Consider the following 288,358-nt stretch of genomic DNA (forward strand, 5'->3'; position numbering starts at 1 on the left):
GACTGGCTCTCCCAAGGCCGTCAGTAGTTCTAATGGAATGTTGTCTACTCCGGGGGCCTTGTTTCGACTCAGCTCTTTCAGTGCTCTGTCAAACTCTTCACGCAGTATCGTATCTCCCATTTCGTCTTCATCTACATCCTCTTCCATTTCCATAATATTGTCCTCAAGTACATCACCCTTGTATAAACCTTCTATATACTCCTTCCACCTTTCTGCCTTCCCTTCTTTGCTTAGAACTGGGTTGCCATCTGAGCTCTTGATATTCATACACGTGGTTCTCTTCTCTCCAAAGGTCTCTTTAATTTTCCTGTAGGCAGTATCTATCTTACCCCTAGTGAGATAAGCTTCTACATCCTTACATTTGTCCTCTAGCCATCCCTGTTTAGCCATTTTGCACTTCCTGTCGATCTCATTTTTGAGACGTTTGTATTCCTTTTTGCCTGTTTCATTTACTGCATTTTTATATTTTCTCCTTTTATCAATTAAATTCAATATTTCTTCTGTTACCCAAGGATTTCTAGCAGCCCTCGTCTTTTTACCTACTTTATCCTCTGCTGCCTTCACTACTTCATCCCTCAAAGCTACCCATTCTTCTTCTACTGTATTTCTTTCCCCTATTCCTGTCAATTGTTCCCTTATGCTCTCCCTGAAACTCTGTACAACCTCTGGTTCTTTCAGTTTATCCAGGTCCCATCTCCTTAATTTCCCACATTTTTGCAGTTTCTTCAGTTTTAATCTACAGGTCATAACCAATAGATTGTGGTCAGAGTCCACATCTGCCCCTGGAAATGTCTTACAACTTAAAACCTGGTTCCTAAATCTCTGTCTTACCATTACATAATCTATCTGATACCTTTTAGTATCTCCAGGGTTCTTCCACGTATACAACCTTCTTTCATGATTCTTAAACCAAGTGTTACCTATGATTAAGTTGTGCTCTGTGCAAAATTCTACTAGGCGGCTTCCTCTTTCATTTCTTAGCCCCAATCCATATTCACCTACTATGTTTCCTTCTCTCCCTTTTCCTACACTCGAATTCCAGTCACCCATTACTATTAAATTTTCGTCTCCCTTCACTATCTGAATAATTTCTTTTATTTCATCGTACATTTCTTCAATTTCTTCGTCATCTGCAGAGCTAGTTGGCATATAAACTTGTACTACTGTAGTAGCTGTGGGCTTCGTATCTATCTTGGCCACAGGGTTTATAACCCTGTAGTCACCTGACCATAAGTCTTGTTCCTCCTGCCACCGAACTTCACTAATTCCCACTATATCTAACTTTAACCTATCCATTTCCCTTTTTAAATTTTCTAACCTACCTGCCCGATTAAGGGATCTGACATTCCATGCTCCGATCCGTAGAACGCCAGTTTTTTTTCTCCTGATAACGACATCCTCCTGAGTAGTCCCCGCCCGGAGATCCGAATGGGGGACTATTTTACCTCCGGAATATTTTACCCAAGAGGATGCCATCATCATTTAATCATACAGTAAAGCTGCATGTCCTCGGGAAAAATTACGGCTGTAGTTTCCCCTTGCTTTCAGCCGTTCGCAGTACCAGCACAGCAAGGCCGTTTTGGTTAATGTTGCAAGGCCAGATCAGTCAATCATCCAGACTGTTGCCCCTGCAACTACTGAAAAGGCTGCTGCCCCTCTTCAGGAACGACACGTTTGTCTGGCCTCTAAACAGATATCCCTCCGTTGTGGTTGCACCTACGGTACGGCCTTCTGTATCGCTGAGGCACGCAAGCCTCCCCACCAACGGCAAGGTCCATGGTTCATGGGGAAGCTGACTGCTTTAGTCTTTAATAAAACTTGGATCTGACTGCGTATTTAACTGAACTGAACTTTATCTGACTGCATGAAAATATTGTTGGAAAATTAATACTCAAAATACACATCAGACTGCACTAAAGTTTAGTGGTAAAAATAAATGAAAGTCACCAACCTGCATCTGACTGCGTCTGTGGACTTATCTCGTACACTCCTTCCCGTTTAGCCGATAATAAAACATATATTCAACTCAGCCGTAGTGCAATGGCATAAAAGTGCCATTCTAGATAACTTTACTCATTTTGGCCCTGTTTGTTACTTAATAAAAATTCTGTCCTGATCCGAATAATTTGCCAACTGTGCAATGGCATATAGATTATTTTACTCTGATAAATGAAATTATTAGCTTTACTCATGGGAACTTTACTTTAATGTACCTTTTGGTTCAATGGAAGCACAAGATGCGGAGAACGACATAAGGTGTGAGATGAAACTCTAATTTTATCTAAAAAATATTTATTGTTCAGACTTTTAAGGCAAATGTGAAAACCTAAAAAAAACTTCTATAGCATGGATTTACGAGAAAGATTCGCAAAACGCCTATTGCATCAACCATGGGATTTCTATCTAGCTTTTAGACATTATTTAACCAAATAAAACCTATTTTATTAATTATTCTTTCTAGTTTCCCCAGGCATGTGCCGAGTTTCGCTCAATATATAGCTTATTACTTTGATGCTGTCACGACCCGGCTGCCTCCTGCAGGCATCTAGCTCCGACTCGAAACACGTCTGCTGTCCCTGCACATCTCCTCACAACCGCTCAAACTTTTACCTCGTGCAACTAGCTCTGTTAGCTGTGAAAGATCTTTTTCCTAGAAGATGTTCTACTCTACCAACCTTGCGGTTGGGAACTATCGACATTTTTCACTGGCTCTATCCTGATCGAATATCAGCACATACCTTTCAGAACATGCCAGGAACCAAGCAAAAGTAAGTCATTTTGACCAGCAATTGGCCAAAAGCAGTGTTCATTCCATAGTTATAATTCTCTTGCTCCCACTTTCCCACTCTTACTTGCTATGACGTAAATATTCCCTAGTACCCCTGCAAGATAACCCACACGAGAAATTATCCTTCAACTTCACACAGCACAATAAATAACTTTCCAGCCAATTTACCATTCAGATTAACAGTCGGCATAATTGTGTACGAATGCGTCGAGTCACTGATTGATGATAGTTGATCTTGATAGAAATCTCTTGGCATCTCTAATTTCCAGGTTCCTTTCAAATGCATTTCGTCTTAAAATCATGATTGTTCGGGGTTAGGAAACAAATTACTGAACAATGGGATAAGTTTGTTACACCTACAAATTTTCAGGCCGATTCCACTGTCTACTGTGCATCGTCAAGTTAACGCTTTGTTTGAAATTTCGCTACCTTACGTCTTTCAGTTAGGTAGAACTGTTTGAAGTTATGCAACCATCCACTGCTTCCTTTGAAATCACTGTACTCTATGTCACGCACAATTTGATTTGCAGAACATATGTGATCACTAACATGTACATCCTGTAAATTGTATAGAGCTTCATTTAAACGCACAAACATCAGTTTCTGTAAAAAGTGCACCTTGTCCTCTCTTCAATATCCATAGCTTTTCTTATGCACTATACGCGCGCATCGCTGGGAACTTATTCGAAATCTGTTTATAATTGTTTTTTTTTACTATGCTGCGAATGGTCTTCCATGTACGTAACTGCCTTTAGTACTCCTTGGACAAAGATTTTTCATTACTTTCACTGCAGACGGGATTTATGGATCCCTGCTCGACAAGGCTCGACACCTGTGTCACTACCACTTTCACTTGTTTTGCAAGTAGCACCATCATTGTACTCCTCAAGTACATTGTCCACACCGTCGAGAGTATACGACACCACACATTCCACTGGCTCACCTTGCAGAAACGATTATATTTCATCTGCCACTTCTTTCTCACTTTAAGCAATTCCTTCGGTTTTTTCTGGAGGAATCTCAACGTCGGCAATTGTTGTTGTAGATATAATGCATTGTTTGCTTTGTTTATCGTTGCCATTGCTCTGCTTTGTATCGACACCACTATCACTGTAAGCGAGGTTGTGAATTACTCATCGTCTAAACAGTTCAACTGCCACTCCGCAGCCTAAAGCTGTGCTCACCATTGTGTACTTCCTGTCCGCTGTAATATTGTGGTTGCATGGTATGTAATATGTGGGGCGTCGAAAGCCGTAAACATCATTAGCCTTTTGTGACCTAGCACTTAAAGGGTTCCTTGTAAGTGGAAGTCGGTTAATTCGGCTGATAAGATCGGTTGAGTTCTCAACATGACGTTTACAGTGACCCACATGCGGAGCGCGGAGATTAGCCAAGTACTTCGTCAGCTTGTACCCTAGTGAACCAATGGTGGGTGCAATGAGGCAGAAGGGCAATTCTTGCTCGTGGATCTTAGATAGAGCGTGAGCAGTGAGCGGTCTGTGTGACTAAGGGAGAAGACTGTGCAACACTCTATCTTCCAACGAAGAGCCCTCGAGAAGCTCATAAGTGTTTTTTTTTATTATTGTCGATGTTGGGTTGCGTGGGAGCTTCCGCTAAATACCTTTGTTCAGTAGTGCGTAGATCTTCGTATCGGAATCCGAGTTTTCTGTAATTACGGTTGTGTTGCCTTTTTTCTACATCGAGAATAACAGAACTGACAACTGAGAATTTTAGTCAAAAAATGTGTTTCTTTTGTATAAATACAAAGGAAAACAGATAGAGAACAAAATATTGTGGAGTAATAGAAAAGTAAGGTGAATTTCATATATAATAAAGGGCCCCGTTCATAGTAGAACACCTGGATCATTTTGGAGATTATTGGAAAAATATAACTCATAGACAAGGACGGAGATTTGCACGTGAGACGATGCATACTGTCGACCAAGAAATGAAAACAGATGTATCGCATAGATATTTAATTCCAGTACCCTACTGTATGCAAATGCTTCAGAAATTACCCAAGTACCGTACGTGTAAGTGAGTCGGAACTCGGAACGTACCTTCATTCCTGTAGCACTGGATAGATAATATATGTATGCACATATTGCCGATAATTACGCTTGATGATACATATAGCTAAGGCTACAAAATACATAGTTTGTCATGTTGATATTGATGTGCCTTGAAACAGAAGACAGTCTCTCACACAGGACCCTTTTACATGGTACTCTAAAAAGTTCACAATTTGTCAATTAAAATACGACCAGTACCACACTTTAGGTCAAAAGACTTGATGAGACGTATCTCAGTATGAATGTGATAAAAATATATTCGAGGGAGACCTGAGCAGCAAAAATGCAGATCTCCGTCATTCCATCCATCGTTGGAAAAATTGTGTTCCACTAACGTGTGAAGAGTAGAAATGGCTTAAAACCATCACTAAGACTCATAGTCGCATCTTTATACTTTCTAAGTGATTATGAAGACCTTATGACTATCCATCGTGCTGTTTGGCTCCACGTGTTACTCAACGATTCATGTTACCATCATCTCTGCTGTTTTCCAAACTACAAACCACTCCCTTGCATACCGCTTCATTTGTAGTAACAATGTGTTGGATGTGCACCGTTTTTGTACTCTCAGGGTGACAAAAGTCATAGGATAAGATATTCACATATACAGATGGCGATAGTAAAGCGTACACAAGTTTTAAAATGGCATTGCATTGGTGGAGCTAAACTCAGGTGATTCGTGATAAAAAACATAAATACCGCGTATGGCCTTTTGAGAAAATAGAAACAAATGCATGAATATCAGGAGTTCAGGTGTAAAGCTGTATTACCGAACTATATGTTTAATAGCCCACGGTTTCAAAATACTGACACAAATTTTTAAAATAAGAATGGAAAAACTGGTAGAATCTGACCTTAGGGGAAGATCAGTTTGGCTTCTAGAGAGATGCAGAAACATGCGGGGCAATACTGAGCCTACGAATTCTTTTAGAAGAAATGCTGAAGAATAGCAAACCTAAATTTACAGGATTTGTAGATTTACAGGCTGCTTCTGATAATGTTGACTGGAATACACTCTTTGAAATTCTGAAAATATAAGGAAGCGAATGGCTATGTATTGCTTGCACTGTAACCAGACTTCAGTTACAGGAGTCAAACGACATGAAAGGCAAGCAGTAGTTGTCGAGGGAATGGAATGAGACAGCTTTGGCCCATCCGCAATATTATTCATTCTCTATAGTGATCAAGCAGCAAAAGAAGCCAAAGAAAATTTTGAGAAAGAATTAAAGTTCAGGGAGAAGAAATAAAAACTTTTAGGTCTTCCGACGACACTGCACATCTTTCAAAGACAGCAAAGGACTTGGAAGAATACTGGAACGGAATAGAATCGAAAAGTCATTACGTAAACATCACAACAAAAGTAAATCAAGGGCAATGAAATGTAGTCTGATTAAATCAGGCAATGTTAGGGAAATTAGATTAGGGAATAAGACACTAAAAGTTGTAGACAAGCTTTGCTGTTTGGGCAGCAAAATACTGATGATGTCAGAAGTAGAGAGGACGTAAAATGCAGACTGGATAACAAGTGTTGCAACGTGGATGCAAGCCAGGCCCTGATGCCGAAATATCAACGCTTGCCGACGTTCGCAAGCCATGCCAGGTGCTCTCCAGTCACAACTCAGGCGCTCAGATAATACCAGCGTTTGGAGAAACATCGACAGCACTTGGTGGGAAGTGTACGTGACGTCAATCGCATAAAATCGTATAAAAGCTGGTCGACAATCCAATTTATGGTGTCGGTACTACCAGGCTTCGAACCAACTTCCGCTGTGTGTATTTCCTGAAGGCATTTGGAATGTAGCCTTTTACGGAAGTGAAACGTCTTCCGACGACACTGCACATCTTTCAAAGACAGCAAAGGACTTGGAAGAATACTGGAACGGAATAGAATCGAAAAGTCATTACGTAAACATCACAACAAAAGTAAATCAAGGGCAATGAAATGTAGTCTGATTAAATCAGGCAATGTTAGGGAAATTAGATTAGGGAATAAGACACTAAAAGTTGTAGACAAGCTTTGCTGTTTGGGCAGCAAAATACTGATGATGCCAGAAGTAGAGAGGACGTAAAATGCAGACTGGATAACAAGTGTTGCAACGTGGATGCAAGCCAGGCCCTGATGCCGAAATATCAACGCTTGCCGACGTTCGCAAGCCATGCCAGGTGCTCTCCAGTCACAACTCAGGCGCTCAGATAATACCAGCGTTTGGAGAAACATCGACAGCACTTGGTGGGAAGTGTACGTGACGTCAATCGCATAAAATCGTATAAAAGCTGGTCGACAATCCAATTTATGGTGTCGGTACTACCGGGCTTCGAACCAACTTCCGCTGTGTGTATTTCCTGAAGGCATTTGGAATGTAGCCTTTTACGGAAGTGAAACGTAGACAGTAAGCAGTTCGGACGAGAAGAGAACACAAGCTTTTGAAATGTGGTGCTGTAGAACAATGTCGACGGCTGAATGGGAACATCGAGTAAATAATAAGGAGGTACTGTATCGTGTTGGTGAGAACGAGAATGTGTGTCGATACCAGCATTGAAAATATTTAAATTTCGAATTTTGATCTTGAATTGTATCTAAATATGGAACCCTGAAAGGTAATGAAGGGGAATTTAATGGTCCTATATTCAGAGGAATTCGTTTCATAACCAAAGCTACTGCACCGATAACGTTAGAAATTAGTAAGCAGAACTTCACAGTCATAAAATTTGTGAAAATCCAGTGAATACACTACTTTTGAAAAAGTTAACGAAGTTGTAATATCGCTCAATAGCATCTAAAGAAGCAAGAAAGACCACTCATGACCTTGAGAATGCTGCAATAGGGAGGGTTCCAGACTGTAGTTTCCTGTAGTTGCGCAGCTATCAGATTAAATGTTCACACTGCGTTTATACATCTACATCCAAATTTGCATCATACTCCACAAGTCACCTAATGATGTGTGGCGGAGGGTACTTTTGTACCATTAGCTGAGCCCTCCAGCCCTGTTCCACTAGCGAATAGTGCTTGAGAAGAATGATTGTCGGTACGCCTCTGTTCTGGCTCTAATTTCTCGGATTTTCTCCTCTTGGTCATAACGCGAGACGTACTTCGTAATGTACAACGCCTCTCGTGTAACGTCTGGCAATGGAATATGATGAGCATACCCTTACGCTCTCGCGCCGGCTGAACAATCCCGTGACGAAACACGCCGCTCTTCATTGGATTTTCTCTGTCTCATCTGTCAGTCCTACCTGACAGGGATCCCAAAGAGATGAACACCATTCAAGAATCGGTCGAACAAGCGCCTTTTAAGCCACTTCTCTCGTGGTTGAGCTACATTTCCTTAAGATTCTTCCTATGAATCTGATCTGGTATCTCTTTTCCGCACTATTTGTTTTTTGTGGTAATTCCACTTGAGATTGCGCTCGATAGCTACTCGTAGAGATTTTACGGTAGATCCAGCGGTTTGTCAACATTATCTGTACAGTTGTGGATTTATTTTTCGACGTACGCGCAATATGTTACATTTATTTAAGTTCAGGATGAACTGCCAGAGCCTGCACGATTCATCATTCTTCTGGAGGTGATTCTGCACATCGTTAGTATTTTCTGGCGTAGTTACTTTCTCGTACAAAACAAATCATCTGCGAACAGCCTTAAAGAGCATCCGACGTTTTCTACTAGATCATTCATATTTTCAACGTAGGATTATACAGCCAACCGGTTGCAAGTTACTGTTTGGTACACTGACCTAGGTTTCGACCACTACTGAGGGTGTCTTCATCAGAATGAAATTTTAATAAACCGTAAAATTACATTGCGAAAAACCAATGGTTCGATTTTAGAGCAGCTATGCTAGGACCGTTGCTTTTTCGCAATGTAATTTTACGTCTTACCGAAAGTTCAGTCTGACGAAGACACCCCTTAGTAGGTGTCTAAACCTAGGTCAGTGTACCAAAAAGTAATTCGCAACCCGTTGACTGCATAATCCTATGTTGAAACTGGTGTACGATTGCTCAGTAACAACCATGTTTAAAACTGTAAGATCATTTACAAACATTGTAAACAGTAACGGTCCTATCACATTTTCTTGGGTATATTCCGGAAATTACCTTTACGTCTGTCGATTTTGTTCGGCTAAGAGCAAAGTGTTGAGTTTCGTCTGCAAGGAAGTCTTGAACGCAGTCGCAAATCTGCTCCGATACTCGATAAGCTCGTTTGCTTTTTTCCTTTTTCTCACAAAATGCCAGTGCGAGATGGTGTCAGATGCTGAAGACAAGGAAAACGATATCAACCTGACTCGCCGTTGTCTACGGTGCTGTGGATCTCATCGAAGAACAGAGCGAGCTGAGTTTCGCAGGGGCTATGTTTGCGGAACGCATGTTGACTTTTACAGAGTAGATTTTCATTCTTCAAGAACGTCTTACACATCTTACACAATTCTACAACAGACTGACGACAACGTTATAGGTCTATAATTGTGTGTATCTGTTCTACGGCCCTTCTTAAAAGCGGTAATGACCTACGCTTTCTTCCAGTCGCTCGGTACCCTTCGTTGCTCAATCGATCTACGATAAATTGCTACTAGACGGGGACCAAGTTCCATCATACATTTTGTAGACTCATAGGCACAGATCACCCAGTTTACCACATACAACTGAATACTTGAAACTATTTAATCAATCACGTTACACACAAAGATCCTCAAAAAATCGTAAAAGATACAAACAATAGCAACCATAATAAAAAATATGGATTGTTAGCAAACGGTAGTAATAGAGAAGTAATAAAAAACGTATGCACACCTCATGGATTAGGCTGTTCCCACTGGCCAAATACTGCCTACAAAACAGTACGAGGAGCGATCTGTGATCGTGGCACATGTGATCAGCATGTCGGCAGTCCCTCCAGCCGTTATTACCAGCAGATGAATCCTGATGATGCCGCTGCTTCTTCATCTACATAGCTCCTCATCTGGCCTCACAAGGGCAGAGTGGACCCCGTACTATACCTCCCCACCCCAGAAAAAAATCTGAGGAGGTAACGGGAACCTAACGCAAATCCTTCCCGATCGAAGACAGCAACGCTAACCACTTTTTTTAATCTCATTTTGTTCCTTATTGTTCGTTGCATTTCTGCGAGGCGGACGTCCCATGACGCCCGTTAAAGTTCATTGTTGATTCATTCACCTAGTTTTTATTATTATTATTATTATTATTACAAAGGGCAGCTAACCCTCTGCCCAAACAGGCTGAGCTACCGTTGCGGCGTCCACCGGCCATTGAGGCGACATACAGATAGGTAATAATATAGCAAATATCGTCAAGACAAATTTCCATTCTACTCAATACAGAGCTGCAGTATTCAAAGAAAAACAAACGATGGATAAAGTTTCTCACAAAAAGAAATGAAATTACATTTCAATTGAACCCGAGTCCTTACTGACAGAACCGAGCGAGGTGGCGCAGTGGTTAGCACACTAGACTCGCATTCGGGAGGACGACAGTTCAATCCCTCGTCCGGCCATCCTGATTTAGGTCTTCCGTGATTTCCCGAAATCGCTCCAGGCATATGCCGCTATGGTTCCTTTGGATGAGACCGTGACGTCGCTGTTTGGTCTCTTTCCCAAAACAACCCAACCAAACCCTTTACTGACGGAAAGAATGAGATTTATTTAAAATTTCTTAACTTTAAGTGGAAAGCAATGTAGGATGATTTTGACAGCTCGGAGTTGGTGTCAACGAAACTGTAGAAGATCCGTCAATGATAATCCGCACCAATACTTCATATTGTCTGAAGCATGGTCGACCTGAAGCATGGTAGACTCGGCGTAATATTACTCCTCCATCAACTTCATTTGGGTACAGGCTAGTCTAAGCCGCCGGTACTACTTGGATCGAGCCGCGTGAGATTAGCCGAGCGGTCTGAGGCGCTGCAGTCATGGACTGTGCGGCTGGTCCCGGCGGAGGTTCGAGTCCTCCTTCGGGCATGGCTGTGTGTGTTTGTCCTTAGGACAATTTAGGTTAAATAGTGCGTAAGCTTGGGGACGGATGACCTTAGCAGTTAAGTCCCATAGGATTTCACGCACATTTGAACATTTTGAACTTGGATTTAAGCTCCAATGTGTATGACTTTAACATTTCTGACACTCATAATGCAGCTATTTACGTCAAGTACACAAAAACTAAAGAATTCATCTCTGCTGGAAGATAGTGAAATTACAGTTCCTTCGGTTTAGCCACGCTCTTCATATTCTCGAATTTGCAGTCTGGCGAATAACTTTCAACTGCAGAGAACTGCATAATTGTTTTTACAGTGACAGCTAATATTTTAACAGGGGTGGAACCCCATTAAGTTGCAAAAGAAAAATCTTAGAGTATATTAATTTTGGAGCTCACTGAAAAACAAATTATTTGGTCCAGCAGTAGACAATCACTAGCCATTCGAATGTCTATAGTCTTCTCAGTTTTCAGCACTCCACGAGACTCACATTTCTCGAAAAATTCTAGCACTTTCTTTTCACAATGTCCACGCCAATATTACGTCGATACTGTATTCGAAACGAGAGAGTGTTCTAACATTTCGTGTACGTTTCCATCCGACTCCGACTCCGACATGTTGTTCGCTGGATACACGTACGAACTCGCTAGGGTACTCTGACCGACTTTTACTGTTGGTACTGGTCTTGCTCTCACTGTTCGTATAGTAGTAGTCTTTTACCCACTAAATTTATCTGAGCTGTTAAAAATATTATCATAAGATTAAAATTATTTCTCACTTAAAAAATTAAAATAAAAATAATAGTAAACATTTCATATTATTTCGTAATAAAACTGATACGTAGTTACATTTTATGCTGTAGGATAAGAAATATGAACTGGGCAAGACATATATCAAATGGAAAGAAAAGAAAAAATACCATACAGAATTAGCAAATGTCATGATTATCTATTGAACTTGAAACGTCCCCTTAGAAAAATTATACATTACTGTGCTTAAACTGACACACAATATTTTTTAGCGCAACGATATCTGACTTTCAAAAATCCCTACAAAAAAATGGCCCTGACTAACATTAACCTATACGTTTCACAAATCGCTTACCTCACAAAAATCTTGGTTACTCGAACTACTGCAATACAGTGAGCGCCACTACTGCCAACTAAATAAAAGATTCAAACTACTGAAGGCACTAACTACTGATAGGCATAGTTAGCAAATGAAAGATTTTGATAGAGAACAAACAATGTATTTACCTTAATAGTCATAATATATATAGCAGTTCATGACACCAATTCTTACAAATTTCAAAACTCCGCCATCTCTCTCCCCACGTCCACCACTGCTGGCGGCTCACCTCCAACTGCGCAACCCTACGCGCTGTTAACATGCAGCTGCCCAACACTACAATGACAGACAACAATGCAAACCAGCCACAGACTGTACAGAGCACAGCCAGTGATTTTCATACAGAGCGCTACGTGGCGTTACCAATATAAGAACCTAAACAGCCTACTTACATAGCCCCCATGCTCCCAACAAAAATTTTACAAATTGTTTTGGGCACTGGCCAATACAGATTTGAAAAATTTTTTCCTAATTACAGTAAGAAAGATATCAAATGCACACACTTATTAATACAATGTTGGTCAAAAGCTAAAATTTTCTCACAGTCCATAAAGACAGTGCTGATCGTTCATCACAGTAAAATAGCAGTGTTTTTGCTTAATGTCTGAGCAGTAAAAGAAAATGCACACGGAAGTAGTGGATTTCAATGCAGTCTTGAAGAAGTAGTGTTGTCCTTCCAACAGAAAGACAGTGGTGACTCTTGACATGCTGACAGGTAATGGGCCACAACAGAGCAAACCCACAGCAGAGTCAGTCGAAGTTTTGAAGAATATTGGTAGGTAGGTCACCACATAGTAGACCCACTGTAGTCCTGGTAGACAGTATGGTAGTGGTGGGTCATCACAGGTGCAGACCCACTGCAGTCCTTGTAGAAATAATGGTATTGGTGGGTCATCAAAGGTGCTGACCCACTGTAATCCTTGTAAAGACGGCCACCAGTCGTGTTGCGACTGTGCAGGTGCACAATCACCATCGAAGGGTTTTGCAGAGAATATAGCAAGTCCATAAACCACCACTTGTCCACTCACAAAAACTTTGTTTGAAATGTCCTAAGAACCAGCAATGCTGTTATCCAGTCCCTTGCTGAATTGTCAACACACGTGCAAACACTAACAGTCCCTACTTCTCACATATTGTCCATATACTAGACCAACAGAAACGTGTGCAGTGAAATGTAACTTACAAGTAACTTAATTTGACGAACTGATGTCAATTACAATTTTATAACATAAGAATACAATAACAAAGGTACAAAATACATCATTAAAAACATAATAATACAGATAACATTTGTAGTAATAGGTGCTTTACAAATGAATAGAAATAAACATATACATCAGTGTTATAGGAATTATGACATAAGTAAATAAATAAAAGATCAGAATAACTTTTGAAACATCAACTTCACACGTGAGCATTAAAACAAAACAGAGCAAATAATGGCTGAACATCTTTACGAAGTAAACAACATATTATCAGAAAAATTCTACAACGTAACTCTCATCAGATAAACACATAAAGACAGGAAGAACACAAATACACAAGGGTACACAAAGACATAGTGGGATAGCACAAGAGGAAAGGGCAGGGTTTGTTTTCAGTGTAACATTTGGTACTGCAGTCCAACCTAAAACTTCATTTCATAGATCTTTCGTCTTATTTCAACATTTGTTTCCACCAAAAAAATCCTATCAAGCATACTTTCTGTATTTATATGTTCACATATTTCTTACCTCATCATTTATTTTCCAGTATCTTACCTCATCATTTATTTCCAAGAAAATCCTACCTATACCTGCTTTCTGTACATTTTTCGTATAACCTCTCAGTGCATTTCTTCCAATTCATCGCAACTCATTCTTTTATATAGGCTACCCCCTCTTAAGTTAACTTAAATCTATTGAGCTCAGATGCTTAAACTAAGGGATGAGGCAATGCAGCAGCACAAAACAATTAATACAAACAGCAATGAAAAAATGGAAATTGTCAAAGCAAGCAGCAATATTACAACTAACATAAGGCAATGCACAGCAAACAAACAAAAATAAATCCGTTGTAAAACTGGCTTAACAGAGTAATACAAAGTCAAATTCAGTAGCACTATGCCTGGCAAACAGCAGCAGCAAATTCAATAACTTATATCTAAACATGACATAGCTCAAACAGAAAAAATATTACAGTAAAAACAACAATGCAGATAAGGGAAATGTCTATTCACATCTTAATGTCTATATAATTAAAGTGGTGCACCACAACTCATTCTACGAAATAAATTACCAAGTACTTGAAAAGAAAATTATGTATGCAGTTCCTGTGAAGTGAAATGTCTTTTTGTGCTCCCTCATTTTTTTGGAAGTATATCACATTATTATTATATACTGGATCTGTAGACAGAAAATATTTATATTAGTACATCTAAAAAATTTTATTTTAACCAATGCTACAGTGCAGCTGGAAACTAGATATTAAACAAAATAGGCAAAGCAAGGCATGAAACGTCATTCGCCACCCATAAGGCATTTCATAATGCAGTAAACAATCTTCCAACTAGCAAGACAATAGACATGAAACGTTTCTCATCATTTCATTTCAGTAAATATCATAAATTAAGAACTCTACAGTGTAATCATGTTTTCAAGTTTGAGGGTGTCGTATTTACGATGCTTTCTACAAAGGAATGTCAATAGCGAGGATAATGGCCTCTTCTTTTTTCTTTCCACCTGTGCCTCTGACAGGCACACACTAATGGCTTTTTTCAAGGCGTCTGTCGCGTAGCTGGGTGCCCACGACGCATTATGTGCAGGTGGTCACTTAACTTTCTTACCGAAATATTTACGACAGCAGTTTCCGCTACAGTGACAGTCTCATATAAAAAATTTCACAGGTCATGAATTTGCGTTACAATTCTGTAGAAACAAAATCCTTTAAATATAATAGTGTCCAAAAAAATTTCGCCAGCATAGTGATACATTAACACATATTCACACATTTCATAACTCTTAAAGTACGATTCTCGGTTTTCAACATCCTTTTTCACAAACCAGAGTCCCTAAGCACTACTCATTATTCCTTACCTTATTACACATATACATATTCGTCGACACTTCTTCAATATTTCATCATAACAGATACGTAGCATAGCCAAATAACTCATATAGCGTCAGCTTAAACATACCTCAGCAGCATAATTCACATCGTCGTCGTAATAATAACATCATAACACCTCAGTCAAATCTCAAAAACGTCATAGCTTTCTGCAATAACTTCAAAACCTAAAAAAAATTCTCTGTCGAAAGTGTCATCTACCTCAAACGTACTTTAAAAATCATGATCCCATACCAAATATGTCATTCAAAGCTCTCATGGTATCACAATGGTTCCGAAAAAAATGAACAGTTCACAAAGTACAGACAAAATACAATTTCGTAAGTGTGAAGTTATCCAACTGTGTAACTATGTAAACATCTGTCACTGATGTAGTAAAATAAATGTTTGTTAAATGATCAGATAGCTGTGTAATTAATGTGTTAGAGAAATATGGTACTGATGTGTAAAGTTGTATAAGCAAATACCATATTAACTAGGGTTCCTTGTGCTTGCCAAACACATGGTACAGAAAGTAGGCGTGTACCCCCTTGAGGATTAATGTAATTATACCCTCAGGTGTTACAGAGTACAGCAATGGAATGAAATGTATCAGGGGAAACCTTTGTATCATTGTACTTCGAATATCTTTAAAAATAAATGTTTTAAGTACAAAATTAATCACTCAAATACGTGTACTGTAGCCCTAAACTGTGCGTCTTGTTGTAAGATAATCTCTGTGGAAGTGTTGTAGTTATCGTCCTCCGAAAGTTAAGTTCTGCAGAAGTCATTGTACTTACCTCATGACAAACAAAAGTGAAATGCTTTGCGTATAGATATCTTAGTTATTACGCTTATTACCGTGATGAAGAAAGTACTGTGCTGTACCGTTTTGTTGTGCTACAGAAAAGGCTATCTCATTGCAACTATACCACAAGTTACTACTGAAACATTATTTACTTTCCAGAAGAATTCAGAAAAACTGAGCAGATATAAAACAGAAACTCCGCAAAAGCAACATTGTAAATTGTCACTCATTAGTAGTGTCGTGATAAAATCGTGTAGCTGTCAAATAAACAAAATACTAAGTCATCTTTAATGTCACAAAAACTACTTGAAATAAGGAATGTCTTTTCAAGTAAACAAAATGTTGCATTAAAATCTCATTAGCGGTATATGTTCTAAGTATGTAAGCCTTATAGTCGTTAGTAATCGTGCAGCTATCAAGCAAGAATGTACACACACAGTAACACTGTGTCCTGTGCTCACTATCACAATGCAGTGGTAATTACTGTACATTCCGTAGGTTCTAGGCTGGATAGTTAACTTCAACACATTGTTGCATGATAACAGTTTCAAAGTGTGACAACGCATACTAGTAACGTGAAGTGAAAAGTTTTATGGCAAAGACAAAGTTAAAGAGCAGATTATCTTTCAATAAAAGGTTTTACATGTGAAATGTGGTGTAAACCTTTACTCTTCCTAGTACGCAGAGTTTCAACTACAACGCAATTACCATACGCGGCTGCCTTCGGTGCGAGTCATTGTCTGTCTCTTTGTTGGCGCGCGCCGTTATTGGGATTAGGAGACCTGTTTGAAGCTCGCCAGTTCTGATAGAATTTAAGTCTGTCGTTTTGTCGGTAGTTTACATAGTTTCTTGTTTGTCGGTCATGTGGTGGAGAATTTCTCCCTGAATCGTAACTGCGCGCTGGACCGTTGCGTCTGAAGTTATTCTGTCTCCCTTGATAATAATTGTTTTTCTTCCCAAATTGTCTGTTTCTATGGTTATCTCTGTCATATTCATTACTACGGAAATGCAATCTTTCTTTGTAACTATTATTACTCTGCCAGAGGTTGTCATGTGGGTGGTGTCTGTTTTGGTCACGATTTGCGTTGTAAGAATAGACTTGTCGTATCCAGTTATTGTTTCTGTCGTCACGGAATTGTGACGGATGTGACTTGTAGTGATTGTTTTCCTGTTTTCGTATCCGGCTACGGTCTGTGTCAATTTCTAATTCTTGTAACAGTCCCTGAAAAGCTTCAATGTCGTCTTTGCATCGTCCTGCTAAAATAATCTGTCGTAAATGTGCAGCTAATTTGATTAAGCAAATGCGGATGAGTTCTGAGGGGCTGTATGGGTTTGAAAGATACTGATTCTTATGTAACATGTCTTCGAATTATTTGACAAGACTGGAAAATTCAGATTGTTCAAAATGTTTCATCATTATGAAGCTATGTTTTACACGGTCTTGTGTAGCTTGAGACCAATATGCTGAGAGGAAGGCATGATAAAATTCTCCTTCACTGTGACAATCGTGAATGACCGATCGCATTCTTACAGCTGGTTCATTCTCCAAGTAGCCACACATAAATTCTAATCTTGGCTCTAATGACCAGTTGGGAGGAAAACAATGAGAGAATTGATGGAGCCACGCTTGTGGATGAATGTCGTTGCCAGAATTCTTAAATGTTTTGAATTTACGTGCAGTAATGAACAGCTTATAGTCAAAATCATCGTGTCGGCGAGTAGCATATCGCTCATTGTTACGTCGTGTCGGCGGTTCCATCTCAAAATTCGGCGCACCTTGCCAATTTCTTTCATGATTTCCGATATGCCCTGTGTTATTATTTTGTGGCTTTTCCGTATTTCTAAGTTCCTCTTCCCGGGTTGGAGCGCGAGTGTCCTCTGAAATACGTAATTCTTGTATTACCTGTGTCAGCTGATCTTGTACTTCCCAGATTTCTCTTTTGTATTGCGTAGTAATTTGATTCTGATTTTGTTTGAATTTCTTAATTTGTTCATACTCTTCTGTGTCAGTGATGGCTACAGGTCTTGTGTCATTCAGATCATCATCTACCTTTGTAGATAAGTTTGTGAACTGATCCGAAAGTTCGGCTACTTTCTCCGATAGTGAACACATTTCCTAAGTGTGTTTTTCTGAACCAAGTTTCAGAGTGTCCATTTGTGTTGAAATCGAATCTACTGTGTCCTTTAAGTTTTCCTGAGTTCTTGCAAGTTGCGTAACCGAATCGGTGGATGCAACTGAGTCCATTTTAGCTTGCAAGGTGTCGTGAATTTCACGAACACTTGTTTGCAGTTCTTTTATGGCTGCTTCGTGATTCTGTAATGCATTTTCATGCCGCGAAAAAATAGGGTGAAAATGCTCACAAATTTGTGTTTTTATGTCATTACAGATTTTTTGACATTTCGATTCAATGTTATGTAAGTCAGTAGTTAAATCTTCACGTGTTTGTTCAAGTGTCATGTCTAACTTCCGAAGATTTTGTTCCATTGTGTCTTAACTGTTGCTGTGTCTGTCTCTGGTGTTGTTCCATTGTGTCTAACTTTTGAAGATTTTGTTCCATTGTGTCTAACTTTTGAAGCTTTTGTCCCATTTGTTGCATTAATTGTAATAACAATGCACTGGTGTCTGAAACATGTTCCTCTGTGCTATTCGGCAATGAATTTGAACCGCCAATATTCGAAGATTGAAAAGCGTAAAATGTGTCTTGACTTATTTGAGAAAACGGTGAGGACGCAAAACCTGAATCTACAGTATTTGCAAGATTGTATCCTGTCATTTCGGAATCCTGAGGCTAGCTGTTGCCGACCGATCGATCGATAATGCTTCCCTGTTCACTAATTGTTTCACTGCCTACACCATTGTTTGCAGTCCGCTCCATTTCCCTATGCACTATTACCAAATTACTACTTTGAACATTAGTTAATTCATTACTCGGTGGCGCTAATACACTGCTTTCGTCTTCACTGTCATTTCTCAGTTTACTTTGGAGCCTAGTATTACTTTTTTCACACGCCATTATTGTGACAATATTTCACATGATAACACAGAAAAACACAATTTGAAGAGCAAAAATAAGAGATCACATTAACATAGCAAATAATATCTAGTTAATTGCAAGCGCTGCTGTGAAATACTTGGTGCAAATCTACATGCATGCCACAACTGTTTCACTGTACAACAATGAAAGACTACAACTACAAAGGAAATTCTCTCTATAATTACGTGCTAGCAATAAACAAAATCTACACTAATTACACAAACTACATGAAAAAATCAGAAGATTCCAGTGAGGTATCCTGGCAGGGTCGCCATATGAAACGTCCCCTTTAGAAAAATTATACATAACTGTGCTTAAACTGACATACAATATTTTTTAGCGCAACACAATATGACTTTCAAAAATCCCTACAAAAAATGGCCCTGACTAACATTAACCTACACATTTCACAAATCGCTTACCTCACAAAAATCTTGGTTTCTCGAACTACTGCAATACTGCGAGCACCACTACTGTCAACTAAATAAAAGATTCAAACTACGGAAGGCACTAACTACTGATAGGCATAGTTAGCAAATGAAAGATTTTCATAGAGAACAAACAACGTATTTACCTTAATAGTCATAATATATATAGCAGTTCATGACATCCAGTCTTACAAATTTCAAAACTCCGCCATCTCTCTCTCCCCACGTCCACCACTGCTGGCGGCACACCTCCAACTGCTCAACACTACGCGCTGTTAACATCTAGCTGCCCAACACTACAATGGCAGACAACAATCAAACCAGCCACAGACTGCACAGAGCACAGCCAGTGATTTTCATACAGAGCGCTACATGGCGTTACCAATATAAGAACCTAAACAGCCTACTTACAAACTATTAGTGAAATGGAAAAAATCATTTTTTTGTGCCAACAGCTGTTCAATTTTATTTATGCTCTACCGATTCTGGTACTTGCTACATTCTTCACAGAAGGCAAAAATGCACATCAATTGGTCAAAATTGCATCTCGGGCAAATACGGCAACGTCAGTATTTAGCTCCTATGAAGATGGTACCCAGTACCAAAAGAAATAGAAGATAAATAAAACTGTACAGTTGTTGGCAAAGAACATGATTTTTCTCTAATATTTATTGGCCGTAGATAAATATATGAAGAAAGCAGTAGTGAAATACTTAGTAATTTTTCCCTGATATGTACAAAAATTGGTAGGTATACTCACTTGGTGCATTAAGGATGCCGGTTTTTTTGAAAAGCTCTTTACCATGAGCCTTACTACTACTTCTCGTTCTTATTCTTACTGCCCTTTTCTGTGGTTTAAAAACCGTGTCCATGGTTTGGCCTTTGATCCCCAGAAAAGAATCACATAGCTGAGAATTGAGTGTACGTGGGCATGCTGTGTCATCAAGAGAAATTGGTTGTTACAGACTGATGCTAAAACCCTAAGGGCATAATATACTGATGACGACTTTGCCAGTGTCTTCGCACGTTCAGTCCATGTTAGCTGATAATCAATTTTCCTCCCTAAAAACATTGTGTTTATTACACAGTCTATAAATTTATCATCTCTGCTTAATGGGATAGAATTCTTTCCCTCCCTTATGCTGAAGTGCCTAATATTTGTTTTCTTCATGTTCAGTATTAATTTGTTGCATGCTGCCACATCTTGGACATCCTTCAGGGTTTGATTTGATTTCTCTAATAGTTATGCTGTTTTATGGGTGATCGACATGCTGCTGTCATCGGCAGCGAGTTTTATAATGTTTGGGATGTCATTGCTACATATTAAGAATAGCATTAGACAAAATACACTGAGGAATTTGACCTGTATTTACATGTGTCTTATCTGGCAACTTTTTTTTACTAAAACCTTATCATGAGCAGATGTGTGAACTGTATGTTTCGCACCCTGTTTTCCTGGTGCGGCTGGATCCGCTCATTCGGTATTCCTCTTGTACTTGGCCGTTCTAGGAATTGTCATGAAAGTTTTATTTGAATGTGATCATTTTACCTCGACAATTCGTTATTTAATGAAAGAAAGAAGATGAAGTTTAATTTTGGATTACGAAGAAGTTAAAACCAGAGCGCAGACTCATATTGTACAATGGTGTGGTAGGAAATCACGTCTATTTGAGTGAAACCGTCTCACCATCCTCAGTAAATATTTTAGGGAGACTACAGAACCTGATGGGAATTGCAAGTCCATTGGCCCATCGCACTAACTCCGAACGTTGCAGAGTAAAAGTCACCCTCCGCAGAGCGTCAGATTTAGCGTAGATACTGAATTTACGCAACACGATTTATACTACACTCATGTGTAAAAAAACACTGAGTGCTTTGCAGCATGAAAGTTAGTGTCCAGCTTCATAACAGCTATTTGCAAAATATGGCATTGTCCACTTACTGGGACACACAGAACAAACGTTGATAATAGGAGGCTTTAAAAGGAATGTTGTGAATTAGAACGAAAGCGAATCTACAATGATAAACATCGTAAGAAAACGCACATGTCCGTGGTTTCCCTGCTAGTTGGTGAAGAGTGCCTTTTCAAAACTCAGAACTGCCAAATGGTGCACTATATAAGGAACCAGTATTAAGGAGGAATTTATAAAAGACTTCCAAGAAAAGTAAAAGCTATGTTTCCCTGTTTCTGCAAGACATTCAGCAGAAGAAGCAATATTACCAAGAAAAATATCAACTACTTAGTTACGCAAGTAACTAAAAAATAAGGGCCATCACCGATTTTTTAAAAAAATACAGAAAGAAATGTTGGCACTTTTAACTTTAAATTTAGCAAAAAGGGTCCGTGATAGCAGAACGTGAGATTTATAATCGACTTTGGAACAGATTTTCACGCAGTATTTCTGTACGAACCATGCCATTGCAACGGGAACTGCAAGTCACTGGAATGCTTGCAGGTTTTTCTCTTATAATCAAGATGGAAATGATGATACCCAGACATAATTTCATACTATGTAGCAACTGATTAAACAATGTTTTTGTACTACACCTCTCATAACATTTCGGCTATAATATTAACCAACGAAACGTAAGAGCTCCAAAGAATGGTCACCAATAATAGCAAAGGATGGCCGTCGATATTTATATGCCAGTATCTGACTGCTCTACAGTCAAGATCTTTCTTAATGTAGAAGAGTTAAGAATGCAGGAAGATGGTAGCAGGTGGGGGAGTAGGGGGCAGGAGGGGGGGAGGGAGGTTGCGTCGAATCTTGAGATTGGGCACATTCCTTTGTACAGAGGGAAAGCATAGACGGCAGCAACGAGTTTAACTGGTGCTGACCTTTTTAATGATGCGAGAAACACGTCAAAACATGCATAAAATTGCAATCAACTGCTTCAGCCGGAAGATTAAGAACGTGTTTTATCACTCTGAGGACTTGTTAGCCAAGAATTGTAAAGGTAAAGGCGCTGTGGTGCTCACATCAGTCAACTATAAAATTATGCTCACGCCTCGGTCATCGGAATGACGAAAGTGCAACCGAAAGTAAATTTTGTAGAAAAGATGCCGGTCTTATAGAAAAATTGTTGAAGGAAGTTACTCATGTAAACGACAAGGGAAACATTATGATGGTCTTCAAGGATTACCTCAGAAATGGCAATCCTCGATGGACGTTCATAACCTGCCGTTATTAGCAGAAATCCATCTCCTGACAGAGAAAAAATAACGCTGAACGTGTTAATAGAATATAAGGCTTTCAACATTTTGCATCATCCAACGAAAGTACTGTTTCTGATTTGCAAAGCAGAACAGTCCGTAACTGACTGCGGAATATTGTGATGAAAATGGGACGAGTGTTTCAACGTGGGGTTCATAGAATGGTGTTGATAATGTGTCTTTGCGAAACAATAGAGAACTATTCCCTAATCAGATAAATATATTATTGTCACTATGTCCCGCCTTCATTTGCTGGAGCACGTCTCGAAAGAAAATATAAAAAATTAGTTTAAAGTCGCGTTGATGATGAAGAACACAATGCTGACTCGGTCGCCGATCGACCTGTACTCATGTTTGCTTTAAGATATCGGGAGCCAATGGAAAACACGAAACAGACAGTCGCATATGGATCGGTAAGCCACTCTTACCTAGCGCGAGCCCACTGCATTTGCCACCGCATCGCAGCATTTGGTAGACACTTCTACACGTTCACCTCGGAATGTACATACTCGGTTGCGAAAATTTACCTGGACCTCTCTGGGATCAGTAAATGTTACAGAGGACGTGGAAATCGCGGTCTACGTCAGCATAGCTGTCCGAACTTATTTCTTCGCGCCTGATTTCTTGTTTTTTTTTTGTTTTTTTTTTTTTTTTTTTAGAAATAGCATATTCCAGCAGGAGAGCTGCGAGTGTCAAAAAACTAGACTCATTCTGATGTGACGTGAGAAACATGGAAACATGACAGCGAATTGAGTCTGATGGTCTGTAATTTCACCCAAAATTAGGCCAATTTCATTCGATTTCCTGTAGCTCACTTTGAAAGTTAATTTATGTGATGAGTGTGTAAAATCTGCTGAAGAGACACGCTAGATATACGAATATTATATACTTACTTTTGCATTATAAAGACTTGGAAAGTCTTACCGAAGTCTGATTAAACAGCAGTTCACGTTTCATACAAATGTATTTATTTTTACAGTTGATTTCAGGTCCTAGATGATTATTGAGTGGCTAATTACTTACTATAACAGGACTCGTGTTGTGGGTCGATGAGTGCTCAGATCTCATAACAAGACTGCTATTGTGATGAGTAACTGGCCGCTCGATTATGGCCAGTCGCGTCAATAAATACGTTTTATCCAACTGGAGCCACTTTTAATCAGACTGATAAAGCAGTTCCAGTTACCGTAAGTCTGAGTAGAGGAGCACGTAGAACAAAATAATAATTTGCCGGACCAGGTAACAAGGGTATCCTTTAGTTGCGACAGACTACAAATTAGTGTGCTCTCAACACAACACGACTCTTTGTTTCGATACGTAACTGAGCACTCGTCAGTGGTCCAGTGGGCCGAAGCAGGTCGTAAAAATAAATACATGTTTTTAGCGGTTGGAACTGCTATTTAACAGTAGTTATCCCATGTCCAAGATGAGAAGCATATTCGAGAAATAACAAAGAAACCAAGGTCTTCAGTTTTCATTTGGTCAAGTAAGACAGAAAGATTTCCCTGCTTTGGTGGAGACTAAATGCAGGAGATGTTATGGAACTGCCTATGATGAGGAGACGATTTAGAGCCTGGTAGAAAATGGCATTTTCTGGGAAGGGACAGTTGCAGAAGTTTATGACCTCAGTGGTTGGCAATACACTTATGTGGGCAAAGCAAAACGAGTTTTGACTTTAATGAGAAACGCAAGTCAACATAAAGAAACTGGCGAACATTAGGAAACTGTAAAGATGAATATTTTTTGGGTGGAAGCCATCAAATTCAGCAAAGTTTTAACAAACTCTAGGATTTGAAAAACTACCTACACACGCCAACCAACCAGAATGAAATACACGGCAGAGAGTTCACTTCTGTTACGAATTTCAATATTTTATTTATGGACTACAGTTCTGAGGACATCTGACGGAGAATTCTGTTTAACAGTGTTTAATAAGGCGAGTGGTTGTTTTCATTGCTGTCGTCACTACTGCCTGCATGGGATACGAAAGTTGTCGTCTTTGATGTTGCACCATTATGCGTCGAGACGATATAAATTAGTGCTCACGGACAAAGGAACACTGAGATGTTGAAGTAGTATCGACAACTCAATCAAACGTTAGTTATTTTATGTACACTTTCATTTTTCATGAATTATGAAATAACCTGCGGAATTTCTATTAACATTGACGATAAAAGTAAAACATAACATTTCCTTAGTCACATCCAGAACAGTCATAGCCAATGTGAGAGTAAACTTGGTTGTTATATAGATGTTTCTATTCTCTGCAATTGTATTTAATGGTGGTTGTCGTACTCAAGTACTCATGTTAAAAATAGTCTGAAGAAAACAAGGCACTTTTGATGTCTCCATTTAAAAAAGGGTGTAAGATTAGGCTTTAACACACCCTGCACGATGTGTATTTGTAGATTTATGGCGGTCAGTGGCAGTGCTATTGGCGTTCTGCCGTAAAGGAGGCCGTTAAATACAACGTTAAGGCCCTGACGGGGGAAGTTGGCAAGGATATCGGCCGACTCCGTTTCGAAGAAACTTTCGGCATCTGCCTTAAATGATTAGTGACGCCACGGAAACCCTAAATCTTCATGGCCATCGAAGATTTTAAGCTAAACGAGTGGCAAATGTCTGACTCACTGCACCATATCGTTTCGTAAATTTCACAAAATCGTCGTTGTGGTGTGACTCAATACCGTACAACAGATCATAACGTGACGAATTTCCTAAAGTATCAACCTGACTCCACTATTGTTCATAATATTTATGGATCATATGTTGAAAACAATAGACTGGCTGTGTGAGATTAAGATATGTGAACACAAAATAAGCAGTCTTGCATATGCGGATGACTTAGTTGTGATGGCAGATTCGATTGAAAGTTTTCAAAGTAATATTTCAGAGCTAGATCAGAAATGTAAGGACTATGGTATGAAGATTAGCATCTCCAAAACGAAAGTAATGTCAGTGGAAAGAAATATAAACGGATTGAGTGCCAAATAGGAGGAACAAATTTAGAACAGGTGGACGGTTTCAAGTACTTAGGATGCATATTCTCACAGGATGGCAACATAGTGAAAGAACTGGAAGCAAGGTGTAGCAAAGCCAATGCAGTGAGCGCTCAGCTACGAGCTACTCTCTTTTGCAAGAAGGAAGTCAGTACCAAGACTACGTCATCTGTGCACCGTTCAATCTTTCGACCAACTTTGTTGTATGGGAGCGAAAGCTGGGTGGATTCAGGTTACCTTATCAACAAGGTTGAGGTTACGGATATGAAAGTAGCTAGGATGATTACAGGTACTAGCAGATGGGAACAATGGCAGGAGGGTGTCCACAATGAAGAAATAAAAGAAAAATTGGGAATGAACTCTATAGATGTAGCAGTCAGGGCGAACAGGCTTAGATGGTGAGTCATGTTACACGCATGGGAGAAGCAAGTTTACCCAAGAAACTCATGGGTTCAGCAGTAGAGAGTAGGAAGAGTCGGGGCAGACCAAGGAGAAGCTACCTGGATTCGGTTAAGAATTATTTTGAAGTAATAGGTTTAACATCAGAAGAGGCACCAATGTTAGCACTGAATAGGGGAACATGGAGGAATTTTATAAGGGGGCTATGCTGCAGACTGTACGCTGAAAGGCATAATCAGTCTTAAATGATGATGATGATGATCAGTTTGGAGCGTTCCAAATTATTGAAATACGTCATGAATTTGAGCAGAAATCAAAGAAGTAAACTGACATAAAAAAATAAAAAGTAAAAACGCCAAATCGTGCGAACTAAAGCTCGTAGGCGTGTTTTACACCTGAAAGATTATGTCATTTAAAAATTCACGCTAGCGCGCTAGAATCGCCACTGTGAGGATTGAAACCACGTTTGCTTACATACACGTTATAATGGTCGAGAGCGTTAGTTACCTTTCAAATAGGACTTGTCCAGTTGATGTCAGTCAAGAACGCCTTTAACGTGTCAAACACGCCAATGAATTTAAAAGAGGTCGCAGAATAGGGCTACGAGAAGTTGCAGTACCGCAGAAGGACTTGGCAGAAACGTAGCCACTGTACATGACTACTGACACTAATGGTCACGATAATGTACGCTCGCTAGAAGACCGTGCTGCGAATGGCAACGGGTAATACTGAGAGGGGAGACCATCGTATTCGGCGTATGGCTCTGGCGCATCGTACTGTATCTGCTGCAGTAACTTCAGCAACAGTTGGCACCACAGTGGCACAACGAACTGTTACAGATCGGTTACCTCAAGGACATCTCCGAGCCAGACTGCCCGTAGCATGCATTGCACTGATTCTAAACCGGCACCATCTGCGACCTCAGTGACGTCAAGTGAGAGTCCGTTGGGGGACAGGGTTGTTGTGTTTTCTCATGAAAGCTCGTTCTTATTCTGTGCTAGCAAAGACCGTGAATTGTTTAGGAGAAGGCCAGTTGAGGACCTGCAACCAACCTGTGTGACTGCTAGACGCACTGGACCTACATTTGAAGCTATCTGGCGCTATCGTAGGACAATAGGAGCACTCTCGTAGTGCCACGCAACAATATCGGGAATTCGTACGTCAGTCTGCTAATGCGACTGTTGTGCTGCCATTCATGAACAACATTGCTCAGTGGTTTTCCAACAGGATAACACTCACTCACATACTGCTTTTGCAACCCAACATGCTCAACACAGTATCGACATGTTGCCAGGGTATGCTCGATCACCAGATCAGTCTCGGAGCACATGTGGGACACCATCGGACGACAACTGCAGCGTCATCCACAAACAGCATTGTGTGTTGACCGCCAAAGTGGAGCAGATATGGAACTACATCGCACAAACTGACATCCGGCAGCTGTACAACACAATGGACGTACGTTTGCAGGCTTGCATCCAACATTCTGGCGGTCACATCAGTTATTGATCTACGAGGATTTCACATTTACATTGGCTTATCTCACGCTTACATTAACCTGCGATGTTACTATGTTAGTCATTCACATATGTTACCTAGACAAACGTATTCCCGATATTTCATTACTCTACGTTAATTATTTTTTGGTATTGCGCCTTTTTTCCGTCAGTGTAATTTTAAAGCGAAGGCGTGTGAGTACTGAGAAGAGCGACACAGATATTTTGAACTTTTAGAAAATCTGATTAACAAATATTCTAAGAATTTAATTAGAGAACAGCATTGCCTAACACTACAGCAAAAAACTACACCAAACGACCTTGATGCAACACTTTCAAATAAACGTATTTGAGTTAAAACTGCTGCACCAGAAACTATAGAGCCTATAGCAACAGTATTTAAATCTGCCAGCACTACAACGAATTGTAACAACTACATACACTGGCAGAAACTAGAAACAAACAGAGAAAAACTAGTGTATATCGAAATTTGATGACGATCTTGATAGTATAATAGAAAGCTGACATTCTCTTGCTCTTTCAGGACTTAACATTGTGTCAGTTGCATGCGACAAGTTAAAGCTGCGTGCAGAATTGCACTCCAGTCATCTCTACATTTCACAGGCAATACTCTGTCGTCAGAGTAGGTGGCCATATTCTATCTAGCCTTGGCCGTATACACTTGTATGTAATCAGTACGATGATATGTTTTATTATTGATATTAGTGTAATTTGATAACTCAAGGAGTAAATATAATTAGTCACGCCTTGTAAGCCAAACATTTCGATGCGGTCGTACCCATTGTTTTATTTTTGTAGCACTGACCATAATTTCATTGTTCCTTTGAGTACCAACGGCCAGCTGAATTAACTAATCGCATCATTAAATAGGATGGAAATGTGAGCCACAATACATGAAATGCATATTTATTTGCTTAAGCAGCAGAAAATACAAAAGGACAATTATCTGATGATTAACCGCATAATTTGTGAGTAAACTGCAAAGAAGCAGTGGACACAAATTAACCCGTGCTGAAACAGATACGTAAATTATTGCATTGACAAAATCATTTCATGTAGCTTCAATGCATTAATAACATTGACCGTATTTCATTTTTTCCTATAGCAGTAGATAATATCATGCAACACTCGATTCATCCACAAATCATAAACAGCGAAGGAATAACCGTAATGGTAAAGGAAACTTGAGACTACTGTATGGAATTAAGGTACAGCATTTTGTCCCATCCTACCATTCTTTCTGTAATAGCATTACAGCCTGCGAGTGTACGTTTTTCGCTCTAGTGCGTTGTGCTAAAAAATTTAAAGATGACACGTTTTTCAGCGTGAAGCGTAGAGCAGAGAGAGGTTACTTCCACTGAATACACAATCTTTCCTTCATAAGAGTTCTGTTGTTAAACCATAACTTACGTTGATGAGAAAAACAGAATAAGTGATTAATATCAATTTGAATAACAGCAGACAGTTAATGATCGCTTTAATAGGCAACAACGAATACGCAATGGGAACATGCTATATTACGTTTACGCGAAGGTAAGAGAAAAATAGTAAAACATAAATCAGCACCATGTGAAAAATGAGTCCAATGGAAAACGTCCAAGCATTAAGAAAGATAATACGATTTGGCAGAGCAACAAATAGCAACCTGACAGTTTGAGTGTATCAGTTATAATAATATGATTGTGAATACAGTTGTGCAGGCTTTCAGCACTTCATCTTCGTTGAGTTGGTACACTAAGGTTACTACTCCACTTAAAAAAAGTTATGTACCTGAATAATCTTACTACTAACAGGAACTTCTCTGAATGAAAACTTCCACCCTTTGATTTTCTTTTTGAAGTCAGCGTCCTTGTGCTTATATCACCGGTGTTGTAACTCCATACAAAATAGTTTTTGTACGTATTTTGTCACTCCGAAAATGTATGTTGAATTTTAATTTTTCTATAACTTTCCTTCGTTCATTAATAAGAAGCTGTATTTTGTAAAGCTATTAACAATGTATATACATCAGTTAATCTAATATTACTACTAACTGTTGTTCTTGTTCTACTACTTATTCATTTCCTCCTGTTATTCTAAAATGATTATAATTACTTCACTTTGCTCTGTGGATAATTTAATTTTTTTGTTTGTTTTGTTTTTTCTTCATAAGAGTTCTGTAAGAAAGTTGATGGGAAACACACTTGCTGATGACGCTTTTATATTGTGGTTCTATAAACAACATCCATGTATTTGTTTTGTTGTGTGAATTTCACTTCCGTCACATCTTCCGAATTTATCAGGACTCAGCAGATGTAAGTAGAGAAATCTGCTAATTTGTTTCCAATATCAGGGCGCAATTCATAATCGCTATACGCATACGGTTTGTGGTACATATCAACAAAATAAAAACGCTATAGCTCGTAACCACGGAAGACAGTAGTGCTCTGCTCGCCCATTTCATGTTCCTGGTGATTATGCCCTGAACACTTTCACGTCTGGTATATTCCGGGAAATTTCGTTGCAGGCACTTTCAGCATTTGAGAAAAGTTGTAATGTCCACACCTACAACACTAAAAGAAAAAAACTGACCTTTCCGACCCATTGTTGAAGCTGTCAGTGGCTCAGAAAAGACGTCACTATGCACAATGGCAATTTTTGATCACTTACCCACTAATGTAAACGTCTGTCAGACAAAGGAAGTTTTAAATCTAACCTAAAATCAATCCTTCTGAATAATTCCTTCTACTCCATAGATTAACAGTTACTTAAAAACATGCAAAAAGTGTTTTTAAATATAGATGCAAGGGTTGAACTGACAACTAATTTGAAAACTAATCATGTATACATATTCTGTAAACTGGCTCGTTCCACATCATTACGATGGAAGTAAATCGTTCAAATGATCTATGGAACATGTAAGTAACTAACCGATGAGTTACCCACGACAACTAAACTGCCAATTGTATGGTTGAAGTTAATTATAGAACTCATTGTCTAATATTTCATTCAAATTGGTTACCGGTTTCGATTTTGTAGTCATTGTGAGATCCAAAAATTCAGCAGCGGCCCTTAGGCGCGGAGCTAGTGCTGATCAATTTTAATGAAATATTGTGTAATGAAGATAATGATTTCTACAATGTAATCGGATACGAAATCCATCGATCTCTTCTGTCTCTAAGCTGGCCGTAGGTTGTGTTCTAAAAATGAACAGCATCGAGACAGAATTGATGACACTTTCTGCAGAACCTGACCATCATTTTGCAGGACAATGTTCAAGCACGCACAGTGCAAGCTGTTACTGATTTGTTTGACTGATGGGGCTGCTAAGTGCTATACCACCTACTGCACTCCCCTGACGTAAGCCCTCGTCAGTTCAACTCGATTTCTAAACTGTAGGAAACACTTCACTACATTCGCTTCAGAACTGCTACAAATTCGCCGGGCAACAGACCGCGCCGCTCGAACTGTCAACACAAATGTCACTGCTAAGAGTATCCTACGACTTCCACATCGCTCGCAATGGGCTATACACAATGCCGTTGATTACTTTGAAGGTCAGTAAATCTTTGAAATACGTATGTATTTTGTACGAGCTGTAAATAAATAGTTGTTGCTATTAAGGTTACAACCCCCGTATTTGTATGGAGTGTAGCGGTGTATGAAAGTGAAACACGGACAATAAACAGTTTAGATAAGAAAAGATTAAAAGCTTTTGAGATGTGGTTCTACAGAAGAATGCTTAAGATTACACGGGTAGACCACTAATGAAGAGGTACTGGAAAGAACTGGGAAGAAGAGAAATTTGCGGTACAACCTGACTAGAAGAATGGATCGGTTTATAGGGCACATTCTGAGGCATCAAAGGATGACCAGTTTAGTACTGGAGGGAACCGTGGAGGGTAAAAATCGTAGAGGGAGACCAAGAGATGAATACAGTAAGCAGATTCAGAAGGATGTAGGTAGCTTTAGTTACTCTGAGATGAGGAAGCTTGCACAGGATAGAGTGGCAATAGAGTGGCACAGAGAGCTTCATCAAACCAGCCTCTGGACTGAAGACCACAACAACAGAGATTCCGAAATCAGATACTGGATTCTAAGGCGTGCCAAGGAGCAGATATAGATTCAAATTACAATGTAGAAGTAATGAAGAGCAGGCTGAAGTTTAACAGACTACTGAGGAAGAATAAATGCGCAATGAAGTGGGATACGGAATTACTTAGGAATGAAGAGGGACGCTTCAGATTCTGTGAGGCTATAGGTAGACGAGAAGGAACATTTCAGTAGGCAGTTCAATTGAACAAAAATGGGCATCTCTAAAAAGGGCAATCACAGAAGCAGGAAAGAAAACCGTAGAACCAAAGAAACCATCTGTAACATACTTCTGCTGATCGATGAAAGAAGGGTGTAAAAAAAATGTTCAGGGAAATTCTGGAATACAAAAATACAAGTCACTTAGAAACGAAATAAATAGGAAGTGCAAGGAAGCTGAAGCTAAATGGCTGCATGAAAAACGTGATGAAAACGAAAACGAAATGATTGTCAGAAGGACTAACTCAGCATATAGGAAAGGCACAACAACCTTTTCTGAAACTGAAAGCACCGTCTTGTCTGTTGGTATGACAAAGGAAGAAACGGGATTCGCTATAGAAGAAATGGGGGATCCTGTGCTAAATCAGAATTCAAAAGAGCTTTTGGAAGATTTAAGATCGAAAAAAGCAGAAAGGATACACAATATTCCATGAGAATTTCTAAAATCATTGGGGGAAGTGGCAACAAAACGGCTACTCACATGGGCGCGTGGAATGTATGAGTCCGGCGATATACCATCTGACTTTGGGACAAATATCATCCACACAATTCCGAAGATTTCAAGAGCCGACAAAAATGAGAAGAACCGCACTGTCAGCTTAGCTCATGCATCCAACTTGTTGACAGGAATAATCTACAGAAGAATCAAAAACATTGAGAATGTGTTAGGAGACGATCAGTTTGGCTTTAGGAAAGGGAAGCACCCATGAGAGGCAATTCTGAAATTGCGGTTGATAATGGACCAAACAGAAAAATAAAGACACGTTCATAGGATTTGTCGACCTTGGAAAACGTTCGACAGTGTAAAATCGTTAAAAATGTTCGAAATTCTGAGAAAAATAGGGTAAGCTATAGCGAAATACGGGTAATATACAATATATACAAGGCTCAAGAGGGAACAATAAGAGTAGAAGAACAAGAACAAAGTGCTCGTACAAAAAGGGTGTAATACAAGGATGTAGTCTTTCTCTCCTACTGCTCAATTATACGTCGAAGAAGTAATAACGGAAATAAAAGAAAGGTTCAAGGGTGGAATTAAAATTCAAGGTGAAAGGAAATCAACGATTAGAATAGCTTATCACATTACCAGCCTCAGTGAAAGTGAAGAAGAATTACAGGATCTGCTGAATGAAATGAACCGTCTAATGAGTACAAAATAAGCATTGAGAGTAAATCGAAGGAAGAAGAAGGTAGTGAGAAGTATCAGAAATGAGAATAACCAGCAACTAAACATCAGGATTGGTGATCACGAAGTAGATGAAGTTACGGAGTTCTGCTACCTAGGCACAAAAATAACCCATGACAGACGGAGCAAGGAAGACACAAAAAGACTAGCACTGGCAAAAAGAGAATTCTTTGACAAGAGAAGTCTGTTAGTATCAAACATAGACCTTAATTTGAGGAAGAAATTTCTGAGAATGTACGTCTGGAGGACAGCATAGCACGAAAGTGAAATAAGGACTGTGGAAAAACCGGAAAAGATGAGACTCGAAGCATTTGAGATTTTGAAAATTAGGTGGACTGATAAGGTAAGGAAAGAGGAGGTTCTCTGCAGAATCTGCGAGGAAAACACTGACAAGAAGAAGGTAGAGGAGGATAGGATCAGTAAAGCCATCAGGGAATAATTTCCATGGTACTGAGGGAGCTGTAGAGGTAAAAATTGTAGAGGAAGACAGAGACTGGAATACGTCCAGCAAATAATTGAGTACACAGGTTGCAAGTGCTACTCTAAGATGAATACATTAGCACAGAAGAGGAATTCGTGAGGGGTCGCATCAAATGAGTCAGAATACTGACCACACGAAAAAAATGAGTGCTATCGACAGGGGATCTCACATTGATTTCATATTTCTAGATATCTAGAAGGGTTTTGACACCTTCTAAACTATGGAACCATTTTAACAACCGTAAACTGTCAGTTTTATTTCTTCAGTGAAGCACGCATATAAATTGCATTATTGGCAGGTTTCAACCTTAGGTTATTATCAAATGTATGATACTGGTGACACATTTAAAAATGATTGCTCGTGTTATTTGGGGACAAACATGTTCCCACACATACTAATGTCGAACTTTACAGATATTGCACACACCAATGCGCTTACGAGAACAACTTCCTCAGCACGTCATGTAGGCTTCCTCAAAATGCGGGCCTATAGAGGATCGTCTCAGTTGTGCGGCTGGATTTGTGATTTCCTGTCAGAAACGTCACAGTACGTAGTAATCGACGGATAGCCATGATGATACGTATCTGGCTTTCCCTAAGGGTGTGTTATAGGCCCTCTGCTTTTTCTAAATCGTATTAACGATTGAGGGGAAAACCTGAGAAGTCATGTTAATTTTTTTCAGATTATGTTGTCATTTAAAGTCTCTTAAAGTCATCAGGAGATCAAAACAACTTGAAATTTAGATAAGATATCTATATGATGCAAAAAGTGGCCATTGACTTTAAACAGTGAATGGTGTTAAGTCATCCACATGAGTACTAAAAGTAATTCATTACATTCCGGTACACGATAAATCATACAAATCTACAGGCTGTCAGTTCAGCTAAATGCCGAGGAATTACAATTATGAATAACATAAAATGAATTTATCAGATAGATAATGTGGGGAATCAAATCAAAGGCTGTGTTTTGTTGGTAGTAAATTTGGTAGGTGTATCAGGCCTACCACAGAAACTGCATACGCTACGCTTTTACTTCTAGAGTATTTATGTCTAGTATCTGATCCCTACCAGATAGTATTGTGGAGGACATCGAAAAAGTCCAAAGAAGACAGCTCGTTTTGTATTATCGCTAAATAGAGGAAAGAGTTTGAGTGGCAATCATTTTTCGCTGCGGCAAGATACCTTCACGAAATTTCACTCGCCAACTTTCTCCTCTAAATACGAAAATATTTTACTGTCGGCACCCTGCTTGTAAGAGAGATTAGAGCTCGTAAGCCTTCGTCCCACGTGCTGTTAGAGAGTGGAATGGTAGAGAAATAGTCTGAAAAAGGTTTGATGAACCCCCTGCCAGGCATTTAAGTGTGAATTTTAGAGTATTGATGTAGATGTATATCAAGTAGAAATAAAAACTAGCAAATACAGGAAAATGCAATTGATGTATTCTTCAATAACATTGCACTCGCTGTGTAACGTACTTCCCTCTCTAAGTTTAAATATTCAGTTGTCAACAGTTTTCTTTAAAACTATCAGACCTGATTCATGATAAGATTTTTACGTCAGTCGGCAAATCGCACAAGCCAAAGACTGACGAATTATAACACTTATATTATTTCTTCATTGGCGGCAAATATCGTGCGACACGACGTGGCGGCTGATCTATTTTGTCACCTACTGTCACCGCGCACGCACAAGCTGACACGGCCTTGTACTTCTTTCCCATGCGCTTCAGACTACTGCGTGACGGCATACTATTATGTCCAGAACATTTTTAAACAAATTAATACATGGTCTAGGCCTACTCCGTATTTTTTATTTAATCTCGTCGTTCAGCAGTTTTTCTCTCTACATTTTCTTAGCTTCTTTACTTATTAGAGGGAGTAAATCAGGTACGAGAAAGGACGACACAGGCGGGCCGTTACACGTTTCAGATTAACATATTGTCACTGTCGCCTAAGAAAGGACTGTAATCTTCGTAGTCGCATTTCGCTTCTTCTCCTTTCTCGTTTAACTTCTGTCAGTGCCATTTTCACTTTCAAACCCGTAGACATGAAAATGCGCGAAATAAATTTTCGGCTAGTGATATCTGGCATACTAGCATCGGCTGCAGTCGGTGTTTTGTTTCGTAGTTAGAAGGAGCTACTGGATACCTTTGTTTACAAATAAGTTTCAATAAGAAGCCTGGCGCAGATCCAGCAGCGGAATCGGTGACATAAATAGCAGACAAATATCAGTCGGAATAAACTCGTAACGACGTCAGTCGGGGCTCTATTAGCAGCCTTATAATCAACAGTCAGGATGGAATCTTCCACAGACGCCGGCGAAAAATGCCGCAGTCGGAGATAGTCGGTAGTTATCTTTCGCTCTTCCCAATATTTGCAAAATATAAGTGCAGTGTCAATTTCAACTAGGCCGAACGATATGAATTTTCTCATTCTCCAGAATCTGCACAGTCTTTCAAAGGATGCCAAGCACCTAGCACACTCCTATTTATATCAGCTAGTAATAATCTCACTACAGATGGTATCTCATAAAAGCATTGCTAAAAACATTCCGAGTGCTACATACTGTCTCCCTATAGTGAAATTTCATTAAAATATGCAGGCTAAGTGATGCCATTACAAATTATTATTATATGACAAAATGTTGATGCTGTACAGAAGCAAACAGCGCTCCACATGTTTTGATTCATATCACGTAAGTCGAAACACTGTGGCATTGACAAATTGTTTTGTAGTCCAACAAAAATGTATTATAATGAAAAACAACGCTCGCGTGCATCTGTGTGTGTGTGTGTGTGTGTGTGTGTGCATGTGTGTGTGTGTGCGGAGGAGGGGGAGAGAGAGAGAGAGTATGTGTATGTCAAAATGCGGACAACTTTAATTTCATTCATCGTAGAAAAATTGTAAAAACAAATGTTCCGAGAGGACATTTCACGGCAAATCACTTATAAGTAAACATAACGTATGTACTGACTGAAGTGTGCAAGCTATTTGACTGTGACAGATATCAGTGCGAAACCAGTATCGGTATTTTTAAAAAAAGTCAATAAAGACCTGTTCGCTAGTTCCTGCTGTACAACGTCAATAATTTGTTGTCACTTAACAGCCATGGCCTCCAATCATGTCTTTAGTGTACAGAATTGCAAAGATTATTTAATCATCTTTAGCTATATCAAAACAATGCTATTACCTCACGTTTTTGTGATGCGACGCGGCATATCAGCCGAACAATCTTCTGAAAACCTTTTGAGCATCTGCACAGTTAATTAATCCCCTGGAGGTGTTGTTTTTCTACAGTCGAAAGGAACTTAATTCTACGCATCAAAACGTATGTAAACTTATTTACTCTACAAGTAAATGGTGCCAGTACTTTGCAGAGCCTCTTAGATGCTACGTATCCTTGCATTATAACAAATATTGTCTTGCAGCATATAACAAGTGAAATACTACAACAAAACAACATTAAATAGACAGCAAATAGAGTTTAACAAGTAATTCTGTTGTCTCTCCGCGTACTGTTTGGTTACATAAGTACGTATTAGCATCATTGAGATCCGTAGTGATACTCGGAAAGAGAAAACCTTGATGTGACCATGGTTCAACCTGACCTCATCTCCGAAAACAATATGTCAGCGTATCTGACATTCTTTGTGGCTCCAAAGATAACTGAACTCCTGTCCTCAATTCAAAGTGCACACAGTACAGTGCTACAGTTCGGAGTCTAGAAACACGTTTTATAGTGTAAGTATTCTAAATCAATAATAAAATATATACTCTACGTATATTTCCAGCAGTATTGTATTTTGAAATTGTTTTATATCATGGGACAACTATAACGACATTTATGTTTGTCTTTTAAGAGTTACATCACTACTAAGTCATGAAAATGTAATTAACTTTAAATTCGTGGTGACCTTTCCCCGATACACTGAAATAGGCCATTGTAAAACCATTGCATAAAAAGGGGGATACGTCGGATGTCAACAACTATCGCCCAATCTCTCTTCTGACAGCTCTATCAAAAATTTTTGAGAAAGTAATGTATTCAAGAGTAGCCTCCCATATTTGTAAAAATAAAGTACTAACAAAATGTTAGTTTTGTTTTCAGAAAGGCTTTTCAACAGAAAATGCTATATACCCTTTCATTGATCAAATATTAAATGCTCTGAATAACCGGACATCACCCATTGGTATTTTTTGTGATCTCTCAAAGGCCTTTGATTGTGTAAATCATGGAATTCTTTTAGATAAGCTAAATCATTATGGTTTGAGGGGAGCAGTCCACAAATGGTTTAATTCATACTTAACTGGAATAATGCAGAAAGTTGAAATAAGTGGTTCATTTAATGTTAAAACAACAGCTGATTTCTCAAACTGGGGGGCTATCAAGTACGGGGTCCCACAGGTTTCGGTCTTAGGTCCTTTACTGTTCTTGATATACATTAATGACTTACCATTCCATGTTGATGGAGATGCAAAATTAGTTCATTTGCTGATGATACAAGTATAGTAATAACATCCAAAAACCAAGAACTAAGTGATGTAATTGTAAATGATGTTTTTCACAAAATTATTAAGTGGTTCTCAGCAAACGGACTCTCTTTAAATTTTGATAAAACACAGTATATACAGTTCCGTACAGTAAATGGCACAACTCCAGTAATAAATATAGACTTCAAACAGAAGTCTGTAGCTAAGGTAGAATTTTCAAAATTTTTAGGTGTGTCCATTGTTGAGAGGTTAAACTGGAAGCAACACATTGATGGTCTGCTGAAACGTCTGAGTTCAGCTATGTACGCTTTTAGGGTTATTGCAAATTTTGGTGATAAGAATCTCAGTAAATTGGCTTACTATGCCTACTTTCATTCACTGCTTTCGTATGGCATCATATTCTGGGGTAATTCATCGTTGAGCAGAAAAGTATTCATTGCTCAGAAACGTGTAATCAGAATAATTGCTGGAGCCCACCCACGGTCATCCTGCAGACATCTATTTAAGGATCTAGGGATCCTCACAGTAACCTCACAGTATACATATTCACTTATGAAATTTGTTGTTAATAATCCAACCCAGTTCAAAAGTAATAGCAATGTGCATAGCTATAACACCAGGAGAAAGGATGATCTTCACTATGCAGGGTTAAATCTGACTTTGGCACAGAAAGGGGTAAATTATGCTGCCACAAAAGTCTTTGGTGACCTACCAAACAGCATCAAAAGCCTGACAGATAGTCAACCAACATTTAAAAATAAATTAAAAGAATTTCTAGATGACTACTCATTGGCTGAATTTTTAGATATAAATTAAGGGAGGGAAAAAAACTAACTTAAACACTAGTGTCATGCAATATTTCGAGTAATGTTATATCGTGTACAGACATCTTTCATTAACCTGACACGTTCCACATCATTACAAAGTGTCGTATTCATGATTCATGGAACAAGTATTAAGCTAATCTAATGTAATCTAATCTCCCCTTCGATGAGATTTCGGGATTGCAGCCGGATCACGTTGACTTCTTGCCACGATATTTCGGCTGGCAATCGTCCAGCCATCTTCAGGTGAGTGTGCGTCACTGGAGACTGCAAGTTCCGGGAGTCAGCTTTATAGCAAAAAATTGGCGCGAAAACGCATGCGCAATTGGCCACCGTCACAGGAGCGTCCTCTGTCGAAGTCCGCGCCCTCTGGAGCTACTGTTCTATCTTTGGAGCGCCAATTTTTTGCTATAAAGCTGACTCCCGGAACTTGCAGTCTCCAGTGACGCACACTCACCTGAAGATGGCTGGACGATTGCCAGCCGAAATATCGTGGCAAGAAGTCAACGTGATCCGGCTGCAATCCCGAAATCTCATCGAATACTCAGTACGCCGGGAAAACTTCAAGAATCTAATCTCCCCTTACCAGCTTTCATGGAGGTATACTCCCTCTTTGAAACGAAATGAAATGCCTTTTGTTTTCTGTCATATTCGTTTCTCTTATTTTATCTGTGAAACATCTTCAATGGCGACTTCGTCTTGTTAATCCATGTTCGTAGCCCTGGAGATGTATTTGCTCAGTCTGCGTCTAGCGCATGGCAGATTTCCGACTTTTTTTGCCATATCAGCTTATTTACAAGAAATGATTCATAACTGCTCTGTTAGAAAAATAAAGATTACTAGGCAATCAAGCCGTTTTAACGTTTACAGTCCCATAAAATATGACAACAGTTCTTTCTGAGCAGCCTAGAGCAATTGCACTCCTCAAAAGTTCCCTGAATGACCTGTAGTTCGATGGCTTTTTGTTCCTTTGCATCATTCTATTACATTTCTGCAACATTCCATTTTTTCTCAGTCTTCAGAGACTTAGTCCTCAGAAACAACTCTAGAAGTTTTGTAAGGTGTATCAATTATTTGTTTTCCTAAAAAGAACACAACACTTGTCGAACTTTTCCAAAGGTATCAAAAACTATGACAAAAAACAGAATTTTTATTTGATACGGCATTTTACATTTTATATATTACAATTAAGTTAGTTGTGATGTTACGTAACCTTAGTAACATAAATGGACTGACACATGCGGCTATAAATGACAGAAGATTCGCATCAACTGGTATTATAGGCAGCTACAGAAAATGAAGATGATAATCTAGCAGAAAAACACGAATACTCCACACAATAAATATCACAGACACTAATATACAGCAAAAAACATGGTCACTATTCGGTAACGAGTAGCAAGAGAAAAAAATATACGACGAAAACGGACTGGTTTTCTTTTCTTAAAAACAAATCAGCATTTGTTTTAAGAAATATTTATCTCCAGTAATTTAGTTTCATATTCCCTTACTTTGTTTTTTCCTACGTTATTGAAAATCATTCCTTCACTTTAAGGAATCAATGGTACACGATGATGGATCTTTCGTGTGCAGTCAATTGTCACGACTTCTGAATATGTGGTGAACTTCACATTAAGTGATTTCAAATTCTGGCCTACAATGGTCCCATTTATTTTTGCTGCTACATAAGAATTTGTGGTATTTGAGAAGTATTTCAGCTTTCAAACCCCGTAATAGAATTTGTAGCGGTACAACCTTCCAGTTATTATTTTTATGAGAATGAAAGTAAGAATTTCTCAGTTTTTAAAAACCAAAAATGCTGCCTTTGCTCTAAAACGAAGAATCAAAAGGTATACTAATTATTACTCGCTTATTGCGCTATCATCACATATAATTAGTTTTACGATACTGACTTTTGATTATGATTCACTACTTTAATTACTGTTGTTTTCGGCCATTAAAACGAAGTCTTTGTGCATATTATTTCACTGTGGCACAGGAAAGCAGAGACTTAAATACTGATATAATACAGTTTTTCTTAAAATTGACTGTTATATATATAGTTTGTTTTAGTTGAAAACATTGGATCAAGTCAATCATTATAGTATTTAATCACGTTAGATTCAATTGTATAATGTTGCAAAAGGCATGTGGCATATACAGGCACTGCACAGTACCTATCACAAAGGAATGAAATAATTAATTAAAACTAACTTCTTTGTCTCACTCTTGATGATGTATAAAATATTCTATCTAATAATTTATACACTTACTCTATTGAGTCTTATGTAACCTATATTACCATGAGGCTTTCTATTCTTAAAAGCGTCGACAGTGGCTTGAAATTTCTTTATACTTGTAAATAGCTTGGTGTTATAAAAGTCATAAAAAAACTAACACCCAATTTCCCCTCTGTCATCATTCTTAAAGTTTTTAGAATCATTTATCAAAAACAGATTAGTAAATTGCATGAATAAATAGAATCATCTACGTGAATCACACTTCCAAAGTAGAAGAACTACAGAATAAACCATAGTAGAATTCACAAAAGTAGTTGTGAAAAGGTGAGTGCGACACAGGCGAATTTTGAAATCTTTCTGAGGTTTTTGATACTGTTCACTATAAGAATCAGCTAACTATATGATAATCATTACACGTTAGGAATAAGAGGCATAGGTAATGGCCGGTTCCGATCACATTTAGCAGAGTGAAACGAGCTATAGATAACACTTGCCTCAATATGGAAACACCACAATTATAGTACATTAATATAGGAGTTTCTAAGGGTGGCACATTAGGACTAATACTTTGAAAGGAGTACGTCTTTCACCAACATAAGTTGTTAATAGTACGATTTTGGTGCTTTCAGTAACATATCTTGAACATATGCTGATTCTAAGGAAGAAAATAGAATGGAACGTTTTGTTTCATTTTTCTTTTGAGTTCAGCAGCTTCTTCCTTTTCCATCACCAAGTCCTGGTTTCTTTGTCTGCATGATATGAAAGCACGGGTGTGCATTTTCGAACGGTCTGTTTAGAACACAGAAGTTTCTTCCTCCCAGAAGCAAAAAAATCAACCTTCCAACTCACACTCCTTCCCTCTCAGTTCGAGGTGCCGAGATCTCCAGTAGAATAATGCGTACTAAATCATGAGCTTTCCCTCTCTTTTGGTGTGACCAGTAAAATATCATGCACTGAATTGTGAATTTTTCCGGTTTTTCTAGGTATCCGGTGCCATCCCCTCCCCTTGTAAGAAAATCGAGGCGCCTTCCTGAACGGACGAGGAGGGGCTGGTTTTTTGGAGGCACTCTTCCCGCAGACCACGACGTGTGAGTGTGGTTGTTCCCCTGGAATACCATATTGGTATACGTCAGGTTGCATTGTGTAAGTAGTGGTATTATTAGGTTTGAAACTATCAGCAATTTCAGTTAGTGATCAATTACGCTTTTTCTGTAACATTCCAGTATGGATACCAGTAAACTGACGTGTAACTCAATATCTTGTGTTCATGGTGTGTTTTTCCACAGTATCTATCCATGTCCTCGCATCACGCTGTCAGTTGATAAGTTTCTCATTCCGTGTCTTGCCTTAATTATCCAGTGCTCTTAGTGTAGCTCTGTGTTCACTGAGCGAAATTATTAATAATAACAAATTTTAGTAGTGGAGTGAACGTAGTGGCTTCCCTGAATGATGGCCCCATATGTAATCTTGACGTCCTTATTCGTCCTCGAAGTAAAAAATGTTTTAGAATCACGTCCACCATTTGTGTGGTGCTGGACACTACATAGCGACAACCAATAACCCCCTTTACCAAATAACTCGATTCTAAGAGCATAACGAATGTCCATGTCAATATACCAAACTCTTGTAATGAATTTTACTGGATTTAAAGAACTACAGTAAGTTGGTCTTGTATCCTTTATCCATTCATAGACTCTAACCAATGGCATGACACTAGTTACCTTGAATAGGATAAACACCCACAGGCATTGTAATACTTTCCTTGAACAAGAGTTATTGGAATAATTAATTTCTTCATGGGCATTCTAAACTTGGAGCTTTCTTCCCCCTGGTGTGAATGACATCTAATCCCATGCTCTTTCGAGAGGAGAGGTGTTCTTGCTGATTCAATTAATTAATTTAATCGATGTCTGACTTTGTCACAGTGACCTAAGATTTATCCCTGAATTTTATATCGTTTATTTTACTTGCAACCTAAGTTTTATGTAATGAATAGCTCATTTCTATGGGAATTAGAACTGAATCACCTCACTTCAGAACCATACGGGGTATGCACTAAATTCATACATGAATCCCAACAAAACCATTCATCAACAAATGTTAGTACGAGATCACATACATTTCCGTTGCATACTTTTGTCTGTAATTCTAATACAATTCATTACAACCCTTGCACATATGGTAAGCGATTTTTCCACTTCAATGAGTTTAGACGGAAGTCAGATACTGTACTACGCTCGGCAGGTCTGCCTCAGTAATCGATCTCAAATCTATTTAATATGGTGAAAGAGGAGACTCCGTAAAACGCAGCAGTCGAACGATATAGTAAAGACTAACACTGAAAGATTCTGAACCTACTTTTAACTGGGCCATAGCAGATAGGAAGGACTTATAATTCTGGAAATGAGTGTACCTCTTTTAAGTGGCGGCGTGTAACGTGATTCATTATTGCATTAATCTTTCATTTCTCGTATTCAGACTGTAATACATGCATAAAATTTAAATGTATAAACATTTTATCTTCTTTCTACAGGAGTAGTTGTGTTTTGTCTATTGATTGTACTGTGTTGTTGCATGCCATTGTACCGTTTGTTGACTGATATGTGTGATTCTTTTGTCTTTTGGAGGAATTTGGTAAACTTGTACGTCGATTTTGTGCGAGTGCAGACTGCAGGTAGAATTTTGTTACGGAACAGAGAGTACGATAATTCTTCCGTGGATTGGTGCATAACAATCTGCTCACGAGCTAAAGCATGGTCAGTATTAATTGTGCACACGGAGAATTAGCGGAGTGGGACACTTGTTTGCCCACTCACATTTGGCACCGGACGATGTGTAGTAGCTTTGAAGACAAATACGCTACTATGGGAGGTAGCGACAAAGACCAAAGACCTCTCATCATTCATAAGAACGTCTTGTGAAACCAGAACGGATCCGCAAGGCTTTGGACTTCAGTGTTCTCCAAGCATTAACAACGTAGAAATCAAAAGAGCAAATGCAGTTATTTAAATAGCAAAAAGCGTAAATAGATAAACAGAATGTAAGCATTACGAACATTGAAAGGAAAAAAAGCAAAAAGTAACCAAAGTGAGCACTGGAAAGAAGGTAAATGAGAAAAAGGTTAGTTTTTTTTTTTTGCAAAAACAGGCATAATGTCTTATGGGATAACAGCAATCAGTGATTTTATAATTTTACTTAAAAACCGTCTTGATTGCAAATTTTTTTTTTATTCATATGGCCGGTTTCGGTTCATTCAGAACCATCTACAGATCTGTAAAAATAATGATACTAATTTACTATTTCACGGAAGCAAATCTTTTTCATCCTATCTAATCAACATCAAATGTACCAGAGCGTACCTGATATTTCAGTTACAGGAGTAACCCGTCCAAATCCAGCAATTTTCACATGCTACGTCACATAAAATTGGTTGGCAGAGTGCACCTCATTTATATTAATTATTCAGATTTCAACCTTGACATCTACATATTTTAATTAAGTATTTTAATTGAAAAAAGATCTACTGAATACAGTATGTGCAAATGGAATGTAACAAATGTACCAGACGCCACCTGTCGGTAATAGTGTTATAATTAATATAAATGAGGTGCACTCTGCCAACCAATTTTATGTGACGTAGCATGTGAAAATTGCAGGATTTGGACAGGTTAATCCTGTAACTGAAATATCAGGTACGCTCTGGTACATTTGATGCTGATTAGATAGGATGAAAAAGATTTGCTTCCGTGAAATAGTAAATTAGTATCATTATTTTTACAGATCTGAAGATGGTTCTGAATGAACCGAAACCGGCCATTTGAATTTTAAAAAAATTGCAATCAAGACGTTTTTTTACGTAACATTATAAAAAGGTTAGTATAGACTTCCAGAAAGCCAAACTGGATGATTTTATAACTACAGCCAGTGGTATCACAGAAGATATAAGACGAGAAGTAAATGACATCAGAAGAGGTGTGGAGTCAATCGATCTATGGCGGGAGGAAGTATGTAGGTAAGATACTGACAGAGGTAACAGCAAATCAATTCAAAGTAATGGAGCGACTTGAGAGCTGATGGAACTGGAACATATTCTTCTTACTGCACTGGGGTTTCTCGGTTGATCCAGATAAAATGTAAAAACATCATCTCAGCAGTAAACAAAGAGGAAGTGGAAGCTGTGCAGGAGCATGATCATGACCTAAAAAAGTGAGTCCTGAAAGTGAATAAAGTCACGAATAGCGTAGAAGTCCTCAGAGCGAACCCGTCCAGTTGACTGAAACCAATGAAGTGTGATTTCTGTTCTGACTTAAACAGAATGAAATTGAAATAAATCCCAGGAACTGAGAAGCATTACATACACTCCATCGGGTGGTAGTGCATTATCATGCAATGCCAGAGAAAATGATAGATGCAAGCTATGGGAATAACGGCGAGGTTAACAGGAGACCATGTGATTCAGAGTTAAGAGAATTACAGGAAAGACGATGCTGAACCTGTGATGCACCAGTGTACAATAAGACATGTGATATCGGTTTAGTGATCGAGTTTGTGAAGTAGGGAAACAGGAAACATGTCAGTACATTACAGAAGTAGTCTATGGTCTCTTCCCAGATTCCACAATTGATCTGCATCCTCACTGATCAGTTTGACGAACATTACCGTTATCTTGGAGCCCATCATTCAAAATCAATTTTGTCTCTGACCACATAATAACTTTAACAGAGACAACGGCTATGCACTTAGCAACACTTGGAAGAGTGCACTGGATAAAGAAAAATCGCAGAGAAAAACTGCCCGCACTTTACCTCCTGATTCAAGGGATGGCGCTGCAAGCAACGCGGGATAGAAACTACATCTATGGAAGTAGAGGTCACCACTTCACTACGCCCCATGTTGCTGTTGCTATGACGTATTCCAGCCAATCAGAAGCCGTCCTTTGCATATAAAAGTGGGAGCCTCGCTAGTTCACGACAGTCAGCTTTAGCCCTGACAACGACATGGAGGTAGTGGTCGAAAGTTTGGAGTTTTATCCTGAATTGACGTGTCATGTACACCGAGAGATTTTTGTTCAAGAAATACGTCTCGAAAGACATCGTAGCCATATTAGTTTCCTCTACGGGGAGGATATAGCGTGCAGCGTTCGTCATCTGGAGAAGATGCGCCTGAAACAGTCTCAGTTTCTGAGCAATCTGGCTTTTTTACAACGCTATCGTGACAATGAGGTAGTACCAAAGTTTGCAGTCGTCAAACACCACATCAGAACCGCTGCAGTAAAAAGAATTTTACGGAAGACCAGCCATGCGATTGTGAAAGAAAGGATACGTCACACCAGGTATGAACTAGACATGAACGTTCGCCTGTTATTTAGTTACCATTTATTTCTGGCCGGCGTCCTCTCACCGTTGTACTGGGAATGGGTGGATATAACTTTGGCGGCACACCAACGAGCCAATTTAAGCAGGACTACGGCGAAACAGGCCGATAAATTTGAGTGGCTTAACCGTGATCAAGGAACTACTGGGTCCAACGGCATTCAGAGCACTGTTATCAACTTCTCTGACAAGGAACTTGATGAAGCTACCATCTCGGCTCTCAGTAAATAATTGAACTTTGCCCCAGCTCCAAGTAAGTTACCGGTGGTTGAGATTATTAGTGGAGTGGAACAAGCAGTTCGTCATCTTCCTCAAGAAGCAACGGATGACGTAAGGCTTGCTACTAGCCGGATTTTGACGACATCCAAGCCGCCGAAGTCAAACATCAGCAGAGAGGAGAGACAAGAACTGAAATTGTTGCAGAAGGATGAAGATCTAGTTGTTTTACCTGCTGACAAGGGGAACGCCACGGTAATCCTCAATGCTACAGATTACCACAAGAAAGTTGGATTGTTACTAGAGGACAGCACATACCAAAGTCTCAGACGGGATCCCACATCAGCGCTCAGCAGGAAGACAAGGGAGCTACTAAAAAAACTCTGGCCTCTCCGACGAACTGGTGAAGAACTTACGGCCGAGAGCACCTAGGCCATCAAGACTGTACGGTTTGCCACAGGTTCACAAGGAGAACGTCCCATTGAGACCGATTGTTAGCGCTATTGGCTCTCCTACGTACAAGCTTGCAAAACACCTAACAAATTTATTGGCGCCTGTAGTTGTTCAGTGCCCACATCATATTACGAATTCAAAAATGGTTGTTGATATCATAAAACAAATGAAGATAGGCCCAAATGATGTCATGGTCAGCCTCGACGTGGTTTCTCTGTTCACCAAAGTACCTGTGGATGACACATTACAACTGTTGGCTGCTCATTTTTCTTCAGAAATTTTGAAGTTGTTCCGGCGTACCTTGACGACCACTTACTTTTTATACAGTGGACATTATTATGAAATGACGGATGGAACAGCCATGGGTTCGCCACTGTCAATAGCAATAGCGAATTTTTTCATGGAGGATTTTGAAGAACGAGCGTTGAGCAGTGCTCACCTCCGCCCATCATACTTCTACAGATAGGTCGAAGCTACTTAAAAAATCTGGCCACACGGCAGTGACACGCTGCAGCAGTTCGTCGAACATTTAAATAGTGTACATCCAAACATAAAATTTACATTGGAGGTAGAGAAGGAAGAGAAGTTACCTTTTTCAGATGTGTTGGTGGCGCGAAAGCCGGATGGACGGCTGGGCCATTCTGTGTACAGGAAGCCAACCCATACAGACATATCTGCATAGCTACAGCTTCCATCATCCGTCTCAGAAGAGAGCTGTGCTGAATACTTTAGTACATAGAGCCAGGACTATTTCCGACAAGGACCACCTCGGTCCCGAGATTAACAATTTGACGACTGTTTTCAAGAGGAATGGTTATTCTGCCGGTGAAATTAAATCAGTATTGTACAAGAAAGTAAGACACGATGCCGGCCATATACAAGAAGACCAACACATAGCGCGGCTTCCTTTTTGCGGGGCTACAACAAGCAAGGTAGGCAGAGTCCTAAAGAGGCAAGGAATAAAACCAGTTTCCGACCACCTAAGAAAATTAAGGAAATGTTGAGACCAGTCAAAGATAGTCTCGGCTTAACAGCGCCGGGAATTTATACCATTCTTTGCGAATGCGGCAAGAATTACGTGGGCGAGTCTGTAAGAATGGAAAAATCAGCGGTGGCTGAGCATAGCCTGCTTAACAAGCACAAGATTTTATTTGAAGAAACCAGAGTAATAGCCCACGCATTGAATTACTGGGTCTCTGTGATCCGGGAAGCAGTCGAAATTAGACTTAGCGATAATAACTTTAACAGAGACAACGGCTATGCACTTAGCAACACTTGGAAGAGTGCACTGGATAAAGAAAAATCGCAGAGAAAAACTGCCCGCACTTTACCTCCTGATTCAAGGGATGGCGCTGCAAGCAACGCGGGATAGAAACTACATCTATGGAAGTAGAGGTCACCACTTCACTACGCCCCATGTTGCTGTTGCTATGACGTATTCCAGCCAATCAGAAGCCGTCCTTTGCATATAAAAGTGGGAGCCTCGCTAGTTCACGACAGTCAGTTTTAGCACTGACGGTGACCATGGAGGTAGTGGTTGAAAGCTTGGAGTTTTATCCTGAATTTGTCTTTTGAGATTCGCAAGCGATAATCCTCATCGAGTATCTGGAAAAGGGTAAAACTATTACAAGTGCATATTCTAACTCGTTTCACGCCCCCCCCCCCCCCTCTTCACCAGACTTGGCTCCCCCAGACTACTATTTGGTTCCCAATTTGAAGAAATGGCTGGCGGGACAATGATGTTATTCAAACGAGGAGGTGACTGCAGCAACTAACAGCTATTTTGCATACTTGGACAATTCGTGTTATTCGGAAGGCATCAACAAATTAGAACAGCGTTGGACTAAGTGATAAGTCTACAAGGAGACTATGTCGAAAAATAAAAAAGATTTACCCCAAACACGCAAGTAGATTTTATTTTTGCACGGAGTTTTCAAACGCCCCTCGTACATATCCGGCGCCAGTCCAGGCGTTTCTTTGCTGTTTAGGATGTGTCGTTGTAATTGCCAGTGGTAGAGGAGTGTATCCCGGTCACGGATGCGGAGGAAGGAGCGGTAGAGTCTGCGGGATTCATGAGGAGGAAGGGCGGCCTCGAGAGGAAGAGCAGGGCTGTGAGAGTGGTTGTTTGGTAGGAGACGAAGATTTGGTCTTTTCCGCCACATATAGCAGGCTGTGAGTATTCCGCGCATGCGACAAAATTCTAGTTGACAGACGGACCGCACTTTCTGACGGCGGGGCTGCCGTTGGGGCACTTTGTCATCTTCGATTAGAACAATCGTGGAGATGGTGGGGTTCCACGCACTGTCCAACTGGTAGCCGGTATCACGGTTCATCAGATTTTTCGCCAAGCGTATTTCCACTGGTTCTTTAATAACAGAGTTCCCAAATGATGTTAGTATGGTCGAAATCATAGTTCTATTGTACTCCATTGACTGTACATTACAAGTACAGCGTTCGACAATAACGAGTTCAAAGTTAATGTTAAGAGCAGCATTCTTTCTCTGTGCGTGTGGCTGTCCCATGTATGCCTTGCCATATTGACAAGGTATTTTGTTAATTCCGGCCTTCCGCAATAGCAAGTCATTCTTCATTGATCCCAGAAGGTCTGCAATCTTAGATAGTGGACGGAAAATCACTTTCATCAGATGTTGATTCTTGCTATTTTAAACGAAAAGCTGCCGATAACAGTAAAAAACTGAAGATTTTGCCGCGTGTACTACTCTTTATCCGCTTCCTGATACTTGATACTAACTGACAGTGAACTTTTAATGTGCTGGGTGGAATATTCATTTTCTCTGAAAACTGTCTTTTCGTGGGAGAGATCTTTAGGCAAACTATCTAGATCTGAGACAGTGTATGTTCTGTGTACGAGTATTTTAACCACACTCATAGTTTGTGATGGAGAATGACAAATTGACGCTTGCAAATACAAATCAGTATTAGTGAGCTGATGATAACTTAAATTACCCAGAGAGCATCACTCTTTCGCCTAAACAAGACATCCAAGAAAGGCAGACAACCATATTTCTGTAGTTCCATAGTGAACAGAATGTTGTCATGAATGGAATGGAGGTGGTGAAGAAAATCCATCAGCCGGCAGCGGTGGTGTAGCTGTTCTAGGCGCGCAGTTCGGAACCGCGCGACTGCTACGGTCGCAGGTTCGAATCCTGCCTCGGGCATGGATGTGTTTCATGTCCTTAGGATAGTTAGGTTTAAGTAGTTCTAAGTTCTAGGGGACTGATGACCAGAGTAGTTAAGTCCCGTAGTGCTCAGAGCCATTTGAACTATTTGAAAATCCATCAATTTATCCTTTCTACGAGACCACACTACGAAAGTATAGTCCAGATACCTCAAAAATGCAATTGGCTTAGGGACTGCTGATACCAGAGCTCTCATAGAAATGCTCCATAAAAAGACTGGCCACCGAGGGAGACAGAATGCTGCCCATGGCAAGTCTGTCTGTTCAGAACATTTTTGGTTGAACACAAAACAGGTTGTGGTTAGAATATGCAGAAACAAAGCAGTGACGTCCAGTTGAAACTTTAAGCCAATTACTGCCAAAAAAATCTGCAAGACGGCCCTATGTAAAAAGTAACACCACGTCAAAGCTAACCCAGCGATCAGAACTGCTCAGACGGAGAGCCATTATGTCCAGTAGTGAGAAACACTGGCACGCCTACATATGATTTAGCCAAACATCTCGCTTCGTTGCTCAGGTAATTGGTGGGAAAATTCCCACGTCACATTCGTAACTCGGCTGACTTTATTAGTTAACTGGTGGAATTGATAATAAAAACGAGAGGGGGAAGCCACAGACCAAGGAAAAACAGACAAATCTGCCAAAATGTTGCATATGTCTTAAATGTTTATTGACACTACAATAGTGAAGCCATAGTCAAAGCAAATAAAATGTTTCTTTTTTTAAAAAAAATAAACGGGGAGTCATTTTATTTGACACTACAACAGTGAAGCCATAGTCACAGTACGTAAAATGTTTCTTTAAAGGTAGGGGTTACATTTAATACTAATATATAGTCACAGCACACAAGACTTCTCTTTAGAAAAAGGGCTTACATTCACCGATTCGACGAACTACCTCGTTATTTTCAAATATAAAACATTAGGCTGTAAATATGTATATTTCATCATTATCATGGTGCAAACTCCCATGATATAAACATATATCATAACGTCACCGTAAGCGAATCAAGCACAGCAAGCTTCCATATGGAATGCAGCACATAATTTTACTATGTTGCGAAAAAAGAATCTGAAAACGCACTGTACTCTCATGTAGGACTGGTACACTGCTAACTTGCTAACATAACATTGCTCCATTTGCCTGGTAACCCATTCTGTCAGTAGAGGGCATGAACGTAGTATAGAAACACAAGAAACAAAACAGGACCTACATAATATACAATAACAGGCGTTAGATGGCGCCACTGTCAAGTTTTAACGAAACTAGTTTCTAGTTGAAATATAAACGCAAACCGTACACTAGCATGCAAACCAAAATATTGCCATACATTGTTTACAGCTTTAAAATTATATAGCACAGCAATTCGATAAAGTATGATAACAAAGAAACGAAGTTTCATCTCGATACAGCATTATAACAACCAAAATATTGTTGTATACACATTACAAAATGCCAATCCCATGCTTGCCATTAAGATGTGGTTTATTACAGTCTTCAACATAGACAACTACAAAAACAAATTGAACTCCTATTTACTAGATATAGCAAAACAGTTATGTACTTTGACTATGGCTTCGCTATTGTAATGTCAAATAAACATTTAAGTTATATTACGGTCATACTCCTTACAACAATTATTTCTGAATATAGAATGTTGCATATATTATCGCAGAAAAAACACATCAAATGAAAGGTAGCCTCATACAAGTGAATGACGCTTTTTTGTGCTGCCTTTCCATCTCAGAGCAGTACTTGCAATCTACGTCCTCAAGTAGCTGCTAGATGTATTCAAATCTCTGTCTCCTCCAACAGCTTTTACCCCCTTACCCCCTACAGCTCTCTCTAGTATCATGGAAGTTATTCTTTGATATCTTAACAGATGTCCTATGATATTATCCCTTCTTCTTATCAGTTCTTTCCATATATTGCATTCGTCGTCGATTCTGCTCGGAACTTTCTCATTCTTACCTTCTTCTGTAATACCACATCAGTTGCTTCGATGCCTTTTTCTGGTTTTCCTACAGTCCATGTTTCACTACCATACAATGCTGTGCTACAAACGTACCACGTTAGACATTTCTTCCGGAAATTAAGGCCAATGTCTGATACTAGCACACTTCTCTTGGCCAGATGCTGTATGTACTTTTTGCCAGTGTTTCATGTCTTCCTTGCTCTGTTCATCATGCGTTTTTTTGTTGCCTTAGTATCACAATTTCTTAACTTCATCTACCTCGTGGTCAACGATCCTGGTGTCAAGCTTCTCTGTATCCTCATTTTTGGTACTTCTCATTACTTTCGTCTCTCTTTGGTTTACTTTAAACACATATTCTGTACTCATTAGACTGTTCGTTCCATTTAACACATCCTGTAATTCTTTTTATTTTCACAGAGGATAGCAATGCCATCGGCGAATCTTATCATTGATATCCTTTCGCTTTGAATTTTAATCTCCCTCTTGAACCTGTCATTTTCGTAATTGCTTCATCGCTGTGTACTGTTATACACCCATTTTAACCCGAGAACCTCGTTCTGGCACTTTCAGTCGTATTATTCTCTATCAGTTCTTGTTCATATTATATAATTTCCGTCTTTCCCTACAGCTTACCCCTATTTTTCTCAGAGTTTCGAACATGTTGGACCATTTCACATTGTCGAATACTTTTTCCAACTCGACTAATCGTATGAACGTCTCTAGAATTCTCTTCAGTCTTGCTTCCGTTATCAACCGCAACGACAAAACTCTCTCTCTGCTGCCTACATGTTTCCTAAATCCAAACTCATCGTCATCTACCAGATCCTCAGTTTTCTTTTCGGTTCTTCTGTATGTTATTCTTGTCAGCAACTTGAAAACATGAGTAATTCTCGCACTTGTCGGCTCCTACAATCTTCAGAGGTGTGTAGATAATGTTTTTCCGAAAGTCTGATGGCATATCGCCAGTCTCATACAACATATACACCAACATCAATAGCCGTTTTCTTGTCACTTCCCCCAATGATTTCAGAAATTCTTATCGAACGTCATCTCTCCCTTCTGCTTCGTTTGATTATAAGTCTTTCACAGCTCTTTTAAATTGTGATACTAGATTCCCTCCCTATCGACTCCTGTTTCCTCTTCTGTTACGTTATCGGAATAGTCCAACTCTCATAGAGGCCTTCAGTGTACACTCTCCATATATCCGCATTCTACTCTGCGTTTAACAGTTGAATTTCCAGTTAGCTTTTCATATTACCTCACATGTTTTTGGTTTCACGAAAGGTTGTTTTCACTTTTCTGTATTATGCTGAATCAGTCCTTCCGACAATCCTTTCATTTTCGACTTCTTCACATGTTTCATGCAGCCATTTCTTCTTAGCTTCCCTGCGCTTCCTATTAATTTTATTCCTAAGTGATGTTTATTACAGTATTCCTGAATTTCTCTGAAAATTTTTGTTCTTCTTTCTTTCCTCGATAAGCTGAAGGGTTTCTTTTGTTACCTACCGTTTCCTCGCAATTACATTTCTTGTACCTATGTTTTTCTCCAACTTCTGCATTTGCTATTTATGGAGATTTTCATTTCTCAACTGAACTGCCTACTCGGCCAATTTATTATAGCACTATAGCCTCAGAGAAGTCAAGTGTATTACTTTATTCCTTAGTATTTTCATATCGCACTTCTTTGCGCATTGATTCTTTCTGATTAGTCTCTTAAACAGCAGCCGACTCTTCGTCATTATTAAATTGCGGTCAATGACTGCTACCAATGCCAGAAGCATGCACATCAGGGCATAATGGCAACTCACTAGTTCACGATGATCATCAAACTGCTCCAACGAATAACTGACTTCAGCTGGGTCGCCGATGACGTCTCTCGTCAGTTTTGCGTACGAATGGCACTGCATGCCTTCACCGGTAAGAATAGGAGCCCCGTGACCAACCTAACAGGTGTTCCTCACGCAAATTTGTTCCAGTGCGAGCAGTGTCTGTGGCCCACAGGTCGGAACACGTGGAATAGCGGCTCTGCTACGAAAACGACGGGCGGTGTGTGCAGTCGACTGGACTAAAATTCAAACTAACGGCTACCTTGGCCTTCCAGGAGTAAACCATATTGTACAAATCCTATACTAATTAAATCAGGCGTCATAAAATTATAATCTCTTTGAGACCAGGGAGTCCCGTGTTTAGCAAGGCTACGGAGGTTCCTAGTTCCCGGGGGAAATTCGTTTGATATGATTTAATCGACATTTAATTCAACTGACTTTTAAGCTACTGGTATGATAATTGTGATCTATTTCAATTGACTCGTAATTTGAAGACAAATCTGAATATGTAATCAAAAGTATTAATCAAATTTTATCTGGGAACTTTCGCTTTGTCAGAGGGTTCGATCAGCCGCTGCGGTGTTTCGCATGCTATGTAGCTAGGCAGCAAAATGTATCAGTTCTGCATTACACTTGTAACCTTGTTGTCAGGTCTAAATGTGAAACGGCAGGGGAATGTACGCTCTGAAGCTTCTTGCAAACTGAAAAAATTTAAAAGAATAAAATCAGCTCCTCAACCATTAACTTAATGTCTGCGACATTAACAACTCATAGCAAGAAAGTAAAGTTGGCACTAAACTACTCAAAATACGGTGACAGCTGACTCCAGTATGAGCAGAAATGCTGTATTACGGTGATCAGGAAGCACCAGAATACTTTGCCTCACCTAAGTCAGCCCGCACCCTTCAAAAATGGTTCAAATGGCTCTGAGCACTATGGGACTTAACTGCTGTGGTCATCAGTCCCCTAGAACTTAGAACTACTTAAACCTAACTAACCTAAGGACATCACACACATCCATGCCCGAGGCAGGATTCGAACCTGCGACCGTAGCAGTCGCGCGGTTCCGGACTGAGCGCCTTAACCGCTAGACCACCGCGGCCGGCCCCGCACCCTTCCACCCCCCCCCCCCCCCCCCTCCCCTACCGTCACTTCTGCTTGACTAACTGGCATACTTTTCATCATTTCTGCTACCAACTAGATTCGATTCTCGTTGTTTAATTCACTGCAGTCACGTGCATTAATACTTAGTCTTTTCAGGATGTGTTAGGTTCATTGTCATAGAAATTGTTTACTCAATACCTTGGCCATCATTAAAAGAAATGGTTTACAACGCAAAGTTTAATGAAAGTCAGAGAAACTACATAAAGAATAATTGAAAAAGTTAGCAAAGGTCTCGATTAATTATCATTGTTAGCCTAATACGTGCTTGTAATTAATACTGGACAGTGCTATGGGCAGCAGTGGAGTATTCCTTTATTTTCATAGTTTAAGTTAATTTTTATTAAATCGTTGGTGAACAAATAATGTTTAACATATTCCAGTCGGTTAGTCAGAAACTTAACGCAAAAAGTAAGGCAGTCCACTTCTCATTATTTGGCTTCTCACTCCAGTGCACGGAAAAATTAAAATATCTTACCGACAGTTAGCCTCCACACTCGATACGAATGGAAAGTCACTATATTTAACCTCAAAGCATGTGTTTTAGTAACAGTATAACTGGGAAGAAAAAATTATTAAGAGTTAACAGCTCTTCACTATCGAGGTAATGAGAGACGGAGCTCTTGATGTTCAGGAGGAGTATGGAGGAGGAAATGAACTGTGGCCATATGAAAGAAAATGTTCCACCATTTGCATGGACTACAAATCATATAATGGCTGTACCTGAGAAAGGTCAGAAAAAAGGAAGGCAGAAGTTTCTGCACAGCTACGACTAATCATCTTAATGGGACTGTTATTGCACCCCGGTGTACCTGAGGTACAGAACAATAGCTACGCAGAGCTGGCGAAGCGCCCAAAATCCAGGGACCATTGGGGGCTATAAACTTTTGTTACCATTAGCGCTATGTCCATGTACGAGCGTACAGATTCTGGGAGAAAATATTGGCGAAATGATCCACTTTATAACACTTCCAGTCGTAAACGAGATGTGGAATATGGAGAAGGGTATGGCCTAACGTGACAAACTTTCCAATAAACAATTTATTTGGTAAGCTTAGTCTTAGATTTGCTGTAGCTAGACGAGAAGTCAAAGATGCATTCTTGCTTTTGGCTTCAGGTAACAACGTTTCTGACTAACCCTATAGAGTTCATGAGCTTTTAGCTTCTAACTGACGACCTGAAAATCTAACCGGAAAGCCTCCACCTTCTCCTGGGCAGAACACTAACAATTAGTCCATCCAAGCACGACTCACAGGATGCTTCAAAGTTTCATATCGTTACGTGATCACAAACGTGATCCATTTATTTCAAACTCTGCAGATATTCCTCAGTGGTGCGAAAAGAGTCCTGGGTTACCCACCTCAGTGTTGTAATTGAGAAGGGATTCTCTTACGCTACATAGAGAACATGCACCGTTAATTAAAGAGTACCATCTCGTGACAGAATAAACCTTTGAGCTGCTCATTGAGTTGTACTCGCGTCCGCCCCCGGTAGCTGAATGGTCAGCGTGACAGATTGTCAGTCCTCTGGGCCCGAGTTCGATTCCCGGCTAGGTCGTGGAATTTTCTCCGCCCACGAACTGGGTGTTGTGGTGTCTTCATCATCATCCTGTCATACTCATCGATTGCAGGTCGCCGAAGTGTCGTCATATTGAAAGACACGCACCCGGTGACGGCCTGCCCGACGGGGGGCGCTAACCATACTATTAAACAAATTGCCAAACTCAGATAGCGGAAAATCAAAAAACAGTACCGTCCGTTACAAATGTTAACTTGTCCCATTTAGTTAACTGTAAATTAATTTTATTTAGAACCTACATAGTTGGTAGTCCAAATAAAGAAAAAGGAAGGCCAGGGAAAATAAATGAGTGAAGAAACAACGATAGCAATGTAACGGGATTCATGACTGGTGGACAATTCACTTCTGTCCATTAGTAATGAAGCACCAACTCCCCTCAGTAAGAACATTGAAAAGCGCAAACCGAGATGGTATCTGTCTCTACATTTGGAACAGAGTGTTAGTAAGATTGCAGTGCCTTCAGATACTCGGTTTTATGGTAACTACGTCTGAAGAGGCATTTACTTAACTGATGTTTTCTGTTCAATGAGACGTCATTGTAAGTTTATTATTTTCCGTAAAAAATGCACACTTGCCACAGAGTTGGCACTGGGGCAGAGACCCCTAATAATGCAACTTTAGACAGAACAACACCAGGCACAGCTACCTGAGTGCAACGCAATCTACGGCATACCGCAGCTCAGGCACAAGACAAGGATTGTGCCACTTCGGGACTGATCAGAGGTGATCAGTCCTGGTTAATTTCTCAGTAGATTCTTTTTTTCGCCATACTCTGGCGAGAAATAAATGATTAGAACTGAGATGTGTCACCAGCCAAACGAAGGATTAGGTCTTGCGGCACATACCTTCAGTGTTCCTGACCACAGCTCACATACATCGCACCAACACGAGATTCCTTACGATGCATTGTGACACGACGTGCTCAGAGTAGGATCATTGCACCAGCATTTAACACAACCCAGAATCAGAACATCGACCACATACGTACTTCCCACGCTCTATAGGTCTGGTACACTAGAAAATAAATAAATAAAGAAATAAATAAAATAGAAGGTTTCTTATAATTACCCAATTTCCCCTTAGTATCCAGAATCTTTTCCTGTCTCTCTTCAAATCTGAGGTGACTTTACGTCTTAATCATAAGAATTTAATTAGTGAGCCACACGCCCTAACTATTCCACTGTCCCTGCCTGCAGACACACTTCATCCTCTCTCCCCCCACATCCCTGACCAAACGTTCGCAGTATTTTTTTACGCTGAAATATTTATGAACTAGATAGCGCTGCAGTAAATAAAATACAGGGTTGGTGCTACATACCTCGCCTACTCTGATCCGCTAGGTGACGCGAAAACTTGTCTGATTCCGCCACACGCAACACTTCAAGTTTTATTTGTAGTAATGCGGGATACCTTGTTTGCGTTTGGTACAGGTGAAGCTTGGAGGAGAAAGAATTATTCATTCGAACGACTCTTCAGAATAAATGTATTTTCTTTTTTCTGGTATAGGTCTGAATCGGAGAATCAGAAACTAGGTGCGAAAAGTATTTCCAGCCAAAACAAGATAACGACGGCATGTGACATAGAAACCTTTCAAAGGTATACAAAGCACGTGGTAAAGCCATAACGGCTGTCCAGTCTAGTCCCTTTCAAACAGAAGGCAATCAAGTAACATTAACTTCGTAATCTCATTCACAGAATCGAGTTGCTTATAAAAGTTCGAGTTCACTGACTTGGTTACCAATGAATTACAAAGTCCTTAAACTAAATCGGTCACTTTATGTAAAAAGATCAATTATCTGTGGCCAACGGACACCGCCGCTGGCTTACCTGCATGGAGCACGATCGATTGGTGGAGGCAAAGTATAAAATTAATTTCGTATTTTCAGTCACATATTCGAGTAGCTTGCAAAATTCCTAGTTCATTGATAGTAACTGTCGACATAGTTGCCAATTAATTAAAAATTCGATAAACTAAGTTAACCGTTTTACGTAATAAGATTAATTTTCTATGGCCAACTGACACTAAGGATGGCTTACCTACGAGGAGGAGTATTGATTGGCAGGGGCAAAGAAATTTTCACATTCACCATGAAATTAATTCAGAAGGTATGCAAGATAGCGAAAATACGTAAAGTTATGTTAGAATTAAAATTGGGGATATGCTGACGGGAGGGTCTCTTATTTTTCTCACGTTCTGAAAGTTGGCTCCAAGACAGGTCCCCATAACATGGCCGCCAGAGACGGTGACGCTGAACGGTCCAGAAACCTGGAAAAGTGACCACAGACAAAAGAAAACGTTCGTTTAACAGGCTCGCTAGAGTAATGTTGATACTACTGAATCCCGGTCTTTCTATTTCTTCCGAAGGTTGAATATCTGGTCCAACGCGGCGTTCATTTATCAGCCGCGTGCGTCGTTCGAATGGAATATTTCTGTTGAGAGAAAGCAGCCAATTTTTTTTTAAAATGGAACCTGTTTCGGAAGGTACGTACTTAATTACGAATATTTACTTCATTGTTTAACCATTAATTAACAACTGGTTATTGTTAATTAAATTCTTGCCAGAATGTGAGCAAAGAAATTGTAAAACGTATGCGAAAAAAAGGTAGTTTCAGATTCCGCGACATTTTCTATTTCATTCCATCCTTGAGTATGTGCTATTGTCCTTGTGAAGTAGCCTTAAAATCCAGACACTAGTTGCAACTCCGGCTTTGAACCATTTTGTAAGTGACAGTTGCAAAATGCCGTTATTTACACTAAGAATTTGGAATACGAATAAAAAAACATACGCACACATAATCATCCAATTGTTATTTCTATAACATCGCAAATAAGCTATTACAAAAGAAAAGTGTAATTACTAAAATTTTACCAACCAGTCAGCTTCCGGACGATGCGCAGGAATCAATGATGAACGACGTTGCACGAATACTTGAATAGCATTCTGGAGAGCGGACGAAGGAGGGAGGGCGGAGGGGGGCGGGGCAGAGACAGTTCAAACCCCGCTCCAGCTATCCGGATTCAGAATTTTCCCTCGGTTTCCTTTAGTCGTTTAAGAAGCCAAATGTGAAAAAAAAACCTTCTCAATTCTCATCCCGTCTGAAAGTGTGATTCGTCCCAATTGACTCAAAGGCCTCGTCGTCGACGGGACGTTCAACCCTAGCCTAAGACTTTTGGTCGATGAGTAGGTGAAACGTAATATTTCTCGCTTTTTATTCAGATTCTACCTACGTCTGGCTCATCCCCTGTCTTCTAAGTTAGCACGCAGATGTAACATCGTGAACGTGTGACACCGTCGTCACCAAATTGGCAACCGGAGCGAGGTGCTGGATCCGGCTAACGGAACCGTCATTGGGAGGGCACGCGCAGCGAATGGAATCTCAGGTAGACAGTAAGGAGACCCCTGGGGAACCGGATCGCTTTCCTGCCTGTTTTCGACTTCCACTTCTGGTCGTGAAACATGAAGCGGGCTACCCTGAAACGAGAAAAGCTTGTCGCTCCTGCTAAAATTAGTGTAATCAAATACGTTAAGCAGCAGCAACGCCGCAACTGGGTTAATTGACCGCTTTGTGGAAGTGAAACGGCTGTAAAGGCCAGACTGCTAGCTCCAACGCGACACCCACTTCCTCCCGTTTAAATACACGCAACTTGGTCTGTAGACTTACGAGAACGACAAATGAAGCCGAACTGAAGACAGTGATAATTAAATTGTAAAAATGTGCTACATTGCGTAAAAAATGAAATGGTTTTCCTCCTCCGTACCATTCACTTTCATTCTCTAATGTCACGCTTCTGTGCGCGGAAACGTTTAATTAAACAAAGATAAAAATCTTTTCTTTTTCTTGTGATTTCAACTTATTTTGTTGGCAGCACCTATTAGGTGTCGGAAGGTAAATTGCATGAGCTTAAGAATAAATCTGAAAAGGAAACGTTTGGGAAGATACCAAACTTGTTTCATGATACAGACTGAATCATACTTCGGCAACTGAGACAGGTGAATACGCGGTAATGCAAAAGCGTTCCCGATGACATTGTAAGTAGGCTGTTTAGGTTTTTATATTAGTAACGCCACGTAGCGCTCTGTATGAAAATCACTGGCTGTGCTGCGTGCAGTCTGTGGCTGGTTTGCATTGTTGGAATTTGCTATTGTAGTGTTGGGCAGTTGGCCGTTAACAGCGCGTAGCGTTGCGCAGTTGGAGGTGAGCCGCCAGCAGTGGTGGATGTGGGGAGAGAGATGGTGGAGTTTTGAGAGCGGATGATCGGGACATGTGTCCATCAGAGAGAGTAAATTTGTAATACTGGATATCATGAACTGATGTATATATTATGACTTTTGAACATATTGTTTGTTCTCTGTCAAAATCATTCATTTGCTAACTATGCCTATCAGTAGTTAGTGACTTCTGTAGTTTGAATCTTTTATTTAGCTGGCAGTAGTGGCGCTCGCTGCATTGCAGTAGTTCGAGTAACGAAGATTTTTGTGAGGGTAGTGATTGAAATGTATAGGTTATTGTTAGTCAGGGTCATTCTTTTGTAGGGATTTTTGAACGTCAGATTGCGTTGCGCTAAAAATATTGTGTGTCAGTTTAGTGATGATCAGAATAGGTAAATAGAGTAATGTCTGAGTACGTTCAGTTTTGCTTAGCTGTTTGAAAAGCAAATAACGTAAGAGGTTTTCCTGCACAGTAATTCATAAATTTTTCTAAGGGGATGTTTCAACATGAATCCTAAAACGAGCTCTTAATGTGATTGCGAATGTGTGGCTAAGTTCCACAGATGACTTCAGTACGAAATGTTGTCTTAATCGGTACAAATTTATTTGAAATGTAAACTTTTCTATTAAATAAGATGATTTTTATTTAGAAGTGTCCTCAAGACTTGCTAAAAGATGTATCCATGTATATAACAGAAAGAATATGGTTTCTGCTTGGGTGTCTCAAGCACATTTCAGTCATATTTTTCGAGATTCCCCAGTTGATGTCTACCATAACGGGTGGGCAGAAAGTGGAGGAACGGTTCCCTTTACCCGTTCTTCCGGCACCTATATTTTGCATTTTATATTTGGGCCGAATTGAAAAAATAATATTCTTAGTACGCATTCCTGAAGCTGAGACAATTCATCAATTTGTCCTGGAAGCCAGCGAAATTATTTGGAACCGTTGATGTTCATTCCTTTCGTTATACCCAAGTTACGCACCCGATTAGCAATTTCCTAACATTTTCAGAGTTCGAATATGAACTACTTCTTTGGAAAGGTATTTTCTTTATTCCAGCAGTCTGTTCTACGCTATAGATTTTAGCATACTCGACACTCATCTTTTTCTTTACACAACAGTCTTTCATCTGGGTTGATGGTGACCACAAACTTTTCCTATATTGCTCTAATCGTTTTGTACTGGCGTAAGCTGTCGCCAGCATACCGGTTGGCAAAAATGAAGCGCGAAGATCGATTACCAGGCGCAGGATCAAGCGTATCCATCACAAGAGACATACCGACAAGCAACATGGCGCCAACACCTTCTCGGCAGCATGTATTTAGGCTGCCGTTGTTGACCGGAGGGCCTCGCTGACTCACTGACTCACTCATTCAGTTTGGCGTCTGTCTGTCCACACGGAGAGCGAGTCATAGGCTACGACAGTACTTAGCGACCCGATTAGTGCCTATAGCGGGACTAACATAAGACTAACGTTCGTAATAGCAATATTACCGATATTGTCTGCAAGAAGACCATTATTGATGAGCTTGTCCTACAACACATGGACGCTATTCAAGTTAAGTAGCAGCTACCTGTTCATATAAACAAACAACCGTATTAATCCACTTGTGCATTTCTGTTGCAGAAAGAAGATACCAACCATCTGTAACATTCTCTTCTTGGCTTCCTTGCGGTACGAGAGTTCACACGTTTCATCTCCACCTAACCTCTACATACAACGTTCTCTATAGGTTTTTTTGCGTATTTTGGCCTTCGTCTTCCCTTATTATTTTTCATCTACACGGTTTCTTCTGCGCCGTAGTGATCTAGCGGCTAGAGTAAGAGACTCCGGCCGTGGGAGGTCCCGGGTTCAATCCCGGGTAGAAGTGGGGATTTTTCCCTCGTTCTGGTTCCTCTAGAACGGTCCCGGGCCCCCTCAAGCTACAGTCAGAGTAATGAGGATCTTTCCCGGTGGTAAAAGGGGGACGGGGCGCTGGGCTCACCTCACCCATAATAATGTGGCTGTGAACATAGTTTCTGACCCTTCCAGCGCCAGGTTAACTATTCCTGGCTGCCACAGAAGATTTCCTACAAAAGTGCTTCTTCTTCTAGTAAAGGTCTTCCATGGTTTTTTTTCTGCCTTCATTTCATACATTATTTATCCCGTTAACTTCTAACACACTTCCATAGCACCACGTATAAATTACTTCCAGACTTTTCTTCTACTTATTTCCGATGGTCCATATTTCACTACTGTACACTGATGTGCTTCAGATGTACGCTATCTGGAACTTTTTCTCGTGTTCGCATTAATATCTGGTAACAGTAGCATTTTTTATTTGAAGGAATTTTCTTCGTCTGTGCCAATCTACCTCTGATGTCTTCCCTGCTCCGACCACATTACATAATATTGTTGCTTCCTAGATAGAAGAAGTTTCTATTGTTGAGCCGTACCCGATTTTGATGCTAAGCAAGTTATTATTTTTTCACCACAATCGTCATTCTTGACGTAAACCGCATTCTGTGCTAAGTTAACCATTCACTTCTTTGAAAGGATGTAATTCAGTTTCGGCCATAAGGATTACACTGCCTTCGGCCTGAGCAGTGGTGACTGTTGTTGTTGCTCTTTTCCCTTTCTAAACGTTCTTTCAGTTCATTCATTGTTTCTTTGACGTATATGTTCAACAACAGGCAGAAAAGAAGTGAAATCAAAAACAGGAAAAGTCTGCAACACTTACAAAAACAAATGACGCTATAGGCATCGGAAATGGCAGTTGAAATGTTATATTACGAAATAACTGACGTCAGGGAAAAGTCGTGGCTTTCAACTGGTTTTCCACTTGACGAAATGCTGCATGGTTTTTAAATAATGAATTAGACCGTTTACTGTAAATGCCTTCCCATTATTTATTATAGAAATCTTCCATGAACTGTTTCCAATCTATAACCAAAAGACGCCTTATTAAAAAGGCTATTGTGGGTGCGTAAATGAAATTAAAAAAATTAATGTACACCTTGCCAAAGACGTTTTTTACACAGCTGTTTTTAACATCTTATTCCACCTTTGAATGTCGAAGGCGTTCTCTAGGTCGACAAATACTACAAACATGTTCGGAATTTTCCTCGGTCTACCATCCGTTACCAAACACAAAGTCAGAACTACTGCTACGATTGTTTACGTTTCCTGAAGTCACGGTAATATTAGTCCTTTGGTGATAAGGAAATTAAATAAAGTATACTTTGCTCCAGGAGCTCAAGCTCCAGATAATGCATGTTAACGCAGACGCGAAACTGCACGCAAACAAAAAAACACGGACAACCCGAAATATCCTTTTTTTTACTGGAAAACCATTTACTGTATTTTAAAAAATACGTTACATGTCACATTTGAAAGCCCGCTCCATTACTTACGCTTTACAAGCCGGAAACTGACAACTAGTTTACCAAAAATACTCTAAAACACAGTCTATTTCGTATCACTTGCTTTCAGGTCACTTGCGGGAAACAATCGTTCAACTTTTTCTGTTTCTGTTTACCACCCACGCTTTTCCTGGTTGCGTTTCTGATTTTTTGGAGAAGTAAAACTTCGGCCTAATCAGATCAACGCTTTTCATTGCCTAGGCGTGCGTGATGACGGGTTCCTTGATCTCCTGTTCTTCGCTGTCTACCTCTATCGAATACACGTGATTCATACATACCCGAGTCATTCAGCTGCTCAAATCCCGGCTCGTTTCGTCACTCAGGGATATTTTCGTCATGTATGTCTTCCCAACCACCAATTTGTATTCTAAACGAAAATCTTCGTTTCGCCTTTATCCAGCAGCAAACTGTACCCACCATTCTTACTTTATAACTGTTTTTTTTTTTTCAGTCTAGATTCCTCTTCCTAAACTGGTCTTTATTGAGTCCATCCATTTTTCTTTAGGTCCTCCTGTTATCTTCTTACCATCACACTTGGCCACGTTAATTCGTTTCGGTATCCTTCCATTGTCTTCACACTTGCAAACCATTTAAACCTGTTCTTCTCAGTTCTCTAATTCAGCTTTTCTACTCCAATTTCGTTCCTAACTTGTTCACTTCTCACTCTGTTCCTCTTCGTTTAGGAGTTTCATTTCACCCATGAACCATGGACCTTGCCGTTGGTGGGGAGGCTTGCGTGCCTCAGCGATACAGATCGCCGTACCGTAGGTGCAACCACAACGGAGGGGTATCTGTTGAGAGGCCAGACAAACGTGTGGTTCCTGAAGAGGGGCAGCAGCCTTTTCAGTAGTTGCAGGGGCAACAGTCTGGATGATTGACTGATCTGGCCTTGCAACATTAACCAAAACGGCCTTGCTGTGCTGGTACTGCGAACGGCTGAAAGCAAGGGGAAACTACAGCCGTAATTTTTCCCGAGGACATGCAGCTTTACTGTATGATTAAATGATGATGGCATCCTCTTGGGTAAAATATTCCGGAGGTAAAATAGTCCCCCATTCGGATCTCCGGGCGGGGACTACTCAGGAGGATGTCGTTATCAGGAGAAAGAAAACTGGCGTTCTACGGATCGGAGCGTGGAATGTCAGATCCCTTAATCGGGCAGGTAGGTTAGAAAATTTAAAAAGGGAAATGGATAGGTTAAAGTTAGATATAGTGGGAATTAGTGAGATTCGGTGGCAGGAGGAACAAGACTTCTGGTCAGGTGACTACAGGGTTATAAACACAAAATCAAATAGGGGTAATGCAGGAGTAGGTTTAATAATGAATAGGAAAATAGGAATGCGGGTAAGCTACTACAAACAGCATAGTGAACGCATTATTGTGGCCAAGATAGATACGAAGCCCACACCTATTACAGTAGTACAAGTTTATATGCCAACTAGCTCTGCAGATGATGAAGAAATTGAAGATATGTACGATGAAATAAAAGAAATTATTCAGATAGTGAAGGGAGACGAAAATTTAATAGTAATGGGTGACTGGAATTCGAGTGTAGGAAAAGGGAGAGAAGGAAACATAGTAGGTGAATATGGATTGGGGCTAAGAAATGAAAGAGGAAGCCGCCTAGTAGAATTTTGCACAGAGCACAACTTGATCATAGCTAACACTTGGTTTAAGAATCATGAAAGAAGGTTGTATACGTGGAAGAACCCTGGAGATACTAAAAGGTATCAGATAGATTATATAATGGTAAGACAGAGATTTAGGAACCAGGTTTTAAGTTGTAAGACATTTCCAGGGGCAGATGTGGACTCTGACCACAATCTATTGGTTATGACCTGTAGATTAAAACTGAAGAAACTGCAAAAATGTGAGAAATTAAGGAGATGGGACCTGGATAAACTGAAAGAACCAGAGGTTGTACAGAGTTTCAGAGAGAGCATAAGGGAACAATTGACAGGAATAGGGGAAAGAAATACAGTAGAAGAAGAATGGGTAGCTCTGAGGGATGTAGTAGTGAAGGCAGCAGAGGATAAAGTAGGTACAAAGACGAGGGCTGCTAGAAATCCTTGGGTAACAGAAGAAATATTGGATTTAATTGATGAAAGGAGAAAATATAAAAATGCAGTAAATGAAGCAGGCAAAAAGGAATACAGACGTCTCAAAAATGAGATCGACAGGAAGTGCAAAATGGCTAAACAGGGATGGCTAGAGGACAAATGTAAAGATGTAGAAGCTTATCTCACTAGGGGTAAGATAGATACTGCCTACAGGAAAATTAGAGAGACCTTTGGAGAGAAGAGAACCACGTGTATGAATATCAAGAGCTCAGATGGCAGCCCAGTTCTAAGCAAAGAAGGGAAGGCAGAAAGGTGGAAGGAGTATATAGAAGGCTTATACAAGGGCGATGTACTTGAGGACAATATTATGGAAATAGAAGAGGATGTAGATGAAGACGAAATGGGAGATACGATACTGCGTGAAGAGTTTGACAGAACACTGAAAGACCTGAGTCGAAACAAGGCCCCCGGAGTAGACAACATTCCATTAGAACTACTGACGGCCTTGGGAGAGCCAGTCATGACAAAACTCTACCAGCTGGTGAGAAAGATGTATGAGACAGGCGAAATACCCTCAGACTTCAAGAAGAATATAATAATTCCAATCCCAAAGAAAGCAGGTGCTGACAGATGTGAAAATTACCGAACTATCAGTTTAATAAGCCACGGCTGCAAAATACTAACGCGAATTCTTTACAGACGAATGGAAAAACTGGTAGATGCAGACCTAAGGGAGGATCAGTTTGGATTCCGTCGAAATGTTGGAACACGTGAGGCAATACTGACCTTACGACTTATCTTAGAAGAAAGATTAAGAAAAGGCAAACCTACGTTTCTAGCATTTGTAGACTTAGAGAAAGCTTTTGACAATGTTGACTGGAATACTCTTTTTCAAATTCTAAAGGTGGCAGGGGTAAAATACAGGGAGCGAAAGGCTATAATTTGTACAGAAACCAGATGGCAGTAATAAGAGTCGAGGGGCATGAAAGGGAAGCAGTGGTTGGGAAAGGAGTGAGACAGGGTTGTAGCCTCTCCCCGATGTTATTCAATCTGTATATTGAGCAAGCAGTAAAGGAAACAAAAGAAAAATTTGGAGTAGGTATTAAAATTCATGGAGACGAAGTAAAAACTTTGAGGTTTGCCGATGACATTGTAATTCTGTCAGAGACGGCAAAGGACTTGGAAGAGCTGTTGAACGGAATGGACAGTGTCTTGAAAGGAGGATATAAGATGAACATTAACAAAAGCAAAACGAGGATAATGGAATGTAGTCAAATTAAATCGGGTGATGCTGAGGGAATTAGATTAGGAAATGAGACACTTAAAGTAGTAAAGGAGTTTTGCTATTTAGGAAGTAAAATAACTGATGATGGTCGAAGTAGAGAGGATATAAAATGTAGACTGGCAATGGGAAGGAAAGCGTTTCTGAAGAACAGAAATTTGTTAACATCGAGTATAGATTTAAGTGTCAGGAAGTCGTTTCTGAAAGTATTTGTTTGGAGTGTAGCCATGTATGGAAGTGAAACATGGACGATAACTGGTTTGGACAAGAAGAGAATAGAAGCTTTCGAAATGTGGTGCTACAGAAGAATACTGAAGATAAGGTGGATAGATCACGTAACTAATGAGGAGGTATTGAATAGGATTGGGGAGAAGAGAAGTTTGTGGCACAACTTGACTAGAAGAAGGGATCGGTTGGTAGGACATGTTTTGAGGCATCAAGGGATCACAAATTTAGCATTGGAGGGCAGCGTGGAGGGTAAAAATCGTAGAGGGAGACCGAGAGATGAGTACACTAAGCAGATTCAGAAGGATGTAGGTTGCAGTAGGTACTGGGAGATGAAGCAGCTTGCACAGGATAGAGTAGCATGGAGAGCTGCATCAAACCAGTCTCAGGACTGAAGACAACAACAACAACAACAGTTTGGATTCTATTCTCTGCTAGCCACTGTTCAGGTCTGCGTCTTGTACAGCCCTTCCTTACACTTCATTGGCATCTCTCTTCCCCAGGCTAAGCCCATCATTCACTAGAGATAAACATTGCTCAGTTGTACCATTTTGCTAACTTCTGCCTCGATTCCTGCATACTCCATAATCACATTTCGTAGACATTTAACATTATCCGCAATTTCAATATCCTGCCCTTTAATATTATTTTTCCCTTGCTTCGTCTGTTTCATCTGGTTACCACCCCCTTCTTTTCTCCACACTGTATTACATATTACATTTCTAGATTTTTTGTTTATTTAAAAATTATATTTGTTGTACACCCTTACTCTTGGTTCCCCATATCACAATATCTTCGTCAAATAGTGTTAACTCATTTCCCTGCCTCTATGAGCTTCTTTTTTCATCACCACTATAAATGACAATGTTGAACCACATTTCCTTGTCTCAGCCCCGTACCATTTCTAAACAAATCAGTTATTCCGACTTGGATCAGGACGCAGCTAAGCTTTTGTCATACATTGCTTGAAGAATTTCATGTACTTCTTTCTTTTCCGACTCTCCTCCTCTTCAAAGTTTCTTTGCCTTTTCTCTGAGGACACTAACGTAAACATACACTAAGTCAAGGAGTGTCATCTCCAGATCTTCACCATACTTCCAGTAACTGTCCATCAACTGCCTCATAGTGAAAATTCGGTCCACTGTTATTTTTCCATGTCCAAAGCCAAGCTGCTCCTTTTATAACAGATTTTCTACTTTTTCCTCATTTCTTTTGCAGTATCCTCCCCACTATTTTTGCTACTTGTAATATGAGTGTGATCTCTCGATAGTTGTCACGTGCTTCTCTGTCTCCCTCTTCAACCACTCTGGAATTATTATTCCCCTTCCCCATTCTTCAGGTACTCATTTCCCTTTTCAATGCTGTATTTCTCACTTGGTTGTTTGCCTGAACGGAAATATTTGTTCTAGTTATGATTACACGACGCCTCTTCTTTTTTTTTCAGACATCTTCAAACGTAACACACAAACCAAACAGCCTGCACCTACGTAATCAGAAACTAGTTCATTGATTCTAACAGTCCTCGGGTCGCCAACACTGAGCGTGTCGTTTTGCAGAATACGCAACGGGCTGCGACTCCGCAAATTATGTCAGTGTGCTGGGTGGCAACTGGGGGCAGCCAACAGACGGCCTGTGTCGCGTCGTGTCGCGTCGCGGTAAACAAGCTGCTACGTCCGTGGGGGGCAGCAGTGATAGCCCCGGGCAGCGGCCCAAGCAGCGCCGCCCGTATCAGTGGCACGGCGCCGCGGACTGGTCTGTTGTACACAATGGATGCAGCCGCTTCTGGGGAATACTCCGCTCGCGGGAAGTGCAACGGAGATGAAAACTTGTGCTCTGATATCTTGGAACTGACTTCAGATGTTGCACCACAGAAGACTTTTATCCTTTCATGGGAAGCACAGCAAAGGAAATTTGTAACGAAGAGAACACGGCAAGCGCCATAACCCGATTTCCCAGAAACTTCGCTCGGCGGAAGAGGCGTCAAAATAAGCAGACACATGTCTCGGCTTATCCATAGATGCTCGACCGTGTCTGAAAAACCGACGATCAAAGTTTTCAAGGTATTTTGGAGGTAATTTATATGCTCGAATTTTCTCATTTTGAGAAAACAGGAGGAGCGATCTGTTACTCCCTAGAAACAATCAAAAGCCAAGATCACATAAATATTTCTTTGTTTAAAACACTCTGTTTCGACAGATTTTGCTGTCATCTTCAGGTCTTGAAAAATCGTTATGTTATGAAACGTGTTCATTTTAAGTACGATCTCACGCCAAGTTGTCATATCGATGAAAACAGCACATTAGAAAAGGTTTATCATAAGTAAAATATTTACAAACGTGTGCAAATGGCATGTCCACATATACTGTATACCGCTCGCAGATGACTGTTGCATCACAAAAACACAGTACGCTGTAGCACATCTGTTTACGTAAGCTAAACGTATTATAAACTTTGAAAATACGCCGTTTACGGTACCTTACACGCCCTTAAGATGGATTTTCAATGTTTAGGAACTTTATGCGCGGTTTAATGTTGGTTCAATAATGGCTCTGAGCACTATGGGACTTAACATCTGAGGTCAGCAGTCCCCTAGAACTTAGAACTACTGAAACCTAACTAACCTAAGGACATCACACACATCCACGCCCGAGACAGGATTCGAACCTGCGACCGTAGCGGTCGCGCGGTTCTAGACTGTAGCGCCTAGAACCGCTCGACCAGCTTAAGGTTGATTTTGCAATATGTAGAATATGTTCATCTTATGTAAACAGATGTGCTACTGCGTACTCTGTTTTTGTGACGAAACAATCATCTCCGAGCGGTATATACAGGGTGGTCCATTGATCGTGACCGGGCCAACTATCTCACGAAATAAGGGTCAAATGAAAAAACTACAAAAAACGAAACTAGTCTAGCTTGAAGGGGGAAACCAGATGGTGCTATGGTTGGCCCGCTAGATGGCGCTGCTACAGGTCAAACGGATATCAACTGCGTTTTTTTTTTAAATAGGAAACCCCATTTTTATTACATATTCCTTTAGTACGTAAGGAAATATGAATGTTTTAGCTGGACCACTTTTTTCGCTTTGTGATAACTGGCGCTGTAATAGTCACAAACATATGTCTCACAATTTTAGACGAACAGTTGGTAACTGGTAGGTTTTTTTAAATTAAAATACAGAACGTAGGTACGTTTGAACATTTTATTTCGATTGTTCCAACGTGATACATGTACCTTAGTGAACGTATCATTTCTGAGAACGCATGCTGTTACAACGTGATTACCTGTAAGTACCACATTAATGCTATAATTGCTCAAAATGATGTCCGTCAACCTCAATGCATTTGCCAATACGTGTAACGACATTCCTCTCAACAGCGAGTAGTTCGCATTCCGTAATGATCGCACCTGCATTGACAATGCGCTGACGCATGTTGTCAGGCGTTTTCGGTGGATCGCGATAGCAAATATTCTTCAACTTTCCACACAGAAAGAAATCCGGGGACGTCAGATCCGGTGAACGTGCGGGCCATGGTATGGTGCCTCGACGACCTGTCATGAAATATGCTATTCAATACCACTTCAAACGCACGCGAGCTATGTGCCGATATCCATCATGTTGGAGGTGCATCGCTATTTTGTCATGCAATGAAACATCTTTTAGTAACATCGGTAGCACATTACGTAGAAAATGAGCATACATTGCACCATTTAGATTTCCATCGATGAGATGGGGCCAATTATCCTCCCATAATGCCGCACCATACATTAACCCGCCAAGGTCACTGATGTTCCACTTGTCGCAGCCATCGTGGATTTTCCGTTGTCCAGTAGGGATATGCCGGTTTACGTTACCGCTGTTGGTGAATGACGCGTCGTCGCTTAATAGAACGCGTGCAAAAGATATGTCATCGTCCAGTAATTTCTCTTGTGCCCATTGGCAGAACTTTACACGCCATGCAATTCCTGGTGCATGGAAATATGGTACGGGTGCATTCTATGTTGTAGTATTCTCAACACTGACGAGTATTCTCCACACTGACGTTTTTGAGGTTCCCGATTCTCGCTCAGTTTGTCTGCTACTGATGCGCGGATTAGTCGCGACAGCAGCTAAAACACCTACTTGGGCATCGTAATTTGTTGCAGGTCGTGGTTGACGTTTCACATGTGGCTTAACACTTCCGGTTTCCTTAAATAACGTAACTATCTGGCGAACGGTCCGGACACTTGGATGATGTCGTTCAGGATACCGAGCAGCATACTTAGCACACGCCCGTTGGCCATTTTGATCGCAATAGCCATACACAATACGATAGCGACTTTTTCCGCAATTGGTAAAGGGTCCATTTTAACACGGGTAATGTATCACGAAGCAAATACTGTCCGCACTGGTGGAATGTTACGTGATACCACGTACTTATAGGTTTGTGACTATTACAGCGCCAAACTATCACAAAAAGTAGTCCAATTAAAACATTCATATTTCTTTACGTACTACACGAATATGTAATAAAAATGGGTGTCCCTATTAAAAAAACAGTTGATATCCGTTTGACCTAAGGCAGCGCCATCTAGTGGGCCAACCATAGCGCCATCTGGTTTCGCCCTTTAAGCTAGACGAGTTTCGCTATTTGTAGTTTTTTCGTTTGATGATTATTTCGTGAGATATTTGGCCCGGTCACTATCAATAGACCACCCTGTATACCGGCATGGCCATTTGCAGAAAGTGCTTTACGTTTTTAAATATTTCAAGTATTACAAACATTTCATAATGTGCTGTTTTTTTCCACATGACAATTTGGCGTGAGGTCCAACTTAAAATGAACACGTTTCTAAACTTAAAGATTTTTCAAGACTTGAGGATGACAGCAAAATCTGTCGAAACCGGATGTTTTAAATAAAGAAATATTTATGCGACCTAGGATTTTGGGTGTTTTTAGCAAGTAATTGATATGCGTTTAACCGCGCGATATCTTCTAACGAAATGGTGGCTGAGTGGTTAGCGCCGTGGATTCTTTTCTTTCTTTTATTAATTTTGCACCCCGTGTTCTAAACCCGATTATTATTTTTATTTTTGTTTTTCATTTATCTACCCACGTACGTAGAAGATAAGCAAGTGAACGTTTTCCAGTGAATACTAATACGACGTTTTAGCTGTGCGGTCTAACGCACTGCTTTCCGGTCGGGAAGGTGGGCCGGTCCCCGGCACGAATCCTCCCGGAGGACTAGTGACGAGTTCCGGTGTGCCGGCCAATCTGTGGATGGTTTTTAAGACGGTTCTCCATCCGCCTCGGCGAATGCGGGCTGGTTCCCCTTATTCCGCCACAGTTACAGTATGACGGGGATTGCTGCGCAAACAATGTCTCCACGTACACTCAGACCACTATTACTCTACCACGCAAACATTTGGGTTTACACTCGCCCGGTGTGAGACGTTCGCGGGGGGTTCCACTGGGTTCCGAACCGCACAATAACCTTGTGGTTCGGTGTGGGGCGGCAGTGGGGTGAGTGGACTGCTGTAGCCTGTTGTGGGGTTGTGAACCACTGAGAGCTACGGCGGGGACGAAGCCTCTCCGTCGTCTTCAGGTCCCCAATTCAATCCAATCCAATACAATACAATATAACGTTGCCCTTGTTCTTCTACTACTTGTACGTCAGCTGAGCGAGTAAAAAGAAACAAAAAAATGAAAAAAATAGTTTGAAATTGTTTTCGGTGAAATTCCTGTTGTGTTTCTTGATTCATAATCAACTGCAATCGTCAGATTTCAACAAAGTGAACCGTTATGCGTGAAATTATTACCAACGAAAGAAATCTTCAGCATTGTTTACGACGTTTCTTTCGCGAGTAAGATTCATAAAAGGAAATGTCATCGTACCGAACTTACCTTCGCGCGATGCTCCTGGTGTTCAAAACTTCCATGTTTAGAATGTTTCTGCGATCGTTATACGGGTAGTTCAGGAGAATGCATCAAACCTTCCTGAAGGACAAACGTGTAAATAAAATATAAGAATTGATACGAGAATGAAATATCAGCATATGAGAATTTAAAAATATTGTAACCGCTTAACATACCATACAAACACATATATTGTATAATAAATGTGCGACATTTATTGTGAAATATATTTGTAATTTTACAATTAAGATTACACCCTTGTATGACCTAATTTGATAAGAAACAATCTTGCAGTAACATAGGGTAGATAAATGAGAACAATAAAAATAAAATGAATAAAACCAACGATCGGGTTTCGAATACGGAGTGCAAAATAAAGAAACCGCGACGCTAACCTCTCAGGAATCGTTTCATGTAAAGATATCACGCAGTAAAAGCCGTATAAAGTTTCTCGAAAAATAAAGCAGTCATTTTTTGAAATATGGTCGAGTATTTACGGATAAGCCGAGGCCCGAGTTCGCTTATTTTGACTCCTCTTCCAGTGAGCGAATTTCCTGGGAAATCGGATGACGCCACTTCACGTGTTCTTCTCGTGAGTATACCACTTCTTCCTCCTTCTCGAAGAAATTTCTCCACAGCTGATTCGCAGCATCATCGTCAAACTGGGGAGTGACGACAGACGCGTTCGACTCGTTTTCCGGGAGGACAGCGTCATTCGGATTCTTGTCCGGCCGCCTAGTTTTAGTTTTCCGTGGTTTCTATAAATCGTAAATGCCAGGAACGTTTCTTTGAAAACGACATGGCGAGATGCAGATTCTCTTCCGGCCATCCACATTCAGGTCCCCGTGGTTTCTCAAAATTGCAAACGTCGGGATTCCTTTGAAAATGACACCGCCGATTTTCTTTCCCATTCTTCTCCAGTCCGCACTTATGCTCTGCTCTAACTACGTCATCAATAGGACGTTAGCCCTAATTTCCTTCATTCCTTCTGGTTGCTACTACTACGGACAGCTCATTTTATTCTACAGATTTTTGAGATTACAGAACACAGGAGACAGAGCCTCCCATCCTTGCACTTCATACGTGATGGCAGGCACTGGAAAGGATTACTTCCCCTTTATAACTGCGAGAGCAACCAGATGAATTAACGTTTCTGATGCACCGATTGCCGCGCGGGATTAGCCGAGTGGTCTTGGGCGCTGCAGTCTTGGACTGTGCGGCTGGTCCCAGCGGAAGTTCGAGTCCTCCCTTGGGCATGGGTGTGTGTGTGTTTGTCCTTAGGATAATTTAGGGACTGATGACCTTAGCAGTTAAGTCCCATAAGATTTCACACACATTTTCGATGCACCGACGGCACAAATGGCTCAAATGGATCTGAGCACTATGGGACTTAACATCTATGGTCATCAGTCCCCTAGAACATAGAACTACTTAAACCGAACTAACCTAAGGACATCACACAACACCCAGTCATCACGAGGCAGAGAAAATCCCTGACCCCGCCGGGAATCGAACCCGGGAACCCGGGCGCGGGAAGCGAGAACGCTACCGCACGACCACGAGCACCGACGGCACAAATGTGGAGCTTTACACACTATGTCCGAAACATTTGGACCTAAAATTACACATACGTACAGGACAGAAAAAAGAGTATTTTGAAAATATGACGTACTGTCCACAATGTTACAGCCATTCCTTTAGCGAATATGGACGTGTATGATTAACCCCTTCTAAAAAAATGACATAAAATAATCCTACCTACTGTTGCCGTCAAAACTGTTGACAGTGCATTTGAAATCGCTTGCAACATGTATCTTTAGGTACGACTTACTTCTTTTTAACTATTATCTAGATAGTTACTTGACAGATTTTACACATTACGCAGTGATTCTTTGTCTCCTCTTTTTCTATTGGCAGTCTGTCAACGGTTATGACACTGTGATATTCTTATGCTACAAATGCTAGAACGGTAAAAAATTATTGTAACATACAAAACCAATGGACATAAATTAGTGTTTCGGGCGGTACGAGGTACTCAATGAGCAATGCATGTTTATGTTTCGTAATAAATGACACTCTGCCGCATCAGTTTTGGTGGTGGTGTCTCTAAAAACACTACAGACGGTAAGAGTTTATCTTGTTTACTGCTAAACCGCACGAATCGACACGCAGAAAGTATAATCGAGTACCATCAAAATGGCTTTCATAGAAACACATCCACTAGCGACCTTACACTGTTTCCCAGGAGGAATGGTCAATGTACAGGAATATGACAGGAACGATCATTCGGAGCAAAAAAGTCTAGTAAACGCGGGCTCTAAAATACGTACCTGAAGAGCTATGACCATTTCTCCATCTTCCTTGCTGTGAAACCAATCTCTTCTATTACACGCTCTTTGGTTTGCATATTTCGAGAGGTAGTGGTGTGGACCAAATGAAGAAAAAAATCACATAAATGAGGGCTCCAAAATGCATCCCTTAACAGCTATGACCACTCGCTCATGTTTGCTACTGTGAAACACATCTCTTCTACCAAAAAAGTGCTCATAGTTCTTAAAGTATGTACTTGGAACCCATATTTACTTCACAATTGTTTCTAGTTTTGGTCAATACTACCTCCTCCCAATATACGGAAAGCAAATAGTTGGTAGTAGAAAAGACATATTTAACACCATTGAAGATGAAGAAATAGCTCTCAAGGAATGGATTTTAGAGTTTGAATGATCGTTCCTGTCACATCGCTGAATATTAACAATTCTTTCTGGGACGCACTGTATGTTTGTAATCAGAACCATAAACGAAACCGGTATGCAAGTGTAAATAAAACATACGCTACTTGTTCATCGATTTTATGAAAGCCTGTATATGACTCCATTCGTAGACAAAACCTGTGGAATGAAATACCAGACTTCGAATATTCAGATTCGTAAAATGTGCATGGATGACAACATAAGAAGGATTTTGCTAAATAGAATAAAATCTGCCAAATTTAAAAATAAAACTGGACTAAGACAAGGAGAAACTGTGATCCCCTCTTCTCTATAATGTAGCCTTGAAGAGGTCTGTGAGGAAACTCAAACTAGTACCTGCTGAGATCTTTCAAAGAATTAACCGTAAGCAGACAATATAGTGTTTGTAGCGAAATGCGAAATGGAGATTACGCCGTTATTTGTGGAGCTCCAGACTTGGTCTAAAAGAAAATAACCAGAAAACAAAATAAACGATATTTCAAAAATGTCGAGATGAACTACTGATCAGTTCAAATTTCTGGGCGAAATGGCAGAGGAACAAAACCGAAAGTAGAAGTGAAAATTAGACTGAAAAGTAGTACTAGACCCTACTGCTCCATTTTTTTTTCATCAGTCTACTGACTGGTTTGATGCGGCCCGCCACGAATTCCTTTCCTGTGCTAACCTCTTCATCTCAGAATAGCACTTCCAACCTACGTCCTCAATTATTTGCTTGACGTATTCCAATCTCTGTCTTCCTCTACAGTTTTTGCCCTCTACAGCTGCCTCTAGTACCATGGAAGTCATTCCCTCATGTCTTAGCAGATGTCCTATCATCCTGTCCCTTCTCCTCATCAGTGTTTTCCACATATTCCTTTCCTCTCCGATTCTGCGTAGAACCTCCTCATTCCTTACCTCATCAGTCCACCTAATTTTCAACATTCGTCTATAGCACCACATCTCAAATGCTTCGATTCTCATCTGTTCCGGTTTTCCCACAGTCCATGTTTCACTACCATACAATGCTGTACTCCAGACGTACTGCTCCATACAGGGTCTAAGCTACTGACAAGGAAATTTACATGAAGCTATATAACACAATCGTCAGACCTTTCCTAACGCATGGATCAGAACCACGGAATTCAATTAGAATACGAGGACACCAGTTACAGGTATTTGAAAACAAAGTTTATAGGAATATCTTTGGTCAATACGACGATAATCAATCGCAAATACTGAAGAGAAGAGACAACATAGAACTCCACATGCTGTCACAACAACCAACAACAATGAGCGTGCCGGGGCGTAGTTGGCCGTGCGGTTCTAGGCGCTACAGTCTGGAACCGCGAGACCGCTCCGGTCGCAGGTTCGAATCCTGCCTCGGGCATGGGTGTGTGTGATGTCCTTAGGTTAGTTAGGTTTAAGTAGTTCTAAGGTCTAGGGGACTGATGACCTCAGAAGTTGAGTCCCATAGTGCTCAGAGCCATTTGAACCATTTGAACAAGGAGCGTAATGAATTCCAGAAGACTTCAATGAGCAGGCGATCTGATAATGGTCCAAATGGCTCTGAGCACTATGGGACTCAACTGCTGTGGTCATTAGTCCCCCTAGAACTGAGAACTTCTTAAACCTAACTAACCTAAGGACATCACACACATCCATGCCCGAGGCAGGATTCGAACCTGCGACCGTAGCAGTCGCACGGTTCCGGACTGCGTGCCTAGAACCGCGAGACCACCGCGGCCGGCGCGATCTGAAAAGATTGAAAGAGGATCAAGTACTTTCAAGAATATTCACAGAGAACTCATTTGTTGAAAGACCAGGGTGGAGACCCAGGAGTACACGGGTAAATGAAATTAAAACAATATCCAACATTATGAGCGTAAACAATTCGCAGGAAGTACCACAAGACAGAAGCATTTGGTGGTGACATGTTGTAAGGTACTAAGCACCAGAACATAGTGCTCTGGGAGCGGAAGGGGAGGTGCAGAGAAAAAATTCTCAAAAAGCATAACGCTAATTCGAAAAAATCCCCGCCGAGAGGAGGTAAAGGTTCTCAGCAAGGAATTCTTCACATTGTACAATTTGAAGGGACGAATTTGGATTGTGCAGGTGAAGAACACCCATCAGCTTGCCCATGGAATGCATGCTTCGGAGAATACGGAATGAAGAATTTTAGGTTAAGTAGTGTGTAAGCTTAGGGACTGATGACCTTAGGAGTTAAGTCCCATAGGATTTCACACACATTTGAACATTTGATTTTTCGTTTCTTTGCATTATCAGTTCATCATATACCCTCGCAATTTGTAATTAAAACAGATAAATTGAGCCATTTAATTGTCTAAAGGTTTTTATTGATAATCAGGACCTCCACAAGCATTTACATTGCAGCCAGTTTTTCTACCCTTACTCACTCAAGCGCCAAAGAAATTGGTTTAGTCATTTGTATTCAAATACAGAGATATGTAAGCAGACAGAATATGGTTCTACGGTTGCCAACGCCTATATAAGATAACAAGTGTCTGACGCAGTTTAGATAGGTTGCTGCTGCTACAATGGCAGGTGCTCAAGATTTATGTGAAGTTGAACGAAGTGTTATAATCGGCACACAGGCAGTGTGTCACAGCATCTGCGACGAAGCGATGAAGTGGTGATTTTCCCATACAACCATTTCACGAGTGTACCATGAACATCAGGAATCCGGTAAAACAACAATCTTCCGGCCGGAAAAATATCCTGCATGAACGGGACCAACGATGACTGAAGAGAATCGTTCAACGTGACAGAAGTACAACCCTTCCGTGAATTGCTGCGGGTTTCAATGTTGGGCCATCAACAAGTGCCAGCGTACGAACCATTCAACGAAACATCATCGATATGGGCTTTTGAAAACGGAGGCCCACTCGTGTACCCTTGATGACAACACGACACAAAACTTTACGCCTCGCCTGGGCCCGTCAACACCGAGAATGGCCTACTGATGACTGGAAACATGCTGCCCGGTAGCATGAGCCTCGTTTCAAATTGTATCAAGCGTTGGGACGTGTACGGGTAAGGAGACAATCTAATGAATCCATGGGCCCTGCAAGTCAGCAGGGGACTGTTCAGTTTGGTAGAGGCTGTGTAATAGTATGGGGCGTGTGCAGTTGGAGTGATATGGGACTGTGGATACGTCTAGATATGACACTGACAGGTGATACATACGTAAATATCCTGTTTGATCAGCTGCATTCGTTCATGTCCATTGTGCATTCCAACGGGCTTTGGAAATTCCAGCAGGACACTGCGACACCCCACACATCCAGAATTGCTACAGATTGACTCCAGGAACACTCTTCTGAGTTTAAACACTTTCACTGGCCACCAAACACCCCAGACATGAACATTATGGAGCATTTCTGGGATCCCTTGCAAGTTGCTGTTCAGAAGAGATCTCCACCCTCTCGTACTCTTACGGATTTATCCTGCAAGATTCACGGTGTCTATTCCCTCCAGCACTACTTCAGACATTATTCGAGTCTATGTCACGTCATGTTGCGGGATTTCTGCGTGCTCGCTGCGGCACTACAAGATATTAGACAGCTGTACCAGTTTCTTTGGCTCTTCCGGAAGTGGTTACCATATTCTGTTCTAATAATCTGAGTGTGTGGCACTTTTTTGTAGTAATAGTGATAAGCTGTTATGCGAACAATTTTTGGCCCTGACGGGAGTGCAGGGTTAGGTGTCAGCACGGTGTGTGGCGCTGCTGGGAGAGAGACGGAGGGGGAAGGAGGGAGTTTTGGTCCGTGTATGGGTGTATGTTTCGTCATAAAAGTTGTCAGGTCGTACTATTGGATCTTCCCGTCTCTCATGAAAACACTGTGACTGTATACTTAGATGTGCTCTTTAACAACAGAAACCCCGAGATCTACACGTATTCAACTAATACTGCCTCGTTCATTACCTAATGCATGCCGATATGGTGGTAACACTGCAAGTAAAGGCGTTTTGCAAAAAATGGCTCTAAGCACTATGGGACTTAACATCTGAGGTCATCAGTCCTCTATACTTAGACCTATGTAAACCTAACTAACATAAGGACATCACACACATACACGCTCGAACCCGCGACCGTAGCATCCGCGTGGTTCCGGACTGAAGAGGCATTTTGCGTTCACAGATACGAGGTGTGGTGTGATTTTCTTTGAGAGTACGACATTGCTCGTCCTTCAGCTCACTGCATTCGGCGGTGGTACTAGCAGTCTCAGTAGAATGGTTATTTATGTGAAGAGAAACCCACAGGTCATCCCCTGAGTTCTTTCAATATGCAGTGCGCGTTAGCAGAATTTCACACGTAGTTCACGGAAGCCTGCTTGTCTTATCAACCGAGATTTAGCCATTGCTCAAGTGTTTGTCTAGTGTCTTTGACTACAACGTTTGTGTTTCAAACAGTACCGTATTGAGTTTGTATAAGCCTTTCAGGACTGCCAATAACAACGTCTAGATTTTTGTGTATTCATTCCAAGAGTAAAGATGGAAAACACCAATTTCCTTTCATGTTTAGTGTTAAGTGATGAAGACCACGTTCCATATAAGAGTCAGGTGATCCGTCTTAACGTAATGTTGTGGGAAAATCAGCAGTCACACACTTTATTTGAATACGAGAGACATTCTCCAAAGCTGAAGGTTATTTCTGTGCCACTTACAGAGGAAAGACTTTTTTCTGCTCTTTTTGCGGAAAATACAGTTACAGGAATTATATACCTGGATGTGTTTGAGATTTGGCATTTTCCGTAATATCTATAACAATTATTTGTTTACTTTACAATTAAAATTGAATAATTATACACTCCTGGAAATTGAAATAAGAACACCGTGAATTCATTGTCCCAGGAAGGGGAAACTTTATTGACACACTCCTGGGGTCAGATACATCACATGATCACACTGACAGAACCACAGGCACATAGACACAGGCAACAGAGCATGCACAATGTCGGCACTAGTACAGTGTATATCCACCTTTCGCAGCAATGCAGGCTGCTATTCTCCCATGGAGACGATCGTAGAGATGCTGGATGTAGTCCTGTGGAACGGCTTGCCATGCCATTTCCACCTGGCGCCTCAGTTGGACCAGCGTTCGTGCTGGACGTGCAGACCGCGTGAGACGACGCTTCATCCAGTCCCAAACATGCTCAATGGGTGACAGATCCGGAGATCTTGCTGGCCAGGGTAGTTGACTTACACCTTCTAGAGCACGTTGGGTGGCACGGGATACATGCGGACGTGCATTGTCCTGTTGGAACAGCAAGTTCCCTTGCCGGTCTAGGAATGGTAGAACGATGGGTTCGATGACGGTTTGGATGTACCGTGCACTATTCAGTGTCCCCTCGACGATCACCAGAGGTGTACGGCCAGTGTAGGAGGTCGCTCCCCACACCATGATGCCGGGTGTTGGCCCTGTGTGCCTCGGTCGTATGCAGTCCTGATTGTGGCGCTCACCTGCACGGCGCCAAACACGCATACGACCATCATTGGCACCAAGGCAGAAGCGACTCTCATCGCTGAAGACGGCACGTCTCCATTCGTCCCTACATTCACGCCTGTCGCGACACCACTGGAGGCGGGCTGCACGATGTTGGGGCGTGAGCGGAAGACAGCCTAACGGTGTGCGGGACCGTAGCCCAGCTTCATGGAGACGATTGCGAATGGTCCTCGGCGATACCCCAGGAGCAACAGTGTCCCTAATTTGCTGGGAAGTGGCGGTGCGGTCCCCTACGGCACTGCGTAGAATCCTACTGTCTTGGCGTGCATCCGTTCGTCACTGCGGTCCGGTCTCAGGTCGACGGGCACGTGCACCTTCCGCCGACCACTGGCGACAACATCGATGTACTGTGGAGACCTCACGCCCCACGTGTTGAGCAATTCGGCGGTACGTTCACCCGGCCTCCCGCACGCCCACTATACGCCCTCGCTCAAAGTCCGTCAACTGCACATACGGTTCACGTCCACGCTGTCGCGGCATGCTACCAGTGTTAAAGACTGCGATGGAGCTCCGTATGCCACGGCAAACTGGCTGACACTGACGGCGGCGGTGCACAAATGCTGCGCAGCTAGCGCCATTCGACTGCCAACACCGCGGTTCCTCGTGTGTCCGCTGTGCCGTGCGTGTGATCATTGCTTGTACAGCCCTCTCGCAGTGTCCGGAGCAAGTATGGTGGGTCTGACATACCGGTGTCAATGTGTTCTTTTTTCCATTTCCAGGAGTGTATTTGATCAGATTGAGCAATTTTATTGATCTTGTGTGATGAAGACGGACCTGTAAAACAAAATTCCAAAATATTGATCACGGACTCATTTTCAGACTTTACATCTTCAACTGATATTTGAGCAAAGCTAGATCACAACATAGGCTTCAAATCTTGTAAACAAGTTTCCGTTCTAAAACACTCTAAGACAAAGCAAAAGAAGGGCCGCACCACGGAGGAATAATCCGATGAGATTGAAATTGGTAAGTGTGCTGAACGTGTTCACACAGACAAATGATTATAGTTTCATAAAAATTGGATGATTTATCCAAGAGAAAGAGCTTCACAAATTGAGCAAGTCAGTTACGCCCTTTTGCAAGCATTTATTCGACTTGACACTGATTGATAGATTAGTTGGATGTCCTTGCGAAAGATATCGTGCCACATTCCCTCCGATTCGTGCGTTAGATCGTCAAAATCCCGACTTGGTTGGAGGGCTCTGCCAATAATGAACCAGACCTCAATTGAAGAGAGGTCCGACGACATTTCTGGCCAAGGTAGAGTTTGGTAAGCACGAGGACAAGCAGTAGAAATTCTCGCCATGAGCGGGCGGGCATTATCTTGCTGAAATGTAGGATCTGGATGGCTTGCCAAGAACGGCAACAAGATGAAGCTTAGAAATCGTCGACGCCCGGCTGTGCTGTTAAGGATGTCGCGGACGTCAACCAAAGGGGTCTTGCTATTTCATGAAATGGCGTACCAGATCATCACACCTGGCTGGCAGGCCGTGTGGTGGGTCATGTCGAATTGGTGTCCCACCGTTATCGGGAGGTCGCTAGACACGTCTTTTCTGGTCATCGCTGTTCATTTCGAAGCGGGACTCATCAATGAAGACAATTCCACTCTAGTCACTGGGATTCCCGGCCGAAGATTGTAAGTAGGCTGTTTAGGTTTTTTTTATTGGTAACGCCGCCGCCACGTAGCGCTCTGTATGAAAATCACTGGCTGTGCCGTGTGCAGTCTGTGGCTGGTTTGTATTGTTGTCTGCCATTGTAGTGTTGGGAAGCGGCAGCTGGATGCTAACAGCGCGTAGCGTTGCGCAGATTTTTTTTTTTTTTTTATTTTATTTTTTTTTTTTTTTTACAGAGCGCTACGTGGCGGCGGCGTTACCAATAAAAAAAATCTAAACAGCCTACTTACAAGATGTGCCGAGTGCACAGCGCACTGAAAATTTTTGAAAGGTAAATGAGTGCTTTTATCCTAAATGTATTTGTAAAAGTATGAAAAAGTTGTATGTGTGAGGCGTAGCACTTCACATCGCGCCTACGTTAAGAAAAAAACGGTGTCGGGCAGACAGCTTCAGACAAGAGTCATGCATGTCACATGACAGTTGCGCTCTGACCAGAAGCCAGCTGCAAGTAGTTAAGATTGGGGCCGCAGGTGTCAACTTCTTACGGACCCTGAAGTTGTCAAGTAGGTAAAACATATTTTGGAAAAACTACTGTAGTTATTGTGATTATTACGACTGTCTTTAATTATTGCTGATTTGTTTATTGAAGTGAATGACGGTGTGAGCGGAATGTAGGAGAGTAAATTAATATTGTTATGTCTAGTAACTGACTATACGTTAGCATGAGGAATGTAATTGTACAGAGAAAGTCAATTATGGCTCAAATGGTTCAAATGGGTCTGAGCACTATGGGACTTAACATCTATGGTCATCAGTCCCCTACAACTAGAACTACTTAAACCTAACTAACCTAAGGACTACACACAACACCCAGCCATCACGAGGCAGAGAAAATCCCTGACCCCGCCGGGAATCGAACCCGGGAACCCGGGCGCGGGAAGCGAGAACGCTACCGCACGACCACGAGATGCGGGCAGTCAATTATACCGGGTGATCAAAAAGTCAGTATAAATTTGAAGACTGAATAAATCACGGAATAGTGTAGATAGAGAGGTACAAGTTGACGCACATGCTTGGAATAAAATGGGGTTTTATTAGAACCAATATATATATAAGTTCAAAAAATGTCCCACAGATGGTGCTTCATCTAATCAGAATAGCAATAATTAGCATAACAAAGTAAGACAAAGCAAAGATGACGTTCTTTACAGGAAATGCTCAATATGTCCACCGTCATTCCTCAACAATAGCTGTAGTCGAGGAATAATGTTGTGAACAGCACTGTAAAGCATGTCCGGAGTTATGGTGAGGCAATGGCGTCAGATGTCTTTCAGCATCCCTAGAGATGTCGGTCGATCACGATACACTTGCGACTTCAGGTAACCCCAAAGCCAATAATCACACGGACTGAGGTCTGTGGCCCTGGTAGGCCAAGCATGACGAAGTGGCGGCTGAGCACACGATCTTCACCAAACGGCGCGCGCAAGAGATCTTTCACGGGTCTAGCAATATGTGGTGGAGCGCCATCCTGCATAAACATCGTACGTTCTAGCAGGTGTTTAACAGCCAGGCTGGGGATGATGCGACCCTGAAACACATCGGCGTTCCTCTCACCCGTCCACGGTAGCAGTTTTGCTGTCCAGCGCCATCTGTCGGACATTTTGTGACTGTTTTTTTTTCTCTAATAAAACCCCATGTCATTCCAAGCATGTGTGTTAGTTTTTACCTTTCTATCTACAATATTCCGTGGTTTATTAAGTTTTCAAATTTATACTGACTTTTTGGTCATCCGGTACTCTCAGGGTAATTTTATAATGTACAACTAGCAGGTTTATGGGAATGGGGAAACAAGAAACATTTTATGATAGTTACGTTATTTAAAGGGGAGTTATTTTGATATTTGTGGAGTTCCTAAATTTGTTCATTTAGTAAATTGTTCATGAAAACTATTAAGCTGTGGCTGGTCAAATATAAAAGACATGGGACCGCGCGGATTAACACAAATATCGGCTTGGTTATGATGTGTACCGGCCAGAGGACAGTAAGAACAGTAAGTTCACGCGTATTTTATTGGATAAGGAATTGCTTTGTAAAGTCTAAAGAGCCTGTTCGGCGCTCAATCATCATCACATTCACATGCGGATATAAATATATCTGAACAGAAGTGATAATTTTACAGAATAATGATTAAAACTTGACCGTGGAGTGCCACAAAGTGGATGTGAAACGTGTGAGAAAAACGAACACGTGAAATTCCGATTTTAATGTGTAACAGCGTATTTGCATGTTGAATAGGGGTAAATTGCAACATCTGCATTTTTTGTGATGTATCCCATCAGGTGCTGTCATCGTGTAAAGGTACTTTCATCTGCGTAGTATCTTCACTGTGATGGTCAGACTCGGCTCAAGAAGTCTTTTTTCTTTGTGTTCTCTTTCTTTGATCGAAATCGCCATTGGTGAGTAACTGTTTATAGACTAGTTTCAAAAACGTTGTATATATAATAACACGTTCGGTGACAAACATTAGATTTCACAAGCGATGAAAAGTTACTTTTTGTAGTTTAACAATGTAATAACTGTTTATAGTTTAAAGTCAGAGTCGAGGTGTTTACTTGTGATTTATATAGCGATGCGAAGCGCGGCATGTCGCAACACGGGGTTGCAACTTACCCCGCTCTTGGTTAGGTCGAATTTTTATGACTGTTGGATAATGTAATGCTTTTCTTTTACTTGCTGTTGTATTTTATGTTGTTTCAATCTAAATATTTAATTCCAGGCAAACAAAATGCGTCATTACAAACGCTAAACAAAAGGTTTGACACCTTCAGACGTGCAGAGAGCAGCCTCTTTGGTTCTGGAAAATGGAGGAAAGGGAGATTATTCTATTAGAAAAACTGCGAAAGCATTAAATATTTGCTACTGTACCCTCTCTTGATCCATCAAAAAGAAAAAGGAAACAGATAGAGACCTTACTTGTGGGTAGTCTAAACACATGAAAGTATTTTCAGACAGTCAAGAAAAAATATTCAGGTATTATATCCAGCGAAATTCTGTCGGGTTGACCAAAGAGGGAGGACGAAAACTAGGGTTAATTTGTGCAAATTACTGTAACTTGAAAACGCCATCATCTTGGGCACAAAAGTAAATACACTCCTGGAAGTTGAAATAAGAACACCGTGAATTCATTGTCCCAGGAAGGGGAAACTTTATTGACACATTCCTGGGGTCAGATACATCACATGACCACACTGACAGACCCACAGGCACATAGACACAGGCAACAGAGCATGCACAATGTCGGCACTAGTACAGTGTATATCCACCTTTCGCAGCAATGCAGGCTGCTATTCTCCCATGGAGACGATCGTAAAGATGCTGGATGTAGTCCTGTGGAACGGCTTGCCATGCCATTTCCACCTGGCGCCTCAGTTGGACCAGCGTTCGTGCTGGACGTGCAGACCGCGTGAGACGACGCTTCATCCAGTCCCAAACATGCTCAATGGGGGACAGATCAGGAGATCTTGCTGGCCAGGGTAGTTGACTTACACCTTCTAGAGCACGTTGGGTGGCACGGGATACATGCGGACGTGCATTGTCCTGTTGGAACAGCAAGTTCCCTTGCCGGTCTAGGAATGGTAGAACGATGGGTTCGATGACGGTTTGGATGTACCGTGCACTATTCAGTGTCCCCTCGACGATCACCAGAGGTGTACGGCCAGTGTAGGAGGTCGCTCCCCACACCATGATGCCGGGTGTTGGCCCTGTGTGCCTCGGTCGTATGCAGTCCTGATTGTGGCGCTCACCTGCACGGCGCCAAACACGCATACGACCATCATTGGCACCAAGGCAGAAGCGACTCTCATCGCTGAAGACGACACGTCTCCATTCGTCCCTCCATTCACGCCTGTCGCGACACCACAGGAGGCGGGCTGCACGATGTTGGGGCGTGAGCGGAAGACGGCCTAACGGTGTGCGGGACCGTAGCCCAGCTTCATGGAGACGGTTGCGAATGGTCCTCGCCGATACCCCAGGAGCAACAGTGTCCCTAATTTGCCGGGAAGTGGCGGTGCTGTCCCCTACGGCACTGCGTAGGATCCGTCTTGGCGTGCATCCGTGCGTCGCTGCGGTCCGGTCCCAGGTCGACGGGCATGTGTACCTTCCGCCGACCACTGGCGACAACATCGATGTACCGTGGAGACCTCACGCACCACGTGTTGAGCAATTCGGCGGTACGTCCACCCGGCCTCCCGCATGCCCACTATACGCCCTCGCTCAAAGTCCGTCAACTGCACATACGGTTCACGTCCACTTTGCCGCGGCATGCTACCAGTGTTAAAGACTGCGATGGAGCTCCGTATGCCACGGCAAACTGGCTGACACTGACGGCGGCGGTGCACAAATGCTGCGCAGCTAGCGCCATTCGACGGCCAACACCGCGGTTCCTGGTGTGTCCGCTGTGCCGTGCATGTGATCATTTCTTGTACAGCCCTCTCGCAGTGTCCGGAGCAAGTATGGTGGGTCTGACACACCGGTGTCAATGTGTTCTTTTTTCCATTTCCAGGAGCGTAGCTGGGGCCGATTGGCTTTCAGATTTTTCGGAAAGAAATAATGGTCTTTTCATCAAACGACGTGAAAGCGTAAGTCTGGGAAGAATGACAGTATTTAATAGAAAAAATGATGGGGAGTTTTTCCAAAAGTTAGATGCTTATTCTCGGCACCCTCTTCCCCCCTTACAGAATTTGGAACATGGATGAAACGGATGTAACTACAATGGATCGGTGCTGTCACAGGTTCTGGATGAATGGTGGAGCAATCTTTTGTAACACTACTCGACCATTTTATTAGGAAAACCAGGCCAACGAAAGAAGCTCCTGTCCTACTACTGCTGGACAACCATTCGTCCCATCTCAGTATAGAAGCTTTTAATAAATGAAAGAACAGTGATGTAGTGCTTCTATCATTTCCTCCCCACTGTTCTCACGAATTTCAGCCCCTTGATGGGGTGCTACTTTCAAGAAGATGTACTTCAGGGGAATCGATACCTGGTCGAAAGCAAATCCAAGAAAGACACTAACAATTTATGATATGCCTTCCATTAAAAACAAAGGACTTCTCATCACTTTCACACCAGCATACATCACTTCAGGGTCTTCAGCAACAGGCATATTCCTATTTGACCCAGACAAATTGAAAGAATGTGATTTTTCTGCATCTTTTGTGACGAATAGGTCAGTTCCAGAACAAAAACAATCAAATCCTCTGACTAACTCCGAGAATGTGGCGAATGTTGTTAATTTTCTTCCAAGTACTTCAGCAGAGAAACACTTTTCCCCTGAACACATTCGCCCTTTCCCTAAAGTTGAACCAAGGAAAGAGAGCAACCATGGAAGAAAATAGAGGAAGTATGCTATCTTAACAAACACACCCGAAAAACAGGCTCTAGAAAAAGAAAAGGAGTAAAGAAATCACAAGCTGGCACCGAAGAATGGAAAGAGAAAAAAAGGAGAGAAGGAAACAACAAGTAGCGGCAAAAGTAAATTGCAGTTCCATCCACCATCCGAAGAAGAAAAAGAAAATTATTGTTTGACTGTGAATATGTTTATAGAAAGGGAGAGGGATGGACACAGTGTACTAAATGCAGATTGTGCTCTCATTGGTCACATGCGAATAATGATCCATTCTAAAGTGTGCAGATAGTGGACACAATTATCTGTCAAGTCAGATATTTCAAACTGAGTAGGCTCTCTTCAGTAAACATTTGGTACGTTGCGACGTGCCCTGTTGGTCGGGTAAATTGGAACACGTGTCAACCTTTTCTCTATTCTTTATTGTAGCTATTCTAATGGTCTAACTGGACATTTTATTTGTGATTTCTATGTTTAAAAAATATGTATTTTTATACTACCATTTTTAATTTAAACAGTTTACAATAAGAAATAATAAAAATTAACAAGTGTTTTTTTTTCTTGCAACGTGTCCCTATCTCCCCTACATATAAAAGACATACCGCTATAAAACCGCATGGTTCTCTCGAAAATAAAAACCTTGGAGCCCTACACGTAAGTTAAAATTCACCCCAAGTTTCTCTCTTCATTCATATGGGAGATATAGTGTTGTGAGATCAACTGAATAATTTCACTCCAAGTTTCTCACTTTGTTCATATAAAAGATATAGTCTTGTGTGATCGACTGAATAATTTCACCCTTAGTTTCTCTCTTCGTTCATGTAGGAGATATAGTCTTGTGAGATCGACTGAATAATTACCTTGTGACGGGTCAGTTTAGTAACATTCACACTTAACTAGGTACTCGTACTGGACATAAGAAGAAAAACTGATTTACACTAAGATAAAACGACCTTCAGTATTGTACGTTGTCCCGTGAAATTGAATTTCGCGGCACGCTCCCCCTTCCGCCGGCTCAGCCGATCGCACCTGTGCGGACTAGAGACTCCATTTCGACCATGCAGTGCGTCCATCAGCGCGAGGGCAGGAAAGTAGTAGAGCCACTCAGAGCTTTCCTGGCGTAATTCGAATCAGAGGGAGGCAGTCTGCCTACGGAGAGGAGCAGACATCATCGTGTGGGTCCCAGTGATAGGGCCACTACGGAAGTGGCTGATAATCCTGTGGCGTGTCACATTGGGCGAGGCTTTGCCGTGATGCCGAGATTGTATCACCGGGCGGGTCTACGAGGTGACAGAGTCTGAAGAGGAGTCTACAGCATTGTGCAAATAAGCGACACTTACTTGGGGCCAGCGCCGGTGGTGGCAGTGGGAGCGGATGACAAGTTGCGGAGCGGTACCTGGGCCTTGTATGGCGCGTTATCACTCTTGTGGCGGAGCCTGCGACAATTCACTGACGGCCAGCACAACAAGAGAGGAAGAGGAGAAGGAGATGATTAATGGTCAACTTCCCTTCGACAACGAGGTCATTAGAGGGAGAGCACAAACTCGGACCAGGGAAGATGGAAATGGAAATCAGCTATGTCCTTTCAAAGGAATCATCCGCGCATTTGCCTTAAGCGTTTTAAGGAAATCACGGAAAACCTAAATCTGGATGGCCGGAAGCGGGTCTGAATCGTCGTCCTACCGAATGCGAGTCCAGTGTGCTAACCACTGCGCTACCTAGCTGGGCAGCTATCAAAAGGAAGTGCAATTAAATGCACCCTGGGGCAGAGCTGCAACAATCACTGTGGGGCGTAGCCATTTGTCCACGGACGTGTTGGAGAGCGGACCGGTTCTTCTAAAAGAGGGCAGGTCACTCCAAAGACAAGGAATGGTCGAGAGCTTAGTTATTGTAAAATTGGCGGAGCAGAAAGTCTTGTGCATTTGTTGCCCACATTCTGTTAGTGTGAAGCCGATTGTTGACAGAATACATTAGAATAGTGGAGTGTGTGCCGAGAGAGGCGAAATAAGCTGGTGCCTGTTGTGGCGGTTGAAGTCATTCAGAATTGTGTAAATGAAATACGGTATTCGCACAGTGGCACTAAAAAATAAAATGGAGAAAGGTTGGTTGGCTGTTTGGGGGAAGAGACCAAACAGCGAGGTTATCGGTCTCATAGGAGTAGGGAAGAAACAAGATTAAAATTTGTAAGACAATTAAGTCATGGGTTCTACATAAATGCCAAGAAAGTAGCATACAAGCAAAAGAGCTGACGTTTGTAACAAAAAAATGGCTCTGAGCACTATGGGACTTCACTTCTGAGGTCATCAGTCCCCTGGAACTTAGAACTACTTAAACCTAACTTACCTAAAGACATCACACACACCCATTCCCGAGCAGGATTCGAACCTGCGAACGTAGCGGTCGCGCGGTTCCAGACTGCAGCGCCTAGAACCGCTAGGCGTTTGTAAGAGCAGCAAAGGGATGCACGAGAGCTGCCAGATTTCGAAGTTCGTAAATCAGGCAAGAATTGAATATATTTAATCTCCTCAATAAAATACAAGAAACTAGCACAAACTGGAACGAACAACTCAAAAGATTGAGTGGAGAAAGCCAATTAAGAGAAGAAATCAAAGAAGGCAGAGGAACCAATGGGTACCGTAACACGCAAAACGAAAAAAACCTAACGTTCTAAGTGAAGAAGGAGAAAAGACGACGAAGCAGCGCTATGGTTCATTAGAGTGTTATATTTATCTGAATTGTGACCACAGTACTTAAGGAGAAAATGTGATTTCGCCATTGTCATAAATTATGAAACGTCCCCTTAGAAAAATTTATACAAGACTGGTCTATGTGAAACGTCCTCTTTGAACAATTATACACGACTGTGCATCAACTGACACATATTATTTTTATAGCGCAACGCAATCTGACTTCCAAAAGTCCCTACGAAAGAATGGCCCTGACCAGCATTAAGCTATACGTTTCACAAATCACTTACCTCACAAAAATCTTCGTTACTCAAGCTACTGCAATTCAGCGAGCGCCACTACTGCCAGCTAAATAAAAGATTCAAACTACTGAAGGCACTAACTACTGATAGGCATAGTTAGCAAATGAAAGATTTTAATAGAGAACAAACAATGTATTTACCTCAGTAGTCATAATATATATATTGCAGTTCATGACACCAATTCTTACAAATTTCAAAACTCCGCCATCTCTCTCCCCACGTCCACCACTGCTGGCGGCTCACCTCCAACTGCCGACGCTACGCGCTGTTAGCATCCAGCTGCCGCTGCCCAACACTACAATGGCGAGTATTACAACAATGCCAACCAGCCACAGACTGCACACGGCACAGCCAGTGATTTTCATACAGAGCGCTACGTGGCGTTACCAATAAGAAAACGTAAACAGCCTACTTACAATTATTCTGTATTGTATTCCATTTCTTTACCTGTGTGGTACTTTGTTGGTGTAATTGTGCTGTCCGTTACTACTGATGTGGTACATAGTGGAAGTCGATAGCAGTATAGGGTTGATCTTTCAGTTGCAGTTGCTTGTCTCATTTGTTGATTCTGATTCTGTATGCCAGTTTGTAAAGTTATCGCTGGCTGATGCTGGTTCCCTTTTGTTGGTGTCCATGTGTAAAGTCATCTTGGCTCTGTTACTTCATTGTCTAAGAAACAACTAGATTTGTTTGAATAAGTTTGATTTATTTTTATATTACTGTGGCCATTTTACTGTATCTGTGTCTTGGCGGAATTGAATATTGTTTATATCTGGCATTATCAGTGCGAAGATATTTTTCTGATTAAGCGTAAGAATTATAACTGCATGCGCTTCCATGTTACTTTTATATTTCTTAATAAAAAGTTATTTACAATAGCCCCAAGCTCTCACAATTCCCATCTCAAACCCATCTCCCCTCAAATACAACGGGTAAGGATGTACACTATTCTGTTGGTTTTCTTTCCAGCACACTCCCAGAAAAACTGAGCAATGTAGATGAATAAAATCGGTTTTCAAAACTAAATCTAAAGCTTTCGTTGTGGAGCACTTCTTTTATTCTAGTGAAGTTTACAGCTTCTAACGTACGAGTATTTCTTGTTGCTTACTTATATATTGAATTTCTATTTTTATGTCTCTTTATCATCTTTCTGTGAATTATACATTGACTCGTTCCAAGACAGAAAGATTCGGTTTATATAGGCACGTACAACATCAGAAAAAATATTTAGATGATAAATAATAACGTTATTCAATAAGTTTGTTGACCTCACCAGTTGTATTTGTCATTATAATTTGTTGACAGAGAAGGCTTATAAACGATTTTGTTCTATATACAGCTCAAATAATGAAACTGTAAACTTATTGCTGTAAATTGGATTCCATATGGCATCTTCCTATGTACATTAAATACAGAGAAATTTTCTTTAGTTATAGTCTGAAATTCTCAGTGTAACCTCTGTAACTAAGAGAAAACATGACATAAGTTAATAAAACGCGTCCACGTCGGTACAGTTTTCATTTATATCTCTAACGAATCCGGCTACGGAAATGTTTTCTGACAAACGAAAATACTTCAAATATTAAACTGTCTAGGTCATTTCTGTTAAACCTAGTAGATTCTCTCTCTCTCTCTCTCTCTCTCTCTCTCTCTCTCTCTCTCTCTCTCTCTCTCCCTATCTCTCTCTTCCCACCAAGTTTGTTTATACGACTGTGTACATCATACACGTTAACGTAATCATATGTCACTGACGTCGGTTCCATTGAGAATTTGGATGTTCCATGCATATTAAGAGTTCCATAATTAGTCCCCGCTACGGTAATAGTTTGATATAATGTTTTCCATTAGTGCTCATGAGGTGTTACTAAAAACTGCAACTTTTACGCTATCGTTACAGTGCACTATGCACGAGTTAGTGGGTTGTGAGTATAACTAGGGCCCTTGCTTCAGTTCCTTCTGTTCTGTATGTTACTAGCACCATAGTGTCAATTCTATTCATGATGACACTTTTACATATCAGTTTCGTTCATTTCTTTCTGGTCACGTCAGGTTAATGATACACAGTAGTACATCTCCCCCCTCTTTGGAAATCCGAGTAAATACTCCCTTCAGAGTGTCCTTCCACTAACGGAATACATGGTAATTGGCTTCTTTATAAGCTCCAGTGTACATGTAATTAAATCCGGGTATTTTTAATTTTGTTTCCTACAAAGTAGCTTTTTCTTCTCAAAATCTTCGTCAGTAATTCTCTTTTTTCAACTGCAGCTGGACTGGATGTTTACTTGTCCTGAGGCTAAAGTACAGCAGCGAGCATAATGCTGTGCTGATCAAGAAACAATTCCGGTAACGACCAGTTCAGTCAGCAACGCTAGTCCGAATCTTCGCCGACGCCTTGCGTGGCAACAAGGCAGAGATACTCAGTAGGCGGCTGACCTCGTCTGCGTCAGCCTATAGGCATGCAAGCTTCGAAGCCTATGGCTTTTCCGGTTATAAAGACCAATGAAAGTAAACACAAACACCCCCTGCCGTAGCCTGCGTCAAATGAGATCCAACAGCGATATCAGGAGGAGCTTTTATAAAACTACGGTTGGACCTAATCAATGCCGTAGACTGACAGTATAATACAAATATGATCTGCCTGTAGTTGGTTTTTACAGTAGAATAATAACTCCAGAAACATATGCATTTTCGTTAATAACAATACCAGCTTCTCAGAATCATGCAACTCATTCAACAAGCAACGCTTATTACACCTTTTTCCTCCCTACATTTATTCTGTTTATAATGGTGCACACTATACAGTCGTTGCAATTCATGTACTTTTATTAATTCAGTGATCTAGCTGCTTATCTACGGTCGGTTCGATCAGTTGAAACAAGGTTCAGTTAATTTTTGGTATTTCTTCGCATAGTCACTTTTCAGTGTAAGCTACTTTAAAGAAATTTCATTGAGTCTTAAGGGCGCCTAACAAAGTCAGTTAGCGATAATTGTGTTGTTAACTGCGTCATCCTTGGACACTAACCACGGGGATGTTATTTTAGGTGCCAATATTAACTCAATATATGAATGTAACTGCATTTAGCTCCCCCTCCCATCTTTAATTATCAGTTTCGTGCAACGTGAATTACATACTCCTGCGTACTGCTTCTGTTTAAAATTGTCTACACGTAACTGTAGTGATAAAACATAACAAATATCCAAGTAACTCGCAAAACCATATACACTTTGTTATTTTTATCCTTCTTCTTTCTCTGTTTCTTCTTTATCTCCCGTTTAGCCCATTTATTACCTGTTATGATCCCAACACTTTACAAATAACTTTATATGGATTAACAGTCATTTCTAATCATGTATGTTATGATTATTAATAAAAACTTTAGCTAGAAATATCATCACTTCAACTCCACGTCCGACAACTTGAGCACATTTAGAGTACCATATATTTATGTTCTACTGATAAATTCGCTGTGTTAAACGATGAGAAAAGGATCTAATAATCTCTTATAATTTAGTACACACCATTTCATGCAGTGTTTCGTCATACTCCATTTTTTAAATGATTTTTACGAAGAATGCGAAATTTAAATGACAACCGACTCTACACGCGATTTCACCAACAACGCAGTCAGTGTCTCCTCAGTTTCGTTTTGAATTCCCGCTGTTTTTAAATCCATGTTAGGCGAATGAGTCGACTGGTTTCAAGAACGACTCGTGTGCTGTGTGATCGAAAACATAGCTCTACAAATTGATTCTCCATTTGAAGAACGTTGCCTGTATATGATAAATTTAGTTGGAAGGACAGCTGACGTTTTGTGAATTTCTCGAGATAACGCATGTTATCAACTAAGCAGCCACCTGAAAACATTAATTTGCAGTTGATCTTTTCACCAAAGGCTTGAATCCGAATGCAGATGTGAATCAACGGGATTATTCAGCACAATAATGAAACTTGCCTGGAGTTGATGGTTGGAGAGGCAATATTGCAGTTACAGGTAACCTGCGAAAAGCAGTTGTAGGTGTTAGCCACTGATACATCGCGTATACGGATGGTTTTAACCCTCTCGGCATCAGCTAAGGCCTGAAGATGGTGCACTGAAGCACCGAAACTGGTAGTCACACAATAAATTACATCATAAGGACGGAAGTAGTTGTTTCTTAAATAAGTGAACGGTCAAAGTCCCCGGATCTCCAGTTACAAGGATGAACATACAAAAGAAAAATTATTATTTTATTTTTTTGTAGAGATGTTTATAACAGTCTTTAAGGTTTGCTATTAATTTTCTTACTCAATATTTGCCGACATTTTCTTGCACATCTGCAGTGTTGGCTGCCTATATTAGTACTTTACTTACTGTGTCTACTTCACTATGGGGGTTACAGAATAATTTCTTGGTGGAATGTCCCTGTGGTATGCCAAATAAAAAGTAAAGATTCATTCAAGCTGTTGGGTGACTTGAACGCCACCAACATTTGCTAGGCGCAATCGTCTTGCAGGTGGTATTGCTTTGTCTCCTCCGAACTGGGAACAGACTTACCCAACCTTCTCTCCGGTGTGTTTTACAGTGAAACGACATAGAAACAATACCGAAGCGACGAGCTATCTGTGATCCTTTTTTGTCCAGTGCTTCGAGCTCAGTAGCTTGATATCTTTTCTTCCTAACCGCTTCCAAATTCAGTATTCAATGTTGACACAACATTAAAGTTCTCAGGGAACATGTGAGGTCTAGAATACAGTTCTTAGGGTATATTTTCAAATGTTTTACAAATGGAGTTTCATTCACAAAACATAATTTCTCCAGAACATTTGGTATTAAGAGAAGCGATAAATACTTCAAGAGGTGATTTTTTCACTATTTTTAATTTGAAAAACCCACATAAAGACACATCAAACTTTAAATGGTTGCCGACAGACAGCTATAAAAGTGAAATACAAACTTTTTAAGTTGACGTACATCTGCGACGCGCTACCTTACAACTGAACAGGTCGGCAGGATTATGATTCATGTCTGACTTCCGTTCATATCTAACTATTTGCTTAGTACAAATATTTAACCCAGTTTTGTTCTGCTCATCGCATGACGAATACATCTAAATGCTCCTTTTTTAAGGGTTTTGAAATGGATACCTTTTGTTGCCGTGTTTACACAAAATACGTGAGAGGGATGTTGCTCCTGGTACAAACTTTTCTTGTTGAATGTGAAACTGAACGAAATGTAGACAAAGCAGAATCCATTCATCTTCAGCTACAGACTTACTTCTGAAATTTCCCTACTTACATTTTATGTCCACCGCGACACATGCACATCACCTCAGTTTTACTCTAATTGGTACTTAGAACGCACTTGCTGATTTGTATGGCAGGCATTACTAGCGTTAGTTTGAAATTTAAGGTAGACTTCAGCAACAGTGCATATGCATATGTGAGCACATTTGGTGGAAAGTAGAAGGTAAGAGCTGACAAGTGGGAGAATTATCGCACAATCAGCTTCACAGCTCATGCATCGAAGCTGCTTACAAGAATAATATACAGAAGAATGGAAAAGAAAATTGAGAAAGCGCTAGGTGACGATCAGTTTGGCTTTAGGAAAAGTAAAGGCACGAGAGAGGCAATTCTGACGTTACGGCTAATAATGGAAGCAAGGCTAAAGAAAAATCAAGACACGTTCATAGGATTTGTCGACCTGGAAAAAGCGTTCGACAATTAAAATGGTGCAAGCTTTTCGAGATTCTGAAAAAAGTAGGGGTACGCTATAGGGAGAGACGGGTCATACGCAATATGTACAACAACCAAGAGGGAATAATAAGAGTGGACGATCAAGAACGAAGTGCTCGTATTAAGAAGGGTGTAAGACAAGGCTGTAGCCATTCGCCCCTACTCTTCAATCTGTACATCGAGGAAGCAATGATGGAAATAAAAGAAAGGTTCAGGAGTGGAATTAAAATACAAGGTGAAAGGATATCAATGGTACGATTCGCTGATGACATTGCTATCCTGAGTGAAAGTGAAGAAGAATTAAATGATCTGCTGAATGGAATGAACAGTCTAATGAGTACACAGTATGGTTTGAGAGTAAATCGGAGAAAGACGAAGGTAATGAGAAGTAGTAGAAATGTGAATAGCGAGAAACTTAACATCAGGATTGATGGTCACGAAGTCAATGAAGTTAAGGAATTCTGCTACCTAGGCAGTAAAATAACCATTGACGGACGGAGCAAGGAGGACATCAAAAGCAGACTCGCTATGGCAAAAAAGGCATTTCTGGCCAAGAGAAATCTACTAATATCAAATACCGGCCTTAATTTGAGGAAGAAATTTCTGAGGACGTACGTCTGGAGTACAGTATTGTATGGTAGTGAAACATGGACTGCGGAAAAACCGGAGCAGAAGAGAATCGAAGCATTTGAGATGTGGTGCTATAGACGAATGTTGAAAATTAGGTGGACTGATAAGGTAAGGAATGAGGAGATTCTACGCAGAATCGGAGAGGAAAGGAATATGTGGAAAACACTGATAAGCAGAAGGTACAGGATGATAGGACATCTGCTAAGACATGAAGGAATGACTTCCATGGTACTAGAGGGAGCTGTAGAGGGCAAAAACTGTAGAGGAAGACAGAGATTGGAATACGTCAAGCAAATAATTGAGGACGTAGGTTGCAAGTGCTACTCTGAGATGAAGAGGTTAGCACAGACAGGAAAGGAATTCTTGGCGGGCCGCATCAAACCAGTCAGTAGACTGAAGACCCAAAAAAAAAAAAGAACAAGGTAAATACGGCTCTAAATATACAAAGTTTCGGTAGCTGATTACTTGCAATTAGATGTTACGATACGTGAGTTCATTTCATAGACGATGGCAATGAAATTTGAGATCTTATTCAAGTTAGACTTTTAGGATTTGGTCGCAAATATCTACTTGATATGTGATTAGCATTGGAATAACAAATGAATTTTCTGCGTAGGTCAGTAATAGAGAAATTAGTTGTGATTTATTAATATACAAAGGGCAGTGAAATGTAATTGTTTCAGAAGCAATCGCCGTAATTGTTAATACGTTTACCGCCGCCCCCCCCCCTCCCCCCTTGATACGAAACGGTCACTTCCTTCATGGCAAAAGGTTCGCGATTGCCTGCAAAACCATGATTGTACCCATGCGCTCTTCATCAGAAGCAAATCGAGTGCCATGAATGTCTTATTTCAAGGCTCCAAATATATGGAAATCGCATGGAGAAAGACCGGGACTGTATGAAGAATGTGTAACGGTTTTCCAGCGAAACTCCTGGGCCTTAGTCGAAACAAAATTGCCAATATGTGGCCCCACCCAAAGGTTGTTTCGAGTGCTGCAGAAATTTCGCTGGGAATCCCTTACAGCCTGCTTATGTTAATACTCGCTAAGCTCGAGAAGTAGCCAGTCGATTGACCAGAAATTTTGACACGGCATTGCATTTTGATACGCGCTGATTTTATATATGTAAAATATAAAGGGGAAACATTGTTACAAAAAATCCCGGAAAGCTCTTGATCGATTTACTTCTAAGCTATATATATATATATATATATATATATATATATATATATATATATATATATATATATATATATATATATATATATAAAGGAAAGTTGTCAGCGTAAAATATCGAAACATTCTCGACAGGTTTACTTAAAATTTTCACTGATATTCTAATGAAAATTAAGATGAACAATAGGTTATATACATTTTAATACACTCCTGGAAATGGAAAAAAGAACACATTGACACCGGTGTTTCAGACCCACCATACTTCCTCCGGACACTGCGAGAGAGCTGTACCAGCAATGATCACACGCACGGCACAGCGGACACACCAGGAACCGCGGTGTTGGCCGTCGAATGGCGGTAGCTGCGCAGCATTTGTGCACCGCCGCCGTCAGTGTCAGCCAGTTTGCCGTGGCATACGGAGCTCCATCGCAGTCTTTAACACTGGCAGCATGCCGCGACAGCGTGGACGTGAACCGTATGTGCAGTTGACGGACTTTGAGCGAGGGCGTATAGTGGGCATGCGGGAGGCCGGGTGGACGTACCGTCGAATTGTTCAACACGTAGGGCGTGAGGTCTCCACAGTACATCGATGTTGTTGCCAGTGATCGGCGGAAGGTGCCCGTGCCTGTCGACCTGGGACCGGACCGCAGCGACGCACAGATGCACGCCAAGACCCTAGGATCATACGCAGTGCCGTAGGGGACCGCACCGCCACTTCCCAGCAAATTAGGGACACTGTTGCTCCTGGGGTATCGGCGAGGACCATTCGCAATCGTCTCCATGAAGCTGGGCTACGGTCCCGCACACCGTTAGGCCGTCTTCCGCTCACGCCCCAACATCGTGCAGCCCGCCTCCAGTGGTGTCGCGACAGGCGTGAATGGAGGGACGAATGGAGACGTGTCGTCTTCAGCGATGAGAGTCGCTTCTGCCTTGGTGCCAATGATGGTCGTATGCGTGTTTGGCGCCGTGCAGGTGAACGCCACAATCAGGACTGCATACGACCGAGGCACACAGAGCCAATGTCCGGCATCATGGTGTGGGGAGCGATCTCCTACACTGGCCGTACACCTCTGGTGATCGTCGAGGGGACACTGAATAGTGCACGGTACATCCAAACCGTCATCGGACCCATCGTTGTACCATTCCTAGACCGGCAAGGGAACTTGCTGTTCCAACAGGACAATGCACGTCCGCATGTATCCCGTGCCACACAACGTGCTCTAGAAGGTGTAAGTCAACTACCCTGGCCAGCAAGATCTCCGGATCTGTCCCCCATTGAGCTTGTTTGGGACAGGATGAAGCGTCGTCTCACGCGGTCTGCACGTCCAGCACGAACGCTGGTCCAACTGAGGCGCCAGGTGGAAATGGCATGGCAAGCCGTTCCACAGGACTACATCCAGCATTTGTACGATCGTCTCCATGGGAGAATAGCAGCCTGCATTGCTGCGAAAGGTGGATATACACTGTACTAGTGCCGACATTGTGCATGCACTGTTGCCTGTGTCTATGTGCCTGTGGTTCTGTCAGTGTGATCATGTGATGTATCTGACCCCAGGAACGTGTCAATAAAGTTTTCCCTTCCTGGGACAATGAATTCACGATGTTCTTATTTCAATTTCCAGGAGTGTATATTTATTATCTAAATATAAAGTATCATGCAAAGGGAAAAGGTGATACCAAAAATCTCAAAAAGTTATTTTACAATTTACTTCAAATTTTCACACGTTACTCTTTCTAGGTGGGAAACAAATCCGGTAGATTGTCTGTACTGAAGTTTCCAACAATTGACAACATTAAGAATTGAGACAGTCCCTCACTACCCTAATGTCTCTAAAATTTTCCTTTAAACGCGACCTGTTTTGTACTCAAAGTTTACGCAAACAGTGTGACTCTGCTTTAGAACATAAATTTCCAAATTAATGCTTGATACTGTTTTTTTTTTCAAGTTATTTTTTTAATCGATTGTTTTATTCGCAAAGGATAGAAGACATTAAAAATTATGTAAACCTATATAAGACCATAGTTACAGATCATTGGGCTACTACCCAACTTGCAGCCCGCAACGACAGCATATGTTCCCAGAAGGCAACACAGAATCAATATCAAAGAAAAAATGTTAACCATAGACACTTAACGAAACACAATAAAAAAAGAAAATTTTCTTGTGGTGGCAAAAATTTTGTCTTATGTGTGTGCCAAACAACTGGAGCTGTTAAAATAAGCTGTTCAGTGTATTAAGAATCTTTTTTACATCTTTATTATTGACTTTACAGTTCTTATTATATTCAGTCTAATAACCTGTATCCTCTTGGAAAGACAGAGAAATACCGTTAGCCGCAATCACCATTCACAAGTTGGGTACATAATCCTTGTAGTATCCAGATGATTCGATACAGACAACTACCTAATGACCATGGTGGCAAAGCCGGTTTGCGAGTAGCCGCTTCATTCTACTTTAGATTACCTGTCAGACCCATGACAACAAAGAACTCCCTTAACTAGAACTAGAAGAAGAAGAAGTAAAGATTTCTGATTGGTAGAGTGTCGTCATCAATGTTAGGCATGAGTTTTTATCGGAATAGAGCTTTGTGATAATAGATTACACTCACATTAATTGCTTCCATAAAACACGAGAAAACTGTAAAAAGAAAAAAGCAGGCTGCACTGAGATATGAGTGGGAGAGGCCGCCGTCAACTCAACGGACTTGGGACTGGTTGCCATGGACTTTCACACGCAGCGCCGCTTCCGTTTGTGTCGGAGAAGTAAACATTTACTCTGGCGTCAGCTTCGACCTGGTATCCCACCCACAGTATCTGCTTGCTATCATCTTTCTCACAGCGCTACCACAATGCAGCAGGTAAAACATTTTCCGTCACAGCAATTAAAGTAGCACAAACATTTCAAGAACATTATTTCTACACAAAGAGCTGAAACACATACCACGATGCTGGTAATCTGAATGATCAGTGATTGAAACACATTTTTTCGGAATTATTTTCGTCTTATCACGACTGTTCCCTCTGAGACAATTATCTGTCTGCATTAATTATTTTATCCTGCAGTGAATTTCTAAGTGTATCAGTATTACTGGGTTCAGTAACATTCGGTTCTGATGATCACCACAAAAATTGGCTCACTTTGCCATGTATTACAAGTGTTAGCAGCAAAGACTGAAACATCTACAAACATCCCAGGAATTACTTCCCACAATTTCTGGTGTTAACCTAACGAACTGTCTGTGTACTATTTCATGATAAATACTTCATAAATCAAATGATACATTTTCTTTCTGAAACATTCTTGAAAAGACAGCTTTCTAACACGCTATGTGCGCCTTCATTACTAAGTAGCTAATACATTCATATTCTTCAGACTGTTTTCAGTGCGTAAGTAAAAATTTTTACAACAGTTAGAGAGTTTATCAAAGGCTCTTAAATTCAAACGAGAAATTGGAAAGCTTCAGGTCTCAGTATTAATTATCTCTGCGTCTTTCTTTTTCGCATAAGTACTGTTTTGTCTTCTTTGAATCTAAAGATAGAAATGCTGTCTCAACTCAAGTTGAAGAGAAGAGTGAGGTTTAAGTCTGCGACTGCAGCGAAGGCATGAGAATTATCTGAAATTATTGGGATATAATTTCCAGTTTTAAGAACGAATATCTCGTACTGTCTGAATCAAAGGTACAACTATAAATCGTGCAGATATTCGTCTACCACGAGCAGAAGTGCGAAAAACGCTTCGTTGTCAATGAAACAAATTAATTCACAATTAAAAACGTTGCATCTATCTTTTTAACATTCTTATCTTCACAACATTAGCAGCAAAAATCTGAGTAACATTCTTTCCAAAATTATATAAATCTACTGCTACCTGCAGTATCGAATGAACTGACGTTGCCGGTTGGAGAAAATTTTACTCAATGGAGCACGATATTTAGCTATCACACAATTATTTTATATCCATTATATCCTACTCGATAAATTCCCTCGGAAGTAATAAGATTTACCAATGAATGTCTCAACAACATCTTACTAATGCGCCAATATTCTATATTTTACGTGTCGGTCAGAAACTGGAGGCCTAGATAATTTCATCAGTCATGACACTGTGACAGAAGAAAGCTGTGATCTTTGTGATATGCAGCAAACAAAAAAACGTAGCATTATTTGGTACCTGGGAAAATGAATTTTTTCTAATGAATGTCGGATATTTGAAGTAACACTCTCCTAAACAATAATTCTGTAAGAATATTCAAAAGGAGAGCGGGAGAAGTGTTTAACGAAATGAGAAGTAATGCACAGAGTAATAATATTCACTATTCTGTTATCGACAAGTCTGACATCTGAAATACGAGTGCGTAAATAATGGGATAGAAATACAACTAGCCCTCAGGAATAGTGATAGAATTTTATGTCAGTTTGGTTATCGGTACTTTCTTGCATTTTGAAATGTGTGGAATGTTATTGTTGTGGATTAGACTTACCACTCACTATCTAACCGTTTGTTCTTTTTCCAACGTCTATCTAACATATTTACAACGTATCGTAGTCGGTGGAATCCATCGCATTAGGTGTTTTGTTTACTTTTGAGTAAGCGTGTAGCTCACATATGCTTCTGTTTAGTAATTGGAGTGATGCATTGTTACTCATAATAACTACTTAACACAGAAAGCAGTAAATTTCATTTGTTAAACGTTACGTGGGAAATGTAAATGAAAGCGTCTTAGAGCTAAATGCATCATCTTTCTAGTGATTTTCAGACATTTTCACAGTGCGGAAGGGATTTTTTTTTACAGAATTGGAAATAGTTTATAATAGAAAATGTTTTATTACAACAACAAAAATGAACAAACACAGCTCATAAATAAAAGTATGGTAGATGATGCAAAAACGAGATGCAATTCATCGATTTGCAGTAACAAACCGTGAATGAAACTCGCTATGAAATAGAACAGGAAATACCACATTTTGATCATCACGTGAGAAATGTGAATGAAAGCAACTGCGAGTTAGCTGCTCTGTAAATACTAAGAGGTAAAACGATGAAGCGAAGTCTCTGTTTGCTTCTGGACTTGAAAGACTGGTGGAGAGTGAGGTGTTCACGAGGCAGTCCTGAGGTGTCCATAGTCCGCTACGGAGCAGTCCGATGTCTTGGCCCCGTACCTGCTACGTGCTGCAGTCGGATGCGTGCTGCAGCCCGGGTTGCGTCCAGCCCCTGCAACACACAGCAGGTGGTTGTAAGAAAACAAGTGCAGCACAACATTGCCAAAACGCTCTCCTCTGGGTCTCTGTAGCCAACAAACTACATGGTTTTGCGAGACCAGATGCAAGTTAGGGAGAGTTAGAACTAACAACGTCTTTATGTTGACCGGAACAAATATCATATGTCCTATACGAAATTATTGCAACCCAGCAGTGTCAGTGGGAAAATGTCATCTTTTTACTGTAATGCTTTCCTCGAACCTCTTTCCAACAATGTTTTAATTACACTTCTTTCAATTTTTTAGTTCCTCTCTACATGTGTGGTTGGACAAAGAGGTCAAATTCTATTTCAATTGACCCATCGGAAAGAATCAGTAAATCTAAGATCTGAAAGCTAATACAGTATATCTCTCTAATCTTAGTTCTCCAATATTGACATTCATTTTACTGAATGTGCTTGCCTTCATTTTGATATAGCTTGCAGTATGCTCCTGCTTTCGGATTTGATGAGTCTTGCCATATCAACACGATCCCACGCATAGCCAGAGGTCACTACATTGTAAGCAAACGAATTCGATAGCAGAATATTTGCTTTGTTTGTTGCTTTCCTGCCTAATCCAGTTCCCAACACCGCAGAACGTAGACAAATGTACCACAACACGGAACATACAGAATGCTGTAACCAAAAACGAACAATACTGGGGACGTTTTTCATTTATTTTAGGTTTCCGAAATTGTGTCGTTTCATAACTATACATGATCACTAGAGAAAGCAATCAGCTGATTCGAGACAGCACTCAGTTTCAATATCCGTCCCATCAGAAATTTGTGAAATGCAACGAAACCATCGACGTGACATAAAACTATGAGAACTTTTAGTTCCTTGTAGAAGGAAATCTCGCGCAACACGAAGATTCTCGCATTTGTTATTTCGCTGTCTATACTGATATATTTCTGTTTCCATCCAGTTTGTCACGAGACAACCAGAATTTATTTGTGCAGCGTAAAATCTTTACTATACTTGGCCCATTTATCGCAGGGAAATATGAACAGACTTTGCCCATGTTACCTCTGAGGTTGCAAAATGAAGGAATATTTAACCAATGGAACTTATCTATGTGAAGTTTAACACTTTTCACATACATAAAGGTAACTATAAACATTAAATTCCTTAGAAGCTATTCGATTATCGTCCTTCTGGTCCAGTGACCAGAATATGGAAAGGTCATGACAGAACTTAGGAAGATAGCATCTTATAATTGTGAGGGAAACACCGTACCCAGTTACAAATTCAAGGAATGAATTGTTCATTTAGCTGTAGCTAGTCTCGATTAAAATCCACCCTCAGTGGATGGGTTACATTCCTTTTGCAGATTACATATTACTTTTTGTTAAGAGAAAGAGCACCTTTTCCTTAAAACAATACGGCGCACAATAGCCTTCTACGCACAATATTCATTCGCCAAAGAGAACTCAATCTGTGTGGTTACAATGTTTTGCTCATCATCATACATCGCAAGACTCACGGAGTCCTCCAGACTCCACGAATAATATTAACTCTTTGATTGTTTAACTGAATTTTTCTGTTTCATAATGAGTCATTGTTGAAGCCCTTGGCTATGTACAGTCATGATACACCGAATGGCTCTGAGCACTATGGGACTTAACATCTATGGTCATCAGTCCCCCAGAACTTACAACTACTTAAACCTGACTAACCGAACGACATCACATAACACCCAGTCATCAAGAGGCAGAGAAAATCCCTGACCCCGCCAGGAAACGAACCCGAGAACCCGGGCGCGGGAAGCGAGAACGCTACCGCACGACCACGAGCTGCGGACAATGATACTCGCTATATTACTCACTCTTTTACTAACAATTAAAAAATGTCGCGTTTTGTTACAGGATCACTGAATCATCAGATGGCTAAACAATTTGTTTACGTTATTTTAAAAAATACTCGTCTTTTACTGCAAAGTAAAATATGATGTGATGCTTCCGAAACGCGACATGGCAGTGTCACTTCGTAATAAGACAGAGATTATGAAAATATTGTGTGTCTCTTTCGAAAATAGACTTTCAATTCCTACAAAACTAAAACTGGTCTCCTTCCGAACAGGTCTCGGAAGAACGAGCGGTACCGACCCATAGGCGTGTCATCCTCAGCCGATAGGCGTTATTGGATGTATGGAAGGGCATTTGGTTAGCACACCGTTCTCTTGGCCGTCTGACCGCTGTCAGTTTTCGTGACCGTAGCAACTACTTCCGCTCCTCAATTGGCTTCAAAATGTACAAATGTGTGTGAAATCTTACGGGACTTAACTGCCAAGATCATCAGTCCCTAAACATACACACTACTTAACCTAAATTATCCTAAGGACAAACACACATACCAATGCCCGAGTGAGGACTCGAACCTCCACCGGGACCAGCCGCACAGTCCATGACTGTAGCGCCTAAGACCGCACGGCTAATCCCACGCGGCCCCTCAATTGGCCTCACAAGGTAAAAGTAAAAGCCAACAGCGCTCGACAGACTCAGACGGTCCCCCATCCAAGTGCTAAACAAGCCGTACAGCACTTAACTTCAGCGACATGACGGGAAACTATGTTCGCAATGCGGCAAGGCTGTTGGCACCTCCACAGCTGTACTTCGTTTAATTTTAGCTTTTTATTTTTTCTTTCTTTGCGACGAATTTCGAAGTTGCAATCCTATTTTCGTGCAGTCATTAGAACCAACAGCCAAGCAGACAGGCTAGAATGCGGCGTCACCAGAAGTTACTGCCGAATTCCAGCTTGAAGGCTTGGCTGATCGCAGACATGACTGCACGAGAATGGAAGTGCGACTCCGAAACTAGGGTGCGAAAAAAAGCTATAGGATGTCTATTTAGGAAACAAATGCCCTATCAGTTACGGAGATACTAAAAGTACTCACCTCAGAGAAAGTGGACGGCGTTCGGACTCAGGACGTCTCCGGCGAGGCGTCGCGGCGGCGTGGCCGTTGCGGCGTCGGCGTCTTCGCGGCTAACGGTGAGAACGCGGCCGTACTTGACGAGCTTCGCGCCCTTCTGGCTGTCGCTGGTTCGCCAGTAGATGCGCTGCACGGCTCCGCGGCCCGCGATGTACCTGGATGCCGACCCAATCAGCATGGTGCTGTGTGTGTGGTGCTCACTGTATGCCTCGGTGACACTGGACCGTTCGTACGGCGGCCGCCCAAAGTGGCATGGAAGTTCGACGGAGAGCTGAGCTGAGCTGTTCGTGGCGACGACTCGCTGGGCCGCTGAATATATAGCGCCCCCTCCAACAGCCGGCGGAGACCCTCCGCTCGCTGGCGCGCAGACCGGTTGCCGCCAGATAGGACCCAAAGTGCGTCATCCCCGGAGGAATCTTTGTACCCGACGCGGTTAGCCGTAGGCCGCGGGACCTCGGCGCCGAGGGGCAGCGATAAAGTAAAACGCATTTCGGTTGGCAAGGAGCTCTTGATAGGGGGGTCACGGCTATGACGTCGGTGAAAAAAAGTGAGGAAAACATTTCTTACAATTCGGTGGAGGTTCACCTTGACACTCAGGCTCCTCGTATTGGAAGCGGACGAGCAGGATACTATCACGTGCACTCCGTCGGACCACCAACGCAAGCTGAGTGAATGACACAGTGGAAAATTTTTAAACTCGTGGTGGCATTTTCCCAGCGTTACTCTCTTAGCGAGCGGAGATTATATGTAACGCCTCATATTATGAGGCACTTTCCAAGCTTTATCTTCTGCGGTACAAACGATCATCACTGCAAAATGGTGAGTAACTTTCCCAGCTCTTTATGGGGTCACAGGTCTTAAGAAAAATTTATGAGCACTAAAGTAACCAATCATTGTCTTATTTTTGTAAATTTTCCTCACAATTGGAATCTGTAGGGCTAAGGATCACATTGTCAGATATCTTACATACATCAAGTGGCACCAAGGTCATTTCCTTGTCAAGCCACTCCCCTCCCGTAACCCAGGTTTATTGACGTACATCTCAGGCACTGAAATGAAATGTCAATAAGCATGTATGTACATCTCGATCATTACGATAAACACACGTTGATCGTACCTGCGCTGACGCAGTCAATGCCGCTGCCAGTTTTTCCTACATTCAAGTCATTTCATCAACTCCATTATTTGTCTGTGGCCTGTATGTGAACCACATATTTCCTTTTTTTCCACAGTTGAAAGATATTTAGCATTTCTTCCTTGATTTTTCACTCCCTTCAGACTTCGAAATGTAGTGAGTGATTCTGATGTTTCTTTCTCCTTACGTTATATCGCTGAAATCTCACCACTGTCATATGTGCAGAGTATTTGTATAGTCCATTCCTTTATTTTAGGTGTGTTGTTTGAGCTGCTGCTACACTTACAAACTTTCGTCTGCAGTATTACTATCATGTGATTCACACATTGTTTGATGTTACTTAGTGAACTTTCTTTATTATTGTCCAATTTCGCATGGCTGGGTGCTGCATCTTTCTTTCATTTTTGTTTTCGATTTAGTACTGCTGTATAAAATGACACATTTCCTTAGTTCTATGAAGTCCATACGTTTATGTAATTGTGTACAAAGTGCTCTCAAAAATAAATCGACTGCTCTTATTACTAGCAACAATATTTACAACCAGACTTCCTGTCACCTTTAGTCTCCTGTCTGAAAGTATAATCACAGACTGATTTCCAGAACAGTACAGTTTAAACTTCTGCCATAACCAGTGGGTCTCCGCCGGCTGTTGGAGGGGGCGCTATATATTCAGCGGCCCAGCGAGTCGTCGCCACGAACAGCTCAGCTCAGCTCTCCGTCGAACTTCCATGCCACTTTGGGCGGCCGCCGTACGACCAGTTCCTTTTAAATCAGTCGTAACAAACACGATACTTAGATTCCTTGGTTAGGTTCCACTGTCTTATGAAATGGCTTGAAAGACATTGCTTCCAGCAATAACGTATGGTTTTATTTAATCTATCAAATGCGGCAGTATTGCCGTTTTCAAGTGGATAAGTCCATGAATACGTGTTATTTCCCATTCAAGCAACAACCAGAATTCAAAAATTTTGGTAACATTTTCGGAGGCAAGGATCTTGTAATCTACATAAAATTAGTGAATAAACAGTCTAGATCGCGATAGTACTTTTAAAATGACTGGTTTCGGCCTATAGTTATGTTATCTTCAGCTGATGGTGCTGAAAATCGCTCAGGTATAGACCGAAAGAGATCATTTTAATAAACTACCATCGCGGTCTAGTTTTTTTTTCATTGATTTTATAAAAGCCTTAATATTTAAATGCACAATGTATCACACAATATTGTGAGCACGCCAAATTACAAAATAACAATTACCACACAGTCGGAAAACAAATAAGCTTGAGTCCTGCAAAACTGGGCAGTCATGTTCTCAATCGTAATGGCGAATAAACAGTTTTTTTGTTCTTCTTTCACTCTTGTGTAGAATACAGTCAAAGTACTGTTTGTATTAAAATGGACATATAGCCTAAATATGCTGATAGTGGTTTAAAGAAATGTAAAATCACCGTCTCGGCGGAAATGATGTCGTCTTCAAAAATCATGACACTATTTATTGTACTGTGACCACATGTTGAAATTATGTGCATATTGTATCAGTGGGCCTAGACCTATTTTATTATGGTAGTCTATTTCAGTAGATTGCTTCTGTTAAATGTGTAATGGAACAAATCTGTCGACATCATGGTCCAGCTTTTGCGCCCTTTTTTGTGATATAGACAGTTTAAACTAGAGAACTGCTACAAGTTAATTAAAGCTAAAGACACAATAATTCCAAACAGGAAGAATAAGTGATACATTTCATACTAAAATAACATTTTTACGAGCAACTGATTGCGGTCGCAAATATCTGGAGCTGTAAACAGCTGAACAGCCTCATTGCTATGTCCTCAATAGGTGTCGTTGGCAGTGCTGAGGCGTGACGCTGTGGAGTTGCTTTGCGATCACGTGACTCTGACCGCATCGGCCTTTGCACAGGACACGGAGAAGATATCCACCCAAACAGTCGTGACTGGAGCAAGGCACGTGCAACATCGAGCAGTGACACGTGACACGGATTCAGATAAAAAATAGTTCGTCTTTCGCACAACTGATGCTCAAAAAAAGAACACAAGTAACAATTTAGACCACCAGTTTCGTCTGACGTTGCTATCTAGGTCACGTAATGACGAAGAAAAATTCCACTAGTCAATAAAATTTAACATTTTATCTGTGGTGTTGATGAAGACAACTAATCTCTTTTCCAGGGATAGGGAACACAAAAATGTCCATGAAGATTCATTTCAATCGCTGATTCCTTTCTCATACTGCAACTCTTCCCTCAAGTATTACCACCCTTCTCAAATCATAAAACACAACCAAAAAATCATTATGCACTTTTTAAAGAATTATAAACTGTCCACATAAGTGAGTATCTATTTCTGCGTAGTGCTTCTGTACTATCCTGTCAGTCAAACGATGGAGCCATATCAACCAATCATTTAAACTTTATTTTATGAAATCCATTGAATAAGAAGTATTTGTTAGTAACTACATTTCAAAACAGATTAGTGTTTGATTACTTTTCTTTAACTGTTTTTATCATCAATAATCTAAAAGAACTTTATTTGTTGCCATTTAACATTAGGTACTATTATGAGCTGTCATCAACAACTACGTGATCTGTTGTACATTACCGCTTCTTAACACCGCATGATCCACTTACGGCCGGCCGAAGTGGCCGAGCGGTTCTAGGCGCTTCAGTCTGGAACTACGCCACCGCTACGGACGCAGGTTCGAATCCTGCCTCGGACATGGATGTGTATGATGTCCTTAGGTTAGTTAGGTTTAAGTAGTTCTAAGTTCTAGCGGACTGATGACCTCAGAAGTTAAGTCCCATAGTGTTCAGAGCCATTTGAACCATTTTTTAATCACTTACGTAATCAGATGTTGACTCTGTCTACATTGTATACACACACACCCCAGAGAAATAGCTGTTCGTAGTAACTTCTTTCAAATGACTGTCTTGCAGACGTGAAGAATCAGAATGTGGTGCAACTCTGTCACTAGTAGAGTAACGTTATCAGTTACTTTCAGGTCACAAAACCAACGACTGAACTAATCTGAGTTAACATAGATTTCTTTACTCTGTTCAATCGTTGATACACTATGAAAAACCTACCTGTATGAAAAGTAATCAAGATCGCATTATATTAGGATTTTGCGACGCTCCTTCTTTGTGAGAGAAGTAATTACTGATTAGTATTAAGTGGAGTCTCTGCTGTTTTGATGTGTTTCCTTCATTCATATCGAACCGACCTGGTGGAAATAAGTTATCATTATGGAGAAAGAAGGTCGTTAGCCTTAATCGCCGTCATTTGCGAATATGCCTTTACTGTTTTCGGCTCCATTAACCCCATAAATCAGTCAATACTTGAATGAAAAGCTTGTCTGAAATCGCTGTGCCTGATCCTGTTGGGAAAAGAAGGAACATGAGAGTGTAACATCCCGTTGACTACTAGGTAATTTGAAACAGAGCACAAATTCTGAAATCCGGCTTGTTCTTTCCATAGGAAACAATCCGGAAATCATCTTGATAGATTTAGGAAAATGTAAGTTGGGTTAACCTGATAGTTATTCGCATCACACTCCTTCCACATAAGAACTGAGCTCATTGGTCACTGCGCCACCTTGCTCTTTGGAGAGAACCCGGACTGTGGAATGACAGTCGAAAAGCAACAGCACCATGGATCGTGCTCAACACTGACCATATCTCGCTTAAATGGCGAACGGAGAGGGTAGGGGAAAGCGCAATTCTACTTCCCGTATGTTAACATAATGCCTCCAAACTTCTACCTTTCCATTCATTACGTCTTGAAATTGTTAGTGACTTTTCGAATCACTGATGCAGACGTTTGCTTACACAGCACAGTAATAAGTAATTTTAACAAACTCGAACTAACTTTTAATGGTTACTGGGAAAATAGGCACTGAATTTCGTGCCGATCGCATAAAGGAGAGTTGTATTAGTTGTTCTGTGTGGTACAAAGAAGCACTCACACAGTTACCTCGGTAATGTATAGCAAACGTTGCGTCAGCCTGGTATCATAGACCACCACATTTTCTTCATAATATACGTAATTCAAACTGGCTTATCACTTATTTTTTATTTCACCGAGAGTTGTGATGTGTTATACCGAACCGCTTTGTTGTGTGTGCTGTGTGTATTACACAGTGCGATACAGATAAGGTTTCCCAAACTGTGTTCCGCGGGAAGTGAATAAGCGCTCTGCAAAAAACTGTTAGTAACACAGCGATTTTTTTCTACGTATTGACCATATTATAATTTTTTAATTCTATTATGATTTCTGTGTTATTAATTATGATTTAAAATTGAATTAAAAAAAAGTTTTTCTCATATTTTACAAATTGTATTAGCCTTCAAAATAAAACAAGATTCTAGATTCTCAAAGTGTCCCATCAGAGGGAATGTTTATGAATCCTGATCTATATGGAATATTCGGGTACGGATGACTGTGAACGAATTTTGGAATTTAGTTTCCGATCTTTCGTTCTTTTTTTATCGTGTGCGTTTGTACACATATATATGGGAAATGGTAATCTCTTCGAGTAACCCACTTAACGCAATGAAGTCAGCGGTACGTTCACAGCGTGAAGGTTTTTCGGCCTTCTCATTTAGACAACTTCAGGCTTTTAATGAACAACAGCATTTATTAAACAGCGCCAATAGTTAATCAATAAACCTTGGTTTGTTTATTGCAGCCATTCTGAACTTAGATAAGCTGTAATATGTCTCAGATCAGGTCAATGTAGTTTGGTTTTTTCCTAGGGAATCGTAATATTGTGATGTGCCTCGTATTCCCATTTTAAAAAAACTTCAAGCAGCATATCTAAGACGTGGGAGAATAACTGCTTGGTAACTTACACGAATATTATCGTACTCCTTTCATTACGGCATTGACCAATAATCTGTTTCAGGGAGTCTCCTTCTGTAGAAAGAACTCGTGATCTTCTCAAAACAAACAGAATTTTTTTCTGTACCAGTACTCAATATTCGTCGATAACTCGTTTATAGAAAACAGAGGAAATTTGAATATAAGAAAAATGTTTGTAGATTAATTGCTACATGGAAAACCGACATCCGGCGCATATCAACGAAATCCCTGAGTTAAGACTCAAAACGTACACGGAGGTTACGTCAACGTTATTACTTGTAGCATCGAAGATACCTGATAACGTTTTCTCGAGCTTCCGGCCGTGTTAACTAGGTTTCTTTTTACACAAAGTATACGCTGGCATCCAGGCAAACGGCTGCTTGCATATGTGCCGCGCCACAGACGCTGGCCAGTGACGCACGATTACCGAAAAGTCGGGTGTATAGAAAAAGTTTTCAGCGTCAAAAGAAAAAAAATCATAATTTTAAAAAGATAAATAAAATCAAAATTATATGGGGTTATGAGTCTTGTTACTACCTTTAAACTTACAGTTAGTTTTGAGGCCTACCTCATTATTTTATAACATATAAAAATAAAAGCTTGATGTTTCTATTCACCCCGCAGATGTGGGTGAATAAAAACAGCAGTATTAACTTTTTCTTGTTTCTGTTTATTGGGCCTTCGGGTGAATTAGGACAAATCAAAATTTGTTTTGGCTTTGAAAGAATAAGAAAAAATTTGTCTGGTTCAGAAAGTTTTCTTCAGTACAAAACTAAAAATATTCCATGAGTTGTGATTTTTTAATTCTGTTTTCCAAATAACTACTTGTGGCATAAACTGATGAATTTTATTTGTTTGTTAATACATTAACTCGCAGACAGCATCTTTAAAAATCTACCAATCGTAAGTACCTACCCAGAAGTAATAGAGAGCTTTCGAACAACACCTTCTTTACTAAGAAACGTCTACTGACCTATTAAAGTAAACGTGTTTAATCAGTCTCTTTTTTTTTCGAAAAACAAACACCAACTTAATATTTACCTTCTGAATAAAATATTTTACATGAATACGGCCTAAATGACTGCTTTGTTTTCCACATGCTTTAATCAGAGCCTAATCTCCTGTGTTGAGAACAATGCCAATACTTCCGTCAAATTCTAGGTCTTCTTTGAAGAAACACTTACGATTGATGACTGTTTCTATTCAGTCCACAAACTTTGGAAACATAACTCTGCGCTTTCAATTAGCCGAAAAACAAGTCAGACTAAAGTATACTTTTAGAATTAACTTTTGTTAATAAAGCGGAATTGCAAATTACTTAAAACAAGACAATTTATATCGGGAATTACAGATAAACATCGAAGTAAGCTATAATTCTCTAAGCCTCAAATACATCTGTAGCTTACAACATGTCCTGTACAACGTTACAATTTACAAATTACAAACGTTATCATCGTCTACCCTATCTGGTAGCACACTACAAACAGCGGAAATAATTCTTTCGTAAATTTTTGCAAAAAAATATCTCTGAATTGAATAACAAGGCTGCAGGTTCATCTTTCTACCGTGATTAATCTGAATACATATCGTATCAAGCAACTGCCATTACGGATAAGACAATACACGGCACACTGTGAATTGTTTAAAAGTCCTTTCAATTAGGTAATACTCAAACTCTTTTACTTTTCATAATGAACCTTTCGAAACGGGAAGAAACGTAATGAGAAGATAGCACGGCCACATAACATTTAACACAACTATCATTTATTGCTTTAAATGTAACTCACATCTATTTTTCTTTTATAAATGATAACTGTGAGCTCCCAAGAACAGAAGGAAAGTGGGTGTTGAAAATGTCCGTAATTTCATTTATAATATTTTTCAGTGACCAGCGAGTCATGTAAAATGTGACAGAGATTCATATTTCCTGCCTTAAGCTCCTACGCACTTTTACATTCTCTCTGGCCAAAACCAGAGGCAACTCGAATTACTAACATTTCTTAATATAGAAAATTGAGCACCACATCCGATGTTCGTCACAAACCAAATGAAAAGTCAACCGACAGTGTTGTCAACTTTGAAATTCGTAATTCAGAGTTAGACTGGTCTGTGCCAACATAGACAAACAAATATCTGAATGATATCCGCACGACAGGATGCAACAGCACCTTTTTGGAAGTTTTCTTTCTACTCACGCCAGTGTTTCTCTTCACTCCATTGGAGGACATTCATTCTTGGCTTCTATGAGGCCTGTGGTAGTAAGCAAAGGCATCAGGCAGCTGTAGACTACGAGAAAATTATTGCAGACCACCTACCACCGGGTTGCACCCTGCGTCCAGAATCCACAGAACCATCAATGACTTGTCGAACCTATGTCACGCAGAAACGCTGCTGTATTGTTTTCCGAAGGTGGAAAACACGTTACTGAGGAGGTGGCCGTAATGTTTTGTTTCTTCATTGTATATATCTCGAGTAAAATATCTTTGTGATTCCTAGTTTGTAGATGCGGCTTGGGGGCCTTACAGAGCATCACTGTCTTTTAGTTTTACATGCCTTCTAGTTTAATCTCTCTTATTTGAAAAATAAATACAATTTCAGTCAGAAGATGAGTGCTGTGTGAAAGACATCTCTGATGTGATTACAGTATCCGAAAAATTACTTAATGTTGAATCACTGGACGAAGACTTTACTCTGATCGTAAATATTAACTACTACAAAAGGTGAATTTACTAATCAATGGGAGGAGGAATCTTCATTATGTTTTATCGATGTGGCTGGATGTCAAAGTACAGACGTCAAGCTGTTAGCACCGGTAAGGTAATCATCTTGACTAATTACTTCGTGGGCAACAAATATGGACGGTTACACATTTTTTAATTAGATTACATGTTTCGATCACTCTGGATCATCTTCAGATCTAAGTAGTTGCTTCAGCAACCCGTCTTGTCTACTCCGAAACACATATCAGAGTACTGTACTCTGGTAAGTGCCCTGCCGGAGTGGCCAAGCGGTTCTAGGCGCTACAGTCTGGAACCGCGCGACCGCTACGGTCGCAGGTTCGAATCCTGCCTCGGGCATGGATGTGTGTGATGTCCTTAGGTTAGTTAGGTTTAAGTGGTTCTAAGTTCTAGCGGACTGATGACCACAGATGTTAAGTCCCATAGTGCTCAGAGCCATTTGAACCTTTTTTTTTTTGCTACTTCTGAGACAGTACTTTGCTTCGCTGCGCAAACAACTTTGAGCTTAAACTCCCAGTTTCTCCTGCTGCTTTTAATTTAACAACTACAAATTTCACAACCTTCCGATGTGAGGGCAGGTTACTTGCAAAAGAAATTAAAAAGTAACATACTGAAAATAGTATTGTTAGAGGATTGCGATGAAAAACAGAAGACCGAAGAACTAAAAATCAGGGCACTATTTTCTTACTGAGGAACGAAGGAGAATATTCATGTGTAGATTTTACTGTAAACAAAAAATTTGAAACAATATTTCAGATATTGCTGGAATCTCAAACACAATGCAAATATTTTTAATAAATAAAAGATATACCATGGAAATCATTCAAACCGTTAACTTCCTGACGAGGAGGTAGGAGACCTGAACAATGAGTTAGGGAAATTGATTAATGGTAGTAAATCTCACTGCAAGATTATAAGACAGGGTTTTATTGCGAAAGTAGAACAGAACTAAAGAAGGATTCATCAGCGCCCGTCGTCGGATCTGACGCTAGAAATGACAGATCTCATACCTTAGACGTTTTGCGCGTAATATTTTCCGGTAGAAAACAATTACATAATAAAATTATCAGATACTGAATGGAATTAAATATGGCATACACCACATTTATCAAACAACGTCACTGCGAAATATGTGAATAATAACTTACGGGAAGGCAGCCTGATGACGTCGTCGACAACCACCGATAATTTTACAGGGGCATACTCTCTCATTTTCAAGATTCAAATGGTTCAAATGGCTCGAAGCACTATGGGACTTAACATCTGAGGTCATCAGTGCCCTAGACTTAGAAACTACTTGAACCTAACTAACCTAAGAACATCACACACATCCACGCCCGAGGCAGGATTCGAACCTGCGACCGTAGCAGCAGCGCGGTTCCGGACTGAAGCGTCTAGAACCGCTCGGTCACAGGGGCCAGCTCATTTTTAAGTGAAAATTGCAGCGAGTAAGCAAGGAAGCCGAAAACTTCTGTTTCCAAATAATTTCCGGAAAGATAGTAGACACGCGCGCGCGCTGCAAACACGATGTCAGAAACCACCGCCAGTGAAAATTAGTAACCAACGGGTGAGGTAGCATTAACTCTGTGCCTTTGTTTTTTGATAAGGGAGAGAGGAGAATTCCATCAGGATTTGAGCAAAAGCACCGATCACTAAACCTCGACGGGGAGGAAATGTATCGTTGCTTGCAGTGTGCATAGTCGTTTTTGTTGAGGTGTCGTGTCCAAGATACTGTTCCAACGTTTCCGAAACGTGCACCATGTTAGTCCTCCTGCCACAAATCGCATCAAGCCACGCTCTGGCTTAGCTCTTGTTCGTGGAAGGATCCATTACACTCAACAGTTAGATTTTGTTTCCAAAGAATTGTTTCGGTTCTATTTCCGCTTCAAAAATTTCTATTTTTTCTTGGGACTGGCAGGACGGCTCTACATGGTCATAGTCTGACTGGGATTTTCAATCCGTTATTTCCTGGAATTTGGCCATGTTTGAAAGTTTCTGTAGCTGGGATTCTAATACTAGTTCTTGACGTTCTGTGGTAAATCTCGCGGAGAAAGCTTTTGACGACGCAGCTTTGTCTGTGCTAGGGAAAGGTTTAAATTTTGCACCGGCTCCCAAGTGTTTGCCAGTGATTGATTTTATTAGTTCTGTTGAACTGGCTATTTTTAAAGTACCTCCTGATGTTGCAGAGGAGGCTAGGAGTGTGGCATGTCGTGTGTTGACTGGAGCACGTCCACCCAAGACTAGTATCACAGTGGCTGGGAGGGTTGTTTTACGTTCACTTAGAGTTGATCCGGATATTGTTATTTTACTGGCGAACAAGGGCAACGCTAGAGTAGTTTTGGATTGGGTGAATTACGTTCAAAAGAAACAGTGTTTAGTATCTAATTCAGTGTATCGCAGGGTCGGTGCTGGCTCAATTAAAAAAAAAAAAAAGTTGAGAGAAAGATTAACAGCCTCCGGAAGAAAAGTTTCTTGTCTTGGGAGACTATCAAGAGTCTCAATTCTTACTGTGCTGCTCCCTCTGGGTTATATGGCCTCCCTAAAATCCACAAGGGGGGTGTTCTTCTTCGCCGGCCAGAGTGGCCTTGCGGTTCTAGGCGCTACAGTCTGGAACCGAGCGACCGCTACGATCGCAGGTTCGAATCCTGCCTCGGGCATGGATGTGTGTGATGTCCTTAGGTCAGTTAGGTTAAAGTAGTTCTAACTTCTAAGCGACTGATGACGTCAGAAGTTAAGTCGCATAGTTCTCAGAGCCATTTGTTCTTCTTCGCCCGGTTGTGAGTAAACATTTATGCTTCAACACATTGTGTAACAAAACACCTCGCTACTCTTTTGAGCCCTGTAGTCGGTTGGTATGAGCATCACATTAAGAACCAGGCGGATTCCTTACATTAATGCGTTTGAATGACTCTAATATTTTTGTGAGTTTTGACTTGATCCCTCTCTTCACTCTTGTTCCTCTGTCAGATTCGTTACGGTTGACAGAGTTTAGACTTGATGCTTAATTAATGAACCTATTTCGACATTAGTTGCTTCTATTTACTTTTTATTCAGTACCCGTAACTGTGAGAAAACAGATGAAGTTACGATGAGAAGCCAGTTGTCACCTGTTATTAACAATTTCTTTAGGGGAGACTTCGACGAATGTGCCGTGGAATCCGCGGCTTCGAAACCAAGTATTTTTCAGGTAACTGACGGGCACTTCTGTTGTTTGGCCTCATTGTAGTGAGAATTTCGAAGACATTTTAGAGCACCTGAATTCAATCCACTCGAATTTTCGTTTCACTGTGAGTGTGGAAAAGGATGGCTGCCTTCCCTTCCTTGATGTGTTAGTAAGGAGAAAGATTGCTGGTACGTTGGGACATGTTGTATATAGGAACGCCACTCACACTGACTTGGACCTACAGGCTGACATTTGTCACCAACTGACTCAGTGTAAATGGATACTTCGTACTCTGGTTCATTATGCCCATGACATCTCAGACCACTGAATTAAACCAACTTGAGGTCACCTTTCGTCAGAATGATTATAGTGAATGACAGGTCAGACGTGCGTTGCGCTATCGACCAACCATGCACCGGGCAAGTGATCATAATACCGAGGTGGCGTCAAAGTCTACGGCGTACTAGCTTTGTGCATGGGGAATTTCCAGTGGGATTGGTCATATTCTTTGGAAATATGATGTGAAATGTGCTTTTTGACCACCATCCAACTAGAGTACGTCTTGGTTTCGTAAATGATGATCCTGGTTTGCGCAAAGAACGTATTTATCGTATTCCTTGCAGTTGTCGCATGTCATATACTGTCAGACTGCCAGTAATATGGAGGACGGTGTACTGAACATAAGCATCATTCATTCTTACAACAGCCGAACAAATATGCTATTGCAGAACATTGTCTTGGCACCTGTATTCCTATGGAATATAACAACACGGAGATTCTGGCATGCACTTTCAGCTACGGGGACAGTATTATTAAGGATGCAGTGGAAGTTAAATTAGTAAGTAATCTTATAAATAGAGATGGAAGTTTTTACTTAGATTCTGGTGAAATTTTGTACTCTCTCCCACGTCAAAAACAGAGGGCGGAATTAATGCTACCTCACCCAATGGTTACAGTTTTCACTATCAATAGCGTCTGAAGTCGGTCACATTTCATTGTTGCTGGCGCTCGTGTTTACAACGTGTGGAGATGTGTTTGTGTGTGTGTGTGTGTGTGTGGATGGGTGTTGGTATGTCTTTTATCTTTCCAGATATGCTCTGAGATAGAGGTTATGGGTCCCCATAGAAGGAAATGTGTTCGGTAAAGTGAAATTTGTTCTTTTACAGCTTTATAAAATTTTCTTGTTAAAGTTATTTATCCTTTATTACGTTCAACATTTGTAGATCAGATGATGACAGCAAGCTTCTTTCGAAAACTGCCATCATGAAATACATAAAATTTAGCGATCTTCGCTTCAGCAGATATTTCTTTCCATTAAACCGCCTGACCGGTCCCATCACATAAATATGTGTAATGGACATTAACTGCTTCAGCATTTCAAGTTGTCGTAGGGCAGTAAGATGCAGAGCTTAAGTTACTCAAACGAGATACACAAGCTAATCAAGTATGAAATCAAACATGTAGAATATAATAATTTATTTTATGATATGTATTATACCAAATTATACTAGTCAGCAACTTCATAATCTTTGAAAGTGAAGATAATACCAGCTCAGATGAAAGAGGCAGTCATTTAACAAAGATATTTATGCGTATAGTGTTATATGTTGAAGGTATAGAAAAAGACAGACGAAGATAAGGAATCTCAAATACAACTGAGCAGCTATTAAAGAGAAGGATAATGGCAGGAAAAAATACAAGTCACGGGAAGACTAAACAGACACATAACTTTGATAGGCATAACATTTCTTCCTTAAGATGGCATATGGCGCAGAATCTAACAACAGGGAGAACATTGGATAAGCACTAGAACAATTCTTTCATCGTTTGTGGAGCTCAAGAGAAGAATCAGCAACAAAAGTAGTTACAAAATGAAATAATGTCTTTTTGGAAGAAATGCCAGATGAGGTTTATGTAGGCATTCGCGGTATTCAGAAAAAAAAGTCTGTAGATGATGTCTTTCTTGAAGAAAAATTGGTACAAAAGTAACATGTACCGCAATAAGAAATAATATGTTTTAATGGCAAACATTCTTACCTGAAACACCTTCATTTACATCTAAAGCAAATAAATGGCATCAACGAACGACAAAAGTAGTCGTAAACTCAATTATTTTAAGACAAAACATTACAAAATTAAGACACCAAAGAAAAATTATTAAAAATTAGTAATTATTTTCTATAATTAGTCGGGTTCTTGTATTAGAGTAGTTGAGAACATCGACAGAATGAACTGCAAAAAAAAAACTAAATTACTATTGGTAAACGAAATTTATGTTTCTAAAGCAGAGAAGTTTCTATCAATGAGTACTGCTAATAATGGCAGTGAAACATGACCTTTTATTGCAAAATCCACTCAAAACACAGGTATCCTCGGCGAGTAATAAAGAGATATGTTATGGCAGAACTAGGAGATACAGGAAAACAAACAAATTAGGCACGGAGCAAACTGTGGAGGAAAACTTACTTATGACTGTATAGGAAATGTAATATAGGTCGCTAGTACTTATAGTCAGATGAGTGGACGGTAGATCGACTGAGATTGCTGGAATCCAAGAAACAAGACCGAGGCGACTGCGTAACGGAAGTTTAAGTGATAACATTAAAAACATGAAGGAACAATGTGGATGTGTGTAGCTGATGGCTGTAATACATCATCATCTGGACGAAGCCTTCTCCAAACAGTGGATTCCAGATGGTTGGTGGTGACAAATTGTGATAAGAGTGAAATGTCCCCTTAGAAAAATTAATGAATTACTGTGCTTAAACTGACACACAATATTTTTAGCGCAACGCAATCTGACTTTCAAAAATCCCTACAAAAGAATGGCCCTGACTAACATTAACCTATACGTTTCACAAAGCACTTACCTCACAAAAATCTTGGTTACTCGAACTACTGCAATACAGCGAGCGCCACTACTGCCAGCTAAATAAGAGATACAAACTACGGAAGGCACTAACTACTAATAGGGATAGTTAGGAAATGAAAGATTTTAATAGAGAACAAACAATGTATTTACCTTAATATCATCAAAAGTCATAATATATATAGCAGTTCATGACATCCAGTCTTACAAATTTCAAAACTCCGCCATTTCTCTCCCCACATCCACCACTGCTGGCGGCTCACCTCCAACTGCGCAACGCTACGCGCTGTTAACATCCAGCTGCCCAACACTACAATGACAGACAACAATGCAAACTAGCCATAGAGTGCACACAGCACAGCTAGTGATTTTCATACAGAGCGCTACGTGGCGTAACTAATAAGAAAACCTAAACAGCCTACTTACATAGCCCCCATGCTCCCCACAAAAAATTTTACAAATTGCTTTGGGCAGTGGCCAATACCGATTTGAAAAAATTTTCATAATTACAATAACAAAGAAATCAAATGCACACACTTATCGATACACTGTTGGTCAAAAGGTAAAATTTTCTCACAGTCCATAAAGACAGTCCTGATGATTCATCACAGTAAAATTGCAGTGTTTTTCTCAAAGTCTGAGCAGTAAAAGAAAATGCACTCGGAAGTAGTGGATTTCCATGCAGTCTTGAAGAAGTAGTATTGTCCTTCCAACGGAAAGACTGTGCTGACTCTTGACATGCAGACAGGTAATGGGCCACAATAGAGCAAACTCACAGCAGAGTCAGTCGAAGTTTTGAAGAATATTGGTAGGTAGGTCATCACAGAGCAGACCACTGTAGTCTTGTTAGAGATTACGGTATTGGTGGGCCACCAGAGATGCAGACACACTGTAGTCCTTGTGCATATACTATGACCAACAGAAATATGTGCAGTGAAATGAATGCTTACAAGGTACTTAATTTGATGAACTGGTGTCCATTACAATTTTATAACATGAGAATACAATTACAGAGATACGGAACATCATGAAAACATAATAATACAGATAACATTTGTAGTAATACAGACTTTACATAAGAATAGAAATAGACATATACATCAGTGTTACAGCAATTATGGCATAAGTAAATATATAAAATAATGAGAATAGTTTTCGAAAGATTAATTTCACACATGAGCATTAAAACAGAACAGAATAAATAATGTCTAAATATCTTTACAAAGTAAATAACATATTATTAATGTAAATAATATTTGAGGAAAACAGTATTTCTCATCATAGTGAATGTAGGTTAGTATTAGAAAAATTCTACAATATAAATCTTATTAGCTGAACACATAAAGGAAGGAAAAACACAAATACAGAAGGGTACGCAAACATATAGCGGAATAATACAAAAGGAAAGGACAGGGTTTGTTTTACTGCAGTATTTTGCAAACAAAACTTTCTTTACTACTTGGAGATCTCCCTTCATTCTTCATTATTTCCAAAAAGTCCTATCTATGCCTGCTTTCTGTACTTTTTCGTATAACTTCTCAATGCATTTCTTTGCAACTCATTCTCTTATATGGTCTACCCCCTCATAAGCTAACTTAAAGCTACTGAGCTCAGATGCATAAACTAAGGGACGAGGCAATGCAGCAGCACAAAACAATTAAAACAAACAGCAATGACAAAAAATGAAAATTGGCAAAGCAAGCAGCAGTATCTAAATTATCAAAGCAAATGCAATATTACAACTAATATAAGGCAATGTGCAGCAAACAAGAAAAATAAATCAGTAGTAAATCTGGCTTAACAGAGTAACACAAATTGAAATTCAGTAGCACTATGCCTGCTAAACAGCGGCAGCAAACGCTATAACTTATACCTAAACATGACAAAGCTCAAGCAGAACAATATTGCAATAAAAATGGCCATGCTTAATACCTATGTCATATCTTAACACTAGAGTGATGCATCACAATAACTTACTCTACCAAAAAAATTACCAAGTAGTTAAAAAGAAAATTATGTATGCAGTTACTGTTATTAATCCCTTCTTATTGTTCTTTCGTTTCCAAGTGCTCCTTTCTCGAAGAACATGGATCATAAAATTATTATTTAATAGATCTGTTGACAGAAAGTGTTCACATTAGATGCGTTTAATTTTATTTTTTAAAACCAATGCTGCAACACAGCTGGAAACCAGATATCAAATGAAATAAGCAACTATGAAAACCAAAGCATAAAAATATCATTCAATAGTCATGTGACATTTCATAAGTTAATAGAAATTCTTTCAACTCTCGTAGAAAGACGCTTGTCATAATCAGGTGTGCAGATGTAAGTATCTTTCCAAGTAATGAGTGTGTCGTATTTGCGATGCTTTCTACAAAGGAATGTCAATAGCGAGGATAATGGCCTCTTTTTTTCTCCACCTAATAGTTTTCTTTTGTCAGATGACTATCTCTCAGCTGGGCGCCCAAAACGCATTACGTCAAGGTCACTTACCTCTCTTACCGAAATATTTACGACAGCAGTTTCCGCTACAGTGGCAGTCTCATATAAAAAAATTCACAGGTTGTGAATTGGCGTTGCAAGTGTGTAGAAACAAAATCATATAAATATAACAGTGTCCAAAAAATTTTCGTCGGCATTGTGATACATTGACGCATACCACACATTTCATAACTCTTAAAGTACGATTCTTGGTTTCCAACATCCTTTTTCACAAACCAGAGTCACTAACCACTACTCATTATTCCTTACCTTATTACACATATACATATTCGTCGACACTTCTTCAATATTTCATCATAACAGATACGTAGCATTATCAAATTCCTCATATAGCATCAGCTTATTGATCATAAACATACCTCAACAGCATAATACACATCGTCGTCGTAATAATAACATCATAACACCTCAGTCAAATCTCAAAATCGTCGTATCTTCCTCCAATAATTTCACAACCTAAAAAAAATTCTCTGCTCATGTCAAAAGTGTCATCTACATCAAATGTACTTTAAAAATCATGATCCCATACCAAATATATCATTCAAAGCTCTCATAGTATCACAATGGTTCCGAAAAAATATGAACAGTTCACAAAGTACAGACAAAATACAATTTCGTAAGTGTGAAGTTATCCAACGGTGTAATTACGCAAACATCTGTCACTGATGTAGTAAAATAAATGTTTGTCTCTCTCAGTTAAATGACCAGATAGCTGTGTAATTAATGTGTTAGAGAAACATGGTACCGATGTGTAAAGTTGCATAAGCAAATACCATATTAGCTAGGGCTCCTTGTGCTTGCTACACACATGGAACACAAAGTAAGCGTGTACCCCCTGAGGATTAATGTAATTATACCCTCAGGTGTTACAGACTACAGCAATGGAATGAAATGTATCAGGGAAAACCTTTGTATCATTGTAATTCAAAAATATTTAAAAATAAATGTTTTAAGTACAAAATTAATCACTCAAATAAGTGTACTGTAGCGCTAAACTGTGCGTCTTGTTGTAAGATAATCTCTCTGGAAGTGTCGTAGTTATCGTCCTCCAAAAGCTAAGTTCTGCAGAAGTCAATGTACTTACCTCATGATAAACAAAATTGAAATACTTTGCGTATAGATATCTTAGTTATTACGCTTATTGCCGTGATGAAGAAAGTACTGTGCTGTACCATATTGTTGTGCTATGAAAAAGGCTGTCTCATTGTAACTATACCACAAAAGCTACCACTAAAACATGTTTTACTTTCCAGAATAATTCAGAAAAACTGTGCAGATATAAAACAGATACTGTGCAGATATAAAACAGATATAGTGCAAAAGCAATAATATAAATTATATCACTCATTAGTGGCGTCGTGATATAATCGTGTAGCTGTCAAATAAACTAACCACTGTGTCGTCTGCTATCTCTCAGAAAGTACTTTAAATCCTGAATGTATTTTCAAGTAAACCAAAATGTTGCATTGACATCTCATTAGCAGTACAGGTGTATGTTCTAAGTATGTGAGCCTTATAGTCGTTACATAATCGTGCAACTAACAACCAAGAATGTACAAATAACAACACTGTGTCGTCTGTTCACTATAACAATGCACTCGTAAATACTGTCTAAATATGTTCCCTAGGTTCTAGGCTCGATAGTTAACTTCAAAACATTGTTACATGTAAACAGTTTCTCAGTGTGACAAATTGTTCTAGTAGCGTGAAGTGAAAAATTTTATGGCAAAGACAAAGTTAAAAAGCAGATTATCTTTCAATAAACGGTTTTACATGTGAAATGTGGTGTAAACCTTTACTCTTCCGAGTACGCAGAGTTTCAACTTCAACGCAATTATCATGTGGAATAAGTCGGATTCTGTAAGGTCCATTGTAAATCAGAAAGAATTTGTGACTCTAGTGTTTCTTCTTATGTGACAATGAATGAGCATTAATGAGAACTTTCTGACCAATATATAGTTTCTTTGCATTTGATTTACGGTGTAGTTTCCTCCTTTTGTCTGCTGCAGAATTTATATTTTTAATAGCCAAATCAATTATGTCTTTGTGTCGAAGTTTACGTGTATTCAGAAAAGGTACAAGCTCTCTGATTCTGTTCGGTGGTTCTTCATTCTTCAGTACAAGAATAGGCGGTAAAGCACTGGAGTCACGAGGCATTTCATTCAGTACGTTTTGAAATAGGTATAAATATCTGTCCCAATGCTGATGCTTCCTGTGACAATGAGGTCTTCAAAGCTTACTGATTTCTTTAATAATCCGTGCAGACGGGTTACAATGTGGTAAGTAGTAGGAAATAAAAACAGGTTTGATTTTATGGTTCCGAAGCATGCGTGACCAAACACCAGATCTGAATTGCCATCCGTTATCTGAAATGACTTTACTAACGTGTCCAACTTCACGTAAGAAATTTTTAATAAAGGCGTTGGATACAGACCGTCCAGTGGTTTTACGTAACGTAGTAAAGAAACAAATTTTGAAGTAAGTTCAACAGCGACTAGAACGTACGAAAATCCATTCGATGTTCTGACAAGGGGTCCCAAGAGATCAACAGCAGCAAATTCTTTTAATTTAGAAGGAATGACAGGAACCAACGGAGCACGATGTGAGATGGTAGATGGTTTCGCCTTTTGACGAAGTTTACAAATAGACAAGACTCTTCGAATTCTCTTTTCCTAATTGTTAAAATAACAAGTCGTTCGAAGAATATGATAACATTTTCGTGGACCAAAATGTGCGTAGCTGAAATGAATGTACCAAATGAGCTTATTAACAAAATCATCTGGAATGCAAATTACCCATAGCTTGTCATCAACAGTGCAGCGTTTGAAGAGTATGTTGTTTCTAACCAGATAATAAAGCCGAATCTGAGTGTGCGGCTTTTCATGCCATTTACTTTTGATGTCTTTCCAAATCGGCTCTTTATCTTGTTCATGAGCAATGTCCTTTAAAGATGTGGTGGTGAAGTTTTCAAAGGCGACTTTCTGAATGTAAAGAACACTGAAATTTTTCTCGAGGTTGCCTTCTGTGTTACTTTTCTCAAGCCCTGTGGACTTGTCTTTTTGTGGATGGAACTGGAATGGCTCTGATTGCTTCTAACTTTTCAGGATCCGGCTGAATACCTTCAGAAGAAATAATATGTCCCAAAAACCTCACCTTTGACCTACCGAATTCAGACTTTTCCAAGTTAACTGTAATTCCAGATTCTGCAAAAATACGTAACAAACTGTTGAGGATGCGATTATGTTGTTCCCATGAGGCTTCTGCTATTAGAATATCATCCACATATAAGGTGATGTGACGTTTTAAGAAATCAGGTAATATGGAATTTAGCCCGTGAATGAACACTGCCGAAGAAATGTTCAAACCAAAAGGAAGTTTCGGACATTTATAACAAACGCCGAAACAAAGAAAAGCTGTGTATTTTTTACATTCTGGATGAAGTTCGATCTCATAAAAGCTGGATCTGAGATCAATAGAAGACAACACTTTTGTTGTTGTTGTTGTTGTCTTCAGTCCTGAGACTGGTTTGATGCAGCTCTCCATGCTACTCTATCCTGTGCAAGCTGCTTCATCTCCCAGTACCTACTGCAACCTACATCCTTCTGAATCTGCTTAGTGTACTCATCTCTCGGTCTCCCTCTACGATTTTTACCCTCCACGCTGCCCTCCAATGCTAAATTTGTGATCCCTTGATGCCTCAGAACATGTCCTACCAACCGATCCCTTCTTCTAGTCAAGTTGTGCCACAAACTTCTCTTCTCCCCAATCCTATTCAATACCTCCTCATTAGTTACGTGATCTATCCACCTTATCTATCCACCTTATCTATCCACCTTATCTCCACTTTTATACCATCAAAATTTTGAAGCAGTTCTTCCATCGTTTGTGGCATGTCTGTTTCAGGCATGATGATAGTATTGATTTGTCTCGAATCTAAGAGAAGCCCGATCGATCCATTTTTCTTCTCAACAACATGTAATGGATTGTTGTATGAGCTTACTGCAGGCTCAATAATGCCCTCGTTAAGCATAGATTGTATTTCTGTTCTAACACGGTCCCTATAATACGCCGGAATTACGTATGGTCTAACACAAAATTTAGTTTGCTCACGAACACGAAATTGGTATTGAAATCCCTTGATTGTTCTTGTTTTATGAGAAAACTGTGGAATGTGCTTGTAAAATCTCAAAAAGGTCTTGCCTATCAGTGTCATTACAATCCTCAATTGTTTGAATTTTATTCTGAATTAACTCATTAGTATCAAATATGTCGTCGATATCATCCCGGTCAGTACTTGCAGAGTGACTGTTAGTGTCTAGTTCCGTAGAAAATTCCGAACTGTTGTCTAACAGAAGGTAAAGCCGATTAATTTCCTCGTCAGGGTTTGAGAGACAACTTCAAATTTCAAAGCTATTGACTTACCTTCTTTCTCTAAACTTATTTCTCCATCGTGAAAGTTTAAGATTGCTTTGTATTCATTCAAAAAGTCTACTCCCAATATAATCTCCGTCGACAGTAATGGAACAATAAGAAAGTTCATAGAGAAGCTGTGGCTTTGACAAAAGGATTCTAAGTTAGTTTGTTGGCGTACATCTACACTTTTTCCAACGATTACACCTTGTAATTTAATCTTACGTAACGGAAGTGTGGGGCAATCGTTCGATTTGTTGCATTTTCTAAAGGCTGTTCCACTAATTACTGAAATGGGACTGCCAGAGTCAAGAACTGCAGTAAATTTTATGTCATTTACTGTAATGTGAATCACAGGATACGCAATGTTGTTATGTTTTACGTCGTGTTCCTGGAGTAAGATGTCCATAGTGTCTTCCATTTTCACGTAATTACTAGCTACGGCAGCTGCGTCGTCAGTTTCATACGTACGTTTTGTGGCTGCCAGCGGTATGAGTCATTGCCTATTGTCTCTTTGCTGGCGCGCGTCGTTATTGGGATTTGGAGACCTAACTTGTACAAATTCATCTTGTCGAGAAGGCCCTGCTGTGTTTGAATCCCGCCAGTTCTGATGCAATTCAGGTCTGTCGTTACGATCATATCATCTGTCGTCATGTCGGTAGATTCCATAGTTTCTTCCTTGTCGGTCACGTGGTGGAGAATTTCTCCCCTAATCGTAACTGCACGCTGGACCGTTGCGTCTAAAGTTATTCTGTCTCCCCTGATAATATTTATTTTGGTTCCCATATTGTCTGTTTCTCTGATTGTCTCTGTGATAGTCATTACCGCGGAGAGGTGATCTTTCCTTGTAATTATTACTACTCTGCCAACGGTTGTCATACGGGTGGTGTCTGTTTTGGTCACGATTTGTGTTGTGAGAATAGCCTTGTCGTGTCCAGTTATTATTTCTTTCAACCCGGAATTGCGACGGATGTGACCTGTAATTGGTGTGTTCCTGTTTTCGCGTTCCGCGATTGTCAGTGTCAATTTCTAATTCTTGTAAGAGTCCCTGAAAAGCTTCAATGTCGTCTTTGCATCGTCCTGCTAAAATAATCTGTCGTAAATGTTCAGGTAATTTGATTAAGCAAATGCGGATGAGTTCTGAGGAGCTGTATGGGTTTGACAGGTACTGATTTCTTGTGCAACATGTATTCAAAATATATCACAAGACTGGAAAATTCAGATTGTTCAAAATGTTTCATCATTACGATCCCATGTTTTACTCGGTCTTGTGTGGCTTGAGACCAGTATGCTGAGAGGAAGGCATGGTAAAATTCTCCTTCACTGTGGCAATCGTGAATGACCGATCGCATTCTTACAGCTGGTTCATTCTCTAAGTAGCCACACATAAATTCTAATCTGTGTTCTAATGACCAGTTGGGAGGAAAACAATGAGGGAATTGATGAAGCCACGCTTGTGGATGAATGTCGTTGCCAGAATTGTTAAATGTTTTGAATTTACGTGTATTAATGAACAGCTTATAGTCAAAAACATCATGTCGGCGAGTCGCATATCGGTCATTGTTACGTCGTTTCGGCGGTTCCAGCTCAAAATTCGGTGTACCTTGCCAATTTCGTTCATAATTTCCGAAGTGCCCTGTGTTATTATTTTGTGGCTGTTCCTTATTTCTATGTCCCTCTTCCCGTATTGGAGCGCGAGTGTCCTCTGAAATACGTAATTCTTGTATTTCCTGTGTCAGTTGAACTTGTACTTCCCGAATTTCTCTTTGGTGTTGCGTATGAATTTGATTCTGATTTTGTTTGAATTTCCTAATTTTTTCGCACTCTTCTGTGTCATTAAAGACTACCGGTTTTGTGTCATTCAGATTATCATCTACCTTCGTAGATAAATTATTTAGCTGATCCGAAAGTTCAACTACTTTCTCTGATAATGAACTATTTCCTCCATGTGTCTTTCTGAACCAATTTTCAGAGTATCTACTGTGTCCTTTAAGTTTTCTTGAGTTTTTGCAAGTTGCGTAATCGAATCGGTAGATGCAACTGAGTCAATTTTAGCTTGCAAGGTCTCATGATTTTCATGAACAATAGTTTGCAGTTCTTTTATGGCTGCTTCTTGATTCTGTAATGCATTTTCATGCCGCGAAAAAATAGGTTGATAATGCTCACACATCTGTGTTTTTACGTCATTATAGACTTTTTGACATTTCGATTCAATGTTATGTAACTCAGTAGTTGAATCTTCACGTGTTTGTTCAAGTATGATGTCTAACTTTTGAAGCTTTTCCCGTGTTTGTCCCTGATTTTGATCCATTGTGTCTAACCTTTGAAGCTTTTGCTGTGTTTGTCTCTGATTTTGTTCCGTTTGTTGCATTAATTAATGTATTAGTGTATGGAATATGTTTCTCTTTCCTTTTGGGCAGTGCATTTTCACCGGCAACATTCACATTTTGACAAACAGAAAATGTGTCTTGACTCATTTGAGAAAACGGTGAAGACCCAAAACCTAAGTCTACAGTATTTGCAATATTGTGTTCTGTCATTTCGGATTCCTTAGGCGAGCAGTTACCGACCGATCGATCGATAATGGTTCCCTGTTCACTACTTGTTTCATTGTCTACACCATTATTTGCCGCCCGTTCCATTTCCCTATGTATAATTACCAAATTACTACTTTGAATGTTTGTTAATAAACTACACAGTGGTGCTGATAAGCTACGCTCGTCGTCACTATTATTTCTCAGTTTAGTTTGGAGCCTAGTGTTACGCCACGCCATTATTGTCACAATATTTCACACGATAACACAGAAAAGCACAATTTGAAGAGCAAAACTAAGAGAACACATTAACATAGCACTGAAAATAATATCTAGTTAATTGCAAGCGCAGCAGTGAAATACTTGGTGCAAATCTACATGCATGCCACAACTGTTTTACTGTACAACAATGAATGACTGCAACTACAAAGGAGATTATCTCTACAATTACGCGCTGGCAATAAACAATAGCTACACTAATTACACAAACTACAGGAAAAAAAACCAGAAGATTCCAGTGAGGTATCCTCGGCTAACGGTCGACATATGAAACGTCCCCTTAGAAAAATTAATGCATTACTGTGCTTAAACTGACACACAATATTTTTAGCGCAACGCAATCTGACTTTCAAAAATCCCTACAAAATAATGGCCCTGACTAACATTAACCTAAACGTTTCACAAATCACTTACCTCACAAAAATCTTGGTTACTCGAACTACTGCAATACAGCGAGCGCCACTACTGCCAGCTAAATAAAAGATTCAAACTACGGAAGGCACTAACTACTGATAGGGATAGTTAGCAAATGAAAGATTTTAATAGAGAACAAACAATGTATTTACCTTAATATCATCAAAAGTCATAATATATATAGCAGTTCATGACATCCAGTCTTACAAATTTCAAAACTCCGCCATTTCTCTCCCCACATCCACCACTGCTGGCGGCTCACTTCCAACTGCGCAACGCTACGCGCCGTTAACATGCAGTTGCTCAACACTACAATGGCAGACAACAATGCAAACTAGCCACAGACTGCACACAGCACAGCCAGTGATTTTGATACAGAGCGCTACGTGGCGTTACCAATAAGAAAACATAAACAGCCTACTTACAAGAGGTAGCAAGATTGTACTATTGGTGCTCCAAATTCGACTTCGATATTCCCACTATTCTTTTTTTTAACAGGATACAATTTTTATGAGTTTAGAAAAATCTTATCTAAGTAATTAGTAGCCAAAGATTGTGAGACTTTAAGATTCTTAACTATTTCCAAGTAAATAAGGGATGTGTATCGTTTGACACGTTAACGCCTAAATTTCAAGTTTATCAACGTAAAACAGAGGTAAAAAAGGGTAAAAGCGTTTGACATCTGGTTTTTACTGGTGTCAGATCCAGTACTTAACTAAACTGAACCTCTATCAATATTTTGTGTTTATGAAACATTCCCAAGTGAACAGTTGTTTTATTCCACACTAAATTGTACGTTTACTAATAAATTACTGGATTAACTATTCACAGGCTAGATGAAGAATTTGGCTTACCACTTCCAACTGCATCGAACAAGCTCGTGCAGTGGTTATAACTCTGAGCCGCGCGTGGGAAGAAGTGTAATCAAATCTACGTGTTCTTCAGTTTCCCGTGTATCCAGTCAACAAGAGTATAATCTATATTCTTCTGTAAACCTGTCAAAATAAATTACTGATTCTACTCTAACGTCAAATTCTGCCTTTCCTTCTTTTCGTTTTGTAATTCACACTTCAACGATACTGTACCAGCAGATCTCATTAGTTTGAAAAACACATTCTTTCCCGTACACCCATCAGATTCTGGTGCGAAACGGCTGCAGCAGCGCGACACCGCTCTCACTTCTGAAAACTTGTTACAATAATCCTCTAACAACAGTATTTGTTGTGTATGTAGATAGCCAGTTGCACGGAAATTGCGTAGTGCAATATTTACGTTCCAATCAGGGTTGAAAGCATTATTCTCGTTGAGGGAAGATTGTAATGGCATTATCTAGTGCAGATAACAGAGCATTGCGGTAAGTCTAAAACAGGTTACATTCAAATTCTTTTTATAACACAAACAAAACATTCATACACACAAAACAGCGTAAATATCTTTTACATCAGGAATCGTGGAACCATAATAACAATTCCTTGCCATCATTAAGTGACAATTTCAAGGACTTGACGTGTACAAATTTATTCGCATGAGATAGTAATGAGTTTCCTTTTTAATTTAAAATTCCAATAGAAGCTTGACTCTTCATAAGCCACCCACTTCTAACGATCAAGTTAATTTGATTTCTGCTTAATTTATTCTCTTTCCCATGCAGCTGTGCTATTACTTTATTAGCTCACATACTAATCGAGCTTGCAATCTCAGAAACTCAAAAACAAACTAACATCCCTTATCTGTATGGGTCACAAGATACCGCCAGCCACCACTCAATGAACCGATCGGCAAGTGAACATGCCTGGTGTTTCCCACGGTCTTATGATCCATGCAGAAGGTTGGGAAAGGGGGGGGGGGGGGGGGGGGGGGGAAGAGTTCCGGGCAGGGGCGTCTGCATTTGCAGTGTGGTCGTAAGCTGGATTATTTAGAGCCTCTAAAACAGTGATTCCCAACCTTTTGAAACCATTAGCCCTGAGTGCAGTCAGACATTAGCTTGTACCGTCCCCCTCCGTCTTCACCATCACCAACGTTTGCCCTTAATTAAAGCATAGAACGAAAAGAATTTTTGTGTGTCTTTATTTTTAAAATGACAAAAGAAAAATTACATTTAGATTTTATAGCTGTTTCATCAAATCGCTAATTAATGAGTGAATGAAACGACTGGTGCTCCTTATTTATAAAGCCCTTTTTTAGCAGAATGATGAAGGAAATGATGATTAAGGTCTAACGTTCCTCCGATAATGAGGTCATTAGAGGCGGAGCACAAACTCGGAGCTATGAAGGATGGGGAAAAGAAATAGGTCATTAAGTTCCAAGGGAGACGCATCGGCATTTGCCTGGAACGATGTAGGGAACTGATGGAAAATCTAAATCAGGATGGTCGGTTGCAGATTCGAACCGTCGTCCGGCCGATGCTAGTCTAGCTTGGTAGCCGCTGCACGACCCCGCTCGGTTAGAATAATAGAGTAATTCTCAGTGCATCACCAGTACCACCTACAACTCGTTCTCAGGAAAGAAAGCTAGCTGTTCATACTGGGGGTGGACACGTGTTACAAAACATGCTTCCTCTGCATCACTCCCTAGTGATACTTGCTTCACCCACACACTGCAGCTCCATTTAAAATCAACCAACTTAAAATGTCTGCACTGTACTTACTGTTTCTAAATCACTTCATTTCTATAGTTCTTCTTTCTGAACTGGCAGAAATTGGAAGACTTCAAGTTGCTAACACTTTTTGTCTGACCTTCGCCGCTAATGGCGATAACAATAACAATAATAGTGATAATAATAATAATTGTTGTGTTAACTGAGTCTTCCGTCGGTTCTTCGTAGAACAACATTGTAATAAATAAAAAGCACTAGTTTGCTTTTGTTCCACAATATTACTTGTACTATGTTAACCGTTTTCAGCTTACAAGGCCATCTTCAGGCATTTATTGACCATGCCACTAACAGTAATAATAGTGAGTAGGCTTTACAGCAATGTGGTTGCTTTGTTACAACTTTGTTGTGCTGCCAGTTAAGTCGTTTATCTGTCGCAAAATGAATTATGAATCAATTTCTGGTCTGTTGCGGGAACTACATACAGCTTTGAGAAGGCATTTTCATGAGATATTTAACCATACGCGACGTAGACGTCTCAGTTTTACTATCATAGTACAAAGTAAAAAGTATTTGCGTAGTGGGTGGACTAAGTGAATACGTTGGCCGTACATTAGTTTCACAAGCTGTAACCTGCAAAATATTCTGTCACGCATTCAAGCTCGTATTTGAAGAAAATGTAATTATTCGCAGTTTATACTGATGAGGCAAAACATTACCACCCCGAGGCTGAAAGTTTCATGGTCGTGTTGTGGATACATGACGCAGTAAGGAAATTCTGTAAGCGGAAGAGAGACGAATGGGCAGTCATTACAGAAAAGATACAGACCGTAAACCCGGAGATCCACTAATACAAGCAGATTATTGTGGCGCCGCGGCTGGAAACGTGAATCCCTGAAATGCCTAACCTGGTCGGCTGTTTACTATTGTCGTGAGCACCTATGGACAGTGGGTGAAGGATGACAGAATAATGAGTAGGCTCATGACAAAAAGTAGAGGTCGAAGGATCCCTCAATTGTAGTCCAGGGATGGGCAGCGATCTGTGGCAGATCTCACGGCAGAGTACAATGGTGGTGCAGGCCCAAGTACTTCGGAGCCCACCGTTCGAAAATCATGGTTGAATATGGAGCTCCATATCACACGACCCCTTCGTGTTCCTGTGGTGACCCAACGACAACGACATCGACAGTTATGATTGCAGTGGGGGCAGCATTACTGAGTTTTCACCGGGCACCACTAAAAACGTGTCGCCAGCCGAATGAATTGCATATCTTGTTACATCAGGTCGATTATTAGGTCCTTACACGCAGTCATCCAAGTCAATGGCTGCACCATAGATGGAGGCTGGCGAGGGCAGAATTATGCTATGGCTTACACTGAGCTGGATTTCTATGGGGCCTATGCTCGAAGACGTCATAACAGCAGTGAACTACGGTAACATTATTGTGGACCATCTGCATCGTTTCACGCTTGAAGTCTCCGCCTACGGCGATAACATCTTCCAGCAGTACAGCAATGTCATAATCGTGCTACTGTGGTTTGACGGGCATTGTAGAAAACTACTTTGATCTTAGGAGCAGCAAATGTGCCTGATCTGTACACACTGTAACATATATCGGGCGCGAACTGTCAGCCCACAAACCACCGTACCGTAATTTTCGGGAATTCAGTCACGTGTGACTAGACTTCTGGTGTCACGTCCTTCTGGAAAGCTATCGAGAACTTTTAGAATCCATGCCTAGTAGAATCACTGATGTACTGTTTTTGAAAAGGTGACCAACACACTACTAGACAGATGGTCGTAACGTTTTGGCTCATCAGTGTACGCAAACCAGTATTACAGTCTTACGAAATAGTGATCATCGTAACTATCTCTTGAAAATAATTTGCTTTTGTAACTGAAAAATAAGCAAACCCATTTGTTTTTACCTCTCCGAAAATTTTGTCTTGCATGTCAGGGGAACGTTACCTCATTACTGCGAACCACTGTTCTAAAAGACGATCCGGATGGAATTTAGTATCCTCAAAACTACACTACTGGCTATTAAAATTGCTACACCAAGAAGAAATGCAGATGATAAACGGGTATTCATTGGACAAATATATTATACTAGAACTGACATGTGATTACATTTTCACGCAATTTGGGTGCATAGATCAAGAGAAGACAGTAGACAGAACAACCACCTGTGGCCGTAATAACGCCCTTGATACGCCTGGACATTGAGTCAAACAGAGCTAGGATGGCGTGTACAGCTACAGCTGCCCATGCAGCTTCAACACGATACCACAGTTCATCAAGAGTAGTGACTGCCGTATTGCGACGAGCCAGTTGCTCGGCCACCATTGACCAGACGTTTTCAATTGGTGACATATCTGGAGAATGTGCTGACCACGGCTGCAGTCGAACATTTTCTATATCCAGAAAGGCCCGTACAGGACCTGCAACATGCGGTCGTGCAGTATCCTGCTCAAATATAGGGTTTCGCAGGGATCGAATGAAGGGTAGAACCACGGGTCGTAACACATCTGAAATGTAACGTCCACTGTTCAAAGTGCCGTCAATGCGAATAAGAGGTGACCGAGACGTGTAACCAATGGTACCCCACACCATCACGCCGCGTGATACGCCAGAATGGCGACGACGAATACGTGCTTCCAATGCGTTTTCACCGCGATGTCGCCAAACATGGATGCGACCATCATGATGGTGTACACAGAACCTGTATTTATCCGAAAAAAATCACGTTTTGCCATTCGTGCACCCAGGTTCGTCGTTGAATACACCATCGCAGGTGCTTCTGTCTGTGATGCAGCGTCAAGTGTAACCGCAGCCATGATCTCCGAGCTGATAGTCCATGCTGCTGCAAACGTCGTCGAACTGTTCGTGTAGATGGGTGTTGTCTTGCAAACGTCCCCATCTGTTAACTCAAGGACCGAGACGTGGCTGCACGATCCTTTACAGCCATGCGGATAAGATGCCTGTCATCTCGATTGCTAGTGATAGGAGGCCGTTGGGATCCAGCACTGCGTTCCGTATTACCCTCCTGAACCAACGCATTCCATATTCTGCTAACAGTCTTTGGATGTCGACCAACGCGAGCAGCAATGTCGCGATACCATAAACCGCAATCGCGATAGGCTACAATACGACCTTTATAAAAGTCGAAAACGTGATGGTACGCATTTCTCCTCCATACACGAGGCATGACAACTACGTTTCACCAGGCAACGCCGGTCAACTGCTGTTTGTGTACGATAAATCGGTTGGAAACTTTCCTTATGTCAGCACGTTGTAGGTGTCGCCACCGGCGCCAACTTTGTGTGAATGCTCTGAAAAGCTAATCATTTGCATAGCACAGCATCATCTTCCTGTCGGTTAAATTTCGCGTCTGTAGCACGTCATCTTCGTGGTGTCGAAATTTTAATGGCCAGTAGTGTATTTATATACCTGTATTCGTTATTCTCACAAGCCCTACGCGATATATACGACGCTGGCAGCGGACATTCGCAGTTGTCATTCAAAACAGCTTCCAAAATGGATAAATACAAGTACTCTATGGTTTTCAAGGGAACAGTGTGCCATTCTTCCTGCAAAACAGTGGCAAGTTCAGATAGCAATGATGGAGGCTGTTAGAGATCACAGGCTCTTTTCCGCAACGTAGACGACAAACGCTCGATAATATTGATTACTAGTGAGTGTGGTGGCCCGAGGAGATGTACGATTCATCCTCGTGCTCACAAAACTACGTCTGGACGTTGCGAGCTGTGTGAACAGAAGCCCTGTCCTCGTGGAACACAGAATCACAATTGGGGAACAAACAAAGCCAAAATTCTCATGTAATTGTTGGCAGTGACGCGTCCTTGCTGATTAACCTTGGGGCCCATGAAATAACATGATATGATTGCCTCAACCATTACAGAACACTTGCCGTCTTTCACTTTTGAGACGTAAGCGAATCAGAATTTGGAAACAGCGTGCAACAAGATTCATCCAGTCGAATGACATTCTCCTACAGCTTCTCTTTCTTATGCCCACTATCTTCCATTTATCTACATTTAAAGAGAACTGCCATCAATTATACTGACTGGAAATCTTTAATAAATCGTTTATACAGGGTGAGTCGTATAAGACGTAACACCCCCTTTATTCCAGGGGGCGATTGCACGTATCGGCAAGCAGTTTTCGGCGAATCATAGCGGGCACATACGTTGCTACATGCTCAATAATCACATCGTTTGTATTGAACGATATAATGAAGCAAGTACATGTTTTTTAAATGGGACACTATAGTTTTTTACCATCACTCGAACGCTCTGGAGAAGATGCGTATAGTGATGTAACGCATGTTGCTATTGTGATTCAAACTTTGCTTAAAAGACGCTGCGAAATATTGTACGATTGAAGGTCGAGGCGATCGGAAGAGGCTGCAGACTGAAAACACGCCTCGCGCGACGCGCAGTCCGAGTTGCCGTGCTCCTTGCAGCATGCACGGCCTTCGCTACGTAGGTAAATCCTCATTTCCCAAGTCTTTTAAGCAAAGTTTGAATCACAATAGCAACATGCGGTACATCACTACATGCGTCTTTTCAAGAGCGTTCGAATGATGGTAAAAATGTGGCTGTGCGCGCTTCTAGGGGCTACAGTCTGGAGCCGAGCGACCGTTCCGGTCGCAGGTTCGAATCCTGCCTCGGCCTTGGATGTGTGTGATGTCCTTAGGTTAGTTAGGTTTAATTAGTTCTGAGTTCTAGGCGACTGATGACCTCAGAAGTTAAGTCGCATAGTGCTCAGAGCCATTTTTTGATCCTCAGTATATCGGTCAATATAAACGTTGTGATTATTGTACGCGTACCAAAGTATGTATCCCATAGTCGGCTTTGATTCGCCGAACACCGCTTGTCGATACGTCCAATCGCACCCGGAATAAAGGGGGTGTTCCGTCTTCCGCGACTCACCCTGTATATTTCTATCATAGTAGGAGTCTTATCACGGTTCCTTTAAGCACACTCAATCTTCCTTTCGTTTCTGCTGAACGGTCGCCATCCAAAACGATATACGGGGTCCTATTATTTAGAAATTCTCTTTATCCGGACGTGACAAATAATTGAACTTCAACTCCCTTAAAATTTTCATCTCAAATACACTATTAAAATTGCTACATCACGAAGATGGCGTGCTACAGACGTGAAATTTAACCGACAGGAAGAATATGCTATGATATGCAAATGATTAGCTTTTCACAGCATTCACGCAAGGTTGGAGCCGGTGGCGATACCTACAACGTGCAGACATGAGGAAAGTTTCTCATACACAAACAGCAGTTGACCGACGTTGCCTGGTGAAACGTTGTTGTCATGCCACGTGTAAGGAGGAGAAATGCGTAGCATCAAGTTTCCGACCTTGATAAAGGTCGGATTATAGCCTATCGCGACTGCGGTTTATCATGTCGCGACATTGCTGCTCGCGTTGGTCGACATCCAAAGACTGTTAGCAGAATATGGAATGCGTGGGTTCAGGAGGGTAATACGGAACGCCGTGCTGGATCCCAACGGCCTCGTATCACTAGCAATCGAGATGACAGGCATCTTATCCGCATGGCTGTAAAGGATCGTGCAGCCACGATCCTTGAGTTAACAGATGGGGACGTTTGCAAGACAACACCCATCTACACGAACAGTTCGACGACGTTTGCAGCAGCATGGACTATCAGCTCGGAGATCATGGCTGCGGTTACCCTTGACGCTGCACCACAGACAGGAGCGCCTGCGATGGTATACTCAATGACGAACCTGGGTGCACGAATGACAAAACGTGATTTTTTCGGATGAACCCAGACTCTGTTTACAGCATCATGATGGTCGCATCCGTGTTTGGCGACATCGCAGTGAACGCATATTGGAAGCGTGTATTCGTCATCGCTACCCGGCGGGATGGTATGGGGTGCCATTAGTAACATGTCTCGGTCACCTATTGTTCGCATTGACGGCACTTTGAACAGTGAACATTACATTTCAGATGTGTTACGACCCGTGGCTCTACCCTTCATTCGATCCCTGCGAAATCGTACATTTCAGCAGGATAATGCATAATGTATGGGCCTTTCTGGATACAGAAAATGTTCGACTGCTGCCCTGGCCAGCACATTCTCCAGATATGTCACCAATTGAAAACGTATGGTCAATGGTGGCCCGTCAAAATACGTCAGTCACTACTCTCGATGAACTGTGGTATCATGTTGAAGCTGCATGGGCAGCTGTACCTGTACAAGAAAACCAAGCTCTGTTGGACTCAATGTCTAGGCGTATCAAGGCCGTTATTACGGCCAAAGGTGGTTGTTCTGGGTACTGATTTCGTAGGATCTAAGCACCCAAACTGCGTGAAAATATAATCACATGTCAGTTCTAGTATAATATATTTTTCCAATGAATACCCGTTTATCATCTGCATTTCTTCTTGGTGTAGCAATTTTAATGACCAGGACAAATTTAATTCACGTTGTTAAATAGAACAGATTGAGTGATCCGTATGTCTGCTAGCATAGGTGATAAAACTAGTTGCAACGATTGAACTGAAAATTGATTATGATGATCCAGATTTCGATAACGTTCAAAATAAAATGTAAGCTGAAACTGTGCTGCTGTTTACATGTGCTACATTAGCGCGAAGCAGAATGACATGTGCAGTGAATAAATCGCTAAACCTGTGACGTCAATTTTCAGTTTGCTAAAGCGATTTAACATCGTTCAAGAAAAGCAAATATCATTGTATCTTTGCAATTAATACCAAGTTAACGTATACGTCAGTGGCTATTGCAGTAATATTCTTCTGGTGTATGGCCGCGTCATGATGCAATTAAAAGTATCATCCCTTTCTCTAATGTTAATGCAGCCACAGCAACGACAACGTACATAAAAACTTTAATGAACAAATTCAGGTTTTTACACCATCACAGTTACAGATGTTTTCTTCGTACCACCTCCGTAAACTGATGTAAAACGTATTCTTTCCATTTCGGTACTGTTTCGCTTTCCTCACTCGCAAGTGAACAGATTCCGACACCATAAAGTATCTACAAACTACCGATCGGTATTGCATCACACTTTCGACTGTTATCCAACATATCAATGTAAATGACTTGAAGTATTTTTTAAGTTTTAGAAACCAGCGCGGTATAGCTGACGACGGTGCAATATTGCGCGGCACCGAATAGCGTAACACAAACGCTGAATTTCTCAATGTACACAAACCATATGTAATTTTATACGGACTACAGAATTTTCCACACCTACGAACCAGGTCAATGTGCTGATATCTGTTTGGTATCAACGTAGCATACGATCACTATTATTTCTCACAGATTGGAGTTTGATTTAGGCTGTTGTTACCCATCTCGAGCAGTGGGTTATTCCGCAACGACGCCGTGAAACTTGCTGTTCCAGCGCCACATACGTTTATCACGTTCAGTAGATATGTAAGTAAACAGCTATCAGCTTCTCTCGTGTGTGCGACAAGCGTATTTCTTCAGACTGACACAGCGGAAACAAACACTGATCCGAGTGCATCTGGAAGTCCAGGGGTCTGGAACTTTACAGGACGCTACCGTAATGTTGATATTTCCCGTGGTAGATAATGACGCCCGGGGCTTCCTCTTAGTGCTTGAGCTTTTCAGTTCACTCGTAGTGGGGTGGAGTGTTACAATGAAAGAGACTCGGAAATAATATTCATAGTTGACATACCCTCTTTTATACTTTCGTATAATCTCTGTTTTTGGAGCTCTATATGTAAAGCTATTGCTTTCATCTTGTCTCATTGTCTGTCGTAAAATGGTAATCACATCTACAGCTACATCTATATTTACATGGATACTCTGCAAATCACATTTAAGAGCCTGGCAGCGGGTTCACCGAACAACCTTCACTATAATTCTCTATTATTCCGATATTGTACAGCGCGCGGAAAAAACGAACACCTGTATCTTTCCGCGAGAGCTCTGATTTCCCTTACGTTATGATGATCGTTTCCCCCTATGTAGGACGGCATCAACAAAATATTTTCGCACTAGTGACTGAAATTTCGTGAGAAGATTCTACCGCAACGAAAAACGCCTTTGTTTTATTGATGTCCATCCCAAATCCTGTTTCATTTTAGTGACACTCTCTCAACAATACATAACGTGCTGTTCTTCTCTGGACTTTCTCGATATACTCCGTCAATCCTATTTGGTAAGGGTTCCACACCGCGCAGCAGTATTGTAAAAGAGGGCGGGCAAGCGTAGTGTAGGTAGTCTCTTTAGTAGATCTGTTACATTTTCTAAGTGTCCTTCCAATAATTCACAGTCTTTGGTTAGCTTTCCCCACAACATTTTAATGTGTTCCTTACAATTTAAGGTTTTCGTAATTGTAATTCCTAGGTCTTTAGTTGAGTTTACGGCCTTTAGATCTGACTGATTTATCGTGTAACCGAAGTTTAACGAATTCCTTTTACCACTCTTGTGAATGACCTCACACGTATCGTTATTTAGCGTCAATTGTCAATTTTCGTACGATACAGGTATCTTTTCTAAATCGTTTTGCTATTTGTTTTGATCGTCTGATGACTTTACCGAACGATAAACAACAGAATCATCTGCAAACAACCTAAGACGGCTGCTCAGATTGTCTCCCAAATTGTTTATCAAAGGGCCTATAACGCTACCTAAGGGAAGGCCAGATATCACTTCTGTTTCACTCGATGACTTTCCGTCAGTAACTACGAGCTATGACCTCTCTGACAGCAAATCACGAATCCAGTCACATAACTGAGAAGATATTCCATAAGCACGCAATTTCACTACAAGTGACTTGTGTCGCAAAGTGTCAAAAGCCTTCTGCAAATCCAGAAATACGGAATCAATTTGAAATCACTTGTCAATAGCACTCAACACTTCATGTGAGTGAAGAGCAACCTGTGTTTCAAAAGGATGATGTTTTTTAAATCCGCGTTGACTGTGGTAATTCATAACGTTCGAACACAATATATGTTCCAAAATCCTGCTGCATATCGACGTTAATGATACTGACCTGTAATTTAGTGAATTATTCCTACTACCTTTCTTGAGTATTGGTGTGACCTGAGCTACTTTTCAGTCTTTGGGTACGGATCATTCGTCGAGTGAACGGTTGTATATGATTGTCAAGTACAGAGCTATTCTATCAGCATACTCTAAAAGGAATCTAACTGGTATACAGTCTGGGCCGGAAGACTTGCTTTTGTTAAGTGATTTAAGTTGCTTCACTACTCCGAGCATATCTACTTCTACGTTACTCATGTTGGAAGCTGTTCTTGATTCGAATTCTGGAATATTGACTTCGTCTTCTTAGGTGAAGGAATTTCGGAAGGCTGTGTTTAGTAACTCGATAGTATTTCCATTGCTATAGGGCAGAGAAGGCATTGATTGTGTCTTGCCGCTAGCATACTTCACGTACGACCAGAATCCCTTTGGATTTTCTGCCAAGTTTCGAGACTTGCAGCACTGTTGGGACCCGTTTTGTAAACCAAGGAGGATCAGCTCCGGCGTTTGTTAATTTATTTGTTATAAATCTCTCAATTGCTGTCGATACTATCTCTTTGAACTCTTTGAATTCAGGCCACACCTGATCTACACTTACATTGTTAATTTGAAGATTGTCTCTCAGGAAGGCATCAAGTGAATTTTTATCTGCTTTTTTTTAATAGATATATTTTTCAGAATGAGATTTTCACTCTGCAGCGGAGTGTGCAGATATATTTTTCGTTTATTTTTGGAGCATTTGGCAGTTACAGTATTCAATTTCGCTACAACAACCCTTAGTTCACTAATCCCTGTATCCGTTTTGATGCTTGTTAGTTGCTAAGAGGTCAAGCATGTTATCACAACCCTTTACTATTCGCGTGGCCTCATGAACTAACTGCTCGAAATAATTTTCAGAAAATGCATCAGCACAATTTCGGATGACTTTTGTGCGTACCTCCGTATTTAAATAAGTATTTTTGCCGACATAACTTGTGTAAATTAAAGTCACCACCAATAATTGTATCAGTCGGGTACATGATTGAAATTAAACTCAAGTTTTCTTTGAACCTTCCAGCAATTGTATTATCTGAATTGGGAGGCGGTAAAAGGGCCCAGTTGTTATTTTATCCCGGTTGCCAAGAATGACCTCTGCCCATACTAACTGACAGGAACTACCTACTTCAATTTCGCGACAGTGTAAACTACTTCTAACAGCAGCAAACACGCCACCGCCAACTGTATTTAGCTTATCCTTTCAGAACACTGTTATATTTTTCGCAAAGAATTTCGACTGAACTTTTCTCCGGCGTTAGCCAGCTCTCAGTGGCTATAGCGATTGGAGCATCAGTGTTTTTTATTAGCGCTTTGAGCTCTGGTACTTTTCAATTTGGCAGTACCTCTCTTCTACACTTCCCAGGTACCACAGAAGCAGTTCTATGTATCTTGCTGCTAAAATAGCAGGCTTGGCGGAAAGGTTAAGTCAGAGAATGGTTTAAGGAAGAAATCAAGATTAGGTTCAAAAGTGGTTCAAATGGCTCTGAGCACTATGGGACTTAACATCTATGGTCATCAGTCCCCTAGAACTTAGAACTACTTGAACCTAACTAACCTAAGGGCAGCACACAACACCCAGCTATCACGAGGCAGAGAAAGTCCCTAACTCCGCCGGGAATCGAACCCGGGAACCCGGGCGTGGGAAGCGAGAACGATACCGCACGACCACGAGATGCGGGCAATCGAGATTAGGGATAGACGCCTCGTCAACGATGATGTCATAAGAAACAGAGGATAAACTCTGATTGGGCAAGGACGAAGATGATAATTAGCTGCGCCACCTCGGCAGGCGATTTTGTCGTTGCCTATTGTTCCTTTCAATAGCGAATTTCTCACTCTTTAGGAATGTGTACATAATAGGTTAACATTGTCATCTTTATATTACCGCTCGTGGTCCACTTACTTATGTGAAACGTCCTACATTTGCCATGAAATGTTATTTGCTTAATGTATTGCTCGTATAATATTTAACTACTTTCTAATATGCGCTCTGTGCTTCAGCCCTAACGTTAGAATGAATGTCACGTGATAATTATGTTTAAAAAAAAAAAACAATCATGCTAGGTGAGATCCCTCTCGTGTCTTCACATGCTTGACAGACAAAGACAGCAGAAATGAAGAATCTCCTTTACACGAAGCTTAGCACTCGCTTAGCTGAACTAACAAGGGTCATAAATAGAAACTTACTGCCCCATTCCATACTCTGGAGCTAAAACAAGCAGGTAACTACTGAAACTAATTTATCATTAGTGATTGATTTTTAACTCTGGAACGAAACGTGCGAACGCTAACCACTCGTCACCTCATTTGCATATTATGTGTCATTTCACTCATTAATTGGTCACTGCGTACAATCCAAACATCACCACACTGAAAACATCAATTTAGAGTACGCCTAGTTATATTTGTTAATAAGTATCACCTAACTGTGACACTGAAAACATAAATTTAGATTACACCTGGTTATATTTGTTAATAAGGCTCACAAATCCGTGGGGGAAGTTGTACGAAAATGGCTTCATGAATGGAAGTGTTATTGAATTTCAAATATCATCGCCAAATCCTACTGCAAGGTTATTCTTAAAAATAAAAACACAGAAAACTAACACGAAAGACTGAAGCTAATTATGTGGGACTTTAACTGAAATCGTTGGGAAAACTGAAAGAAGAAACGATTTCCTCGTCTGGTCTTTCGTATTTTCTAATTAACAAGACAAATAACATTAATAACTTCACATTTAAGTTTTTTAATAATGAACAAATTAAATGAGAGTATAAGGAACTCTCAATTATAACTAGCACCTCATGCTACCTGCAGTTTTACAGAAGCGACACTTGTATTTTCACACCCTAGTCAGCACAGGACAAAATCACGAATCGAATGCTTATGCTCTGTACTTTCATATGAGCAGAACACAAACCCAAACTCTATTTGAAGGGGTAACAACATGCTTGTTGCCAATGTGGTGACGTGAATGTGCCTTAAGGGAACGCAGCTAAACTTTCTCTGACGCGGCACACAAATTAGCAATTAGATATTATCACCTCGGTATGGAATCTGAACTATCTTCTACTATTGGTGAACATAGGACACACAGTGTGTATTAGGAGGGGAATTCACTGTAGTAGATAGACAGCCACATTGTACGAATTTTCTCAGGGTGCAAGAGAAACCAAAAGGCGGTGTTCTTGTTGACATCCATGCTGAAAACGGATTGTCACATCTCAAGTAGCCACTTGAGGGCTTAAGGCACCCCCAGCGCTGCTACGGCTTAGGATACGTATAGGTGGCAGGAAGCCGCCATTTCAGGAATCGGCAAGTGGACTATCCTGAGAGGACCCTGCATCCCAGCAAAGACTTCTGCTCATGTCTTCAGGAAATATTTCTTCCGCGACCGGACAACAGGCAAGGATTGTACCGGAATTCGTTTCTTATGTGAGAATCTTCAACTACCTCCTATGAGTTTGTAATGTCCACTTTCATATAAGCAACAAATGTAGTTGAACTGACACAGAATTGTGAAACGGTATGTACCAGTCATGTTAGACGATTTTTTGGTATTAACGTGTTAATATATTCAACAGATCATTATCGCAAACTACTAGTTTAAGATCCACTTGCCTCGTAACTTTCTTTGAAGGGGAAGTGATTATTAGAAACTCTTATTCGTTTTTACAGTCCTTGACGTCTAACAGCCTTTTCAGATTTGTTTACGTTTTCTTTAAAAAGTTCTGAAAAATTAGTGTACCGACCTTCTTTCTACAGTACCTTAGTTTGTTTAACTTTTAGAAATTTTTTAAATCATTGATACACTCCTTGATGCCTGTCAGTATTTATAAATCTGTCTGTGTTTTCTATAGTGAAAACTGAAAAACTAATGTGGCGACTTTCTTTATTCATAAGCCCTTAAACAATTACTCAAAAGCAAGGCACTGACCTTAAAATGGACGCTTCGACTGTAGTTTAAATCATCATAGAAAAATAAAAACACTTCGCGATGTGGCACACTATTCGAGAGTAAATATTGAACCACCGACCAAACACCGCAGTGTTCCGATAAGTCCTTTATTTTCGAATACTGAGTAGAGGAATATGTGCGTTTAATTAATTTGGTTTCTCGATAATAACGCACTGTCCACCAACTACAGCGTTTCTAAAGAAACGAACCTAAGTAAAATCAAAGAAAAAATTTGAGCATGTCTCCTTATGCCTGACGGAACTTCTAACTAAAGCAAATTAGAAAACATATCCTCAGATTTAGGATTTAGCTGCACACAACTATATGCAGTACAGGCGTTCATTGAACAGACGTAGTTTAACGCATCGCATTCGCAGTTTCAACATCTCTTTATAAAATAAAGAATCTGGAAACTTGAAGAATATAAAATCTCCCACGCCGTTTTTTGTAGCAGAATTTTTGCATGAACTACGAAAAGTGTTTAAATTTGACAGTAATGTGAGAAAAATTAATTACACTGCTCCTTACGAGGTAAGTAGCCTCGGTTCTCTGCCCCTGCATAATTTGGTTAGCAAAAACTCTGCACCGAATGAAGCAATTTCGGGACAAGTTTATTCAGCAGTGTAACGTTCAGTTTCATTACTCTGTGCTTTTCACAGCTTTGTTTCTTTGTCATCTTTCTTGTTTAATACCGATGTAAGTTTCACTATTCAGTGTATTGCCGTATAGGTTCTGTTTCCATAAGAATGCTAACACGAACTGATCCGTCGCTGGTTTCAAAAGCGATTTCGTGTTTATTGCTCAATTGTTTCCATAATGCCACACCCACGGCCGTTCCCCGACGCAATGCAACGTCAGCACGGGAGAATTTCCAAACACAGTTGAGTAACAGCAACGGGTGACCAATATGACGCGGTGCGTGACGTGTCTATCGAATTCATTACACACTGCTGTTATCCGCGTACATGGGCTCTCTCAACAGTAATAAATCAAAGCTGTCGTACGCCTCGGTAATATCAGGAAAGTCGCCCGCGTACCTCAAATATTTTTCCTTGCAGACATTTTTGTTAACAACTCAGCTTTCTCGATAATAATACTAAATTCCAAGAAACTGGTACTGTGGATGGGCTGGGCAGTGATGATTTTTATCTGACGGTTTGTTAAGTGTGAAAGATTAGTCTGTTGCCTACAGAGTGATTTCCGGAGCATTGGAGTGTTGCAGGGCAGCTTCTGTTTACAGTATTTATAAATATTCTAGTGGGTAGCGTCTGACGATCCGTGTAACTAGCGGTAGACGATACTGCTGTCCTTAGAAAGGTTACAGCACCACAAGAATGAAGCGAGCTGCAGGAAGACTTACAGAACATCAACGATTTGTGCAGACTAGAAGTTAACCCTAAGTTCAAATGGTTCAAATGGCTCTGAGCACTATGGGACTCACCTGCTGTGGTCATCAGTCCCCTAGAACTTAGAACTACTTAAACCTAACTAACCTAAGGACATCACACAAATCCATGCCCGAGGCAGGATTCGAACCTGCGACCGTAGCAGTCGCACGGTTCTGGACTGCGCGCCTAGAACCGCGAGACCACCGCGGCCGGCTAACCCTAAGTGTAAATGAATGTAATGTATTGCTCACAAACACGCAGAAATATCTATAACTGTTCGATTACGCTACTGAAACACTAACAACCGTAAAACACCCAGGACTAACCGTCTGGAACGTTCTAAAGTGTAATGCGTACAAGAATCTAGTTGTAGGAGTCATTAAAGCAAAGACGTTTTTCGTCGCGGCGAGATCTATTTACGAAATTTCAGTCACCAACTTTCTCTTCCGAATACAAAAATATTTTGTTGAGCCCAACATACATAGGTAGGAATGATCATCAAAATAGAATAAGAGAAATCAGAGCTCGAACAGAAAGGTTTAGGTGTTCGTTTTTCCCGCGCGCTGTTCGGGAGTGGAATGGTAGAGAGACAGTATGATTGTGGTTCGATGAACCCTCTGCCAAGCACTTAAATGTGAATTGCGGAGTAATCATGTAAATGTAGATGTAGATGTAGGAAAAGGAGGTCCCTGGTTGAAATTCATTTGAAGAATCTGAGGAAAATTTAATTCACCTCTGAAAGTAATGCCGTACAAAACACTCGACAGACTGATACCTGATAACTGCTCGTCAGTTCCGGTTAGATTAATAGAAGAGAGAGAGAGAGAGAGAGAGAGAGAGAGAGAGAGAGAGAGAGAGAGAGAGAGAGAGAGAGAACCATCGAGGAGCGGCGTGTTCCGTAGTGGGTTCGTCTAGTAAAATGGTCAAAAAATTCCGGTATCTCACGCAACAAGGCGTGAACCGTGGACCTTGCCGTTGGTGGGGAGGCTTGCGTGCCTCAGCGATACAGGTAGCAGTACCGTAGGTGCAACCACAACGGAGGGGTATCTGTTGAGAGGCCAGACAAACGCGTGGTTCCTGAAGAGTGGCAGCAGCCTTTTCAGTAAGTAGTTGCAGGGGCAACAGTCTGGATGATTGACTGATCTGGCCTTGTAACAATAACCAAAACGGCCTTGCTGTGCTGGTACTGCGAACGGCTGAAAGCAAGGGGAAACTACGGCCGTAATTTTTCCCGAGGGCATGCAGCTTTACTGTATGATTAGATGATGATGGCGTCCTCTTGGATAAAATATTCCGGAGGTAAAATAGTCCCCCATTCGGATCTCCGGGCGGGGACTACTCAAGAGGATGTGCCAAATGCGGGTAAGCTACTACAAACAGCATAGTGAACGCATTATTGTGGCCAAGATAGATACGAAGCCCACACCTACTACAGTAGTACAAGTTTATATGCCAACTAGCTCTGCAGATGACGAAGAAATTGAAGAAATGTATGATGAAATAAAAGAAATTATTCAGATAGTAAAGGGTGATGAAAATTTAATAGTCATGGGTGACTGGAATTCGGCAGTAGGAAAAGGGAGAGAAGGAAACGTAGTAGGTGAATATGGATTGGGGCAAAGAAATGTAAGAGGAACCCGCCTTGTAAAATTTTGCACAGAGCACAACTTAATTATAGCTAATACTTGGTTTAAGAATCATGAAAGAAGATTGTATACATGGAAGAACCCTGGAGATACTAAAAGGTATCAGATAGATTATATAATGGTAAGACAGAGATTTAGGAACCAAGTTTTAAATTGTAAGACATTTCCAGGGGCAGATGTGGACTCTGACCATAATCTATTGGTTATGACCTGTAGATTAAAACTGAAGAACCTGCAAAAAGGAGGGAACTTAAGGAGATATGACCTGGATAAACTGAAAGAACCAGAGGTTGTACAGAGTTTCAGGGAGAGCGTAAGGGAACAATTGACAGGAATGGGGGAAACAAATATAGTAGAAGAAGAATGGGTAGCTTCGAGGGATGAAGTAGTGAAGGCAGCAGATAATCAAGTAGGTAAAAAGACGAGGGCTAGTAGAAATCCTTGGTTAACAGAAGAAATATTGAATTTAATTGATGAAAGGAGAAAATATAAAAATGCAGTAAATGAAGCAGGCAAAAAGGAATACAAACGTCTCAAAAATGACATCGACAGGAAGTGCAAAATGGCTAAACAGGGATGGCTAGAGGACAAATGTAAGGATGTAGAGGCTTATCTCACTAGGGGTAAGATAGATACTGCCTAAAGGAAAATTAAAGAGACCTTTGGAGAAAAGAGAACCACTTGTATGAACATCAAGAGCTCAGATGGAAACGCATTTCTAAGCAAAGAAGGGAAAGCAGAAAGGTGGAAGGAGTATATAGAGGGTCTATACAAGGGCGATGTACTTGAGGACAATATTATGGAAATGGAAGAGGATGTGGATGAAGATGAAATGGGAGATACGATACTGCGTGAAGAGTTTGACAGAGCACTGAAAGACCTGAGCCGAAACAAGGCCCCCGGAGTAGACAACATTCCATTGGAACTACTGACGGCCTTGGGAGAGCCAGTCCTGACAAAACTTTACCATCTGGTGAACAAGATGTATGAAACAGGCGAAACACCCGCAGACTTCAAGAAGAATATAATAATTCCAATCCCAAAGAAAGCAGGTGTTGACAGATGTGAAAATAACCGAACAATCAGTTTAATAAGCCACAGCTGCAAAATACTAACACGAATTCTTTACAGACGAATGCAAAAACTAGTAGAAGCCGACCTCGGGGAAGATCAGTTTGGATTCCGTAGAAATGTTGGGACACGTGAGGCAATACTGACCTTACGACTTATCTTAGAAGAAAGATTAAGGAAAGGCAAACCTACGTTTCTATCATTCGTAGACTTAGAGAAAGATTTTGACAATGTTGACTGGAATACTCTCTTCCAAATTCTAAAGATGGCAGGGGTAAAATACAGGGAGCGAAATGCTATTTACAATTTGTACAGAAACCAGATGGCATTTATAAGAGTCGAGGGACATGAAAGGGAAGCAGTTGTTGGGAAGGGAGTAAGACAGGGTTGTAGCCTCTCCCCGATGTTATTCAATCTCTATATAGAGCAAGCAGTAAAGGAAACAAAATAAAAATTCGGAGTAGGTATTAAAATCCATGGAGAAGAAATAAAAACTTTGAGGTTCGCCGATGACATCGTAATTCTGTCAGAGACAGCAAAGGACTTGGAAGAGCAGTTGAATGGAATGGATAGTGTCTTGAAAGGAGGATATAAGATGAACATCAACAAAAGCAAAACGAGGATAATGGAATGTAGTCGAATTAAGTCGGGTGATGCTGAGGGAATTAGATTAGGAAATGAGACACTTAAAGTAGTAAAGGAGTTTAGCTATTTGGGGAGCAAAATAACTGATGATGGTCGAAGTAGAGAGGATATAAAATGTAGACTGGCAATGGCAAGGAAAGCGTTTCTGAAGAAGAGAAATTTGTTAACATCGAGTATATATGTAAGTGTCAGGAAGTCATTTCTGAAAGTAATTGTATGGAGTGTAGCCATGTATGGAAGTGAAACATGGACGATAAATAGTTTGGACAAGAAGAGAATAGAAGCTTTCGAGATGTGGTGCTACAGAAGAATGCTGAAGATTAGTTGGGTAGATCACATAACTAATGAGGAAGTATTGAATAGGATTGGGGAGAAGAGAAGTTTGTGGCACAACTTGACCATAAGAAGGGATCGGTTGGTAGGACATGTTCTGAGGCATCAAGGGATCACCAATTTAGTATTGGATGGCAGTGTGGAGGGTAAAAATCGTAGAGGGAGACCGAGAGATAAATACACTAAGCAGATTCAGAAGGATGTAGGTTGCACTAGGTACTGGGAGATGAAGAAGCTTGCACAGGATAGAATAGCATGGAGAGCTGCATCAAACCAGTCTCAGGACTGAAGACCACAACAACAACAACAACGAGGCGTTGTGCATCTTGCAGAAGTTCACTGCTAAATTTCCCAGAGCTTACGAACTACGAAGAGTCGGACAAAACATAAATTCTTCGCACATCCTTGTTCTCGTGAAATGAGTACACCGCCAAGTACATCCCGCCAAGTAACACAATTCAAAAATGCATTTTTTGAGAAAAATCTACTTTAAGAATACTATAAAACTTATACTGGAACAGTGTATGAATGCTTTAAATTTCATACAAGTAATTTTGACAGTAAAAATCGTTAAAATCTATATAACAGTAATGTGGACATGCAGTTCTATATTCATGCAATGGACCTGTTACCAGGTACTTATTAATTAATTCTTTAAGTTGTGGCACTTTCCTTGATTTTCTAAAAACTTTTCTTTGTTTTTGTTACGAGTCCTCATGTAATACTTTCGGCACTTTTCCACCTCATATGATGTATATACTATACTTTTATACTCAGTGTAAAATTAGGCAAAATGAGTACTTACGTTAAAATAAAAAAATAAAAACAAGTAGTTACATTACAAAAATACATAATATAAAAGTGTAAGTATGAAAATTAAAACAGTTTAATGAGCGCATCAATTAGGTACAATTTAAGGAACACAGTTTACGACAGAAGAGGATCATAAGTGGGCTTACGTAATGTAGAAATACATTCTGCTGAGAAAAGGGGTCGATACGAACTTCCTTTACCGCAGAAATTTCCATTTTTTATTGTACGTTGTAACTCATGAAATTTCATAATATTTACAACAGCTGTAATCGTCAAAAAATCATGCATGCATGTCTGAAGTACATTTTAATTTAGCGTAGTAGTAGTAGTAGTAGTAGTAGTAGTAGTAGTATGGTATTCTGTCTTATGGCAGGTCTTGTCATGGGTAAAGCCTCTTCCACTTTTGTCTGTCCATAGCCATTCTTTTCATTTCTGAATATTTGCCTTCTTTGATACTGACTGGCATTTAATATCTTCTTTTTCCTCTTCCACTTATTCCCTCCACCATTCCTTCTATTCCTTCCTTCAATAAACAGTTGCTCCTCAAACAATGTCCAATGCAGTTCCATTTTCCCTTTCTGATGACTTTCAGCCAGTTTCTTTCTTCTCCAACTCTTATTAATACTTCTTCATTCCTTACTCGGTCTTCCCATTTCACTTTTTCCATTATTCTCCATTTCCACATCTCTAGTGCCTCGAATCTTCTTTCATCGTCCTTCCTCAATGTCCAGATCTCCGCACCATATAGTGCAACGCTCCAGATGCCACATTTGGCAAGTCTTTTCCTCAGATCTTTGTTTAGCGGTCCAAAAAGTAATTTTTGTTTCCTCTTGAATCCTTCTTTTGTCATTGCAACTCTTTTCCTAATTTCTGTTGAGCAGTACATATCATTCATTATTACACTTCTTAAGTAACTGAAGTTATTCACTTGCTCTATTTCCTCTCCCCCTATTTTCATACGGCATTTTCTCCCCTTTCCTCCAATTACCATGCTTTTCATTTTCGTCTTGTTAATCTTCATTCCCTATTCTTCTAATTTTGTGTTTAGACCCTCTAACATTTGTTCCATCTCTCTTGCAATCTCTGCCACCACAACCATGTCGTCCGCATATCTTATACACTCCACTCTCCGACCCCCTATACAAACTCCTCTCCTTCCATCAAAACTTTCTCTAATAATTTCCTCCAGATATATATTGAACAGTGTTGGTGATAAGCAACAACCTTGTCTTACACCTCTTCCCAGTTCAATTTGTTCACTTATCACACCTCCTATTCTTACTCTTGCTCTCTGGTTCAAGTATAAATTTCTTATTAGCCGTAATTCTTCAGTTTCTCCCGGCGTATTTGTTTCTCGAACAGTCCACAGGTATACTGCCGGTTCATAGTGTCCAACGGGCACAATATTTCCGCGATCAGACATGTCGCCATCGTGCTGACGAACTGCGCACCTGACGATGACGACATGTCTGACCGCAGAAACATTGTGCCCGTTGGACACTATGAACCGGCAGTATACCCGTGGACTGTTCGAGGATTCTTATTAGCCGTCTATCCCTCTAGTCAACTCCTTAGAATTTCCACCAGTTTGTCCCCTCTGACACAGTCAAAAGCCTTCTCAAGATCAATTAACACAAAATACACCTTCCTTTTCTTCTCTATGTGGCTTTCCCCTATCACTCTCAGTAGCCCAATTGCATTCTAGTTCCCACTCCTCGCCTGAAACCAAATTGTTCATCTCCTATTACGCAATTCAGCTTTCCATATAGCCTTCTGCTGAGCGTCCTTAGCAAGACTTTGGCTGCATGCGATATCAGGCTCACTGTTCTATGTTCCTCACACTTTTTGCTGTTCTTTTTCTTTTCTATAGGTATTAAGATACTTTCTGTAAAGTCATTTAGCCATTTTCCTGTCATGTATATTTGATTACACAATTCAATCAAATCTCTTTTCCCTTATTACTCCAATGACTTTAACAGTCCCGCAGGAATCTCATCAATTCCCATTGCCTTTCCATTTTTCAACTCCTTCACGGATTCTTCAATCTCACTAGTTAATATTGCATTTCCTTTGTCATCATCTGAAACTTATTTTCTTCTTCTATCCCAAGATTTTCTTTACTTGGTCGGCTGTCTGCAGCGTATAGCCATTTTCTCATTGTTTCATGGGTTCACTCATAATTTTACCGTCTGCTGCCTCTGCTTCCTTTAGTCCATTATTGTTTCTCTTTTCCCTGAACATCAAAGCCATTGCTTCTTTGTACATCAAATCATAGCTCATTAGCGTAGAGCCACTGTATAAACACACATATTGTAATAGTCAATGGTATTAAAAATAACATGCAACATACCCCATACATGAAATGTATCACAACTCTGAATGTGTTGCTCTTCTTGAATGACCGATGGACACTTGCCAATAGTAACGCTGAAGCGACACTGTGCTTTCCGTAGCGAGTCATGAAGTACCATACACAAAACTGACACAACTACCTTGAAGTGAATAAATTGTGACTTAGAGATGTGGTGTTTAGGCGCTACAGTCTGGAACCGCGCGACCGCTACGGTCGCAGGTTCGAATCCTGCCTCGGGCATTGATGTGTGTGATGTCCTTAAGTTAGTTAGGTTTAAGTAGTTATAAGTTCTAGGGGACTGATGACCTCAGAAGTTGAGTCCCATAGTGCTCAGAGCCATTTGAACCATTTAGATGTGACGTTTTTCGTGCATGTTGGGTCACTCCATACACTTTTTTCAGCGACAAAAACTAAAAATTGCCGTTTTCTTGACTTTTGTCCCTTTTCTTACCGGGTTGCGATGTGACATTCGTCAGAAAGGAACAAAATTATACAGGTGTCAAAGGTACCATCCATCAGCCACCATAAGATGGCTTCGAAATGTAGATGTAGAACGATGTGGATGTAAAACCTAGTATTTGTAGCGTAACACGATGAAAAACATTTCCGTAATTGTTAAAAATCATTCAGCAGGCAAGATCGAATAAATATATATATATCTTTTTTTTTTAATTTAAGCCAACCGGTTTCAACAGATTATGCTGCATCTTTAGGGCTTAAAATCTTTTGTTGTAAAACATACCCATTTTACACTGACTTCACATGTATTAGAACAATAGGTTTTAAGAAGTGAAGACGACAGCGTAGTCTGTTGAAACCGGTAGTCTTAAATTAAAAAAAAAACTATTTTATGCTATGTTGGCTAGTGAATAGTTTTTAACAGTTAATCAGATCGCCCTTCATTCCTTCCAAAACGAGAAAATTCAATCATTTCCGTAATTTCTGAATCTACGCGTAGCACTTACGACAGCCACTAATTTCAGATAAACAGAAACCAAAATGAGATGACACTATCATTCAGAATGGGAACACAGAAAGTTATTGGTGATTAAAACAATAGCAGAAAGCTGGTTACTGATAAACATATCTTCTTAGCAATTGTTCTATGGACACCAGGTACGCTTTTATTTATTTTTCATGATTATTTATTTCATCTTTGTGCCTGTGTGCGCTTCCTGTCATCGGAGTAGCGGCCGGGGTGGCCGAGCGGTTCTAGGCGCTACAGTCTGGAACCACGCGACCGCTACAGTCGCAGGTTCGAATCCTGCCTCGGGCATGGATGTGTGTGATGTCCTTAGGTTAGAGGACTGATGACCTCAGAAGTTAAGCCCCATAGTGCTCAGAGCCATTTTTTTGTCATCGGAGTCGTCATTACCCGTGAGCGCCATGTGTTTTTGTCATGTCTGTATGCTACACTTTCCGAGTCGGGGAATGGGGATGAGCCTGGCATCGTGAGAAACGGCCTAAAAACCACTGTCGAGCTGGACGATTCACCAGACCAAGAGTAGTTAACTTAGCGTGCAGATTCGATCCGGATCTGTCACACATCCTTGTCTCATAGCCAGCTCTGTGTGTGTGTGTGTGTGTGTGTGTGTGTGTGTGTGTGCGGGCGGGCGGGCGGGCCGGCGCGCATTTGTGTGTGAAGCTGTATGATCTGATCAGTCAGACAAATTCAGCTGTCGAATGCAGACAAATTACAAATAGTGTAATATACGCTAGCATACACACACTTGGACAGTATTGGTAGAAACTAGCAGACATTAGAAAAACTATTAATATTCGCATGGGTTTTCACATAAATGACAAGTTTGGGCGACAGACAAGATAAAGTTCCATACAGATAAAAAGTATGCAGATTCGAACTGTGGCTGTTCATAGGCCGGGTTGGAATAATGTTTAAAAATTGTTTCGGGGATGCACTCACATGTTCAGACTATTTTTCTCTATAAAAGGTGCAAATTGCAAAATTTATAAAACAAGGAAGGCCCCAAAGAGCCGTCAAATTGCAGCAAAAACCCAAAAGCTGAAATAATTTATTCTCACGAATATGAATAATCGTACCGCTGTCTAAACGAAAAAAAAAAAACTGTTTTCTGTAGGCTTGAATTTTTCAACAACTTATGCCAACTTTTTTGTGTCACGGAGTACGGAAAATGAACGGTGGTCTCTAAAAATTTCCGGAAAACATTATATATCATGAATTAAGTCCTTGTTTTCTACTGCAATTATTATAGTTCAAATTTAACGATAGCCCATTTATACATGGACCACACTGAAAGTTGTGAGCAATCCTTCGTTCTAACTATAGTTCCAACAACAATACTTATACTACATTATCGTATCATGTGATCACAGATCATATTTACAAGGTGTCTGAGATCTATATTTCCATTGAACAGCGTGATTTCATTGATTTCCTTGTTAAAAAGGAAAGTTTTGCTGCTGCAATTCATTGGTGTGCATATGGAGGTACGCAACAACGAAAGAGTCGAGAAGTTCGCTTGAGGAGACTAATGTATCACTAGATTGAAACCCTCGACATTCTTCAATTATGCTTACACTAGGCGGCGCAACTGTTACAATAGAATCAATTATAAGTCCCATGATCGCAGTGTGGGTACTATGTGTTTTTGTATATGACTTAAAGAAAATGCTGTATATCCCCTTTAAGAGGCCACTGCCCCATCCTCCTCTGAGCGAGGATAGGTACGCTGGATGTCTTCCTACCTTTCTTCAGTTTGGCAGCAACACTTACACATACAGTTACGATAATTAGAAAAATCAGTGTGACTTTTAAGAATTATAAGAAATAGGTTGGAGAAACGTAGTGAGCTGTACAACTGGACGAATTCTTGTAACTGGACGCATCCTTGAAAGCTGCCGTTTATCTGGAAGTGACAGTACATTGCACCATCTTAAGGGATGGTCTGTCTACCAGAGCTGTCATGTTTATAACTGGTGCGCTTATTTACTACAATAACAGCAATATCAATGACTCTGCGCAGAAAACGCAGGGCGGTAGTGATAGTGTATGAAACGGTTAGGCTACCTTATTCATTACAAATTCATTGGCAAAAAGACTCGAAATACATTTCTTAAAACGTCGAGAGATTATTTCGCCTGTTTAGGAGGTGACGCTGATATTCTAATGGAAATTCTGTGCAGTTCATCACATCTATCATTTCTATAATTTTTACTAGTGTTACTTTCATTTTCGAAAGCATAATTACATCAGATAATAACCTTAGTGAATGGAAAAAGGAGGCATCAAAGCGGGATAAAGCGAGTCACGAAGGTGAGTTTAGTATCTCGTCAAACTGAAATACATAGACCACATTTACAGACCGGAGAGTCACAGATCTTTCAAGTAGATGTTGTTGCAAAAACGTCCGTAAAAAGGCCGTAGAAAAGGCGGAGAGTTTAAAAACTTGGAAATAATATGAAGTAATCACAAACTTTACGTCCCCGTGTCTGGAAAACTGATTTTAAAGTCTCTCGGCCCAATATCGGGCCACGTCCAGCGCTTCTTTCTTGATAAAACTTCGGTCATCAAAAATACATCTCGTGGGGCAGTTGGAACAGTGTAGAAGATATTCCCTATCCTGGACTCCACGGCAGTCGCATGTGTTTCCTGCTTCGTCTCTGAACCCCCATTTAACCAGATTTGTTTAGACTGGCGCTACATCCGTTCTGATGCGATTCAGCGTTCTCCAAATCTTATAGCTTGATATAGCTGGTGGGCAGCTCTTGTGGGGCAGGGTAGTACTTCGGGGGGCTCATTTAGCTCAATACTAAGGAATCTCTTACGGCATTTGAGTCTGTCAGGTCAGCGTAAATCACTGCATACGAGGTGGTTCTCGTCGAAAGTGTGTTTAATTTTTTCAATACGCTCATGTTCATTTCTTAGGATTTAGAGTCTGAGAATCCGGCCGCTTTGCATCCTTTCCCAAGAGTCGTGGGTTCACGCCGTTGTTAACCTTTATGTGTCATTTAAGTTTGTACTGTCATTTTTGGCATGTACAGATCTGAATCAACAGTGCATGAATATTTCGCCGCGAAAAAGAAAAGTTATTGGACATTTGTTCTTAGTACAATTGGTCTGATTCCCGATTTACAATTAGCTAGTTTTTTCCATGATGTTATCCCTGGCAGCAACCTTTTGGCAGATCTTCTCACAATGATATTTCTATGTCAGTGATCTGTCCTTCACGACACTCAGTTAAATTCGTTTATGTGTATGTTCCAGGTTGATGCTAGTTGAAGTGACGTTCAGCTTTCTGTTTGCCTGTTTTGAGGGAAGGTGAAAAGCACTAAACTGCATCATCGAAGAGTTTGTTTTGGGAAAACTGACAATGCTTGGAAGATGAAAGGTTCGCTTGAGTATCACAGCGCTTTGTTCGGCATGTACCTATTGGAGACGGCATACATGTACCTTCCTTCTACCTCTGAACTGCCTTATGGTTCAAATGGCTCTGAGCACTATGGGACTTAACATCGGAGGTCATCAGTTCCCTAGAACTTAGAACTACTTAAACCTAACTACCCTAACGACATCACACACAACCATGCTCGAGGCAGGATTCGAACCTGCGATTGTAACGGTCGCGCGGTTCCAGACTGAAGCGCCTGAACTGCCTTACTCATCCAGTTGTAATAAGTAAATAAACATCTAAAAAATTTGAAATTTAATCTACAATTTAATGTGGACTCCGAATCACGGTGCGACTTGGAATGTGTTACGTTTACAAATCATTGCCAGAAGCAAAAAAGTGACAGTTAAAAAAATTCTAGAACTGATTAATGAGTAAACCACAGACCTTTACATTTATACTTTGAAACGTAATGCCGGCCGCGGTGGTCTCGCGGTTAAGGCGCTCAGTCCGGAACCGCGCGACTGCTACGGTCGCAGGTTCGAATCCAGCCTCGGGCATGGATGTGTGTGATGTCCTTAGGTTAGTTAGGTTTAAGTAGTTCTAAGTTCTAGGGGACTGATGACCAAAGATGTTAAGTCCCATAGTGCTCAGAGCCATTTGAACCATTTTTTTGAAACGTAATGTCTTCAGGACAGAACCACAGTAATGATGAAGAATTATTGTGGAAAACGAAGATCTACGCGGAGACCATGTGGATTTTGTAAGGGATCCATAGGCTCTTACTATAAGTTTGCACTCGGCAAAGGTCGATAGGGCGAACAATCGATTGTGACGTGTTGCGAGAGCGAGTGTGGAGCTGCGCCAGAGTGGTTGGCGGGGGTAGTGGGTGTGTGAAGGCCAGTGTTGAAACAGGGCTTCAACGGAGAAGGGTGTCGCCATCGCCGTTGTTAGACCCCTATGTAATAGATTAGTACCGGGAAAGGGATGAAGTATCATTACCAAAGTGATCAGTGACGTTACTAGTGCCGATATTTAGTTTCGCGTCTACCGCACGGCCTAACCTTGGATTGCAGTGTTGGATGCAGTGATGGATTAGCGTGTGACGATAATGGAAAATGAAGAAAGTCTGTGCTGAGATTAGCCGTAATTAGATATGTATAGCGAAGGCAGTGGATGTCTCCCTTTTGTGTTTTGAGAAGAATATAAGTTCGTAATTAGTAAAACTGTGTTGGTGTTCCTTATTACCAGACATTCAGTATTATAGTATTGAACAGGACGAGCTGGAAAGTAACAAATTCCGTAGCAGTCAATTCCGCTTACCAGCCCCATTCGGTTCACGGTCATGTCAATAATAAATATTGGGCTGCTATACGATCAGATCAGGTCGGGATAATAAAACGGAAGTGTTACAAATTTAGGAACGGAAATAAGATGTTAATGTCTCGTCGTCATATAGGTTGTTACAGACAGAGATTCAAATTGTAAGTTTGATAGGGGAAGCTCTGTGGGCTGTTTGGGAAAATTACCTCATGCAGACGTGAAAGAAACTACAAAAATAACAGGAATTATAAAATCAATACGACCGCACTCTCTTAACCAATGTGCCATCTAGCTCAGATAGAGAAGAGTGTGAAAGAGAGAGTAGGGAGGGGGGGGGGGGGGAGATTGAAAAAGAAGCCGTAATGTTTTCATCAAGAAACATTTAGCTTTTCCAGCAATGTTTCAAAAAAATGGTTCAAATGGCTCTGAGCACTATGGGACTTAACATCTATGGTCATCAGTCCCCTAGAACTTAGAACTACTTAAACCTAACTAACCTAAGGACATCACACAACACCCAGCCATCACGAGGCAGAGAAAATCCCTGACCCCGCCGGGAATCGAACCCGGGCGTGGGAAGCGAGTACGCTACCGCACGACCACGAGATGCGGGCGCAATGTTTCATTTCTGTGAAATATATAAAATCAGAAAATGAAAAAGAAACCATCTATTCATGATTTTCCCTCTTTTTACCCTCGGCTGTCTGAAACAACTAAGAGAAATGACACGGCTTTTCATTGTATTATGTCTCTGCCTCTTCACTGCATACATTTATGTCACAGTAAAAGTTGTAACAATCGATGTGTAAAATCTGGGACACTACTGTTCGCTGTTTTAAGTCTTTCTAGCTGGCTCTACGAGGATTTGAACATCTCTTCTCTCGAAATTGACTCCAGTGTCCTAACCTCTGTGTCAACTCTCTTCTCCCTTTTTGCAAATTAAAAATATCGAGCAAAAGTAATTTGACTGTTACATTTTATTTCCCGCTAAAATGCCGTTAGCTTAGGAAACATTCTGCTTACGAACTTTGGAGTATTGTGCCGAAAACCGTTGTATGGAAATGAATATACATCGGCAAGTAGCTCGCAAAGTTTTGTAGCATTCTGCAGTGCATTCGTCTAATATAAATCCCAAAACGTAGCAGAACTGAAACTACTAGTGCCAATATTTCATTGTTAAACAGAAAATATGAAGTGTGTTTAGGAACAGTGCAATGTTTGCAAACCAAAATTCATATGCAAAAAGTCCATCGTGCAATATTTTAATGTTCTACGTGACGTGTTGTATCATTCCGGTGATATAACGTTTCAACGTAACAACAGTATTTATTTTCATGACATTGCGGTGTTCCCTGTTTCTAAAACGTGCAACATCGGATTACTGCAAAACACAAAACATCGAATTGCTACAAAATATAACGGAATACTTTGTACTTCTAACACACATGAGGAGTGAAAATCAGGGTAAGTGCGAGCAGGACTCTCGCACCCAGGGCTCCGTCCAACGTTAATTATAATGGCTCTGAGCACTATGGGGCTTAACATCTGAGGTCATCAGTCCCCTAGAACTTAGTACTACTTAAACCTAACTAACCTAAGGGCATCACACACATCCATGCCCGAGGCAGGATTCGAACCTGTGACCGTAGCGGTCGTGCGGTTCCGGACTGAAGCGCTTAGAACCACTCGGCTCTACTGGCCGGCTCTTTAATTATAAATATATAGCCTGTTCATCTATCTAGAGAGTCGCGGATTTCGACGAATTTTGCCTCTTATTGATATTGATCCTGGCAAGATACCAAAATATGTTATATAAATGGCCGCATCTTTTGATTACATTGACACAGAAGCTTATATTTATTACAACTCCGAGTGATCACCGACGTTCGTGTGTGACATAAATTTCAACTTGATACGTCCACCTTTCCTAAGGGAAAGACGTCTCAACACAGGGACGGACAGTTTTCGGATTTTACCCTTTATTTCAACTGTGGAATCTCGGTGCTTGCCAGATTTTATGATTCTAGGTAAGCGGGAAGTACCCTATATGTTCTGATGAGTGAGTTTACAAGCATCTAAATATGTAACGTAAAAGGCCGTATCTTTCGACTGCATTCATTTAGAAGCTTTTTTTTTTCATCCACTGTCAAGGGACCAAGGACACTAGCATGAGACATGAATTTCAACTTTTTATGTCAATGCATTGCTGAAAAAATTAGTCTTAAGAGAGGGACAGACAGTCGGATAAAAATGGACAAAAATTTTTTTGGGTGTGGTATAGTTACAGATTAACAGTTTTCGGATTTTTCTCTTTTGCTGTAGACTGAAACCTTGCTTATGACCAAGTCTCACGTTTCTACGTCAACTGGAAGTTGTAACACGATAACTCAAATGCTCTACTGATTTATTTTGCCTTTTGTTTTATTTATTGTTACATCGTTGAGCTTCTGTAACTGTGTTTGATTGAATCGATAACACAAAATTGTATACTCCGTTATTTGTAAAAACGTTGTCTTTTAGAGTGTAGGAAGTGTAATCTCTGTAATATGTACAATATGAGCAAATCATATGTCTTGTCTTTGTCATATAATCTCTTTAGTTATCTTTAAAATTAAATATATTTTTAAAAAATTTTGTGTAGAACTACCAATATGTCCAAATGTTCTGTTTTATTTAATATGTTTGGTTGCTGTTATATAAACTACTGATCTTCACTTACGGTTCTGAGTTATTTTGTATGTAAAAGGTGATGTGATACCCTTCGGGAACGGAACTGAGTAGTGCGCGCAAAATGTGGTTGGCATGGATATAAACGTGGAACCAAGAGTCAGTCGGGGACGAGCTACCAAACGATCAACTGCTCATGTAAAGGTTGTGTATTGTGCTGGTTCAGAGAGAGGCTTTTCCTGACGCTTTCCAATGCCTCGGATGGATGGATAAAGAGCTGGAACTATTCTGTAATTGGTATCCATCATCGCCATCAAGAAATGACAGAGTTCAACAATTCTACCTGCAAAGCCACCTACCAACATGCATGCGCCACCACATTGCGCAATCACTGTAATAGAACAGAAGAACTATTGTAATGTACAGTGAAGGATCAGCTCATTGAATGTGTTAGTGTTCTCAAATATAAGGTAATTTATAACTGAATTTATGTACCTACCTTGATTTTTTTCCTTATCATAACATCTCTCAGGTTCCTCTCCGTTTGAACTGAAGTGATTGCCGAGTGTCCTTTATTGAAAGCATATTAAAACTAATATGGCAATAGATTGTGCTAAATTTAATATTGTTTGTTGAAAGGATCTTACAAATATCTCAATTTTGTGTTTCAATGCAGTAAAAGTTGAGAACTGATACTGTGGAAAGTTACATGTTCATGCTTGTTTCTTTAGTGTATTGAAAGTATGCTTAGTTCGCTCTGCTACAGTGGTCAAGATTAAGGGGCCCTCTCCATTGCAAGTAGTTAAAATGCACAAAGTTACTTAATTATAGAAAGTTACAATTACTCTTGTTATTCAAGTGAAATCCTGTACAATATTTGGTTGCTCTTGTGTATTAAAAATGCATATTAATGGTGTAACAGGTGTAAGTAGGCTGTTTAGGTTTTTCTATTGGTAAAGGCCGCCGCCACGTAGCGCTCAGTATGAAAATCACTGGCTGTGCCCTGTGCAGTCTGTGGCTGGTTTGCATTGTTGTCTGCCATTGTAGTGTTGGGCAGCGGCAGCTGGATGCTAACAACGCGTACAGGGTCAACAGATTGTCTATTGTGCTCATTGTAGATTAATAGAAATGAAAATAGTAACTTCTTAATCCAAAAGACAGTGAGAAGTAATCTGTTAGTGAATTCCATTTAATTTTCATTCTAAGTAAAAAGGTGTTTAGTATTGAGAGACTTAATCTATGCACAATAATTAATTTTGCTGAGAACCATATCCATATTTCATGTCAGATAAGAATATGTTTGAATAAGTAATATTGAACCTATGTGCAATTTATGATTCTAAAGTGCACTATAATACTGATATTATTGAAACCACTCAGTTTGACCAAGCTTTGAACACAAAAGTGTATGTCATTTTCTGTTGTCCTTAATGCAAATAGACTTGTTCTCCTATAACGTCAACATCAGCTAGTGACAGAGTTCATCACACTCTCAGGTGATAAAGTATAGGTTGTGTTTGTCCGTTAAAGTTACTCATGTCTATTTTCTTGAACAAGAATGTCAATCATTCTCTTGCCTAATTAGTCTGGCGACCGTTTTCCTTATTCTTTGAACAGTGTAGATAGGTAAAATATTGTTTGTTACTGTTTAATTATTTACGTAATTTTGACTTTCACTTCCGATAAGCCACCTCCGTTAGGTACAACTCGTTCAACATAACGAAATACCTCTCAGAGGGTAACGCTGCTCTGTTGCTCTATACCATAATTGCTTGAATAAAAGAAATTTCATTGTACGAACTGCCTCCAACTTTAAGGTTATGCTATAGCAGTAACGGACAGTAGTGTTGTGTATCAAAATGTGACATAAATGGCCGTATCTTTCGATAGCACTGACCTTGGAAGCTTCAATATTTTACAACGCCAACGTACCGTAGACTTTAGCATGTAACATCAGTTTCAACTTGATACGTCTGCTCGCTCCTGAGGAAAAGGTTTTTTAACAATCGGTCAGATACACAGACGAACGGACAGACAACGAAGTGATCCAATAAGGATTCCGTTTTGACCGAATGAGGTACCGAGCCCTAAAAAATGACGTACTTGCAGTTGTCTACACAAAATAACATTTGCTTAAATGCTTTTTGTCTTCGAATACATTTTTATTCGAACACTAAGATACTTGATAACGAATTAAATGCACTAAAAATCAGTAAGCTTCTGCAACAAAGGAAATCTAATAACATGTTGCTTTCAATGTCTTGCCCATGTATGGTATTACACATTATATGCTAAAACCATTAACGGGCGTGCTGCCTAAGGATTTGGTGACTAAGAAATGTTAATGAGATACATTAGATCTAGGAATGAAAATAAACATTATTTATTTCATATAGTACTTTGGTGGCCTGATTCATCTTGCATTTACGCTACAAGACACCTTTAAGTGTTGTGAGTGAAACATTGCAGGTATCTACACCCTGTTCTGTCTTGTGAGGGTTTGGCTGTGACACGGATGTATTTCGTCCTCTCGCAAATAGAGCTTGTGTTCTGTTTGAAAGCGGTGACTGAAGAGAGCTGTTAGTTTCCGACTGCAGTTCGTTAGCACTACGCTGCGGAAAACTCCATTCGGCAAGAGGAGGGAGAAATTGTGGGCGGAGGTGTGGGAGGGGAGGGAGAGGGGGAGATTGAGAGAGAGAGAGAGAGAGAGAGAGAGAGAGAGAGAGAGAGAGAGAGAGAGAGACCAGCGTCTGCGAGTTTGATAACAACGTCCACTCAGGATCGCTTGAGACCTCTCGGAGTTATGACATTGCTCGGCCTCAGTTTGAGACAGACAGTTCGAAGTGGCACTGTCGACAACAAATGACCGACGCGTGTGAGAAATGCTTGTACTTGTCGCACTCCGCTCTCGATAATGATACAATATTTGGGACAAACGACTGAACATGTGTGTTGGCCTTTACGTGATTTGGTGTATCTGAAATGATACACATTTTCCTAATATAATTTACTTTATTTGCTATTAACAATAAAACAATATAATACAGAACCCACCTCCGTAGATTAGGTCACCGAGACGCGCTTTTGCGGTGCCGCTTGATTCGGAGGTAGTTTCTTCGAGTCCCGTCGGTAGAATAAATGACCACCACCGATACTGAACTGGCAAGAACAAAAGTACTGATGCAGAGTTCCTGATCTCGATACTTGGAGCTAAATTCCAAGCCTAGGGCATCGATGTTTGTGATGTCCTTATGTTAGTTAGGTTTAAGTAGTTCTGAGTTCTAGGGGACTGATGACCTCAGAATTTGGGGAGTCAATCAAAAAATTAATACTTACCTGTAAACACAGCACAATGTTCAATGACATTACTCTACACTCTAGCTAGGCACACGGTGCTAGATGCATTTTTGATAACTTAAAATAACGTAGTACGTAACGAATCAAGCGCAGATCCCTGCATTTCACCATCACATGCGATATCGGTTCATTCACCACGAAACGATTCAAAGTGCCAACTTGATACTTATTCCGAAACTTCCAGTGGTTGTCTAGCTTCGCTGCTTCATTTTGACCCCTGGAAGAAATACGCTAGTCACCCAAAACATTGCGACCACCGACCTACTATCGATATGAACTCTAGCAGCGTGACCTGGCGAGAAACGACTGCTAGTCAGACACACGCACGATGCATGTAGTATCAGTGAGCGTGCTGTCCGAGTGTGAATGCACGTAATCTACGCGAGTTTGACCGAGGGCAGATTGTGATGGCCCGGAGGCTCGGCACGAGCATATCGGAAACTGCACGACTTGTAGGATGTTTGAGAAGTCCTGTGGTGAGTGTCTTCGACACGTGGCGACATTAAAGTGGAATCACATCCAAACGTTGTGGTGTTGGGCGACCAATCCTCAATACAGATGTCGGACGTCGTAGGCTGGACAAACTAATAAAACAAGGCAGACAGCGAACTCAGATGGAATTAACATCAGACTTTAATGCTGCGCAGAGTACAAGTGTGTCTGAACACACAATACTTCCATTATTCCTAACAATGGGCCTCCGCAGCAGACAACCCATGCATGTGCCAGTGTTAATACTACGACATTGTCAGCTACGATTGAAATGGGTACTTGACCATCGGCACTAGACTTTGCCGCGATGGCAGAGCGTTGCATGGAGTAATCAATCCAGATACTTTCATATTCATTCCGGTGGGAGGGTGCGAATCCGTCGTCTCCAGGACAACAGCTCCTTGACACCTGTACTACATTATGGTGACAAGCTAGGGGTTGGATTTGAACATGGCGTCAGAGTTCATCGCCCCCTTCCCCGAAATTAGGGGAATTATGTGACGTGTGTGTCGATGTGGTGTCAGCTCCCTCCAGCGACCTACAAAAGCCTCATTGTTCCCATTCCATAACGCATTCTGCTGTTGTTAGTGTCGAAGGTAGACATACCGGTTTCATACCTTGGAGCCCCTACTTCTCATTCAAGTAGCTCTTCAATTGACATCATTAAACTGAGTGCACCTCATTCAGTCTTCTAACAAACAAAAAGAAGCCCTGGTAGTACCTGGAATTGAACCCTGGTTCTTTGCGAGGGAATCAGACGCCCTGAGCTCTCGGCTGCGGAGGCGGGCCTCGGACATGTTATGGAGATGATTTTTTTTCACTCGTGTACAGCTCACTTCAAACAGTCGTATGACCTTGGCCAGTATCTACTGACTTCGAATGGCTGCCAGCTCCAGCCGGCAGACAACACTGTGTCTAGCGTACCAGTCAGTAAGAAAATTTTAAACTTAGACGCATATAACGTTTCAGTGATCGTGTCATCCCTGCTTTGGTAGATGTAGAAATATCAGCGAATACAAGTAAATACTTGTCGATATTACCTGATTTTTAACAATTCAGCATCTCCCATCAGTCATCTCGCCGAGAGTCCGCCTAGAGGATGCGTACGGTATGTTCTACGATGAAGGTTGATACGGTTCGTAATTGATAACACCCCGCAGCGAAAATCGGCGATCATGGGTATAATCTTATCAAGAATGTTCACTACACCGTCCACGTTCCTCAAGAAATGACCAAGCATGTGGCGTCATATTAAAAGTAATGACCAATCCGTTGCTGTGAATATGACTTTTTTATTTTTTGGACAAATCAAGCTGATCATCTTAATTATCAGCCTTCCCTGGGAGTTGTCATAATGGTCTCCATTTCTTTGCACGTATCTGTCTCCATGTTTCATAAGTACTAAAATTCACTTCAGATAAAAGTGTGTCCCGGTTGCCCGCAGACATTGGCTTCGGCGTGTCATAGCGTCGGCCTCGCAGCTGCTCTTTCATATAACGAAACGATGATAGTCAGAGGGAGACAAGTCGAGACTGCAGGAAGATAACGGAAGATTTTCCCACCCAAAAGTCCTAATATTTTCGACAATGATACAAAGCGTGTTTCTCCGCTGGTTATCTTGCCGCAGGCTGATCCATCCAACGAGCTTCCCGTGCAGTGTAGAACGGAGTTTCAGAAACGTCTAGACACAGCGATTTGTCTGGACTCAAGGAAATCAACGAGAATGCAACCCTCTGCATCCCATTGCACAATAGACCACCTGGAATTCGCACTGTCCTTGCTTTCTTTTTTCCACATTCTGGCGTTTAGTTTAAGGCTCTTAATAATGAAACTCACTTTCAACGTTTTTCTCAATACGTATGAACTTCCTACTTCATTCCGAAATTCCTGAAGAAGGCTTTGGATGATTGTTATTCTTAAAATGTTTTGGTCTTACATCTACACTTATGTCTGTTGAATAAATTACAAGTGTATGGATTAACAGCATCCCCATGAAGCATGGACCTTGCCGTTGGTGGGGAGGCTTGCGTGCCTCAGCGATACAGAGGCCGTACCGTACGTACAACCACAACGGAGGGGTATCTGTCGAGAGGCCAGACAAACGTGTGGTTCCTGAAGAGGGACAGCAACGTTTCAGTAGTTGCAGGGGCGACAGTCTGGATGAGTGACTGATCAGGCCTTGTAACACTAACCAAAACGGCCTTGCTGTGCTGGTACTGCGAACGGCTGAAAGCAAGGGGAAACTACTGCCGTAATTTTTCCCGAGGGCATGCTGCTTTACTGTATGGTTAACTGATGATGGCGTCCTCTTGGGTAAAATATTCCGGAGGTAAAATAGTCCCCCATTCGGATCAGGAGAAAGAAAACTGGCGTTCTACGGATCAGAGCGTGGAATGTCAGATCCCTTAATCGGGCAGGTAGGTTAGGAAATTTAAAAAGGGAAATGGATAGGTTAAAGTCAGATATAGTGGGAATTAGTGAAGTTCGGTGGCAGGAGGAACAAGACTTTTGGTCAGGTGAATACAGGGTTATAAATACAAAATCAAATAGGGGTAATGCAGGAGTAGGTTTAATAATGAATAAAAAAAATAGGAGTGAGGGTAAACTACTACAAACAGCATAGTGAACGCATTATTGTGGCCAAGATAGACACGAAGTCCATGCCTACTACAGTAGTATAAGTTTATATGCCAACTAGCTCTGCACATGATGAAGAAATTGATTAAATCTATGATGAGGTAAAAGAAATTATTCAGGTAGAGAAGGGAGACGAAAATTTAATAGTCATGGGTGACTGGAATTCGAAAGTAGGAAAAGGGAGAGAAGGAAACATAGTAGATGAATATGGATATGGGCTAAGAAATGAAAGAGGAAGCCGCCAGGTAGAAATTTGCACAGAGCATAACTTAATCATAGCGAACACTTGGTTCAAGAATCATAAAGGAAAGTTGTATACATTGAAGAATCCTGGAGATACTAGAAGGTATCAGATAGATTATATAATCGTAAGACAGAGATTTAGGAACCAGGTTATAAATTGTAAGTCATTTCCAGGGGCAGATGTGGACTCTGACCACAGTCTATTGGTTATGAACTGTAGATTAAAACAGAATAAACTGCAAAAAGGTGGGTATTTTTGGAGATGAGACCTGGATAAAATGACTAAACCAGAGGTTGTACAGAGTTTCACGGAGAGCATAAGGGAACAATTGACAGGAATAATAAATACAGTAGAAGAAGAATGGGTAGCTCTGAGGGATGAAGTAATGAAGGCAGCAAAGGATCATGTGGGTAAAAAGACAAGGGCTAGTAGAAATCCTTGGGTAACAGAAGAAATATTGAATTTAATTGATGAAAGGAGAAAATATAAAAATGCAGTAAATGAAGCAGGCAAAAAGGAATACAATCGTCTCAAAAATGATATCGACGGGAAGTGCAAAATGGCTTAGTACGGATGGCTAGAGGACAAATGTAAGGATGTAGAGGCTTATCTCACTAGGAGCAAGATAGTTACTGCCTACAGGAAAATTAAAGGGACTTGCATGAATATCAAGAGCTTTGATGGAAACCCAGTTCTAAGCAAATAAGAGAAAGCAGAAAGGTTGGAAGGAGTATGTAGAGGGTCTATACAAGGGCGATGTACTTGAGGACAGTATTATGGAAATGGCGGAGGATGTAATGAAGATGAAATGGGAGATACGATACTGCGTGAAGAGCTTGACAGAGCACTGAAAGACCTAAGCTAGATGGAGATAAAAGTGACGGTCTTCGCTAGGATTAATTGACACCAATAAATTTCATTTGTGTCGTGCTACTTTGAGTAACTTTTTGTGTGATTCTTTGCCCACTGACTATGAACTACATTCGTCTTGTATTGCTGTGCTGATTACCGGCGAGAACTGTAGTGGCCATCTGGAGGTGATAAACTGAACTGTTAGCGGTGAACATATTCCAGTCTGCTAGGCAGTCTTGGAGTCTTTCCTGAAAGTAATTAGATAGTGAAAGTTGTTTGTCTCGCTGTCAACTTTCGAAGCTATTTTTTCTTTCGTGTATTCAGGTCAGTAAGCATACTGCAAAGATGTTCTGTACCAAGTGATCTATTACTAAAGGTGTCATAGTCGTTAACCAGCTGAGAAGGGAATGTCTCAAGTGATTTACATGGTTATTCAAAATTATCTAAACTCTTTCAAGTAATAGTAAAAGAAATGTTTGTATTGAGGTAAGGCACTATATGATTATACTTGTGGAAAAAGAAACTCAAGATTTTGTATTGTTCCAGTGATCTCAAGCACCACGGCTGCGGTTTCCATAGTTCATGTCGCAGGTGCAAGAGGACGGTGATGATTTTTATTTTTCACTGTGCTTCCAAGAAGATGTTCCTGACTCTTGGATACTGAGGTGCTACAACAATGGATCGGTTGTGAATCATATGATAATCTCCAGTTGCTGATATGGCACACACGTTCTGGTTCAAATGGCTCTGAGCACTATGAGACTTAACATCTGAGGTCATCAGTCCCCTAGACTTAGAACTACTTAAACCTAACTAACCTAAGGACATCACACACATCCATGCCCGAGGCAGGATTCGAACCTGCTACCGTAGCAGCAGCGTGGTTCCAGACTGAAGCGCCTAGAACCGCTCGGCCACAGCGGCCGGCACACACGTTCTTCAGACCTGGTACCGAGTGATTTTTACCTGTGGGACTAAATCAAAAACACTGTTTTCACACATCCATCTCCCCCGCAACATCGCTGACTTACGAGGACGTATTAGGGCAGCTGCACCAGCTTCTGTGTGGACACTTTTGGGTGCGTATGGGCCGAACTTGAGTATAGACTGGATTTGTGTCGTGTGACTAACGGTTCACGCAAATGTGTCGTCGTGCTCTGTGCGTGAATGCCCGTTTGAATTACAAAACAATCTACTGGAGTCTGGTCTGATAGCTTCCTGTCACGATTTCTGGTTGTTCATCTGCTGCTGCTCTGCCATGAATGACTAATGTACGTATTAACTTACTTTCAAGTTGCTTTCCGATGGTCATTTTCATGCAACGAGTTAAAAATATAAGGCAAGATTCCGGCTAGCTAAGAGTAATATTTTTCGCAGCATTTCCAGATTTTAACATGCATTTGCTTGAGTTCAAACTTATCCTTCGTTGTTCAGTGACGTCGTTATTTTCGATGAACAAGGTACAGAATCGGATTTTCGTCACTCTGCCAAAATAATAAACTTGTTGAATTCATCACATTGTCGTTTAGTCAAATGTTTGCAGCATTTTCCAATGCATATAGAATTTTTGTCGTTCAAGTTTGTCCGTTATTGTGGCCCAGTATACGTACAAACAGCAGTATTCTCTCCCGTAGCATTGACTATGTTTTGAGGCAAAATAATTATCGGCTGAATTGAAATTTCTGTAAGTTATTCATATTCCCGTACCAATGACAAATTCATGTTTAAGGATTCTGTTGCTTTCGTTGCACTGTGTGCAAATTGTATTTAACTACAGCATCTATGTTTACACGTTCTCTGCCTTTAGCAAGAACACTACTCAAACTATTTCATACACTATTCGTGTTTTGAGAACTGCAATCAGTAGGACGTTTTTGCCATTCTTTTCATGCCTTACAAGTTAGAAGGCAAGTGTCGGCATGGGGCTGTGTTGTCATACAATGATCGACGTTATTGTTTTGCATCTGTTTAAGATTTCTGGTTAGAAAAGTGTTAAATATTTTTGAAAACGTTATTGGACATATCAGCGATCAAAATAATGTATAATCTTTGAAATTAAGTATAATAGTCTAGATCGCAATGTACGTTTAGTAAAAGGTGAACAGTTTCGTTCGTTACCTGATCATCTTCAGACCTGCGACAATGGCTTTGCATGGAGCAGGAAACGCTCTCAACGTCAATTGCTTCAAAGAAGGGTGTAACTTTATCAGACTGAGCCACATATGCTCATTGTTCTTAGCTCGGCCAAAGTTAGTTACGAAACATATCTTGGGTGTAACATTCAGACACAAAAGAATTTCTGAATACATACGTACATGTACTCAGAAAAAGAGACAAAAATGAGGGGATGGCAACAAATATATGAAAATGCCAAAAATACAACACACTACCATGTCGAGTATGATGTAGGAAAGCCGTTAACATTAAAAACATCTTCCATTCGGCTCGGAATGGATAAATACGGGTCCTGTATGATCCTCAAAGGACTCTTACAGCATTCTTCCTGCAATACAGTGGCTTTGTTCAGCTAACGATAACAGAAGTGGTTACGAATCACGCAATCTTCTCTCCAAAACAGACTACAAAGGCTCATTAACATAGAGATATTCTGACTGTAAGGGCCAGGGCAGATGGGGCAATTCATTATCGTGCTCAAAAAACCAGTCCTAGACGATGCGAGTAGTGTGTACACGGCTCCTGTCGTATTGAAACACAGCATCACCACTGAGTAACAAAAATTGTACCATGGGATGGACCTGTTCAGCCAAAATGATTACATCATCTTTGGCAGTAACGCGGCCTTGTAGACATAGGCTCATCATCGGAATCACGTTTTCCTGTTACGGCCATTTGCATCATTATGAGTGGTTTTGGAATTCCATCTCGCCCTTAAATTCCCTGCTTAAAGAGCTCCCGTTGGGTTGTTTTATTTCTGAAAAGGTTCGCGAGTGCGACAGATCTACAGTGACTTTCACGGCTATCGTCTCCCTACTTTCTGTCACAATCCTCTTCTAGGACCGTCTGTCACGATCACCTAGCAAACCCCCTTTCGCCCGCCTTGTGACTCAGCAGATGATGTTTTCCACTTTCTCTTTATGTAGAATAAATTTTAGATATTGTTCCTATTGCAACACAGAACACTTCAGCTATCTTGGTTATTCAACCACTCACCACGTGAGCACCAACAATTTGCTCACTTTTGAATTCATTAGCTCCGACATGATGCACTCACACAGAACACCGTTTTGCCACGACTGACATATGCAACGAACTGAGGACACTGCACAGCTGCCGTGCTTGAGCAAATACAACACCGCACCCTGCAACCTTGGCTAGCACCAGCATGTATATTCAAGCATGTATTTTTGCGGTATTTCCATATTTTTCTCCAACCCCTGCATAGGGTCTTTAATATTGACGTCAGAGCTGTGAGAAGTTTAGCCCCGTGTCACGGGTCAGAGCGAGACTGGTGACCCTTAGTTACAACGATTGGTATTGTAAGCAGAGCGCAGAAATAACCCAGGTCAGTTGATAAACGTTTCTAATAAAATCCACGGAGCAGTACGTTGCGTAGTTTATTTCACGCAGCGTGCGTCGCCTAAGAGTTCACGGATTCTGACCGCGGTTCGAGAGTGCGACTTCGTGGACCACCACGGAAGCTCCGAGGTCGAACGAAATGAACGTTTAATGCATTATGGACGTTCTCTGTGCAATACTTTATCTCCATGTCTGATCTCTATCACAAAACCATTTTTCGAAGTACTCTTTGTATTAAGGAGCCATTCAGTCATAGATTTGCATTTGTAAAGCAACTGGGCTGTCGTGTGACAATCATAAAATACGCCTTTCTGATGTGTATATTCAGACCTATATTGCAGTTGTAATTTTCTTCTATGCTGTTAAGTTGTCATCTAAATTATCAGCAGTCAACACTGTAGCATCAGCATAGCCAGTGTTATTGATGAAGACTTCATTACCCTTTACCCCCTTCTCTGCAGTGAGGTGGCAAAAGTCATGGCATACCTGCTAATATCGTCCGCCCCGATAGCTGAGTAGTCAGCGTGACGGATTGCCGTCCTACGGGCTGGAGTTCGATTCCTGGCTGGGTCGGGGATTTTCTCCGTTCAGGGACTGGATGTTGTGCTGTCTTCATCATCATTTCATCCCCATCCGGCGCGCAGGTCGCCCAATGTGGTGTTGAGCGTAATAATACCTGCACCAAGGCGACCGGACCTGCCTCGCAAGGGGCCTCCCCGCCAACGACGCCAAACGCTCATTTCCATTTTCCTAATACCGTGTCGGACCTCCCTTTGCCCCGCATAGTGCAGGCACTCAACAAGTCATCGGAAGTCCCATGCAAAAATACTGAGCCATTCTACCTCTATAGCAGTCCATGACTGACTAAGTGTTACCGATGCAGGATTTCGTGCACGAACTAACCTCTCGATTATGTCACATGAATTTCGATAGGATTCATGTCGGACCATACTTGTGCCAAAATAATTACCACGAACTGTCCGGAATGTCCTTCAAAACCAAACGCGAATAACTGTGACGCGTTGACGTAGCGCATTCTCATCCACAGGAATTCCATCGTAGTTAGGGAATATGAAGTCCATGAATGACTGGAAATGGTCTCACAGTAGCTGATCATAACTACACTACTGGCCACTAAAATTGCTACACCAAGAAGAAATGCAGATGATAAACGGGTATTCATTGAAAAAATATATTATACTAGAACTGACATGTGATTACATTTTCGCGCAGTTTGGGTGCATAGATCCTGCGAAATCAGTACCCAGAACAACCACCTTTGGCCGTGATAACGGCCTTGATACGCCTGGGCATTGCGTCAAACAGAGCTTGGTTTGCTTGTACTGGGACAGCTGCCCATGCAGCTTTAACACGATACCACAGTTCATCAAGAACAGTGACTGACGTATTGTGACGAGCCAGTTGCTCGGCCACCATTGGCCAGACGTTTTCAACTGGTGAGAGATCTGGAGAATGTACTGGCCAGGACAGCTGTCCAACATTTTATGTATCCAGGAAGGCCCGTACAGAACGTGTAACATGCGGTCGTGCATTATCCTGCTGAAATGTAGGGTTTCGCAGGGATCGAATGAAGGGTAGAGCCACGGGTCCTAACACATTTGAAACGTAACGTCCACTGTTCAAAGTGCCGTCAATGCGAACAAGAGGTGACCGAGACGAGTAACCAATGGACCCTATACCATCACTTCGGGTGATACGCCAGTATGGCGATGACGAATACACGCTTCCAATGTGCGTTCACCGCGATGTCGCCAAACACGGATGCGACCACCATACTGCTGTAAACAGAACCTGGATTTAACCGGAAAAATGACGTTTTCGGCATTCGTGCACCCAGGTTCTTCGTTGAGTACACCATCGCAGGCGCTCTTGTCTGTGATGCAGCGTCAAGGGTAACCGCAGCCATGGTCTCCGAGCTGTTCATGCAGATGGTCGTTGTCTTGCAAACGTCCTCATCTGTTGACTCAGGGATCGAGACGTGGCTGCACGATCCGTTACAGCCATACGGATAAGATGCCTGTCATCTTGACTGTTAATGATACGAGGCCGTTGGGATCCAGCAGGGCGTTCCGTATTACCCTCCTGAACCCACCGATTCCATATTACGCTAACAGGCATTTGATCTCGACCAACGCGAGCAGCAATGTCGCGATACGATAAACCGCAATCGCGATAGGCTACAATCTGACCTTTATCAAGGTCGGAAACATGATGGTACGCATTTCTCCTCCTTACACGACGCATCACAACAACGTTTCACCAGGCAACGTTGGTCAACTGCTGTTTGTGTATGAGAAATCGGTTGGAAACTTTCCTCAGTACGTTGTAGGTGTCGCCACCGGCGCCAACCTTGTGTGAATGCTGTGAAAAGCTAATCATTTGCATATCACAGCATCTTCTTCCTGTCGGTTAAATTTCGCGTCTGTAGCACGTCATCTTCGTGGTGTAGCAATTTTAATGGCCTGTAGTGTATAATAACATGATGGTTTAGTTGCACCAGAGGATCCAGCCCATTCCATGTAAACACAACCAACACCATCATGGAGTCACAACCAGCTTGCACAGTGCCTTGTTGGCATCTAGGGTCCACTGCTTCCTGGGGTCTGCGCCACACCCTAACCCTACCATCAGCTCTTACCAACTGAAATCGGGACTCATCTGACCAGGCCACGGGTTTCCCGTCGTCCATGGTCCAACCAACACGGAACAAGTACGAGAGAGTGTGTATTATGAGCACCTAGCATTCAACTGGTTCTTTGTGTATCTTCGATGCGGAGTTCATTGGGTTACTTCTCTTGTTTGCGAATGAGAGCTGTGTGGATGACAAACTCTTCTTCCAGTCCCACATAATTAGCTTCCGTTTTAAATGATAAAGTTTTGGTGTTTTTAACAGTAATATTGCAGGGACATTCCCTGTTGGTTTTAAAATTTCAATAAAAGTTTTGTTATTCTAAATCGATTTTAATTCATGAACCCTGTTTCCTGTAATTTCTCCAATGATCAAGCGACCGTTGTTTAACAAATATCAGGAACGCACCAAATTGTTATTTCACGTGATGCTGTTTCTGTTGCGTGCAGTGGCCAAATTGTGGGTCGAATGCTAAGCTCTTAATAGTGGTCACGAGTGGGGAGAGCTCTCACGTTTTTGTTTCAGATTTCAGGCTAGTTATAATGCAAATTAGTTGCAGAGTGTTACAGATTCCGATCCGTGTTCCTATAGAGTCCCTTGTCAAAGTTCCATGGAAGCCAATGAACCTCCAAATCATTGAAGTGTACGCACCAACCGCTGTTACAAAATACAAGAAGTGGAATGACCAAACCAAAAAATACTTACTCTCACAAAACATCACGAAACTAATGTAACAATGGCAGACTTCAATGCCAAAATAGCACATGACAGATTTTAAGATCGGGGGGGGGGGGAGGGGGGGAGAGGCTTTTGACTTAGGAGCACGAAGCGAAAGAGGTGATCGCCTACTAAAATTCTGTCAGGTAAAAACCACGAAAGTCACTGACACTTGGTTCAAACTACCACCTCGGCGACTGTATACATCGAAACCTCCAGCAGACAACCAAGAGCCGGTCGCGGTGGTCTCGCGGTTCTAGGTGCTCAGTTCGGAACCGCGTGACTGCTACGGTCGCAGGTTCGAATCTTGCCTCGGGCATTGATGTGTGTGATGTCCTTAGGTTAGTTACGTTTAAGTAGTTCTAAGTTCTAGGGGACTGATGACCATAGATGTTAAGTCTCATAGTGCTAAGAGCCATTTGAACCATATTTTTGACAACCAATAAAATATATTTCGTAACCGAGTTCTTTGCAACTTAGTCACAACAGCATCCGCTTATCTCACTAATAACAATAATATCTAGAAACTCATAAGATCAAAAACTAGAGAAGCAAAAAATCAATAGTTGAAACGCTGCTGTGAAGAAATTGAAAACTTACAAGCTTGAAGTGATGATTTTAACTTACATGAAAAGCTACAAGAAACTGCTGGGATGTGTAGAAGACAAAACGTCTCCTTGAAAGTCAGCAGAGCTAGTGAAGTAGTTCTTGATGTCGCGAAGAGAACGTAGATAGATGAAATGTTGAGACTTCTAGGAACGATTGTGTAACAGGACCTCCAATCGTGAAAGTAAAAATCGAGAAAGCCATACGTAACTCAAAAGCCAATACAGCAGCAGGACCTGATGGAATTCCTGTGAAGCTCATTAAACCCATTGATGAAGAAATTATCATATTCTTGATTAAACTTTTTAGTAAAATGTGCAAATTACGCTATTAACACCCCGAATGGAAATTGTCAACTTCCATTCTCTTACCAAAAAATAAGAATACGCGAAAATGTGATTATAGACTCATCAATCTTATGAGTCATTCCGTGAAAATATTTTTGACAGCCATTCATCAAAGGTTACATGCAAGGTGTGAGAAATTCATTGGTGAGACACAGTTTGGGAAAGGTTTAGGTGCAAGAGAAGCAATAGTTGCCTTCCAAGTTGTAGTGCAAATCTGCTATGATCAGTATAAAAGTAAAGACCTGTATTTTATTGATTATGAAATTACATTTGATATAGCACAACATCATAAACGTAAGGAAATTCTACAAAGAACGAATACGCAGAAGAAAGACAACACCTGTACATAGAATGTGAATTGGAATCAGATAGCACAGGTTAAGCTTGATCGTGAGGTCACCGACTTTATCGATATCTGGAGAGTGGTCCGACAAGGAGGCGTTCTGTCACCTCTGTTATTCATCTTGTACTCGCAGAAGGGTGTTAGTATCGCATACGGGTACACGATGTATAAAAGGGAAGCGCATTGGCAGAACTGTCATTTATACTCAAGTGATTCATGTGAAAATGTTTCCGATGGGATTTAACAGACTTTGAACCCGGAGTGATAGTTGGAGCTAGACGCACGGAACACTCCATTCCGGAAATCGTTGGGGAATTCAATATTCCGAGATCCACAGAGTCAAGAGTGTACCGAGAATACCAAATTTCAGGCATTACTTCTCACCGGACAACCGCATAAACGATCTTCATCCTGTCTTCCTGAACGTGGAGGGTCACTAATGTCAAAACAATCCTCCTTAGAACGAGAAAACCATGTTTTGCCCTGCTTTGTCCTTTGGCATTATTCCGATACACTATGCAAAAGTTTCTGGGTGCTCCGCTGCTGTCACCCCTTTATTGAATTCCAACAGAAGAATACGTCGGAAACGTTCAGAATTCTCCATTTGACACTCCATTTTCTAGCGTACACTACTCCATTCACTACCTCCAAATGACACTATGAACTCAGATGGCAACAGTGGGCTACGGACAAAAAATGGCAATCGATAAACAAACCCAGAGTAACACCAATACGCAAAACAAAAACGCTAAGAACATATGCATCAACCTAATATTTAAAACTTCAGGACTTCTAGAAGTGAATGTACCCATGTTATTCTCTAAGAATTCCGTCTGGATGCTATTCTGTTGCCTTCCGCCAAAATGTAAGCCGCTCCTGACATGGAGACTGACGTTTTTAGCAGTGACCCACATTGGATCACACACTGCTGTGCCTGGTGAGGCGCAGGAGGTACTTGATTTACCTCCTACCACTCGCTAAGGAATCGCTCTCTAGAATCAGCCGCGACAAAACTATTCCTCTTGATGTTCTTGATATATGCTGCAGGCGAAGTATCCTCAGACTCTCCGCAGGGCGTAATAATTTCACTTCCAAAGATGGTAGGTGTTAACGGGTTCATATTTTACAGAACCATTAGTTCAATAAACCATGTGTGAAAAATTCTGACTCGTATTTACAGAACAATGGAAAGATTGGTAGAAATCGACCTCGTCGAAGATCAGTTTAGGTTCGGGAGAAATGTATTTACACAAGAGACCCTACGACTTGTCTTAGAAAATAGGCTAAAGAAAATCAAACATACTTTTATAGCATTTGTGGATTCAGAGAAACCTTTAGATAATGTTGACTGTGATACAATCATCGAAATTCTGAAGATAGCCTGTACAAAATGGGTAGAGCGAAAGGTTATCTACTACAACTTTCAGCTTTCAGAACCCAGACTGCAGTCGAAGGACGCGAAAGGGAAGCTGATAATGATGATTATGTTGATGGTGATCGTAATTTGAATAGATATTTCGCTTCTGAAGTATGTGTCACATGTTCAGACACAGGATTAAACATAAAAAAAGAAACCGAAAGAAAACACTTGAAAACGTTTAGGATCATATCAGTCTGAGAGTCCGTTGGGCATAACAGAAAAAAAATCTGTGATGTCTATGGTTAAGGGGTAAGGAAGAACACGAACACAGTTTTTTCTGCTTTTTATGTAAGGAAAAACTGCAAAATCTTTCAATAGTCAAGATTGCAATTAAGAAAGTTTCAGCTAATTAATCGGTCATCTTCTGATCTGAATAGACAACAGAAAATTACACTAATAAGACGCTCTATAAGGAGTTACTTAAAACTTCGATAAAATTAATCCTTATAATGCCCCTTCTTGGTGCAAATTTTATTTGTCAATTCGGATCTGAAGATACCTGGATAATCAGCTGAGACTCACTTAAACTTATGTAACTGCGATCTTGACAATTAAAGGACTTCGTTAACAAAATTCTTTTTAGTTTTATAAAATGTTTTTAGATCACTTGTCTACCCCACGGCTTTGTTAGGAATTAACAGTCTCTTTTTGCCTCAGAAAACAATAATATAACAATAATATAATTTAAAGTCTACTAGCGGTGGCGATCAACAAAGAAGGAAAAATTATTTCCTGGATGAGTTCGGATAAATTAGTCAACAATATGATTTGGAACTGTGTTTTCTCTCCTCGAGACTTTATTCCTCAGTGCTCTACCAGAGAATAACCAATTCAGATCGAAATTTATTTTCCTTTAATTACTAGACACTTCTCTAAAAAGTGTTGTTGGTTACAAACAATGCTAGAGTGCGATAACCAGCATGGCCTGACCCCGCCTTGGCCTTGCATTTACGTAAGCGAGTAGATTTACTTATCATTTCCATATTCCTAATATAATCTCTCCTCGTGCCGCTTATCAGACCATAAATTCGAATGTTTATCGATTTTATTAACCTCATCGTCGAATTATTATTACTAAACAGAATGGAGAAATTACTGGTAATTAAAAAAGCGACTTCGCTCTAGGAATTGTTTTTCCTCTTATATGTAGATTTCATTTAGGTCAATGTGCTCCCGTCATCAGACGTGGTAAGTCACTACGGATCGATAGTGAAACGTAAGTATTCCCCTTGCATCTGTTATTAATAAAAATAGGATTTGTCTCATCGACAAAGCGTTCTCATTTACGTTTATGCCTGCACTCCAGAAGTCTTGGAAACCTGCGTTTAACGTAGGATACTACCGCGCAGCATAATCTATTCGCAGGGCCAGAGAGATGGCTTGTGGGTTAAGACACTGCGTTTGTATTAGAGAAGAACAGGGTTCATGATTAGTCAAACTGTCCGTATATAAGCTTTTTGTATCCTTGAAGCGGGCGGCCGTAGTGGCCGAGCGGTTCTAGGCGCTACAGTCTGGAACCGCGCGACCGCTACTATCGCAGGTTCTAATCTTGCCTCGGGCATGGATGAGTGTGATGGCCTTAGGTTAGTTAGGTTTAAGTAGTTCTAAGGTCTAGGGGACTGATGACCTCAGAAGTTAAGTCCCATAGTGCTCAGAGCCATTTCAGCCATTTTTATCCTTGAAGGAAGTGCAAGAAATTATATTATAAAAACGTCGTGGCCGGTTTCCTAGCCTCACGCGTTACGGCACCATGGAATCAGTTGTAATAGGTGACTGGACTCGTGATATCCTGTCGGAGAGGTCACAGTTCGTAGTAATTGACGGAAAGTCATTTAGTATAACGGAAGTGATTTCTGGCGTTCCCCAAAGTAGAGTTACAGGCCTATTACTATTCCTTATCTATATAAACGATTTGGGAGAGAATCTGAGCAGCTCTCTTAAGTTGTTTGCACATGACGCTGTCCTTCATGGTCTAATCAAGTTATCAGAAGATCAAAACAAATTGCAAAACGATTTAGAAAAGATATCTGTATGGCGCGAAAGCTGCAATTGACCCTAAATAACGAACAGTGTGAGGTCATACGTATGAGTGCTAAAAGGAATCCGTTAAACTTCGCTTACAGGATAAATCAGTCACATCTAAAGACAGAGACCGTAAATGCAACTAAATACCTTGGAATTAAAATTACGAAGAACTTAAATTGGAAGGAACACATAGAAACGTTTGTGGGGAATCCAAACCAGAGACTGCGTTTTATTGACAGGATGCTTAGAATATGTGACAGATCTACTAAGGAGACTACCTACACTACGCTTGTCTGACGAAGTACATCGAAAAAGTTCAAAGAAAGGCAGCACGTTTTGTATTTACGTGAAATATGGAAGAGAGTGTCACAGAAATAATACAGGGTTTGGGGTGGACATCATTAAAACAAAGGCGTTTTTCTTTGCGGTGGAATCTTCTCACGGAACTCCAATCACCAAATTTCTCCTCCGAATGCGAAAATATTTTGTTGACACCGACCTACATAGGGAGAAACGATCACCTTGATAAAATAAGGGAAATTAGAGCACGTACTGGAAGATATAGGTGTTCGTTCTTTCCGCGCGCTGTACGAGATTGGAATAATAGAGAATTGTGAAGATGGTTCGATGAATCGTCTGCCAGGCACTACGAGGCCACAGAGCATATCCACGATTCCAGTAATAAGTTCCAGTTAACCTCTCTGTAGTTTCGGGCCGCCGAGGAATCGTGTCCAGAAGACGGGTAATAACCACCAGAGAAAAATGCATTATTCATTGAGAATTCTTGTAACCGCACATTACCAATTTTACAAGTAAAATTGTTGTATGTGTCGCGCTCAAGTCCACATTGGAATTAGGAGCAATGTGTATGGATAATAAATATCGTTATCCTGAACGATCTGGACGTTCTCGCGACCTGGCTGATACTCTGAGTATCTCAAAGAAGATCCATATTCCTCCTCGTAGTTCAAAAGTATTCCAAGTCAACTAAATATAGGAAGAAAATAACAATAGATTGTTTTAGAACATTTTTGCGAGCACCCTTTTCTCATCCTCTTCCCTAGGAGTACTAGGGATATCTTACTCACATACCACTCTTATACAAAAAAAGAGACTTGCACGAGTATCTACCAAATGTAGTTGAAATTATTTCATCAAAAAATCAGAAAAAGTTTAAATTTTTACCCTAATCTACTATTCCCCAACTATTTCTCTCTCGCCTTTTCCACCTGCCTCCTCACACCCCTTCCACAGCCACCTACCTCCTCACATACTGTCCTCCTCTTCCACTTGCCTCCTCATACCCTGATCACTTTCCACCTACGACTACCCCTCTCCATCTTCCATTGCCTCCTCCTCCTCCTCCTCGTCCTCTTCCTCTCTTTGTCTATGACCTCCCCTCTTCCACCTCCCCCCTCTCCCAGTCCGCGCACTCCTCACCCATCTCCCTGTTCGTCTCCTTCCCTCCCTTCCTGTCCAGCTCCTATCCCATCTCTCTCTCCCTTTCCTCCCCACCCCTCTGTCCACCTCCTCCTTCGCCTTCTCTCTGCCCATCTCCTGCTTCACCATGTCTATGTATGTCTCCTCCTTCACCTTCTTTCTGTCCAACTTCTCCTCTGCCCTATCCGTGCCCACCTCCTGTACCACCCGGTTTCCACCACCATCTCAGTGAGAGGGGGTTCTTACCCCAAAAGTAATTCTTTCTAGACAATAAATGGTACGTGTAGCAAATTTTGTTGAATTCGATACAGAGGTTTAGGAGGAGATGCGGAACATACGCACATACATGCATTTTTAATGCAATGAGATGAACAGAAATGACACTTGTATTCAAAGACAATAACTATACTGAAGCCACCGCGATTCATGACAATCCGCTGGACGTTACAAACGGTGAGTCATGGGTCTTAAAAGGGTATGCGGACGGCAATGCATGCTCTGCAACGTGCTCTCATGCTGGCCACATGGTTAGTAACGCGTTCTTGTGTTAAGAGCTTTCCATACCTCTATAAGTACAGTTGACAACTGCTAGACGGTCGTTGATGCCTGTGAACATGCTCCGGTAGGCGTCTCTCCAATGCATCTAGCACGTGCTCCATTGGATTTAAGTCTGGGGAACGGGTAGGCTAGTCTATTCGCCGAATATCCTTTCCTTCCAGGAGCTCACTGTCATCCACAAAAAGGAAATAAGTGGAAAATGCACCCCACATTTGGAAGGAATAGAGTGTAACAATAACACTGACCGGTGAGTGTATCGTATTCAAAGATTTGGAGGTCAGTATCTAGATGTGACAATATTCCTTCCCAAAGCATAACAACCGGACTACTAAAACGATCATGTTCGACAACGCTGGACGTACGCTTATATTGTGAGAGTGGGAAACACGTAATGCACACATAAGCAACGCCAGGCGCCAGGTTTCTTCTTCTGAATCATTTTCTTACGTCTCCTTGCTCGGCTGGAGAATGCATCTTATTTGTGTCTTTGCGTAGCAGTTCTTGTGAAAAGTATCGCGCACATGCTGTAACTCCGTAGACAGATTCTCTGTGTCGCATATGGCTCACGCTCTGTGTACTAGAATGGTAAGCACAGATTTTTTTTGCCCTGGCTGATGGCAATTATTGGTGTTTAAGGCCCGTGTGTTTCCCCTTCTTGTACACCGAATGCCACAACGTGACATCAGTATTATTATTTATCAGAATGTATAGGAACGGGAGGCACCGTTTTCTTCCACTTCAATGGTGAACGTGTTAAGGTGGAAAGAGGAATTCTTGTCGGTGTTCTTCAGCATTCGACCAAACCACGAATATGTCGTCCGCACATCTGTCGGCCGCCTTTGGTTTCAGCTTTGCAGTTTCGAGAGCTGTTTGCCTAACGGGTTCCACGCATAGGCTAGCGATGGTTGGTGCTAGAGAGGACACGATGGTGACGCTGTCTATCTTTTCATAGAACTTTCCACCAAAGTGGAAGTAGGTAGTGGTGAGCATGTGTCGGTACAGTTTGACTAAGTCGCTTTCGTAGTGACTCTCTAGTTATGATATGGAATATCCTTACGGTGCCCATCTGAAGATAGATGCGACATCTTATAAAGCACTTTCACAGTCTCGTGAAAAAGGTCGAAACTTCTTGTAATTTTCTGTAGTTTTATTTGTTCAGAGTCGTAGTTTACTTGCCTGTGTATTACCACACACTGCTCTAGAAACTGCTACTACTTACAATCAATGCAAGGGTACAATAAAGGGCGTACCATGTCTCCTTAAGCCACAAATTCTATTGTACACCGATGCCAACAACAGTATCGTCAAATAGTCAGTTTAAAGTAATATACACACGGTTATTAATAAAACAGGAAATCGACATCCAGCTACGAACTGTTTTCACATTTTGAATCAGATTTAGGTGGATTTGTAGACACACGTCTGCTTTCGTTCCTTCTACTCCTCAATGCGAAAGGTAGTCGCACACTAGCACTTACCAAGTTACCACAAACATTTCTTAGCAACGCCAACAGTCTAGTTTACCTTGTGTAGGATAACTTACCCCCCCCCCCCCCCCACACACACACACATCTACATCTACATCCATACTCCGCAAGCCACCTGACGGTGTGTGGCGGAGGGTACCCTGAGTACCTCTATCGATTCTTCCTTCTATTCCAGTCTCGTATTGTTCGTGGAAAGAAGGATAGTCGGTATGCTTCAGTGTGGGCTCTAATCTCTCTGATTTTATCCTCATGGTCTCTTCGCGAGATATACGTAGGAGGGAGCAATATACTGCTTGACTCTTCGGTGAAGGTATGTTCTCGAAACTTCAACAAAAGCCCGTACCAAGCTACTGAGCGTCTCTCCTGCAGAGTCTTCCACTGGAGTTTATCTATCATCTCCGTAACGCTTTCGCGATTACTAAATGATCCTGTAACGAAGCACGCTGCTCTCTGTTGGATCTTCTCTATCTCTTCTATCAACCCTATCTGGTACGGATCCCACACTGCTGAGCAGTATTCAAGCAGTGGGCGAACAAGTGTACTGTAACCTACTTCCTTTGTTTTCGGATTGCATTTCCTTAGGATTCTTCCGATGAATCCTCAGTCTGGCATCTGCTTTACCGACGATCAACTTTATATGATCATTCCATTTTAAATCACTCCTAATGCGTACTCCCAGATAATTTATGGAATTAACTGCTTCCAGTTGCTGACCTGCTATTTTGTAGCTAAATGATAAGGGATCTATCTTTCTATGTATTCGCAGCACATTACACTTGTCTACATTGAGATTCAATTGCCATTCCCTGCACCATGCGTCAATTTGCTGCAGATCCTCCTGCACTTCAGTACAATTTTCCATTGTTACAACACCATGAACTATGGACCTTGCCGTTGCGGAGCCGGCCGCTATAGCCGAGCTGTTCTAGGCGCTTCAGTCCGGAACTGCGCGACTGCTACGGTCGCAGGTTTGAATCGTGCCTCGGGCATGGATGTGTGTGATATCCTTAGGTTAGGTAGGTTTGAGTAGTTCTGATGACCCCAGATGTTAAGTCTCATAGATCTCAGAGCAATTTGAGCCATTTGAGCCGTTGGCGGGGAGGCTTGCGTGCCTGAGCGATACAGATAGCCGTACCATAGGTGCAGCCACAACAGAGGGGTATCTGTTGAGACACCAGACAAACGCGTGGTTTCTAAATATGGGCAGCAGTCTTTTCAGTAGTTACAGGGACAACTAGTCAGGGTGATTGATTGATCTGGCCTTGTAACATCAACCAAAACGGCCTTGACGTGCTAGTACTGCGAACGGCTGAAAGCAAGAAGAAACTGCAGCCTTAATTCTTCCCAAGGGCGTGCAGCTCTACTGTTTGGTTAAATGATGATGGCATCCTCTTGGGTAAAATATTCCGGAGGTAAAATAGTCATCCATTCGGATCACTAGGTGGGGACTATTCAGGAGGGTTCAGTTCCCTGCCGGGTAGAGGATTTTCTCCGCCCAGGGACTGGGTGTATGTGTTGTCTTCATTATTTCATCATTATTCACGAAAGTGACGAGATTGGACTGAGTAAAGATTGGGAATTCGTATGGGTGCTGATAACCGCGCATTTGAGCGCCTCATAAACTAAACATCATCATCATCATCATCATTATCGTCATCATACTCAGGAGTACGTTGTCATCAGGAGAAACAAAACTGGCGTTCTACGGATCGGAGCGTGGAATGTCAGATCACTTAATTGGGCAGGTAAGTTACAAAATTTTAAAAGGGAAACGGATAGGTTAAAGTTAGATATAGTGGGAAATACTGAATTACGGTGGCAGGAGGAACAGGACGTCTGATCAGGTGAATACATGGTTATAAATACAAAAGTATAAAGAGGTAATGCAGGAGTAGGTTTAATAATGAGTAAAAGAAATAGGAACGCGGATAAGCTACTACGAACAACATAGCGAACGCAGTAGGAAAAGGAAGAGGAGGAAAAGTAGTAGGTGAATATAGACTGGTGGAAAGGAAAGAAAGGGGAAGCCGTGTGGTAGAATTTTGCAAAGATCGTAATTTAACCATCGCTAATATCTGGTTTAAGAATCATGAGAGAAGGTTGTATACGTGGAAGTGACCTGGAGACACCGGAAGTTTTCAGATTGATTACATAAAGATCAGACAGAGATTTAGGAACCAGATTTTAAATTGTAAGTCATGTCCAGGGACAGATGTGGACGCTGACCACAATTTATTGGTTATGAACTGAAGATTAAAACTGAAGAAACTGCAAAAGGGCAGGAATTTAAGGAGATGGGACCTGGATGAACTGAAAGAACCAGAGGTTGTAGAACGGGGAACGACTGACAAGAACAGGCGAAATAAATACAGCAGAAGAAGAATGAGTGGTTTTGAGAGATGAAATAGTGAAAGCACCAGAGGGTCTAGTAGGTAAAAAGACGACGGCTACAGTCTGGAACAGCGCGACCTCTACGGTCGCAGGTTCGAATCCTGCCTCGGGCATGGATGTGTGTTATGTCCTTAGGTTAGTTAGGTTTAAGTAGTTCTAAGTTCTAGGGGACTGATGACCTTAGCAGTTAAGTCCCATAGTGCTCAGAGCCATTTGAACCATTTGAGCTAGTAGAAATCCCTGGATAACACTGATGAAAGGAAAAAAGTATAAAAATGTAATAAATTATGCTGGCAAAAAGAAATACAAACGTCTACAAAATGAGAATGACAGGAAGTGCAAAATGGCTAAGAGAAATTTATAGAGGACAAATGTAAGGATGTAGAGGCATTTACCACCAGGGGTACGATAGATACTGCCTACAGAAAAATTAAAGAGACCTTTGGAGAAAAGAGAACCATCTCCATGAGTATCAAGAGCTCAAATGGAAACCAGTCCTAAGCAAAGAAGGGAAAGCAGAAAGGTGGAAGGAGTATGTTGAGGGTCTATACAAGGGAGCTGCACTGGAGGGCAATGTTATGGAAACGGAAGAGGACGTAGAGGAAGATCAGAAGGGAGATATGATATTGCGTGAAGAATTCGACAAAGCGCTGAAAGACTTAAGTCGAAACAAGGTGCCGGGAGCAGACAACATTCCATTAGAACTACTGACAGCCTTGGGAGAGCCAGTTATGACAAAACTCTTCCATCTGGTGAGCAAGATGTATGAGACAGGCGAAATACCCTCAGACTTCAAGAAGCATACAATAATCCCAATTACAAAGAAAGCAGTAGCTGACAGGTGTGAAAATTACCGAACTATGAGTTTAATGAGTCACGGCTGCAAAATACTAAAGTGAATCGTTAACAGACGAATGGAAAAACTCATAGGAGTCGACCTCGGGGAAGATCAGTTTGGATTCCAGAGAAACGAGGACCATGCGGGGCGATACTGACCATAGGACTTCTCATAGAAGATTAGATTAGGAATGGCAAACCTACGTTTGTAGCATTTGTAGACTTAGAGAAAGCTTTTGACAATGTTGACTGGAATACTCTTTTTCAAATTCTAAAGGTGGCAGGGGTAATATACAGGGAGCGAAAGGCTATTTACAGTTTGTACAGAAACCAGACGACAGTCGAGGGGCACGAAAGGCAAGGAGTGGTTGAGAAGGAAATGAGACAGGGTTGTAGCCTATCCCCGACGTTATTAAATCTGTACATTGAGCAAGTAGTAAAGGAAACAAGAGAAAAATTTGGAGTAGGAATTAAGGTCCAGGGAGAAAAAAATAAAAACTTTGAGGTTTGCCGATGACTTTGTAATTCTGTCACAGACAGCAAATTACTTGGAAGAGCAGTTGAACGAAATGGACAGTATCTTGAAAGGGGGATATAATATGAACAACAAAAGGAAAACGAGGATAATGGAATGTAGTCGAATTAAATCAGGTGATGCTGAGGGAATTAGATCAGGAAACGAGACACTTCAAGTAGTAAATAACTTTTGCTATTTGGGAAGCAAAATAACTAATGAAGGTCGAAGTAGGGAGGATATAAAATGTAGACTGGCAACGGCAAGAAAAGCGTTTCTGAAGAAAAGAAATTTGTTAACATTGAGTATAGATTTAAGTGTCAGGGAGTCCTTTCTGACAGTATTTGTATGGAGTGTAGCCATGATTGGAAGTGAAACATGGACAATAACCAGTTTGGACAAGAAGAGAATAGAAGCTTTTGAAATGTGGTGCTGCAGAAGAATGCTGAAGATTAGGTGGGTAGATCACGTAACTAGTGAGGAGGTACTGAACAGAACTGGTGCGAAGAGAAATTTGTGGTACAACCTGACCAAAAGAAGGGGTCGTTTGGTAGGGCACATTCTGAAGCATCAGAGGACCACCCATTTAGTACTAGAATGAAGCGTGTGCAGTAAAAATCGTGGATGGAAAGCAAGGGACCAATACAAAGGAATGTAGGTTGCAGCAGTATTCGAGGATGAAGAATCTTGCGCAAAATAAAGTGGCACGGAGAGGAGCATCAAACCAGTCTCTGGACTGAAGGCCACAACAACAACAGGATAACTCACTGATCAGACAGTGACCAACTGTGTACCATCGTTCTGATCAATCTTTAACACGGAAATAAGTATACACACAACTTGGTGTCCAGTAACATGCACCATAGGGGCCAACATCAAGGGCAGTTTACGCTTAAGTTACAAATAATGAACAGCTCACTAGTGAGGTATGAGCAGGCACTCATTGATTTTCCTAATGACCCCGTCAGGGTTTACATCTGTTCAAAATGGGATCCTTGGTATAATAAAGCCATTACTGAATAAGTACGTCTCATAGTGCCGTTATCACTCAGCCTTTTCGTGAGTGGCCGGTAGTACTGACATAAACACCTATATGACGAAAAAGGGGGACATGACTCATTTTATGACATAACACATTGGTGCTGCCTATTCTTCAGTCATATGTTTCAGATCTCAGTACTGCCGTACCTGACAAAGCTGTTGGGTCAACAACGGCAAATTATTTTTTAACAATAAACAAAGAACGCGTTAGCTACATATGTTTAAAAAGTTGCTTCCTGTCGCAGTAACGTTTACAACCCTACTGCATGAACCAATTATCGTCGAATCAAAAGTGGATTTAGTGGACGACAGATGGTTGCATCTTTCGTAAACTGTCAGCAATAGAAAACGTCGGATGCTTATATAGAGTGTTACAAAAGGTACGGCCAAACTTTCAGGAAACATTCCTCACACACAAATAAAGAAAAGATGTTATTTGGACATGTGTCCGAAAACGTTTAATTTCCATGTTAGAGTTCATTTTAGTTTCGTCAGTATGTACTGTACTTCCTCGATTCACCGCCAGTTGGCCCAATTGAAGGAAGGTAATGTTTACTTCGGTGCTTGTGTTGACATGCGACTCATTGCTCTACAGTGCTAGCATCAAGCACATCAGTACGTAGCATCAACAGGTTAGTGTTCATCACGAACGTGGTTTTGCAGTCAGTGCAATGTTTACAAATGCGGAGTTGGCAGATGCCCATTTGATGTATGGATTAGCACGGGGCAATAGCCGTTGCATGGTACGTTTGTATTGAGACAGATTTCCAGAACGTAGGTGTCCCGACAGGAAGACCTTAGAAGCAAGTGATCGGCGTCTTAGGGAGCACGGAACATTCCAGCCTATGACTCGCAACGACGAGGACACCTGCACTGGACGAGGCAATTCTTCGTGCAGTTGACGATAACCCTAATGTCAGAGTCAGAGAAGTGGCTGCTGTACAAGGTAACTTTGACCACGTCACTGTATGGAGAGTGCTACGGGAGAACCAGTTGTTTCCGTACAATGTACAGCGTGTGCAGGCACTATCAGCAGCTGATTGGCCTCTACGGGTACACTTCTGCGAATGGTTCATCCAACAATGTGTCAATCCTCATTTCAGTGCAAATGTTCTCTTTACGGATGAGGCTTCATTCCAACGTGATCAAGTTGTAAATTTTCACAATAAACATATGTGAGCTGACGAGAATCCGCACGCAGTTGTGCAATCACGTCATCAACACAGATTTTCTGTGAACGTTTGGGCAGGCATTGTTGGTGATGTCTTGATTGGGCCCCATGTTCTTTCACCTATGCTCAATGGAGCACGTTATCATGATTTCATACGGGATACTCTACCTGTGCTGCTAGAACATGTGCCTTTACAAGTACGACACTACATGTGGTTCAAGCGCGATGGAGCTCCTGCACATTTCAGTCGAAGTGTTCGTACGCTTCTCAACAACGGATTCGGTGACCGATGGACTCGTAGAAGCGGACCAATTCCATGGACTCCACGCTCTCCTGACCTCAACCCTCTTGACTTTCATTTATGGGGGCATTTGGAAGCTCTTGTCTACGCAACCCCGGTCCAAATGTAGAGACTCTTCGTTCCCGTATTGTGGACGGCTGTGATACAATACGCCATTCTCCAGGGCTGCATCAGCGCATCAAGGATTCCATGCTACGGAGGGTGGATGCATGTATCCTCGCTAACGGAGGACATTTTGAACATTTCCTGTAACAAAGTGTTTCAAGTCACGCTGGTACGTTCTGTTGCTGTGTGTTTCCATTCCATGATTAATGTGATTTGAAGAGAAGTAATAAAATGAGCTCTAACATGGAAAGTAAGCGTTTCCGGACACATGTCCACATAACATATTTTCTTTCTTTGTGTGCGAGGAATGTTTTCTGAAAGTTTGGCCGTACCTTTTTGTAACACCCTGTGTACGATTGCCTTACTACAGACGATTTTGTCTGCACCTGTAGGCAAATCCTTGTCTCTTTGTCTTGCTGCAGTCGACGACCGCTGCAAATATGTGCACATCTTTGCCCTGGATCTCTCGCTCTATCTTTGCAAAGTGCTGTACCCTTCATCAGTACAATTGGGAAATTGGTAACGCGAAAGACTTCAGTACAATTTCCTTACTGTGCAGTCACATGACGAAACATCAGGTAATTTGCACCCTAGCTGCGTTGTTGAATAGAGCACCTGCGTCCCATTCATGTAGGTGCGTATTTCCGTCAAGGCAATTCCCAAGACTGACACTCTTCATCATTCAGATTCAGTTCAATAACTCTCTGAACAGAGTTCAATTAATTTTGTACCTGAGCTGAAGTGATTTAATTTACAGAACTTTGAGAGTAATTTTTTACGTTTTCAAAACCATACCAGTTTATGGCGTGGGTATTTGCATTGTGTTGGTGTCTCTTACGTGCTATTTAACTGGAAATTTATTGCCTCCACACAGTGAATGATTTAAAGTCACTGCCTGTAGGCGGGTGTGAATTCAGTAGCCATTCCATTTCACTGCAATTGTCGTGATGATATCTTTACTAACTGCGTAATCGTGATGAGACACCCACGGATTTTCGGCTACAACGACATTGTTTGAAAGCCAATGTGACGCAACGAGTTTTTCCTACCCTGGTAACCGTTTCATGAACATTTTTATATGAACAACATATTTTTGTGTTTTATGGACTTAGACGTGTTAACGTTTAGTTCACATAGTCGGACTATAAACAAATTTCACGTGTGGGTTCGTTTAATGTGAGCCGTCAGCTCACGTCTTCATGTGTCAATTCTGTCGTATCGAGCTTACCTGGGATTGCCACTTTAACAATCTTGTCTTATGAAAAAGAACCGCAAATTTTTTACATAACTTTGGCCACAGCCCACTATCTTTGTAGATTTCCACCGTTCTATTTCCACTATCTAATCGTTTTTCTTTTATTTAAAGTTACATTTACTATATATATGTACGTAAGTATCTCGACTTATAAGTAAGGACGCTACAATTTTGTGTGCAGCTGTCTCAAAATAAGCTGACCGAGACAATATTTCTTTCATATTTATTTCCCTATTAGGATATTAGCTGTAACAGACATTTCTGTTGGTCACCTTTGAAAATCCTTAAGCTTTTGCTTTGTCGTAGTCGTAAACTCTACATGCCCGGACCTCCAGAAAGACATGAATTCTGGTGATAATAGCAAACATTCTATTACAGTCGGTTATGTAATGCTATGAATCTTGGAGTATGTGTGTTGCGTAACGATAATGCGTCATAATTTTATCTTGTTTCATAACGGCAGCCATGTGCGTCACATCTGCCTCTACTGTTGTGTATACAGATGCTGTGGGCACCCCATAAACGAAAACGAAAATGGAGAGATTATCTTCGAAAAAAATAAAGAGGAAAAAGGTAAGGGGTTAACATTCTGTCCGCAATGAAGTCATCGTAAGTGAAGATCTAGTTCAGTTAGAGAAGTATCAGGAAGGAAATGGACAGATGGTTCAAATGGCTCTGAGCACTATGGGACTTAACATCTATGGTCATCAGTCCCCTAGAACTTAGAACTACTTAAATCTAATTAACCTAAGGACATCACACAGCACTCAGTCATCACGGAAATGGACAGATGTTTTGCTGAAGAATCGATGAGTGTACTTGTACTTCCGTTGTGGTATTTGGAGTTAGTAGCTTTCTGTACATTGCTGAGTGTTTTTAGAGAATCGTATTCGTCATCAGCACCCACTTCTATCACTCACTAATCATTAACCAAACAACCACCTGAAATTTAATCACCCCCTTCCCTTTCACCTATAAATCATCACCTCTCACCCGTTGCTCCCCTCCCTTTCATCCACCAATCACATCTGTTACTGCATATTACTTAAGACCTTTCACCATTCGCCTGTCACCCGTCAGCAGTTCCGCGTTGTTCGCTCCCCATTCAACAGCTACACGATTGACGGAGGACATCGAAAGGGTGCAAAAAAGGCAGCTCGTTTTGTATTATCACGTAATAGGGGAGAGAGTGTGGCAAATATGATACACGAGTTGGGATGGAAATCATTCCAGCAAAGACGTTTTTCGTCGCGGCGAGACCTTTTTACGAAATTTCAGTCACCAACTTTCTCTTCCGAATGCGAAAATATTTTGTTGAGCCCAACCTACATAGGTAGGAATGATCATAAAAATAAAATAAGAGAAATCAGAGCTCGAACAGAAAGGTTTAGGTGTTCGTTTTTCCCGCGCGCTGTTCGGGAGTGGAATAGTAGAAAGATAGTATGATTGTGGTTCGATGAACCCTCTGCCAAGCACTTAAATGTGAATTGCAGAGTAGTCATGTAGATGTAGATGTAGATGTAAACATGACTGAAGTACCAACTGAGAAAAATGGCTCCTAATATTAACAATCATGAATGTTATTTGGTAACTCAGAAAGTGTACACGCTTCGTGGGTGTGATCTATGCAGCAGAATATGAGTAAAATCTTAAATAAAGTTTTTTCTGAAATTTCTTTGTTTCCCAGTTATGATGCAAAGTGTCATTTGTGTTAGGCATTACATCATGGTCCAGTACAGCCTCCTAGTTTGTCGTGTTCGCCTGCATATCAACTGATGTTGCTTTTACACTCGTCTACACTGATGCCTTTGTTTACTTGATTACGATGTGGTCTGTTGTAATTAGTTCATAGACTGCAGTCTGTGGGTAAGGTACGATGGCGTACTCATATGCTGAACATGCGGATATGCAGGTCTTTTATGGAGCATCAGAAGGTAGTGCACGGCAGTGCATGAGCAGCAGTATGACAGTCCATAGAAATATTTCGAAGCAGGAGAGTACCAAACTATCAGACTTCCACAGCTCTGGACAGGCGTTAAGGAAATATGGGATTCATGGTGTGCCTTGGTTAGGTCAGCCGCAGTCAGATGGATCATGTGTTGAGAACATCCTGGAAATGGTAAATGAGGATACGACCACAACTACCCGCCATAAAAGTGCCACTGTAGGGATTCTTCAATCAACTTTATGGCGCCTGCTTCAGAGACAGCAATTCCACCCATGTCACATGCAGAAGGTGCAGAATGTGACACCTTTAGACCTCCAAAGACGTCAGAATTTCTGTCGCCGGTTATTCGAACGCCAAGTCGCTGGTCCACTGTTCGGTCGTCAGGTACTGTTTATTGGTGAGCGCCTCTTGATCTACGCTGGAATCGTAAACGCTCGTAACATGAACGTGTGGGTGTATGAGAACTCTCGCGTAGCTATAGTACGAGGACATTAACATTTTGCAGTGAACGTCTGGTCTGGTCTGGTATAGTGAACAGTTACTCGAACCGCATGTTACTTCACAGTGAGTGGCAATGTATCGACAGTTCTTGGAACATGAATTGGGTGGCCTGCTTCATGATGTCCCACTCTCCACATGAACCAACTTGTGGTTTATGCACGATAGTATTCCTGCATATTTCAGTTGGGAGGCAAGAGACTATCTGAATGTTGCTTATCCCAATAAGTGGATAGGTCGTGCAGGGCTAGCTGCTTGGCCCACCATATCTCCGGATCTAAACACCACGCAGTTCTACTGTGAGGCTCATGTCAAGGAGCTCATGTATGATGTTGCGACTGAGAATATAGCACAACTACAGCAGCGAAATAAAATAATTGTGCAGAATAAGATGAACGGAGTGTGCAAAATTCCGAGAATGGTAAGACATCGATGAACGGAGTCTGCAAAACTCCTAGAATGGTAAGACGTCGAGCACATCGCTTTCTTCGTCTACATGTTCTGACTTAAATTTAGATGTATTGAATTTTTTATTTCTTCGTGTCAATGGTTTCTGGGAAGAATTTCGTATTGTTTGTGTCGCATTTGTGATCCCTACTCTACTACAAATCTTGGAGATAAAGCAATTTAAAAAAACTTTAAAATTTTACTCTTATTTGTATGCTTATATTACAACCACGAAGTGAGCAGTTACTTTCGAATCACGGGCCGTTCGGCGCATTTTTTCTGGTGCTTCGGAAGATATTTGCAATTTCATTTTTGTATTGTGTAGCTGGATTTAGCCGAACCGGTTACTACTCGTCACATCTTTCATGCGACACCCACAGTCAACAAAAAGCGTCGGTTCGTTTCCCATTACAACCAAAATTATTTTTAAATCGGAGTATTCCGTGCCCTTTCAATACAGCGTTCCCAAATTAGTCTAGTCCGTTATTCGTTTTTATCGATATGTATAAACAGGGACAGTAAAACACGAAGAATAAGCGTCAATCCAGCAGCAACTGAGAAGCGCTGCATTCTTTGAGTTGACAGTCAACTTGGGCTGGGGCAGTGCTGTCTCTGCAGAGTATTGGTTATTCTTCGTGTTTTACTGTCCCTGTTAATATCCATCGATAAAAGAAATATCGCACTAGACTAACCTGGGGCCGCTGTAGCAAGTCGATACCTAACATAGCGCTGTAAATATTACTTTGTTCGTGACGGGACACAAACCGATGTTTTCCGTCGATACTAGACTTCGCATGAAAGACGTGATGAGCTCTATTTATGTGGGCTGACTAGCTAGATAATGCACAAACGGAACAGCAAATATCTGCTGAAACACCAGACACAATGTGTCTGACGACACTTCTAAGAGGCACTGTAACGTTACGCAGTAGATTACTCTTAATCCCTGTTTCACATTTGTGATCATAACTACATTCTTACGAACATAGCCATTGGAACAAGTGCATCACGAAAAATCTTCACATCTACCTTGAAGCTATGTTTCCTTCACTTCAAATCTCTATTCCTAAGCAAATGCTAGAAATGCCTCTTTACACCCACAGAACAACGTTAAGCGATTACCTTCATCTCTTAAGTATGGCAGATACAGACCATTCCTTGGCGAAAAAGTGAGAAACGTTCTCACATGTGGAGAACTAAGGAGGTACAAGGAAAGCACAACTACCTACAAAAGTTAGAAACTCTTCACGTATCTACAAAGTAAAATACGCCAAACTGCGATCCTTTCGATGTTCCTTTATGACTATCATTACAGCTGCTAAAATATTCACGTAGCATATGTAGATCCCTCGTGAAAAGAAACAAGGTATAAGCGCTTCTCACCCATATCGCAACCTGCGAGATAATTAGGCTCGTTGTACTAAAATCAACAAAGATGGCTAAAATGGATAAGGAAAAGCTTACTGGATGGTTTATGTTTTCTTTGAAAATTATGGAGTGAGGTAAATTTCAGATACCATTATACACTTTGATTTTTCTAGCCGAAACATTCGCTCTTGTGGAGATCATCAACCGTATAACATTCCTAAAAAAACCCAGAGCAGCAATAATCTCCGTACACGAAGCATTCTGAAATACTTCTGCAACAGAAACTGGAACAAAGTATAAATATACATACACTCTGTGGACCTAGACGTTCAGTATTACCAAGCAAAGAAAAATGCTCAGAAATATGTATGGATCAAGCGCTTAGCGATAATAAACACAAAGTAATAGCAGACCAATTGCCAGAATATGTAAGAGTGGAAGATACAAGGACATAAAAACTACCTCTTAAAATTTAGTAACAAATAATTCTTTCGTGGTACGGAGACTGAAATGAAACCCAAAAATAAAAAGGCAACAGTTATGCAGTTTTATAAGCGTCAATACTCATAAATCTATGATTTGCTAATTCCAGAAAATCGAACAAGACATAGCGTACATTGTTCCAATGCTTTTGATGAATAAAATCTTCCCTTGGTCACTTGTATTAAATCTATGTCTTGGACACATTTTACTAATAATATGTTGCCCTAACAATCGCTAATGTTGGTCTTACACTCCTTAAGTGCAGACGTCGCGAGATAAACAGAGCTAACTTGGAGGTAGGCCAGGACTGTACGTGATGCCACATCGAAATTCTTATGAAAGAAATACTTCACAAAGAAAAAAATGGTGCCGAATTTTACAAAAGAACCGAAACAAAAACGTTTAACCTATATCTAGCAATGAAATGTTTCTATGGTAGTTTCGACCTGACAGCAGACGGAATGTCAGACATATGATTAAGAATCCAAATTTGCATCATGTAACAGTGTTAGTCTGCCCTTCATTGCATGTATAGAAATAAACAAATCTTACTTTCCTTTTCCTGTATTAGCTAAAGATGTTAAATTTTTTGAAGTCTAAAAACCATATAAGATATAGGTCAAATAAATATATACAAAAAAAGCTGTACAAATAAGCTACTGGATGTAAATATCGGCTTACTTTTCTATCAATACTTCCTTTTAACCTGTCAACGATCCTCAAGATGTGAAGAGCGCTTGTCACTGTGAAGTTTGCAGAGATCTTTACAAACTTCCACCAAAACTAACATATTAAAAAAACGTTGAATTCATTAAGAATACTTTGGAATAATATGAGAAACACTATTCGAGTGCCTTACTAAATATCTACATGGTAATCAATTCCTATGATCCAAGCCTTTACCTAATACATTCATTCAAATAGATTTTTTATTTATAACTAAGCTCTTTACAGTTACTTTAAGGTAGCAACGAACTTTTCTTTGACGCTTAGATAGTCTGTTAGAATTCATGAGCTCTTTCCTGCTTCAAGACAAGACTTTCTGTTGTTGACTTTAACTGTTATGTCAGCGTACATTTGAAACGTCCCCTTAGAAAAATTATACAAGACTGTGCTTAAACTGACACACAATATTTTTAGCGCAACGCAATCTGACTTTCAAGAATCCCTACAAAAGAATGGCCCTGACTAACATTAACCTATTCCTTTCACAAATCACATACCTCACAAAAATCTTCGTTACTCGAACTACTGCAATACAGCGAGGGCCACTACTGCCAGCTAACTAAAAGATTCAAACTACACAAGTCACTAACTACTGATAGGCACAGTTAGCAAATGAAAGATTTTAATAGAGAACAAACAATGTATTTACCTTTATAGTCATTATATATCAGTTCATGACACCAATTCTTACAAATTTCAAAACTCCGCCATCTCTCTCTCCACGTCCACCACTTCTGGCGGCTCACCTCCAACTACCAAACGCTACGCGCTGTTGACACTACAATGGCGAGTATTACAACAATGCCAACCAGCCACTGACTGCACACAGCACAGCCAGTGTTTTTTTATACAGAGCGCTACGTGGCATTACCAATAAGAAAACCTAAACAGCCTACTTACACATTGACTTATATACATGTTGAGACACCTTCCTTGAATTGTAATATATCACTGCTGCAAGATGAAACTTTACAGATAAAAACGATCCACGTTAAAATTATCAATTGCTTTCTACATTAAATATTAGTCCAATCTACGGTTAGGCGAAGTAAGAATGTGAGAATTCAATAAATATCTGTTTGATTCTCCCCACTCACTTTTCCTCCCCCATCCCACCACACCAAAAAAAAAAAAAATCCAACACGTCATTACAGCATTTCAATACAAAGACTAGATTTTGTAACTTCCGTGAGGTACCGTACATGTTGAGGATGAAAGGCACAGTTTGTAGAAATTTGTTTGTAAGTTATGCGTCATGGCGAGTTTCGAACGCAGTGGACTGCAGTCGTTTCGTAACTACAACAGATAAGCATCGGGGTCATACATAGAGTCACTGACTTGGATATAAACTCGCATACGCTAAAAATTTGCGATTTGTCACTGACGACGAGGTATCTAAGCTCGACTGAAAAGAATAGGCAAGGAAATTGACTGTTTCCCCTTCAGAGAAACAATCCTGGCGTTTTTGGAATACGAAAGGTATCCCCAGTATCGATGGGCGAAAGGGGAAATAAAACCATCTCCTGATAGCCCGTCCAGGGCCTAAACACCTACACCACCTCGCTGCTGACTTCAGCTATTTTCAGGTTTTCCAAGATATTTCCAAAGACAGAAAGTGGTGTTCCGTGCGTGAAATCCGTTGGGGGTATAAATTCCGGGCACCAGGTTATGTAAGACTTGTTTTGGACTGTTTCGGAGATAAGCTGTTATGCATTCGTCTCGTCTCTTGTCGGTTACATGTTAATATAACATTGAATATTGCCCGCAGAATTTACTAAGATTACTACGCAACAACCAACACTCAAAAATAATAGAAGCAATTATGAAAGACAGATTAATGAATTATCTGAATAAATACAATCTTTTAAGCAAATCACAGTTTGGTTTTCGAAGTGGCAAAAATACGGAGTCAGCCATAGTAGAATTCACAAAAGTTGTACTTAATGCTCTTGATAAAGATGAGTGTGTCACAGGCATATTTTTGGATCTTTCTAAGGCTTTTGATACAGTCGACCACAAGATTCTATTAAATAAATTAGAAGCATTAGGAATAAGAGTGGTAGCTAATGACTGGTTTCGATCATACCTAACAGATAGGGTACAAAGAGTAGAGATAACACATACTTCAAATAGATCTAAACATTTAGTAAAATACTTATCAGAACCAAAACATATTAATAAAGGGGTTCCACAAGGTAGCATATTAGGACCAATACTATTCCTGATATACATCAATGACTTTCCCAGTAGTGTTACTCATGGTGAGAAAATTCTCTTCGCTGATGACAGCAATATTATAGTCACTGAGAGAACAAGAGAACTCCTTACCGAGAAAGCAAATGAAACTCTCAAGGAAGTTTACGATTGGTCAATAAGCAACAAATTGACATTAAACATAAAGAAAACTAATGCCATGAACTTCAGTTTGAAGAGGAAAAATGACAATGTTAAATTAAATGTAGATGGCACCTCTATAGACTGTGTAACAAATGCAAAATTTCTAGGAATGAATATTGACTCTCAGCTGAAGTGGTGCGAACACACAAAGGTACTTGCAAACAGAATGTCATCAGCATGTTATGCCCTTAGAATTCTATCATCTGTGTGTAACATGCAGTGTCTTTTAGTTACATATTATTCATATGTACACTCAATTCTTAGCTATGGCATTCTTTTTTGGGGAACAAATCCACAAAATATGAACACAATTTTCAAACTCCAGAAAAGAGCCACAAGAATAATAACCAGAAATAGTAGTCGAGCTCATTGTAAAGATCTGTTCAAAACACTGGGAATTTTAACTGCTCCATGTGAACACATTTACCAGTCAGTTGTACACATCAAAAGTAACATTGGCAATTACTGCACATACAGCTCTGTCTATGACCATGCAACAAGAGATAGACTCAACTTACATTTACCAAGAAAAAATAAACATAAAACTCAAAACAGCATTTTCTACCAAGGAATAAAACTGTACAATAAATTACCAAAAGAGATTAAAGAAATTTCAAAAATACACTTATTTAAGAAGGCAGCTAAAAAGTACCTGTTATGCAATACATTTTATACATTGAAGGATTACTTAGATAAAGCAGAGTAGGGGTTTGATAAAAAAATGTTATACAAACAAATAATAATAATAATGATGATTATAAAACATCCAATATTCCACATAACACCTTCACTTTATTATTTTTCTTCTTTTTTCCTTTCTAGAGACACTCTCCCCTCAAGCTATGCATAGCACAATACTAACACCTCTTCCTCTTTCTGAGCTCAACATCTCACTCATTATGAAGGGATGCTGACTCAGTTTTTCAGGATAGCAAATGGGAACTTGCAGTACAGAAAATGGCCCAAGGATCACCTGTGTGTGTGTGTGTGTGTGTGTGTGTGTGTGTGTGTGTGTGTGTGTGTGTGTGTGTGTGTAGTGAGTGAAGTGTTATGAAACAATGTGTGTATAGTGTGTGCAGTGACTGATAGTGAAATATGAGTGAATAGTGTGGCATTACATTATTTAATGAGTTATTTGTAAATAAATTATTGTATACCAGGAGTAAAATCTAATGATTGTCTCTAACTAGAAGTCTGTAAATATATGTGTATACGAATTAGCTTATTGTAAATTGATCTAAGCTTGTAAATACTTTGACATGTCCTATATCCTTGTAAAAAGAGATCTACGGATAAATAAAACTACTACTACTACCACTACTACTACTACACTGCCCCTCCCTCCATTTTGCTGTTTTCCCTTTATACTATTGCGCTCTTGATATGGTAAATTGGTTTCCCAAAGAGAATACTGTATTCACAAGCTGACATAACAGTTAACAATAACAGTAGAAGTTTTGCCTTGACCAAGAAGCAGAATACCTTCCACGACGTCGGCCGTATAATCCAGTCATTTAAAAATACAAATGCCATATTTTTCACAGCATTGATTACAAAACAGAGAAGTGGTGTAGATAATGTTTCTCTTTAAGCGATATCATTAACGTCTAGCTAATAAGCAATGAGGAAGAAACAGTGCAGTCTTGTTCACTTAGTGGCGTGCGAAAGAATACCTGTTTACCAAGAAATTCCTCACATTTCTACCCGAGACAGAAATATTTGTCAAAGGCGATTTGAACACACCCAACTAACATTCTTACTTAAGAAAGGGAAAGTCGCAAACGAAAATTCGCATTTGCAGCTGAAAAATTAACACATTTAAAACAGTGAAAAAAATATTCTTATCTGCATATTTAGTTTTCATGATTTGTTTACTTTGTTCATAGTTTCCTGAAGTAATTACGAAATTAACAAGCTGCTCTTCAGGTCCTGCTTCTACGCACCTTCGGAGTAAGACGTGATTGTTAATAGTTTACATTGTAGGGTTTTCAAGTGTAGCAACTGTAAGCTGCTCCCACAATCTAGAACATACTTCTGTATCTCCCATAAATGGCTTTCCTTTGTTAATGGGTAGCCTAATGTTCAAGCAAGTGGGTTGAAGTTAAATAGGTATCATTTCAAGGATAACAGCGTTATTCCTATCCCTCGAATATGCTCCACAAAGAAAGCCTTTGTCCTTTAAAGTGACTCGTTTGCAATTATCTGTATAATCTTAGCATGTCACTTGGTCAGTCTCATATTCACTGTCATAGAATAAATCATGGACAGAATCATTACACATGTTTAATCCCGCTAGGGTTTCCCGCAGTCGGTTGTGACAATACCGATTCCCTTACTCGCGTCGATTCCTGAAATGTATCTGTGTGACTTACAAATCTTTCCACATTTTAGCGTAATGGAAAAAAATCGCTTCTCTCTTAACCACAGTGCATAATTCTTACAGCTCACATACAGACTTATTCGCATATATGTAAGCCAATAAGCTGTTGATTTGCGTGAAAAAGCGGTATAGCGATTTTGCGACTTATCTCTTTGCTGAGTGTAGCCTGATGTCTTCGTAATTTTCGAGCTTGATATATCAATTTCGGTAATTTAGATCCTCTTGCCTTTCTCCACTTGCTCGAGGTTTTGGCACAAAAATTTTAGTACTGTCGGTTATTACAACTAGTATTATAAGTAACAACAAAGAAGGTTAACACTTTGAGCTCAAATCGAAATTTAGAACCACACACGGAGTTTACATTAAAATACTCTCTTCTCTCAGGCACTACAGCAAGTTCTCTGACTGCAGGTGAAAGTTCCGCCTTCAAATAGTATAGCTGCCAGCAGATCTCTAATTTTTGCTTATTTGTCATCATGTTTAAATATAAGGCGTGTGTTCCTATTTTTAATTAATTTCAGTTACAATTGTGATTCAGACTGTAAAGAGAGGAGTTTTTGAATGCAGGTTTTAATGTTCTATGTGAATGGAGAATATACATTTCAGATTGATGCTCTTCCGAAATCATACATTGGAAGCGAAAGCTAAATTAATTTCATGAATTTAACATGAGATCAAAGAGTAGAATTGAATTTCGAGGGTTGTTCGTTTACTAAGGTCCGATCGGTCGCTAAAAGGAGACAACAGTGAAAATCCAATTAAGCTTAGCGCAGATGTGTTGGGCAGTGTCTCTAGTATGCCCGTCGATCGCGTCATGTCGGTCTTTTCAGTCCTGTGAGCACGTAAAAATGACTAGAAAAAAGTGCCACCCGCCAAGTATGAGTGCCTGCTGAAATTTCGCCTCATTTAATGCAGCCATGCATTTCCTTCTTCACGACAACAGTGCTGGGGCAATGAAGACGCTCATGCAGCGTTTGCGATGGGAAGCGTTTGATCGCCCAGGATATAGCCTGGATTTGGCTCGCTCTGATTGCCATCTCCGTTGACATTAACCGCTGGCTATGAAGGCAACATTCGACGCAGACAACGAGCTGCAGATCAGCGTAGAGAATTGGCGCGAGGCACAGGCGGCTGGCTTCTATGACGAGGATATTGAAAGTTGTTACAACGCTGCAAAAAAATGTCTAAGTTGGAGCTGCGACTAAGTAGAGGAGTACCTGGAAGTTGTAACTAATAGTTGAAAAAAAAAAAAGATTTTCATTGTGTTTCCCATTTCACGACCGATCGTACCTTAATAAACGAATAGCACTTGCAATATTGATATAAGAATTAGAAATTTTCGTGAAAGTGAAAAACGCTTTTATTTCTTGTGCCATAATAACTTGCCACACAACAAGTGGTCGTGCAAATTTAAAACTGATATTCAATATAAAAACAAAAGAGAGTTTCAAATAGTTGAAAAACATTGCCTAGGCACCACGGCTGTTCTTCCACTGATAATATCTTTTACTTATAAGTAATATGATAGATTAAAATCTTAGTGAAAGTGTGTGATTCCATGGATGAGCATACCTGGTGATAAGCAGCTGTTGTTAAATAAGATTAATTACTCATTATGCATTGGGTAACACGCTACACTGGAAATTTATTATGTGGACTTGTGTGCAAAGCCTAACACCAACTGGAGATAGTGGAAGTTCGTCTTATCGAATCGAAGCGAAATAGCTTCTTGCGTTACGGATGCAGTCCTGCAGTGACAACTTTCCGTCTTATATAACGGCAAAATATGAACAAAAGTTTCCAGTAACTTCAACGCCAACCAAGGATGCTTTTCTACAAGCCTTCAGTGCTAATGTCTTGAAAGCACATGCTGTGTGCTGTTCAATACTGCCAAAGTGGAGTAATGTTTCGCCAAGTTTTGTGTACGTTCCAATGTCGCACATTGCAGTCATTAAATTCTTTTTCATTGTACTTGTGTAGAAACTGCCTGGTAGACGATAAAATGTTATGTATTTCAATCGGTGAATTTAATAACGCAGCTGATTCACATGTTTTTGTTTGTTCAACAACAACATCAACTACTACTATTACTATTACTACTACTACTACAACTATTACATCTGTGTCTATACATCCAAGTCGCTTTATGATGTGCGTCGAAGGATACTGTGTTAAGTCGCATCATATCGGGTCCCATGTTGGACGAAAACATGTGGTGAATGTATATTTTTAACGGGGCTGTAGGGCAAAATGTATTGCGAAATTACTTTTTCGTTTGCTGGATGCAACGCTTGTTGATCCTTAATTCAACCAAACGTCACTTCACTAGATGAATGCAAAACATCGGAATGACTGAGAGCTGAACAATGATTGTAATATCAAAACAGTGTATTAAAACATCAACAAAAGGTCGTTGAATACAGGATCTCAAGGTTCTTGGACTGGGCAGATACGGCACAACTGGATTCGCTGTAGTGCTGGTTTGTATGTTAATCTCACCGAAGTCTTGGATTGGCCGTCAGCAGTGCAGTGTCGACGGTTCTCAGTCTTGTGTGGCATAGTCTTTGCGTCTTTTCGTGTCTTCGTCTCTCCGAGTAAGCAGGAAGTGGGTGGCGGATGATAGATGGCTTCGGTGGATGAATACCTTGTTCTCTTTGTGCAGGCCGAGAGGATTATCGCCGAGGTCCACTGGCAAGGACTACACGGCCAACCAAATTCGACGTACAGGGAGATGCCTAACGAGGGTTCGGCTCTCCAACCGGGTGAAGTTTGCCATGCAGCCAAATTACGAAGGCGGCGTCCAAGAAATCGGATTTGAACCAGTTGAAATTGGTCAAGAGAGTGACTCGTCAGCAGCAGTTTCAAAATGCAGATAAGTATTGGAATCAAATTGCAAAAGCAGCATCAGGTGAAAGGAGGGAACTAGCTCCAGAAAAGAAAACAAGTCGAATGCTCATGAGAATTAGCCCGAATAGGTCCGAAATCCAGCAAAGACTGGAATGGAAATAAGAGCTGTATGCAGCAGACTGAAGTCATCATGGAATCGAATCAGCACCAAGGGTAAGAACCGACCAAGTCCTGACTACCAAGTCCCTCGAAAGAATCATCAAGAAGTCTTACTACAGAAAATCTATCCACTCTCTGACTTGCCAGTGTTTATCCAGGTCTTCCAAATCTTACATTTACAGAGCGCTGAAATTTTGTAACCATATCTTATCAGTAGTTAACAATACATTAGTGCCAGCCAACAGCCGATTCCTCCTGAGTACGTCTCTTCATCTTGATTACTCATTCCTGGGTGTCAACTTTCTGCGGAATTCTCCCAGAAGACATAAATATATTTCATTCCTGGGCACCTGTTGGGATGAACTTTCACATTCACATGTCAGGTAAGTCTTCTCACAGTTTTGACTGCTTGGATGAACGCTAGAGGTGTGCAGTAAAACAGCTTACCACCTCAAAAGTCTTTAGGTGGCTTCACATTGGTTGCACACCTAAGGAAAAATTAGCTCCCACGTTATGTTTCTCAAGGAGGCGTAGGTTTAGCGAAAAAAATGCAGAAAACAGACTGGCGTCGAGTCCCCTCAGTACATTATAAGCCTTCTGTTAGGTCTCTCCAGGCGTTAACAGTACTTTTTTCCTGTCATTCGCCTTGTCCATTGCTCTTGTTTCAGGGATTTCCACAGACCCCCAAAAAGCAATTAGCGTTTCCTTTAATGTGCAAATCCGATGTATCCCAACTCATGCTGTCTATTATACTTTGGCATTCACAACGATGCTTTCTGTACATTGCCTTGCAGGCACTGACCGCCACCTAGTACCTTGGTGAACAGTGTAACATTAATGATCCAGCGACAGGTTATATGTAAGAGTCACCCAGGTATGGTATGCGAACCACAGACCCCTCGGAGGGACCCAGGAGTCAGATGATGTCAGACTGCATGTGATCCCAGCTGGATGACACAAGTTCAGGCCTCAGTGTCATCACTCCCAGGTGCAGCCCATAGACTAGTGGAGAGAGTGGCCGATTGTAGATGAGATATTGGCTCAACGGTCGGCATGGAGACGTTCTCAGTGTAGGCAGCGGTCGTCGGCAGATACTGTTGGTCTGGAGTGGCTGTTATTTGTACCCTCTCCCCAGCTCTATTCTGACAAAGCGCCATTTTCGGTAACCTACAGGCGCCCTGGCAGCAAAGCATTGGATAATCCAGCGCTCCTTTATACTGGGCTAGTTGCTCATGTCCCGACAGCACTATTCTAGACCATTCATTATAACTTCGCAGGCAGCAGGCATCACAGGCCGCTGTTAACTCTGCAAAGTACTTAAACAATACATTACACATTTTCTTTTCCTTTTTTACATTCACGTACACATTTCGTTGTTATTGCTCTTATACGAATTTAGTCCAAATAACAATATTCAAGGACTGGGACTGACATATTTATTGTTACTGCAGTCCAAGAGTGACCCACATGGTCAGTATATAGCAGACAAAAAATTTGGAAGGGTAGCTGGATTTACAGCGTGAACACACACAGCCTGCATGTATGACAACCACACCCAATATGGTATTTGAAGATTAGACACTCATCACGAATATTTTGGGGCTGGTGTCTACTACGATACTATAGTATCTGCTGAAACATTTGCTTCTCGTTACACATTCCCTATGTGCTGCTATCAAGTTACCCAGAGAAATGAATAGGATGGAATCCAAGCTTTTGTTCACACATATCAGGTTCTTAGCAAATAATATTTCCAAAGATTTGTCAGGCAAGTACAGTAGCAGATTTGTTATATTCAGAACCGTAGACGCTGTCATAGTTTCTAGGAGTCGAAGAGATCGAAATGTCACAAGTCATACCGTTTATTAATTCGTCGAGACCCTGCAGCTACAAACGTTCTGCACCCTTGCTCGTAGCTAATTTCGGTAACAACCATGGGATGATATGCTAAGTACATTCAGTGTGTACCTACCTCCCGGAAACAAGATTGCAATGTAAGGATGTCCAGCTAGCACCCTTCTACGCCTGTACCTGTTAAGACTCAGTCTTAAGACTGAACATTCCACTTACAGCAAGGTGCAATAATCCACCATCCTTAATCCTTAAGGAAAAGAACAGTTAATGCTAGGAAATAATCTCCCATCTGTGTTATCACAAGATTTTTAAAAACAAGCCAAAGCCGCGCCAAATTCCCAAGAATTATCTCAGAGATACCCAGTACAACTAACCAAAAAGCACACAATAATTCTAACTTAATTCTCATGAATATTAATTTGAATCCATAAGTACATTCCAATAAACTATACTTCCTTATACTGATAACTACTCTCATCTCTAGTCCCGAAACAGAAATTTTTCAAAATTCAGTAAAGCATATAAATCCTCTCTCCTCCTTGGTCTAAATTCACCATCACAAATGCCCAAAATTGCATTCCCCACACAAAAAATAAACAAACTCTATTCCTTCATCTGACATTCCTTGAAAAACACAATGAGACCTTAAATTACTAAACTAATAAGACAAATCAGTTCAAGTAAATTACAAACAAGGTGAAACTTCCTGGCAGTTTAAACTCATGTGCCAAACTGAGACTCAAAATCAAACCTTCGCCTTTTGCAAGCAAGTGCTCTGACAACTGAGCTACCAAAGGACGACTACTGACCCATCCTCACAGCTTTGCTACCCCCAGTATGTCATCTCTACCTTGAAACTTCATAGAAGCTCTCTTGCAAAACTTCCATGACTAGCTCTCCTGAAAGTGAAATGTCCCCTTAGGTAATATTTAACGCAATATTTTACAAAAATAAACTATACCCACACGCCATATGAAATCTGGTAGTCAAGGGAAGGCAGGATTCGGTAACGGTTGTGACGGGGCCGTAATCAGTTACAATTGGTTGCCTTTTACAGTTAAACAGAATTTATTTTAAACTAGTAATTCCAGACTCAACAATAAATAAAAAATACCACACGTTATTAATGAAGGAATAAACAACTATGTAAATAAGTGTTTTCAGTGAGTTACAATTTAGCAAATCGCCATTAAATACATAAACAGCAGATAATATTTTAAAAGCAAGCCACTGTGGTCTGGGCAGAAGGCCTTATACGCCAGGAATGGCAATAAATGAAGAATTGTTTAAATCTCGCTGCAACTTACAAATTACAGGTATTTAAATATTAAAGGCAAGTCGCCACAAACACAGTAGAAGGCATCAGACGCCAGGCATGGCAGTAAATAAGGTTTTCAAGGCTTTCTGCATAAATACAAATACCAAACTAGAATTTTAAGGTAGATGACCACAATCACAGCTGAAGGCCTTTCACGCCAGGGATGGCGATAATATAAAAAATTTAGAAACCTGCTGTAAAACAGCAAATACAATAGCAAAGGTTAATTAAAAAAACAAGCAACTGATCACCAAACAGACGGTGGTGGTAAACTTTGCAACACAACCCTTAACATCCACTGAACACTAGACTGCTGGATTTATTCCAGAAGGCGACCAGAAATATTAACTAGACATATATAACCTTTAATGTAGACATTACAAGGTACTGTAATAAATAATACAATAATAAAATACAAGGGCCAGCACATAAGTTCCTTAAAGTGTGCTGAGGCAGATTATACCTGCAGAAAGCGTGGGGTGGAGGAGAGTTACACTGAACTACCGGCCGTCAGACCTCCTTTTAGAACACACTTCTTACAAGAACCAAGGGGCTACAGATGGTGCTCCAGGAATCGACCTCCGAGAAGGTCTGGCAACAAACACTTTTGCGAGTGATGAGATAGGCAGCCAAGAGTTGCATTCACTTCACAAGATGGCAACTCAAACTAGTGGAAGTCTAATGAATGACTACTGATAATGTTGCTGAAACTACCTGAAGTCCGAAAAACCAAATGCAACGACGGAACAATACGCCAAAGCCAGAACCGGGGGTCTGCACTACATCCCCAGAATACTGTGTTTAGAGCACCTGGAACGAGAAAGGGATCACTACCATGAGAGTAGAAGAATCACCAACCGGCCTACAATCAAGAAAGCTGTCAAAACTACACGCCTTGCCGTACAGCAGTGGCAAGGCGACGAAACGTACCCTGCCACTGCATACACTAACCCCAGGATAGATAACTGGGGCGCTAGCGGCCACCAGACAAGTAAAATTACCGCTGGTTGTACTTAACAAATAGTAACAAGTTGAACGCAGTAAATAGTAATAAGAAGACGAGGAAAGCTAAGCAGATTCGCCTTCCCTAAGCACTCCACTCGCTACTCTTCGCCTTGGCAACACTACGAGCAGCAACACGAACCCAAGTCACTGGAGAATCGCGAGATATCACAATGGTGGAGGTTTCTCTACTTGCATTGAAATGAAATCTTAAAGCTTTCTGGATCTGGTTTACGACAAGGTCATGCACCCTCATGACCACAGCCCTTCCATCCGGCAGTCCTTTCATGCAGCCAGTGGTCCCAACGTGTTCTCGCACTGCATGGACCTGGCTCCTTTTGAGTCCCCAACGAAACTGGCTCACTCACACGACCGAGGAAAACAACGACATCGCCCCAAAGATAACCGCCACTGCTGCCCCTAGCGGACAGGCAATGCTTGCAAAACCGAGTGGCGCCAGTCAACACGAGAAGAAGACAAACAACTGCAACCATGCCAACTAAACGATAGCGCCTGGCTTCCGACAGAGGGCAGAAACCTACAAACAGCACCAACATGAGCCGCAGCACGGCTCACCATAGTCCGCAAACTAGTATCTCAAGCAAAATACACTCCTGGAAATGGAAAAAAGAACACATTGACACCGGTGTGTCAGACCCACCATACTTGCTCCGGACACTGCGAGAGGGCTGTACAAGCAAGATCACACGCACGGCACAGCGGACACACCAGGAAGCGCGGTGTTGGCCGTCGAATGGCGTTAGCTGCGCAGCATTTGTGCACCGCCGCCGTCAGTGTCAGCCAGTTTGCCGTGGCATACGGAGCTCCATCGCAGTCTTTAACACTGGTAGCATGCCGCGACAGCGTGGACGTGAACCGTATGTGCAGTTGACGGACTTTGAGCGAGGGCGTATAGTGGGCGTGCGGGAGGCCGGGTGGACGTACCGCCGAATTGCTCAACACGTGGGGCGTGAGGTCTCCACAGTACATCGATGTTGTCGCCAGTGGTCGGCAGAAGGTGCATGTGCCCGTCGACCTGGGACCGGACCGCAGCGACGCACGGATGCACGCCAAGACCGTAGGATCCTACGCAGTGCCGTAGGGGACCGCACCGCCACTTCCCAGCAAATTAGGGACACTGTTGCTCCTGGGGTATCGCCGAGGACCATTCGCAACCGTCTCCATGAAGCTGGGCTACGGTCCCGCACACCGTTAGGCTGTCTTCCGCTCACGCCCCAACATCGTGCAGCCCGCCTCCAGTGGTGTCGCGACAGGCGTGAATGTAGGGACGAATGGAGACGTGTCGTCTTCAGCGATGAGAGTCGCTTCTGCCTTGGTGCCAATGATGGTCGTATGCGTGTTTGGCGCCGTGCAGGTGAGCGCCACAATCAGGACTGCATACGACCGAGGCACACAGGGCCAACACCCGGCATCATGGTGTGGGGAGCGATCTCCTACACTGGCCGTACACCTCTGGTGATCGTCGAGGGGACACTGAATAGTGCACGGTACATCCAAACCGTCATCGAACCCATCGTTCTACCATTCCTAGACCGGCAAGGGAACTTGCTGTTCCAACAGGACAATGCACGTCCGCATGTATCCCGTGCCACCCAACGTGCTCTAGAAGGTGTAAGTCAACTACCCTGGCCAACAAGATCTCTGGATCTGTCCCCCATTGAGCATGTTTGGGACTGGATGAAGCGTCATCTCACGCGGTCTGCACGTCCAGCACGAACGCTGTTCCAACTGAGGCGCCAGGTGGAAATGACATGGCAAGCCGTTCCACAGGACTACATCCAGCATCTCTACGATCGTCTCCATGGGAGAATAGCAGCCTGCATTGCTGCGAAAGGTGGATATACACTGTACTAGTGCCGACATTGTGCATGGTCTGTTGCCTGTGTCTATGTGCCTGTGGTTCTGTCAGTGTGATCATGTGATGTATCTGACCCCAGGAATGTGTCAATAAAGTTTCCCCTTCTGGGACAATGAATTCACGATGTTCTTATTTCAATTTCCAGGAGTGTACAACAACAGACTCCATCACTTGTGCACACCCAATTACTGTGGTACATGGCACAAAATATGCACCTGATCAAATTATCAATTATCACTGCCATGGCCTTCACACAAACACACACACACACAGTAATGTGCACACATATTGAGCAGGTGTGGCCTGCCTTTCCTTCCTCTTATTATCTACTTGCTCAATACTTGAGCAACAGCTGGAAACTCTAATAGTGAACCTTATGCATCCTGAATAGTTCATATACATTTGATATGCACAACTGTAACATGTATCAACATCTGTAACTTAAAGTGATCATTTCACTTACCCGATATGAACCCAGATACCAGGTGACGAATCTCTTCATTTTCGTCTTTGGCGTGTGAGGGCTTGTTAACATCAAACACTGAACATAGTAGGCCAGTAGTTTAGATTTGGATTGTCTCATTCTCCTCTGATATTGAGAGCCTTAGTTTCTAATAGACTTGTCCTCAATGTGCAAATAGTCAATAGACGGCGCAGCTGCTTCATTAATTTTGAGATTAAACTGGTTCCCTGACCTGTGATTAACATCCTCTGAACACCAAATTTTAGTAACCAATTATTTTTTTTCAATTTTACCTGTGTTATCATGTTGGCTTCTTGATTCAGGGTCACTACCATGCCCACATATCGCCAAAAACGATATATTGTCGTGAGACTGTAGTAATTCCCCGCTGCAGTTTGGAAAAAGCCCTAAAACGTCCATCCCGATCATTTCAATAGGTTTACTGCCTTCTGTTAACCTTTGCAACAGAATTCACTGATGGATTAATTCAGCCCCTCTGTCCACATGGTACACTGTTTCTAACATAGTCTCCCATTTCATGACTAATGTGTGTCTACTCAGCAATCTGTGTTCTGTGGCTCCCATGACCAGATGATATGTGATCATGTGGCTGTTTTAAAACTTCTTGCCACAATGTAGCTGCAACCACACACTGAATCCAAGCTTTCGTGTCTTCTATTATACACTGTCATGTATGATGAACTGTGGCTGTAGTGCGAATAGTTTACACTTTTGCACATTTTTCCACACTGCAGTGGTATGTTCTACTGTAAAATTCACTGCCCTAACATACCAGTTTTGTTACCGAGGTCATCTACATTACTGCGATTTCTAACAGTTCGATGACATACTCTGAATTCAAACTCACTTAGTTTCAGCAACTAATATTTTAGCCTAATAGCTGGATCTTTTAATTGTTAAGTGATACTTATCACCTTAAACATTTTACTGTACAAATAGCAACTGAAGTATGTCATGTTGTACATGAGGCTTAGCATCTTTTCTGTGGTACAATAGTTCTTCTCTTTTGTTTAACTGTTGTGATGCATAGGCAGGTGGATATTTCTTCCCCTCTACTTGTTCATTTAATACATATTACCAATTGCTAGTGTGACACAATAATATGAACTCATTTTTATAGTTTGGAAACACCAACACCAGACTAATTGTCAACATTTTTTTCAGCTTTCCAGATGCACCTTCGCATTCCGATGCCTAATGGACGTCTCGAATCCGTCCCTGCAGTTTATCGGTTTTATTAATGTTTACCTTGTATGGTATTGTAAACAGTATCACCTTAGTATTTATTTCAGTTTGATTTATTTCATTTTATTTTAACATTGCTATATGGTCATGGAACAAGGAATTACATTACTTGAATAGTAATTATATTCACTGATCAGTAATAATAATAATAATAGTAACTGCATATTGTGCAAGTTAAAAATTGTTAATACTGGCAGGGAACGGAAAAGATGAGAGCCATGGCTATTGTTACAAATTACCCTGAAATTCCCATGAAGTGAGTTGATAAAACAGTATAACATGCAAATCAGATTTGTGTTGAACGTTTCAGGCATCTTTAGCATCCAAATTATACAGACATTAGAAAATTTAAAAACAGAAGCAAGTTATTTCAGGCAGTAAAATATCCTGATTAAGCAGTGCATATGAGGCACATGTGTGTTAACTGCTTATTTTCATTAACGCTGCTCGCTGTGAGTTACAATTCAATCGTGTGCATTGTGTCATGATTTATAATACGTATCAAGTACCATACCAACTGGAAGAAATTTGTCGCCATTGATAGAAATTTCGTAAAACCACAAATAATTCGCAAAGACTCTGGAGGAATAATTGATCACACAGAAGAATTCGAGGGGATTGTGCTGAATAACGTGGTACAAATACATCAGTAACCATCTGCAGCTTCCTATGAAATGCGCTCTTCTACGGACACAGTATAGAGTTTACTTGCGGTGCAGTAACTGCAGCTCTATTGCATGCAGTGCCGTCGAATCATATTGTGAGGTATTTTAAACACACAAAAGCAACTAAAGGTATGAACGCATACAACAGCTGATGGAGTGTTAGTACAAATACCAAGCCAAAGAGCAAGTCCATAAACTAGTTCACAGCAAGACGTCAGTTGCACGGACACTGTCAATCAATAAAACGTCAATAAACGTAGTCCATGAAGTGGAGGGGGCAGTAGGCGGTAGGCGATGGACACTTAATGAGGTACACAGACTGCGACGGTGGCTTTCAATGACAGTGGGGTGCCTCCCCATCCCCTCCCCGTTCCTGACGTGATCTATCCCAGCTCCCTCTGGCGAGAGATCGACGTCCCCTCCCTCCCCTCTCCCTGCGGTCGAATGCCCATCGTTGGCGACATATTGATAATGCTAAAGAACCCAGAATTCAGTTCTTTCGATGGATTATGTTGTAACGCGTTCACTGAGACTAAAAGCGTCTCTTTCAACTTTTGCTGAGAGCTTAAGTTGTTGCTTTAAGGCGTAGGCTGTCAGTAAGAAATTAAATACTCATTTGTGCCCTTTAGCTGTTTATTTCAGTCAGTTCTGGATCATTTCTCACCTGCATAATTTTGCTCCATAGTTTTGAGACGCCCTATACAGAGTGACCTTAGAGGAATGGTCAGATTCAGGGATATGGTAGCAACGATAATTCGGAGCAAACATTTCTGCTAACATGGGCTCTCAGGTGCATACCATAAGAGTTATGAGCACTTGTTTATCTTCAGTAGTGTGAAACAAATCTATTCTACTGCAAGGTCTTTGCTCTCCTTAGTATTCGAGGTGGTAGCAGAGACCAAAACAAGGAAAATGTCTAGTAAACATAGGCTCTGAAGCGCAAACCTTAAGAGCTATGAGCACTTGTTCATCTTCGCTACTGAGAAACATTTTTCTTCTACTGAACAAGTGCTCAGAGATCTTAAGGTATGCATTTTAGAGCCCATGTTTACGAGATGTGTTTCGAATGATCGTTCCTGTCATATCACTGAATATTGACAAATTTCTCCCTGGGACACCCTCGTAATGTATCTACACTGTTACAGCGATAAAATTTGAACTGTGTCCTGTCGTAGAGACAGGTGTAGTAAATCGGTCCCTGTCTCTCTAGTTTGTTAACGTTTGCCGCTATCGAAATCGAGTTTGGTGGTTTTCCTGAAAGAACAAGCTTCGTTATAAAATAAACCTGAACATGTGCCCAATAAGAACACTTTTCTCTTGTGCACTGACGGAAGATAAGTCGCAACACCAAAAAATAGTTCGTGTACAGTAATGAAATTTCTGGAATATATTTATCTTGGTAATATGGTTCAGCGATTAACTTTGCAAGATCACAGGTTAATGTAAGCGGGAAATAAGCAATTGTAAATATGAAATTATGGTACATTAGTAACCCACACAACCGCCAGAATATTCAATGCAAGCATATATACGTACATGCATTGTGTTGTTCAGGTGCTGGATGTCAGTTTGTGCTATGAGTGCCATGCCTGTTGCACTTGGTTGGTCTATACAGGGACGATTAATGCTGTTAGCGGATGATGTTGGAGTTGTTCTGATGATGTGTGCCATATGGGATTCATTGGAAAAAGATTTGGTGATCGAGCAGACCAAGGCAACATATCGACGTTCTGTAGAGCAATGGCGGTATGTGTCCGAGTGTCATCCTATTGGAAAACATAGCCTGGAATGCTATTCATGAATGGCAGAGCAACAGGTCGAATCAACAGACTGACGCCGAGCGGCTCTAGACACTTCAGTCTGGATCTGCACGACCGCTACGGTCGCAGGTTCGAATTCTGCCTCGGGCATGGATGTGTGTGATTTCCTTAGGTTAGTTAGGTAAAAGTAGGTCTAAGTTCTAGGGGACTGATGATCTCAGATGTTAAGTCACATAGTGCTCAGAGCCATTTTTGAGCCAGACTGACGCACAAATCTGCAGTCAGATTGTGTGCTGCCGCTGTCACACGAAGTTGCATCCCAAACCATAACTCCAGGTAGATGTCCATTGCGTCTAATAGGCAGACACGTTGGTTACAGGCCCTCAACAGGTGTTGGTTAACACACCGCCATCACTGGCAGCGAGACAGAACCAGCTTTCATAGGAAAACCCAACAGACCTTCACCCTGCCCTCCAATAAACTCTCTCTTGACAACGTTGAAGTCACAATTTGTGGTCAGTAGAATGTACGCTAAGGGCTTCTGGATCAGAGCTGTCCTTGAACTAACCAATGTGTGATAGTTCTTTGTGTCAATGTAGTACCAATTGCTACTGCAGATGGAGTACGTTGAGCCAGATCCATACGCCGAATACGATTGTCTTCCTTCTCGATAGTGCTAGGTGGCCGTCCTGACCCCGAACTTCTTGCGACTGTACATTCCAGACCACCGCTGCCAGCAATCACGTACAGTGGCTACATTCGTGCCAAGTCTTTCTGCAGTATCGCAGATGGAACATCTAGCCTCTCGTACCCCTATAGCACGTCCTCTTTCAAAAGATGTATTGATAATGGCATTTTTGTCGCCTTAAAGGCATTCTTGACTAACATCAACGGATCTAATCTCAAAGGTAACTCTCACAACCGTTGAAGCGCGCATTTCAATTAAACCTGATTATCATCCTCACAGTGGTGCTACTAGCTCCGTTCTTATGCGACTGGCGCCAAATCTGACAAGGGGAAGGCATCAGAGACGGCGCGCCGATTCGGCTCACATTTGGCAGGTCGCTTGTGTACAACCTAAAACGAAGGAATCTCAGATATTTTGGGTCAACACCCCCGCGTTTTTGAGAAAATCACCCCAAAGGTTATGACGAGCGATCGACTCAAAATTGACGGGATCGATAGATAATTGTAAATAGAGCCTTTTTCATCATCAGGTGAGGGGTCCAAAGACGCATACTTTTCCAGAAATTGAGATAAGAAACTTTTACAATTGCCTCTTCTGTAACCACATGCTTAACGCCTGTCATCGACAGCGCCGATAGTGTAGCCGGCACGGTAGCTCAGCGTGTTCGGTCAGTGGGTTTAACTAGCCTCTGTAATAAAAAAAAAAGGGAGTAAGAGGATCAACGAACAATCTGAGCGAGTGTCATCGGACATCGGACGTCCGCCACGAACAAATTCAACGAACAATATAGAACAAAATGAGATTCTAAAAAAAAAAAAAAAAAAAAAAAACGCAGCGACCAAGGTAAATGGGCTGGGAATCGGAAAACCGAAAACCCGGGACCCGGGTTCGAATCCTGACGAAACCTAGCGGATCCCATTGTTTTCGTTTGTATTTTTCCATATCTCAATTGATAGGGATAGGAGGGTTAATAAGGCAAGTAAATCAATAAGGAATGATTATAATAATGTAGGCAAACTAATTTCCCAAACGCCGTGAGTTAATAAAGTATCAAACTTTTGAGCCTTGTCACATGAAAACAACTCCGAGTAAAAGTGCTGCGACTTCCTCACGTGCGACGCTTGTTTACAGCGAGCCACGGGATAGAACGCACGTGGGGAGAGTTATGTTGTCCCGTTTGCCTCTTCGTCATATCATAGAGAAGGAACAGTCTAGCTGTCGAAAGATTGCATTCATTAGATGCTTTTGGTGCCGTGAGTATATTTGCTTGGGATGTTTATATGACAAGTACCATCCACCTAGTTGTTCGAAGAAAAGTGAGGACACGTAACAGTGACTGGAAGAGCCATTGTAAAGTGACCTGGAGGTTTGAGAAATTTATTTGCCCACATTATTATCATTCCTTGTTGATTTACTTACCTTATTAACCATCCTATCCCCATCAGTTGAGATATGGAAAAATACGAACCAAAAGAATAACACCCACTCCGTTTCTTCGAGATTCGCAGCTAGTTACCTTGGCTGTTGCGCTATTTTTTTTGCTAGTTTTTTTTCCTTTATTAAAACAACCATATATGTATATAAGCACAAAAACTAATATTGAAGTGCTGGAACTGATTCAACACGAATTGTATCCTACAATAGACTGAAGAATACATTTCAATATAGTGCCATTTGTAAGCTTACAAAATAGAACATTATAGTAAACTGAAAATAGCCTCTTTAGTCCAGTCAGAGACGTAGAACCGAAACGCAAACATATATATAATTGATTGTCTTAACTGGAATGACAGTTCTGTCATTTGATTCATAACCGTCCAAAGCTCAAAGTCATTTGGAGCACACAAACGGATAACAAGAGATGCACAGGAACATAAATTAATGAAAACGTCATAATGAAGTTTATAACACCAATGAGAAGTCGGGAGTAGTCCTAGGATCTGGTATAACCCCTTATTCGTTGTGTATTTTGTTCGCTACATAGTCTTGCATGTGATTTGTGTGCTTACCGGCATCGAGAATTACCCTACGCCTTGTTTTTCAAAAATTATGTCAAACATGTTAGCAAACATCTTCCTGAAATTTGGGCAACATTTCATCTTCCAGCGTGCCGTTCTCACGTAAGCCTCGAAACTAATGAGATTATCTTCACTATTGTGGATGATGATATATGTCACAAACTGTCCTAACATCCACATCACGGTGTTGTTCTTGGTGGCGGGAAAATGTTTCGTGTCCGGCCAGAGCAGGATGACGGTGCAGTGGCTGGCTGGGCTGCTGCGGGTAATCAGGCCCAGTCTCTGCTGCACCCATTTCCAGTTAGTGAGATGACCGCCACAAGTGAAGCGATGGCGTAAGGTGTCAACTAAACCACAGAGGACGCACTTATCACTGTCACTTAAACCGATTCTATGCAACCTTTCATTAGTGGGTATAACATCGTTTACCACTCTATACCACGTGGACGCCACTTCAGCAGTGTGGACAGTTAAACTTACGTTGTCGCAAACTGCCTTCCAATGAACACTCGGGTATTTAAGTTCAATGGGATTCCGGACTATAGGAGATGTCCATCTTTTTAATAACAGGCGCGTCGTCGGTAAATCCAGCGTTAAATAATGTCCATCAATATAACTTACTTCAAGAAAAAACTGCTTGACATGTCGTAATTTGTAATGTATTTTACCTACATCAATGGGTGGGTGCATATCGGTGGGTTGTAAGGTTCGGAAGAGCCAACTGGTTACGCTGAGAGGTTCCTTGTCCAACAAATGGGTGATTCGTTTAATATATAAAGCAGTACACTTTCGGTTAATGTCAGGCATGTTTAGTCCGCCGGCCTGTCTGGAAGACGTCAGCGTGGTGTATTTCACTTTGAATAGATGCCCTTGCCAGATAAATCTATTAGAGAGTTTCATCACGTGTTTGGCCTGCATCTTGGGGACTGGCAGTAGTTGGGCCATATAGAACGCTTTACTGAATATATAACTGCTGAGGAGTCGTATGCGTTGGAGTATGTTAACGGACCGCCAATTGTTTTCATAGATGGCACCTTGCATTTTATTGGTGATCTGCTTCCAATTTTTTGCATTCATTTTTAGCGGGCATTTGTCTATAATCATCCCCAGAGTGGTGTGGGTTTCGACACGCTTCGCCCAACATATATTTACTGCGTCGAATCCTCGAATGTTGACAAAGGTGCATTTACCGGCGTTGATTTTAGCACCGGAAGCACGACAGTACTCGTCTACCGCGGTCTTGAGGGTTGATACGTCTCCGTCGTTGCGCAATAACACTCCGACGTCGTCGTAAGCACGAACCACGAAGGACGTCCCGGCGATCGAAAGGCCTGCAAGTTTGTCATGAATAGAGAGTAAGAGCGGCTCGAGCGACAAAACAAATAGCATCATGGAGAGAGGGCTCCCCTGCGGTACTCCTCTTTGGACTTCGATGGGTTGAGTAAGCTGTCCATTTACGCTGTTCCTGGTGACGAAATGTTGCACGACATTTATAACCCGTTGCTCGAAACCACAACGCTGCAATAGCTGTAGGAGGTACTCGTGGCGGACGCGATCAAAAGCCTTGCAAAAGTCGATAAACAGCAATGCGAGATTCACGTTAGTGACTGACGCTATGGCTATTACATCTCTATATTCCGAAAGGGGCGTCATAATAATGCGACCAGGGATGCATGATTTATGGTTGTGAATCACTTGCTTCATTAACGGAGACAATCTGCTGTTGAGTGCTCTGGCGAAGGTTTTGTAATCAAAATTAAGTAAAGTAATAGGTCGGAAGTTATCTAAGGTTTTTCGGTGTTTGCTTTTTGGTATCAATACAATTCGGCCTTCCTTCATTTCGGCCGGCACGTCACTCCCTCGCATCACTTCATTGACAACATCAGTAAATGCGTTTCCGATTATGGGCCAGAAGCGCACATAAAATTCCCGTGGCAAACCATCAGGGCCAGGGGATTTATTCGATGGCGAGCCAGAAATCAGTTCAAGGACTTCGTCTGGAGCAAAATCGTGTACGACCGCCGAGTTTTTCGCAGACGTGACTACGGTGGGCAGAGCACTCACGATATCGCCGCCGACATCACCATATGTATCGCATTGCGAGTACAGATCCGTGAAGTACCGGTAAACTGCAGTAAGAATATCACTCTGTCGGGTCAAACGGAGTCCATCATCTGTGTCCAGCTCCCCGATAAAAGCTCGCTTGCGATGGGCACAATGTTTTATGAGGTTATACAACGATGCAAGTTCGTCCTCTTGAAGCGATTTTGCTTTAGATCTGATCTTCAGTCCTTTGAGCTGCGTTCGCTGTATGCCTATAAGCTTCGCCTTTGTTTGTTTGATGGTCGTCAGCTGTGTGTTGGTTGGTGTCGTAGTCGCATACAACTCTCGCAAAACTGTTTGGTAAAAATCAATCGTGCGTTTAACATCTTGCGCCCGTTGCCAACTGTAGTTTCTTAAGGATAATCGCATTTTCCGTTTGACCACAGCATTCCACCAGGCTATCTTGCTCGGATATCTGCAGCATTGCTTGAGACAGTCCGCCCATGTCGTGGAGATGACTTCTTGTAGCAAGGCATCGGCTAGAATAGAAACATTTAGGCTCCACGGAATCCTATGCCATGTAGTATGCTGTTTGGCCAGATTTATCGTGACACAGAGGGCGCAATGGTCGGAGAAGCTAGCCGGAATGACATCGGCGTCCAGAACATGTTGGCTAATGTTCTCAGAGATGTACAAACGGGCTAGACGGCTACATGTGGTGGTGGTCAGGTACGTGTACCTTACCAGGGTAGAAAATTTTAGTTCCCACGCATCCTTCAGCTGCAGGTGACGCACCAGATCATGTAGTTCCCTACAGTAATTAAAGTTTGGCGATTGGTCTTTCCTGTGGATCACACAGTTGAAATCACCACTAATTATCAACTTGGTTGGGTTGCGGCCTAGCAAGTATATGATGTCTTGTTTGAAGAAGTTAGCTCTTTCTGATTTTAAGGTCGTTCCTGATGGAGCATAGATATTGACGAGGGTGAGTCAAAAATTTGGCAAGCTATGCCTCTACCGGAGTCCAACATTTCGATATTGCTCACTGGGATTCCGTCTCGTGATAGAATGGCCGTACCTGTACCCCCGTCCGCCACGGTGTTTACGATTGTTGCAAATCCTGATACATGAAAACTTAAAATGGACACTTCCTGTAACAGAACTATATCAGCTTCGGACTCATAGATAAACTGCCGTAGCATTGCTAATTTTAAATCTGTCCTAACTCTATTTATGTTCAGGGACAAAAACTTATAAGCTTGACTCATGATCGTCCGATACTTGTGGGTGATGGGAAGCGTAGGAAGCCCAGTCCATCTCACCGCCGGACTTCGAACCTACATCCGCAGGTTTTGTACCAGTTTTAGCGCTGACTTTACTTTTTGAGTTACTTCCAGCCACAGAGCCCTTTGGTTTAACTTTATTTTGCCGTCGCAAAGTCGTCCGAAGTGTCATTGAAGACGGCGGAGTCGGCGAGTCATGGCTGTAAGCAGTATGTGAATGTTCTTGCTTCGGAACGGGTGACGGCAAGTCCGAAGATGCGGCTTCAGTAGGCCCACTGTGTTTGTTTGGAGCCGCACTGGCTGTTCGTATACAGCTGTCCGGGTCCTCGTGTTGTTTGGAAGCAGTTTCGAGGTGGTGGCTCTTTATGTCATGCTCTGCACCGCGTGCTTCATCCGCCGTGTTTACGAGTTGCAGTAGACTGACTGCCGCCTCTTGTGTGTTGGCCACCTGCGGCGAGTCGGCAAGCGGCATCGGAACGGATTGCTGTTAACACTCGGCTGCACTCGTATTGACAGTTTCTGCATCGGTGGATGAATGGGAATTTGGTGGGTAGTAACTCCGCCACCCGACACATGCGTGTCCTGTGTGGGGGCCCGTGGCTCCGAGTTTGATTTTTTACTACCTGGTCGCCGGAACCACTACCGTCACTTATAGTACGTCGTCGTTTGTTACCGACAGATAATGCAACACCGGTGGCTAAGGGGTGACTGGCCACGGGTTTTTGAGGCAAGGGTGGGAAGGTGCTGTTACCGAGATCGTTGTCCTCTGACACAGATGCACTCGGTTGGGAGTCAGTCACAGAAGGCGTCTGATTTTGAGTTAGGACATCAGCCAATGTTAATCTCTGTCGTTGTTGCAGATTGTTTCCAAGTACGACAACTCGCCGTGGGCAATCCTCTCGTAAATGGCCACTAGTGTTACAGATAAAATAAGTGCCTACTTGCCCCTCGTAAATGACATGAGCCTTATAACCACAAACCATTATATAGGATGGGATCTTGACTTTAACGGCCATGTCAACTGAACGAACCCCACTATAACATTGGAGTTTGTGACGGCTCGACCATTTTTCGTTTCTAATCTGTCGGATGTCTCCGTATTTGGCGAGGACATCTCTAAGAAAACAATTCTCAACCTCAGGTGGCAAATTGAACACTCGCACTTGTTTATACTCAATGTCAGTTATTGAAACTGTACTTACCGACTGATCACGATGTCGGAACTCTGCTTTCCCACCAGTGTTCACCAAAATTTTCTCCAATTGTATCTGGTCTAAAAACTTCACAAAGAAACAGTATTCCGCCATGTCATAATATGCTGTGTGGACCTGATCGGATGTGATGCCAATAATATCTACTATCCAGTCATGGATTTCTAGAGAACTCGGTTGCACATTCCTGGAAGATTTCTCAAATGCAGAACACCGAGCCATAACTGCACCTTATGAGCGGTCGGGACCGCTGTGAGTAAATTAAGAAGCTTGTATACGACGGTAGTGAAGAAACACTGAGAATATCACAGGTCACAATCCAAGAATTATTATAAACACGGCTTGCGGCGCTACGACTACGCGGAAGTACCGACACGTCCGGTCGCTGTCGCGTCCCAAGCGGAACTTCGCTATCGGCGCTGTTGGCGAAAAGCGTTGACCATGTGGATACAGAAGCGGCAGTTGTAAATGTTTCTTACCTCTATTTTTGGAAAAGTATGCGTTTTCGAACCCCTCACCTGATGATGAAAAATGCTCTATTTACAATTATCTATCGATCCCGCCAATTTTGAGTCGATCACTCGTCATAAACTTTAGGGGTGATTTTCTCAAAAATGCGAGGGTGTTGACCCAAAATATCTTAGATTCCTTCGTTTTAGGTTGTACACAAGCGACCTGCCAAAATCTGAGCCGAATCGGTTGGCCGTCACTGAGGCAGCCGGCAGGGTAGCTCAGCGTAGCTCAGCGTGTTCGGTCAGAGGGTTACGCGCCCTCTGTAATAAAAAAACTGAGTCAATCGATGAACAACGAACGTAAGTGGATGTCTTACGACGTCCGCCCCGAGCAGATGCAACGAACAAAATTAGATTAAAAAAAAAAGAGGCCTTCCCCTTGTGAGTAGACATCTTCACTGAGATGTAGAAACACTTTCATCAAATTTTATTTGTGTCTCATAACTCCTTGCTGTTGCTGTTTTTTTACGTCAGTGTAAAAAAGTTGTTCAGTTGAGAAATAGGAAATGGCACTTTGAAACAACAAAAGTACAAGTCAAATTAGTTTGTTTTATTGTTCCCTTAGGACGTAAATCACTTCCCTAACAATTCCTACACTCTTCCAGTCTAGTGTTAAGAGTTAAGCTCGTTTCACACTCTTACGGAAGTAACCATTGCCCTTTGCGCTTCCATATTAATTAAACAAGTTATCACTGTGTAAAGCCACTTTCTCGGACGAGAAATAAAAATCAAAAATTAGCTCCCAATACCCAAAATATCCCCCCCCCCCCCCCAAGTCCCAAATTCCCAGAAAAGTGAATAAGCGAACGAAGTTCCATTTATCACTATTATTAGGACAATAACAAGTAATTAAATTAGGAATCTAAGACTTGACAATTTAGCAATCTACGAAAGAAAGATTAAATTCCAGTAAAATTAAAATCAAAATCGTAATAAATCGCAAAATTAGCATAAATTAACATTCGCAAATTAGAACCGACCGTCCAAAGAATACTCCGTGTGAGCACTCTTTGGGAATCGTAATGACTAAGTATAATTCAATGCATTGTCACTGCGTTACGAGAGTTAGCCGAAGCAGGTCATATATTTGAATGCTCGTACATTTAGGCGCGCTTAGATTGTTTTTGAGATTGAATAATTGCGATATATTATGACGCAGTAATACGATCTTCTGACTTCAAATATCAGGGCATTAGAATTCGAACGGAGGACTTTTACCTACTAGAATAAAGTGAACTTTTAACTAGACAATTGAACTAAACATTACTTAGTGATTTAGGCAACGAACAGTTATAGGCAATTTTTATTCAACACCTGGGAAAGTTTTCTTCTCAAGGCTCGGTTAGGAAGTGACTGATATTGTGCAATAAAACACCCTCTAGTGCCAAGTCGTGCATTTGTGATTTAAAATTCTATCAAATTTTTGACACGAAACTCCCGAGTAATAATTACGCGCAGCGATAATATTTGACTGTAGCGCTCGGCGCTTGTGTAGAATCTTTGACTGAAATAACAAGCCCACTGTTACGATTTCTTAGATACTTGAAATTACGACCCGCTTGTAGGGAATTTGTTGTGGATGTGACTGTATTGGTTTTATCATTAATATTTCATCATTAATCAATTAAATTCCGATTACGATCGATTAATTACGATTATTGGTGCAGTAAATATCTCACGCACGTCGACATTTCGGTTCAGCACTGTTATTTTGTGCAGCGTCGTCTTCGTAACTTGATAACGATCTCAACACTACCCACTGTCGACGATTTTTGGCCGAGGCCAAGTACAAATCAAACTAAATCAGCAAGAAGAAGAGGCGTTATAACTGGTCACGGAAGCCTTTCCATTTACGTTATACTATCAATATGTTCCTCCACCAATACGATATTGATTCAACCACAAATCTCAAAACTGATCCGGCGCGTCTTTCCGCCATATAACTGAAATACTCAAACACTTTTTTCCTTACGAGGCGACATAACATTTACAACGCGTAAATATTTTTCTAGCAAATTCTCATCACTATTTATCCGCGACCCATCTGCACTCGAACGCTCCGTCCTGAAGCCCAAGAGCGACTCCCACTAACTCAGCGCGGATGGGGCAACGTTGAAGTTATCCAGCAAGAAAAATGCTCCCTCCAGAGAAAAGGCCCATTCAGCTGCGAAAATTCCAGAAGCCAGCGACAAGTAAGGGGAACAATATCGTTACGTCATAATATCGAAGCCAGCAGTACTCCTTACACCCTGTATATCGTGTAAAACGTAGACTAAGCCCAACATTGCCCAGAATACCACAGCTGTAACAACGAGCCAAACAGAACTGTTTTTGAAAATACTGTTGATACCTCGACTTGACTAGAAGTTATTACACGGCCAACGCAATAGTCTGCTGTCTGTGGAAGAACTGGGCTGCACGCGTCGAGTTAACAGTAATTATTTTTTTTTCCTGGGATACTCACATGCTCAACTTTCATTACTCATATGTAAATGAGACACATATTCGTTACGAAACTTCCTAAACAGTTTAGTTAATAATCATGTAGACGTGAGTTTACATTTTCGTGCTGTTATTAAACATTGTCATTTGATGGATCGGACGGCTGTGGAGATTAATACTGAATAAGATGAAACTGGTGTGAACACTCCACCGGCATTGGTGTCTGTTTATCCTGAGTTAATGAATTCTGTGTAGCTCAATGGTCGGGTGCAAGTCTTTCAATTGGACGCCATTTCAGCGACTTGCATGTCCCTAATCTAGGCTGATTATACTTTACACCTAACTTCATTACCATATTAACGCTTACCTTTATTGTCAGTCACCATGACATCCTGAAATTGATAATAGGCCTACAACAATGCGGCATCTAAAAAACTCGTAGCAAGCATATATCTTCATTTTGTCAACTGGAAAGCCCATAAATAAAATTCTTTTCTTCAGAAATACAAAAACTGTATACACCTTTTTACTGTAATCGTCTAGCTATACTTTCTGCGAAGTTTAGTAACTTAATAGGTACTTAGATATAATTTTTTAAATAATCAGCAGTAAGGCGCAATTTACACATTTCATCCTAAAATATAAGATTTCATTTGACTTCAGACTTCTTCACGAAATTAAGTTCCATATGGCTGCAGTCACTTTAGGAGAAATGGTTTAAGTGAAGCTCTTTTATACCTCCTTTGGTTTTGGTTTTAGCTGTGTCGAATGCCATAAAGTGAAAGGCGCGCAGGTTAGAAGCTGGGATAGGCAGTATCTGTTTTTCTTTTCAACATATCCCTTACTCTTTCTTTAGGCATAATACTGGTTAAACCAAATGTGCCAGGCCATGAGGGATATAGGAAAATATATATTTCTATAGCGTTCTATTTCTAGGAAACATGTTTTTCACTAATATCTAATTAAATGTGAAATATTACTGGACATATTTTTTTTCTAATTTAAAAACCGGGTTATTTATATGTCCCGAATGATTTTCTCGGGACACCAGCATATTTAGTTGAAAACTGGGACTCTCCCGGCAAAATCGGGACGTCTGGTCGGCCTACCCTAATCCACCCCAGTTAACCAACAAGTCAAAGTGACCCTACAGTTTAACCGAACCACGAGTCGTTCTTGGAAATTCTTTACGTCGTTGAGAGGTGAAAGGTAAAGGCAGATTGAAATTTGCGTAGTCCATCCAGGGCTCGATCCCGCGACCTCTCGCTTCCATTCACGCGCTTTACCGCTGGACCACCAGACCCGCCTACTTAATGAATTTAATGGTATTCGCAAAATACGAAAAGTGCTCCTGCGGGCCAGTTAAGGACTAGCTGATACAGACATCTCATGGTAATTAGTATGCTTCATCCTACACTAACAGTGGTCATGAGCAATTGTATGAGATCTACACGTTCCACTGCCTGATATTTGAACAAAAACTAACTCCGAACAACATTTGGGACCTAAACTTGGAAATGTTTTAAGCGCAGTCCGCACAACTCTTGGGGCTGGTCCATAACTGTTGATGAAACTTTTATCCGCTATGGAATACTTCACATTTCAAAGCAATGGACGAAAAGTGATGACAGTGCACTGGAATCGAAAATCAGTGTATTGAATTGAAAGTTGGTGACTACTGTGTTTCTGGTACTGACAGGGTAAATTACTTAGGCGAATTAAAAATCGTAAGTGTGCTACATTTCTACGTTGCTGGCGTTGACTGAATAAGACTCTGATTGCTGTAGGCGGAAGTCAACATAGCTATATTCACACTGGCGGATGTACCATATTCAGTTCACCCACAGGCGATTTTTTGTTGTATCCATTGTCTTTAATCTTTGTCTTGATAAGCTATTTCTCAAATAACTAAGTATTCCGCTGAGTTTAACAAACCCTACACTTCTGCTATGGTGTAAAAACAGGAAACAAGGTTGATCAACGCGTCACCGTTGAAGGAAATACACAGATGAATGAAGTGGGCGTTTAAATATTGTTTTCTTCTACATTGTCTGTTTGTTTGGATATCACGATAATCTCCTAGTGTGGTTCAGGAAAACTGATATGTTTTGGAGGAACTGTATCTGAAACTACCACTGTGTTTCCTCCACAACGCTGTGCTTGCGTATTAGACCTGCGTTTACAACATACCTGTGAGTGGGAAATAAATTATGCATTAGGAGTTAAACTACTTAATTTGTTGTTAAAAAACGTCGAATGCTTTGAGAGACAAGACAAATAAGTCCAATAAGCATTGGTCAGGAAACACATACATTCCGAAATAATTGAGTTGGCGCTCCGTCAAATGTTCCGGTACCGTATTATGATGTCTTGCCCAAAGTACCATCAGGTGGTCTGGAGTCAGATGTGTGCTTTATTGTTCAGTACTGTCAACCTTGGGTGTATCATGGTGTTCTATCTCCTTCCAAACGTTGATTCACCTATGTGTTTACTGTTATTGCATTGTTTGTACGTACAAATGGTATAACACATTTACATTTTCTCTCTTCCACCACTTGTTTGAAATGGAAGCCTACTACTCTTCAAGTGAAATGGCAGATATGATATTCTGCGTTTGTTTAGCAAATGGACGTAGCCTGCAAGCCCGTGCCCTCTATGCTGAACAACATTCATAGCGCAGAGTGTCCTCTGATAAGCTTTAAAGCAGACTTCTCCAGCGATGAGGGACACAGGTCCCACTGCACCTCGGAAGACTGACAGTAGAAGGCCCCACACATTCCGCAAGCCTGACCTGGAGGGGCGTGTGCTACGTTCGGTGGAAGAAAGCCCTGGGACCAGACTGCGATGGTTAGAGCAGCAGAAGGCGTGTCTCGCTCTCTTATCTGAGGGATAATTCATGAACAATTTCTGTACTGACATCAACTACAGCGCGTTCAGGCCGTATAGCAACAGAATCACCATTGCCGGCGGCGGTTCTGTCAATGGGTGTTGCAGAAGTGTGCCGCAGATTAACTATTCAGCTTGTCCGCAGCTCGTGGCCTTGCGGTAGGGTTCTCGCTTCCCGCGCATGGGGTCCCGGGTTCTATTCCCGACGGTGTCAGGGATTTTCTCTGCCTCGAGATGACTGGGTGTCGTGTGTCTTTCATTATCATTTCATTCACTCGCAAGTCGCAGTAGTGGTGTTAAAGACCTCGTGGAGTGGCGGCAGAACCGCCCCGCGGGGGGTCTCCCGGCCACCAATGCCATACGCTCATTATTATTATTACTGTTCAGGTTAAAGATTTTATTTACCGGTGAGGCAGGGTTCACAAGAGATGGTGTTATGAATTCCCTTAACTACCATGAATGAGTAGACGTAAATCCCCTAGCAATTGTAGAAAGAGGGCATCAACACCGATTTTCAGTCAACGTATGGGCAGGTGTACTTGGCGATAGATTAATAGGGACGTACTTACTGTCACAAAGGTTAATTGGGGCCCATTAACTGGACTTTCTTATTAATGCATTGCCTACGTTGCTAGAGGCTGTACCATTGCAACAACGAATACGAATGTGGTTCATGCATGATGGCGCACCAACACACTTTCATGACAATGTCCGCTTACATCTGACGCAGAAATTTTAGTATCGCTGGATTGGTCGGTGGCAGAGGAAGTGAGTGTGTGTGCGGGGGGGTACATCTTGACCTGATGGAATTGGTCTAAGCCACGACAGTCAACGATGTGCGGACACTACAGAGTCACGTCTTCAATGCGTGCCAGCAGGTACAACAATAGCTGGGTATACTTCAAAGGGTGTGTCATTGTTTACGCCGGAGGGCAGAGAGGTGCTTTGTCATGAAGGTAGACGCCACGTTGAACACCTTCTGGAAACACCTGTTTATCGCAGAAAGTATCGCATTTCCGGTCCATGGTTATTGCACTTATCTCAGAAAGTATGCATTTCCGGACCCATGTTTATTGGACTTTTTTTTATTTCGACGAGTGATACCGCCTCTCAAAGTATTCGACACTTTTTTTGAACACCTTATATATGTTATCCACAAGACCACGAGCTGCACACAACGGAATACTCATCTGCAAAGTTACTGAATAGCATACATAATAGATTTGTCTGCATTTGCTATTCTGTTGTATATTGTGTTCCGGAATTCTTAACTATCCATTGCGGCATTGAATTTTAAAATACCAAAGACTCTTTCCGAAAATATCTTGCTATTTAACTTTTACGGGAAAACTTCCGATAAACTATATGAGATAGATTCAGTGTAGAACTGTCAACGTGGTGAACGCTTACCTCACGACTAAGACGGTCTATGCGTAACTTACTGTCGTAGCTCAATGGTATCTTTATAGTTTCAACTATAAAAATTTCCATATCGAAATGTCACCAAGTACTACGCGAGTAATTCTTAGTATTTTCAGATGCTAGTTTATTTAGTGGTACATATGAAATGATTTTTAAATTAAAATGTAGGTCTTTATTCAACTGTACTTTCCTACACATACCGATAGGGAAGAATAAAGTGTTCAATATGTGATAACAGCATAGCTCACTACGATAGAAAACACTGAAAATTTTTGCAGTAATTTATAATCGATATTCAGAATGGTTACTGTGGGTACATGCTTCTGAACGCTGGATCATGGTGTAGGGCTTCTCTCAGTCGTCTCATTGATTGCTGCAGTATCTTCGAAAGCACTGTGAATGTAAAACACGAACGTCCTATGTTATAAAACTAGATCAATTTTACTATTTCAGTTTTGTAGACACAAATTGTCTGCACTATACGTGGCTCCCCATCCTGCTGCGATGTGACATAGTGCACTCCGCCACAGGTTTTTGCTGCAGGCATTGAATCACACGATATTTTGACAAAGTGTATTTTTAAAAATCTAGTGATTGTTTCTCAAGGTAGAGAGCTCCAGCGAGAATTTCGATAAACCTTCTGTAGTTTTTCAGATAGCAGTAGTCAGGCTTGTAGTCCGGGACAGCGGTATACATTCTCGTGCCTCCCTTGTTTTATTTTTTATTCAATTACGGCGTTCGTCGAGCTCCCAGCGTCATTCGCGTCGATATCTAATCTATTGTCACGCCCAGTCTGTTTGTCATGTCTCTCGGGCATCCTCGGGCTGCTCCCCTGCAGTACATGTGACGTTATGAGGAATTCCATCTGATATATAGAGACAAGCGTGGGTTCTGCCTTTCGCAGGTGACTGTCGTGTCGCTATCTGCCACACACAGGCGCGCTCGTTTGATGTATGTGCCACGTGTGACACAGCGCGGGCACGTTTGCGAGATGCAGCTTTACTTTTTTGCATGAAACGAGGCGGACAGCTACTGCAGAGAACCGGACAGTACTCCTGTTCACACACTGATGACAATGAAATTCTCAGAACTTCTGTTCCATTGTAGTAAAAATATAATCCACTGGACGTACGTGCGACGCTAAAGTGCAATTCAGAGAAATCCAATGTGCAAATGTGTGTGAATTCCTAAGCGACCAAACTGCTTAGGTCATCGGTCCCTATACTTACACACTACTTAAAATAACCTATACTAAGGACAACACATACACCGAAGACCGAGGGAGGACTCGAACCTCCGACGGGAGGCGCCGCGCAGCCCATGGCATGACGTCTCAAACCGCGCGGCCATTCCGGCGGCTACTCCGCGCGGCCCAGAGAAATCCATTGATTATGAAAATTGAGGCAGTGCACTTCGGTGCACTCAGCCAAAGCAGTGCACTAACTTCTTAACCTAGTGATACGCGCTGTAGCATGTAGTTGAGAGCAAATCGAAGAAAGGCGGAAGTAATGAGAAGAAGCAGAAATGAGAACACCGAGGAACTTAACATCGGGATTGATGATCACGAAGTAGATGAAAATAAGGAACTCTGCTACCTAAGCAGCAAAATAACCCATGACATTAAGGAGGACATAAGAAAAAGACTAGCGTTGACATAAAGGTTATTCCTGTCCAAGAGAAATCTACTAGTATCAAACACTGGCCTTAATTTGATGAAGAAATCTCTTAGAATGTACTTTTGGAGCACAGAAACTTATGGTAACGAAACGTGATCTGTTGGAAATCCGGAATGGAAGAGAATCGAAATATCTGAGGCGTGGTGCTACGGAAGAATGTTGAAAATTGTGTGGACTGGTAAGGTAAGGATCAAGAATAGAATCGTCGAGGAAAGGAGTGACTGCCCCAGTGTACCATCACGTAACACAGCGATTACGTGGTCCAGACGCTTCAGGTGTGGTCAAATAATTGTAAACGAAGAAAAACGGAGGGACAAACCATCTGTCTCTGTAGAACTGGAAATCACAAGGGAAGCTGAAAAGGGTAAATCAATCCATTTTCCATATAATTTTGGTAGTCTTGTCTTCCCAACTTTGTCAGAATATCTTTTCTCTGTCTACATTTACCCATCTCTTTCATGCTCGTATTTCCCATGCCAGGGAGGAAGATCACGCTGGGAACCTGAATGTATGTATCTTTATTCTCGCCTCAATTACAAATGAGAGTCGCTGCAACATGTATCTATTGCCACCTGCCCCAAACATGAATGATCGCTCACTTTGAATACATATGGATTGAAACGAAACATCCTGAAAATGCCTATGAAAAACTTTAGCAACAGGCATGGCAGTGCTCGTGCGTCTTGTCATAACACTGGCAGCCGAGTCGACGGGGGTTGTGACAGCCGGGAGAGCGTGGTTTGGCAGTTGTGGACCGTGCTGGGCCGGTCTTTTGCGACGTGCTCAACAAGTGGCGCATCTGTGACCTGTTCTGCATTTCACTTTGGTGGTGATCTGCTGTTAAAAATAACGTTATTTTGCGATTACAGAACTTTAGCTTTGAAATGTGCTGAAACATTGTGAATAATTTTCTTGGCTTTGCTAAAGGTTAAGCGAACGGAGATGCTGCTCGAACTACTTTGGTCCTTGCACTGACAAATACTATTTTAGTCATAAACTGTTGTGAATAATGTGAAGTGACATCTCGTTTGTTTTATTTGGAGTAAATTGTGTCTGTGAAAAGTAAACATGATTTCACCACATAGTCGTGCTTACAATTTTAATAAACGGGTAATTGTATTCGTTTAGGGCGAAATGCGACGGATGCATCGGTTGGACCCTGGACAGTGTCGGAGTCAAAATTTAGAAATCCAACCATGCAATGGGAATCCCTGTTAAGTGTTATTCTTGCTTTATTTAATTTTTTTATTCGTGTTGAAGCATATGGGGGCTCATCATTTGAACTTTGGTTGAAGGAACAGTTAATTACCTTACCATTAGTCATTGGCTTTGTGATTAAGCAAGCAAAAGAAGATTAGAAGCTCTTAAGACAACCATTTTTCTCCTTCCCCAGGATGCAGGGTTGAGGAACCAGGGATGACACTTAAAAACATGAAACAAGTGACAAAATACTGGAAAAAGCGACGAAAAGGTGAAATTTTTTTCAATAGAGAGATATGGCATGTATGAATTGTTTTAATTTTTGGTAATACCCTATCAAAATGGCCAGTTAAGACCACAATAAATTTCTCTGTTATGATCCTTATTTTTCCTTCATATTAATGTTTTTATTATATGCAGGTACTTTTGGAATTCAGTATTCGTAATTCGATATTGGTAGCCTAATTGTAAGTAACAAACAAAATGTACATCACATTTTTACAGCTAATGACGATCTATGTTTCACTATTGGAAAAGTATCAACAAAATACTTCTGGATTACTATTTCTTAGGAACCTTGGTTCCACCACTGTTTCATTCCCTCTTCTAGTTTCATGATTTTTGCACCTATTTCTTAGGAACCTTGGTTCCACCACTGTTTCATTCCCTCTTCTAGTTTCATGATTTTTGCACATTTAAAAATACCCTAAGGCAATTTTGCTGCCTTTAAGTCATTTCTTCGAGAGCTTTCTTCAGTTTACCTGAAGCTTGAGAGAAGTTCTCCTTGTGTTTCCTTGGGTAGCTGATGTTCTTTTTTATTTTTCTTTCAGATCAGCTGTCTTATAGCCAATTAATCTTTTCATCTTACCCTTCTTTAATAATCACCTCTCCAAGATTCCTTTGGCTTTGTTTCTCTATTTGCATTCCTTCTAATTCAAGTTTTCTTTTCCTTTCACAGTCTTTCTTATAAGAAGCATTATTTATTTGTGTTTGCTGTCCATACCTAATGAGCTTCGAGTTAATGGGCAAAGGAAGAAAATGGGGGTATTATCCTTAAGCAGTCAAAACACTGTTCAAAAATCTTTCGGCCATCGCTGTCTTCTCCTAACAGGTGCTTAGAAATGGGATATCTCCTCTGTGTTCCCATTCCTGCGACAATTTAGGAGAAGTCTCTATATAAATTTTGAAATACTTGTATATTTTAACTCTGTGGATGATGCGTCTCTTTCTGAGATATGCTGCTGCCAGTAATTGTCAATACCTTTGTTATTCTAAAGCTGGATCTTTTTTTTCGGACTGTAGAGCCAGTCCACTCTTCTGATAAGGAGTCTTACCGGACATCGAATGGCATCATTTTTTCAACCTTTAACATGACACTAAAACTTTTGCTCTATTTTCTTTTTTCAGGCCTAAAAACCTAAAACTTTTAAGTGGTGCGATTGTTAAACACTTCTTTTTCCCCACTTATGCAAACTACGATGTGATGCTCTTGGGCATTCTTTAGAAACCACAACTGGTCACATTCTTCCAGTCTACTAAGCTCTTCGGTTTATGCCCGCTAACAACTAGTTTTTCAAGCGGAAGTACATTATCCAATGTAAAGAGTTTACTATGAAAAGCTTCAGAAATATCCACATTCTTTCTCGAAGTAAAAACCTTCAAAACATGAAACAAAAACGTCTGAAGTATGTTTCTATTTCAATGCAACTTGTGAATCAAAGATGTTTGGCTTTGAAAACGTTGTTATAACTTACTGAATAGTTCTGTAGATGAAATTAGAAATGAAGCTCTGCTTTCAATGAAAGTTTTTTTAAATGCATCGACATTGGCGTTATAGGATTTGGACAGAACAGGAGAAAAATAGTGATTTACAGCTATATGCTTAAGAAAGTAACACTGTATATCATCCCACTATTCCAAAATCCCGCTGATTGAAGTAAGCCACCTTGTGGATGTTGCATGGGGGCTTAATTAAATAAAATGCTAATAATTTTAACTTTTAGTATTTGTCCGGTTACGCAGTCTCGTAACCGGTTGGCCCCAACTAGTATTACTTCGCAATCTGACTGCACAGAATAACAACAAAGAATGAAAGGAATTTTGCTTTAACACAATTAATTAATTAAGTCCCCAGCAACCATAAAAGCTACGAAACAACAAAGCACAAGTGGAACTGTTCTGTGTGTGGAAGTGTGATTCAACGTACACATCTGGCACGGTTCTTCCTCAATACGACAAGATGCTTTAAACACCATTTACACCGAAGTAATTTAAAAAAAAAAAAAAACAGAAATACTATAATTGCATAGAGAAACCAGAATTGCAGTCTAACAGAAGAACACGAGCCAGATGCTTTGTTCACTGAACCGGTGACCAAGAGGCATTGTTATTTAAGACATTTGAAATAAAAAATTTTCTTTACCTTCATATATATATTGACGAAACCTACACTCTGATCATTACAACATCGCCAATCCAACAACATCTGGTGTCTTGCCTAACAGAACAACTGCACGTGACATGCTCACAACTAGTACTCTAACTACGGCTACCTCAGAACTACAACTGCCCACAGCAACTTCTCAACAAACACTGCCAGTGGAGGTGGCGGAATCAAACTCTTTGGCGGAATCTCTGGCGCTGTGACTCAGTGTAGCCACCTTTCATGTGCCCCTCCTCCACGGGCTAGAATTTGATGGTATTTTTGCCAGCATTCGTGGTGAAAATACCACCAAATTCGTCCAAAAAAATACAGACAAAAATAAAAGATAATATTAATAAGTAAATAATTAGATAATAACTAGATAAATTTTGGTATTGCACTGACCCTTCAATAACCTAATATATAAAATACAGTAAGGAATACAAATGCTTGCATATGTGTGATTGTACATAATAGTTTACACAAGTATCATGTGGTTAAACAATTCAATCAATAGCGTCAGCAATGACTAATATTCGCAGGTAAGAGTCTCATAACATTTCATAAACAGTAAATACACAAAAAATCAGTTTATAAAAATATTCACATAAAATCTTGTCAATAGTTCAATAAACAAGTAGCACTCCTCAGAGTAGTTTACAGTTCCAACAGTAGCACCAGCAATGGTCAACAGCTGCAGATAGCAGTCTCATAATATTTCATCAGCAGTATTTAAACAGCTCCAACAGTGGCACCCAGCAATGGCGAGCAGGTGCAGACAGCAACACGTGATATCATTTCAGTAGAAGCAGTTCCATCAGTGGCACCCAGCAATGTTGAACAGGTGCAGACAGCAACAAGTGACATCATTTCAGTAGAAGCAGTTCTGTCAGTGGCACCCAGTAATGTTGAGCAGGTGCAGACACCAACAAGTGACATCATTTCAGTAGAACCAGTTCCATCCGTGGCACCCAATAATGTTGAACAGGTACAAACACCAACAAGTGACATCATCTCAGTAGAAGCAGTTCCATCAGTGGCACCCAGCAATGTTGAACAGGTGCAGACACCAACAAGTGACATTATTTCAGTAAAAGCAGTTCCATCAGTAGCACCCAGTAATGTTGAACAGATGCAGGTAACAGTCCATAATATTCACTGTCACTAATCAGAGTTTATCAGTAGAAATTAAACATTTCCAAGTGGCACTCATCATGTTTAACAAGTGCAGGTAACAGTCCATAATATTCACTATCACTAATTGGACAGTTCATCAGAGTTCATCAGCAGTAATTAAACATTTCCAAGTGGCACCCATCAATGTTTAACAAGAGAAGGTAACAGTCCATAATACTCACTATCACTAATCAGACAGTTCATCAGAGTTTATCAGCAGAAATTAAACACCCACCAATGTTAATACGTGTAAGCACGAACAACAGTTTGGATGCACACACAATTGCTTTTACAAAATCATTATCAATGCTCTTGCACTAAACATACAAATTTTAGCAAAGACACAAATGATGTCAGATAATTGTCATATTAACTATTACAATACGCAAATAACAGTAAACCTATAATATTTATGGGTGTCAGTGCAAGCCACAACAAACAAGTAAAATAATACTTAGGAGATAGGTCGGTACCAATTATTTAGGATTAGGAAAGGAAAACACACAAAACACTCACTCATCTTTCATCCACATTTAAGTACTACTGTGTAACTGAATGGTGTTAACTGTGTAAATGCAATTCTGTCAAAATTTGATGCTCAATATGTGTATCAAGTAGTAGTGGTACAGTGTATAACAGTCAATAATAGTTAGTCAACGTCATTGTCTCCATATCAAGACCAATGTTTGCCAAGCCAATTTTTTCTAAACAACTGTCAGTGTGCCATGATGTGCAAATACTTCCTTTGTCCAAAAAAAAGTATATACTGCTTATTGATTTAACAAAGTGTGTGTGTTTAGACAATCTTCCTTCTACTTGAGTGTTCTGGTCTGCCATCTTCATCCTCCTTGTTCCATATAAACCAACAAAAAAAATATGCTCCTCACTTACTTTACATCTTATCCACCAAAACTCCAATAATCATCAGCATCACATAATCTTAATACGTCAATAATACCTCTTCAATACGTCGATACATATAAACCTTATCACCAATATCATTTACCTTACCTCTTATCCACCAGAACTCCAATAATCATCAACTTCACACTATCTCAATACCTCAATAATACCTCTTCAATATGTCGATACATATAAACCTTATCGCCAATATCATTTCACTTCCATAACAACTCTTTCCTCTAGTCAGTCTCCTCGAACAAGTACAGATAAAATCCTAGTGCAAACTTCAATTCATCATCCCATACAATCCGAAGACACAATGTCCACACACAACCACTGTGTAATCCATCTGACCCAAATCTTCTACTCATTATGAATTATAAAATACAATTTGATTACCTTGTCCATCATTAAATAAAAGAAATGCATACATGACCTCTAACAGCCTGTAGTTGGAATAACTTTCAGTAAGTAGGTATGTGTACGGAGTGTGAATGATCACATAAGACTTTGAATAAATAAATCGTAATATTTCACAGTGTGTACACCACTTCAAGAATCATGGCAAAACGGAAGCAAACATGTGGAGTACTTTTTTTGTGTCAAGTGTCACTTTCTATATCAATTGCTCACAAAGAATGCAGTGTAATAACAGTCAATGGTCTAAACCTAGTGTTGGTATTTCATGTCGACAGCTTCCTTCCTATTAGCATAAATTTATACAGCTTCCATGAATGCTCCAGCTCATGTGACTTCAATGAAGTTTCTTGTACCAATGTCGTTCGTATAATTATAGCAGTTCATTTTCTTATCTTAAAATATAAAGCACTGAGCGTAAGCAAAACATGCAATAGCGAGTAAATATACCAGTAGAGAACAGAATGTCAACAAGTGGATGTAGCACAATCTCTTTAATGAGACTCTGCCAAGCGAACAAACTATAACTAATACCATAGTGTGACCCAAACTCCATGTTCGTACACCGCATATCAACATTTCTATATACCAAACTAAAGAGTAGTTATGACAACAAAACAGAAATGTGTAAATATGCAATCAATACGCAAAGCTGCAAATATATATCTTACATAACAGACAGGCCATTAGTGTCATATCAGCATAAGCAAATAAATGTTCATATGTAATCTTAATAAGCAAACATAAAGGCGCAAGCAGATAAATCACAAAGTATAACTTACATACATAACCATATCACCACAAATAATCAGGTGACAATTATAATTTAAATAAATAAGCACAGCAGGCACATAATTAAAAAAATATGAGATCAGTGAAAAAGCATAGCAGCCAAGCAATGCATAATATACATAAGTAACAACCCTGTTCACTAATCAATCATTGTCAATATCAGTTAACACGAAGTATGAATCACGTAATCGCGAGCAGCAAATTACGTACCTAAGTGGAAATATGTTTCCTGAAAAATAAACTCAATTAATAGTTACCTTTTTAGTTTATTACTTTCTTCTTCGAAATTACATTCTTCCTGAAATTTTCTCGATAGCAAGTCCTCTTAACGTCGGACACACACAGAATTTATCTGAAGTTCTTAAATACTTTATACAACTGTATCCTGAAAAATACTGAACCTTATAACATAATTTATCAAGCCATTATGGTTTTATAATGAATTTATTCGGAGAGATTAGACTGTGTATTTATTTGCGTCTGTCAGTGCATTCGCACTGAGCGCTCGATCAGCTGTAGGTACTCTTGACGTAGGAAGTAATTGTTTGCGCTCAACGACTGCCTTGCGCGGCGCGCAGACTTGACTGTTGCTTTGAGTATGCGCCGCCGCCGGAAAACGGCGCGGTATCCTTGTACTCTCCGTGTGTTTACGTATAACTGTTAGTTTCTCAAAAGTATGTCTTTCCACAAAAATTTTAACGTTCGATATATGATGTATTCCCTTAGAGCGCCGAGATTTAAGTGTTTCTACTTCGACAGTATTATCATGAATAATTTTGCGAACCCTATATGGACTGTTATAAAGCAGAAAAAAATTTGCGAGACAAGCACTTTCCTTTGTGAGACAAACGATGAGACTTAATTAACACATTTTGACCAACTGACAAGGTTTTAAACGACCAGGACGTTTAGCTGATTTTTCTCTTCTAGCAGCCGCAGATGCAATATTTTGTAGAGCCAGGTTGACAACTTCAGAATGCCGCAGTTTCCGTGAAGGCGGAAAAGGAACGATTTCAGAAATGCGATTTGTCGGTGCTTTATTTTTTAATATCAATATAGGCGGTAAAGAAGTTGAATCATTAGGGAGTTCATACAGAATGTTTCGAAAAATATGAAGATACTGATCCCATGTTCTGTGATTCTGATGACAATAGAGTCGACACAATTTATTGATTTCCTTCATCCATCTCTCTGAAGAGTTAGATTGAGGGTGAAAAAGTGAAATGAAAATTGGTTTAAACTTACGACCCCGTAGAGTACGAACCCAAATTTTAGAGCGAAACTGCGATCCATTATCTAATATAACCTTATCAACATGTCCCACTTCTTTAAGAAAATATTTGATGAAAGCATTAGATACTGAACGAGCTGTTGCTTTGTGTAAAGGTGTAAAACACACATATTTTGATGTCAATTCCACTGCTACCAAAGTGTACGCAAAACCATTAGTAGAACGAACCACTGGACCGAAAAAATCGACTGCAGCCATGTCCTTTAATTTCGCTGGAATGATAGGAAACAATGGTGCTCTGTGAGAAATAGTTGGCGGCTTAGCCTTCTGACATAATTTACATTTGGCAAGAACAGATCGAATACGTTTTTCCATATAACTGAAGTAGCAATTTTCTCGTAATTTATGAAAGCATTTTCTGGGACCAAAGTGTGTATAACTGAAATCTGTGTACCAAATAAATTTATTAACCCACTCATCAGGAATGCAAACTAACCACACAGAGTTGTCGACCGATTTTCGTTTAAAAGAATATCATTGCGAACTAAATAATACTGTCTAATCGCTACGCTTTCTTTCCTCCTCCACTTGTCCTCTAATGTCCTTCCAGATTGGATCCTTGTTTTGCTCCTTAGCGATGTCCTGGAGCGAAGACAAAATAAAATTTTCAAACGCAACACTTTGAATATACATCAAATAATAATTGTTTTCTTTGCAGTCCTCCTCAGCACTTTGTTTCAAACCCATAGGTGCACGTGATAAAGCATCAGCAATAATATTTGAAGAACCCTGTATGTAAACAATACTAAAGTCAAATTCCTGTAGATACAGCGCCCATCATGACAATCTTCCATGAGTTAATTTTGTTGACATAAGAAATTCCAGAGCTCGATGATCGGTGTGAACCTTAGTATGTCTGCCATACAAAAATATGCGAAATTTTGTGAAAGCCCAAACAACAGCCAAGGCTTCAAGTTCTGTAATCGAATAATTCTTTTCTGATTTAGAGAGAACACGACTTCCAAATGCAATAGTTTTCTGTACTACAACGCCGTTTTCTCCTATCTCTTGAAATAAGTGTGCACCTAGGCCTTTGTATGACGAGTCCGTCGCCAAACAAAAATCTTTAGATAAATCCGGATGTGAAAGAAGTGGAGCAGCAACTAAAGCATCACGAGGTTGTTCATATTCTGATTGAGCTTCCTCATCCTAACACCAATTAGAATTCTTTCCAGATATTTCACATAAACGAGGTGTGGCCAAATTATCCAGTCTAACAAAGCGTCTAAGAAAATTACAGACACTAAGGAAACTACGAACATCACGTTTTGTAGTAGGAACAGCATAATTACGAATAGCGTCTAGTTTCTCTGGATCAGGAAAAATACCTTCTGTAGAAATAATATGACCAAGAAATTTCACCTGAGAACGACCAAATTCAGATTTTTCCAAGTTCACTGTAATGCCTACTGTTGCAAAAATATGTAATAATGAATCCAAAATTTTGTTGTGCTCACTCCAAGAACGTTTAGCAATAAGAATATCGTCAACATATGAAGTAATATTGTCACGAAGATAAACAGGTAAAATTTCGTTTAAACTACGAATGAATGCTGCTGAAGATACAGTAAGTCCAAACGGTAATTTCCAAAATTGGTAACAATTACCAAAGGCTAAAAAGGCAGTGTATTTTCTACAATCAGGGTGGAGTTCTATTTGCCAAAAACTTGAGCGCGTATTAATAGTGGATAAAACTTTAATTCCATGGAAATGTTGAAGAAGTTCATATGAATTTTGTGCACGGTCAGTTTCAGGAATGATGATATTATTTATCTGTCTGAAATCCAGAACCAAACGAATTGACTCATCCTTTTTAAGAACGACGTGTAATGGGCTGGTATAAGGACTGACTGCTGGCTCAATAATGCCTTGATCTAACATGTATTGAAGTTCACTCTTAACCTTATCTCTCTAAGCCAAAGGAATCGCGTACGTTTTTCCTCGAAATGGTGTGTGTTCTTTTACTTTAAATAAATATTGTAAGCCTTGTATAGTTACTGTGTGATGACTAAATACTGTAACAAGTGAAGTCAAAATTTGGTGCAATTCTTCTCTTGCAACGTCATCTGTCACTGCAGCTTTGTTAACCTTTTCATTAATTAATTCTTCGCTATTAATTATATCATCCATCGCCTCTCTGTATCTATTGTCGTTATCATGAATGAACACATTGTCGTCATAATGCTCAGCGAAAACATCAGAAGTAAGAAACCTTAAACATTTTGTGTCTGGTTCAGATTTCGTTAAATACTCGAAAAATTTCAAACATCTCGGCATTCCGGCAACAGGCAAATTCACACATCCTTCTTTAAAGTTTAAAATTGCCTTATGTGTGTTAAGAAACTCCGTACCTAATATAATTTGTGTACTGAGTAACGGAACAATAATAAAATTAGCAGAAAATTCATATCCTTGACAAATGAAATGTAAGTTGGTCTGTAGTTTGACTTCTACACTTTTTCCAGAAATAGCTCCTTGAATTGTAGTTTCAGAAACAGGTAACACAGGACAAGCAGGCAAGCAGTAGTTCTTACACATATACGAAAAATTGATTCACTAATGACATTCAATGGTCTCCCAGAAACTAAAACAGCAGTGAACTTATTCTTACCCACACATACTTCAATAACAGGATGTAAAAATGCATCTACATTATTTTCCTTTTCGTCTAGCAAAATGTCTCTCATGTCTTCCAGGCGTACGTAGTGTAAAGTCGTAGTGTTATTGCTCTCTGAACCGTCTATATTGCTGCCAGAAGCCGAAGCTACAAGTCATTGTCGATTGTTTGTGTCACGTCTATGATTATTCGCGTCATTGCGCGAATCAATTTCTACGATTTGCACTTGTCTCTCTGAATTTCTGTCAGGTGGAAGATGCCAATTAGGTCCTTCCTGTCTGTTACATGTAAATTCTTGTTTGTGTCTGTTATTAAAATTTCTATTTTCCTGTCTATCTGCATGACTACTTCTTGCGAAATTTCGACTGTCACTTCTGAAATTATTGTTATATCTACTGCCCTGGTTACTTCTGTAGTAAGAATTTCTATTATTGTATGAGTAATTTCTGTCTTGATGATACCGATTACTGTTTCCGTATGATTGATCATTCCGGTAGGAATTCCCGTTATTATAATTGTCTGTGTAATTTCTGTTAGAACATCTGTTATTGTCATAAGGCTGGTATCTATTGTCCTGTCTGTTTCGTCTGTCATTCTCAAAATTACCGCTATAACGTCCGTTCCGATCAATATCCCTTCTGTCTGGAAATCTACTGTGATTACCGTTACTGAAAAAATTGCAAGAAGTCCCGTCATCGTTGTCACACTCAAGTTCTTGTAGCCAAGGCTTAAAAGTCTCAATGTCATCTTTACATCTTCCGGCTAAAGCAATTTTTCTTATCGATTGTGGCAGCTTAGTTAAACAAATGCGAGTTAATTCAGTCGGGCTATAAGGGTTGGAAAGGAATTGATTCTTTCGAATCATGTCTTCAAAGTATTCTGCCGGCGTGCGGAACTCAGATTGTTTAAAATTACGCTGCGTAATAAGACTATGTTTGACTCTGTCTTGCGCATTTTCGGACCAATATGCCGATAGAAGTGCATGATAAAAATCATTTAAATTATTACCATTTCTAATAAGTCGCCTGTTCGTTTTCTAAATATCCACACATAAATTCCAGTTTGTGACTTAGTGGCCAATTTGGTGGAAGTGCGTACATAAATTGATCTAACCATGAACGTGGATGTATGTCATTCTTAGATCTTAAATTTCCGAACAGTTAAGAAGTGTTTATAGTCAGAGTATTCGCCTCGTGGCGACAAAGACCTACCGCGTCTGTCCCCGTCCCAATGTCGATTATTGTCAAGTTCGCGCGCCTAGCGCTCTCTTGTTGCTTCTCGTAAATGAAATAAATTATTTTCTTCAAACCCCTCTGATATCTGTGATTCTAAATTTCTTCTGCTATCTTTTCCTACGATTTCGCTTTCAATTTGTTTGACTTGCTTTCGTAGCGCCTCAAATTCCCTTTTAACGAGTTCATTAAATTTTCCCTGATTTTCAACATGTTTATTTATGTTCTGGTACTCTTCGGTTTCTGCAAATGGCAATGGAGCTGTATCGTCTGAATCTCTGTCCCCATTTAAACTAAGACTCGTCAGTTTATCTGAAATCTCCTCAACTCTTTCCGATAAGTCACCTATTTGTTCTTTCTGTTTATTTACGTCTTCCGTAACTACTCGGGTTTCAGTATTGACACATTTAGTAGTTAACTGTTCACACTGTTGTGTTAGTTTATTTATTCTTTCATTTGGTACAGATTCCACGAGTCTTTCAAATATTTCTTCCTTATCGTGTGCACCTTGTAAATTTAACTCTGAAAATTTTTGTACTATCACGCGATCTCTTTCTTCCTGTTCTCTAACCTGTTCCTTTTCTCTGATTTCTATTGAAATTAATCTATTATTGGGAGCATTCAAAATCGGTTGTACTTCTTCTCTAATTTCTTTTTCAATTCATCTTTCATGTTTTTGAAACATGTTCCTATTCGTGAGTCTAACCGTGTTTCCATTGTTCCCATATCAGTTTTAATTGTTCCTATTTGTGATCCCACTGTTTGTAATTCAGATCCTAACTGTGATCCCAGTGAGTATTACCGTGTTTCCAGTGATCCCAGTGAGTCTAACCGTTTTTCCATTGTTCCCATATCAGTTTCTAACCTGCTGCCGAAGTTCCAATCTCTGTTTTAAATTCAGATCGTAACTGTGATCGCACTGTTTTTAATTCAGATCCCAAATTAAATATTGCACTCATCAACTGCTCCATATTAACTGGTTCGAAATTCTTTGCGCCCCTAAAATTTCACGTATAACTAACTTCCTTCGGCATAGGCGTAAAGCTATCTGTATTCGATACTATTTCAGAATCTTCTATCGTTAATCTCGTATTCTGTGAATTATTTGATTGAGAAAAATTTTGAACTGGTTCCGGACTATTTTCCCGACTTATTAAATTGTTTTCTACTTCATTATTCATCATACTGTTCCCATGTGTTGGCGAGCTCGCCATGTTAACAATTTCGTCATTCTCACTATCCATCATTTTTGCCTTTTTCATCGATCGCGTAATCATTTACAAAACATACAACACTCGTCACAATACGAAAATTACACAGAATATAACACTTTATCACCAACAATACCATTCACACGAAATGCTTCCCGACAAACACGCCTAACGAACAATCTTCATAGTTGCACAAAATTGTCAAACCCATATACAAGACATCAGAAATTAAATTCTGCCAAGATACCATTAAAAGAATGATAAGACAACTACAAATGTTCAGTTACCAAATCTACACATGCAATATAGACTACAATTACTAAACTACAAATTACTACAATACTACTGTCTGCTATTTTTCCTATCAAAAAAATTCCAAGGGACGATCCGAAGCAGCGGTCGCCACGTGCATGGGGGCTTAATTAAATAAAATGCTAATAATTTTAATTTTTTGTATTTGTTTCTCCGGTTACGCAGTCTCGTAACCGGTTAGCCCCAACTAGTATTACTCCGCAATCTGACTGCACAGAATAACAGCAAAGAATGAAAGGAAATTTGCGTTAACACAATTAATTAATTAAGTCCCCAGCAACCATAAAAGCTACGAAACAACAAAGCACAAGTGTAACTGTTCTGTGTGTGGAAGTGTGATTCAACGTACACATCTGGCACGGTTCTTCCTCAATACGACAAGAAGCTTTAAACATCGTTTACACTGAAGTAATTAAAAAAACCAGAAATACTAAAATTGAATATAGAAACCAGAATTGCAGTCTAACAGAAGAACACGAGCCAGATGCTTTGTTGACTGAACCGGTGACCAAGAGGCGTTGTTATTTAAGACATTTGAAATAAAAATGTTTCTTTACCTTCATATATATTGACGAAAACTACACTCTGATCATTACAACATCGCCAATCCAACAACGTCTGGTGTCTTGTCTAACAGAACAACTGCACGCGACATGCTCACAACTAGTACTCTAACTTCGGCTACCTCAGAATTACAACTGCCCACAGCAACTTCTCAACAAGGACTGCCAGTGAAGGCGGCGGAATCAAACTCTTTGGCGCAATCTCTAGTGCTGTGACTCAGTGTAGCCACCTTTCAATGTATTCCTCGAACTTATGACGTTTTTGAATTCCTTCAAATTTTTCATAGTGAACGGGCAGCCGTCAAAATAATGGTGAATATTGACCAGAAATTGGGACATTTCTTCGCCTAAACACTCCAAATTGTTTGTATAGGCATTATGTATTGTATGAATGTTGCAGGTTCCAATGTTCATAAGTTGCTGCCGTTGGTCTTCTGGACATGACTATTTAAGAGCCTAAACATATTTCATTGACATTAGGTCCGGCATAGGCATTTATTTATAGACAAGTTGTCTTCAGAAAGTGCTTCATGTGGTATCACACATCAATACCACCCTATTGGCGTTCTACAATTGGTAATGGCATAACAGGTTTCCATCAGGTGCCGATAGCAGTCGCGCAAAATCTGGCAGAGCCAACGCCACGCGCCCACTGAGCCACACCTCCAGTGGTTCTGCACCATGAGAGCCCTGTTACTCTACTGTATAGGACGGACGGCAGCAGCGACTCAGCCCACTTGCGCTAAGAGGCACGGTGCCACCTGACACAGTCTAGTCTCGGTTCTCATACTGAAATTTGTGCCGTAGTGCAGAAAATCTCATCCATGTTGACACTGTGGCAGCTGAACTCTGTTCCTTGCTGCACTATTTATAATGAGTCTTCGTATGTTTGGAGAAATACAAGTTCAGTAAATCTTCTGTTTGCTGTGCTACTTATTCATTCGTCATTTCTGCCACAGTCCAGCTGTCCTAAGCTGACAATTACCACACCATTCTACATCTACATTTACACCCACACTGCGCAAGCCACCTGACGGTGTGTGGCGGAGGGTACCCTGAGTACCTCTATCGGTTCTCCCTTCTATTCCAGTCTCGTATTCTTCTTGGAAAGAAGCATTGTCGATATGCTTCTGTGTGGGCTCTAATCTATCTGATTTCATCCTCATGGTCTCTTCGCGAGATATACGTAGGAGGGAGCAATATACTGCTTGACTCTTCGGTGAAGGTATGTTCTCGAAACTTAACAAAACCCCGTACCGAGCTACTGAGCGTCTCTCCGGCAGAGTCTTCCATTGGAGTTTATCTATCATCTCCGTAACGCTTTCTCGATTACTAAATGATCCTGTAACGAAGCGCGCTGCTCTCCGTTGGATCTTCTCTATCTCTTCTATCAACCCTATCTGGTACGGATCCCACACTGCTGAGCAGTATTCAAGCAGTGGGCGAACAAGCGTACTGTAACCTACTTCATTTGTTATCGGATTGCATTTCCTTAGGATTCTTCTGGCATCTGCTTTACCGACGATCAAATCTATATGATCATTCCATTTTAAATCACTCCTAATGCGTATTCCCAGATAATTTATGGAATTAACTGCTTCCAGTTGCTGACCTACTGTATTGTAGCAAAATGGGCTCTTTCTTCCTATGTACTCGCAGCACATTACACTTGTCTACATTGAGATTGAATTGCCATTTCCTGCACCATGCATCAATTCGCTGCAGATTCTCCTGCATTTCAGTACAATTTTCCATTGTTACAACCTCTCGATATACCACAGCATCATCCGCAAAAAGCCTCAGTGAACTTCTGATGTCATGCACCAGGTCATTTATGTATATTTTGAATAGCCACGGTCTTATGTCACTCCCCTGTGGCACACCTGAAATCACTCTTACTTCAGAAGACTTCTCTCCATTGAGAACGACATGCTGCGTCCTGTTATCCACGAACTCCTCAATCCAATCACACAATTGGTCTGATAGTCCATATGCTCTTACTTTGTTACATTCTGTAACCTACCTCTCCTTACCACTGTGTGCGACGCCGCACACCTTCACATAATTTATGATGTTAAGTTTCACCACCTTCTTTGCCGATAAAGGAATTTCTTCGATGGTGCGTTATACAACACTTAGTCTCCGACCGAAATAAATTGTTATTTGTAATTCTTTTTAATCTGTAACAGTCTTAGTTTTATCGAACTTAATTGTGTAATATGAACATATGTTCCCAGAAATATGGTGCTAGCCCATCAGTTAGACGAAAGCGTAACATGTTCGGGAACATTGCCTTCTTAAAAACGTTACAAATATCATTTTACTAATCCACGGGGGAAAAACAGATTTCATGGTGCATATCAGTTCAGCGGTGGCGGAACAATCCTAGGTAGTTAATATTAGTACTGTTGCCACACGCATCAAATTTGAAGTTTGTATTTGATCTGAAAGCTCTAAATGTAGCAGATGTAATCCACGTTTAGTTTCAAGGTGACACGTTGAGATGAAAGAGAGTGGTTAAAAATGTCTGGAAACCTTTCGTCTCAAAATTAATAGAGCTAGAGCAAACACGGCAAAATAGTTCACTTTCGCTATTTTTCCCCCAAGCAGAGATTTTACTTTTCATATTGTCTTTTCAAACCAGTCCCTACGGAATTTGCATTCTCCCATTCCGAGAAGTTTCTTTTCGGACTTGACCCTAGTATCAGAGCAACAGTTAAGTTACTACAGAAAAATCATAATGTGCAACGAAAATAGAAGCAGTTGTAATAGAGGAATATTTGACACTACAAATAGCTACACCAAACATAAAAACACTCAAAAAATTGAAGAGACAACCTGTCTCAAATTTGAGAAGCCTCTCAGGTTAGATTTTATTTTCTTTTATCATTGGAATACTCTATAATTTAAATGAACGAACATGAATACAGAAACTTGGAAACAGAAGTAAGCAACTTATTTCCTTTCTAAAAGAGCAAAAAAGGTGCAAAGAGGAGACAAAAATTTAGAAGGGTGACAACATTAAAAAGAGGCGACTGAGGGTGACAAAGGTGACTGACTGCTCATCCTGATGTGAGTGAAATAACAAGTGTATGTAAACAGGCAAATTCAGGTGGAAGCTCTTGGTTTAGTTTTGCAGTAGTGACAGGGGTAGGTAGTTGAACGTTATTTTCCAAACCAGCTCCGGTCACCAGTTTCTGAGAGGGACTCTGTCACCAGATGTGGCCGCGCTTCTCCAGGTGTGGAGTCTCGTGATTGGTTGTTTTCGAATCCGAGCGTTGAGCTGCGATCTTCAAAATTTCAACCATTAAACAAAAGGAAAATTTTTGGTCGAGAGAAGTGGGCATTACCTCTCCTACCCTCTGATTGGGGGAGACACCTGCTCTTTCTGAAAGAAGCGGGTTGCCACCAAGTTTCGTCGCTCTCTGATTGCAGAGGCGATGTAGTTGTACTGTTTAAGAGAACTATCAGACGCGGAAGAGACCAGTCGCAGTAAGCAGATGCTTCTCCGTGACCAAGTTAAGTAGTGATTTTTGGTTGGCAGTTTAAGCTCGACTTCGAGTTAGTTTACTTCGACTTAGCTTTATCCATAACCATGTAACTTCATCGTCAGGAGTAGCACAGAATTCTTAAGAGAGATAATTTCAGTGTCGTTTTATGTAAACTTAGATGGAACCGAATTCGGTGCTTAATCAGCCACAAGGGACATCATGCATCGTGGGCCTAGTTGTATCATGATTCTGTTCGCTGAGGGGTAGGAGCTGGCTTTGTTGATCCGCTTAATAATGGAAAGAGGCGTACTTTGCTTTCGAACCTTTGTGTGTGAGAACTTGTGCATCTACGTTGTGTTTCCTTGATCCATCCAATCCTTTACTAACAAGTGATCGGTACATTAATATCGTTTGAACAAATGGAACCATAGAGTTAAGGTTTTTATGTGTGTTCCCAGTAAATACAATCTCAGGAATACGCTCCACCTGTTAAATAAATGTTAATAATGCAGCTATTTGGTTCGTTAAACTTTGCCCCAAAACGAGTGCTGGCACATCTTACCAAATCCTGTAATATTTGATTTCCTGTATCCTGTGAGAGAAAATTATTTAATGCGTTTAACGAAGTCCGATCGCTCATCAGTTATTATGGAATTCACTAATTAAAAATCTGTTGCAGAGTTTGCACTTTGAGATAGAGACTAGGCTTAATCAATTAAAACTCATAGAACATCAGACGATTTGACATTAAGGCTGATAAATAATGTGAAGCACGTTTTCTGTGCAAAGTTAGTGTTCAGCTACTCAAGAGCCTTCCTATAAGGCGAAGTGAACTTTGTTAGAAAACTCGAAGCTCACTTTTGAAATCGTGATCGAATACTGGCGAATCACAATAGAGGCGATAGCGGAAAACGTGAAATCAATCATGGATTAGTTCCCAATATTTTGTATGAAATTTTCAACACGACCAAGTTCGGTGCTGAGTTCCGAAACTGGCTCACATCATCCATAATTCCCGTCGAACCGCGGCGGAAGTGTTAATATTGCAGCTGTATGTGAACTATTCAGATGATTTCTTTAGCTACCCAGTCACCATAGACGCATATTGGTTTTATCACCGTTACTCAAAGGCAAAGTGTCAAAGCGAGTAATCGAAATACATAAATTTTTCATAGTCGGAAAAGGTGAACAGCGAACCATCATTGATCAAGGTAATGCTGAGTGCTTTTTGGGATGGATATGCAGTAATGCTAAAAGATGACGCTTGTAAGTGCAAACACATAGAGGAGGTTACGGGACGTTGATAAGACCACGTGTCGCGGGAAGCTATTCAATGCGGTGTTTTTTCTCTACAGTAGCACCCAGCTCCTTCTGCACAGGACAGTCACACAGGCTGCTTCTTTGGGATATCAAATTTTTGTCCTATTCCACTCTCACCCCCAACCCCTGTATTTTCCTATTTTCCTAACATGGCACGTAGTAACTACTTCCTCTTTCCTCGAACGAAAAAACCATAGTGTATTTTCGAATTGAAGACCAAGTGATTTTTCGAGGTGGAACATTTTCTGAACAGACAAAAGGAAAACTACTACAACCATGATCTCCACCAAGCCATCCATTTTTAAAAAAATTTGTCGCGTTGATGAACGAACATATAGAGAAAAGCTGCCACCCTCACCATGATTCACGGTGGCGGTTTTAATATTTCGAGCTGATAATGACTTGATGACACCCGTCATAGCCAGGTTAGGATGCACGATAAGGGACTGGAAAGACGACGTCTTTCAAAGATCACGAAACCATGAATGTCTATAGAATAGAAATAAATTTGAAAAATATAAATAGGGTCTAGTTTCTTTTCTTTGATTCGTGGTAGTTTTATATCAATTTCCTTTCATTTTGTTTTAACGTACTTATTACATTATATTAAATCTTTTCTGTTTCAGAAGACAACTTCGTTATTGTAATTTGTGATTTAGTGCCACTTTGTATGTGATAAAGACCTGCAACAGGGACTCGAGAGCGCAGTTTTGGAAGAGCTTCCGATATTACTACGCATAACTCTTTGCGTGAGAGCAGTACTTCTTATGCCTTTTAGCAGCCTTCCTTAATCTTCACAATCCTTTCAAAACGGCCAAGACATGTGTGCCTGAAAGCTTCCTTAATTAATGCCAGTTACAATTCCCACTGTTTTAACCTTCACTAAACTGAGTGAACACTCTGCCTTGATGAGCTCATCCTCAATTAGTATATTTAAGAAAAATGTGAAGATAAGGGAAGTTTCCAAGTGGTCCAAATGAGCTGCACTTAGTCGATGTCGGTTCACGTACCATTAATTAGTTTACATGCCATATCAACTTTCGAGACACGCCAGACAGAATGTGACTGTTTTGCGCAGTTAGTTCTTTAGACATCGCCAATCATAAAATTTCGGTCATGCATTTCAAGACGCGTTGTTGTTGTTGTCTTCAGTCCTGAGACTGGTTTGATGCAGCTCTCCATGCTACTCTATCCTGCGCAATCTGCTTCATCTCCCAGTACCTACTGCAACCTACATCCTTCTGAATCTGCTTAGTGTATTCATCTCTTGGTCTCCCTCTACGATTTTTACCCTCCACGCTGCCCACCAATGCTAAATTTGTGATCCCTTGATGCCTCAAAACATGTCCTACCAACCGATCCCTTCTTCTAGTCAAGTTGTGCCACAAACTTCTCTTCTCCCCAATCCTATTCAATACCTCCTCATTAGTTACGTGATCTACCCATCTAATCTTCAGCATTCTTCTGTAGCACCACATTTCGAAAGCTTCTATTCTCTTCTTGTCCAAACTAGTTATCGTCCATGTTTCACTTCCATACATGGCTACACTCCAAACAAATACTTTCATAAACGACTTCCTGATACATAAATCTATATTCGGTGTTAACAAATTTCTCTTCTTGAGAAACGCTTTCCTTGCCATTGCCAGTCTACATTTTATATCCTCTCTACTTCGACCATCATCAGTTATTTTACTTCCTAAATAGCAAAACTCCTTTACTACTTTAAGTGTCTCATTTCCTAATCTAATTCCCTCAGCATCACCCGATTTAATTTGACTACATTCCATTATCCTCGTTTTGCTTTTGTTAATGTTCATCTTATATCCTCCTTTCAAGACACTGTCCATTCCGTTCAACTGCTCTTCCAAGTCCTTTGCCGTCTCTGACAGAATTACAATGTCATCGGCGAACCTCAAAGTTTTTATTTCTTCTCCATGAATTTTAATACCTACTCCAAATTTTTCTTTTGTTTCCTTTACTGCTTGCTCAATATACGGATTGAATAACATCGGGGAGAGGCTACAACCCTGTCTCACTCCTTTCCCAACCACTGCTTCTCTTTCATGCCCCTCGACTCTTATGACTGCCATCTGGCAAAAAAAAAAACTCTTCCTTTCATCTGTTTAGTCTTGAACCTCAACCCACTGGACCAATATCCTTATTTCATGTTGTGCCTAATCTTGATGGACGAATTTGTCACACTCGCCTTGCTATTCATCTGACTTCTCACGTCCATCCCGCTAAGCCGTAACACAATCAGTGACAACGCTATTTATTCGTCCACACATATTGTAAAGAGATAACAGAATGTTTATTAGATAGAGGGGGGAGAATTGGGACTGATAACCTCACTGTTTGATTTCCCCCCCCTCCCAAATCAATCAAATAATGAGATAGTGGGTAAGTAAACTTGGAGGAAACCCAGAACACAGATAATATAGAAGATACAGAGAAGGAAAACCCAGAAGACCAAGGGCAGGTTATTTTAATCAGAAAGGACAAGCATAGTGAAGATAACAGTGATGAGGAAACTGTAAATGAGGAGAATGAATCTGCCTCAATACCAGCCAATTTTTCTTTTTGAGACATCAGTCATCTGATTGGTTTGATATGACCCACCATGAATTCCTCTCCTGTGTCAACCTCTTCATCTCAGAGCAGTATTTGCAATCTACGTTCTTAATCATTTGCTGAATGTATTTCAATCTCTGTCTTCCTCTACAGTTTTTGCCCTCTAAAGCTCCCTCTGGTACCATGGAAGTCATTCCATAATGTCTTAACAGATCTCCTATTATTTTGTACCTTCTGTAGTCAATTCTGAAAGCGAAAAACACTGGATGCCACAAAAGGAGTATGCAGGAGGGAAAAGAAGGAATCCCCCAGACAAAAATAATGATTTAGTTCAGCTGAGGTTGCTGAATTGGCTGCCATGAAAACTGAGAAACCGTCAAATGAATATGAAATAGGCAGAAGGAAGAAAGCACCTGATAAGAGCAATAAAATAGTCCATGGTATGTTAAGTGAATGGACTACTGAAGTAATCGAACAGAACGTATTAAGGGAAGAGGAGGCAGAAACTCCAATAAAAAGTAGGACAACCATTAATTGAAATAGAGTTATATGGGATTAAAAATGTGCCTTGCTAGACACAGGAAGTGAGGTAACAGCCACTGCAGAGTATTTATGGAACCATTTAGCTCAGGAAAGCAAAATTTCATGTATGTCTGTAACCAGTTTAAAGATAATTGGTGCTACAGGAAAACTAAGTAAATTTATTCAAAATTGAGGAGTGTGTGTTAGAGAGCGTATTCTTAGTGAATCCAAATTTAAACATGAATATTATTCTCTGCTCAGATTAGAAGAGTGATAACCATGTAGTTATTAATTGTGATAAAGGTCTAATGTCGTTCAAATATTTAGGTAATGAACAGAAGGTAAATTTTATGGGACATTTTATAGATGATCCCAAACCATTAGGCTGTTTGAGCATTATGGAAGCAACCTGTGGGGATTACTATGACAAAGTAGAATACAATCAATCTGTAAAAGGTAAAAATGATCCCCAAACTAAAGAAAAATGTTTAGACACAAAGTTAGTGAAATTACATAAACTGATAAGGAGTAAAAGTCTGAATTGTATCATGTATTGATGAAAAATACGTGTCTGACGTGGAAAATGTATTAGACAATTTACATCATGAGAGCACTGGGTTTATTCCTAATCAAGCTGTCTTTCTGTTTTATTTCTCTGATATGAATCCCGAATGCTGCTTCATCTATTTCTCTCGTATTTCACGTAATATTACATAAATATGGATTTATTGAAAACGCACCGAGAAGTAGCACTGTAACGGCTCCATGTGAGCTGCTACATGGCTTCACGCAGTAGTTTTATACTCAGAACACACCTGGATGCCCTTCCAACACTCAGGGACGTGCAATATAAGATTTATTATTCGAAATTATGTTACATCAGAGTCTGTAAATGTGAATGCGGGTTGTCTGCTGACGTATGCGTGGGCTACCTGCTGGGGGTTGTGTGAATCTGGGGATGCAGTTTAGCCAACCATTATATCAAGTAGAGTGCGACTGCACTGGACCAGAGAGACATGAGTTCCCCGCGCGTTAGCAGGCCCCGTTAGGTTGGCAAATAGCCGCTGTGCAGACTCTCTGAGCCCTTCCGGCCACCGTGTGTGGACCCCGGACGAGGGGACGGTTGGGCATTCCCTGGTGAGACTCTGGTAAGTACGGACGCTCTGCGCGATAGCTCCTACAGTCATCTTAATTAGGAGAGATACTCAGGTTGGATAAAATTGCTATTTCGGTTTTGTATTACGGATGAAGAGCCAGCATTCCATAACTGTACTAAATGAGTGACTAAGAAGTATTTTCATGAATTTTAGGAAATAAATGTTGTTCTTATAGAAAATTTGTAACTTTGTTTCTCACAGCAACACCGTGTTTCCGTTACCATTCCAATTAAGTGATTCAAACTTTCAACTTAAAGTTAATCAATAAGCAGAAATTTTTGTGGTGATGTTTGCTCACACGAACGGTCGTAGGCGTCTTCCACAAAAGACAGGTGCCAATTTCAAATTGAGGATGCCTGCCAAGGCTTTGCGGAGAGCAAGTATCATGCAGCACCTCCGAATTTTTTATTCTATTTTCAATATCTGTTTAGGTATTACATGTCGTGCATATTATTCGGTAGGCTATCCTGCTTCGCTAACGCACTTTTGCAATCCTCTGGCGCTAGAGGGCTCCGAATTGCAGCATGTAACATGGCTGTGTGTAACGTAACTATATCAGTGCGTGAGAAACAGCGTACTGTAATAGATTTTCTAACAGCAGAAAACTGCCTCAAATTGAAATCCCTAGAAGGATGAAAGCTGTGTATGATGATCGTATCGATATCACTAATGTGCGATGTTATGTTGTTCATGCTTATATTGAGGAAACGGCGGCGCTAACTTCAACGTGGAGGACATCTTGGGGTGGACGACCACACACGGCTACCCGACAAGACTTATCAGGATCGGGTTGACGAAATCATCAGAGAAAATCGTCGGATAACACAGAAGCAGCTCTCAGGTAAGCGTGCCATATCACGAGCCTATATAGATCCTATCATTGCAGAAGTACGGTACAGAAAACTGTATGAGCCGTGGTTACCTCAAATGCTCACCACTGATACGAATCAGTGGAGAGTGGACATCTGTCAACAAATTCCTTTTCGTACTGAGTTCACCATTTTGACCCGGAAAACAAGAGAGCTTCAGTGGAGTTCCGCCACAAACGATCACTGACATCAAAAAAGTGTTCTGGTACGTTCAAGGTGAGGTGCATTTGGAATTCATATCTAAAGACACCACTATAAACTGTGCTAGGCACTGCGAGACCATACGTGGAGCACCCTTTCCTTCAGCATGACAATGCCAGACCTCAAACGACTACTGCAACATCTGCAACAATCCGGTGCCTTCGGTTCACCGTCATCCATCATCCTCCACATAGTCCAGATCTGGCCCCATCCGATTAAAGAACACACTTGAGAACTTCACTTTGATAGTAATGTAGTTAAACTTTGTTGAGGAAGCCACCATCTCATATTGTGGCCTCCTCAACAAAGTTCAACATTCTACAATGACGGTATCAACAAACTGATCTCTCGTTGGGAGAAATTTGATCGGCGCCAAGTTACTTATGTCGAGAAATAAATATTTAGACATGAAGAATAAAGATGCAGAATATTAATAAAGTTGTGATTCTTCATATTCTCCCGGCGTTTTTTCTTGCTCTAACAGTCCACGGGTGTACTGCCGGTGCATAGTATCCAATGGGCACAATATTTCGGTGATCAGACATGTCGTCATCGTCAGGTGCGCTGACGAACTGAGCACCTGAGGGTAGGCGGCCATCTTAAATCCCTTCCACTCGCAAGGCATTTTCTCCGTGGTCCGCACCCGCTCGTCAGAGGTCGATGAGACGCTGGCGTCGGAATCTGTGGTGGCGTCGGTGTAACTGCCTCGTCCGCCCTAGTCACCCGTTCGTTTCCTTTGCTGAGCGTCTTTTTAATTAGACTCAATGTTGGTTCCCATGCCCTGCTGAGGTCGTAGCCGCAATATTGGTTGATGAGTCCGTCTCTGGTACGAATTTCGATAGCCTCTCTAACGACGCTGTCCCAGTATTTAGATATCTGTGCCAGGACCCTGCTATGTTGGCAGTGATTTTCGGACAAACAGTGCTCTGCGTCCGCTGACTTGTTAGGGTACCCAAGTCGAGTGTTCTCGGCAACGACCCTCGATGGTGTGCACTGTCCGTCCAATATCAGTCTTCCCACATTGACACGGAATCTGGTACGTGCCGGCCTTCAGCAAACCGAGATCGTCTTTGACACTTCCTAAATAATGTTCGAGTTTTATTTGGTGGGTAAAGGACTGTTTCTACTAGGTGTTTCCTCAATATTCGTCCTATTTTCCCCGATAGTGCGCCAGTATACGGTATACAGGCAGTGGCTACCTCTTTCTCCGTGACGTCTTCCGTCTCCACACGCTTTACTGTAGAGGTGGGGCGGAGAGCGCGTCTGATGTGCCATTCCGAGTACCCGTTTTGCCAGAATACAGTTTTGAGGTGTTCCAGCTCTTAGGGCAGACTCTCCGCATCCGAGATGGTGCATGCCCTGTGGACCAGAGTTTTTAGTACCCTATTCCTCTGGGCAGGGTGGTGGCAGCTATCCGCTTACAAATACAGGTCGGTTTGCGTTTTCTTCATGTATACCCCGTGGCCCAGGGTGCCATTCGCTCTTCTTTTGACCATGACGTCCAGGAATGGTAATCTTTCTTCTGCTTCGGTCTCCATACTGAATTTGATACTTGCCGAGGAACTTTCAGAGTGTTATTTCCTGTTTTCATTGGCAAGTCATCTTGTGGCAACACTACATAGAAGACCTCAGTCGCACCATTTTCTTCAAATCATTGGTCGCTGGTGCAGCCGGAGCCACCTGCCGCAGTCGCACCAGCCGCGCGCCGTGCGTCGTGCACCGCGAGCTGCGCATGCACGACCGAGCAGCCCCTGTTGGAACCACGTGTCCTGTCGCATCTCGAAAGTTTGGAGAAGAGTTTGGGCTTCTAACAACCCTACCACAACAAAGGTCAAAATTTAACAGTGACTGTGGTGTTGCTCACGCTGCTAAATACTGCATTTTCGGGCAACAACAAAGTTATTATGTGGCAGGTGTCATTAGAGCACAATTAATAAAGTCATTTCATGTAATAATGGATAAACTAGGCACTCATCTTCTCGTGTTTCCCACGCTGGTCTCGTTGTAAAATCGTGGCTCAGTCGTCGAAAATCTAGGTGGTGATGATTCCAAGGTCGGGTGCAAGGAGGCCTAGGTTTTATTCTGCTACATTCAAAAGTTTTATAGATGCGCTTCACAAACCATTCTTGAAGATTAAACCTTTGAAAGTTCGCATAATGGTGATGTAAAAAAAATAATCAGCACTCCGAATTTAAGTTACACTTCCTTTTTATTGCTTTTGTTACAATATCACGTAACACACAAAACATCACTTCACAATACAAAACATACTTGAAAACATCTTCCTCACTATTGAAGTTCACATTTTGTCAACTGACTACAATATGCGTCTTTTCAACATGACGTCCAAGACTTGACTTTCTCAAGGTCCGACTCTTTAACAACCTGCTTACGCGCCCAAAAATCAAGAGTTACAAGTACGTCAAAGATCGTGTTGACAAAAGAAACAAGTACAATTACAGTCTGAAGTTCAAGACTGGTCTTTGTGGAAAAGTGTTTGTACATCTTGTATTCCAGATTGCATCGAAAGTACGAATATTTTTAATATCAAGTGAATGAGAGTGTATTGTCTTCCAATCGTTAATATAAAAGAGAAACCAACAAATGCACAGTGCTTCAGGTTTTGTGACTTCGGCGGTACTTCACACACACGCTCATCCTACCAAACGAAATGTAAGGAAGAGGGCCACGAACAGAAAATTTGTACTAACAAAAACAACAAAAAGCTTGTATTCCATACTCAAAATATGATCGTAAGTGCCAAACACCTCAAACTTTAGACTACACAATTTACTAAATTTTATCACAGATAAATACTGCTTCCTCGGACATTACTTGTAACTATTGGGTAAACCAATCTCGCTGTGACAACAAATTATCTCGACAATCATTTTACTGCAACAACTACATATTTTTTCTTTCGTTTATTTTTATCTTTAGTGTTCCGTCACGAGAATTCTTACGCCCAGCTAAATAAACATTCTGTGTAACTAGCATAACATTACAATAATGGCGTAATACATTTACCATGGAACTGATAAAACCCTCTAACATGACAACATGCAGATGAACATATAAACGTTGATTCTAGATTTTGTGCTACAATGACTAGTCCGTAACTATATTGTAAATAATGGTAGGCTTATAAGGATCCTTATACATAAGTATTGCATGTCATAAACCGTCATTTAAAAAAGCAACAAAATATTAGATACTGTTCACGCTACAATTTACAATAAAAACATTGTTTACAATGATGTTGCATTAAGCGTACGTCGATATGTGATTACAATTTTTACGGCCTTGTACATTTACGTCAGACTCAGTTTGTATTACCGGCTTGACCAACTTTCAATGTTTATGTCTGTGATGCTTATGGATATCATAGATGGATAACTAACAAATTAGTGCGTTATTTGGATAAGGAAGTTTGGTGCAAAAGTAGTCAGATAAGGAGACGATTTCTTTTGAAATAACTTTAATTTTTAAGTAATTGTGGTAGTTGAGTTTCAAATGAACCATGTAGAACTTAATATTACTCAAAACTTAATTTGGACAACCTCAAGTTTACTAATGCGGAATTGCCTCTTCTGTCCGAGCATATAAAATCATCGGCTGTACTAACCATTTTTGAGGTAGAAGCCTGTTTTTCCTACTTATAGACGATCTTTTTTTGTTAAAGGTCATTAGGCAGCTAACACACTGTTTGCTTTATTCGCTATGTCTCTTATTTGTCTGTTGAAGGTAAGGCGTTTGTCCAAGTGAATTCCAAGATATTTGGTGAATTCAGCCCAAGAAATGCTTTCACAGAGTATCAGTCGTGGGGTTTGTAAATCTTGTTTTCAACTATATTCTTCCGTCTAGGCAGAATAGCAACTGATACAAGACATCGTCTAACGCCGACAGATGTTTTCATTCCAGATAACATCGATGTAGATGCAGCTGAGACACTGCATTTACATGATACCAAAATCTGTGGTAACAATTTCGTGGGAGCAACTGACTTTACTGAAGACGTGGCCTATTTGTAATTATTTGACCCATCAGTTGCAAGGCAGCTTAAATATTGACCATTCAACTTTACTGATGTGTTCTACTCCTTTGCTCAGAAAAACAACTGTGACATACAAACCTGACAAAACACACACACACACAATACTGGGAAAATTTGAAACAATGTATCGATAACATCGTAGGTCGAGTCGATCTCCATTTCCTTTTATGCCCAGCAATTAGAATCGCTGCAAAATTGATTTAACTTGTGATTCTTTCAGTCTAAATTGTTTAAACATGGCCAAGTTACACAGGTTCAAATACAATACAAGCTGAAATAAATGAAGTATTAATAAAAAATTGTATGAAGGGCTGTATTCTTTCGAGTAATTAATTGTAGGTAGCAACAAAACTTTTATATTGAACAAATTGACAACTTATTCAGTCAGTAAAATGAATTATATAAATAATTAAAATTGTGATCCTACAAATTTGCGTTTAACCATGTAAAAAATTACAGTAACAATCAGTTACCATAAACAATGGGATTTTTTTAGTGTGTCCACATTGACCAAATACTAATGAAACATCACTTATTCACGAAAAACAGAGTCTCATTCAGTCCACTAAAGCGTTCACAAAACAATGGCCAGCTCACAAAAAAATAAAGTACAATACATCGATAAGCAAATCAAAAGCTGCAAAATGATGAGTACATTGCAACAGGGTAGGCAGTAATAATTCCAAACCACAGCTGCCCACCACAACTCAGCACGTGTCACAGCAATATTTATGACTTCAGTAACTTTACCCAGCTGACAGCTCTCCAATACACGTGTTATGTCTCACATGCCTAATTAATGTGGCACTTTTCTTGTTAACTGACATATTAAATTATACCAAATTTTGACAAAATTAAACATAGAACATAATGTGCCTTCCTTTGTGTCAGAACATTAGTGTGAACATTCTGTGGTATTGTATGAAGAGTAGCATGAACATCGTGATACATGACATAAGTATGTGGGCATAGTGCGTCTGAGCCTATTCTACTTCGTTGCCAGATCTCCTTATGTATACACCATGTGTCACATTCGAGGTCATTTCTCTCCCCTTCTCTTCCCCCTCCCCTAGCAGTTCCTCTTTCTCCCCTCCCTTCTTCTCTAAGCCAACTGGGTGAGTTATGAACGGCAGGAAACACAAATAAGCGTTATCCTATTGGTTGAGGATAGAATCACAACCTGTATGTTGCAAGATCTCCAAAGCACTCACTTGTACTCTTAAGATACAAGTGGAAGTTATGACCCGGATGTAGACAAACTGTTCACTTGTGCTCTGAATCACAATTATAATATCCTTGTACTTTGCCTTCTGTTTACTACTATAACTTGTGTTAAAAATGTCTGCCTCTGTATACACATCACATTTATCTTTATTCTTATAATTTATGATCCTAACAAATTGCTGTCTAAGACATTCACCGCTACCAGTCCAAATTTTGGTTTACCCGCAGTATCCATCGAGCTGTGGCACCCATCATGAGATGGACTCATCACTCGTCCTCTGTACATTCATCGACCAGCATGAAGTGATAGCAGCAGCAGTATAGATCAGTAAACCTCTCCAGAGAAGGAGAAGAAACTGATTGTGACATTAAATATAAGTTTTATTAACCCATCCAACTCTCTCATTGCTCATTATTATTCATTAAGTATATTTTCATTTATTATTATTTCTCTCATACCGCAATGGGCCCTTGATGATGCAATAAAGAAGGATCTGTTTCTGTGCTTTGAATTCCCATTGTCCACACCACCACCACCACCGCACCAGTGCACAAGCAGTAGCAGCAGCAACCACTGACGATATATTGGAGCAGCAGGATATACAACAACTGTTCCCGGACTCTGAGTTCCCGCTGTCACTATACTCATCACTACGTGTCACGAGCCATAACTATGGGACAGCTCACTTATTAAAGTGATGTTATCTTTTGTAACATAAAATCGAATTGTGAGTGGTAGTAAATGTCCTCTGCTTACGAGTTCACTGGAATGATAATGTATACAAATCCTCAATTTAGTGACAGGAAGGAACTGCTTTTAGGCCTTGAATGATAATAGTTGTGTCGGAACTCAGCTCAGACAATTGCAATGTTCAGCAATCAAACACCTATGAACACCTACGAAATTACTGGAGTGTCATACTATTTGTATATCTGTTGGAGACTACCCAAGAAAAATTAAACTATACAAGTAGAAGGATACTGCACAATACACTCACTTCCAGGAATCATTGTTCACAAACTTAATGTGTGCTTCCTTGGCCATTGTTTTTGCTACTAATTTTAATGTGCATTGCGCTTCTGTATGATACTTGTATGATACAATCATCACCACCACTACTTGACGCTGCTGGAGAAGTATATACATATTTGTACAAGCTCGTATACCCTACAGTGATAGCATAGAGGGGAAAAAAGAAGTTAATGTCTCAATTAAACTAGACTGATGTGTAGACTGTTCGTAGTAGGCAGAGGATTGCAGTAATTGTAGCTTAATCAGTAAGGTGCTTGTACTAAAATAAAATAGAGCAGCCTCATTACCAACGTACCACTAACTGACTAAGCTATAATGACTGTGCATTTTTTATATGAAACAGGAACACATATAACTCATTTAGAAAACGTTTTCCCTTAGCAGTCGATTAATTTATGATTTCAAAGCATTATATGATGCTTCAGTGTTAAGAACTTGCAGTATACATTCGTTATTTCACTTAAATTAGCAAGTATTTCCAACGCTCTGCATTTATCACATTTAGCATTAGGTATCATAACTTTCCTCATTTTTTCAACTATATCTACTTGAGAGATAGTGATGAACTGGCTGTGAAGCTCAGTGCATGCTACTTTTAAACTTGAAAGCAAAGATGTAAATTTGAGTAAAGTGGCCACCTTAAGGAAAATGGTTTTTTTGTTGTGGCATTTCATAGACAAGCATGTGAAGCAAATGTGCATAAACTGTCTACATTCTGTAAATATAAAACTATAGTATTATCATGCTCAGAGAAAGACAAAAGGAAAAATAAGACTCAGATGAAGACTTTGGGACTCTGTGAACAGACAGAGATTATAAAACGAAGAAGATTCACGTTTTTACAGTGGAACACGTATAAATTTGAGAAAAAATATTTGAATATATTAGTAATTTGTCAAATTAAGCAAAATTTAAGAGATTTTCAATATTCAAGTTACAAAGCAGCACTTGCGAACTTCCAACTTTCAACAACATTAACGCAATATTCACACTGCGAAGGTACCTAAAAGTTACTGCTAGTGTAGCTGTTCTTCCAAACAACATCCCATATGAGCAAACCAGTTGCGTCTTTAACTGTGGTTACTCATACTTTAGGTACCTGATCTATGGATGTAGTCATAGGGTCGATCTGCGCACATTTGTTTTCAAGTCCCGCAGCTGATTCACTGTAGATAATAATCTATAGCTGCGATCCTGCAGTCAAACAGTCTGTGCATTGTCTACACTTGCGAGTTAAAAAAATACTCAGAAATACAAAGTAAAACTTTAATTAATAACACGGGTTCTTTTATAACGTCTGTAATAGATGTAGACGAAAGAGAACTACGTTGAATAATATTTGTTCAAGGAAGGACATCTCACATGGGAAGTGGTCCTACAGTATTCAGATAAAATCCCTGTACAGACACAAAATATCATTACCAGCTGCAGTAAAGTTACGTTGAGAACATCATGAGAACGGTAGCAAAATCCCCCAAACTTAATACTCATCAAAACTACGTGACAACAAGTCTGATCTGTAATCACAATACACTAAATATTCACCAGCTCAAACCGTTAAGAGTTCAACATGATGATTTACAAATTGGCACATGCGAGATGACGTATAGAAACTCACTAACTGTCTATCCTCAATTCCATAATACAAGTGGAAAAAATTATAGTCCTGTTCTGGCGTACAATCAGACCTCCCAAAACATAAAGTCCCTTCAAAGATGTTGTAGCTGCCGTTCGCCGATACGACCGAATATCACACATTACCTCAGGCAAGTCTGTCTTCCACCAAGTCTCCACATTAAGTGTCCCAAAATTTGAAGTCTCACAGGCGCTGTCCACAGCCCAAAATCTGTCACCCACTCGCTCAGAATCACTCAACACCACAACCAGGTCTGCCTTCTCCCGGAACGAACATAGAAGTGTCCAGGATCGCTCCCTTGACCTCTTCATTCGTGAAGTCCCACTATCCGCTCGACTCTGGCAGTGATCCAATACTGCCTGCTTATGCATTCGCTGAAAGCTGTCCCCACTAAAAACACATCCCATTTAAGTTCTACAGATATGGTTTTGACTCAACTTTGGCACTTCCAGACTAAGCTAACAAATTACAACAAAATTTGAAAAAAAAGTTGTAAGTATTCGGTCACAGACGGATCATTCGTAAGAGTTACAAATAAAGGTTTGTTCATAAATAAATAAGCTGGTATTCTTTCGCAAGTATGCTCACACTACATGATAACGAATTGTCGTTAAATATTGTTTAAACAAATATTTATGTAAGCTTTAGAGAAGCGTCTTTCGGTCTCTTTTTTATTGTTGTGTCCGCAAACACATGCAACTGACCACGTTTAAATTAGCAGTGTTTTAATAGCATTTGCATCAACATTTAAATAGAGTTACTGGCAAAATCGTTAACTGATCATTAAATAACTATAAAAGTTGGTGTTTTCCAATAGAACAACGCTCTCCCACATACTCCTGTTGTGACCCAACATGCTCTGTAAAGAGTCGACATGTTGCTGTGGCCTGTTCAATCACCAGATCTGTCCCCAACCGAGCACATATGCGACATCATCGGGCGACAACTCCAACATCATCCACAAACAGCATTAACCATCCCTGTATTGACTGACCAAGTGCAAGAGGCAAGGAGCTCCATTCAACAAACTGACATTCAGCATCCTTTTAACGCAATGCATGTACATTTGCGTGTTTGCATTCAACATTCCGGCTGTTACACTGGTTATAAATGTACCAGCGTTTTATATTTGCAATTGCTTGTCTCACAGTTACATTAACCCGTAATCTTTCAATGTTAATCACTTAAACATATTACCTAGACAAATGTATTCCTGAAATTTCATTTCTCTGCATTAATTGTTTTCCAGTGTTGCAGTTGTTTTCTATTAGTGTCTTGTAAGAATTTATAAATAAAATGTAAGTGTAAGAGCCACACATATGTTATTTTTTTTCTCTATAAAATCTCCCACATGCTAATGTAAACATATAGCTGAGTGGGCAAAACATCCTCATCACAAGGACTTAACAGTCACTGACTTGTCCTGCAATGATGCTGAAAACCAGAAGAAGAACTGATCTTTTTTTTTTCGATAATGTTAGTTAACGCACTCTGAGGGGATTCCCTGCGAGCATGTGTACATATTTTCAAAAACATCATTTCAGACCAAATACCAGCTATTGGAGGATATTTTGTCTCGGCGTGATGGTGCAACATACACAATATTCAGCTGAAGCAGTCATATTCTGACATCACAAGGAGTAAAGTGAATACTGTATTTAAGTTTGATGACGTTTTCGTGGAAAATCAGAATCAAATGTGGAAACATTTCTGTTTCGGTCATCTTATGGGAGTTGATGTTTTTAATTGACCAAACATATCCCAAGATACTGAAGCCAGCGATAATGGAAATTTTATTATAGCTTTAGAGTAAGACAACATGAATTTAAAACATATTTCTTAAGCGCATGTAAGTACTTACATGACAGTCATTGAATTTATAATTGACAGTCACTGAATTTATAACCGGGTGTGGGGTTTGCCTGGAATCACACACCAGACTGTGAGATATGAGCTGGGTGTAATTAATAAAATTTTCTCGGGCTTCCAGTCGCATCAGGTGGTGGCATTTAAACCACGTGACGCGGCTGGAAGCCCGAGAAAATTTTATTGACTCATATCGCCTCGAAACCATGCATTCATACATGGGCTGGGTGTGTTGAAATCAGCACTATCCATGACTCTAAAGCCATCTTTCCATGGGCCATGACATTCAGTATACAGCACGCTGACTTGATATTCACATTGCTGCTGAACGCCCAGATAGGATCCGCATCGTGTATAGAGTTAAGTGTGCCTCAAATTGTTGCACAAAGCAGTTGTCGGGCTGCACTAAGCTGCTCAGCAAAGCAAGCCAGATGGACTGCCCCATGTAGCAGATGGGCCAAATGATGAGACATGCTAGGCACGGTAAAACAGGTACCGTGAATGACTAAAGCCATCGTCACATGGGCTGTGACAGTCAATGTGTAACATGCTGTGTGGTGCATGTGCCTCAAAGTAGTATCTAGAGGTTGTAATTAAGCTGGTGGTGTTCCGAGGGCTGCAGTGCAGGCCGTTTACATTTGAGGATGCTGAAACGACATAGGTATATTCATTAATTGGTGCAATCATCGAGCATTCTTTTAAAAAAAATAGTTCCACTTTCTGCTACCTGGTGAAAACATGGTGCCATAACAGTCAGAATGTGGTGTGGGTGCTGCAACAGGGCAGGAATGATCAGACACGTGATGACTGTGGTTCTGACACTTTTATTAGGATATGGTGTTCACTACGATCTACCAACTCAGTAACACGCTGCATCCTTAATGTGGCATGGTAGACAGCTGCTCAAAGCATATCTGGTGTAATCAGAGTGACATATCATCTTACGCTGCCCTCCAGATAAGGAAGAGACATGATAGATATGATCTTTTAATTACACCCACAACCAAAACACACCCGGATTTAGGTCAGGGAATATGGAAGGCCACACATCTCGAAATTGGCTAGAGATGATGCAGTAGTTACCGAATGTTTTGCAAAAGTAAATCTTTCACTTGAAAAGCGCTCCATCATGCATCAAAATAGTGGTGTGGACACAATTGCTTTCTGGCAGAGCTGGAATCACATGTTGCACAAGCAGGTCCGTATAATGTGCACATTTCACTGTACAACTAACAGGCCAATCTCCTCAAAGAAAAACAGCCCAAGAATGAAAGAGCTTGTGAAAACGCATCACACAGTCACGTAAACTGAGTGCTGTGGATGTTCCTGCACAACATGTGCTGGAATAGAACCCCATATGCGACAGTTCTGTGTTTTCACGGCACTATTCTGAGTAAAATGTGCTTCATCCGTCCACAGAATATTCCCCAAACACATGTCAGCCATTTCCATGGGTACCAAAAGCCAAAGGCCAAAGTCAAAGTTCTGTATCGTCTCTTGGAGTTTCATTTGGGAGACATATTGAATCTTTAAGGATAACAGTGAAAAGTTCACTGCAAAATCTTTTGAACTGTGGATTGGGGCAGAGACAATTCCCATGACACAGCTCAAGCACTGGCTGCAGAAAAAGAGGTATGTGCTGCACGGTCAGTACAGCTACAGCAACTTCATCAACAACAGCCGTTGGGATGGGCTGCCCCACTGTCCCTCCTGGACCACCTAACTCACCTGTAGCTTCAAATTTCTTCATTATATTCTTTAGCCCGTTTATTGGCTTGGGACCTCTTCACATCTTTTTCTGTCGGCCCTATTCTCGCTATACAGCGCTGCTATTGCTACCATTCCGATAAAACAACTTTACCAGCAGTGCACTATCTTTCTTCTCAATAGACATTGCATTTCGTGTGGAAAAATTTAACCCTTTACAACAGCAATCACTTCACAAAATAAAATCAACACCTGTCGCGAAGTGACAAACAGCATACTGACGTCAAAACAGGAAATACTGGTATTTCACATTCCGATTGCTTACAGCGCCATCTTTCACCTGGTGGCCGAAAGTTATCTTCTCAGCATACTCCGCGAGTGCACTGGTTAATTAATGACCATACCTACAATGTTTCAACATCCTGTGATTTATACAATCCGCACTGCAGCACTCGGAAGTCTGCAGTTTAATTACACCTACCCGCTATATAAAGCAGCCCTCAGGCTGTGCACAGATTCCCAGCCAGCGAGCCAGAGGGGATGCCCTATATATCGGATAGGTCAAGTGGCGAGACATAGGCTGAGCGACCTGAAACCAGCACCGTGCATGATTCTAAAGTCGTTGTCATAGGGGGCATGGCATTCATTGTGCGAGACGCTAACTTGATCTCAAAATCGCTGCTGAACAATATATGTGGCTCAACTTGGTACGAGTACAAGCAACTGCAGGGTGCTACAATAGAAAGTCATGGCTACAAGTGATGCACGCCAGGTACACAGAACACACGAAATGGACAAGCATAAACAAGTTGTAATAGCTTTAACCCATGCTCACATGGGACAAGACATCTGACATTAACTCGGATGCAAACGCCAAAACGAATCGCACGTGACGCAGTACGTATGTTAAGTCTGGTGTGCTGATGAACGTCATTCGCTTCTGTGTCGTGGTGATTTGTCATCGCACCACTCTAGCGTCGGGTGCCGACTGGCTGGAAAATCACTGAGCTTGTTTAGGAGATAGATGGTCATAAAATTCCTGCAACAGCTCTATTAAAACGCACATTTTATCCATTGTCCATAAGCTAGTTATCTTGTTCTGTCTGTACACAAATAAAAACTGCAATGTCCATAAAAGAGCTATATGGCAAGTCAGTAAGGACATAAGATTATAAAAGTTGTACTGCGAATATTGCAATACAAACTTACAATAGTCTTCGACATAAGATAAAAATTATTTCATCATTCCCACTATCTAGGAAACGCTGCTTGCTCTCCGTTTCTAATCAGTAACAGAATCTTAACAACATGTGAAAGACAAGATTTGAAACAAGAAAGTGGAAAATATCTTACTGCAAATTCTCTTGTAGATTAAGCCTACTGAACGAACTTATTCCTAAGAGGAAGCACATTTACGTATATTGGTATGCATGCGACAACATGTATTCCAAAAGTCCGCGCATAAAAACTGCATTTTCTGATGCTCGTACTTCGTGTTCTGTTGGTGATGATAAGAGCAGGCCAAGTGTTTCTAATAGCCCTTGGGCTAAAAAGCATTCGTATATCCAGCAGAAGTATCGCCTTAGTGTCACTGTCCTACAGTGCAGTGTCAAAGTATCAATATTACACACGTCCTCCTCCTTAGGTAAATGAGCAAATTGGTTGGTTCTTTTTGCATTTGAAGTGGTCCGCGGTAGGCTCGGTGAGACTTATAGAGGCACCATTAGTTCACAGCGTCTTCCTCGGATAACCCCACAAAAAAGGTTTTTAATATATTATAGCTGTCACCAGCGGGCCAAAACCGAGCCGAGGATTCTAAGACGGCTATATACAGCAAATGGTTGAAATTTTTATTAGGTCCCCATCTCGAACAGCCTTCAAAGTATCCTTCCCAATGAAACCTTCCCGTCTCTTCTATATCTCTTTTGTTACCCAACCTTCCCTTCTACAATAACCTATGAAACCTACCCTTAGGATTTCTATCTCTTGCTTAATAATAACAACTGAAATCTTCCCTTTGAAATTAATTCTCTTTCTCAATAATAATAAGTGCAATCTTCGCACACAAATTTAAATACTGCTTATTAAAAGTGATTATTTCGACGAAACATAGAATGTGTCGTCGTCATGTCCCTCAGCCGTTACCTGCAAAGCTATTCTTTACTTTCTTACTGTTACTGGATCGTCATCTGACTACTACATCGAACTGCGACATGAATATACTTACTCTGTTTTACTGTGTTAGCTGCTGGTGGGCTGTCATAATAAGTGGCTGTATTTATTACCAAAGCTGACGTTATTCTTTAATAGGAAAGTTGACGTTATTCTTTAATTAATTTAACTGAAGTTACGTAATTCATAGTTAAACTTTTTCTTCACAACAATAAAATTTTGCAAAGTTTTGCGTTGATGGTTTTTAGGATGGATTATAATCAGTAATTCAATACTGCTGGCAAAAATTAATTAAATTCTGAAAACGAGTCTTCAAATATTTACTGTTAGTAATGAAATGATTTTACAAACGTTCAAATGGGACTTACTTTTTACAATAATTTTACAACTAGCATTGCGCAAACATACCTTCACTAGCGTTGAGTTCCTCAAAAAAAAAAAAAAAGAAAAAAAAAGTAACTCAATAATATTAGTTCCTCTTAGGATATTAGTTAGCTAAAGTCACTGTACATCCTTTTATTAACTCTTGTAAATCGTTGCTGGTGGCTGGCAGGCACACCACTCCTCTCAACCTCTCGCTTCAGACCTGCTACCGACTAGCTTACTTCTGACTTCCTACGAACGCTAAAGTGCGGTCTCTCCCAACAACAATGCTTTCTGGTGCAGGCAGTCCCTGCTACCATTACAAAATGTATCAATGCGCGATCTTTCCCGCTCTTTTCTTATAATGTATCCATACACGGTCTCTCCCGCCCTTTTTAAAATTAAATCAATGTGCGTTCTCTCCCGCCAACAATACTTTGATGCAGACGTTCCCCGCTACCACAATTATTTCTAAAGTGACAAATATTAATTATTCCTGCTTAGTCCTATTAATAAAATATAAACATCTTTCAAAAATTGTGGTTTGGCTATAGACAATAGAAATTACACGTCTTACACGAGTTTACGCCAACACAGAGACAAGTAGTCAGCGGCAAGAGGCCTCCTTTCTGCATGGCTGCTCCACTGATGCATCATCACACTGACTGTCATACTGCTCAGCAAGCCGGCCCTCCAGGTCACGCCAGAGGGAGCTCCGCTCGCTAGGCAACAACTTAGAACCAAAGATAAGAGCATATCTATATCGATACAGTACAACAAGCCGCCACGGCTCGGGTTCTCGAGGCTTTTAGCTAGAAGAGCCGTTTCCCCGTTTTCAAAAATCTTTATCTGTTATCGAGAAACACCACAAAACTTGTTTTTTGGGTGCCAAAACCCAGCCGCAGATTCCGAGACGGCTGTGCACAGTAAATGACTAATTTTTACGATTTGTTCCTAAGTTCCCCCTCTCGGAAAACATTGAAAATTTTCTCCATATCTTTACCCGATACCGAGATAGAGAGGTTCAAAGTTTACCTCACTTGTAAAAACGAACGTAAAATCTGGTATGAGGCGGAAACGTAGCTTAGAAAGTGACGCAACACGCAGAAACATTCTGTGAAGTGTGTCTTTGTTATCATGTGGGAACCGCATGTTGTAGTGCTGAGACGGATGCAAAATTTTTTTGCGCGTAAAATCCGGTCTGATGTGTAAAATTGGTTTTCCGTTATTTCAATTTTACGTAAGTAAACTGCCTAAATTTTCAGAATGAAATTTTCACTCTGCAGTTCCTGGCAGTTTTAATCTGGCAGGAAATTTCGTACTCCGCTGCAGAGCGAAAATTTCATTCTGCAAACATCCCCCAGGCTGTGGCAAAGCCATGTCTCCGCAATATCCTTTCTTCCAAGAGTGGTAGCTCTGCTAGGTTTGCAGGAAAGCTTTGTAACACCATAGCTCTAATGCTCTACTGACTCATTTTGCCTTTTGTTTTATTTAATGTTACATCGTTGTGCTTCTGTAAATGTGTTTGATTGAGTCAATAACACAAAATTGTGTACTCCTTTCTTTGTAAAAACTCTGATGTCTTTTAGAGTGTAGGAAGTGTAATCTCTGTAATATGTACAATATGAGCAAATTATAAGTTTTGTCTTTGTCACATAATCTCTTTGGTTATCTTTAAAATTAAATAATTTTATTTAAATAATTTTGTGTAGAACCAATATGTGCAAATGTTCTGTTTTATTTAACATGTTTGGTTGCTGTTATGTAAATTGCTGATCCTCACTTAGGGTTCTTAATTGTTTTGTAAGTAAAAGGTGTTGTGGTTCCCCTCGGGAACGGAAGCATGTAGTGCGCGCAAATTGTAGTTGGCCTAGGTAGAAAAGGTGGAACTGAGAGTCAGTTGGGGACGAGCTATCAAACTGTCAACTGCTCATGTAAAAGTTGTATATTGTGCTGGTGCCGAGAGAGGCTTTCCGTGCCGCTTCCCAATGCCTCGGACAAAGAACTGGAACTATTCTGGAATTGATATCTTTCATCGCCACCTAGAAATGACAGAGTCCAGCAATTCTACCTGCAAACCCACCTACCAACATGCAATCGCCACCACATTGCGCAGTCACTGAAAAGGAACCAAGGAATAGTAGAGGGCCTTAGACACGGGTTCACAGGTAGATGCCGTGTTTCTTGACTTCCGCAAGGCGTTTGACACAGTTCCCCACAGTCGTTTAATGAACAAAGTAAGAGCATACGGACTATCAGATCAATTGTGTGATTGGATTGAGGAGTTCCTAGATAACAGAACGCAGCTTGTCATTCTCAATGGAGAGAAGTCTTCCGAAGTAAGAGTGATTTCAGGTGTGCCGCAGGGGAGTGTCATAGGACCGTTGCTATTCACAATATACATAAATGACCTGGTGGATGACATTGGAAGTTCACTGAGGCTTTTTGCAGATGATGCTGTGGTGTATCGAGAGGTTGCAACAATGGAAAATTGTACTGAAATGCAGGAGGATCTGCAGCGAATTGACGCATGGTGCACGGAATAGCAATTGAATCTCAATGTAGACAAGTGTAATGTGATGCGAATACATAGAAAGATAGGTCCCTTATCATTTAGCTACAAAATAGCAGGTCAGCAACTGGAAGCAGTTAATTCCATAAATTATCTGGGAGTACTCATTAGGAGTGATTTAAAATGGAATGATCATATAAAGTTGATCGTCGGTAAAGCAGATGCCAGACTGAGATTCATTGGAAGAATCCTAAGGAAATGCAATCCGACAACAAAGGAAGTAGGTTACAGTACGCTTGTTCGCCCAATGCTTGAATACTGCTCAGCAGTGTGGGATCCGCACCAGGTAGGGTTGATAGAAGAGATAGAGAAGATCCAACGGAGAGTAGCGCGCTTCGTTACAGGATCATTTAGTAATTGCGAAAGCGTTACGGAGATGATAGATAAACTCCAATGGAAGACTCTGCAGGAGAGACGCTCAGTAGCTCGGTACGGGCTTTTGTTAAAGTTTCGAGAATATACCTTCACCGAAGAGTCAAGCGGTATATTGCTCTCTCCTACGTATATCTCGCGAAGAGACCATGAGGATAACATCAGAGAGATTAGAGCCTACACAGAAGCATACCGACAATCCTTCTTTCCACGTACAATACGAGACTGGAATAGAAGGGAGAACCGATAGAGGTACTCAGGGTACCCTCCGCCACACACCGTCAGGTGGCTTGCGGAGTATGGATGTAGATGCAGATATAGATGTAGAAATGTATGGTCAAGGGTCAGCTCATTGGATTTTTTAGTGTGCACAAATATAAGGTTTTAGCAGAAATGAGTAATATAGTAAATAATGCTTGCTGAAAATAATTGTTCTACTAAAACTGTTAATTAAAATTTTGTTGCCAACTTCAAAAGTGAAAATTCTCAAAACGGAGGCTTATAAAGTTTTGCTTAGTAAATGATCACAGTGCAGTCTGTTGAAAATCAACCAAAGGTGAGCTATTGTCTTATAACCACATCAAGTTGTGTTCTTCTGCAGTAAGTGTTGAGAACTAGTACTGTTGAAGGTTACATGTTCATACTTGTTAAGGGCTTGTTTCTTTAGTGTATTGAAAGTGTGTTTAGTATGCTCTGCTACAGTGGTCAAGATTAAGGGCCCCCCTCTACTGAACGTAGTTAAAATGCACAAAGTTACTTAATTATAACAAGTTTCATTTACTCTTGCTATTTAAGTGAAATTCTGTACAATATTGGGCTCCCCTTGTGTAAAGACCACTTTCTATAAAAACAATAATTTCTTTATTCAAAAGACAGTGAGAAGTAATCTGTTAGTGAATTCCATTAAATTTTCATCCAAAATAGAAAAGTGTTTAGCTGAGAGTAACTTAACCTAAGACTAGTTCATAATTTTGCAGTGCACTACATTTACAATTTTTGTCACATAAGAAATTGTTTGTAAAGTTAATATTGAACCTATGTCCATTTTATGATTTACAGTGAATATTGATAGTAATATTATTGAGATCTTTCAGTTTGAACAAGCCTTGAAGGCAAACGTATATGTCATTTTCTGTTACCATTATGCAAATAGCCATGTTCTCTTATAAATGTTAGCACTTTCTTTAACGTGAACATATGCAGGTGCCAGGCCAGAGTTCATTGCACTCTCGTGTAACAAAGTATAGGCTGTGATTGCCCATTGAAGTTACTTATATTCAGTTTCTTGAACAAAATTGTTACTCATTCTTACGCCTTATTAGGCTGGCGACAGTTGTTATTATCGTTTGGGCACTATGGATATGCAAATTATTGTTTGTTACTGTTTAAATATTTACGTAATTCTGACTTTCACTTCCGATGAGCTAACTCAGTTAGGTATTTCAGGGTCAACACAATTAAAATCCTTTCAGAGAGTAACACTGCTCTGCTTGAATAAAAATAATTTCATTATATGAACTGCCTCCAATTTCGAGGTTATGGCATTGCATTAGCAGACGGAAGTGTTACAGCTTCTGTGAAGTTTGGAAGGTGGCAGACGAGGTACTGGCAGAAGTGAGGCTGTGTGGAGAAGTCCTGAGTTGTGCTTGGGTAGCTCGTTCGAAAGACAAAGGTGACGAGTTCGAGTCTCGGTCCTACACACAGTTTTAATCTGCCAGAAAGTTTCATACCTAAATTTTATCGACAAATGTATTTCGTTTCACATGAAGTACGCGCCCAGCTGCAACATGGAAAATGCAAATACGTTCGTGTTAATTTAAAACACTCTGAAAAATGGCGTACCAGCTGCCTCACTCTATCTTGCTCAGCAACTATAAAAATGTTCCTGAAAATGTTGGCATACAAACATATTCGCGCTTTTCTATGCTGCATCAGCAGTGGCTAAGAGACGGAAAAGTAATAAATACTGGAATATAGTAGACAGTGGTAGTGTTATAAAAAGAGGGAAGTAGATTAAGGCAATGTGAGGGAATGAGAGGGATGCAGTGACTTTGGAACGTAGTTGGCAGTGACAGAACAATTGTAGGAAACAAGTGAAGGAGGCAGTACTAGGGGGAAAGGAATAAAAAGAAAGAGAAGTGGAAGTGGGTGGGAGACAGAATGTCAGACACAGTATATGGCAATGACAACGAAAAAGAGCCCGTGACGGTGAGAAGAGACAGCAGGAGTAGGAAGAAAAGAATGAAATAGGAAGGTGAGTCAAATGAAAACCTTAAATCGAAATTTCGCTCCACTATCCTGTAATTTGGTAAGCGTGCTACAAACAGAATGGCCTGTAGGTGGCAGCATAGTGCAGATGCACACATACCATCACAGTATAAGTATAAAAATGGCCGCCCACTTGAGACTTGCACCAGGGAAGAACAGCATTCTGTTATTTGGTTTTTGCATAGTGAAGGTGTTAAACCTGTTGTTGTTGTTGTCTTCAGTCCTGAGACTGGTTTGATGCAGCTCTCCATGCTACTCTATCCTGTGCAAGCTGCTTCATCTCCCAGTACCTACTGCAACCTACATCCTTCTGAATCTGCTTAGTGTACTCATCTCTCGGTCTCCCTCTACGATTTTTACCCTCCACGCTGCCCTCCAATGCTAAATTTGTGATCCCTTGATGCCTCAAAACATGTCCTACCAACCGATCCCTTCTTCTAGTCAAGTTGTGCCACAAACTTCTCTTCTCCCCAATCCTATTCAATACCTCCTCATTAGTTACGTGATCTATCCACCTTATCTTCAGTATTCTTCTGTAGCACCACATTTCGAAAGCTTCTATTCTCTTCTTGTCCAAACCAGTTATCGTCCATGTTTCACTTCCATACATGGCTACACTCCAAACAAATACTTTCAGAAACGACTTCCTGATACATAAATCTATATTCGATGTTAACAAATTTCTCTTCTTCAGAAACGCTTTCCTTGCCATTGAAAGTCTACATTTTATATCCTCTCTACTTCGACCATCATCAGTTATTTTACTTCCTAAATAGCAAAACTCCTTTACTACTTTAAGTGTCTCATTTCCTAATCTAATTCCCTCAGCATCACCCGATTTAATTTGACTACATTCCATTATCCTCGTTTTGCTTTTGTTGATGTTCATCTTATATCCTCCTTTCAAGACACTGTCCATTCCGTTCAACTGCTCTTCCAAGTCCTTTGCCGTCTCTGACAGAATTACAATGTCATCGGCGAACCTCAAAGTTTTTACTTCGTCTCCATGAATTTTAATACCTACTCCAAATTTTTCTTTTGTTTCCTTTACTGCTTGCTCAATATACAGATTGAATAACATCGGGGAGAGGCTACATCCCTGTCTCACTCCTTTCCCAACCACTGCTTCCCTTTCATGCCCCTCGACTCTTATGACTGCCATCTGGTTTCTGTACAAATTATAAATAGCCTTTCGCTCCCTGTATTTTACCCCTGCCCCCTTTAGAATTTGAAAAAGAGTATTCCAGTCAACATTGTCAAAAGCTTTCTCTAAGTCTACAAATGCTAGAAACGTAGGTTTGCCTTTTCTTAATCTTTCTTCTAAGATAAGTCGTAAGGTCAGTATTGCCTCACGTGTTCCAACATTTCGACGGAATCCAAACTGATCCTCCCCGAGGTCTGCATCTACCAGTTTTTCCATTCGTCTGTAAAGAATTCGCGTTAGTATTTTGCAGCCGTGGCTTTATTAAACTGATAGTTCGGTAATTTTCACATCTGTCAGCACCTGCTTTCTTTGGGATTGGAATTATTATATTCTTCTTGAAGTCTGAGGGTATTTCGCCTGTCTCATACATCTTGCTCACCAGCTGGTAGAGTTTTCTCAGGACTGGTTGTCCCAAGGCCGTCAGTAGTTCTAATGGAATGTTGTCTACTCCGGGGGCCTTGTTTCGACTCAGGTCTTTCAGTGCTCTGTCAAACTCTTCACGCAGTATCGTATCTCCCATTTCGTCTTCGTCTACATCCTCTTCCATTTCCATAATATTGTCCTCAAGTACATCGCCCTTGTATAAACCTTCTATATACTCCTTCCACCTTTCTGCCTTCCCTTCTTTGCTTAGAACTGGGCTGCCATCTGAGCTCTTGATATTCATACACTTGGTTCTCTTCTCTCCAAAGGTCTCTTTAATTTTCCTGTAGGCAGTATCTATCTTACCCCTAGTGAGATAAGCTTCTACATCCTTACATTTGTCCTCCAGCCATCCCTGTTTAGCCATTTTGCACTTCCTGTCGATCTCATTTTTGAGACGTTTGTATTCCTTTTTGCCTGCTTCATTTACTGCATTTTTATATTTTCTCCTTTCATCAATTAAATTCAATATTTCTTCTGTTACCCAAGGATTTCTAGCAGCCCTCGTCTTTGTACCTACTTTATCCTCTGCTGCCTTCACTACTACATCCCTCAGAGCTACCCATTCTTCTTCTACTGTATTTCTTTCCCCTATTCCTGTCAATTGTTCCCTTATGCTCTCCCTGAAACTCTGTACAACCTCTGGTTCTTTCAGTTTATCCAGGTCCCATCTCCTTAATTTCCCACATTTTTACAGTTTCTTCAGTTTTAATCTACAGGTCATAACCAATAGATTGTGGTCAGAGTCCACATCTGCCCCTGGAAATGTCTTACAATTTAAAACCTGGTTCCTAAATCTCTGTCTTACCATTATATAATCTATCTGACACCTTTTAGTATCTCCAGGGTTCTTCCATGTGTACAACCTTCTTTCATGATTCTTAAACCAAGTGTTAGCTATGATTAAGTTGTGCTCTGTGCAAAATTCTACTAGGCGGCTTCCTCTTTCATTTCTTAGCCCCAATCCATATTCACCTACTATGTTTCCTTCTCTCCCTTTTCCTACACTCGAATTCCAGTCACCCATTACTATTAAATTTTCGTCTCCCTTCACTATCTGAATAATTTCTTTTATTTCATCGTACATTTCTTCAATTTCTTCATCATCTGCAGAGCTAGTTGGCATATAAACTTGTACTACTGTACTAGGTGTGGGCTTCGTATCTATCTTGGCCACAATAATGCGTTCACTATGCTGTTTGTAGTAGCTTACCCGCATTCCTATTTTCCTATTCATTATTAAACCTACTCCTGCATTACCCCTATTTGATTTTGTGTTTATAACCCTGTAGTCACCTGACCAGAAGTCTTGTTCCTCCTGCCACCGAACTTCACTAATTCCCACTATATCTAACTTTAACCTATCCATTTCCCTTTTTAAATTTTCTAACCTACCTGCCCGATTAAGGGATCTGACATTCCACGCTCCGATCCGTAGAACGCCAGTTTTCTTTCTCCTGATAACGACATCCTCCTGAGTAGTCCCCGCCCGGAGATCCGAATGGGGGACTATTTTACCTCCGGAATATTTTACCCAAGAGCATGCCATCATCATTTAATCATACAGTAAAGCTGCATGTCCTCGGGAAAAATTACGGCTGTAGTTTCCCCTTGCTTTCAGCCGTTCGCAGTACCAGCACAGCAAGGCCGTTTTGGTTAATGTTGCAAGGCCAGATCAGTCAATCATCCAGACTGTTGCCCCTGCAACTACTGAAAAGGCTGCTGCCCCTTTTCAGGAACCACACGTTTGTCTGGCCTCTCAACAGATACCCCTCCGTTGTGGTTGCACCTACGGTACGGCCATCTGTATCGCTGAGGCACGCAAGCCTCCCCACCAACGGCAAGGTCCATGGTTCATGGGGGAGGAGGGGGGGTGTTAAACCTATAGAAATTTATTGCCGAATGAAGGTTCAGTATTGCGATGCATGTTTGTCACAGCAGCAAGTCTACGAATGGAGCAGGAAGTTCGCAAATGGTGTGACTTCAGTGGAAGGTATCCCTCGTCCAGGTCAGGCACAGCGAGTTGTGACTACACAGAACATTGCAGAAGTTGAAGCCATAGTGAAGGAAAACCGCCGAGTGACACTGAATGGCATTGCAACATGTTTACAGATTAGCCATGGGTGAGCACACCACATTGTGCATGATGTGCTCCAGTTTCACAAAGTGTCTGCAGGGTGGGTGCCACGGTAGCTGAGAGAATGACGTGTTGATGCTTGTAAAGAACTTCTTCGGCGCTTTGAACGAGAAGGTGATGGCTTCCTTGCAAGAATCGTTGCTGGGGACGAAACGTGGGTTCAGTTGCAACAATCACAGACCTGCATTTTGAGTGTCTTCCTCATCCACCATACTCACCAGACCTTTCCCCAAGTGATTTCCATACGTTTGGACAACTCAGAGACGCAATGGAAGGAAAGAAGTTCCGTTCTGATGAAGAGGTACGCCACGCGGTGCATTAGTGGTTGCACGGACTATGAAAAGAATTTTTTTCTAAAGGAATTTATGCACTTTGTAAGCGCTGGAGGACTTGCATTGAGCGTGGGGGGGATTATGTTGAAAAGTGATACAGCTTTTTACCGTTTCTGCACAATAAATAATATTTAAAAAATATTTAAGGTCTTCATTTGACTCACCCTCTATTAGCGGCAAGAGAGAGCAAGAGGGAAACAGTGAAAGAAGTGAGAGCAGACTGCAGTAGTAGAACAGAACGAAGGGGTCTGTGGCTGCCACACTGGAGGCAATGACACAGAGACACAAAGAGATAATGACAATGATTGGACTGAATGAGTGAGTGAGAAAGGACAACTGGGAGTGGATGAATGGCTTGGAGCGATGGCCTAATGGATGTGAGTTACAGTTAGCAGAGTTCGTGGAAGTCTGATTTAAGTTGCATGTTAAAAAAGCGCGAATACGTTGGCATGCAAAAAGTTTTAAATATTCTGAGGAAGGCAAAAAGTCAGCTGGTAACCAACTTTTCAGAGTCTTTTAAATAAACAGAAACATATTCGCTTTTATCGTGCTTCGATAGGAGCATTTTCAGCTGGTTTACATAATACAGAACATGTTTCCGTTAAATTCATAAAGAAGTTGCAAAACCTTTTAGAAAACGCGAAAGCAAAAAAAAATTGTTAATTTTAGCGGAACATGAACCAGCTTCACACCACACGTAGCGTTTCGTAAGTCTGCGTCTCTGTTCACAACACTACGCTGAATTTCCGTAACGTAAGACGAGTGTGTCTTGTATGGTACTATCTCCTTATGGCTTTTATCGCCTATCACACCAATAACAACGAGTTTTTGAGAGACGGTCACTGTACTGGTGCTGTAAAATACCATGTATTCGTAGGACGTGAGTTTTCATATAAAACACACCAGATTTAAGGCATTAATTGAAATCCAACATGAAGTCTCTCAACAGTAGATAGTGTCGGAAGTTCCAGTAGATAGTGTCGGAAGTTCCAAGCGGCTTTTCGCGGATGATGCTGTAGTATATAGAAAAGTTGCAGCATTAGAAAACTGTAGCGAAATGCAGGAAGATCTGCAGCGGATAGGCACTTGGTGCAGGGATTGGCAACTGATCTTTAACATAGACAAATGTAATGTATTGCGAATACAATGAAAGAAGGATCCTTTATTGTATGATAGCGGAAGAAACACTGGTAGCAGTTACTCCTGTAAAATATCTGGGAGTATGCGTGGGAACGATTTGAAGTGGAATTATCATATGAAATTAATTGTTGGTAAGGCGGGTACCAGGTTGAGATTCATTGGGAGAGTCCTTAGAAAATGTAGTCCATCAACAAAGGAGGTGGCTTACAAAACACTCGTTCGACCTATACTTGAGTATTGCTCTTCAGTGTGGGATCCGTACCAGATCGGGTTGACGGAGGAGATAGAGAAGTTCCAAAGAAGAGCGGTGCGTTTCGTCACAGGGTTGTTTGGTAACCGTGATAGCGTTACGGAGATGTTTAGCAAGCTCAAGTGGCAGACTCTGCAAGAGAGGCGCTCTGCATCGCGGTGTAGCTTGCTCGCCAGGTATCGAGAGGGTGTGTTTCTTGATGAGGTATCGAATATATTGCTTCCCCCTACTTATACCTCCCGAGGAGATCACGAATGTAAAATTAGAGAGATTAGAGCGCGCACGGAGGCTTTCAGACAGTCGTTCTTCCCGCGAACCATACGCGACTGGAACAGGAAAAGGAGGTAATGACAGTGGCACGTAAAGTGCCCTCCGCCACACACCGTTGGGTGGCTTGCGGAGTATAGATGTAGATGTAGATGTAGATGTAGATGTAGAACTCGTACTGCATGTGGCCCCCTTCCATCTCATTGGTGTACGTTCAAATGCGCGTTCAGAATATCTGACATACCTCACATTGCTCTGCACGTTCTGGAAGATACTGCAGCATGCGTTTTCCACGCTAAGACCTCAGAATCTCAGCAAACTTAATTCTTACGTTCGAATCCACACTCCGTGTGGCGACTGGGAATACCTAGATTAGGGGGAAACCGCCGGGTCCGAACCGGGTGCGTTAAGGGTCGTCATCGACATCCGTGAATTGTGACAGCGATTACACGGACCACAGAAAAACTTTCGCTGTGGAGGATAGGTGCGTGAGTAGCACTTCCTTTTCCTGTCATTTATATAGCGTTGAGTGTTGGCGAGGGCATGGACACGACCCCGGAGGTATGAGCTCCAGACACTTCACATACATGTCGTCACTGAATACTTCACTTTCGTAACCTGACTCTCTTCACTCGCACTCTTTTGCACTCGAAGAACAGTGGGAAATCCGCGGTGATTCACCATATCAGTGCATTTGATCGCGGCAAGATAACAGCAACATTTCATCGCCAAGGTCGTGTAGCGACTGGGCCACCCACGTGTCAGAAGTGTATCGTGAGAACCTGGAAACATAGAAAACCATTATTGTGAAAATCATCTGTTGTAAGTAATAACGTATTGCTCACAAGTGGAGCCGTCAATTATCGCTGAATGTAATAAGGACAGATAGACCACAGGGCAAAAAACCACTCACTAATCCAGTGCTAAACAACAACAACAAGTGAGCAGCAATATCATCCAGAACAACCTCATTACTGTAGAGTACAGAGTTCACTGTCTCACATGTGGAAATTTTCTCACCGCACGTCTCAGGACATTCATATAATCATGGAGCGCAAAGGATTTTGGTACTCGTCGATAACAAGATACGAGTTGTTTGAAATCCACATAAGGTGATGTATTACTCGTACTAGCAGAGTACTGTTTAAGCAAGTGGTGGGCGTCTCTTTTTACTCTAAGCTGAAGATATTCTCATTTAATGAACACGTAACGAAATGTCGGCATCGACTGAGGAACACACTATGCACAAGAGGATGTTCGTGATCCCCCACATCATCTACGTTAATCCTATAGAACTTATCTCGACAGCAGTCAAGTGATTTGTACACGTCTTGAATCTAGCTTCAACAGTATCCTTCTGCTATGGGCGACAGTTGAGCGGCCATGGACCAAGATGATCCCAGGCACTTTCGGTGGCTCGTGGGGTCGATGAAAAAACACACGTTGTCTTCACCTGTATAAAGAGGATAGTACACTGGACTAGATTCTATAAAGCTTATGTGGACAGCAATCAAGTGATTTGTGCACGTCTTGAATCTAGCTTCAACAGTATCCTTGTGCTATGGGCGACAGTTGAGCGGCCATGGAATTCCCTTGGAATTCTATTACTCGATAAATAGTACAATTCTCAAGGCTGTCAATTCAACTAAGTACCTGGGTGTTAAAATTACGAACAACTTCAGTTGGAAAGACCACATAGATCATATTGTGGGGAAGGCGAGCCAAAGGTTGTGTTTCATTGGCAGGGCACTTAGAAGATGCAACAAGTCCACTAAAGAGACAGCTTACACTACACTCGTTCGTCCTCTGTTAGAATATTGCTGCGCGGTGTGGTATCCTTACCAAGTGGGATTGATGGAGGACATCGAAAGGGTGAAAAAGAGGGCAGCTCGTTTTGTATTATCACGTAATAGGGGAGAGAGTGTGGCAGATATGATACGCGAGTTGGGATGGAAGTCATTAAAGCAAAGACGTTTTTCGTCGCGGCGGGATCTATTTACGAAATTTCAGTCACCAACTTTCTTTTCCGAATGCCAAAATATTTTGTTGAGCCCAACCTACAGAGGTAGGAATGATCATCAAAATAAAATAAGAGAAATCAGAGCTCGAACAGAAAGGTTTAGGTGTTCGTTTTTCCCGTGCGCTGTTCGGGAGTGGAATGGTAGAGAGATAGTGTGATTGTGGTTCGATGAACCCTCTGCCAAGCACTTAAATGTGAATTGCAGAGTAACCATGTAGATGTAGATGTAGATGTAGATGTAGATGTAGATGTAGATAGCTGTCTCAAATTCAGTAGTTAGAACAGGACTGTACACACATAGCTTACACGTCACCATACAAAAAATACACTATCTGATCATCCCCGTGTAGTGGGGAACTGGCGGCTAGATGTCACAACAGCCGGACACGCTAGTATTAAAAGAGGCTGGGACTATTGTCAATACACAAGCAGTAACAGCAGAATGGGTCGCTCAGAAGAGCTCAGTGACTTCGATGGTACACTAGTTATTGTATTTCGCCTGAGCAACAGATCCATCAGGGGCATTTCAATCCTTCTAAACCTGTCCAAGTCGGGCATTTATAATGTGACTCTGAAGTGGAAACGCCAGGGACAAGCTCCCGATCAATGACGTGTTGTATTTGGGAGTGGGGGTGGCGTTAAAGGACACTTTTTAAGTTTTTCTTAAATAACTCGAAAACTGCTACTTCTAGCGAACATTTTTCCCAGTACAAAATTAAACTACATTAAATTTCACGTACACAAGGTGCTATTCATTTTTTTCCCTAGGACTAATAGATTCCACGCTGCAGTGGATGAAAAATTAGCAGATTATTAAAATGTAGTTTTAACGGTATAAAATTTATGTTTATCATTAAATGAAGTGGATTACAAACAAATGTTCAATGTGTGTACCACGTCTAAGCGCACCAGATCCGTACTAAGAGTCAAATTGCGAACCTGGGGTGGAACAAGGCGGATGTGGGGTTGTGTGGACTAATTGTACGAGGAGAGGTAAGTCGCCGAACTGTGTTCGTACACTTCTCTGCTTCATAGTCTGTAAACTGAAAAGCCTCACTCCGTATCTTCCAGTACCTCGCAAGTAGCTACTACAAGCTGTATAAAAGTTATACCGACCCACCACACTCCGCCTTATGAATCACTGGCGATGAAGTACACAGACATGCCCGAAGGGTGTTTATTTTCCACAAGTCTGTTAACACCACATGGAGTGTAGGCATGAGTTACTAATAATACTAAGGAAAGTAACGCATATAGACAGAATCTACATAAATCTCTGTACACTATTCTCCACTGCTAGAGGGGAAATTGTGTGTTAGTCCTCCTGTAGGGCAGCAGTAACATTCAAAATAACTCCACTGAACGTTGTTTGTGAAGTGGAGTTAATTTCGGTTTATTAACTGAGTACATATTTGCAGTTGTATTTAAAAAAAGGTCAACACCCGGAGCTGCCAGCTGTTTGCCACACTGAAGACTCTGTCCCAATTGTACGATATTCGACAATATCGATTTCAAGGTCTTCACAATCATTGTCTAAAATACATTTCACAACATAAGATATCAAACTCATCAACCCTGCCTCAGCTTTCCCAGAATCTGAAGGGGCCTGTAGGCTTAAATTGACTCCCTCTGCAACAGAAATATGTCATCTAGGTGTTACAGAACTTCAGATATTTCATCGTAAGCCGAGCAATGGATTACAGCAGGTTATTGTTCTAGATTTTGGCATGATCAATTCCATTCCATCAGACCTATTCACTCACATACTGAAAGATATGCTGTGGATGTGTGGTATGTGTCTTCACCCAGTGCATATCACCGTACAATTCCCGAATGCAAAAGGTCTGTGAAGTCTACTATTAACACAATTAATAGTGAGAGAAGTGCAGTAACTTTCTCAACACTAATAGGAGACTGGCTACATCACACTCACAAGGGAACCTCCCCATCGCACGCCCGACAGATTTAGTTATAAGTTGGCACAGTGGATAGGCCGTGAAAAGCTGAACACAGATCAATCGAGAGAACAGGAAGACGTTGTGTAGAGCTATGAAAAAAATAAGCAAAATATACAAACTGAGTAATCCATGCGCAAGAAAGGCAAGGATAGGGTGATCTCAGGAGCGTCATGGTCCCGT

General features: G+C 40.8%; 2 long non-coding RNA genes across 2 annotated transcripts; one reads left to right on the forward strand and one right to left on the reverse strand.

The window, feature by feature from the left end:
* Positions 1–104,410: 104,410 nt before the first annotated feature.
* LOC126276175 (uncharacterized) lies at positions 104,411–108,160 on the reverse strand. Its single transcript, XR_007550604.1, has 2 exons — positions 107,742–108,160; positions 104,411–104,817 (listed from the first exon to the last, which is right to left on the reverse strand). It is a non-coding gene; the product is annotated as an uncharacterized LOC126276175 (long non-coding RNA).
* A 356-nt stretch (positions 108,161–108,516) lies between these two features.
* LOC126276186 (uncharacterized) lies at positions 108,517–216,530 on the forward strand. Its single transcript, XR_007550605.1, has 3 exons — positions 108,517–108,596; positions 208,179–208,905; positions 216,224–216,530. It is a non-coding gene; the product is annotated as an uncharacterized LOC126276186 (long non-coding RNA).
* Positions 216,531–288,358: the final 71,828 nt, after the last annotated feature.

Source organism: Schistocerca gregaria, chromosome 1 (assembly GCF_023897955.1).
Source record: "Schistocerca gregaria isolate iqSchGreg1 chromosome 1, iqSchGreg1.2, whole genome shotgun sequence".
Classification (NCBI taxonomy): domain Eukaryota; kingdom Metazoa; phylum Arthropoda; class Insecta; order Orthoptera; family Acrididae; genus Schistocerca; species Schistocerca gregaria.